General features: G+C 41.4%; 6 protein-coding genes across 7 annotated transcripts; 4 read left to right on the forward strand and 2 right to left on the reverse strand.

The window, feature by feature from the left end:
* The first annotated feature begins 355 nt into the window (after positions 1–355).
* LOC308105705 (uncharacterized protein) lies at positions 356–68,017 on the forward strand. The gene is made up of 54 exons (XM_080456623.1): positions 356–645; positions 36,304–36,540; positions 40,136–40,164; positions 40,331–40,363; positions 40,465–40,497; positions 40,769–40,822; positions 42,652–42,747; positions 43,316–43,390; positions 44,450–44,494; positions 44,602–44,655; positions 45,083–45,136; positions 45,744–45,797; positions 46,208–46,261; positions 46,417–46,470; positions 47,424–47,468; positions 47,999–48,052; positions 48,479–48,523; positions 48,858–48,911; positions 49,173–49,271; positions 49,493–49,537; positions 49,661–49,759; positions 50,091–50,144; positions 50,329–50,436; positions 50,947–51,000; positions 51,264–51,362; positions 51,456–51,509; positions 51,612–51,710; positions 51,804–51,857; positions 52,113–52,166; positions 52,259–52,312; positions 52,512–52,565; positions 52,727–52,771; positions 52,903–53,001; positions 54,663–54,770; positions 55,119–55,172; positions 56,181–56,234; positions 56,536–56,589; positions 56,720–56,773; positions 56,932–57,039; positions 57,282–57,335; positions 57,592–57,645; positions 58,372–58,533; positions 59,147–59,254; positions 60,598–60,705; positions 60,827–60,880; positions 60,991–61,098; positions 61,778–61,831; positions 61,962–62,069; positions 62,560–62,613; positions 63,745–63,852; positions 64,339–64,642; positions 65,774–65,955; positions 66,140–66,382; positions 66,760–68,017. Exons 1-54 carry the CDS (start codon positions 558–560, stop codon positions 66,904–66,906), a joined length of 4,509 nt encoding a protein of 1,502 aa, XP_080312749.1. The 5' UTR covers positions 356–557; the 3' UTR covers positions 66,907–68,017.
* An 878-nt stretch (positions 68,018–68,895) lies between these two features.
* On the reverse strand, positions 68,896–131,545 carry gulp1a (GULP PTB domain containing engulfment adaptor 1a). Of its 2 annotated transcripts, XM_080412576.1 has the most exons (12): positions 131,472–131,545; positions 119,936–120,017; positions 97,223–97,284; positions 89,103–89,174; positions 84,191–84,289; positions 83,601–83,738; positions 81,645–81,761; positions 81,166–81,252; positions 77,968–78,204; positions 76,802–76,946; positions 73,924–74,018; positions 68,896–70,550 (listed from the first exon to the last, which is right to left on the reverse strand). In XM_080412576.1, the coding sequence occupies exons 1-12, from the start codon at positions 131,520–131,522 to the stop codon at positions 70,479–70,481; spliced, it is 1,257 nt and encodes a 418-aa protein (XP_080268702.1). In that variant the 5' UTR covers positions 131,523–131,545; the 3' UTR covers positions 68,896–70,478. The 2 variants fall into 2 exon arrangements, with proteins under 2 accessions (XP_080268702.1, XP_080268701.1); XM_080412575.1 differs by lacking the exon at positions 77,968–78,204.
* An 87,417-nt stretch (positions 131,546–218,962) lies between these two features.
* Positions 218,963–222,457, reverse strand: LOC308106272 (F-box DNA helicase 1-like; the record flags this gene model as incomplete). The annotated part of the gene is made up of 1 exon (XM_080457324.1): positions 218,963–222,457. The coding sequence occupies one exon, from the start codon at positions 222,455–222,457 to the stop codon at positions 218,963–218,965; it is 3,495 nt and encodes a 1,164-aa protein (XP_080313450.1).
* A 1,218-nt stretch (positions 222,458–223,675) lies between these two features.
* LOC308106273 (ubiquitin carboxyl-terminal hydrolase MINDY-1-like) lies at positions 223,676–225,154 on the forward strand (the record flags this gene model as incomplete). Its single annotated transcript, XM_080457325.1, has 1 exon — positions 223,676–225,154. One exon carries the CDS (start codon positions 223,676–223,678, stop codon positions 225,152–225,154), a length of 1,479 nt encoding a protein of 492 aa, XP_080313451.1.
* Positions 225,155–226,295: 1,141 nt separating this feature from the next.
* Positions 226,296–227,345, forward strand: LOC308106187 (ubiquitin carboxyl-terminal hydrolase MINDY-1-like; the record flags this gene model as incomplete). Its single annotated transcript, XM_080457247.1, has 1 exon — positions 226,296–227,345. Exon 1 carries the CDS (start codon positions 226,299–226,301, stop codon positions 227,343–227,345), a length of 1,047 nt encoding a protein of 348 aa, XP_080313373.1. The 5' UTR covers positions 226,296–226,298.
* A 34,475-nt stretch (positions 227,346–261,820) lies between these two features.
* LOC308106274 (kelch domain-containing protein 3-like) lies at positions 261,821–262,984 on the forward strand (the record flags this gene model as incomplete). The annotated part of the gene is made up of 1 exon (XM_080457326.1): positions 261,821–262,984. One exon carries the CDS (start codon positions 261,821–261,823, stop codon positions 262,982–262,984), a length of 1,164 nt encoding a protein of 387 aa, XP_080313452.1.
* Positions 262,985–288,358: the final 25,374 nt, after the last annotated feature.

Raw genomic sequence — 288,358 nt, forward strand, 5'->3', positions numbered from 1 at the left:
AACCACACTTTTATGGTCTTGCTTAGCAACCACTTCTGAGGAACAGCAACAAAAAACTGAAGAGGAAAAAAAGCAGTGACAGTAGAAAACAGAAAAGTCCTTTCTTTGTTTCCTTATCAGGTGCATGTCATCCCACGTTCCGATTTAGATTTGAAGTAGTGTAGGTTCGGTTTCAGAGATAACCGGACAGGCGAAACGAATTGCTGGAAAGTATGAGAACTTGTGAACATGGGTGTAGTTCTCCCACAGCCACAAAGGCCTGTGAGGGGATGGTTATGGGAGAGGGCTGACAAAAGGGGGAGGAAGATTTGGCTCACCAGCATTCTTCTCATTTAAAGCTGTAACTACATGCTCCACACACACACACGCACACACACATACACAAAAGAAGGCACTCGCGCAGTCTGGGCTGGGTCTGGTTGCTTGCTTACAAGGAGAGGCACTCTTGGCTTCATGGTGGAACAGTGATAACCTGACCAAATTTTTTTTTTCTTCCTTTTTCATCCCTTTTTCCCCCCGCTTTGCACACGAGGAAGGCTCATGTCTTTCTTATAGACATGATGGGCTTTGTACATTTAAGGACTTTACTTTTGCTGCTGGTCTCTGTGGTTTTGATTGTAAAATGCCAAGACGCTGGGAACAGTGGTAAGTAAACTCGCCTGCTTGTTTTAACACCTAGTTGCCTGATAGGGACAAAAGGTTATAGGGTTGCTGACTACCTGTGAACATGAGCTTGTTGTACCTTTGTCTTCTGCTCTCTTGCTGCAGCAGTTTGGCATAACTGACAACATCCCCAATTGGCCAGATTATTTAAATCAATTAACTGGATTATCATTATTTTTGGCTTACTGCTCCTGTTTACCAATGGACACATGATTGTATTATTAACTAGATAACCAGGCATTGCTTATATTTCTCTCAAGCCTCATTCCTCCTCATTGGGGTTAGAAGTGGCAAAGGGAATTCTCCTTCTGTGCATGATAACTTGATTTCTTCTACTGTCTGTGTTTAGATGGATGATAACCTAATCACAGCATCGAAAATGTAGTGTCTCTCTCTCTCTCTCTCTCTCTCTCTCTGATATACTTTGTTTTGAGAGGAGCTCTGGACTAGAGCAAGTTATCTGCATTCGGCAAACAAGCCATGCTAGTCAGGGAAGCGGCAATGTGCACATCTGTCAGTGTTTTGCCAGTGATGTCACCCTCAGGCACTAAAAATTTGCAGCGGAGAGAGAGAGGCACCCCAGGAGCTTTTCTTTAAGCCCTCAACTCTCTGGCACATTGTAACGCTGGTTGAGTGTTGCCTACATCCCTCAACGTGTACATCTGCGCAAAGCATTTCGACACCAGAGCTCGCTCACGCGCCTTCGAGGGAACACGGCCTGCATGTTAATTCAGTGCAGATGTGAAGAGACATTGGCGGGCGGGGGACGGGAGGGGGGGTGTACTGAGTCACACAGACATATGGTGGTACATTACACTGTAGGTTGTTTGGTCGCCCAGAAGAGCTGGCAACGCCCAGGGATGGAGCACCTGAGCACCTTGTTTTAGTTGAGCTATGCCCCCCCCCCCCCACCCCCAACACACAAACTCACACACACACTTCCCGCTTTCAGTGTTTGATCCACTGTGATGTCACGGGATGATGTCATGGGCTCAGGGCTGGGAGGTTATGGGTAGTGGAACATTCATTTTGGGGGGGCCTCTATTTTTGGGCGGTGAAACCGCCCCTATAAGTGAGATTTGGAAAAATGTACATTTTCCTGCGCTGTGATCTGGGCCCAGGAAATTTGTACAATTATCCTGCGCTGTGATTGGCCAATCACAGTCTATTCAGGACTGTGATTGGCCAGTGTCACATGACACATGTGCATAGCCCTATATAAGTAACCATAACTTGAAAAAAAACAAAAATGTGTTTTTTTCAAGTTATGGTTTCGTCCATCATAAAGAGTGTTTCAATAAATGTATTTATCTTTTGTACATCATTGGTTGACTCCATTCAGTATTGTGATTAGCTAGCAAGACACCGCCCACTTCACACAGGGTGTGATTTTTTCTATTCTTTTTGAGTGCCAGTAGTGATGGCATAGTTTCTCTTTTTTGCCTGTTATTCCATCAGGATCAAATCAGTGTTGCTTTCATTTCATCACTGGTATAGGAATGTATAATGTATTTTTCCGGGTGGTGGGGGGATCATTTCAAGTTCACATGGATCTGAAATCGATTAGCCAGTGAATGTTGGCATCACAGAGAGCGCCACCTTGTGGTGAATGTTAGAATAGGCTCCAAACTTATTTTACACGAGGCGAGGAGGACCCTCAACAACGCCGTCAAAGAAGACGGCCTTGAAATTGTATTGCTTTGAGTATTTGGTTTTTATTATGACACTTGATAGAGCTTAACCTTGAGAGACATAATACTGTATACAGTTCTGTGGCTTTGTTGACTTAATGCTGTTATCAACCATTTAAGCCCTGTGTTATACCTATGACTGTGTCACATAATTGAGTTGTGAGCTTGTAGATCGATTTTGTTTTGCCTTTTTTTTTTTACAATTTCTGAAAACTCATACTTAACTTATCACATAATAATGAAATGGCCAAAATAGGAACGCCAGGTTTAATAAGTTGAAAGAGAAACCATTTAGTTAGTTTATTTTTCCAGGGTTAAAAACATTGTAGAGGCATTGCCATCATTCGTTCCTCCACCCTGTAACAGGAGAACTGGCTCCCTGTCCATATTTGTTCATGTGAAACAGAGCTCAGTCATCGTGCACTCTCATATCCGTGGTCACAGATATATTGCAGTATACAGACCTGTAAAACCGTGGAAAGTTGGTGGCTTTTGCTGTACACCAAAGGAATACACAATGTGCTTTTGTGTGTTTTGCTTGGTTATTACAGTTACATCTCTGTACCACACAGCAAGCTTACACAACACACCGCAATATGGACTCTTATATTTAACTTAGAAGTGCTTTCTGCTCACCAGTTATTTGATTTAACCACTTAACACCTACTTTATACTTCATCGGTGTCGTGTTGTGAAAATAGCCAGCCTGCAAGCTTACATGTCGACGCATTGAGATTTATTTTGTAATAGAAAACTAAATCAGAAATAGCAGCTAAAAATAGGCATGCCAGGTGGAAAGTTGTTAGAAATCACCACTTGTTCACCACTTGGAATGAGGTTTTATCGTCATAGAATAAATTAAGCCACACCCACAATTCAGAATCTCATTTTGCAAATCCAAACTTCTCAAACGTTTCCTGCAAAGCTTCAGAATAGTTGAAACTTAGACAAGCATAGCAGTATTGTACTATAAGCCCACGTCTACAATTACCAGTTTTCTGTATTTAATTGAGACTTTTATATGGAAAATTGTTACTTCAAATTGAGTGTGGTTGAATGTTGATGAAAGTGTGTAATTGCAAGCAGACACACTGTCTCCAGAAACTTGGAACATAACAGTAATATTTATCTGTTCTTAAGAAAACGGGGGGGAAAAAGACAGCAGAAAGTTGTGGCGAAGGGTCGTGAGGTTATTTTCCTTCTCTGAGGAACCAGGCTGTGGTTGATGGCTGGAAACATGTTCAGAGCTAAAGTTGAAGATCCCGGTGATTAATATGTTATAAGGTTCTGAGTAAATTTCCTATGCATGCACATGTGCTAGAGGGCTTATTCGCAGAAGGAGTTCAAGACAAGAAGGTAGAAGATCTTACTGGAGTTTAGTTTGCAACACCAAACGCCACTGCCAAACAGAATTGATTTTTCAGACGAGGGTACAGTAGAACCCCTGCTGGCCCAAAAACAATACAATTGCAGCAGAGGGAGGTGCAGTGTGTGCAAGTCAAGATATGGAGTAAGGCTCAGGTTTGTGAACATGAAGGGGAAAAAAACTGGCAGATGACCATCGACTCCAATAACAAAAAACAGCAGTCTTTGCCCAGTATTTAACCCTTGGGATATCAAACTGTATGTGTTTGAGTGTACAGTGCACGTGTAGACACGTGCGTGTGTCTTGGACAGCCCCACTCCCGTCCCACAGACTAACAACGCTGTAAAGCGTCTTCAAAGATGCCACTTAGCACAGTACATCAAAGAGCCCGAACACTCCAAATTTTGTTTAGGCTTTTTGCTTCTTCTTTTCAAATGAATGCCCTTACTTCAGTCACCTTTTCCTCCAGTGCCTGATTTGAAGACATTTATCATGGTCTGAGGTCAAGTCAACTCCAACATTTTCCCCAGCTCACAGCGGAACTTGTGACCAAGGAACAAATACTCGCCGCTACGAGTCAACAAACCTGTATGAGGTCACTCCTAACTCACAAATTAGTTCCAGTTGCCGCTGCCACATCACTGACATCGTAAGAAATGGGCTGTTTTCTACTAGAGCCGAAATGTCCAAACATGTGAATTCAACCAGGTCCGCAGACGGCCCCTGATTAGAAACACATGCTGCATTTTTTAGCTATGACTTGGTTACACACGCCTCTTCTGAAGTTCTGGCTCACCAGATTGTACAGTACATTGTATTGGGTTGCACCTTTGATGCGCTCCGGCCACGGGTGCTACAGAGTTAGTGGTCGTCTGGCCCGATAGCCCCCGTGGGCACTGAACCCAGCGTGACTCGATGGCACAGGCAGATGGAGCTGATAGGCTTTTAATGCGGCTCGCGCCTGCGAGGTCCACTCCATGGGAACCACTTATAAACCAAATTATTGCAGTCAGCAAATGGAGGCTTGGGGTGGGTGGGTGTGGGTGGGGGTGGTGGGGGATGACTTCCAGATGTTAAAATAGTTGCTTTGGCAGTATTTGGAGAATATTAAAACGAGGCTTGGACTCTGCAAGAGCTGGAAGGGGAGGAAGAAGTTAAATGGCTGATGTAAGGCATGGTGTGTCAGTGTCGCTTTGGGGCAAATCTGCACACAGAGAGTGACAGGATGTGCAGTTTACAGAATCTTGCCCTATACGTGGCTCGTGGGAATATCGTGTCTCCTGTGCACCCGCGGCACACGCCTCTGTAGTTTCGAGCTAAACCAACTATCTGTCTGGAATACCATGCAATTAAGGGCCCTCCTGACAGTTCTCCTGGTCCTTGAATGGCACTTCCTAACAAAGTTGCTCTGTCATCCACTCAACCTGTCTTGGATCACAGGACAAGGATGAAAAGCACATGTTTCAGTCCAAGATGCTGAACGCACAATAAGCCCAGGCAGTTTCCCAGATGAGAACGACCTAAGATTATGTTACGTTTAAGGATGCATCAAAAGTAGTACTGGGATAATGACAGGCTACAGTGTCAGAGAATCTCCTGAGTGTTCGGATATGACAATACATTTAAATTCAACGTCCACGGAAATATGTCCAGTAACTGTCTCTATTGGCTGGTCCATAAGATGGGCCAGAGTCTAATGATTAAAATCTTCTGAAGTCAATAAAAAAAAGTGATGTTGGTCCAAAGTTGCATTTTATCATTAAAACAATAGCAGTGGCTCCCATAAAGTAAATGAGACAATGATTATCATGGTGGTACATTAAGATGCTTTTAAGAGACCCTCACTGGTGCCTGCACTGTCAGTCTGCACAGCTTTGGGAGTGTTGACACAGCTGGTTGTGGTTATTCAGCAGATCTGGGTGAGGACTTTTGCCCTCTTGAGCTTATCCACTGTAGGCTGGCAGGCCTTAGTATAATGTTGCAGTCCCTCTCTGAGCGTGTTCTTCGTCTCTCCCCTGGAGACCGTTTCAAAGGCTGCAGTAGTAATTGCTTTAAATCCTCCGGTTTTGCAAGATGTTATGTCCAATTTGGGACGCTCACTCTCTCCGTGGAGAAGTGCTTTCGTCCAGGTAATGAGTCAGCGGTATCGGGCTCCAGGTTTTTCAAATAGGTCTTTGTTTCAAACATGAGCTCCATTTTAATATCAGTAAATTAAACCTACGAGGCTCCATGAAGTCATACTTAACATGGAGCAAAACGTGACAATAGTCTTGACAGTAGTTACACAGAGGCCCAACTTGTTTAAATGCCACAAAACGAGGCCTGTCAGCCATAATTGCAGCCTGTGGTCAAACCTAAATTCTAAGTTGTAGCTGGATTGTATATATAATAGCTGTCGAGTGTGAAACAAGTAGCACTACAAAAGGTTATGGTGGGTGACAAGGGGCAGCAACGTAGCCTCAGTCATGTTTCCATCCTTAACAAGTTGTTGGACAGCTGATTGACTTACAGTAATGGTAAAATACCTTGTAAGCGGCACGCCGAAATGCCTTAGGGTGGGTTAAGTCCAGGTGGTATCCTTCAAGCAGATGGCTTTATTGAAAAGATCCCTGCATTGTTTCACTCCACTGCTAGATAACTCATAATTGGAACATTTAATTTAACGCTCCGTCTTTATTTTATTATATCAGGCATACAGTAAAAGGAGTTTTTGAAGACATACTGTAGATGAAGCAAGGGATTTCTTGAATGATGTCCTACTACCATGCGTTGTTTGTGCATGACGCCTGTACTGACTTGGACCGCATGCCTCTGAATTCCTTGGACCAGTGCCAAGTGCTTGGATTCCTTCTCTTGGGTGTTTGATGGTTTTGTGTCGTTTGACTTGAACTCAGTGATAAATGCACAGAAAAAGAAATATTTTGTACAATGATGTACAACCAATCGCCATTCTCCAAGAAGTTCATGTTCTTGAAGAACAATTTTGGGTTCCCTCAAAGTGAGCTTCAACACATGCAGTGTTGGAGTCTTCACCGCGCAACACCGCCAGCTTTTAGCAGAGGGTATGGCGTCACGCTCGTTGAAATGTCTCCCACAATTAATCTCGCGCTGTGTGCAGAGCAGATACATTTCAGCCTAGGCACAGTCATATGTTGCTGAGTGCTTTGAAGCATTCAGCAAACCAAACGTGTTGAAAAGTATAGGACTGTGGCTCAGGCTTTGGCATGCTGCTCCGGTGTGACATGATCCGATTTGACTTTGTGTGGCTGAATAGAGGGACAGAAAATGTCAAATCTGCATTGAAATTTCAACTTTTTGTGTTCTGAGGAATGAAATTTGCGGAAATGAATGAGTGACAGTTTGTTTGATCAATGTAACATGTGAGAGAGGGCCACATGATGTGAGAGAAATTCAAATACAGATCAATATAAGCTTACAACACATCGGAATGTGACACATTGTGAGCTTGTAGATCTGCTATTTTCATAATTTTTTCACGACACAGTTGTGCGACGAAGTATAAAATAGTGCTTCAGTCGTTAATAGATACGCTGAAATATTTTGGATTAAAAAAATTATTTTTGATTAATCGAAACAGTAATCAATAAAATAATCGCCAAGGAAATAATCGATAGTTGCAGCACTTTGTTGTACATCAAATGACAAAAATAGCCAATCTACAAGCTCAGCTTGGGGATCGGCTATTTTCCCAGAATGTTCGCAAAAAGTTAATAAATGAACTTAAATGATTTCTGTCAAATGTTCGCCTATTATGGCATGCCCAGAATAGGGATGCTAGGGTTCATGTGGTTAATTGCTCATTCATGTTTTTGTGTGATTGACCATAACTATTATTTCCATGTCCGGTATGGAAATAAGTTCCGCAGCAGAGAGAGAGAAGGGCGCATTGATTCTTTGGACACAATACGACACTGTGCCCGTCTCCTACCACCGCGCACAACGTCCAGTCAACGTTCCCTAACAAACACGTCTCACAGTAAACCAGGCCAATGGGATGTGGAAATGTCTGCATGTTTTCAGTGAGTCATGACTACTGTCTGTCTGATGATTTCACCAAATGGGGAAATTGCTACAGGGTGTGCTGAGGGGAAAGGGGCACTGGTCAAATGAAATGAAATGGCATCATTAGCCATTAACCACTTAAACCCCACTGTAAATATTTCACTGACCAAAGTCTCCCAGTGGTGTACAAGACCCTCTCCTTGTTTCCCCTCTATACCAAATATCTTAACCGAAAATAGACAGTCTACAAGCTCAGAATAGGGACACTAGGTTTCAAGTAGTTAACTGCCACAAATAATTGCTTTTGTTGGACATCATAATAATGGATTTAAAGTTGGGTTCAGGCGGAATCGTCAAACAAAAGTATTCCTGAACCAAAGGCCCACACCCTGCCAGTGGTACTTTAATTGTGCTCATTGCTTTGCTAGTGCACATGAGATCGCTAGCAAAGAGCGTTAAGGACTCTGAAAGTGTTAATGAAATGTTTAAACTTTTGCAGGATAACACACCAAGATGTTGTCAAAGCTGTTCATGGTCTGCTTGCCCTTAACATTTTAAATACAACTTTGAATATAAACTCTTTGTTTTTCCTGCACATAATACATTGGGATTAAAGCAGAGCCATACGGATTTTGCTGAAGAAACAATAGTCTGCTGAATTACCTTCTAATTGCTGCAGTGGATACACAAACTGTTTACATTTTCTGCCTGGGCTTAACTTCATCAGCCATGCCAGCATCAAACCAACAAATGAGGCGCAGTTTATGGAGCTAGTTCAGGCCAGGCAACTCAAGGGATTGGGCTAACCGATCAGGTGACTAAGTCACATGCACTCTTCTCCTGGTCGGTGAGTTATAAGTAATGCTCTGCCTACCTGTTCAGTCTGGTTGCGCTCTTCTGCTGCTCTGACGTGCGACGCTGCTGCTGCTGCTCTGCTGCCGAGATCCTGCCGGATCTGCTGCCCTTGCTTGCTCCCTCTGCTGCTGCCCATGAAAGTCTCATATTGTTCCTTGGTTGATGGCTATTGGCGTGCTGCCATTGTCCATGCTGCGCTAATCATAGCTACTCAGCTGTGTGCTACTGGTTCTAAAACGTGGTATTACTTTCTTTACTTAAGTTAAAAATCGCTTGCTAAACGCTCAGCTCAAAAGCAGTAGCGTTCGTCATTGATCGATCTCAGTATGGTCAACTAGAAAGTGTAGAAATAGAGTAACGACACGCTTGATCCCGCCGCAAACGGGCTCCTGGGGTATAGTTCCAAACATTGGGACTGCCTGCCTCATTGAGATAGACGGAGCACTTCCGCATTCCATTCTTACAATGGGAGTCGACGCTAGTGTCAGAACTCTCTTTATGGCACTGGGGTAACGGTAGTTCACCAACAGTGTTGCTTAAGTTTCTGTTTCCTTATCGTAGCAACGATGGGCTTGGGGTTCTGTTATGGTCCCCAGTTTAGCGTGTATTTGTTCAAAGTAGTTCACTTTATCTCAAGATTGGGTTTCTAGACCTAGTTGCTTGCTTCTCTCTCAAAAGATGACATCACCGATCTATCGTTCACAGAGGAACGGATGCGCGCGATATGGCTGGTAAGTGCTACTGCCATGATAGATAGAGAGAGAGGGCATGGCGTCACTTTGTGAGTCGCTTTGCTTGTTCTGGCTCTAATGTTCAGATTAATATCTTTATGTAGGCTACTGGTTAAAACACGGATATGCTCAGTTGGCTGCATCTTGCTTAATTTATAGTTATTGTATTCATGGATAGTTCAGTGGCTTTAGACGGTACTCTTATTCTGAAGAGCTCGTCCACCGGATGTTGTTTGAGGCTTATAGTTGATGACCGAACACTTCTCTAACCATGCGAAGGAGAGAGGGGAAGCTAACTTGTGAGTAGTGTTCAAGAAGTAGTTGCACTGCAGTTTAAATGTTAATGCTGCTAGAATTCATTGAAATTAGTTATCTCTCGTGTAGCTGTTGGCATCTATTTGCAGAGTAGGAAACTCACTGTTCATGTTGATGCTAAAGTTGCAGCACTAAATTGCTGCCATCATCTCAATGTTCATGTTAGTGCTGAAGTTGCTGTACTAAATTGTACTAGATTGCTGCCATCAACACGATGGTCTCCATTATGCTAAAGCTCTCACTGCATGCTTCTACTGTTCAGATTATGCTAGTCGTTCTTCAACTGCTACTAACTGACTGCTGATCATGATTAGGCTAAAACTGCTGACATTGTTTCTGCAGTCAATGCATGCTACTCATACTAGTGCCATCATGATGATCATGCTAATTATATTGACTGCATTCCTAGGCTACTGCATTAATGCTACTCATTCTGCAATTGCTGGCAAAATGTCTGCTAATCATGATTATGCTAATGATATGGACTACATTGCTACCACTGCTATAATCGACTAATGCTGCTAGTACAAAAAAAAAAAAAATTGCTGCAAAAGTGCCGATCATGAACATGCTAAGTTACTACTAGTGCTATGGCCACTACCTCATTAATACTGCATTCATCTACCTCACATTTAGCAATTGAAAGCAATATCACGCAAAGTCATTTATCAGCATTTATTGATATTCTGCATTGTGCTTCTTTTTCCATGTCCGGCTTAATGCATGGTGATGGGATGCCTAATGCCGATGGGGATGAGTGCTGTTCACCTTGGATACTGGGGAAGTCAGGTTTGCAGGCCTCGTGTCTTCAACAGTGACAGTGTCAGTGTCAAATCATGTAGCAGTTCAATTGCTCTAATATGTGGTGGAGGTAAAGTAGGCAGTTTCATATTACGATGAAATAATCAAATGAACTTGCAGTGCAGATTAGACGTTATTGGTTGCATTTCTACCGTTGTTATGCTCTTGTATTGCTAAATTACACTTGTTAAGGATCAGGATGAGCTAAAGGGATTCTCATTTTGCTGCATACACTTGGATAAGAGATGGTAGAGACGTTGTAGCACAGGCTAACACAGTACGTTTGCTTCTTGTAGAAGCTTTAGATTGTCGTAGCACAGCATGTTTGCTTATGTGGAAGCTTTAGATTGTTGTAGCACAGGCTAGCTCAGCATGTTTGCTTCTATGTGGAAGATTAGATTGTCGTAGCACAGGCTAGCACAGCATGTTTTGCCTATGTGGAGGCGAATTGTTTAGCACAAGCTATCACAGCATGTGTTGCTTCCTATGTGGATAGCTCTGGATTGTTCGTAGCATAGGCTAGCACAGCATGTTTTGCTTCCCACGTGGGAGCTCGGATTGTTCGTAGCACAAGCTAATTCAGTTGTTTTGCTTCCTATGTGGAAGCTTGGATGGTCGGTAGCACAAGCTAAACACAGCATGTTTTACTTCCCATGCGTAAAGCTATCAAATGGATTGTAGCACAAGCTAACTCAGCATGGCTTGCTTATGGGGATAGCTCTGGATTGTGGTAGCACAAGCTATCATGGCATGCTTGCTTCCATGTGGAAGGTATATGGTACAGTATATAGAAAAGTTGGTTGCCAAGTGATGTTGTCATGTTATGAGCAACAAGCTTACAGAAGTAAAGTATTGCAACAGGATAGATGGTGGGGCTTTAGTAGAGTCAAGATATCAGTCATTTGTCAATGTTGGCTGGTGCGCACCAATCCGCGAAATATCTCGCAGGACGGTTAAAGAGGGACTCCGATCCTGGCTGCTCCTGTTATCAATAGTTACACTATGTTGATGGGCTCTTTGCTTTTCTCATGCTTATCAAAAGCTGGGTGACTGGAAGTCTTTGTCCCCGTTAAAAGGCGCTGCTTTATCCGCCAGATTGGGATGCTCACGGCATATTTGGCACCACATCACGGTGTGTTCATCACTGGTGACGAGTGTTGCAGCGCAACCAGCAGCTTGCGGTGTGCAACTGACTGTGTCAGGATTTGAGGCCACACTCGCGCAGTGGCGTGCAGCATGCGTCCCCACACATCCACAGTGAAGCACGCACTTTTCACTGTGGATGTGTGAGTGGCTTCAGGAAGTAAATTCCTGTCCCAGCGGTCTATAACGGCGTCATCTCGTCCAGGGTGGCTTACCATGGTAATTGCAAGAATAATTCTGCTTCTGGTTCTAGATTCCAGGTTGAACTACCTACGCTCTTGGCGGCTCTGTGAGCTCTCAAGGCAGCGTGAGAGAGCTGCTCGAGATGTGGGCTTCTCAGTGTTCTCAGCACTATGCTGCATCATCTACTGTGCGGGCCAGCACAAGGCTCTCAAGGTAGCGTTGAGAGAGCTGCTTGAGATGTGGGCTTCTCAATGTCTTCTCGGCACCTATGCTGCATCATCTACTGAGCTGCCTAGCCTCGCTGCTAAACTCTGCTAAATCAATTCTACCAACCCTCTGGCGTCTGGCTCTGTTGGGCCGATTCAGACTTGCAACAGATGGCATTTCGTGCTAAATCTATTAGGCTATGGATGGAGAGGGATATCGGCGTTAGTTAATATTATTCACATGTCTAATAATCTGCGTCAAGCTCTGCAAGCTATTATTTAAGCTTGTATACCATATTCTTTCTGCATCAACTGCTATGATGCTAATTGCTAACATGCTGCTACATGGCGCTTAACCCATTTAGACCAAGGCGATTTAAAAAATCGCCTTCTAAATCCTGACTAAGTTCTGGAACTTCAAATAGTTAATAAAAAATATATATATAAAATGCATGTTGCTATACGGTAAATGGCAACATGAACCCAAAATTGGTTAAATTGGTCATAAGATGGCCGGGCTAATCCAGAATTGCAATAACATTGTGTTTGTCTCTCCATCTGTAGGCCTAAACTTGAACTGGTTCACTGCAAAGCTGCGAGAGATCTGCTCAGCTGCGGGCTTTCTCCATCCTCCGTATTGGTGTAGCTACACCTGCAGCGCTGCTTGTCTTCTGCTTCTCTAAATCTATGGGGCGATGGTCCTCAGGAGCTTACGTAGATATTGGTTAATAAGGATGACATTCTGCAGGCAAAAAGCTCATGAGTATGAGTGCGCTCACTGTTCTATCGCTAATTCAATAAATGCTGCTTGAGCATTATTGACGCTTTAATTACAACTCGGGTGGATTGCTGGGGATTTAGTTTAGTGGTGATGTCATGGTGCTAAAAAATGTTGGTTTATTTATAGCGCTAAAAAAATGTTGGGCTTTCCTTGGTAGCGCTAAAAAATGTTGGGCTTTCTATGGCAGCGTTAAAAAATGTTGGGTTCTATGGCAGCGTTAAAAAATGTTGGGTTTCTATGGCAGCGTTAAAAAATGTTGGGTTTCTATGGCAGCGTTAAAAAAGATTTGGGTTTTCTATGGCAGCGTTAAAAAATGTTGGGTTTTCTATGGCAGCGTTAAAAAATGTTGGGTTTTCTACGGTAGCGCTAAAAAATGTTGGGTTTTCTATGACTATGCAGTCAGGCTAATCATATCAAGCTCAGTCTATTAGTAATTGCCGCTCAGGTATCGTTGGGTACTGATTCAGATGTTAAGTAAAGATAGCGCGTCTTTACACACATAGTCAGTACACTTTATTTATTATGGATGATAAACAATAGTTATCATTCATCATAGGATGACTCATTATATATATATGTGTATATATATAGCAGATTTCTTTGAAAAAGAAATAAATATAGAATGTCCTCTTCGAATCCGAGTTGGTGCGGCACAGCGTGGACGCCATATTAGGATACCGTCTAGGACTCCTGAATTCAGGGATCAGCGGGTACCTGGATTCATCAGGCTCGCTGAACACATGGGTGCATGCTGCATTTGTTTAGTTAAATTAAAAAAAAAAAATTTATGATGAGGAACTCAGTCATTATATCATGTTAAATTATGGAGCTCCACCATTCTCACAGATGGTTGGTCCGGCGTCAGGCCCTGTGCTCTCAAGCCGTTTTGGGGGTTCTTGCTGTTTTGGGGGTTTAATTCATTCCCTGTAAATGCTAATTGGCATGTAACATTCATTAAAATGTTATCCTTACAGGGAATGAATGGATTCAGAGGCCTGACGCCAAACTATGCTTCCTCTTGTTTCTATACCATGCTCAAGCTTGCTAAATATATATTGCTAATAAATATATATTCTAATCCAATCTAAGAGTTGTCTGACTGAAATGAGGCGCAGTTTATGGAGCTAGTTCAGGCCAGGCAACTCAAGGGATTGGGCTAACCGATCAGGTGACTAAGTCACATGCACTCTTCTCCTGGTCGGTGAGTTATAAGTAATGCTCTGCCTACCTGTTCAGTCTGGTTGCGCTCTTCTGCTGCTCTGACGTGCGACGCTGCTGCTGCTGCTCTGCTGCCGAGATCCTGCCGGATCTGCTGCCCTTGCTTGCTCCCTCTGCTGCTGCCCATGAAAGTCATCCCACCCGCCTCCCCGGCATCCACCTGTAGGCTCTGTTTCTAGATCCCCTTGGGGGTTTAATTCATTCCCTGTAAATGCTAATTGGCATGTAACATTCATTAAAATGTTATCCTTACAGGGAATGAATGGATTCAGAGGCCTGACGCCAAACTATGCTTCCTCTTGTTTCTATACCATGCTCAAGCTTGCTAAATATATATTGCTAATAAATATATATTCTAATCCAATCTAAGAGTTGTCTGACTGAACTAAACATCTAAGGCTAGCAAAAGCTTGAACTGGGTTGTGCAGAGGACCCCAGGTCTCATGTCTCTGTCCTGCATTTAAACTGGACTAAAGCAGACCTCTTAAGCGCTGCAGCCTGATTGTGTCTTAATCTCACATCCCCCTTTTTAGTTTTGAAGTAATCCACCGGTGTGGGCTGCCGGCAGGCTTCGGGGAAGAGGGTCAAAAAGCTAATAATAGGGTAGAATGATGAGAGAAATCTCATACATCCTTCCATTACATCTCATATTCCATTACATAGGGCATTAGTCTAGTCTAGTAATGACCAAGAGAACCAGAGATTTAGGAGTGGACTGGTGCGTGTGTGCGTGTGTGCGTGTGTGCGTGTGTGTGTGTGTGTGTGTGTGTGTGGCCCATATCTCTGTGTCATCAAGGGCCAGTGATTCTCTCTCCCTCTCTCTCCCCTCAGCCTCTACCCCCACCGTACATCCCAACAGACTGGTCTATCTCCCAACACAGGAAGTTCTGTCAAACTGGAATTTCCTCTGGAAAAGCATGTGTTTGGGCTTGGGGGTTGCGACTTTCTTTTAATGTCCAGGGTGATTATTGTGATTAGGTAAAAACCTCAAACAGACAGGGGAAGACGTTAAGGTTTGTCTCTCCTGTTTCTAAAAGGTGCGCTTGGCAGGGTGCACTGTGCAAACATCTCGGGGCAAGTTGAGCAGAAGTGGTGAAAACGTGCGAATGATTTGCAAACGGAGGTCTGCAGCCTTTTTGCCTCTTTGTTTAGCCGAAGATAATCTAGAGCACATCTAGTTTTGATAATGTGGTGTTATCTGTGCCTGCAGGCTTTCCTCATCACAAACATGCGGTCATGCTTCTGTGTTTACGGATATCAAAAAGACACCGCAAAATCCTGAGTGTTCATTTAACTCAGAGAGTACAACTGTGACCAAATGGAGCCGTAGGGACTACATTCTCAACAGGGTTTCAGGAACCCTCAGGGGTCCTTCAGGGGGTCCTCGGGTAAATGATTGACATGAACCAAATGGACATTCATGGGTCTGTAATTCAGAGTGTACAAAATGGTTTCCATTTCAATACTCTCAAAGTTTATATACAAGGCTGAGAATTTTACAGTGTATATTGGAGAAAACGTTTATCATATGGGGGCCTGTGGCCTAATACATATCTAACTGGGGGTCCTGAAATTAAATCTCATCAACATTATGTTGCAACATATGGGCTAATGTTCCATTAGCCACTAACTGAGCACTCTCTGAAAAGCCACCAAAGTTGTGCTGAAAGTGCTACCCCAGTGATGTCACTGAAGTCAAATCCAGGAATGTCTCTCTCCCTGAATGTTCACCTACCATATCATGACATGTCCAGAGTAAGGACGGTAGGGTTCGTGCAGTTGCGGACAAAGTTGAAAAGTGAAAGGTGCTCTGTCAAATTTCTAGACAGAACTGTAGACAAAAATACAATATTTGCCTTTGAAATGTAGTGGAGTGATAGCCTCGCGTGTCGATGCAATTTTGCAAAGGCAGATTCGTCTGGAACCAGGCTAGTGAAAGTAGGCTACCCAAAAATACAAATACTCAAGTAAAGTAGATACTCAAACAAATGTACTTAAGTACAGTACTCAAGTATATATTTGTTACTGTCCACCACTGCGTTCATGTGGTTACGTATGCAACCTCTACTTTCTGTATTTTAGCCGCTATCCTTGGTGGGGGGTGACATTTGTCCTTGTTTGTTGTGTATAAGGCAAAATAGTTATCTTGTCATTAAAAGATATGAATGAAGTTTATGTACTGACAGACACAGTTCATATGGGCATGACTGGTTGGTGCTCACCTGCTAAATGCACTATGGGAGTTGTAGGAACACACAGGAGGGCCGAAACACACAGAGAGGGGAATTTTCTCTGTCAATATGGATTATATCTAAGTTTATAAGCTTTGGCATCTGTTGCTCTTTTGAATTGGGACAACACAGGACATTGTGCGGTCTTATCATTAGTATAGTTTACATTGTAAAAACAGTTGAGTGCACTCTAAAAGCTCAAAACAAAGGGCCAACAGTTTTTAGTTTTTTTTTTGCAGTGGCTGAAGATGGCGAGCTAACATAGAACGAAACCACAGCACTCTTACTGAGAAGTTAGCAAATGCACGTTTATCACTAAAATGGTGTCAGTGTTTGCTTCGACTCAAGATTCTGTCCTTCGACAGGATTTTGTCTTTTGGAAGATGTTTTTTCCGGCTCCCACAGCTGTCTATGTCATGTCAAAAAACTATGCAATGATTGCTGATACAGTAGAAAGGCGGGCTTTCAGCAAACAAATCTGCCAAGAAATGTTCCTATTCTCTTGGCAGTGGAAGACTAATGCAAAAAGGCCATCCAGAGGGAAAATCATACTGTGAAAGGAAGTGCACCATAGTGTTTTAGTGCAGATTTGTACAGTTAAAACATGTGGAAGAGAATGTTAATTTCCTCTTCTCTGTGGTGGTTTTCTATCGAGAGAAAAACGTATTCAGAAGTTTGGTATAAAATGGCACAAGGCTCTCATTCCTCAGTCATCGGGTCACGTGTCTCTGAATGTGTGAGTGTGTGTGCACGCACACACACCACATGTGATTTGATATCTTAAATTTAATTAAAACTGCATTTGCTCAAAAAACAAGTGATTATGGCATTTATGCACTTCCCTCAGATAACTGTGCAACTCCAGTCTACGTTTGAGTTGTCTGTGGTACAGTATTTAGCTAAATATTCACCAAGCACTCAAGTAAAAAAAAAAGGGAAAAAATCCTATCTCTACGCTACACACACAATGGAAATAAGCTCTCAAGATTCATTGTGTTTTATCCTTTTCACACATACAAAATATGTTTAACCACAAGAACCCTATAGCCTCCCTAATGTGAGCATGTCATACTAAGTGAACATTTGATGAAAATAGGCAAACATTCGGCAAGAGTAGGAAAACATTCGGCAAGAATAGGCAAACATTCATCAAAAATAGGTAAAAAATCACACCCTGTGTGAAGTGGGCGGTGTCTTCCTAGCTAACCACAATACTGAATGGAGTCAACCAATGATGTACAAAAGATAAATACATTTATTGAAACACTCTTTATGATGGACAAAACCATAACTTGAAAAAAACAAATATTTGGTTTTTTTCAAGTTATGGTTGCTTATATAGGGCTATGCACATGTGTCATGTGACACTGGCCAATCACAGTCCTGAATAGACTGTGATTGGCCAATCACAGCGCAGGATAATTCTACTAATTTCCTGGGCCCAGATCACAGCGCAGGAGTTAGTACATTTTTCCAAATCTCACTTATAGGGGCGGTTTCACCGCCCAAAAATTGTAGATCTACAAGCTCGCAACGCGCTGTGAGCTTGTAGATGGGCTATTTCTGGTGAAAAGACGATTTGGTGTAGAGTGAAAAAAGGGAGGGGAACAAGTATAGACCCCTGGGGGACCCCGGTTAACAAAGTATAGGGTTTAAGTGGCTAAGTATGCATATTGTCAAATAAATATGTCACCACCACCCACTAATGTCCAAATACCTATGTCCAATGAAGCGTAGTGTGGAAAAGTCCATCACAGTAGTGTCCTTTTGACCCTATCAACTCACTCTCTCCTCTCTCACTGTCTCTGTGTCCGTCTCCAGCTTTGACAAAGATGTAGGGGAGCTGTAAACTTCAAGGGCTGCATTCAGCAAAGAGAAAGTGATAAATCCTGTCAGTTCCCTCAGGGGCCTAAAGGCTCAGGGTGATGTCACCGCGGGGAAGGGGCCCCACGGTCTGCTCTCTGTTCTCTGTACTCACATGTCAGGATTATGTCTCGTACACATGTCCATGCTTATATCCATTGTTGATAGTCTTCTCAATCAACAATGAATACTATTAATTCATACAGTATTCAATATGAATTATTAATTCATATTAATAATTATACTTGTCGATTGACTTTACTTTATTTGTTTATTTGGCCGGGACAGCGCATATTAATGATCAATACAAACATGATGTAATGCAAACACACCGGATTTAGCAAGGATGTTAATTTCAATCCGTAGTCCCCAAATTACTGTGAATATATTCATATAATTCACTGTACATATTCATTGACAGATTGTGCTAAGCTAAATTCAGTGCTTTATTTGTATTTGTATTCTTATTTATCTTGGTGACTGCAGTTGTGGCCATCACATCTGAATTTCCCTCTCAGGGTCAATAAAGCTTATCTTATCTTAGTTTAGTCACAGCATGTAGCATAGCAAAGGTACAGTAGTAACGCAGTTTTGCTGTTTCTAAGGAATGCTGAGTGTACTTAATACCAGGAGAGGATAATGGAATTATCACCATGTGCAGGATACAGTTTTATCCATGCATCCAAGTTAGTAAAGCTGAGAGAACTCCTGGACATGTACAGTAGATGATAGCTTGACCATCTGGGCTACAGTCCAAGCGTAATGATATATACAGTACGTTGCAGCAAAGTACCTGGGAAGAATAAAACACTTGGAGAATACATAATACTTCGGGGAGTAGCTGATGTATGGAGCTCATCTGGCAATAGGTCACAGTTTCCATTGCCTGAGATGGTTCTATGGCAGCAAAAACGTTGAATGAAGATTTTCCCCCCAACAAGATCCTGTTGCCGTCTTCCAAGCAACTCTGCTAAAATATTGCATTGGCCCTGTTTCTAATAGCCTATTTTTGGACAGTAAGACATTTTGTACTGTACAACTCCAGTATGCTAAATCCAGTCACATGACATGAATTGAACAGGGGAATCCCTCACTGTTCTGGCTATATGAGCAGCTCTGCGTGAGCTGAGATAGAACCACCACTCTCAGGTTCTTGTTTTTTCTTTTTTTATTCCAAGGACACTAATATTTGTTCACTCTCTTTGCCTTTGAACCTTTGCATACGTAATTAGTCGTTTCTAATGTTGACGATGCGAGAACATAAACATGTGGCAATCGTGAGTAATCTGTAACAACTTCAGCCCTAGGCGTACAGTGAATAGCCAATCTACAAAGTCACAATGCTGCACATTATGACAAGTTGTGAGTTTGTAGATTGGCTATTTTCACTATTTATGACTATTCTTGACAATCTTTGCCTATAATGACATACCCAAAATGGCGAGGCCAGGTTGAAAGTGTTTAGCTCCTAAATTGTAAAATGCTAAGTGAATGAGTGTGAATTGAAGGATGAATTATGTGAATTGTGGCTCCACAATCTGTGGTCCAGTGGAAGATGTAAATATTTATGGCACACATCTGTTGCTCTGCCTGAAGGGCAGGCAGCTCCGTTACATGATGCAATGCCTGAACAGCTGCATCGACTCTGTAAGCTTTTAGAATAATCACAACAAATAATAATCACAACAAAGAGAAGGAACGAGCGGGGGAGAAAGACAGAGATAAGAGTGAGAGAGACAATACATAGGAGAAGGTGAGGAGAGAGAGAGAAAGGTAAAAAAAACAGAGCAATGAATTTTAAACGTGAGACATATGAGACAAAAGTACAGAAGAGGAAAGGTGAGAGAGTTCGGGAGAGAGAGAACGTAGGGGGGGAGAGAGAGAGAATGAGAGAGTAAAAGAAGAATTTTGAGGGCAAAAAAGTCACAGTATATACAGTTTAGACTACAAGGAGAATGTGTGTGTGTGTGTGTGTGTGTGTGTGTGTGTGTGTGTGTGTGTGTGTGTGTGTGTGTGTGTGTGTGTGTGTGTGTGTGTGTGTGTGTGTGTGTGTGTGTGTGTGTGTGTGTGTGTGTGTGTGTGTGTGTGTGAGAGAGAGAGAGAGAGAGAGTTTGAGAAATAGAGGGCTATTTTCTTGAAAGATACATTGTTGTTTTATGGTTAAAAAAAGGTTTCCTAGTTAGGCTTACAGTTAGGAAAAGATTCAGGTTGGGTTTAGAATTAGGTATTTAGGGATTAGGTTTAGGGGTTAGGTTTAGAGTTATGCCTGATTTATGCTTAGTTCCACGCAGGTGTCACGCACCGAAAACAGCCCAGATCTACAAGCGTTGAGAGTTTGTAGATCTGCTATTTTAGTGGACATGAACAATGCCCGCGCTTGAGTGAACCCCCAGAGTGAGCCCCAGGATTTAGGGATAGTGTTAAAAATAGCGTATATATATTTTGATGACAATTATAAACTCCCAACTGTAGTAATACTAATGTGTGTGTGTGTGTGTGTGTGTGTGTGTGTGTGTGTGTGTGTGTGTGTGTGTGTGTGTGTGTGTGTGTGTGTGTGTGTGTGTGTGTGTGTGTGTGTGTGTGTGTATGCACTGCGCGAGTGCGTGCGTGTGTATGTGTACGTGCGAAAGACACAGAGATCCTTTGGTTCCTGTAGCAAGCAGGTCAAACGAAATGTGTTGGCAGTAAATCTCATTCGCCTGGAGGTGGGGGTGGGGTGCTCCTCTCAACTTAAATATAAAACGACTCATAAAAAAAAACTCAAACCCCCTACCCTCGGAAAGAACGATAATGATCCAACATGTGCGTTTCATCTCATGGCTTTTGTGAGTCAGCTCCATGACTGAATGCTCTCCAATGGAAATGGTCACTCGGTCTTCTTGAGAGGTGTGCCCCAGGTCATACAATTAAGTACTGTTACGATTCGGTAGTACTGTAACTGCAGAACTGTGCAACTTGTGCTATACTTTTGTAAAGTAGAACCCTAGTGTCCCTATTCTGTGGCAAACGTTTGTTGAAAATAGCCAAACTCAAGCTCACAACGCGTCGAAAGCAATAGTTGTGAGCTTGTAGATCGGCTATTTTTGACAAGGAAGGTGTTGAGGGAAAAAAGGAGCGAACCTAGTAGAGAGCGCTTGGGGAACCCTGGTCAAAAGTGTTAAAGTGGTTAAGTGTTGTGTTCTTTGGCCTTTGGGTGAGCCTCAAGTTGTAGTAGTTCAGAATGGCTGTGTTCCAAACACTTTGAATGAAGAGTTCTCATTAAGAAATCATTCTGACAAGCGATGGTCACTGAGGATAATCTGCAGAACCTTGTTGTTTGGTACAGACTACAAAGATATTGCGTCAAGAGAGACCAACAGGTGCTTATGATCAAGGCATAGCCTTGTCTAATAAGATAATAAGAAACAGATTCCTTTGATTGCTTTGATAATCTAAAACCTCATTTGAATGTTACAAACCATCTGGCTGCCATTTTAAGCTGATGTAGCTGGCAAGGCACGCAGTGCACTATGGGAATCCCTGGGCCACTCGAAAACACAGATTCTATGCACTCTAGTGTTTAAGAAATGTCTTTAAATGGCTGACGTTCTTGTATGAACACCGAGTAAACATGTTGTTCCTTTTGTTGAAAATGAACTGATGTCATCGAGCTACGCAGTGATGAAATATATAAATGTAAATTAGGTTTTTACAGTGAATCTTTCAGGGATAGCTCAGACAAAAAAACAACAACAGTGCAACCTTTATCTGGGATTGCGTTCCTCCGTTAAGAATATAATCAAAGATAGAGGAGAGAGAAAGAGACAAACAGACAGACAGGAATAGGAGGCAGAAAGGCAGGCCAACACATAGGCCTGCACTTTAAAAGGCAAGCAGATGTGTTCAGTGCTGCTGCGAGGTATACAGCCAACATGCCGGACAACACAGGCCTTGGATTCTTTCCTGCAGTTTGTCCCACTCTGTCTAACATCAAGCCTTAAGGTCCTTACACACCGGGGCGATTTTTTCGTGCGAATAATACGCTTTTTTTTAAAACCTTATAAAGTCAATGCAAGCGTACATGGCGCGAAAAAGCGGAAAAGCGAAGCGAAAAAGCGTCTTTTAATTATTCGGAACGAGTCCGAATTTTGCGTATATTCGCACATTCGCCGGTGTGTAAGGACCTTTAGTGTTCGACTTGAGAGTTTGACCATTTTGTGACCGACTTCATGGATGTGCTTTTCACCCATTTCCCTACCTTAAAATAACTTATTATTGGCTTTTGTGGCATACACACAGTATAACTGCTTATACTGCGGTTCTCGTTTTCTGGGGCACCGCAGACCCCTGGTACATTTTATATCCATGTTCATGTTCTGTAACAGAGTTGAAGGAAGTTGTCAACTCATCAGGTTGAATTATTATCTGCCAGAGCAGTTGTGCCGTCATCTGTCATGCCTGGCGGACATTAGACTTGTGTGTGCAAGACTGAGGGAGAGCTCACCCTGTGGTCCTTGCTTGCATGAATAACACGTTTCAGATGGATCAATTCATTATCAATTATGAGGGGCATGTAATAGTAATTCATAGATTCAACTGGAATGCATAATGAGCACCTGTTGCTCATAATGAATGCATAATGGGGGACGTTAACCAGCAATTTGGACGTGGATAGAATACGTCGCTTTGATATTGCACAGCGTCACAATTGGCCAAGGCCAAAAATGCTAAAACTGTGAAATTAAAGAACAAGTACGAACGCAATCATCTGAGCACCGTTTCAGTCTTGTTAGATCTGTCTTGCTCTGGGCTATAATGTTCTCTCTTGTCACAATGAAAGGCCGTAATCTGATTGTGTATGAATCATGGTGCATGGCAGGATGTTCAATTTCACTACCGTATTCACGACAAATGCACAGGGCTGAAACAATAGCTCTCGTTCTAGCGTGTGCACAGTGCAGTGGAAACAGCTTTCCTCTTTTCCCTGTGTGGAGACTCCAGCGTTTATTCTTTCACATCTGGCTATGTGCTTAGTTGATGTAAAACGCTGGGGCGCCATGACCCTTGTATATGTTAACGCTCAGCTCTGCCTAACTGGAATGTTTGACGTCAACCATTTTCCTTCCCTTCATGCGTTGATTTTACTTACAGATTTATATATGGAGCGGATGCTTATATGAACGCCAGTGAGAAATGGTGCATTAAATCAAAATCAATCAATGGTCAACATGGACATGCATGTTTGATTGTAAGATGTTTAATGTGATCATTGAGAAAAATCTACCATATCTATAGGGGATGAATATATTGTGTATTACGTATTATTAGGTATATTATGCTGGAAATTTGAAAAAACTAGTCATTGATTCATCCTCTGGATGTCTATGTGAGTAAAGACTGGATTATACAAGTTCACAGGGAGAAAATAGCCCTTTAAAACTGAATGATTTATGAGGGGGACCCTTTTGTTGCAGGGATACCTTGCACACGTTCACTTTGAGGTGACGGGGAGGGAGTGCATGCGAGTGCAAAGTGTGTCAACATGTTTTGCTTGGGTAGATCAGTGAGTTCTGGACCTAACCTGAGAGGATATGAATACCACATGTTTGATGTTCAGCCAGGACGCGCTGTGTTGCGATATGGTTGCAAATCAAACAGACGCACTCGAGAAAGCTGAATACCAATTTTTCACACTATGTCCTCTGTACCTGCAATTAGGTTTCACATAAAATGGAAATGTAAGCAATCAGATTTGTGGCAAATTCAATTATAACCGTTCACGCCTGCCACCTCAGTCACCGCACCGGTTGCTGTGCTTACACTGGATGACAAATTACATAATGTACGCCGGTGAAACAGTGATTTGTGGGTTCTCGCTCAATAGTAGTTATCTAGTGGTTCCCAAACAATGTGTCGAGGTACACTGGTGTGCTGTGAGACAGGTGTGCCTTGGGACTTTGTGACAGTATTATTGCATTATATGCAATTATATGAAACGTTAGGAATGTATTATTATTATACTGTATCAGCACTTTGTGAAAAATAAATGTTTAAGTGATAAGAGTGATAACATGTGTTACAGAGACTATGTTCATGCAACATATGAATATAGGTGTGCCTTGATATTTTGACTTGCCCTTATGGTGTGCTTTGCTTGGACTCAAAAAGGTTGAAAATCACTGGTCTGGTAACATAATGTATAGCTTTTTCTTCTTTGTACTGACCTGGAAAAGTGTTTCTACAGCATGCCATTTTGTGAGTTTCAAAGCTTTTTGCTTATAGTGAGATATTGCATCACATGCTCAGCTTGCCAACTTGAAAGTCACGTTACGTACCTTGCATTTCTGGGTATAAATAATAAACAAGTGTAAAACTACACCATTACGGCCACTTTCAGTTAAATGAAACTGATTATAGTCTTTGGAATGTAAAGTGTACCGCAGTGGGTTACGGATTAAGGATTTTAACATGAAGATGGATGATTCACTTTGATCTTGACCCCGCCTTCTCCCAGTGTTTAGAGTAAAGTGTGTTATGATAGCATGAAATGACATGTTATATAGCCAACGTGGCTGTCTTTTGTGGTCTGTAGGTTGTAATTTATTGAAAGTCGAAAAAACACAGCGAAGAAAAACAAAAACCATGGAGCTAGCCAGAGTGGTTGCAGAGTAACCTAGGTGTAACCATATGTGGTACCACATGTACCATACAGCATTGGTTCTCAACATGGGGTATGGGGACTCCCAGGGGTCCTTCTACGGGTTTCAGGGGGTCCCCAGCTAAATGATTGTTAGGATCCAAATGGAAAATTATGGATCTGTAACTCCAAGTGTTGAGATTTGTACACACAAAGAGTTAACTTAACACTGAGGATTTTACAGTGTAGATTGGTCCCAGAGATAACAATTGTTCAACATCAAACAACCTCAAATGAGATTAAACTATATATATATATATATATATATATATATATATATATATATATATATATATATATATATATATATATATATATATATATATTATTTTTTTTAAATCATTTTACCTTTATTTAACCAGTCATGGCAATATCTAAAGTTTTTCAGTAGATGGTACTTTTTTCTATATAGTGTTCCTCGTTGTCATCAAACTTTGATAGATGTTGTGAACTCTCAACTACAACACTGTTTCTCCAGTGAATCTTTAGCAAGCACATGGCATGCCCGAACAAGGAACAAATGGTTGCCCTCATGTCGAACCTTTGGATTCTGGTAGGTGCGGTGTCAGGGCCAGCAAAGTGAGAGCTTCAGAGTTTAGTTGTTGTATTGTTGTAGTTGGTGTTGTTGTTCTGCTTTGTAGACACATTGAGTTTTGTCACTGTAAAGTTCTGAATGATGGTGAAGTCTAACTGACAGTGTAAAAAGGGATTTTGCAGTGAATGATGATTATCTACAGCAGCCTCGTTACTGCAACGTTCCGTCGGCGCTTGTGGTCTGGAAATGTCTGATTACAGATCTATTCACTTCAGAAGCTCCCAGAATGCCTGTTTTGTCTTGTAGTCCGCAATGAGTCTATAATAGTGCTGGGAAGAACATTTTCCATTATCACATAATGACATGAAGGTTGTTTGATCAGTGCCGGGGTAAAGACCAAGAAACAAGTGGGATCTTTCACTTACTCATTATAGGCTAATCACAATCATTTAAGTCCTGTGTGTCAGTCAATTACGTCTACACAAACGACTTAAGCCTGTCTATTCTATGTTAATCCTGCCAATATTGCAAAACTCTCCTGAGTGTTAACTTAATCACTTAACCCTTTAAGACCTGGAACTGTGTAATTTTTAGATTTGAGCTAAAAAGCATAATTGTACACTTTGGCTATTCAAAAATAGCAGATATACAAGCTCATAGCGCGGCACCGAGTGCCGCGCTATGAACTTGTAGATCTGCTATTTTTGAAAAATCGTGAAAATGTGTGAAATATTTGAATATAAATATTTTTAAAGCGAACATTTTTAACTCTATTCTTTGCTTCTGGGGGTCCCTGGAACAAAATATTTTGATGGGGGTCCGCGGCCAAATACATATCATTTTGGGGGTCTTTGACATGAAAAAGATTGAGCACCACTGACATAGAAACATAGGTTTTTCAGAAAACTGTTGGAATTTAGGAGACATGTAGAATCAGCTTCAGGTCTCAATGGGTTAAGCCATATTTTATACTTTCAAAACTTTTCCCAAATAGCAGATCTACAAGTTCACATCGTACCGCGAGACACTGAGTTTGTGGATCTGCTATTTTTGCTATTGTGAAAACTTTAAGAGTTTTACAGAAATAATTAAATATTCTATTATAACCTACAGAGTATACATAAGACAATAGTCAAAATCCAGGCAACAGAAAGCTGTTTAAGTCAGGCAGCAGAAGAGAGAGAGACAGAGAGAAGATTAAGACAGAGAGGTTGGGGGAAAGGAGGGGGGGGGGGTGATGTGCAATTTTGGACAGCCGCAAGCCTCCCACGGGTGAACATGGGATAGGAACAGATCACGACTGTGGTCGTTTCTCTTCGAGGAAGCCCTCTCTCGTCTCGGTGGAGACGGACAGGGGGAGAAGCCTAGACATGTAGTCAGCAAGCTACTTATTCACTTCAACTTTTCCTGGCCCGAGCTTCCTACCGCTTCCCCCGGAGAGATGCATGGCTTTGTTTATGGAAGCCAAGGTGAGGTACGTGTTTGAACCAGAGTACCCCCCCCCCCCCCCCCCCGACACACACACACACACACACACACACACACACACACACACACACACACACACACACACACACACACACACACACACACACACACACACACACACACACACACACACACACACACACACACACACACACACACACACACACACACTGACAAAGCTGTTACAGATAATTCCCGACGCTTTCTCTATGAGGTCAGAATATTAAAGAGACAGGACTCGGTGAATCGTTTAGAGCAGTGGTTCTCAACGTGGGGTCCGGGAACTCCCAAGGGGTCCTTGAGGGAGTTCCAGCCAAGGGGTCCCCAGCTATATAATTGATAGGAACCGTATGGGTCTGCAACTCCAAGAGTGAACAAATAGACAATTTGGTTCCATTTATAATACTCTCAGAATTAAATAAACACTGAAGATTTTACAGCAAAAAAAATAAAATAACAATAAAAGTATCAAATAAGGGTTAGCGTTAGTAAATAGGGTTAGGGCCTAATGCATATCAAACTAGGGGTCCTTGACATTAAAAAAAAGGTTGAGAATCACTGGTTTTGAGTCCTTTTCCCCCCCAAGGGAGTCAAGTCTTTAGGTCAATCATTAAAACCAAAGCACACAGGATGACAGATAATCATAGGTTGTCGAGTCACCTTTGAAGTGCTATACTGTGCTGACAAGAAGGCCAATAAGGGGGTTTGTCGTTGTCCTTGTATTTGACCCCTTTGGAACGCTATGCGCACCGGACCGGGATGGCAAAAGGTCTCGACAGTTGTTTTGCGAGAGAACGGGGCCTTGTGAATTGCTTCATCAGTGAACCAATTACAGGTTGGGTCAGAGGTGAGCTGAAGATTTACGTCTGGCTGTGTCACCCTGGGGGATTTGAGAGAGAGAGCAGGAACGCACAGCTGCCTCAAAGCCACCCCGTCAGCAGCTGTAACTCATCTGCATCTCTGGGCTCAGAAACCCCAGCCTGTGTTCCTTGTGGGAATTAGCCATGTCAGTCGGGCCGGGGCAAGCTGGTCTCAGTGGAATGACGTGCTCCTCTAAGGACGAGGGATGGGAGGCGAAATGGATTCAGATGTGATATTATTTAATAAACAACGCATCCTGTGGGCACCGTGGGGGCTTTTCTGGGCATTTTGTAAACATTCTGATAAATGGTTTGTCTCTCAGTTTGGGTGGGAGGGGGCTGTGTGGCCACAGTTTTTTAGTTTAGTTTTTCTTTTAAGTTTTTTTTTTACTTTAGAAAATGGCAAGCTTTAGTTAAAATGACTCATTGTTTCCATAAGGTCATTTTCTAACCCCTCGACTTCTGGCTACAAACTGCTACTCCCCAAACACAGTATGTTATGAGTATTTCCATATAAGCCAGGGAAAATCCATAAACTATCCTCTTTTCTTTTCCTTTTTCTTTTCTGCGTCTGCCAGATCGAGATAATCCCATGCTAGGGGTTTTTCTTTTTTCCCCTACCCCCAGGTCTTTCCACACTGTTGCGTCTCAGATGTGTATGCGATGATTGCCGGAGGTGTTGCGGTTCGGTGTTATCTCGCGGGTGTCTGGCCGAGCGAGCGTGGCTGGGCTGAATGAGAACAGCAGGAGGAGAGAGAGTCTCCTCCGTTGAGTCATGTCGGGAGAGCACCAGACTACCCGTGTTTTAAAACCTGGGAGAGGAAACTGTCTGTCTGCCCCCGTTAGCTGACTAGTGGAAAATCCGGATCAGGGGCCGGCGCCCACAGAAAGGGGAGCATGCATGCCTTTTCGTCGGTGTCACGATTAAACGCACGTCTGCAGAAAAGCATGGAACCTTAGCCGAGAGGAGGGGAAAAAGTGAACGACGTGAACCCCCCCTCCCTACACACACACACACACACACACTCCTCCTGCCAGTGGTGGAAAAAGTACTAAAATGTGTTACTTAAGTAAAAGTATCAAGTAGAAATTCTCTGTTACAAGTAAAAGTCCAGAGAGTACTCATTATGCAAAAGTTTAAATGTATAGAAATATTTTGGAAATAGCAGATTTACAATACAAGCTCACAGTGTGTCACGATGTGACAAATTGTGAGCTTGTAGATCTGCTATTTTCAAATGGCCCAAATCTATATACTGTAGGGTTGTTTTGTAATAATAATCCAAATCCACAAAGTAACTAAAGTTTTCAAATAATAGTAGTGGAGTAAAAAGTACAATATTTGCCTCTGAGGTGTAGTGGAGTAGAAGTAAAAGCATAAACAATTGGAAATACTCCAGTAAAGTAAAAGCACCTCAAAATTTTACTTAAGTGAATGTACTTAGTTACTTTCCACCACTGCCTCCTGCACTGTCAAATCCGGAGTGTTAATTTAACTCTGAGAGTGTCCAAATGGAAACAAATTAACCCTTAAAAATGACCATTTGGACACCATTTGGTTCCTCCTCCTGCACTGTAAAATCCCGAGTGTTCATTGTCCATTTGGTTCTGTTTGGACACTCTCAGAGTTACACATCCATAAAAGGTCCATTTGGTTCTGTTTGTACCGAGTTAAATGAACACTGAGCATTTTACTGTGGGCTCACGATTTTGTGGTGGATTTTTTCTGTGGGTTTTCCTTCTTCTCGTAAAGGACTATTCTGCGAACCACACTTCTCTACCAGTAAATTTCAAACTCTGCCTAAATCACCCCCAACCCCAAAATTGTACACAAAAAAATAAAAAAAATAAGTGACTTTCCAGCTTTGTGGCTGACAGCTCAGCTTTAAACACTACCCGATGTGATGTTTTGTATTGTCAAATAGGAGTATACAGACAGAGTCAAACCTTGACATGCCTGGATGAAACTTTCCTTTGCATGTAATTACCCCCAAAATTCTGCAACAGAAACAACGAAAGAAACATGCTGACAGGAAGTCAAACCCGGCTATTATTCATTCAGCAGAAGTAGACTCACAGTGTATCTTTCTAAGACAGATGAGCTTATGTTTGCGAAGCCAGGATATTATGTGTTTGAACTTGGATCATTTCATCATCATTTCATCATTAAACAGCCTTCTCAGCAACAGGACATGTCACTGATCTGGGTCTTGTTTTCAGTTCTTATGAGGTTAATAGAGCACGAATGGGCAGCAAACCAGCTATATTGCTAGTGTCTACAGCCGTCACAATCCTAACATTTTACTTGACGATTAATTGTCATACAAATAATTGCATCAGACGATTTTTGGCATTGAACATTGGAACATATGACAAAAAAAGTACATTTCTGTTTGCCTTTCAGGTTTTGTAAACAACACGTTGCGTTGTGAGCTTGTACATCTGCCATTTCCGATATTTTGGGAAAAATATCTGAAAACGTACGAACATTTTTCGACATGGAAACGATTATGCAAAGTACTTGCGATTATCTCAAATAATTGCGCTTAGGAGATAATATAATGATTGGGACAGGCCTAATTGCTTTAGTGTTCTGCTGTACACAGTGGTGTAAAGTAACTAAAGGACATTTACTCAAGTACTGTACTTAAGTACAATTTTGAGGTATTTTTACTTTACTGGAGTAGGCCTAGTTCCAATTTTCTTTACTCCACTACATCTCAGAGGCAAATAGTATACTTTTACTAAAACTACAATTATTTAAAAACTTTAGTTACTAGTTACTTCGTAGATTTTGATTATTATCACAAACCATTTATTAACCACTTCAGCCCCATTTACATTTGAAAATAGCCGATCTACAAGCTCACAATGCGTCGCATGGCGACGCATTGTGAGCTTGTAGATCTGCTATTTTATACATTTGTGAAACGGGACATTCTGCATCATGAGTACAGTACTTTCTACTTTTGGTCCTTTAAGTACATTTTTATACCAATACTTCTGTACTTTCACTCAAGTAAATGTTTTATTCCGGACTTTTACCTGTAACAGAGTACTTCTACATTGCAGTATGATACTTTTAAGTAAAACAATTTAGTACTTTTTCCACCACTGCTAGGCCACAGCAAATACAGCTGCTTGGAAGAAATGTTGATGATTGTTATGGGACAGGCGGTTGTTCTGCCACTTCCTATGAGACACGGTGTCAGGTCAGTGACTCTGGACAGAAGGACTGGGTGTCCTGCCATGTGTGCACATGTTAGAGCGCTTGTGTCCATCTGTGCCGGAGTCTGTGTGTGCACATGTGGATTAGAAACAGAAACAGCGTGTTTTTATTTATAATGTGTTGCGTTTTGGGCGCTTTTGTAGCAGGAAACCTTTGAAAAAAAAAAATCTTTGTTTATGTGTTTGTGCATATGTGTGCGTGTGTGTGCGTGTGCGTGTGTGTGCGTGTGTGAATGCATGTTTATGTGCAATTTAGCCGTCACGTGGGTCAAATGGCAATTGCAAATCATTCTCAGCCTTTTTTATTAGCCTGCTCTCTTAGTAAACCTGGGAAACCAGATGGTGTTCCACATTGAAGCAAGAAAGTTCCAGAGTGTAAGGAAGTGCAGACAAATCGCGCAAAAGTTTCTTAATGTAATTTCCTGTGCTGGATACGTACTGACTCCGTCTTAATTGCTCAGATGAAGCAGTGAATATTTATTTGAATATACAATCTGACTACATTAGGTTAACTACATTTGAAAATAGACGATCTGCAAGCTCACAATGCGTCACACTTGTGACGCGTTGAGAGCTTGTAGATCTGCTATTTTTAGCTAAGAGATTTGGTGTAGAGGGAAAAAGTAAGGGTACCAAGTATAGACCCCTGGGGGACCTGAGTCAACTAAGTATATAGGGTTTTAGTGGTTAAGTAATGAAAGATCCGATTGGTTGCTTCCCATACGTGACTAGCTGCATCGGATTCCAAGCTTTTAGGTTCATTTAATAATCAGCTATATTTTAGAGGGTTGTTAAAGCTGCAAACCATAATATATGTCCTACCCGGGATTCGAACCTATCTCTCCCATGTGAGAGACCAAATTTCTACCACCCAGCTAAAAGGCAACACCCACTTGTCTAAGAGAGATATTGCACTTATGAGCTTGAGGCAGTACTACTTAGTTGTCAATGAGTAAGTGTTCTACCAGACACTATAGGGTCTATTTCTCAATGGAAGAGTAGTAGTAGGGAAACCGGACCAGCTCTAACCACTGCAGATGTACTTATATTAACATACTTTACCATACAGAATGATTAAAATAAAATCATTAAAATAAGTTCCGGATTGCAGCCTGTGATTTATGGCAGAATTCTCAAAAAGGGGTCTGGGGACCTTCAGGGGTCCACAGTAACATTTACTACGATAACATCAAAATCTGTTTAACCATTTAACCCTATTTTATACTTCTGATGTTAGAAAATAACAGATCTACAAGCTCTCTGCATTGCGAGCTTGTAAATCTGCTATTTTGTAAGAATCTTGAAAACGTTTAACACCACAAATCTTATGGGGGTCCATGACACAAAATATTTTCAGATGGGGGTCCACAGCTTAATACATGAGTCCTTGACATGAAAATGTTTGAGAACCACTGATTTATGGTATTCTGAACATCCTGCCTCTAGCTTGGTATGCAGCAGTAGTACACATGAGCTCTGGACTGATCCTGTTCCAGGTATGAGTCTTAAGTCAGTCTTATCTATTCCGGCTGGGTTTGCATAGTGAGAGAGAGAGAGAGAGAGGTTCTCTTATGCGCATAATCATTGAACATCTGATCCCCACCATTATTATTCCAGATGGTCTTGAGGGATATTGCTTGTACTGAATGAAGTCTTTGGTCATTAGCCAAGCGTCATTGATAGCAATCTTGAAGGGCAAACAGCTATTAACCCAAATAAATGGAAAGAGAAGAGAAGTAGTGGATACAATTTCCTACAGTATATCATTCATGGTGTACAACAGGATGATACAATGGAAGCCTGAACGTTCAGGAAATCACAGGAAAAGTCTGTCTGGTTGAGCGGTATGGACTCACTCAACCAATATGGTATTGCAATCTCATTCGACTAATGATCATAATTTATAGCACTCATTTGACTCGGGTCTGTTAAACAGATGGTCGTGCCGTGCTAGAGGGTCAATGCCACGCTTTTGATGTTCCCTCGTAACACAACTTTCATGTCGCATTGTGTGTGGTTGGTTTAGCTCCCCCCCCCCCCCCCCTGATTAAACAATCATTGGGGAAGTGATTCTCTTATTTTTTCCAGCCAGGCAGCGTTTTTTTCCAAAAAGCGGACGACAAAATATAATCCAGGATTTAAGTGGTTAAAAAGGAACGTAACCTCACTTATGTGCCAGGCTCATTAAACGCAAATATTCCTGTGTGTCATGCGTGGAGGCGGTCGGCATGCAAATCGAGGCTTTTAGCTGGAAGCATCAAGCATGTGGCCTTTGGCACCTTGCCGAGTGCAGCCTACCATGAGGTTTAACATAGACATCCTCCTATAGCCTACCACGTGGTTGGGATAATACTCTCCTGCCTTTGTCCTGACAGGCGCAGCTACTCTGAGGCAGTGTAAACACCTCTCTGACCCCCCCCCATCTCAGTAGCTGAGGTTGATCTGTCTCTGTACAACCCTCCTGTCTCCTCTCTAGTGGGCTCATCAACCTGGGATACCTGCGGTTTGAAGCTCAGGGGTGCCACCTACTGTTTATAAGAGGAACAGGTAAAAAGGTTCAGGGCCACCACCACAGATCTGACATATCTGGGCTCAGATTTCGGGGATCTCAAAGCTTGGGAAGTTTGGCTGTTAAATGCCATGAATAAAACAGCCAACCCCAGAACAGTGGCCAGGGGCATGGCGCTATTGTACATTCATGTCTTCTATTTCTATGAACACGATGTGGGTTTCTTTTAAAGTGGAAACACAAGTTCAGGCGTTGATGGATCCGGGCCATGTCTGCACATCCCCATTGCTCTTTTTGTCCAGAACGTGTTTCAGACATGTTTGTTGCAAATGCAGTTTTCTATAAGCTCTACTTCACAGTGCATTCCCTGCTGACCTATCTGCTCTTTTATTTTCAAGTTATTCATTTTGTTGATATTTTAAACCCCGGTTGTTAAACAAAATGAACCACGTTTCAAAGCGAACGCGAGTCAGGTATTTGAAACGCTGCCTTCGGAGGAAATTAGCTCATGTCTAACAGCGGGGGGACTTTACAACTACCAAGCGTCACCTTTTCCACAACCTTCACAGCCTGACACATCGTCTAAGAGCAGAATGGAAGCATATGTTTCACATTAAAGAATAAAATAAACAGCACTGTATACGTATCAGTTCAGCCACATGAACCCTAGCATCCCTATTTCGGGGCCAACATTTGGCAAAAATGTTCTAAAAAGCTCAACGCGTTGCACTGGGACGTGTTGTGAGCTTGTGGATCGGCTATTTTCGGCTAAGAGATTTGGGTGTAGAGGGGAAAAAAAGGTATAGACCCCTGGGGGACAACAGTCAACCAAGTATATAGGGTTTAAAAGGTTAAATAGAGAAATATCTGTTTGGTTGCTACAGTATATAGCCCCCTGGGAGACTCTGATCAATGAAATAATAGGGTTCATGTGGTTAAGATATTTGAGATACTTGACACTTGAGAAACTGTGCTGATGTTGCATTGCTGTGCTGGGTTTCATTCCGTGTACGGCATTACACTCCTTGCATATTTATCTGATACAGTATACGAAGGCTGTGTAAAAAAGAGAAGGGAGAAAAAAACACCCCAAAACATGAGTAATGAAGTAAAGTCTGCGATGCCATTTACAATTATTCACTTTTGGCATTGTTTTGGCTGTAATAAGCTTGTAATCTGGCAGCAGATTTTCTCCTCAAGGCAGCTGCTGTAAATGAAGAATGCATTCATTTACTTGCCTGGCTGAAGTGATTACCCAACAGGATGAGACCTTATTTTTTTGCCAAAGATCTTGCAACCTTACCTATTTGAAACAGCTTCTGATTAGGCCAGTATGGTGTGAAGTCGCCGATTCTCCCAGGGCTCCCTCGTAAAAGAGAACTTGATCTCAGTGGGATTTTCACCTGTGTAAATAAAGGTTAAATAAATAATTTGAAAATAATTCTGAAAATCAAAACAAACACATCGATTTGTTGGAAGAAAATAAACCAGAGGGGGGAACATTTTCTTAACTACTTAAGCCCAATATTATACGTCTTTGTACAACAAATAGCCGATCTACAAGCTCACGATACATCGCGACAGGTTGTGAGGTTGTAGCTCGGCTATTTTACACTATTTTTGAATTATAATTTGTATCTTGATTTTTTTTTACAAATTTGCCCAGGCTTAATGTGGTTAACATACATTTACATACATAAACATATCAAACGGTGTACACGTCCCAAAAGGAAGTGCATGTATTTAATTCAGTCTGACCAGAAGCAAGGATAAAACGTATCCCCACCGGTGATAAAATACGAATGACCATAAGGGGGGATATAAAAAGCATGGAGTCCCCCCACCCCCCAAGCGAATCCAACCCTGAGCAAACAGAAACAGACACAGTGTGTACAGTACCTAGCTCTCTTAACCTCCGCCTCTGGCTATGGCTGAGTGAGATAATGTTGGTTCAGAATTCACTGAGAGTCAGCAGCTATCTCATTACAGACAACTTGGCTTTGTTGGCAGCGTAACTTTTGTCCCGTCTTGCCTCCAACCTCATCAACTAGATCAAAATGAACTTCCCCAGCAGTGTGCTTTTCCAGCTGTGAAGTTGTCTTCACTTGCGCATGACAGACTTTTCTCCGCAGGGCATTTTTCTTACTGTAGGTGATTGTGATTGTGTGCGTGTGCGTGTGTGTGTGTGTGTGTGTGTGTGTGTGTGTGTGTGTGTGTGTGCGCATGTGTGTGTGTGTGTGTGCGTGTGTGTGTACAAAGTGGAATAAAACACAGTGTGTGGCAACGATAACCAAGGTTAGCCAAAGTGCACTGGTGACTTCAAGGATGCTAGCTCAATGCACTTAGCCACTTAAATCCTACATACTTAGTTGACCAGGGTCCCCCAGGGCTCTATACTTGGTCTGCTCCTTTTTTTTGCTCCGCACCAAAACTCACTGACGAAAATAGCAGATCATAACGGCAATTTTTCATAACATGTCACTTTATGAGCTTGTAGATCTTCTATTTTCACAAAATATTTGCCCCAGAATAGGGATGCTAGGGTTCATTTTGGAGGCAGCCACAGCTGAGTGGGTAGAGATGCTGATGGGGTTATCAGAAGGTCACCGGTTCACCTCCTGGCTCATGGTCTATGTGTCCCTGAGCAAGACACACAAGCTGAAATGTACTTTCCCTGGCGGGATTAACAAAGGTCTCCCTCCTTATGTGGTGGTTAACTACAAATTGTGGAAACGCTTAGAAAATAACAATATCTGCTGTGGTGACACTCTCAGTTGTGAGTTTGTCTGCCAATGTGAGACAGAATGTACGCTCACCAATCTCTTTGCAGTGGGAATAAAAGTGAAAAGAAACAAACGATTGTCTTTTGCTTCAAACTTGACCCTTTTACTTTATCATAATTTTCTCACCTGTGATGGCTACTCTGTGCGTTTGCAGGAGATGACTTGAGCTGTACGGCCGACGGCCAGACGTACACCAACAGGGACATCTGGAAGCCGGAGCCATGCCGGATCTGTGTGTGCGACAGTGGCCAGGTCCTCTGCGACGAAATCCAGTGCGATGAGCTCAGCAACTGTGAGAAGGTGGTCATCCCCGAGGGCGAGTGCTGTCCTGTCTGCCAGGTCGACACGTCCGGCGGCGGAGGAGGAGGAGGAGGAGGGGGGGAAAGACCTGGTGAGTGAACACAAAGTTTTTAGCAGTTCTACAGCTCCACTGTTGTCTGAACAGACCATGGTTCTCAAACAGTGTGCCAATAAGGTACACTAGTGCTCTGTTTCCCAAACAGTGGGTCGGAACCCATGTTTGGGTCACAGACCCATTTTGATGGGTCACACACACACACACACACACACACACACACACAGACACACAGAGCTCGGTTCCAATTGCTTTGGGCTGCACCTCATGTATCAATCCCTCAGTAATTCTGTGAGAACTGTTGCACTTTGCACATGGAAATATACAATAGCCTACATAATAGGCCTAATGTATTTCTATTACAAGGTATTACATTTAACACAGTGAGGTCAATGTTGTTTTCTGTGTTCTGCTACATACACGCTTTATCATTGCTTTTGTTAAGGGACTAGTAAGGTCTATGTTGCTGTTGGTCTCTTGAGCACTTTGGGTAAACTGCTGTTTTAAACATGCTTTATAAAGAAACATGACTTGACATTGAAAAAATTGCATAATAGCCTATACATACTGCATAGCATAAAACTAAATAAAGATCAGTGGTGTAAAGTAACTAAGTACATTTACTCAAGTGCTGTACTTAAGTACAATTTTTTGGTATTTTTCACTTTACTGGAGTATTTCCAATTTTCTGTAGGCCTACTTTTAATTCTACTCCGCAAATGTTATACTTTTACTCCACTATAATTATTTGAAAACTTTAGTTACTTTGTAGATTTTGATTATAATAACAAAACATACATTAACATACATCAGCCCTATATACATTTCGGCCATTTGAAAATAGTAGATCTACAAGCTCACAATGCATTGTGAGCTTGAGGATCTGCTATTTTCAAAAGATTTTTTATCCATTTTATCCATTTGAAAACTTGTGAAATGAGACATTCTGCATAATGAGTACTTTCTACTTGTGGTACAATTAAGTACATTTTTATACCAATACTTCGGTACTTTTACTCAAGTACATTTTGAATTCCGGAATTTGACTTGTAACAGAGTGTTTCTACATTGCAGTATTGATACTTTTACTTCAGTAAAACAATGTAGGCCTACTTTTCCATCATTGGTTAAAAAAATTAAAAATATAATACTGTCGAAACGCCATGGCAGTGCACAGGTTAATAGTCAATTAACTCAGCGTCAACATCAAACAACAGGGATTCTAAAAAATAGAACAATTAATACCTCGTTGGCCGCAGGCCGCTTGTAATGAAAAGACGGTTCTTGAGTTCTGTAAAGTCTTTAGCAAGTCGTCCGCTTTGACTTCAGACCAGAGTGTAGAAAAGAGAGTAAAGACACGCTTTGATCTCGCCGTAAAGCGGGCTCCTAAGATAGCTAGTTCCAAACATTGGAACTATGTCATTGAGATAGACAGAGCACTTCCGCATTCCATTCTTACAAGAGAGAGTCGACGCTAGTGTCAGAACTCTCCTTCAGACTAGCCTGAAACATGACTGTCATGCTCACGTTCATTGGTAAACAGTCCATCAATGAAACAGGTAGTTAGAGTAGCAGCAGAGGACTTCAGTTCCGCCCTTCATTTCTGTAGGCCTACCCTCTATGAGGTCTACACGTTAACCTTACATCAAATCATTTGTTGGTTTGTTTGTTGTTTGTTTGTTTATTTGTCTGTTTATATTTAGTATTTTTTTTATGCAACAGCACTTACACCTAGGTGTCTTTGGGCTTTTGTGACAATTATTATTGCAATGTATATACACACACTGTATATGTTTTTGTTTTTTTGTTTTAAATTATCTTTGAATTGACTATATTACTACAAATTCTATACCCTAGAAATATAGGCTATATTTTAAAGACTTTCAAACTGGCTTGGGGGTGTCACTCATTCTATGTAAGAATTTTAAAGGTGGTGTAAATGATTTTTATTTTGATTTCCTTCAATACTTTGTAAGTGTTGAATAGCTCTATATTCTGATAGTAGTCATTACGATTGTTTGTTAAGAAACAGGGTCTCCAATATCTCTCCAGCTAATACATAGAAAATTCCAATTCCATCCAATAAAGAGAGAGAACTCATACAGGATACAGGATAAACAAGATACATTGGAAGTGAAGAAACAAACAAAACAAAACAAAAATGACTCAAATGAGCAGACACATTTGGAACTGGAACACTTGAAAATTTAAGCTGATAAATGGGTTCCCTCTCCTGATTGGTTGAAATTGGCAAGTAACCCACCTGGAAAGACGGGAAGACCTCTGTTACTGAACAAACACTCCATGGCAATGATTAGTCAGAATATAACATTTTAACACTAAACCTTTTCTTTTACCAAAAAATATCACTTAAAGCAGCACCACTTTACGTTTTAGAAAATAGAGAAAATAGCAGATCTACACATGATCTATAGCCAATCTACAATGGCTTGTAGATCGGCTATTTTCAATATGAATATAGATGTGCCTTGAGATTTTGACTAGCACAAGTTTGAAAACCACGTGTATAGACTATGAGCCTCCACTGAATGATACACATGGAGTGACCAATCACTTCACCTGACCTGTTCAGCAGGTAGGGGACCCGAGGCAGACCCTGAGGCAGGGTCAGGTCCTTTACCTGCTGAACAGGTGCCCCGTCCCACCAGTAGGAGTCGCTAGTACATCTATAGTACCAGGATACAATCCCCTGCCAGCTTCCCACCCATGAACACTGCCAATTGTGTTTGGTGTAGTGCCCACCCAAGCCCAATTAAGGCACCACTGCCAGGAATCCGAACCCCGGCCTCTGCGTTGGTGGGAACCTGCAGTGTAGGCTGAGTTTTGGCAAAAAATCGTGCATGCCAGTGGAAAGATGAGGGTGATATGTTTTTATTTATCAGTGGAACAAGCTATCTGAAACATTCTGGTGCTGTCACAATGAGTTTTGGGAACACTGTTTTGGAAGGAAGGATAAGTTATAAAGAACTGATATCAAGAATGTTTGAAGATGAGCGAGAGCCTGGATGACACTCTGACAAGAAGTTTAACAAGCCTCTCTGCAGACCTCTCTGCATCATCGTCTGTCGAATATAATGAACAAAGTGTCAGCTAACAGCCCGACATCATACTGTAAGCTCATCGGGCTGATGCGTATCGACAGATCTGATGGTGAATAACCACTTGAACTAAATTGTCCCCATTCTGGGGCAAACATTTGTTGAAAATAATATCTACAAGCTCACAGGCTTGTGAGCTTGTAGATCGGCAATTTTTTGGCAAAGAGATTTGGTGCATAAAGAAATACTAGCATATAGAGCCCTGGGGAACCCCAGTCAAACAAGAATATAGGGTTTAAGTGGTTAATGGTAAGTGTCAGTGACATTTGTGGGATATGAAGTTGCAACTTGGTGTTTGCTCTCACATAATAATAATAACACAAATGAGTCTGTGCTTTCACTGTTTGATCCAGGTTCCCAGACCTTGTCAATAACATGCAATGCTTGGAATCTTGCGGACTGAATACTCAAGACACGGACATTATAGTCAAATACTAGGTATTATGCTTGATGTGTAGTGCATAATCAATGCATGAGCTAATATGAATATTCATGTGCTTTCCTCACTGCAGATGGTGGTGGTGGCGGCAGAGTCTACAGGGTAAGCTTATTGTGAAATTGACTGTCAGAACTGCATCATTGGTTCACTATTGCCATCGCTATGACATGTGGTGTGAAACGTCTTGAAAACTCATCGGCAACAAAATGATATATCATAATAATAACTGTCATTTCATTGCTATCATAACATCTCATTGTTTCTTTAGGGTATGAAAGGCGAGCCTGGAGATGTGCCAATTGTAAGTGAATGCTATGAATAAACTCAAATAAAAAGTCAATATAAAGACAAAATCAGAGGATTACGTCAAAATCTTTATCTAACAGCGTTATGTTTTGACAGGTGACCGGGATTAGGGGCCGTCCCGGAGCTATGGTGAGCCTTTTTTCTTTTTTCTTTGTGTGTAGCTGTCCCTAAATACAATTCACTGAAGATGGAACATCCAACTACATGAGTTGACACTAGATGGCATAAGAGCACACTTTCCTACTTTACCTAACTTCACCTAAAAAGGACTCTCGGGTGGTTGAAATGTCCACTGAGAATCCAGCAGCATGTAATGCCATTTTTGAATGCTGCTCCAATGGCATGGGTATGCCTGTGTTAGTGAATGTTTTAATTGGTACTGTTCCTCTCTTTATCAAAGGGTCCCCCCGGGCAATCAGGATCAAGAGGAGATCGTGGACAAAAAGGAAGGCCTGTATGTCACATTCACAAGTCTTTTCTTTTATTGATCTTATAAAGTGAACCTCCTTGAAGGCCTTGAACAGTGAAATAGAACTAGACGAGGCATGAGAATGCGGTACATTTACATTGGCACGCTGACAGCATAAAAAAACAAGCTCTGGATTCAGATCATAATAACTCTGTCATTACGGCGCTGACTGAACATAACCCTTGACTATTTATTGTTGATCCTTGTCAGAAATGCCAAGGATTAATGCCCTACTGCATTATTATTTTTTTGTTTGGGATTTTTTTCTTTTTCTTTTTTAATGATCTGTTGATTCGGAGAGGGGGCACTGGCACACACCATGCTGACATGCAACTTACATTATGGCTTATGGGCTTTCAGTACTGCCTAGCAACAACACAGGGTGATCATTAAGAACTTTATATTTTATAATGTATTTCTACACTAAAGCCTTAGTTATACTTACATGCGAAGAGGCGACCCGCACTAAAAATAGCTAAAACAGTACAAGCTCACAACGTGTCGCAACGTGACACATGTCGAGCTTGTAGATCTGCTATTTTTGGTCGGACAAACATGACGCCCTGGTGGAGAGGTTTGTGAGGTGGTTTGACACTATGGTGAACCACCTCTGGCTCAACACAGGCAAGGCCAGAGTTGGTGGTGGACTACCAAAATAAAGAAAAGGATTCCCCTGGGTCCCAGCACCATCCATAGGGAGCATGTAGAGATCATGGACACCTACAAGTACCTACTGTAGGCGTTCAACTGAACAAGCAACTGAACTGGACTGACAATGCTGACGCCCTCTACAGTAAGGGTAGAGCAAGCTGTTCTTAATGAGGAAGCTCAGGTCCTTCTATGTGTGCAACAGGATGCTGCAGATGTTCTACCAGTCTGTAGTAGCCAGTGGCCTCTTCTTTGCAGTTGCATGCTGGGGGGTTACAGCAACATTGGGGACTCTTAACAGACTGAACTGGTGGTGAAGGAGGCTGGCTCTGTTGTCGGTGCTAAACTGGACGGTGTGAAGGAGGTGGCGGAAGTGAGAACAAGGGATAAGCTGGAGGGTTTCCTGGCAAACCCTTACCACCCAGATTTATCCTCCCCAAACAGTGCAACAAAAGACTCAGTCAGTCCTTTGTGCCGGTAGCCCTGAGGCTTTCAGTGCTCTTTTTTGCCTAGCGAGCTGCCTTTTTTGCCTATCTGTCCTGTATGTCCTTTTACGCTCACTGCTGTAACTGCGATTAACGACTGAATTGCCCCACAGGATAAGTAAAGGTCTATCTAATGATGGGGAAGCAGCATAATGCACAATTACTTTGTTAGATGCTGATAAATATTAGCTATTATGAGTTATTTAGCTTTATGAATGCTGATTTCATGGGAAAGAGATAAATACAGGAACAAAATGAATTATTTAACAAGCTGAGATACACCGCGCCAAGCATACAAAAAAACAAACCATGAATTGATAAATGAATGTGCTGCCCACAGGATACGTTGGGAGTGTTAATGCAAATGGTACCAGCATTTTGAGGAAGGGAACATTTTCTATCTAGATTTATTAGCACGCCAGTTCAGCTGTGCTCTGCCCCATACACCCCATACACATTTCACAAAACTCGCAATTAAATTCATAAACAAAACAAAATGAAAGCTCCAGTATTTATTTAATCATGTACAAGACGGACACATTCTCGGACTCTGCCAAAACAAAGCACTTGGGGAATTAACTGTGTCAAGTTTGAAAAAAGATCGTAGGGATTGACAAGGTGTGTGCTTGTTTTTGATGCATACAGGGATTGACAAGGTGTGTGCTTGTTTCTGATGCGTAGGGATTGCGAGGATCTGCAGGTTACGATGGAGAGCCCGGTGTTCCAGGTCAGCCCGGAGAGTCTGGACCTCCAGGACATCCAACACACGGTCCAGGAGTGAGTTTACATTACAATACACCTAATGCACCCATGGAGTGAGTTTACATGACGTCGTACCCAATGTAAACAGCAGGAGTCTGAATTGTAGTGTGTCCACTATCCAGTGCATTCCACATCCACAATGAGTTTACATTACATTTCACAGTACTCAATACAATACACGTAGAATTGATTACAATGTACAGTACTATGGAAGAAGTTTACATTACATTGCACTGAGCTGGGCTGAAGCTGTTATCCTGAGCAACGTAAAGAAAGGCCTAAAGTAAGCTTCAGGTCCTAGCACACAAGCATTACACACTACCAAGACTAAGAATGTGTATCATTTATATACACGTTGCTGTCGGGCAGAAACTCTGTATTTCAACTTTGAGTTTTTCCTGTATATTAATGCGCTACTTCATCTACAGTGTCCCACAACATCTACAAGCTCACAATGTGTCGCAAGCTTGTAGATCTGCAATTATTTCTATATTGCAAACGCTTTGAATATATGAAAATATTGAAAATATTGATTATAAATAATCACAGTAATAAGGAATAATAAATCACATTCTGTTTTCAGGGTCTGGGAGCCGCTATGGCAGGCGGGTTTGATGGGAAGCATGCAGGACAGACAGCTATGATTCCTGGAACAAGGGTAAGTTTTAAACTGGCGGTTGTTTGTCACGCTGCACGAGAGAATAACTCTTTATATAAAGCTATGGACCCTGAACACAAGAAAAGAAAAATCAGCTACACTTGAACAGGAATGTAAAGTATTTCAAACAGAAGCACTTCATCCACCATAGTCTTCATCGGGGTCTATCTTTACAACCACCCCTCGGCCATGGTTCCACAACCACATCTACACACACATGATGACCGAATGGCACAACGGATACTGTACCAAACAACACCACCAATCACAATAAACATGCAAACCATTCTCCAACTCGCACAATAAACACAAAACCAAAACAATGTGTGTTGGCGCGTGCCCAGAGGCATGCTGGGAAATTCTGCACGTAAAAAAAAAAGAATTAAGCCACAATACATACGTGTTAACTTATGTCCGTTGTCTCCCTCTCCCGACAGAGAGAGGTAATTACAACATTGAAATAAAAACTCACCCCAGTCACTCACTGACTGTGTGCACATGGCTGAAAGGCAATTCATCATTTGAATAATAAGGACTTGTCAGCTATTAAAACTACAATCCATAACAATTGCAACTATATCAGAACTACATTACAGTCATGAGGATGAATCTTGTGCCATCTATGCCCATGTGTTTCAAATAACGTTATTGCCATTGTCAACCACTAGGTGTCTTCCTACCCGACACCGGGGCCAAAATGTATCAATGGATGAGTAGGGAGACCATAATGTTTTTAATTAACATATGCTACCATGCAGATTAGTTGAAATAATGTTTTATTCGTTAAAATAAGCTGCATCATGTATTAAAGCTAAGAGCTTTAATACATTTTATTAAAGCTATAGCTTTAATAAAATATATTTTTACTGTGCTTTGATATAAACCCTAGTTTTGGCGCCACATACACAGTACGCTATGATTGGGGAAATACAGGCAAGCACTGAACAGTGCTTTTTTTACATCCTTACAAAGTGCATCTGATAGATACAACATTGATTTACACCTGGCTTAGAAAGTGTATTCATCATCATGCTAAAATCATGCTCTTATGTTCTTTAGGGTGAGTCCGGAACGCGAGGACCTCCCGGACCAAATGGCACACCTGTAAGTTTATCATTATCTTTCTGGAAAAACCTACGCTGATTACAAATCACCGATAAGATCAGACACTAAGGATTGCTACAGAACATTCTTATTTTTACTCTTGTCAGGGTCATGCCGGACCACAAGGACCTCATGGAGATGTTGGTGATCCAGGACACATGGTATGAACATTGCTGTGCAATGTGCATGTTTTTTCTATAAATCCCAACCTTTTATTCTATTCATTCATGCCAATCTGCTTATAAACTTGGTGTGATTGCCATGTGCTGGCTCAATTAGTGAGTATCACCTGTAAACCTATAACATAACTGCATTGTTTAGTTTTCCCTGTGCACATTCAGTAAGACATTAACATCCTACTTTTGAGTACATTGGCAGTCTTCATAGAACGTGCTGTAGGCCAAATATCCATCCTTAAAAAGATAATGCTTCTGCATTTGCAGACACACAATGCTAATTAAACGTTGAGTTATTCAGTGGTTTCTTTGCTCGTCATTTTGATGTATTTGGTTTCTTTTCCGACGATTTTGCCTTTGTGTGTTAGTCATTGTGCAAATAAATTAACAACAACCTAACCGTGTGTTGTAGGGTCACAATGGCCAGAGGGGCCCTGAAGGCCCACCGGGGAAACCAGGCGAAGACGTGAGTTAGTTCTGCTCTGCTGTTATGTGATCAATATCTGTGACTATACATAATCTACACAGAAACTTTACATACCAAACTGCACACAAACCAGTTAAGAACGGGGATGTTCAGACGGAAATGTGTTCCTACCACATCTGCTTTTGTCGTTCAGGTCAAAGGTCAAATCAGCATTTGCTCAAATATTCACTCACATTTTAAGCCTTTAGTCAACGATTAAAGCCAGAACAATAGTATGAAGTCAAACGTTATCGCCAATGTACATTTTGAACAGTTCAGCATAGATTTATGGACATTAATGTAATCATTTAATTAATGATAAAGCTATTTGGAGGCAGCGTACGTCTTGTGTCTAGCATTTATTTTGTTCACTGCAGTGCATGTCAACACTTAAGGACACTGTGTATCTTTAGAAGGTTTCAAAAATATGAAGTGCTGCCAGGGCAAGAGGACAGCGTGATGTGTGAAGAAACAAGAAGCCAAATAAAATGGGCGATTTGGCAGCGTACACAAAAAACACATTTAAAATTTCTACCGGAACCTTGCTGTCAGAGAACAGTTTGTGATGTTTTTGTATGTCTTGTCTGTATGTCTTGTCTTCATACAGGGAGAAGCAGGCACAGGAGGAAATTCTGGGGAGATGGGTCACCCTGGCTCAGCAGTAAGGAAATCTATGCCTCAGTTGAATCATACATGTACAACCACCAAAATATTGCTAATTAAGACAGAAATATGGAATACAGTGTGCATCTTATATGCTCTCCTAACACACGTGTTGTGTGCAGCAATTTTGCTTCAATGCATACAGTATACGGTAATTAACCATTTAAACCCTTTTTACTTCCGTTTACCCATGAGTCCACCAGGGATCTATACTAGGCCCTCTCCTTTTTTCCCTCTACACAGAATCTCTTTGCGGAAATTGACGATCTACAAGCTCACAATGCGTTGTGCTGCGACGCATTGTGAGCTATTAGATCCCCTTTTTTCCGCAGAATGTTTGCCCCTCAAAATAGGGACGCTATCTATGGTTCAAGTGGGTTAACTAATCTTCTATGACGCATGTTTCAGGGAGTTAGAGGATTTCCAGGGACACCCGGACCTCCAGGATTGAAAGGTCATAGAGTGAGTATAAAGTATTACCAGACTAAATATTTATTCTAGATTAACTTTTGCTTTCTTGCGCTTATTGAAACAGACGAGGGGGAAAAAACCTCTTATGGTGTACAGTTTCAGAACCTCAAATAAATTCCAGATGGAATGGGCTTTCTGATTTTCAGGGTCATACCGGTGGTGGTGGACAAAAAGGAGAAACGGGAACACTTGGATCAAAGGTAAGTAGGAATCACAAACGTGCAGTGGTGTAAAGTAACTAAGTACATTTACTCAAGTACTGCACTTGAGTACAATTGAGGTATTTTTGGGCGGTGAAACCGCCCCTATAAGTGAGATTTGGAGAAATGTACATTTTCCTGCGCTGTGATCTGGGCCCAGGAAATGTGTACAATTATCCTGCGCTGTGATTGGCCAATCACAGTCTATTCAGGACTGTGATTGGCCAGTGTCACATGACACATGTGCATAGCCCTATATAAGCAACCATAACTTGAAAAAAACCAAACTTTGGTTTTTTTCAAGTTATGGTTTCGTCCATCATAAAGAGTGTTTCAATAAATGTATTTATCTTTTGTACATGATTGGTTGACTCCATTCAGTATTGTGATTAGCTAGCAAGACACCGCCCACTTCACACAGGGTGTGATTTTTTTACTTTACTGGAGTGTTTCCAATTTCCAGTACTTTTACTTCTACTCCACTACATCTCAGAGACAAATATTGTACTTTTACTCCACTACAATTATTTGAAAACTTTAGTTACTAGTTACTTTGTAGATTTTTATTATTATTACAAAACATGCATTAACCACTTCAACCCTATATACTTTTTGGCCTTTTGAAAATAGCCGATCTACAAGCTCGCAATGCGTTGTGAGCTTGTAGATCTACTACTGTGGAACGGAACATTTTGCATAATGAGTACTTAATACTTTTGATACTTTAAGTACATTTTGATACCAATACTTTTACTAGTACATTTTTTATTCTGGACTTTTACTTGTAACTGAGTATTTCTACATTGTAGCATTGATACTTTTACTTGTGAAAATGTGAATACTTTTTCCACGACTGATCCTCACTTGGCTCACTGCCTTACAATCACATTATGCAGTGTCATTATCGTGGTATATTTGCTGTATTTATAAATGTGGTTTATGTGATTTTATAGGGTGCCAATGGCCCCACTGGTCCAATGGGAGGAAATGGCCCCATGGTGAGTCTTTTTAACCAATTAAGGCTACTTTCGTAACCCCAGTATCCTGATGATATTTTATACTTCATCGCATGACGGTGACGCATGGCAAAAATAGCCAATCTACAAGCTCACAGAGCGTCGTAATGCGTCGTTAGCTTGTATATTGACTATTTCTGCCTTTAAATTAATACATTTGGTGGTTAAGCCACTAACCTGCACCACTCATGCTCTTTATCATGAAATAAAGGAAGCTGCATGCTGTAATAAATCGTCACTATGCACAGCATGTATGTATTGATTATGTCCATTGACACATGCTTTTTCTGAATCTGAAATTGGCAGTGTTATATGTTGTATTGTGCTGCACTTAAATGCTGACGAATACTGTAAGAGATTTGATTTATGTATACGTCTCTGTGAGCTTGCAGATTGACTAATTTCGGTGTGCAACACCAGTGTGAAACTAAGTATGAATCAGGTGTAAACATAATACTGTATTTACTGCTTGATTTCAGTAAAGGTAATTCTGACTTTTGGGATCATTCTAGGGTCCTCTTGGGATGCCAGGAGAGAGGGGTCGCTCTGGACCTGGCGGTAATGCTGTAAGGATCAAAGCCCTACTGTTTTTTTATGATACTTGATACAACCGTGATGACCTTGAAGAGCCATATGATTACTTGATATGACACTGACATGAACATGTTGAGTTTCACTGCAAAATGAGACAAATGTCCATCATTAGTTCTGCACATACCCATTCCGATGTAAATGTAAGAAATGTAATTTAGGAAAATAACCTTTAATAGGTTTTAATCCTTTTGCCTAAACATCTGGAGCATTAATGTGACTTGTATTGTATTTGTATTTATACTTACTACAAATGTATTTTTTAAATTTTTTAAATGCCATTTTGGAATATAACCTTTCATTCTGTGATAATATTGAGGTCTTTGGTGTGATTGTACATATTAAAGTGAAAACAGCCTTACATGATCAGACAGTCAGAGTGAACTGGTTTTGTCTTTTAGGGTATGCGTGGCCCACCTGGCAACATTGGCAAATCAGGTCCAATGGTAAGTGTTCATTCAAGTGATGCATGCCAATCCTTTATGTGCATGTCTTATTTGTCACCAGACGGTAATGACAACAATCAATACTATAATCAATCAATAATACTACAATCAATACTCTATAAGCCATGCTAACCACTTCAGCCCTATAAACTTCATCATACGACAAATAAACTATATTTGATTTTTTTTTGTTTCATCATTCCACCTATGCCTAAATTGGGATGCCGGGTTGAAAATAGTTAACTGTATCTCATAATTAACAGGATGTCCCACATGTGCTCAATCATCATTCATCAGATTATGCAATCTTAACGTTGTTTCTGTGATCTGACAGGGTCCCTTGGGTATCAATGGACCACCTGGCTATCCAGGAACACCAGGAATGAAGGCAAGTGCATGACTTATTTCTATCGACCTATCTATCTATTGACCTACTGTATCTATCCATCTTTCTGATCTGATATAGAAATTACCCAGTGACCGCTTTTCTGCACTAATGTCACCAGGTCATATTCCTGTACAATGGTGGTTGATCTAGCTCCGTTACATTGTTACACCCAGAAAACTGTGGATGCACTTTAGACATGCTTCAAACAGGAAAGCCTTTGTTTATGACGAGGTGTGACGATGGCTTTTTTGTCTCCCACAGGGACAAGCAGGCTCCACAGGAGTCCGTGGTCCTGAAGGCCAACAGGGACAGAGAGGAGAGACGGGTCACCTGGGAAGACCTGGATCAATTGGCATCCGAGTTAGTTTCTTACTTTATCTATGCTTACACACCTCAGATATACTACATAAAGACTCACTCAGTAGTAACACCAGCTTTGCTGGTTTAATCATAATACTGTGTAGACTTTTGCTTTCAGTTGTCAAACGTTAGCGCTAACATTGCCTAAATGTTGAATGGCTGGCTCATCATCACCATACTCAGGTTTTGTGGATCTAACTAGAAATGTGTTCCGTTCAAAGGGACCCGGGGGAACAGATGGCGGACCGGGTTCAAAAGGCCCAGTGGTATGTTAAAAATCACTCCCTGTCCATGATATACCCATCATAAATGATGTGTGCTCACACAGAGCCACAATATAATATGGCTGCAGATGTGTTTTTTTTTAAGGTTACGGTTCTCCTTTGCAGGGCAATGTGGGCCCAGGAGGACCAGGAGGCCATCTTGGACCATCGGGCCCTCCAGGCCCCCAGGGCAGCACTGGTGTGCCTGGTATTAAAGGACAACTTGTAAGTTCGCTCCTACTGATATTCTCTCTCTCTCACCACCCTCACACTAAAAGTAGTGTCTATCCACATAGAATATACATGCAAATATTCATTTATCGTACTTATAACAAACAAAACAGATCAGGCCATGTGCCCGTTTACAGGATAACTCCAAAAATGTATACATTAGTCTCATACGTGTCACCAGGAAGGACTCAAAGTAAATACCATTTGTTGATGAAGTCACAATATGTGTTGTTTACATATAATGGGTCGAGTGAAGTGGATTGAAGTGCAGCATTACATAGCTGTTGTTTATCAGGGCTGATGCTCCGTCATGTTTGTGTTCTAGGGAGATGGCGGCGTAGCAGGATTCAAAGGAGAAGCCGGACCCAAAGGAGAAATTGTAAGTTACAATGATTATAATATACAATCAAAATGCAGTGTTTTACATGTGGCATTTTAATGTGTGAGTGTTAATGAACGAAACAAGCCCTCTTTTTTTTACACAAACATGTTCTTTGGAGAGCAACGATTAGAAGAAGACACTAATTGCTTTCTGTCTGTCACATCGTGTCTCTGTGTCATAGGGTGGCCCGGGCTCCCAGGGAGTGATCGGACCTCAAGGAGAGGAGGGGAAGCGGGGACAGAGGGGAGACTCCGGCTCTATCGGACCCGGTGGTCCCGTTGGCGAGAGGGTGAGTCAGCGTTCTGCCTCAAAGTGCAATATCCATCAGTCTCACAGGACCGGGTCATTTTCATTATGACCTCAATTTAGAAAATTAATCATTTTTTTTGGAAAAGATCGCGAACACAATAAATCACTTTCAGCTAATTCCTCATTATAGTATGGGAAATTGGATACATGCCCATTTATGCAGAAAATATATGGTTGGTTATATATGATTTATGGAAGGTGGCAAAGTGGTTTTACTTGTTCTGTTTAGTGGTGTTGTTTCGGCCAACAAAATATGAGAACATACTGTATTCAATCATATCAACTTTCCCGTAGCAATTAAGATGCCATCAAACTTTCTTTTGTACAACCCGCTGTTTAACGTCTTATGCCCTATACGTTGTTGTATGACAATAGCAAAAATAGCCGATCTACAAGCTTGAAGATCTGCTATTTTTGCTCTTCAGGTTTTTAAGCTTTTGTACGAATCTGATGGTATGGAAATGTTACTGATGAGTTTCTTTTTTTTCAGGGAACCCCTGGTAACCGAGGATTCCCTGGAGCTGATGGACTGCCAGGACCTAAGGTACAGTGTAGCTGTAGCCTGTTGTTTGACTGACTGATATACTGATTTTATTCAAGAAAGAATCATAATGATAATGATAACATCGTGGGACCAGATTCTAGAAATGATAATACAAGATTGGAACGAGATAGCATCCAAGGACGAGCAGCTGTTGGCAGAAAGACATATTTGTGCACTCTGTTGTTTTGCCACAACATGTTTCATTTGGCGATGAGATGCATAGTATCGTAATCCTCTAAATCTGTATCATTTGATCTCTGAAGGGTGCTCAAGGAGATCGTGGAACCTCTGGACCAGGTGGGCCAAAGGGTTCTGGAGGTGATCCTGGACGCACTGGGGAACCTGGACTTCCAGGTGCAAGGGTACGATTTGCTTCCCAAGGTCCCCTATGCAATAATAACCTTTTTCACTTAATTGCCTGGTATTCATTCATACATTTTTTCTCTTCTCTAAAGGGTCTGACTGGTACCCCCGGAGTCGTAGGGGCAGAGGGCAAGCCAGGACCATTGGTATGTCCTATTCCTTAATCACAAACTACACATTGGCAATGAATAACTTTGCTGATAGTTGCTCCATGATCATAATGTGAGCGTGGTTGGTTTCTTGTCTAGGGGGGTCCTGGTGAAGACGGCCGTCCAGGTCCCACTGGTTCCCAAGGAAACAGGGGTCCTGCAGGAACTATGGGACTTCCAGGCCCGAAAGGCTTTAACGTAAGGACTTGCACAATTTAACATTGATAATGATAGCCCAATCTATACTATACTGTATGTCTAATTGAAAAACGTCTGTTTTAATTCCATAAGGGTGACCCAGGAAAGACAGGAGAAGTGGGATCAGCAGGAGTGTCAGGTCAAAGAGTGAGTATTTTTGTTCATCCAAAACTTAATTGTGTGGTACCTTTATTAAATAGTTCAAATACCACACTGTGCATCTTTCCATAATCAAAAAACATCCTTCTGATGTGAAGGAATAGACCATACCGACACAGCGGCATATTGTTCTTCATTCATACTCGCCCCACCCATGTATGAAGTAAGAGCAAAATGGCTGCCCTGTGAATATAGTCAATATAGTTACAGTACTGTATGGTTGACTATGTTTCCTGTTTGTAGGGCCCGCCTGGGAAAGATGGAGAAGTTGGCCCCGCCGGCCCTCCTGGACCAGCTGTAAGTCTCTGTTTTTTTGTATTAAAATAAATTAATTCCATTAGGCATTCCCACAGACATCAGTAATGATACTTAAATGTCTCGGTTTCAAGGGCGTTGCAGGAGAAAGAGGAGAACAAGGCCCACCGGGCGTCAATGGATTCCAGGTGGGTTATTTTGACTCTTGGATTGATGGGAAATGCAGGCAAGACAAAAATAAATATATATATAATTTAAAAAAAGCATATCAAGGCGTGGATAGCTACAAAATTTTTACAGGGAAGCGGGGGATAATTAGACCATTTTGTCTGTCTTACATAGTAAGTGCTCAGATGTTGGTGTCTGACTGTGTTTTTGTGTTGTTAGGGTTTGCCTGGCAACCAAGGGCCGCCTGGAGAGTCAGGAAAACCAGGTGATCTGGTGAGTGCGATTAAAAAAACTACACAGTTTTATAAGCACATATGTAATATGTATTACTGTACGTATGGGTACATACACATAAGGACAGATATAATCACAATTACACATTGCTAGCAACTGTCTATGAGGAAATAATGTGCCGTTGTCTGCTTCGTGTATAGGGTATTCCTGGAGAAGGCGGTGCTGTGGGTCAGATTGGACCAAGGGTATGTAAACTAAAATGCATGAAGCCTGAAGATAAAATGGCATGCACGCTTCATCATGGCTGAATCAGTTGAAATTGAAACTCACCGAAAGAATGTGACACTAAATGAATACTGGATTGGTTCACCCACAGGGAGAGCGCGGCATTCCCGGAGAGAGAGGAGAACTTGGTTCAACTGGTCTGCCAGGAGCCAAGGGAATCCCCGGTGCACCGGGTCCAGACGGGCCAAAGGTACGTCATTATGCCCAAGATCGTTTTTTTGTGAAAAGTGAATAACCCAGCAATCCTAAAGGATAACCACGTACACATAGTTAGTTTCACAGGATAACGCTCGGGTTACATTTGCATTGTTCATTGGAATACATTCCTATGTGTGTTTGAAAATTAGACAATGGATGTGTAATCATATCTTTGTATAAACCTTCAATAAAGACAAAGTATATAAAAAAAGAAAATTATACAAAGGAGCCGTTTTCAGTAAAACTGTGAGAGAGAGAGAGAGAGAGAGAGAGAGAGAGAGAGAGAGAGAGAGAGAGAGAGAGAGAGAGAGAGAGAGAGAGAGAGAGAGAGAGAGAGAGAGAGAGAGAGAGAGAGAGAGAGAGAGAGAGAGAGAGAGTCTGAGAGCCATGATGACTGATAGTGGCATCTGCAACTGAATTACTCTCATTACTTGTCATAATCTCCATGACCCCACCAACAACTCAGGACATCAATGTGAGCATGAAATAGATTGCTATTCGTTGCTGTCGGTAGAAACCCTGCATGTCCATAATGGTTTTAAATTCAATTTTAAAAACATTTTAAAATAGTGAAAATAGCAGATCTACAAGTTGGTGACGCGTTATGAACTTGTAGATCGGCTATTTTCATTCCTTTTGCGTGACACCATTGTACGATGAAGTAGGGCATTAATCTGCGAAAAAACAAACAAACATAAAAAGTTGAAATATGGAGATAAGAGGTTTCTGCCCAACGGCGACGTATTGGAAAACAGCATCCAAAGGGTAATTACAATCTTCTCTCCACCTAGGCCACAATATTGATAATCCTTGTGGGGTGAGCCAGGGTCCATTGAGGACGTGTGTGTGGATGTGTGGGTGTGGGTGTGTGTGTTCCTTGTGATTGGGAATGCATAAAATAGGGTTTTATTTTGTCTCTGGTGAGATTCAATAAAGTCTGCAACACTGGTATATGTATCAGCGCCACTTGTTTATTGCTTTTTGTTAAAGCAATAAACAAGTGGAGCTGAGAAATATACCAGTGTTGCAGACTTTATTGTTTTTCTGCTGAATCGCTGGATCTCCTCTGTCTGGTGAGATTCAAACCAGCAATCTTCTGCACAGTAACAGGTGGACTAACCCCTAGACTACTGAGCTATTAGCGGGCTAACCCAGAATAATTCTAGGTCCCCGAGGGAATAAAGTATTGTTACTGGAAAATCTTTTATCCTGTTAAATGTTGATACGTTTATTTCAGACTCAGAGCTTGTCATTGGCGTGGTGCATGGCTATTATATTTTTCTGAAGTTGTAGCTAACACACACAGAACACAGGTGAACAAGCGCACCATACTGTATACTGTATATACTATATTTCAAAGTGCAATGTCAGAGTAAATGGCATGGACCCTAGTCAACAAATCACAGGGTAAATGGTCATGTAAATAGAGTGTAAAGAAAAAGAAAACAATTAAGTATACCTATGTGAACAGGTAACCAACATACATTCTACATTCACCACTGTCTACCAAACTAGTTCAGCCAGACTAGTTTAGCCCCTCTGAGACGTGTAACTACGTAAAAGCAGCTAGCAAGCCCTAGCTATATGAAGAACCCTTACTCACTAATTCAATTAGTCAAATAACTGTATAGAATTGCTTGTTTGTCTCCATAGGGTAGCCCTGGTCCAACTGGCGCACTCGGTGACCTGGGACCTCCAGGTCTTCAGGGAATGCCAGGAGAGAGGGGCATCTCTGGCACACCTGGGCCAAAAGGGGACAGAGTAAGTAACGCCGCACACTTCATCATATTTCTGTTATTTCGTATAATGGTGTCTTTACTCAAGTAGCTCAAGAAACAAATCGTGTGCAGATAGTTCTATGCCAACATGACTCGGCTTCACAATGTAGGCTACTTATTTCGCCTTTGAACAAGCTTTTTTCCCCCCTCAACTGCCTTTGTGTCGTTCAACACTGTGAAACTGACATTGGCAAATGAGCCCCGACATTTTTCAGAGTGTGTTCCAACTCGTATGTTGGACTTACTGTACCAGAAACACGTTCTGCTTCAATGTCTGGAGAGATGTGCATCACAATGTAATGTTCTAATGTCTGTTTTTCTGTCTTGGTAGGGGGCGCTTGGTGATAAAGGCTCAGAGGGTACAGCTGGAAATGACGGTTCAAGGGTAAGCATAGCTATTGTCATGTAGCGTCAACACATTTGAATCATTTCGATTTGATTGATTGAATACCTTATTAACAGTTTGTAAACAGTGCATTTTAGATTTTAACCACTTTTTATTGTATACTTTGTCTATTCAAAGGTAGCAGATCTACAAGCTCATAGCGCGGCACCGAGTGCCGCGCTATGAGCTTGTAGATCTACTATTTTTGGGCGGTGAAACCGCCCCTATAAGTGAGGTTTGGAAATTTGTACAATTATCCTGCGCTGTGATTGGCCAATCACAATCTATTCAGGACTGTGATTGGCCAGTGTCACATGACACATGTGCATAGCCCTATATAAGAAACCATAACTTTAAAAAAAACCAAAAATTGTTTTTTTTAAAGTTATGGTTTCGTCCATCATAAAGAGTGTTTCAATAAATGTATTTATCTTTTGTACATGATTGGTTGACTCCATTCAGTATTGTGATTAGCTAGCAAGACACCGCCCACTTCACACAGGGTGTGATTTTTTTCTAATCATGAACATTTGTGCACATCTTTGAAAATATACATTTTTAAGTAAACATTTGTAACTCAAATCTTTGCTTCTGGGGGTCCCTGGAACTAAATATTTTGAGATGGGGGTCCGCAGGCCAAATACATATCACTTTGGGGGCCCTTGACATGAAGAAGTTTGAGAACCACTGATATTATAGCAACATAAATGTTCCAGAAAACTGTTAGGATTTGGAAGACATTTGTAGAATCGGCCTCAGATCTTAATGGGTTAAAAGGATAACGCGCTTGTTTCCATTGTGGTCCTGTCATATGTCATAACTATTGGGAAAAAACGTACTTAACTATACTGTTTTAATGGATGTGTTATCCAGTGGAGAGGTGCCTTAAAACTCGTCACAGCATGCCCACTATGCCTTGCTACTGTACATGTTCTACATCCAGTGGACTGGACACACAAGTGTCATGGTAACATGGGTATCCCTAACAAGGTTCTTTTCACATCACAGGGTGGTCCGGGTCCCGTTGGCCCGGTTGGATCTGCAGGGCCGAGTGGTGAAAAGGTAATGCTCTATTTTTCTGGTAATAGCGTTTATGACAGGAGTTGGTTTAGAAACAGGTTTCAAGCATTGTTGTTAAAGTACAGCTAAAGTAAAACCAGAGTGTTTGGCAGTTATTTGTTGGGACTAGTTCACTTCACATGGGACTGTATCCCACAGCTTCAAATTGCAACTGGCAGTACGTTGAGGCCAATTCTTGTATTTGTTTTAGCAGTACATACAAAGATGATTCATGAGCAAGCACAATGCCTACGCAGTATGAAAGACAATGTGATTATTATTCAAAATTGTGATCTCTTCACAGGGAGAACCTGGACCCAAAGGACCACATGGTCCTCCAGGATCCAGAGGAACGACTGTAAGTAGTCCATAATGGAAAAAAGTTTAGTCAGTGTCTTTAACTGTAGCATTAAAACCTTCATACGAGACACGCTTTTTCGTTTTTTTGCTTTCACTTTATGCCTCACACAGTACTCTTTTTTTTTTAGGGATCTCGTGGTGACCCTGGTCCCATCGGTGCTGTTGGATTTGCTGGACCACCTGTAAGTAATTGCTGATTATTTTTGTAAAACATTAACCGATATCAATTAATGAAATTGTTGCAGAGAGAGAGAGCGCGTTTGCAAGTCGCAAGATGATGATTATAGTGATAGCATGTCATTGAGAGAGCTACCATTCTAAATCTACATAACCTTTTCAGGGCCCTGATGGTCAACCTGGAGTCAAAGGAGAGCCTGGAGAGCCAGGTCAGAAGGGAGACGCTGGGTCTCCAGGACCTCAGGGATTGGCTGGTGCCCACGGACCTCCCGTGAGTTGGAGACATACTGTGCACTAACAGTACAGTAGGCTACATGGGACAAGTCCTGGAATACGTAGATTACAAGCAAAAGTAACTGTGAATATGCATTTTATGGTAACATGCTAGGGAAGGAAAGGAAATAAGGCATTGGCCTTATTTCATCATCTGTCTATTTGGCCCTAATACAATACGAATGTTACCTGCATATGTGCTACTGATGGCCTCTTTCTAATAAGGTATTGCTGTTCTAGGGGCCAACTGGTGTTGCTGGATTGAAAGGGGGAAGAGGAACGCAAGGTGCTCCGGTAAGACATTTTCCCTCCTTTTCACCCTGAATCATCATTGACCCTCTCAATTTCTTTTTTTTTGTGTAACAAACAATTGTTACCAAATGGCTCAACCTAACTATCATTGTCTTTGTCTTCGTGGCCAGCAGTCATTCCGTATGAGTTTGACGTTGTCAAATATGGACATATTTTTCTAGAATGAAAGCAGTATATAAGCAATAAGCACTGTAGAATCCTAACCTTGGTGTCTTTGGTGTCATTCTCCTGTTCCTAGGGTCCTACTGGTTTCCCTGGCTCAGCAGGAAGGGTTGGCCCGCCAGGCTCAACTGTAAGTACTGTCTCGCGAAAAAAATACGACTTTTCAGGGTGATATGACTCATTTTCCTTATGACCAATGGGCTTTAAGTGCGTAGACTACAGAGAGACACAGATGTTCACTCTCAAATCTCAACGCTATATGATTTAATTAATCAACTTAAAAAGGCCCAGCTGCAATATGGCCATTTGGCTGTCCTTAATTGACATTAAAAAGCTACTATACTGTAGTTTCACTTACATTTCAGGGTGATATGAGATCATACGACTCATTTTCCTTATGACCAATGGGCTTTAAATGCGTAGACTCTACGCCGTAGAGAGACACAGATGTTCACTCTCAAATCTCAACGCTAAATTATTTAATTAATCAACTTAACCCATTAATACCTGGAACGCATCTGTGTCACTTTAGATTTCTTTGGCTATTCAAAAATAGCAGATATACAAGCTCATAGCGCGGCACCGAGTGCCGCGCTACGAGCTTGTAGATCTGCTATTTTTGAAAAATCGTGAAAATATTTTTTTTACATTTTTTGTCCGAAAAACTGTTAGGATTTAGAAAATGTTTAGAAGCGGCCTCAGGTCTTAATGGGTTAAAAGGCCCAGCTGCAATATGGCAATTTTGCTGTCCTTAATTGACATTAAAAAGCTATACTGTACTATACCGTAGGTTCACCTATACTGCTGCATATAAACTCTCTTGGCCTAAAAACAACAACAACCGTTCCTTGCACAGGGTCCCGTCGGACAGCCTGGAGCTCTGGGTCCCCCTGGGAAAGAAGGGCCCGTTGGCCTCCGCGGAGACCACGGATCCAATGGAAGAATCGGAGAGAGAGGCCCCGCAGGACCAGTAGGAAATCCAGGTGACAAAGGAGACTCTGGAGAAGACGGCCCTACGGTAAAAAAAAAACATTCTCACCGTCCATTGCAACTCATGTTAGGAGTATAGGATTGCCAGGCCTGCCGGCGTTTGATTCAAACAGTCCAGAATGTGTGGTTGTGATGGGAAGTGTTTGGTCATCAGTGGTGGAAGAAGTACTCAAATGTTTTACTTAAGTAAAAGTATCAATACTGCAATGTAGGGCAGAAGTGGTCAATGTAGTAAAAGTGCAATATTTAGATCCGAGATGTAGTGGAGTAGAAGTAAAAATATTGGAAATTGTAAACTCTCAAGTAAAGTACAAATACCTCAAAATTGTACAGTTCAAGTACAGTACTTGAGTAAATGTACTTAGTTACTTTCCACCACTGTTGGTCATGGTATCATAAAGTGAAGGGCAAATGGCATATAATATAAGGCATTTTCAACCTCTATAACCAAATAGACCAAGGCTCATTTTGAATTGGATTGTACAGCTCTGATTGCGTTGGTCTTGGGTGAAAATAGTAGATCTACTGACAAGCTCACACGTTGTGAGCTTGTAAATCAACTATTTCCGCCTAATGTTCTCCCCATGAATAGTGTTTAAGGGGTTAATGGTCTTTTTTTGGTATCTGTTTTTCCCCGCCAGGGACCTGACGGTCCTCCAGGTCCAGCCGGAACTACAGGACAGAGGGGCATTGTGGGTCTTCCTGGTGGAAGAGGCGAGCGAGGGATGCCAGGCCTGCCTGGCCCAGCGGTATGTCTTGTATTGTCTTCAGTGAGCTACAGCAGCGGTGGGAAACTTTGATGATGGAGAGGGCCACTATATTTTCCACACAATAGCCAACAATAGCCGATCTACAAGCTGAAAACGCGTCGCAGTAGAGGTTGTAGATCTGCTATTTTTGCTATTTTTGAATTGGAATCAAGATTTTTTGGGGGTATTTTTGATTCGGAACCCTGAAAAGTATTATTATTATTTTTTTCAAATGCATTTATAGTTATACCCATGTTAACTTTATGAACTCAAAAAACAAATAAATTGGACATAAAAAAGACAATAGAATTTGAATACTAGTCATTAAAGGTAGGGTAAGTGATTTGCGTTGGTTAAAATAATTGTTAAATAGCTCTATATTCTGATAGTACTCATTGCTATAGAGTGTTTGTTCAGTATTAGGAGTCTCCTTGTCTCTCCACCTCTTTATTAAACAGAAAATGCATTTTCGTTTCAGTTTCAGTTTCATTTCCAATTTTATCCAACCAGGACAGAGAACTCAATCAGGATACAGATTAAACAAGTGAAATTGGAAGTGATGACACTAAGAAATGAGCAGGCAAAATTGGAACTGGAACACTATACAAATTAAGCTTAAAAATGGGTACTTTCTCCTGATTGGCTGAGATTTTGACACCTACCGAAAAATGTATTTTCTGTTTATTAAAGAGCTGGAGAGACAGGGAGACATCTGTTACTGAAAAAACACTCTATAGCAATGATTACTATCAGAATATAGCATTTTAACCTTTTAACAAAATACTTTTTGTTTTAACCAAAAAATATCACTTACCCTACCTTTAAGCTACTAATATAGACTGAAGTAATTAAAGTGGGTCATGGTTTGCATGTTTGGAATTGTAACAGCTGAAATCAATAATGTATCAGTAATCCGATATTAACCTGCGGGCCGCATTAAGTGAAGGTGGGGGCCACATGTGGCCCCCGTGCCGCCAGTTGCCCATGTATGAGCTACACTACGGTATTCTATTGGATGTTATTTTATTTCTTCATCGCAAGCTGGCCATTTTTATTGTGAAGCACGAACCATGTCAGCCCGAGTTCTTACTGTGGCTCGGGCTGCTTTGTAGACAATGTGTGTAGCAATTGGCAAAACAGCAACGAAGAAACGACAACTTTCGTTTATTTGGTTTGGCTGATTTTGTAGTTGCAGTCAACGCAGTCTGACTGAACAGATTGGAAAAATGTGTGTGGATAATTGCGATGAGTCTTTTGACAGGTAGGGGAATGGGATTTGGATTACATATTACAACACAGTCGCAGTGCTCCATTGTGAGATATATCTGCATCTTGTTTTTCAGGGAGCACCAGGAAAGCAGGGAACCGCGGGACCATCTGGAGAGAAAGGCCCCTCTGGCCCACTCGGCGTGGCTGGCGCCAACGGACCTCGTGGAGATCCTGGCCCCGATGTATGTTTTTCCTGACATTTTCTTTCAGTGATTTCTGTGGTTTCAGTTGTTTTTTGGTTATTTAGTCTATTGAGAAATCTCCCATGTCTGCGTTGCAAATCACTGTTTTGCTTTTGTTCAGGGGCCTGCTGGTTCTGACGGCCCCCCAGGAAAGGACGGCCTTATGGGACAGAGGGTAAGGGACGCCATATGTGATGCAGCACAGTTAAATTTGGTTTGACTCATGTATTGTATTGTGGTGCACATTGCCTATTGTAACGCTCGTGTGGTTTCCCGCTCCCCCAGGGAGATCGTGGAGACTCGGGTCCAGAGGGTATGACCGGTCTCTCGGGACTTCCCGGTTCTCCAGGACCCGTCGGTGCTCAAGGCGGTGCGGGAAGGAGAGGAGACGCTGTAGGTTGGAATTATTTACGCCCGATTTATCCTTGGTTGCGCATCGTGTTATGCAGCCAACTGAGCCATGTATAAATCAGGACATGGCCATCTATCACTTTTTTTTTCACATCACCACAATCACATGGATACGTTAAACAGTGGTGGAAAAAGTACTAAAATGTTGTACTTAAGTAAAAGTATCAATACTGCAATGTAGAAATACTCTGTTACAAGTAAAAGTCCGGAATTACAAATTTACTTGAGTAAAAGTACAAAAGTATTGGCATCAAAATGTACTTAAAGTAACAAAAGTAAAAATACTCATTATGCAGAATGTCCCGTTACAGAAGGTATCATGTATATAATCTTTTGAAAATAGATGCGATGCGTTGTGAGCTTGTAGAATAGCCAAAGTTTAAGTAGGGCTGAAGTAGTTAATGTATTGTTCTGTAATAATAATTCAAATCTACAAAGTAACTAGTAACTAAAGTTTTCAAATAATTGTAGTGGAGTAAAAGTACAATATTTGCCTCTGAGATTTAGTGGAGTGGAAGTAAGAGTTGGAAATACTCCAGTAAAGTAAAAATAACTCAAAATTGTACTTAAGTACAGTGCTTGAGTAAATGTACTTAGTTACTTTCCACCGCTGCGGATACGTTAAACTTCCTGACATCTCATGATATATCCATCCATACAGGGCTCAAGAGGACCAAACGGACCACCGGGCTCAGCCGGAAAGAGAGGATTCTTGGTGAGTCGCTAGTACCACAACGTGAAGTATTCCTTCACAGAAGCACAGCCAGCCACACAATGAACACTTCTCCCTCATCATGACGTTTATGTGTGAAGTGTTGTGCACTTGTGTCTTTTTAAAAACCAAGGGACCACAAGGACCAAGAGGAGATAAAGGTGACCTGGGAGACCATGGAGAGAGAGGTCAGAAGGGCCACCGTGGCTTCACTGGGCTGCAGGGTCTTCCCGGACCCCCTGTAAGTGAAACAAGAAACCATCTAACACCATCTAACCTAACATGACACCACCTACTGTAACACCTATCACCACCAAAGCCCATTTAACAGCATCTTACAAACACCACCTAACACCATCAGACACCATCTGACACATCTAAGACCATCTAACACCATTTAACAGCATCTACATACAGTAGAATGCTTAAAGGGTAATCCATTTGCCTCGTGAGGTAAAAAGCATCATTTTCAGGAGTTACGGGGTTCAAAATGGAACCATACAGAATGATCTATATTTAATACAGATGGATGTTTTGATTAAAAATGTAGTTTTGAAGCTCGTAAGTGTAGAGAGACCTATAAAGACATTAAGCTAGTAAGAATGTATAGAGCTAATGAGTTTGTAAACGATATTCAAAGGTGCTTTAGGTGTTTAGGAGGATACAAGTCTGAAGCTCAACATACAATAGATGTCCAATTCTATTCAAATAAGATCTTATCTCACCTTTAGGGCACAGCAGGTGAGCAAGGAACATCAGGTATCATTGGACCAAGTGGCCAAAGGGTAAGTACAAATATTCACATTAACAATGTCATTTTGTTTGAAATAACAAACCACCAAATGCCTTGAATGACCAATAGAGAGGAAGTATTCAGTAAAGCGGTGTAATAATATCCTTTATCCTGAAACCATTTTGCCAGTAAGTAAGTAAGTAAGTAAGTAGTCTTGGGAACCCGAGCCATGAGGGTGAGGCAGCTAGATATACAGTACAAGTACATCCCCAGCCTGGACATGATGCTAGTATGTCACTGTGTCACAGGGGCTTACCTCCAATCCAACCGCTGATGCTGAGTGCCAAGCAGTGAGGCACTGGGCTCCAATTATATATAGTCTTTGGTATGACTCGGCCGGGGATTGAACCCTGACCTCACAATCCGAGGGAGGACACTCTAGGCCACTGATCTGGTATTTTGCCAGTGTATCGTGATTTAATTCATCTGATGAATAATACGTAATTACAAACTTGTTGAGTTGATCTAATTTGGCATTAGGGATAGGACAATATGAAAAACACATGTCACAATTATTGTGCCAAAATAATTGCGATTAACGATATTAATGTAAATATGCTTAAAATGCCACTTTTCTTACACCAAGAGATTTAGTGTAGAGTGCAAAGAGTGTACCAAGTACACTCTTTACAGGTCCGTTGTACTAAGTAAAGAGGATTTGAGTGATACTGGACATGCAAATTGTTCCTAGTGTATGACGGAGGACAAGTTCATCATAAATTTAAATCTGCGCTCGGGTGGCGCAGTGGTAAACCAGCTGCCCACCACCGCGGAGGTTGTGGGTTTGAATCCACCGTGGTGCAGCATCCGGCTTTGTTTGACCCGTGTTCGGGGGAAGGGAAAGCTGGTCAGGGAGGGTGATATCACTGCATGTAATCGTACGGGCTGGGGCGGCACCTGGCAGTAGAGAGACACAAATGTGTGTGGGGAGGAATCAATTGGCATAACGACTAAATTGGGGAGAAAAGGTTTAAAACTCTGCAATACAATTATCGTGAGCGTTCTTTTTTTATCACGATAAACGGTACTAACGATTATCATCCCATCCCTATTTGGGATATTTCACTTAAGATTGACTTGAGTCAAAAAGGGCTAACCCGGGTTTTGCTCTGATGTTGCATAGGGACCCCCGGGGCCGATTGGACCTCCAGGAAAGGAAGGCTATTTGGGATCGCCAGGACCTATGGGACCGCCTGGTACACGCGGACTCAGTGGAGACATCGGACCAGAGGTACTGAACCATCAAAACGAGGAGAGGAAACAGCACTGTCATCAGGAAAAATAAATCACAATCCAATAGAGCTGAGGCAAACAAAAAGTGCCACAAAGTGCAAGAACAAAGATGTTTCAGTTGATACCGTCATTATTTTGTTCCCGGAGGTAATGAATGTCCTGTGATCAGCAGTAGCAATTTTTGTGCACTTAGACATTATATTGGATTGCAACTGCCATTGGGTTTGTACAAATAACAGAAATACAGACTGCTAAGCGTGTGAGATTTACTGTGGTTGGAAAAATATATGTGTGTCTGTGAATTGTTCTGCCATATTTACTGTGAGGAGGACAGGATATCTACTGCCATACATTAACACATTCTTAAAGAAAAAAAGCCTAACCTTGCCATTTAAAAGATAGATGTCCTTGTTTAAACGACACAACAGAAGAGGTTGAATCACTGTGGCAACATAACAAACTACTTTCCTACTCGTTCACAAAGGGCCCACCAGGAGAGCCCGGCCCCATAGGTCCTCCCGGATCTCCAGGACCCCCCACAGCTGCGATGGACGACTTATTCGGCGGTATGCACGATTACGACTCGGGCCCTCCGCCTCCCGAATTCAACGAGGACGAGGCTCTTCCCAACAACAACAACTCGACCACTCCGCTGGACCCCGGCGTCCAGGCCACCCTGAAGGCCCTCAGCAGTCAGATTGAGAGCATGAAGAGCCCGGACGGCAGCAGGAAACACCCTGCCAGGACCTGCGAGGACCTGAAGCAGTGCTACCCCGGCAAGAAGAGCGGTGAGTTGCGATCGCCTCGGAGAGAAAAAGTGGGAAAGCAGTGATTTTCAATCTTTATCATTTCAAGGACCGCCAGTTTGATATGCGTAAGGTCACGGACCCTCATTTGATAGCAATTAATTTTTTAACTCTGGGACTCCGATCTAAACTGCAAAATAATTTAACTCTAACAGGTCCATTTGGTTCCATTTGTACGCTGTCAGAGTTACAGACCTGCAAGGGTCCATATGGACCCCTGGTGTTCCCCAGACCTGATATTGAGAAACAGTGGCCTAAAGTTCGATCTCCCGATGGGAAACATCTTTGCGAGGAAGCGAATTAGCAACACTCACCCGTCTTAACCTCTTAAGCCCCATATACTTTGTTATACGATGAATAGCAAAAATAGCAGATGTACAAGCTCACAACGCAGCGCAATGCAACGCTTGTTGATCAGCTATTTTCCATATTTAAAAAAAATGTTCACCTATGTTCACCCCCTGCTGCTCCGATGGAGCTGTTCAGAGGCCAACAGCATGGTTCTGTGGTTGTACTGGGCATAAACTGCACTTTTATCAGCACTTCTAAAGTATGCTGATATTGAGAGTGTAGAAACAGCTTTCTCTGACTTTAGGCCAAAACATAGTGAACATTACGACTTCCATTTTAAGAACTATTGGTTTCTAGAGCAAAAAAAAAAGTGATGTTTGCCAATGAATTTATGGTTGCAGACAATACGACATGTCTAGAAGAGTGTATAACCATCATATTTTCATTTTCCTGAGGCTACACTAGATGCAGTACATTACACGTGGAATGTGCATAACCAGCACTGAACAACAGGCTACCGCAGAATATACTCTTGTGACTGACTGACAGTCAAACATGCACAAGACATGGCTACACGCACGCATACAGTACATGCGCGCGCATATATGCACGTACACACACTAAGCCTTAAAAAAAACTAAACTAAACTAAGCTAGTAAGCTAGCAAACCTGCTTTAAAAACAAATTCAAACTAAACTGAACTTGAAAACAAAAACTCAACTAAAAACTTTTGAAAAATTATAACAACCGTGATCCATAGTACTAGTCTCTACTAGAATGTGCTGCCTCAACGCTGACATTCCCCTATTGTGGCTCTTCCAGGTGAATTCTGGGTGGATCCCAATCAAGGCAGCGCAGAGGATGCCATCATGGTGCACTGCAACATGGACACCGGAGAGACCTGCATTAACGCCAACCCGGCCAGCATACCTCGTAAAGTGTGGTGGACGTCGTCCAGGAACAAACCCGTGTGGTTCGGAGCCGACATCAACAGCGGAACACATGTGAGAACCTGGGAGATTATGTTCTGTGTGTGTGTGTGTGTGTGTGTGTGTGTGTGACATCAAATGATTGAATATGTACTTATCATACATTCTGTCCTCGCCGTTTCTCAAGAAAATTAGATATAAATGATCTACAGTACGGGAACATCAGAAATGAATACATTTTCTTTTTTTGTGGTTCTAGTTCACATACGGCAACAAAGATCAGCCAGCAAACTCGGTCGCCGTCCAGATGACATTCATCCGACTGCTGTCCAAAGAGGCGTCCCAGACCCTCACCTACCACTGCAAGAACTCAGTGGGCTACAAGGACGAGAGGACCGGCAACCTTAAGAAGGCCGTCATCCTCAAGGGTTCCAACGACCTGGACCTCAAAGCAGAGGGCAACAACCGCTTCAGATATACGGTGGTGCAGGACAGTTGCACGGTGAGTTGAGACATTTCGCCACTTTGCTCGAATCTTCCATTTTTACACACATTCGTTTTACCCCTAAATATATCAAAACGCTGCTAAAGAGGCCCACTTCTCATTGGCCCAAGCTGCTGTGGATCACACTCTAGCACACTATCAACCAAAGGTTCTATTACAATAGTTGATGCCGTCTTTGAGCGAGGCAAATCGATAGCTTCTCCAACCCATCTTTTTCTTTGTGCGACTTCTGTGTATGTCTTAAGGCATACATCATTTAGTATATCAATATCATAATTCTATTGTTGGTTGTACAGTAATTAATTACTGGATTCTGCATAACAATCATGCAATAACTTTTACATTTCGTTCTTTTTTTTTCTCTTCTTAATTAGCAACCGAACGGCAACTGGGGCAAGACAGTGTTTGAGTACAGGACACAGAAAACTGCAAGACTTCCCATTGTGGATATTGCCCCTGTGGACATTGGTGGCCCAGATCAAGAGTTTGGTGTCGATATTGGGCCCGTGTGCTTCTTGTAAATCCAACAGCAGGGATGAGTCGAAGAGAATCCTGAGACTATTGAACTGACAGCTGACACGATCAGCCACTTTGTACATACAAGTACTGAGGACTATTGTGGCCCTGTGGCGAGATATTTATTGTGCCTTTCAAACAAAGTTGAAGACATCCAAGATTTGTTTGTAAGTCAGATGAATGTTTGGGAGAAATTTACATAAAAGAATTGGTAAAAATTCAGAATCATTCCTTGTCTCTTTTGTTTCCCGCGAGTTGAAGCTAAATATGCCACACTTTGGTCCAAAGACCTGATCCACTGATGCAAGCTTTCATTTTGCAAAACAGGTAAAAAAGACTTTAGATTTATGAATATGAATGCTTTACATTTTTAATTATAACTGCTGTTTGTAGGCTAAGAGCAATTCCACAGAATGTTAGTCAAATTATTTTATTCCATCAGTATGATCTCCTAACCTTTTTTTTTCATAGATTTGTTTATTTTGTTTTTATACCAAGTGTTTGAATATAAACTGAAAATTGTGGTGCTATTGAATACAGCCGATGATGCCTTCATTGGCACTGGTGTTTTCTCTTTTTCTAAAGACAGCTTTGATAAAGACTCATTCCTGTATCCAGTTCTTTCCACTCTGTACCGACCACATGGAACATTAAAGAAACATTGAGACTGTCGTTTCCTCAGTGTTAGCTACCTCGTCTCCAAAAACTGGGATGCGATGCGATTACATGTCGATCTTTTTCACAGGTGCTGTTTCTTTATAAAGCCGTGTGATCCTCACTTCTCCCAGCTTTTGGTACAGGGCAGGGTTTGGGAATGCCAAATAAAGATCTTTCTGTCATTGATGGAGAGGAGAAATCAGTGTCGTGTGATCGGTGTGTGGTGTTTTGTATCATTTCTCTTTTGTTTTCTTCGATTCACAAAAGTAAGCTTAGCACAGAATGTTATATTCTTATGCATGTCATGTCAGTCCCCCCCCCCTTTTCAGTATCCTGGACTTATAATCTCCTGAGATTTCTTTATAACAGCTTTTGAAAATAAGGTGGCTTTGAGTGGCTGTTCGCTTCATGTATTTCTTGCTATGCAACAAATTAAACAAAATGCTTGGTTATCCCCAACACTCTCGTCAAATTAATTCAGGTTTAGTTATAAGTCTTTGCCTGCTTTTTTAGCTCACCAGATGTTCTTATTTTTCTGCTCAATGACTATTATATTGCCTAAGGCATACTATATGGATGTGTGTACGTGCAGTAGTTTGCCAATTGTGTTACTTCATGTGGGCTGTCTGTATTAGTTCAAAATTGTCCTGAATGTGCTTTTCTCAAATAGTTACATTGTTACAGTTTGGGCTTTTTGTTTTGTTTTGTTTAGATAAAAATGACTTTATTGAATGCTTATATTTATTATAGATCTTAAACATGTAAATATTCTCTCTACTAGGCTTAAACTGCCTGCTAGCAAGCCCAGAGGCAGAGAGGAGCGGCACATTCCATACTGGAAGCGAATGAATTTCATCCTTTGAAATAAATATTGAAAATACTTCTCTCTGCCTGTTCTTATTTAGTCATGTGTTTCTCAGAGTTCAGTTAACCCTGAGGATTTCACTGTGGAGATGATGGGGCTCACACCGGTAGCGCATCGTGATGAGGCTACACGTGATGGGGGAAGCGGTACTATATGAGTATTTGATCTGATCAAAGGTGTTGTTAGAATGTATAAATAATGTTCTATTACCGGTTATCATTATGACCAACGCTGAAACCTGTGCGACTACCAGAAGTACAGCTGCCGGCTTGGACTCAAGCCTAGCCACCTCTACTGCCAACGATCTGATCTGAAGAGCTTTCACATGAAACTATGCATAACATGTGGGAACGATTAATTAGGCCTATTTTAATGTCATGTGAATTTTACACAGGCCATGTGTGTCAGGGCATGTCCATTTCGAGAGGCCAATCAATTTTATAAGGTTAAGTACAGTAGAATGGGCGACTCATTTATGCAGTAACATTTTCTTTAATAACTGTAACAGCAAAGTCATATTGCATATAAAGTAAAATACCAAGAATAGTACTGTATATGGACAGACATTTTCAAAAAAGTGCTTTGTGGTGCAAGAAAAGATAATGCTAACACAAGAAGTAATTATAATGACGATACAAGTAAAATACTGAAATGGCAATTCAACCTGCTAAAACATACAGCAAGACAAATGATAAATTGATAGATGTGTCAATAAGTCAAAATCAATCAGCATGGGTTAATTACAATCAACTACATAGTGTATAAAAATAACATTAAGTAAAAGAAAGTTATGCAAAATCATGAACAAGCACAAAGTTTGGCATTACAAGTTAATAGGACAGATTCCATTCACTTTTTGACAGGTTGTGTCTGGCGTACAAACAGGAATGTTTTACCAATGTGGAACTAAAACGGTAGCCTGGTAAACCCCTCCCTCCGGAAAACTCATTTCCATTTGTTTTCAGAAGTGAGTCTGGCCTACAGGCCTGTCTGGGCGTTTCTCCACAGTTCATAACATGAACTGTCCTATCAGCGTCCTCGCTCAATGTTCTGTGATTGACAGCGAAGGTTGGCCAATCAGGTGGCGAGTTCGAGAGAAATCGAATGGAACCTACTGCAGCCGACAAAAAAGGAACGGGCTGCCATCTTGTCTCTCCGCAATTTTTGGTTTCGGTTTTAAAACCTTAAAACGCTCTCAAACTTTGAGGCACGGAATTTACTTTTAAGATATCGTTTGGATAGAATTTAGTTGTTTAACTTCATATATGTGGTCAATTAATCATAAAAATTAAAATTCAGAGAACCGGCAAGGGCGGGCAGTGACACGTATGTATCCGAATAAAGCAACCTATTTTCGGCATAGCCCCTTCAAAAGTCCCCTTGCGTCATACTTGGCTGGGGATGGGGAAAATGAGCTGCTGAGTGGCTGAAGGGGAACGAACTGCTGATTGGCTGAAGGGGTTGTCAGTCAACTGTACTAATCCAGCCCAGCTCCCAAATTGCCCATACAGGCCTGTAGACCAGACTCCTTCCTGAAATCAAATGCAAATGAGATTTCTGGAGGGAGGGGGGTTTACCAGGCTACTAAAACGGTGCATATCACACAGAAGTTGTACCAAATTAAAATTCTCCCACAGAGTGTACCATTGGACATATTGTACTATATACATCCTTCATTGCCTGTGCAAGCAAAGGGTCTCAAAACTACTCCTTCCATGTATTTCTTTTTTTCCTTTACAAAAATAGTTTCTTTCTATATCAGATCTGAATTTACCTTGGATTATCGAAAAAAACAAATCTAAACAAATACATATAAACCCCAAGATGAGAATCGCACAAGTAAAATCCTTGATGTTATTTTGACTATTCCGTTCACTCTTCGGTGTTCCATTTGTGCACTCTTCAGAGTTAAATTAACTTTAAGGATTTTATTGTGCGACATCTTGACTCGACTGTGGACCGGATTTTGGCACTTTTTTTTTTTCTCTTTTTCATTTTCTTCAAATACAAATGAGTTAAAAGTTACGTCACAGAACAAAGATGGTCCTCTTGGCATCAGCAGCGGCTGTCTAGGGGGTCAAGAGAAAAGACAGTGCCCTCTAAGGTTAGTCCCATTTTGAACCCCTCCTGAAAGGCAAGGAGAACAGCTCCGAGTTAATTAGTGACCCCACAGACCAACCTGCTCTCAGTGGTGGAAGAAGTACTCACATTTGTTACTTAGGTAAAAGTATCAATACCACAACAATGTAGAAATACTCTGTTACAAGTAAAAGTTCGGTATGAGTAAAAGTACAAAAGCATTGGCATCAAAATATACTTAAAGTACCAAAAGTAAAAGTTCTCATTGTGCAGAATGTCTCAAAATGTATAAACAATCTTTTGAAAAAAGCCAATCTACACAATGCGTCGCGATGCGACGCATTGTGAGCTTGTAGATCTGCTACTTTCAAATGGCCAAAATATATATGGCTGAAGTGGTTAGTGTGTTTTGTAATAATAATCAAAATCTACAAAGTAACTAGTATAATTGTAGTTGAATAAAAGTGCAATATTTTCCTCTGAGATGTAGTGGGGTAGAAGAAAAGTACTCAAGTAAGTAACTTACTGAAGAAAGTAAAACATTGTACTTAAGTACAGTACTTGAGTACATGTACTTAGTTTTATAACTAGTCATGTCATGTCATGGGAGATGCTAAAACGGAACAGATAAAAAGAATACTGGTTCTCTCCCATGCTGTGCAATGCGCTAAAGCTGTATTCCATCACTTTTATGTCCTACCCAGTATTCATACCCGGGTCTCCTACGTGAGAGGCTAGCTATTGCGCTTATGAGCTTCAGGTAGTACTATGTCAACCAGTAGGCGTCCTATCTGACACCAGGGTTGCACATCTCAATGGAATAGTAGGGACACCACCACCAACCACTGCAGATGTGCTTGTTGGCCTATTATCGTTGTAATAACACACTAGGTAGATTGTGGGGAATGGCTGATTTATATGATTAGCAGTCTAAGAGAAGTGTGCTCCATCTCAAAACCTTTGTCAGCGTCTGTTGCTACATCTAGAAGTGACCCCTATTTGTAGACAATCAACCAATGTGTGCAAATTAAATAAATAAATACAAAATCACAAATAAGAGAAAATGACATGTCACGACAGAGGCTCCGTCTCTCTCAATGTGTGGGGGTGGCTGGTTTATCCTGTGTGTGTGTCGATGCGCAACAGGTGCAGTCAAACTCAGCTCAGAGTCCAATTAATTTGACTCAGGCCAGGTGTGACGGCTGAAATCAGCCATCCCCCCCATCCCAAACTGTACCATACCGATTGGTTAAAACAATGTTTTAGTCATTAAGATAAATTCCAGATGGCAGATTTAACTATAATGTTCACATCAACATAAACCACAAGGCATGTATTATAACATACTCTACCGTACAGATAGGTTAAAATAACGTTTTTAACCATGACATACACTTCGACACAACCCACAAGTCTATGTGTATTAATGGAGATACTGATATAGATTCATACTCTCAGTAGCTCTCATAACTCTTTTATAGAAATACAGTGGTATAAGGAAAAACTACATGCAGAAGCAAAATGCACTGAAAATAATGTGAAAGGGAAATGGGTGCCTATTTCTATGTATGATATTTTTTTTCTCATCACTCTCCCAATTAGCTCCTGATGCCCAATAACCCATTCAGACCGGGAACGCATTTTTAGATTTATTTGGGCTATTCAAAAATAGCAGATCTACAAGCTCATAGCGCGGCACCGAGTGCCGCGCTATGAGCTTGTAGATCTGCATTATTTTTTTGTATCGTGAAAATTTGTGTAAATCTTTGAATATATATTCTTTCTAAAGCGAACATTTTTAACTCAAATTTTTGCTTCTGGGGATTCTACGAATGTCTTCTAAATCCTAACAGTTTTTTTGAAAAAAACTTTTGTTGCTATAATCAGTGGTTCTTTTTTCATGTCAAGGACCCCCAAAATGATATGTATTTGGCCGCGGACCCCCATCTCAAAATATGTTGTTCCAGGGACCCCCAGAAGCAAAGATTTGAGTTAAAAATGTTTGCTTTAAAACAATATATATTGAAAGATTTGCACACATTTTCACGATTTTTCTAAAAAAGCTTGTGAGCTTGTATATCTGCTATTTTTGAATAGCTCAAAGTGAAAAATAATGCTTTTTAGGTCAAATCTAAAAATGACACAGATGCGTTCCAAGTCTAATGGGTTAAACACCAAATATTAATAATGAGAACTTATACTGCTGAGCAAGGGAGAAAAGCAATTTAGAGAGAAAAGCAATTTGGAGAGGTATGAAGTGCCGTCTTTAGTTGGCGCTGGTGACCAAACACCAGAGTCTGGTCTTTGTCCAAAACAACAGCATGCAGCAGCGTAAAAAAATACACAAGACCAAAGACACCACTATCACAGCAAAAACAGAGAGAGAGAGGGGGTGGTTTTGGGTCAAATGAAAGGCAGAGTAAAGGTACAAACCATCTCTGACGCTGCAGGGGAAAGGCAGGAAAAGAGAAGGACAGGGAATGTTAAAACAACAGAGACGGATGAAGGACTGGAAGTTTGTATATTGGTGCAATATTGCCTCCTGTTGGCAGCAACTTGCTATACAACTCCAAAATGATTTAGAAAAAAAAAGAGCCAGGCAATTATACAGACGTTAGAAGTTAGCTGTCACTTGAAAATGTCAGTTGGATGTTTAGTTCCCAAAGATTTCATAATTGCACACGTCTGTTTGACCACCATTTTAAGATAAATAAGTGATAAAGTGACATCTGGGGGGGAAGAATAAGAAGAAACAACATATTCAAATCAAAGTACGACATCTAGTGCATTACACTGAAATCACCTTAGGACAGAACATCGAAATCTAATTGGCAGGCACTGACAAACGTACCCAGACAGAGCCCTTCACTCTGCAACACCTGGGTGCTTTCATTTCCCAATTAAATCCTAAATAATGACTATAATTATAATCTTTTCAGTGTGGTATTTTAAAATAGTCCAAAGATGGTCACAAAAAAAGGCTACTTTTAATTGTGCCTCCCTTTGACACACCACACAATGCTGTATTACCATAACATGGACAGTAGCCATCTAGGAACATTAGTATTGTAATGGGTGCATTTCATTTCTCAGACAACCCATGGATTTCAGTGTTTACTCATTCGGCAGAGGTGGCCCTACTCTGTTAAATATGGTCCCCAACCGAGAGGAGTTCACAAACGCATGCAGATTCATCGTTTACCCCCCAGCTCATCACTGGGTCTAATAAATAAAATACACATTTGGAAGGGTAATTGCAGTTCCTTGATCCTTTTTTAAACCTCAAAGGCCGGGAATTCTACTGGGAAGACTTTGGTCCAAATCCAACTGCCCAGCACTGCTACAAACAAACAAACAAACAAACAAACAAACAAATGAAAACCTTGTAGAAGAAACACTGATTTCACAGACATGCGGTCACCTGCATCTCATCCAGCTTTGACTGAATATCTGGAGGAAAGTCTGCCGCCCCACAGGTGAATGGATCAAACGGCTCAGCACCAAACAGGTCTTTCCCTATGAAGTGGAATACAAAATAATGTCCTTTATCGTGCTTTTGAGTCCATGATCGTACAATTTACAGATGCAGTCCAAGGGAATGCACGCATGCCCTCAATATTACAGGTGCAGTTCAGGATAAGAAATACATAGCAAATGAGACGAGATAGCATATCTGCACAGCGTTTTCTTTTGCTCCCAAGGTGAATTTATTCATACAATTTCACCATGGGAGCAAAAAAAACAACAGTGCATGTACATAGAATTTAGACACTATAACTGTATTAGGCATTTGTAAGTTGCTCTGATATAGAGAGACATAATGCACGCACGTAAAACGAAAGCATATGCACACAAAATATGAAAACATTATGCATGTGCAATAGGAAAACATTGTGATAGCACACCTTGACAAATATGAAAACAATGCATTACGTTATTATGAATAGCATTAAAATGGGAATTACATCAATAAATATGACGGTATAATTTGTGACTAAGCACAGATGTGTTTTGTTTTCTGTAGCCTACGTTTGATGTGAAACTAGAACCAATTAGAACAACTGCTTCTCATTTATTCGGGATACTTATTTAGGTATTCATTGATTAGACTGTTATTCTTTAGACTGCTCACAAGCTCGTCTTTCAGTCCATTCATCAATCGACTATTGAAATACAGATGTTTACATTTATTTAAACACGAGCGCATGTGCCCGCTCGTTAGTTTTGCGTTCCCCCTCCACTACACCCCTGCGTTTCGAGTGTTGGCTCACTGAAAGAAAACTACAATGGCTGCCAAGAGGAGTCAATAATGTGCAGCGCTTCTGTCCCATTGGTTGGCGCGCGGGGGTCATGGTTCATCAATGTTGATCCCAGTGCTTCATAAGCGTTGGACACGCTCCATCAACGTGCCGCAACGGGACGCTCCACCCCGTTTTTCCCATATAATGGAACAACAAGTGAATGGGGAAGCTTTCTGATGCAGTTTGTCTGACTGGGGCTTTACAAATTGCAAGGTCAGATTAAAGGTAGGGTAAATGATATTTTTGGGTTAAAACAAAAAGTATTTAGTTAAAAGGTTAAAGCACAATATTCTGATAGTAATCATTGCTATAGAGTGTTTGTTCAGTAACAGGAGTCTTCATGTCTCTCCAGCTCCTTAATAAACAGAAAGAACATTTTCCGGTAGGTGTCAAAATCTCAGCCAATCAGGAGAAAGTACCCATTTTTAAGCTTCATTTTTATAGTGTTCCAGTTCCAATTTTGTCTGCTCATTTCTTAGTGTCATCACTTCCAATTTCACTTGTTTAATCTATATCCTGATTGAGTTCTCTATCCTGATTGGATAAAATTGGAAATGAAACTGAAACTGAAACGAAAATGCATTTTCTGTTTTATAAAGAGCTGGAGAGACAAGGAGACTCCTTTTACTGAACAAACACTCAATAGCAATGAGTACTATCAGAATATAGAGCTATTTAAAACTTATTTTAACTTAAAAAAATCACTTACCGTACCTTTAAGTGCCATGAACATGTTCAGCCACAATTGATGGGGTTAGTGGTCAAGGAATTAGTGTCTTATTTTTTCTGTTTTATCTGTACTTCTTTTCATTTACATTTTTATTGTATTCAAAAGTCCTTTTATAATGTGCTTATTTGGCACTCTCTTAATACTCTAAATGCTTAATATCTTATGTGAAGCACTTCGAATTGCCTTGTTGTTGAAATGTGCTGTACAAATCAACCTAACTTGCCTTGCCTATAGAGTCCTAAGAAAATAAGGATGTATAGTAAAAAAAAAAACCTATCTTATGGAAAACAAATATCATGCTGAAAGGTAATGCGGAATAAAGCTAAAGTGTTTCTTATTTCCTTTGCACTACATCCAGTCCTGATTGTGAGGAAATGCTTTCATTTTTATTGTCGCTTGCTAGAATCAATCCAGAGCCTCTGTCGTTCTAAAGTACTATGAAACACTTCTTAATCCCAGTATGTTACCCAGAATAGGCAACTGTTGTGGGTAACATAACTGCTCAATATTTCAAATTAGGAAATGTAGTGAGCGAGAGGGAAAAATAATAGAAATCAATTCTATCCTAACTGTGCTCGAGTGCAAGAGAGACTATACTACTCCTCTTGCTATGTTTGCAGGGCATGAATACTGTAACTTTCTGAAACAAGATTAAATATTTAACATACAGTACGTACATACTGTACAAAAGTGCAATACCACTTCCCCTTGAGCTTTTCATGTACTGTTATGATCTGGGACCAAATCCAATCAATAATTTGAGAGCAAAGCTCTCCAACCACACAGTAAAATCCTCAATGGTAAAGGGAAACTTAGTCGGTTTTCAACCTAAATCCTAGTTGTGAGGAGATCAATAATATAGTGTGGCAAAAAAATACCATATGTATCAATGTATTTTTCTGCGAAATGTTGACGTTGCGAAATGACGTTGAAAGCATTGATTCATGATGGTGTAGACATAGGGTAGATCTAGACATAGCAAGGGTATTTTTGCCACACTATATTAGTGATCTCTGCACATCAGAACTAAGGGATTTAAGGTTGAACATCTGTGAAGTTTTCCATGAATTTTACTCAGAGAGCGTACAACGCAAACTCAGCGTTATGGATAAATTAACACTTCGATTTAAGTGCGTAAGACATGCCTAGTTACATTTCTCGGTTGTAAAATCTGGTTCACAAAATTGATCAGGCTGACCTAAACCAATCATTCAAGCTACTGTATATTATCTCATCAACGCATGAGAATAAAAGGTGACCGTACTTACTTTCATCAGGTGGCAATGATTTCGGTGGCGGTGGGGGGCAACCGTTGCTGGCCGGTACGGGCACCAGGGGTGGTGTCCCGGGGGAGAACGGAACCATGTCAAACACATCTGTGCTGGACTGGGGTCTCACGGAGAGGCTACCTCCCTGGATGAACCCAAGGAAAACAGTTGTTTGTTTTTTTTGTCAGAAGAGGCGACCGGGTCTGGGTCAGTACCCCAGAGGGCCCGAGATGAGCTTTCATTTTAATCTGCCGGCTTTCATTCAATCAACCAGCTATCCCTTATCAAGTCACTTAGAAGTGGGGCACACAGGCTGAATCCAATCTACTCAGGAGATGAGAAAAGTATCAGCAATCCAGATCTCCGCCTCCACAGAGTGTAAACCACAGTTCTAAGCATTTTCATGCAGTAATTACAGACGTACAGTAATTCGAGCACACATATCACAGCAGGACACAGCCAAATGAGAGCAAGAGGAACCAACAGATCATTGATTTTCAAAGCGGGGCCCCGGGGGGGGGGCCACCAGGGGGGGGCCAATTGGAAAGGAGATGAACATTAACCCATTAAGACCTGGAACGCATCTTTGTCACTTTAGATTTCTTTGGCTATTCAAAAATAGCAGATCTACAAGCTCGTAGCGCGGCACCGAGTGCCGCGCTACGAGCTTGTAGATCTGCTATTTTTGAAAAATCGTGAACATTTTTTTTGTTAGGATTTAGAAAATGTTTAGAAGCGGACTCAGGTCTTAATGGGTTAAGGGGGGAATATATATATCTATAGCGCTCATACTACAGCATAATTCAATTCATAAGATAATTGTGCCAGTATAACCACTTTAAACCTGGCGTCGATATTTTAGGCTTGTGATTAGTCAAGAACTTTCAAACTTTTTTCCAAAAATAAATTTAAATCGCGAAAATAGCAGATCTTCAAGCTCACAACACATCGCGGTGTGACGCTTTGCGAGCCTGTACGGTAGATCGTCTATTGTCTTTCATTCGTTCTTTCTTTGGCTACTTTGGCGGTCCTTGGCGCGGAAACGTTTGGAAATATCCTGCAATAGAGATATCAGGCAGAAAGCGATAAAGACAAAGGACGTGAAACAAAGACCTCCGGAGGAGGGAAATTAAAGGTTGTGCAAGAGAAGCATAGAGGTGTTTTACACGAGGCCGTGGGATGCTGCATCCCTCGGTGGATATAGCAGGAAGAAGAGCAGGTTTGGCGGGCAGAGGGGGTGGGGTTAGTAGCCCGGCGGAGAAGTTGGACTCCGGCGAGCTCATAGGGGTGAGCGTGACGGAGGAGATCTCCAGACAGGAGAAGGAATGGAGGCTGTGACACCAGAAGAGAGAGGAGGGCCTCTGCAGCATGTACGCCTCGTTAGTAGAGTTTAAGTGCAGAAGCTGTGAGGACAGATCACAGACAGGAGGGTGTGAGCTGGGTGATAAGTGGTGGAAAAAGTACTCACATTTTGTACTTAAGTAAAAGTATCAATACTGCAATGTAGAAGTAGGCTACTCCACTACAAGTAAAAGTTTGGAATTCAAAATTTACTTGAGTAAAAGTACAAAAGTATTGGTATCAAAATGTACTTAAAGTACCAAAAGTAGAAAGTACTCATTATGCAGGATGTCCCATTTCACAAGTTTTCAAATATATACAATGTCTAAAAATCTTTTGAAAATAGCAGATCTACAAGCTCACAATGCGTCGCATCGCGACGCATTGTGAGCTTGTATTTCGGCTATTTTCAAATGGCCGATATGTATATAGGGCTGAAGTGGTTAATGTATGTTTTGTAATGATAATCAAAATCTACAAAGTATCTAGTAACTAAAGTTTTCTAATAATTGTAGTGGAGTAAAATACAATATTTGCCTCTGAGATGTAGTGGAGTAGAAGTAAAAGTATGGAAAATTGGAAATACTTAAGTAAAGTGCAAATACCTCAAAATTGTACTTAAGTACAGTACTTGAGTAAATGTACTTAGTTACTTTACACCATTGAACATGATACACAATGTGATGACACAATACCTTTACGTGAAAAGATGCACAATATTGAAGTTGTTCAAGCAACAAAGTGTTAAAGCTGCAATCCATAACTTTTCTGTGTGAATAAAACCATATCTTTTCAAATCTGTATGGTAGAGTACAGCATACACCTGTATGTACTACATAAAGTTAATACAACAAAACTAACTGCAGTGGTTGTAGTTGGTCTACCTGCTCCGCTATTGTGAAATTTATAGTAGGACCACTACTGGTTGACAAGTCGTATTGCATGAAGCTCCAAATGCAATATATCGTCCGCCAAAATAGGCTTTATCTATTAGCACAACAGTAGAAATTGTGACACTTGCGTGATGTCCCGGGTACAAATCCCAGTAAGGAAGTTATGGACTGCAGCTTTAAATCTAGACATTTTCAGTTCATTTGAGGTCGGTTCAATTATGCCTGGTTTCTTCTCTGACAAGAGCAGATCTTCAAGCTAAAAACATGTCACATGGCGGCAAACGATGCCATCATATATGCGGTGGAGTCAACATTTTTAGTTTTACCAACAAACAAAAACAAATCCGGCCCAGACGTTTGGCGTAACCGTCTGGGCACCTAGGCTAGTAATCTGCCGCGTGTCATGGGTTTGACTCCCGATCCCGACGACCCTTGCTGCGTGTCACCTCCCATCTCTCTCCCCATTTCCTGTCAGGCTACTGTCTTGTCAAATAAAGGCATAAAAGCCCCCCCAAAAAAAGAAAAAAAATCTATTTTGACACCAGGGCCGAGGTTGTTGAGACGCTAACCAAACGTCAAAACCTTTGAAGGGCAGATAGTATTATTATTCAGTCTTATATGCTTGGAGAGACGGGTGTGTAAATTGCATTCACAGGGGCAGGGGCCGCTGCTGTGGGTGCCGGCATTTGCTCCAATTATACAGTAACCTAATCTCGCCTTTCTCATCAAACCAATCAGGTGTGTAATTGCTCGCCTTCAGACATTAGCCTGGACTCACACCAACCCCCCCAACAGATAAGACCGGCCAAAACATGTGCCAAGAAAGCCTTGCATTTTAAACAGCCCACCAGGATATCAGGAAACCCAGCAGTCCAGAGCCTTATCAAAGCATGAAAAGTCTATTACAAGTTTTCCGTTGAGCAATGTTTTCCTTAAATATCATCGAAAGACTGTAGTTCGAGGTGACAGGAACATTAAGCGTTGAATTATTTAGGCACTGTATCAGTCGCTTCTCAAACTGTATAAAAAATGGACACATGGTACATTTCGTCGCTGTCGGGCAGAATCATAATCTCCATATTTCGTCTTTTTATGTTTTTTTCATAAATTAATGCCCTATCTTACACTTCCCCATATGACAGCGTCGAAAGGAAAAGCAGCAGAAATAGCCTATAACTACAAGCTCTATAAATGTGTAGATCAGCCATTTTTTTGCTGGTTTTGAAAATGACCAAAACAGGGACACGAGGTTGAACGTGTTTAACCCATTCAATCCGGGGACGCATCTGTGTCATTTTAGACTCCTTTGGGCTATTCAAAAATAGCAGATCTACAAGCTTGTAGATCTGCTATATTTGAAAAATCACGAAAATGTGTGCAAATATTAGATTCTTTTCTTTTTTAAGCGGACATTTTGTAACTCAAATCTTTCCTTCTGGAGGTCCCTGGAACTAAATGTTTTACAAATGTTCGCTTTGAAAAATATATATTCAAAGATTTTCAAGATTTTTCAAAAATAGCAGATCTACAAGCTCGTAGTGCCGCGCTATGAGCTTGTAGATCTGCTATTTTTGAATAGCCAAAGAAATCTTAAAATGACACAGATGCGTTCCCGGTCTGAAAGTGTTTAAGACTGTCTGTGGGTTATATAAATACCTATCTACTAATTAACGAAAGCTGTATCTGTGTAACTTTCCCGTTGGACACCATCAAACCGATCAACTACAAACTTGCCGATGTCTGTCTGTCTGTCTGTCTGTCTGTACGCCCGTGGGTCTGTGGAGGATGCACTGAATCTCTGTGTGTGTGAGGTGTAGGCATCAGCTTCCCTGATTGGCCGAACCCAACCCATCGGCTTCACGGATTGGCCAAGCTTTTCGTCCGCTGGACCAAAATAAGTGGTACAACAGAACAATGCACAAAATGTCTGTATCAGGGATCCCTGTATCTCCATATTTAGACTTACTGTAGTCTTAACAAGCGCCTGTGATTAAATAATAACCACATTGGATCCATTGGAATACAGGTTCCTTTTTCCATTTCCTGAAAAAGTAACTGTTTTGGAACATACAGCAACGATTTGCAAACGTGGCTACGTTATGCAGCATTTCCATGCAAGTTGGTCCTTACTCCTGGTACTGGAGATATCATCAGCTGTTCTTCCAGATCCTGAAGCTGTTGCTTTAGTTCCGAGTTCTCCGTTTCCAGTTCTTGAATCTGCAAAAGCAGGCAAACAACGGAATACCATTTCATAACCAGAATGCAAATCGTTATTGGAATCCGGAATGTATTTGGCCATCTAAACTGACATATAATAATCCATTTGATTGATGAAAAATGAGCTCAATAGTATTTTCTGAAACCATTATAAATCAAAGTACTGATAGATGTAACTGTAAATTAACACCATATCTCAAAATGCACATCAACCTTTACTCCATTAGAGACATGAGTATTTCAACAAGGCTGAGCCATGCTGCAGTTTTGGATTGACTCTTTAATAGACAATCATAATCCTTTTCTTTCTTTACAAGCAAACAAGACTGAATGATTTACAGTGATTACAAACTGACTTATCATTTAAAATCAGCATGACGTCACAGACGTACTCTTTTCTGCAGGGTTCCTATCTGTTTCCGTGTCTCTACGTCTTTGCCACCAGACTCCAGGAACTTCTTGTATGCCAGGTCGAACGCCTGGCCGATAGTTAGGGTTATCTCCTCTGCCTGGAAAACAGGGTTATGCATGAAACATGCAATTTTAATTGAGTAATACAATAAAGGTATTGGCATCAAAATATATAGTACTAACACAACCAAACATAAACGTACTCGTTATGCAGAATGGTCCATTTCACAATCGTAGTATTGGATTGTAATTAATAATGCATTAATTTGTTAATTATTTAATGTTGCAGCTGGTAAAGGATATTACTGTATGTGCTGCTGGGTAGCTTAACATGTACTAATACATCATCATTTATCTGTTAATGTATGTTTTCTGTTAATAATCTACATCTGCAAATTAACTAAAACTCAGAAAATTCAATAGTAATGTATAATATTTGCCTCTGGGCTATAGTGGAATTAAAAGTATAAAGTATTAAAAAAAGATATGGAAATATTCAAGCAAAAGTACCTAACAATTGTACTTCTCTCAATACAACCCTGAGAACTGGTCAATTTAACTCTAGTTAACATGTCTGTACATCTCTATGCAAATCTCTCTGTGAAAAACCTTGCTTGGTTAAAGTGCTTCATAAATATATTTGATTTGACACGTTAACAATGCCAATGCATCAGTGTCAAGACGTAATTAAACGTTTCATTAGCTCTGCTGAGTGCAATCAAAGCTTTCATAAAGGCTCTACGTATTTATTAATAATGCAATTCTGAACCACAGAGTGTGTCTAATTTGATATTGAACTGCAACATTTGCAAAGGAGAGAGAAAGAGAGAGAGCGAGAGAGAGAGACAGAGAGAGACAGAGAGAGACATAGAGAGACAGAGAGAGACAGAGAGAGAGAGAGAGAGAGAGAGAGAGAGAGACTAGTTAATTATGTGGATCTAGAAACGGTGTGGATCTCAGACTTCATGTGACCAGGCTCAGTGGTGGAAAGCAACTAAGTACATTTACTCAAGTACTGTACTTAAGTATAATTTTGAGGTACTTTTACTTTACTGGAATATTTCCAATTGTCTATACTTTTACTACTACTCCACTACATCTCAGAGGCAAATATTGTACTTTTACTCCACTACAATTATTTGAAAACTTTAGTTACTAGTTACTTTGTAGATATACATTATTACTTAAAAATTATATTATTATAAAACATACATTAACCACTTTAGCCATATTTTATATCTTGGCTATTTGAAAATAGCAGATCTACAAGCTCACAACGCGTCGCGATGCGACTTTTACTTGTAACGGAGTACTTCTGCATTGCAGTATTGATACTTTTAGTTAAGTAAAACATTTGAGTACTTTTTCCACCACTGACCAGGCTGCGTGTGTGAGATCTACTGTATGACATCAGTGGTCTTGACATATCTATAATGTATGGCTCCAAATTTGGGCAAGGTTTCAGTGTGATCACAGCCCCATTGACAACCATTATATCTCTGCTGTCGGGCAGAGACCAGTAAATGTAAAATTTTCAGGAAGTGAAAAGACTAAATATGGATTTATCAGGAAATGAAAAAATAAAAACTTAAAGTTTTAAAACAAAGCTGCCTCATTTAAGTTGATATTGTGACTGTATATATTGTCAGATACTTGCATGTGTCATTATATTATCACCGCTTTACCCAAATCCAGCTCAAGTTAGGAGGTTTTGTACATCATTGATAAGAACAGCTGACAATGGATCTCCAAGCTCACAATGCATCACAACGTGTGAATTAATGGAAGATTAGCTCCGGACAGTCTCACACACACACACACACACCCACACACACACACACCGTGTCATAGCCTCTTGCAGAGCCACGCTGTAAAAACCTGTATGCAGGCAGGTAGAACCTAAAGAAGGGAAAGCTGGAGGCTGAGCGCATACGTACACATTTCTCACTGTCAAACACGTAGCACAGGTGTTTGTTGGACTCGGAGTCTTTGCAGATGAACGTGAATATCCTTTTGTCGGTTTTGTCGTCCGCACAGAAGGATATCCTATGTAACTGACAGTTATACTGCACATCCTGGAAAAACAGACAAGACATACATGTCAATGTATTCATATTTGTAGTAAATCCATATTTTTAAATCAATATTAGTAAAGGCCTACACCTTTTTAATTTCAATGACCCCCAGTTTGATTTGTATTAGGCCTTGGACCCCCATTTGATATATACACTGAAATCATCAGTGTTAATTTAACTCACACTCTTGGAGATACAGACCCGTAAGGGTCCATTTGGTTCATAAGTATCAATCATTTAGCCGGGGACCCCCTGAAACCCTGGGCCTAAAGGACCCCTGGGGGTCCCCCGACACCACGTTGAGAACCAGAGGCCTACATGTGCATACGCAGTCAAATCCTCAGTGTTAATTTAACCCTGAGGATTTTACTGTGTAGACATTACTTACTTATAAAGTATGCTACACTCCGAAAATCCAGAGTGCTAAATGGTGCAAAAAGGGGTCAACTCACTTTCGTCTTGGGATCGAGTATCTTCACTCCATAAATGGAGATCTGCAATTCCACCTTAGGGAGCTTCTGGCCCTCTGACTTCTTGATGTGCCTCTGAAACTGCAACAAGGAGAAATGGTCAATTTGGACACATTCAAACCGGGAACGCATCTGTGTGACCACTTTATCCATATTTTTTGGCTATTCAAAAATAGCAGATATACAAGCTCATAGGGCGGCACTCTGTGCCGCGCTATGAGCTTGTAGATCTGCTATTTTTGAAAAATCTTGAACATGTTGTGCAAATATTTGAATATATATATATTTTTATAGGGATTATTTTTTACTCAAATCTTTGCTTCTGGGGGTCCTTATTCCAAAATATTTTGAGATGGGGGTCAGCGGCCAAATACATATAGGCCTAATTTTGGGGATCCTTGCATGAAAAAGTTTGAGCACCACTGATATATAAGCAACAATAGTTGTTCAGAAAACTGTTAGGATTTAGCAGACATTCGTAGAATCGGTCTCAGGTCTTTAATGGGTTAAGGCGGTGGAAACATTCACTCCTCCAGAATGAGTGTCGGTACAGGTGAAAAACACAAAGACGCAGAGTTCTGTACACTCAATGCTCCTGCAAAGTATCATATACATATATTTTTTTATATCATATTAAATGTATCATATTGGATACAGTTGCTGTATAGCCAAGCAGCCACTCAATATGTGCATTCGTTTAAGGCGATGGATACATTCGGGCTTCCAGAATATGTGTCAGTACAGGTGAAAAAGACAAAGCAGCAGAATCCTGTACATTGCTTCTGCAAAGTAATATTTATTTCAGCACGCTTAAAGGTAGGGTAAGTGATTTTCTTTGGTTAAAATAAGTGTTAAATAGCTCTATATTCTGATAGTACTCATTGCTATAGAGTGTTTGTTCAGTAAAAGGAGTCTCCTTGTCTCTCCAGCTCTTTATAAAACAGAAAATGCATTTTCGTTTCAGTCTCAGTTTCATTATCAATTTTATCCAATCAGGATAGAGAACTCAATCAGGATATAGATTAAACAAGTGAAATTGGAAGTGATGACACTAAGAAATGAGCAGGCAAAATTGGAACTGGAACACTATAAAAATGAAGCTTAAAAATGGGTACTTTCTCCTGATTGGCTGAGATTTTGACACCTACCGGAAAATGTATTTTCTGTTTATTAAAGAGCTGGAGAGACATGGAGACTCCTGTTACTGAACAAACACTCTATAGCAATGATTACTATCAGAATATAGTGCTTTAACCTTTTAACAAAATACTTTTTGTTTTAACCAAAAAATATCACTTACCCTACCTTTAACTTACACTCCATCATACGACAGTGTCGTGTGCAAAGATTGTCCACATACAAGCTCACAATGTGTCATATCAGCTTGTATACATATTTTTGGCATGAAGTACAGAATGAATCAGGCATAATGTTTCGAAACCTGCTCGATCTTCGTCAAAATGTTATTCATTCATTCAAACAAATGAAAAACGTTATTAACGCAGTGCAATTACAGCCTGCCTATTTAGCACAACAGGAGGATATGGTCCACAAAATAAGAGTGCAGAACAGAAATCAATGCATGACTCTTATTACTGCTGTGCAATTTGAGGAAGTGTTGTGTTTTCAATCAACACTTAGGCCTTAAAACACAGAAAAAGAGAACATGAAAAGCTAAATCTCTATCCTAGTTATTATATATTGGCCGCTTTCAATTGGCTCACAATTTGGCCTCACATGAAGAAAAAAAAATACATCTAAATTGGCTTCTTAACCCATTAAGACCGGGAAATAAACTGTCTTTTTTTAGATTTCTTTGGCTATTCAAATTGTTTTGAAAAATTTTGAAAATTTGTGCAAATCTTTTAATATACTTTTTTAAAGCGAACATTTGTAACTCAAAATCTTTGTTTCTGGGGATTCTATAAAATGTCTTCTAAATCCTAACAGTTTTCTGAAAAACGTATGTTGCCATTATATCAGCGGTTCTCAAACTTTTTCATGTCAAGGACCCCCAAAATGATATGTATTTGGCCGCGGACGCCCATCTCAAAATATGTTGTTCCAGGGACCCCCATGAAGCAAATATTTGAGTTAAAAATGTTCGCTTTAAAATATATATATATATTTCAGCCCATGGACAATGTATAACTAAGACTTACTAAAGAAATGACTGTAACAATTGAAGAATGCAGCCTTTTTCGTTTCTTTCTTGTATTTGTACTGTCCCGTTTTTTGTAGTTTTTTCTCCCCCCCCCCCACCTTTATGTTCTGTCTTGTATTCTTGTATGTGTATCTGTCTTTTGAAAATCCTTTGTTCCAATACAAATAAATAATATATATATATATATTCAAAGATTTTCATAAATGTTCCTTTGTTCCAATAAAAATAAAGAATATATATATATATTCAAAGATTTTCATAAATGTTCATGATTTTTCCAAAATAGCAGATCTACAAGCTCCTAGGAGCTTGTAGATCTGCTATTTTTGAATAGCCCAAAGAAATCTTAAAATGACACAGAGATGCGTTCCCGGTCTTAAAGGGTTAATAGCAATGTTGCCAAATGCCAACTCGCATGGGATTTATTTTGCATCACTTGGCTGTGAATTTGGGTCGACAACAACCAATGAAAACGTCTGTTCCAATAACCGCGTGGAGTCCATAGGCACACTGTACACTGTGGAGATGTTATATCATCAGACGTGACAAGCCAATAAGGAAATGGCCTTGGAGGAAGTTGACTCATGCCCTATAAGATTGATTTTACTTTCCAAGCCAAAACAAGCATTTATCAAGTGCAGAGAGTCCACCTTATCTCAGAAGAAGGTGGACCACCTGCTTGCACACCACCAGGGGCTGAGAAATCACAGACATCAAAGGGGGAAGGGAGTATTTTTCTGGTTCCCTGGGGAGGGGAAATTGCTTTTTTACAGCTATACACCCAGCTGATGGCTGTTCAGATGGCTTTGATGAGTGCACAGTGATGAGCTCACATCAAAGATTTACAATGAGATGATGGCTTGCTTCAGACAATGTAGCAGCATAGGCAATAATATCAATAATGGACAGATAAAAACTAGAAAAAGTGCTCCTCGGAGCACTGCCAGACCCCTAGTGGTTGAAATCTGAAGATCAGAGCACTACGTCACGCGAAGCTTGGCCAATCAAGGGGACAGGTAGGAAAAGAGGGACAGACCGACCGACAGACCGACAAAGCCTCTGGGGTCTGGCAACAATAAGAGAAACAAGACCAGGAGACCTGGTTCTGCCAGACCCAGACTTCACATGACGTGTCAGCCTGTGTCTATGCCCATGTATGGACGAAAGGGGGACAGACTTTTATGGCTGGGGCCTAAGGACAAAGTGACCAAAACCTGTTTTTTGCCCATGTATGGGGAAAAGAGGTACAAAACATGCCCGTGTATGGACGAAAGGGGGACAGACTTTTATGGCTGGGGCCTAAGGACAAAGTGACCATGCCCATGTATGGAGAAAACGGGTACAAAGCCTCATGTAAGGCAGACCCCTTGGGTCTGGCAAAAAAGTAATAATATTATAAAATAGATCAGTGTATGTACAATGTATATGCGCGCCATATTATTATACAATACACCATCAGCAGGATGGAGAGCTGATCAAGGCAGGGAGTATGCGTTGAGAGAGGGTGTTGTGCTGTGCACGGGGAACATGATCTAGTTGAAATAAGTGATTCTCTCAGGTACTACTGATCAATATTCAGTGACCTCCCATGATATAAGCGATTAGTCCCGGAACACAGTTTAATGCTTTGCCATGGGTACCATCGCTCACTTCTCATCCATATTTATTCTCCACGGTTCTTCTCTGCATTACTATCAAGATAATTAGGTCCGTTCCTATACGCAAGCGGATCCCGGAGACTTATGAAACGACCCTCGCTCTTGCCAATGGCCTTAGAAAGATCAAATGCAGTGCAACAAGAGAAGAGCTATGACTTGGTGAAAACAAGCTTCCCCCCCTTCGAATGGCCTCACAAATTCAAATGCTGGCAGGGGGAGATGGCGAGGAAGCCAGCAGAGTTATACAGGCTGCTCAGGGATAGCAAAAGTTGTCTTCAGCTCCGGTCGTTAAAGTAAAATGAAATATTTCCCTGGAGAGCGAGAATGATTTGTTGACTTAAATATTATTTTTACTTTGTCACACAACAGCTTCAGAGAGAATTAGTTTACTTAAATTCTGTACACTTTATTACTACTTGGTACTTGTAGTATAGCTGTTATTGCCTTATTTTGGATTATATGTTGGTGGTCACTGTTAGCACAGGAGAGAGACAGACAGACAGACAGACAGACAGACAGACAGACAGAACACTAGCCTTAAGGGTATTCTGTCGTGTAAAGTGAAATGAGATTGGAACACTAAAACAGTGAGTTGCACATTAACTTAAAGTTTAAGCAAAATTACTGTCCTTCGAAAATTTGAAATGCTGCAAATATTACTTCCATCAACCACTATATGCCCAATGATTAGGAATAGACACCATAGAATGTCTTTTGGTGTGGTCCACCTTGAAAAAGACGTCATATAATATGTCTTTATAAGGTCAAGGTTTGGGGAAGGACCCTCTTAAATCATGTCATTGAAGCGGCTAAGAGTTGTGGGAGAAAGAGGCAAGAGTGGCTGAAAGCCAAAACTATTCCCCTAAAATGACCCATATTGGGCTGTAATACTTTTTTAGCGATTTCTTATCATTTTATTAGCCCAGACATTGATTACAGTAACTACAGTAGTTAAGATCACTCAACAGTATACACAGACTGTCAATGTATCCATTTTTAACTCAGAGAGTGTACAAATGGAACCAAATGGACCCATAAAGGGTCAATTTGGTCATTGTAGAAGTGAACCTACCTTGAGCTTTCTCACTGCATCCTTTACAATGTCTGTGCCTTTCGGAGCCTCCACTTCTGTGTTTCCAAGGAACTGAAATGTAAATCATAAATAGGTTAAAAATAAAAGGATATCAATGACCCCCCCCAACCCTTGTGGGCCACTTGCATTTTAACGATAATCGATAAATAATTTCAGTCAGTCAGTCAATCAATCAAAGATTGACTGAAGAAATGTGACCACGGATAAACATAGTTCACAGTACTGTTTATGTGTCTCTCTGTTGGAGATCACTGAGATCAAAATAAATATGCACAGTAGCAGGATTTCATGCCATGTACGCAAACTTCACAGCAATGTGAAATGCATATTTCATAACCAAAGCTGATTCTGCCATCAAAAACTGTGGTCTTGTTAGGAAAGCTCAGTTTAATAGTAACTAATAAGGTTACATCTGTAGGTGTCAGTTCCCAGATGGGTAATTCCATCTCCATTGTTTAAATCAGATAATTGACTTTGGTAAACCCAGTGTGTGCCTCTTTAATGTTTCAAAAGCAAGAAAAAAAGTAAGAATTAATGTCACAATTAATCTGAAAACACAGCGCATAAACATCCAGTACCTTGGAATTAGCATAACAAATGCAGGTGATATTTTATGCACGCTTTGCCTTGTACTGGTTGCTGTATTCTAATTAGCAGCTGAAATGAATGAAGTTTGCATTTGTATCAGGGCATTTACGTGCACGTCACCGAAACAATAGAGCCTCGACAGTGGCATGTCATCATATGCTGACATACTGTACCACAGCGTATGGGGAGATATGCACGCACACACGCACACACACACCACACGCACATGCGCACACACACGCACACCAGTGGTGTAAAGTAACTTAAGTACATTTACTCAAGTACTGTACTTAACTGCAATTTTTTTGGTACTTTTACGGAGTATTTCCAATTGTCTATGCTTTTACTTCTACTCCACTACATCTCAGAGGCAAATATTGTACTTTTACTCCATTGCAATTATTTGAAAACTTTAGTTACTAGTTACTTTGCAGATGTAAATATATTACATTATAAAACATACATTAACCACTTTAGCCCTATTTTATACATAGGCTATAGCCGATCTACAAGCTCACATGCGACGCGTTGTGAGCTTGTAGTTCTGCTATTTTCAAACATTTTAGTACTTATACTTTTGGTACTTTAAGTACATTTTGATACCAACACTTTTGTACTTTTACTCAAGTACATTTTGAATTCCGGACTTTTACTTGTAACAGAGTACTTCTACATTGCAGTATTGCTACTTTTACTTAAGTAAAACATTTGAGTACTTTTTCCACCACTGATGCACGCACGCACGCACGCACACACACACACACACACACACACACACACACACACACACACACACACACACACCACGCAGACACACACACAGGCGCTCTTGCGTGCATAGACACAGTACAGTTGATGTAGCATTTCTACTCCTCTCCAACAGATGGAGCCATTAACCTTTGTGCCTGCACAGGGCTTTTTCCATCTGTCAGGAACCCCAGTAATTGTTCCAGTCACACAGCAGAGCCTTCAGTAGAGCCAGAAGTCTGTAACACTCCAACTTATTGGCTCTTTTAATGCCTCCAGAGCTTCACTCCTTCACTTTTCCCCCAGCTATCACCCCCCACCCACCCCACACCAATAGCAGACCTCATAAACATTGGGGTCAGCCGCCCCTCAAGGGCTACAGAAAACAAGACAACCATTTACCCCACTGGACCTAAACAAACAGTTCTGCCAACCGACCCATGGGGGAAAAAAATAATCAGTATTCTGTTGCACATTATAGCCCCGGCCATGAGCAGTAAAACTGGCTTTGTTCATTTTATTTTGAAAGCCAGTCTACAGAATGCCATAAGCGTACTGTATAAGCTAACTGTCCATATAGCAACGTCTTGCAATGTCCCTCATGCACTGCACTGTACCGACAAAAAAAAAAGAGAAGATTTGCTGCTCCATTCACTTCTTGTTTAACTTATTACTGAAAAAGGCTGTATCTCGGCTCCTGAGCACTTTTTTTTTACTATGTATTTTTGGCCCAGACATGTTATTTTCAAAGGCAGACAATTAATGTCAACAAGGTCGCGATGACCTCGTTGACATGTTTGAAACCACACAGTGCAACCCTCTGTGATTAGCAACCATCAGGGGATCGATTATACTGGAGATAAATATTCTAGGACTACTTGAGAAAGGTAAGAAAATTGAAAAATTGCTGGCAGAGTATGCACATATTTCTTTAGTTCATTGGCACTGAATGAGTTAAGTCAGACAGACAGACAGACAGACAGACAGACAGACAGTCTATTTATTTATTGGCTATTGCCAATATGTCATTGCATCACAATCGCCTACATCAGAACTCCAGTTTCAGTGCATTTGGTTATTGGAGCGATTGTCATTGTGCAGAGGTGACTGTCACATCAGATGTGACCAGATGTGACCGATCACTGAGCCCGGGGAGAGGATGCTTTACTGCAGCAAAAGAGCCGTAACCACTTACAACCTGGCGCCAGGTTATTAGAGGTGAAGATTACATAGACTATTATTGAATCCTTTGATACACACACACAGTGAACTGTCATTTGCATCGTCATATGAAGCACATTTTAGAGCTGGCAAACAACATAAACAAAGGTTTAACTTAAGCCTAAACCTAAAGGTTTGGGTTTATGCCGTTCATTTCCTATCAACTGAACGGGGACATAGATGGAGGCGAGATGCATAAGTGTCAGCATATTTGTGCCGTTGTGACAAATGAACTCCATAGACATTTAAGCCTTTCAATCCGGGAACGCATCTGTGTCACTTTAGATTTCTTTGGCTATTAAAAAATAGCAGATCTACAAGCTCATAGCGCGGCACAGAGTGCCCCGCTATGAGCTTGTAGATCTGCTATTATCGTTTTTGAATCGTGAACATTTTTGCAAATCTTTGAATATATATACATGTCCGCGGACAAATACATACAATTTTGGGGGTCCTTGACATGAAAAAAGTTTGAGAACCACTGATATAGCAACATAAGTTGTTTTAAAAACACTTGTAGAATCCCCAGAAGCAAAGATTTGAGTTAAAACATCTTGTTTAAAAAAATATATATATTCAAAGATTTGCAACAATTTTCAAAAAATATTTAGATCTACAAGCTTGTAGATCTGCTATTTTTGAATAGCCAAAGACATCTAAAATGACACAGATGCGTTCAATCACCGGATCGAATGGGTTAAGGACATGACTGTAATTCCAGTGGGACAGTGCAGACAGGTGCCCGGCACAAAATGGAGTGGCTCTCGTTCCTGACCAGTGCATGGTGTACTCTGATTGGGGTGGTTTTGGCCAAGCGAGCCAAGCCCGGGGGCTCATCCATCACTTGCCGCATGCACTCCAACGAGCCACGACCCCTCCCTGCCCCGCGCTGTCCCCATGGTGAGCTATTAGAGGCGTCACTACACTGTACATGTCATTGTCTACTCCCAGCTCTGGCCACATATCTTATGGAGCCTGACCCATATTGGTTTTGGCCCGACATATCTGCCATTATGCAACTTTTTGTGCTGACATTGGGATCGTCAGTTATGCAGCCGATGTGTCCCGAATTTTAGATAAGTATAATAAACAAAACAGAACAAAACAAAACATCAAATATTTATCCTGTACTGTGTTGTTTGCTTGTTCATTCTCTAATTAAAGTTTGTTCTTTTCATATAGTGAAGTTTAATATTTAATTTAATATATTTTAAAAGTTCTGTATTTTTATTTGCTTATAAGTTAAATGTTCTCAAATAAAAAAAACGTAAATAAGATTTTTCTTTTTTTTCCAAATTGATTTGAAATTGTTACACTTTTTTGACAAAATGTCAATCAAAACATTAGTAATCAGTCGACTACGACTCTGCAAAATCGGAAGTACTACCAAGTGAACAAACCGGATTTTAACTTGGTTGGCCTTAGGCTTTCAGAAAGCTGCTTGACACACTATGCTGCAAGAAGAGGCTGACCAGCTCACTGGTCTTCTCCCTTTTCAGTACCCTGACCTATGAGGTCTTCTGCCTGCCTCTTCTCGCTGTGAGTTATTGGTTCCCACAGGAGAACTTGATGGGCCCTGAGATCCAGGTGGCTCTGGCAATGACCAGCCAGCTCCCTTGGGAGTTCACCATAAAGGACATTGTTGTTCACATGTTCTTGCCAGGAGATGCCAAAAGTGTCACCCGCTACATGCAGGTGTAGCCGTTATTGAGGGACTTTCCAAGGGTGTGTATTTTAAAATGCCTGGGGGAAATGGCTCCTTACAAGTGCTGCATCTTAAGTATTTTTCTGTCTGGAAGAACGGACTTAACAGCGCTGTATCGTTTAGCTGACAACACTGACTCAGTTATACATGACATCAGTAACTATGACTATGGAGAAAATGTAATCATACGCAAAATGGTATACAGTATGTTAATGCACGATATGTGGCTGACAGTGAATAGATCCTGGAATGGTCCTTTAAAAGGCTAGTTCACAACAAAGCAATTTTTTTGTTTAGGCCCCATTCACACTGACAAAATAACGTCTGTGTCTGCGTTGTTGTGGTTCTGTTCAGCTGTTGTTCGACCTGTTGCTGATTCTAATACAAATTCGATTGGTTATCCCAATTGATCGGTTATCACAAATGTTGAACTAGTCTCACCTCATTTACAGCACTGCGTTCGTTGGTATGAAAACTTTTCCACATAGCCTACTGCAGCATATCTCAGTGTGAACAGGTCCTTTAATGATGATTGAATTACATACAATAACAATATTACTACTATACTAAGGTTAAGGATAAGATATACTTTATATACCCTTGTGGACATTTCTCCTCTGCATTTGACTCATCCTATCTACCTAGGAGCAGTGAGCAGCCTCAGTGCAGCGCCCAGGGACCATCTCCACTTGTAAATGACAGCACCTTGGTCAAGGGCAATAGCAGGAGTGTGTACCGTACATAACATGCACGTCTGATGTCTCTGGGTGTGGGAGGAAACAGGAGTACCCTGAGGAAAGCCACAGAAAAAGTGGGAGAAAATGCAAACTCGAAACAGAAAGTTTCCTGGATTAGAACCCATGGAAGGGGAATACCGGGGTTCAAATCCAGGACCTTCTTGTTGTGAGGCAACAGCTAACCACAGTGCCACCGTGCTGCCAAAGAAAAATCTATATACCATACAATTGAGTGAATGTACTTCAGCAAAACAAAGCACTTTAAACGAGATGGACAAACAGAGCACACTCTCAGCCCCTAGCCTCTCTCACGTCTCTCTCATTTCAGCGATCAGCCCTGAGTTCAGTAAGTTCAGGAAGACACCAACTCATCATATCAGCAAGAGTTCTGGAATTGACAACACACTTTGATTTCAGAGAAGTAGGCCTATCTCCCAAGCAATCTGTCTGTGATGTGGTAGTTTCGACTTTAGTACTTCAGTTTAATAATCACTCAGCAATCTCTGAGGTGCTTTCATGCATGCTGACATGTCCTGAAGCTCGACTTTGGTGAAACAGAGCAGAAAAGGGAACTGCTTCCTTCCTGTCTTATTTTGAGATCTTGTTTGTGGAGGATCTAAGGGAGACTAAACAATGATGCTGTGGTTTTGGATCCGGCCATGTTTCTCGTCCTGGTCAAAAGTGACTAAGCATTTTCTCATGTTCTCCTCCTGTTCCAAATCATGTTGAGCTGGGGTGAATGAGCCATTTAATTGTTTCAACAGCCTACCCCCCATGAAAACAAGACACAGACACTGATAACAGCCTCCAATTGAAAAGGCTTTCAGACAGTTACGGTAGCTAAATCAATTATCTAACCATCTTGAATCCCCTATAATAGCCTACATCTTGAAAGGTCAATTGAAAACATTTCTTCAGTCTTACTGTGGTGGGAGAATTGCTATCTATCGTCCTTTTACAGTACATTAGCAAACAAATTACCAATGTGCTAACGTGCTAACAACGCAAGCACTGTGTGCTAACGATAACTTTGCCTACGGGGCTTATGGCCTTGTGGTTCCGTGATTGGCGTAGATGTGTAAGCTGAGCTGTGGTTGGTCTACTTTTGTGGAGACAACGATTCAGAGGAGACAGACATAGATCAGACAAACCTTATTCTAGACAGCTTGGCCCCTTCGGCGCAATGCCGTAAAAAGCAAGAAGAAGTACTTTGTAATTCAACATTGGGAGCACTTTTCCCAGAACAGAATAACAACACACACAACATCTGTTGTGAAATACTGTATAAATAGAAGAATACCGTTCCTTTTGTCAACAATGGTACAAATCTTACAGCAAAACCTGAGGCTTTCATGCCCACACACTACGTTGCTCTACCTCAACTAAAAATGATTTCCATCATGTTTGCAACAAGAGAAACCCAAATGCTCAGGGAGAATGTTAGTGGCTCAAGAGTCTGTGCTGTGAGGTGGAAACCGGGAAAACTGCGGTCAACTCCAACCTGAGGTCACTCACACCTGGAGCTCATTAATTAAGCTCGTTAACAAGACCAACAGGTGCTACCCTCTGACTGTGTCAATTCCAAGTTACATAGACCATAACGACTAGTGGCCAAAGCCCATAACTCCAGTGGGGCCCATAATAACACTTGTTGAAACGTAGTGTCCGTAGTAGGTTCCATTTCAGTGCTAACCTGTTTCTCATTAAAAAAAGACTGCCTTAATTGCTTCACAAAACATAATATTTTCCTACATACTGTACATACATACACACACATGTCAAACAAATTCTCTTTAACACCACGACCAGCCGCTAAGTTCAGTTTTTTGTTATTTACGGGTCTATGTGCACCAGTTTGTGCAGCTAGTTACTGTATGGGCTAGCTCTGGTCCATAGACTTTTCGGGCATTGCCCGCACGCCCCCCGTAGCGCAGCCTCTCGACTGTAGTAAAAATTAAATTTCGCTACTCACCAAAACAACAAAGACAGACATGTTGAAAGCCTACTTTCCTTAGTGGGAACTATAAACTTGTCAATAGACAAATTCCATTGACCAGATCTGTAAGGGGCGCAGTGGAGTAACGAAAACATTTTTCCATCCGGTGGAATATTTTCTTTTCTGGCCAAAATGTGTATATTAGACGGGAGGTGGGGGGCTCAGAGTGTTCCCACTAAGGAAAGTAGGCTTTCAACATATTAAAACCATCTTTGTTTTGGTGAGTAGTAAGTGTATTTTTAATTTGTTCTACAGTCGGGAGGCTGCGCTACCGGGAGTATGCGGGCAATGCCCGAAAAGTCACATAGCGTTAAGGAGAACTCCTTCTAATGCTATGGACCAGAGCTATGTATGGGCTGGGTGTAGTCCGTATGTGCAATAACAAAGGATTACTCCCAGTGACCCCGTTTTAATGCTTTTTAAGCTTATGATTCATAGTATATTTTTAAGCCCAAGTTTTATCCTGTGCCCCTTTATGCATTTTTTTTTACTTAACTAACCTTACATAATTAACCTGAATTTCGCTTTGGGGATTAATAAAGTATCTACTGTATCTATCCATCTATCCATTTATCTATCTAAATATGCTCAATAAATACTAAAGAATGAAATGGACGGACAGTGATTACCTTTCAATGTAACGCCAAACCACAACTTGCTATAGACAGTTCTACATTAAGGCAATACAATCTATGTAAAAACAGTGAATAGAAAAACTGCTTATAAAAGGTACTGTAGAAATAGTAGAAACAAACCAGCTTTTGATGTGTATTTGGCTGGCTGTAACCCCCTATAAATACATTTGTTTAGTTTTGTTTCATTTGAGCAGTATGCTGGGGAGCATTCTGACCAAGAGATGAACCTAACAAGATGAAAAAGAGGAGAAAAAACAAACTCCAAAGGAGAGAGATCACTTTTTTCTTTCTTTCATTGTTGTTGTATTTCTATGCCCTTTCTACGCTGTTGTTGTTTCCTTAAAAGCCCCAGGCCTATTGTTCGACAGATAGCCGCTCTGCTCTCTTTGACAATTGCAAAACCACACTGCTCTTGCCAAATCAATCCACATTCTAATTTGAAACAGGGAAAGGAGATGAGCCATACATACCTTGACATTGTAGGCTATGTAATGCTTGGCCAGTGCCTCTGGTGTGTGCATCCATGATTTATCTGAAACGATACAGAAGCAACAGTATCAGAGTCTGTAAAACTAGCACCTGTGGACTTCATGTTCACTCAAATCTCAGACCAACAGCAATGTAATATTAATTTGATCTGTTCCTACTGTCAAAACATACAAAATGATTGTAGCACCCCAACGGTCTAAGTGAGTTCGAATAATCTATAGAATACCTTAATGTTTTAAATAATTGACCCAGACAACGTTTCTTAAATTTCAGGGAATCCACTTTACTGAAAGTTTATGTTTTTTGTCTTTTTAGTTTTTATACAGAAGAAATCCCTTTTTAACTTGCAATTAAATAATAAACAATAAATGAAATAAACAAATGAATAAATGACACACTAACAAATATTGGACCTACTAAAAAATAACCACAAGGCTTAAAAACCCTGTTTAAGAATAAATGAATTAGCTATGAGCACAATACTCAAAATTGACAACAAAACAATTGTCTTTTACCCAAAATAAAAACACTGGAGCAAATCAATGAATTATACCTGTTGAAAAAGTATTACATTGAAATTGAAACAAAGATAAATTCCCTCAGTAGTTTTCGAAAAACCCTGGTTATCTTCCTAGTTATTAATTCAACCCTTATTTAAATATAGCTTCAAACTTAAACCATGACCTTAATTAACCATGAAACTTGACAATAACGTCAACCATAAACACTGTGGGCCCACACACGCACGCACACGCACACACATACACACACACTACGTTGCAGGCCTGTGCGTTGCTCCCGCGATGCGGTGATTCCGGTCCTCAGTGACTCCAAACAGATACAGTTCAACTCACAGTTCTTTGTAGACTCTGTAGAAACAGTTCGTGGATACAGTACTTGGAATGAAGGCGTTTCAGACGGCAACAGAGCTGGACTCCCGGTCCGGAACAGTCCCAGTCGACGTCTCGACCATCACGGTGCTTTCCAGCCGGTTGACCAAGCGCTCTGCTCGCAAACACTGACACACTCGTACCCAGTGTTTACGCACGTCACCGTCACGTCTTTCTAACCAACACTTGCGTGTCCAAAGTAAGTTTAAACTGTTGTTTTTAACTTCAGCAACAACTGTACTAAAACGTCTTCACATTTCAGTCTTTATGTTTCTTCTTTTTCTTTCTTCTCTCTCCAAAATCTCTCCTCGTTCTCTCTTCCTCTTCCTCTCTTCCTCCTCTCCCTTTCCTCTCGCTCCCCTCCTCTTCCTCTCCCCCACGGCCAATAACCGCAGGTGATACTACCTGGAACCCCTCACATCCAATCCACAGCACCCACTCATACCCACATTCACACAACATAAAACCACACTCGGTAGTCTTTTATCAGTTAAAGGTATTTGGTTTTTCATATTGAATGTAAAACATGAACTAAGTATTATCTTCTCATATTTAAAGCTTGATAGGAGTCAAACAGGTTAACCACTTATTTGTTGGAACTAAATTACTTTCAGTTTCCTAGACTAATTTATTTTAACCCTTAAAGAAAGTAGTGACTTATCACCTGGGCTACACTCTCCCCCTTCTAAAGGATTTGATGTCCTCATCAAATTAAAGGTGTTTAACCCCTAAGTTTTCACCCAGGCTACATGATGCAAAGACAATCTGATGATCACAGAAAAAAAAACATATTCTGAACAATTTTTACTCATACTGTAGTGTGAACCAGATGGGGTCAGATGGTTTTGTTGACAGGTAACACTTTTCACATACTCAAAAGGAAAACCTTGAATGCAGCAACACTGCTCTACAATCTTGAAGAGGCAGAATGTAGGGCCTACTCTGTGTGGAGTTTGTTTGCATGTTCTCCCCGTGTCTCCTAGGGTAGTTAATACCATCACAAAAACATGTAGTAATCCTGGTCACTATACTGCCTCCCCCTGGTCAGCCGGGGCGCCTGATGGAGGGGAAGGGAACTGGTTGGAATAACATGTTCCTTCCACGCGCTACTGTACGTTCAACCAGGGAAACTCTCCCCTGTCAGGTGACAAGAAGGTCAGTTGGCTCTCATGCATTGAAGGAGGCATGAGCTCGGCCGTGGCCTCCCTAGGGTGGTGGGGGGAGTGTAGTGCCCAGGATCACTTAGAAAATTGGCACCGGGTGAAAAAAGGGTTACAAAAATAGAGGGATAAAAATTGGTTAGAAGAGGCAGAATATCACAATATCAAGATGAGCTTATAGGGCAACTGGTTTACAGTCAGATCGGAGCTCATAAAGGCTAAGACCCAAACAGTGACAAGTGCACGCCCCTTATGCAGTTTCAGCGTTCCTTGTTCTTCCATCAGCTGCTTATTAAAAAATATGTATATATTAAATTCTCAGCTTCACAAACGAGTTAGAGCTGTGTTAATGAACCCCTCGACAAGAGATGCATGACAGTGACCTTGAGGCCCTCAAGTTCTGTATGATGACTGTGATTATCATCACCACGCCCTCTTCATAGGTGCACTAATGGTTTTGTTTACGTTAATGGTGTCGACTAAGTGGTTTGATAAATTCAAAGTCGCTTCTAATTACAGATGATGCGGCACCCTGCGTTTCCGTAATTGTCTGCCGGTGATTTGTTTCGATAATGGGAAATAAAAGAGGGAGGGGGTGGGGTGGGGGGGGGGGGGGTTGACGGAGTAATCCTGTTATGGAATAAATATGCACACACACAAACAGTCACACAAAATCTATCCGCTTTTCTCCAGTTATTTTTGACTCACTTTTTTTCCTCTTCAGATGCACAGTACATTCCTCTACACCTGACAGTATAGGAATGGACCCAAACGGATATACTGTGTATCGTGTGTGTGTGTGTGTGTGTGTGTGTGTGTGTGTGTGTGTGTGTGAGAGAGGGGGGTAATTCCTTCAATCTGAATTGCATCCTAAAGTGCCGTCAATACCAAGCACTAAAGCTAAAAATAATAATAACTATTTTTAAATCATAGTTATACAGTGCTTGGTGTGGCCTCCTTAACTCTATAAACGCCATTGACTCGAAAACGCGTCAATAACTACTTAATCCACCCACGCCATTGACGCGTTTGACGCGTTGGATTTGCGTTCATTGTTTAATCTCTGATCGTGCTATGCTGCTTAAAATTCAATGTTATTCTCGAGTTCCACTTACTTCACCCATATCTGCATCCGGTTTCATGTCCTGGGTTCCGTTTCCGGTTTTTGATTATTTTCCCCCGGTCATTTCGTCCAAAATAGGTAAACAAACGGTTTTTCACACGGTATGACGGACAAACGGACAGTTTCTCTTCTATAATCTATGGTCTGGGTGACGATCAGTCATCGCCGTCGTGTATCACAACGTAATTCTGACGATCAAAACAATGTGGGAGGACGTCACATCCGTTTTCATGGTTTTCCCTGTCTAATAGCTCAAGAAGGTAAACAGTGACACCAGGAGCTGATCAAGCTATCATGTGCTGCTCTCTGGTGGCGGATTTGTGCGGCGTCTTTAAAAAACAGTCTGTTCAATTATTTTCATGAAATTTTTCAAAATATAAAAATAAAAAAAACACGAAAATTGCTGGCAATGGGGGAGTACTTTATGAAAATACTCTGGCAGTCAAAGAGTTAAGAGTTTCTCTGTTTTGGTTTGAACATCAGCACTGCAATGGCATCCGCCTCCATCCCACACACACACACACACACACAACGGTCTCATCTAAGGAATGAATGACTACAATCAATTTCCCGTGGGGGAGGTGGTGATGGGGGCGGGGGGTTTCTCGGGGGCCAAGGTTGATGGCGGGATGATGCATCTCCTCCGTCCACTCCACGACAACGCTAAGCAACTGTAAATCCGAACTATTGAGTAATGACAGATGGAGACGGAGGAGAGAGGAGGGGAGGGGAGGGGAGGGGAGGGGAGGGTGTGGCAACACAGCTAAAACGTAAGACTCGGAGGTCTTTTCCGGACGTCCGCACAGGGTTCTGATTTATAAGGGAGGAGCCCGTTGCTCTCTAGCCCATTAAGGCCTGATGTTCAGATTCTACAAAATGTCTTCTAAATCCTAACAGTTTAAAAAAAAAAAAACGTATGTTTCTATGTCAGTGGTTTTCAAACTTTTTAATGTCAAGGACCCCAAAATGTATTTGGGTATATACAAAATGTATTTGGCCGTGGACCCCCACCTCAAAATATTTTGTTCCAGGGACCCCCAGAAGCAAAGATTTGAGTTACAAATGTTCGTTTTAAAAATATATATTATATTCAAAGATTTGCACACATTTTCTAAATTTTTAAAAAAATTGCAGATCTACAAGCTCATAGCGCGGCACTCGGTGCCGCGCTATGAGCTTGTATATCTGCTATTTTTGAATAGCCAAAGTGTAAAATTATGCTTTTTAGCAAAAAATCTAAAAAGTGACACAGATGCGTTCCAGGTCTTGATGGGCTAGTTACCCACCTCAATGAAGTGCAAAAAGAGTGGAGTGTGACACAAGGGGGTGTGCGGGGGTCACCACGAGGAGGATAAAACTGTCTGTGCGTGAGGACGAGGCCAGAGAGCGGTGGTGCAGCGACGGCTGCTGAGGAGGTTTGCATGCCGCCGTGTTGAGAACGAAGGCAGATGTAGAATAACCGAGATGACAGCCGGAAAGACTCACTGCTTCCCCCCCTGTCACACTACAGTATACAGTGTATGGGGGGGGGGCGGGGGGGGGAATAATATAGTGCCTGCATCTATAGAAGTGTGAGCCTATACAGTATAGAGAGCTCTATGATGTAGGTGCACAGGTCATGCCTTCATTGTGGCTTTACTCGTGACAGGCCATTAGCTGACGTTTGCCATTTTCTTATCCTATTTTATTCATTGATTTGCTTTGCCAGTGCAAACTCAGGGGGTGGGTCTTGGTACAGTACTGTCTGTTTTTTGTTTTTTTTTACATGTACTGTACATGCAAATTAAAGGACCATAACGGTCTGGCATGTGTAGCCCATAGACATTACCACCCACTGGAATAACTCCCAAGCCCCCTACAGTGTGTCCTCCATCCCTATCATAAAGGTCCTACATGGCCCCTTCCCTTCATTCTGCATTAGTCTATCAACCCAAGTAGGCTATACGAATTTGGAAAGTCAAACTTCTTCTTGTCTCTGGGAGCTTAACCCATTAAGACCGCAGTACAAGCTTGTAGATCTGCAATTATTTTTAAATCTTGAAAATGTGTATATATTCTACAAATATCTTCTAAATGTTGCTAAATCAGTGGTTCCCAAACCTTTTCATGTCAAGGACCCCCAAAATGATATGTATTTCGCCACGGACCCCCATCTCAAAATATTTTGTTCCAGGACCCGCCAGAAGCAAAGATTTGAGTTAAAAATTTTCGCTTTAAAGAAATATGTATTCAAAGATTTGCACACATTTCCCCCCCCAAAATTTTTTTTTTGCAGATCCACAAGTTCATATACCGAGTGCTGCGCTATGAACTCGTATATATACACTTGTATATCTGCTATTCTTGAATAGCCAAAGTATAAAATATGGATAAAGTGGGTACACAGATGCGTTCCCGGTTTGAATGGGTTAATAGGGCTTGGAGGTCGACACCGTCCCTCTCCCAGGCAGGTCCTGGAAGCCTCTCACTTTCTCCTGCTGGTTCTTTTCAGTCGCCCGTCGACGAGGACTTTCTTTAGCACATTAAGGTCTAACCTTTCGCATAATCTCCATAACACAAAGACCAACATATTCAGCACTGTGTTTCACTAACATTTATTTATTTTATTTTTAACACTATGCAATGGTGCATCTGCCATTGTGTAGAACCGTGGTCGGCAACCTGGGCATATTTTCCAAGCACATTCCTTATTGCTCGTTTTCTTTTCTTTAGTTAAACTGCTACGATAGCTTACATACCAGGAGGTAGTAAAGCTATGTCATTGTTTCTGCAGGTATGCTAGAAAACACTAGGCCAATTCTATGCAGTAAATGTAATATGATGAATTGAATACATAGAGGACCACAATGGACTTTTTGTCATCCTTTTAGCGTTAATGTCTTACTGTACCTTGTGCCGTTTACATTTTCCAGTTTAACGTGGCAGCTAAACAAGCTAAAGTTGATTTATTCACCGACAGGGTTGAGCTAATGTGCTTTTTTTTCTGCGAGAGTGCTATTTGTTGCACATCAAGTGTGCATTGACATTTAGACCAAGCATCAGAGTCCATTCAAGGATGATGCTGATAATGCCTAAGTAACCAAATGAGTGATCTCAAGATATGAGAAAACAGACAAACAGAAATTTAAGCTCTGGTAAAAGTTAGGTTACGCTTTCAAGTTAAAAAAGGTACAGTAGCTCAGTGTACAGCTAAACACGGAAAGCCTTCATTAAATAATTCATTAAAGAAGCATTTTGTGCAGCAGAGGATACTGTATTTTTGAAGGTTTATCGAACAAGGTCACAATCATGGCGAGGGTCAAAGACACAGCCATCTCTGCGGGAGCTGTTAAACGCCCTATCACTGAAATGGCAGATAGGGAGCCAAAAGCAGTGCTTCTCACTGAGTGCTTGAGAGCTTTGTGAACTGCACTGATGCAATCAAAACCTTTCTTGTTGAGAGGGACCAGCGCTACCCAGAGCTGGAGGATATCAGGTAAACTGATGTTTTAACAGATATCACGGCACATCTGAAAGAGCTCAGTCTTCACATGCAGGGAGCTGGACAAAATGTGTAAATTCTTTTTTTATATCCTGTGCGTAAAAAATGCCTTCGTGAAAAATGCCTTCCATGTCTCATACAGGCCCTGACCATTAAATGGTCAGGGCCTGTATGAGACATGGAAGGCATTTTTTACGTCCAAACTTTGAATTCATGCACAGGATGAAAAAGATATTATAAAAAAAGACATTCTACTACATTAAATACTTGAGAGAGTTGTCAACTCGTCACTCAAGCAGCACGGTTAACATTGCCATCGACATGAGAGGGCTGGAGTCCGAATTTTCCGGGAGATTCCTGGATTTCCAACCACATGGGCCAATGTTTTCTTTTCTCATATCCCTGGACAGGTTTGCAGTGAAAGACATGGATGGAAAGTTTTGCGAGCTGCTCACATCGGGGTTTTTTTTTTCTTCCTCACAATGGCAAAAGAAAAATGCTGACTCGCTTTTCACATGTTGGATTTCACTCTCAGAGAACTTTTACTGCCTGAAGGAAATTGCATTGGCAATGCTATCATCAGCCTTTGGATCTACAGTACATACAGTACTGTACGTATCTATGCGAGCGGATCTTTTCTCACACTGAGGCTTACTACAGACCACTCAGAGGCATGTGTTTAGCTCACCACACGTGAGCCACAGATAGATCAGCTCAGCAAAGGAATGCTGGGGCAGGGATCACACGAACATAATTACTTTAATTACACATATGCAGCCTACTGTTTAAAGGTTTCATGTTATTTTGGCATATTTATTTGGAAATATTACATGGCACGCAGATCCGATGGTGTTTGGAAATGTATTTTAAATAGTCACACTATGCCGACAACTGGTGTAGGGGGGAAAAAGACAAAAAAAAAGCAACTAAAAACAAACAGCCATCTTTATTTGCCCTGATGTTGCTTTTAGGGAAAATATGGTCACGTGTCACTGAACAGAATTATGAATTTGATTACGATCCGGACCGGATGTGTAGTCAATCTGACTTATAGTTGAACACTCTTGTTAGTTATTTGCAGGGGATTTCAAAAATCCAGGACCAGTTTTAGAAATACTGTCCAAAGAGGTAATGTTTTTCTGTCTGTCTGTCAGTTAGCAGACTACTGAAGCTTCTGTTTTAACCAGCTTTTTTTGTTTGTTTGATTATAGATAGACATATAAGTGATGGCCCAGGTGAGACCCAGCGGCAAAGTGAACCTGAGATGAGGTGTAGAGAGATCTCCGGTGCTAGCGAGATGGACCGACAGGGCCAATAGCAGGACAATATGGAGAGAGCTGCCAACGGCAGCAGTGAGGCAGACAGGACTGTATCGAGACCTAACTAACTAAGTAGGCTTGGGAATCAACGGTTCCTGAGCCATGTGGCCTATAGTTCAGGAGTCTTATCTCCTGTTTCCGTGTTGTGAGGCAGCTTGATGTACACGTTAAGTACAGCCCCTGGACATGACGCTAGTATAATGTCACAGGGACTTACTTCCAATCCAGCCCCTTGATGCTGGCAGATCTACAACCAAACACATGCTTTGTGCTTTTGGGCGCCGATGGCCTTGTGGTTAATACCACGTATAGATGCAGCCTGACAGCGAGTCGTGGGTTCGATTCCTGAGCCTATGAAGGCCTTTGCTGCGTGTCACTCCCTGTCTCTCTTTCCCTGTTTCCTGCCAGTCTTTACTGTACTATCCAAATATAGGCAGAAAAGCCAAAACAATATATATTAAAAAAAAGCTTTTCAAAAAAGTCAAACATTATAATGTTCAACAAGCTCACAAGGCGTTGCATTGTTTCGCTATTCATCATGTGAAGAATTATACAGTGGTTAAGTGGTTAATTAAGTTTGGGAACATTTTAATGACAATGGTGAAAATGTAGGCATACGTGAAATCTAAAAATGAATCCTTAAACGGTCTTTTTATGTACGACATAATTCTGACAGCTGTGAGTGGACAATGACCTGTATTGATGCCAGCATGGTCCTTAAATCACATTATGCCAGGGGAACAGTGGCCAGTCTGACCACAGAACACGAAACATTTTGCAGTACACGGAAACATTGGCCACTTCATCTCAGCTTCGCCTCATTTTAAATCCTCCCCCATCGATTGGCTAGTGTGGGTAATGGAGTCTAAAATATCGCTACCCGTATATCCATTCCTAATTAAACAGAGTAGACGCATATGAATGGCTAATCATTTGGTAAAAGAAAACAATGGATTGCCCTTAACTCACAACGCAGAAACATCTCCTGGGAAGTGCAAATGAATACGAGTGGAAGAGTAATGCTTAATTTAACTTAAAGCTCGCTGTGAGCTTGCAGATCTGCTATTTTCGGGACGCAACACCTCTGTACAAAGATGTAGCTACAAACCGGGCTTAATGACGCACTTAATCTTACGCAGCTGCAGATTACAAGGTCTCATACGCGGTCATGTTATGTAGTGAAAAGACAAACAAACCCATATACGTAAGAGGTGTTAACAGACATAACAATGTCTGGTACAGGAGCATTGGAGAGCAAGGAATCATGACATTACATAAGACTCTATGGCCCTGTGAAGGTTGAGATTTTCATCCCTTTATACTGTATTCGTTTCATTCATACGGTTACATTTATATGAACAAACAGCTGCATGTTAACTTTCTGCCATCCATCTTCTAACTTTGTACCAGGCTCAGGGAAAAGTAACATCAGGGGGCCACTTAATAATCACTGTTCTAGTGACTACACATTGATCTCGGTGAGAGGAGCATCCAATTAAATTCCCATGGACCTATTCCAGTAACCTTAATGTACTGTATCTTAACTCTAACAAGCCACATTAATCAGGCGAGCCTCTGCACATCCCACTTGGGACGTGCACAAGGTTGAAAGAGAGTTGTACTACTTGACAACAGTGAAAGAAAAACGCAACAATGTACAGGTATTTCCGCTGCACATTGTGGCAGTAGCAACTAGACAATAATAGACATTGTATAGACTTAAGTGCATTCATCTGAGTTCTCATATTATGGGAATATTATGGGGTAGCAGTAGCACACAGCTACTGTGTGATACCATCATACAATGATGTATAAAATAGGGCTTTAGTGGTTAACATGCAAGTGTAAAAAGGCCACTTGCCGGTAAATTTTTATCATCTCAGAGTTAAATTGACATTGGGGATATGTTCTGACTCCGTAGTCAGTTCTGTTTTCTTGACTCCTGCAGGATTATAGACCAAGCCTTTTAGACCGGCGCCAGTGTTGTTGTGTCGTGTGCCATGCTATGTGCAGAGATGTCAGCATGCACAATATTTCTATAGGGCCCCATGACGCAGGCGGGCAATAGACCTAATCCACTGCAGTATTCAATCAATGGCTGACAATGAATTTGCTGCCTGGGCACAAGTTTTCCATCATGCAGGCCTTGCATCATGCATCTTGCTGCTGTACAGACCCAGACAGTTCTAATGGACCCCAGGCAGGAATTGTCCTTGCCACAGTCGGGCGCATTGAAACCTGTGTGTCGACGGCATTCAGAGCAGACCCACACAGGAAGTTTTACCCCATTTCTAAAAGTCAAAGAAATTGGTGTAAAAGTCAATGAAGCCCATGTCTATAATGCATTAAAACGTACTTAGAATGCACTATCATCGTTTAATACTGTTTAATTATAATCATAAAGCACTCATAATGATTTATAACAACAACAATAATAATAATACATTACAAAGCATTTTATAATGGCTTATACAGTCAAGTATCATAATGCTTCATAATTGCTGGTCATTCACAGACCTTTTTTATGGCAATTAAATAATTCTCATATTTGTAATAATTATAAAAATGTTATAATGCATTATAGTATGATTATAAGTCACTACAAATGGTCAATGGGTGCTTAGTAATGACATTTCTGGAGGAGTAGACAGAAACGTTTTGTGTTGTTTTTGCATAGATGCTATTTTCTTCACTTTCTTCACCCACACCATAATGACTTACTGTACAATCACACTATAATGTATTATAGCAGTGATTATAATGCATTATAAAACCAATTATGTTTATTATAATGCATTATAGGCTTCATAGAGAGTCTTACCAGAATAGCGTTTGATACGTGAGGCCAGAGTACAATACATAAAGGCTATACACATTCATGAATGTTGTGGTGGCATTAAGGCGGGTTGCCCTCTGAAGACATTCTAACTGAAGCGTAGCTCATAAATCACTGCCTGTCAGGGACAGTCCTCGCTACTGCAAAACAGTGCAGTGTTGACAGTGGTGGACAGTAACGTACATTTACTCAAGTACTGTACTTAAGTATATTCTTTTGAGTATCTGTACTCTACTTGAGTTTTTGTATTTTCTTTATGACTTTCACTCTCATTTTAAAGATAAATAATGGATCTTTGACTACTACATTTCTAGGAAGGGGAAAAAGTACATTATGAATTACTTAAACTTAAACCCTATTTCATATAGTGAAAATAGCAGATCTACAAGCTCACAACGAGTCACATTCTTATTACCTATATCTGAATTCAGTCTCATCCATACAGCCTTACAACCTCGCCCCCTGTGTCCTTGCAGTATGAGGCATGCAACTTTACAATAACAATAACTTTTAGATGATCGCCCCATTGCTCTGAGCTCAAACCATGTCGCAAACATATTTACAGCTCCAATAATTATTAAAGGGCACATTTCTGAATCGTGTTTCATGACACTAGTATTTATGATGTCTAGAGATGGTCAGTGAACATGGCTCTGATGAGATTAAAAAGCAGACATAAACTACTGCACATAATATTTTCCGTCTGAGCGGCTTTAGTTGATTATTTTGGGCCCAGTGATAGGTAGGTCAATCAATGATATGATAAACATCCTGTTTGGGGTTCATATCATAATTGGACAATTTATTTAGTTTATTAATTTCCAGCAACTTCAGAATCAGAATCAGAATCAGTTTTATTGTCACATCACAGGTTTACAAGGTAAAAAAGTGGGTGAAATTCTTTTTTGTACATCGTTCCCATCGCAACGTTAGTTTCCATAGAAAGAAGAGGGGGGGGGGGAGAAGAAGAGGGTGGGGGGCAGGTGGGAAGGAGATCAAAAACAAGAGAGCAACAGAAGGCCAGACAAGTTATCTACATATTTACAAATTACCTGAGATAATAAAAAAAACTAAAGAACTAAACTAAGGTGCCTGAGCATAGCAGCAATGTATTGTATACTGTGCATGTTATACTTATACTGTGCATGATAGACAAAGGACGTTAAGGTGCTTAGAGGAAAAGGAGCACAATAAAAAGACCCAAAAAAAGTCAGTGCGTTATACAAGGGATTAAGGTGCAAAAGGTCAGTGCGTGTCCACCTAGAGTGGACTGACCCTAGTATAATCCGCATGTAGCTCCATGAGGGAGTGCAACAAAAAGTCATTTGTACCTGGTGTAGTCCACAGGTGTGTCCGAGGGGGGGCTAAAGTCCAAGTCATTGTCCCTGGTATAATCCACAGGTGTGTTCAGGAAGAGCCAGAAAAGTCTGCGCCGCCTGTTGTCAGGCTGCTGAACTCATCCAGGCTTATGCCCCATTCAGCATTCTGACAGCAGCTGGGTTGAAACTACACCAAAATCTGGTGGTGGAACTCTTGATACTGCGGTAGAGCCCCTTGCCCGGTCGCGGTCGTTGTAGGGGGTTGAACAGTCTGTGACTTGGGTGGTGCTTGTCCTTGATGATGCGCTTGGCTTTGACCACGCACCGCTTTTTGTACAGTTCCTGGAGCGCTGGGAGCTCGATTCCCATTATCCGCTCTGCCGATCGCACTACTCGTTGTAGGCTGACCTTTTCTCGGGCAGTGCAGTTCCCGTACCAGGCCGTGACACAGCCTGTTAGGATGCCTTCAACAGAACTGTTGTAGTACAGCCTGAGGATGCGACGTCCTACTCCGAGCTTCTTCAGGCGGCGGAGCCAGTACAGTCGCTGCTGAGCCTTTTTCCTCACGTGTGTGGAGTGCGTCTCCCATTTGAGGTCCTCCTCGATGTGTACTCCGAGGAACTTGAACTCGCTGACCCTTTCCACTGCAGCACCGTCGATGAGGATGGGCGCATGGTCTCTCCGCGGCCTCCTGAAGTCCACGATCAGTTCTTTGGTCTTGTCGACGTTAAGAGAGAGGTTGTTCTCACGGCACCAGTGTGCCAGTGATTTGATCTCCTCTCTGTAGTCAGACTCGTCGTTGTTGACGATTCGGCCTATCACTGTCGTGTCGTCCGCGTACTTTATGATGGTGTTGGAGACATGTGTGGCTATGCAGTCATACGTGTACAGGGAGTAGAGGAGAGGGCTCAGCACGCATCCCTGGGGTGCTCCGGTGTTGAGGGTCAGGGGGTCGGATGTGATGCTGCCCATTCTCACCACCTGATGTCGGTTGGACAAGAAGTCCTGTATCCAGTCGCACATGCTTGGGTGTAGCCCTAGGTGTCTGAGCTTTTTGTCAAGTATTGCTGGGACACTGGTGTTGAATGCTGAGCTGTAGTCCACGAACAGCATACGTACATATTTGTCCTTCAGCAGCTTGTTGTCCATGTGCGAGAGGACGGTGTGGAGAGCCATGGCAATAGCGTCGTCGGTGGATCTGTTTTTGCGGTATGCATACTGCCACGGATCCAGCGAGGCAGGTAGCGTGGAGCTGATGTATTCCCTCACCAGTTTCTCGAAACACTTGCTGACGATCGGGGTGAGAGCAACAGGTCTCCAGTCGTTCAGGCATGTCACTTTGGCCTTTTTGGGAATGGGCACAATGGTTGACATTTTGAACCCTGCAGGGACCACAGCCAGGGAGAGGGAGAGGTTAAAGATGTCAGCGAAGACACCCGCCAGCTGGTCTGCACATGTCTTAAGGACCCGGCCTGGAATCCCATCAGGTCCGGCTGCCTTGTGGATGTTGACCCGTGTGAAGGCTGTACGCACTTCTCTCTCCGAGATGGTTAGAGGAGGGTTCTCCTCTGCTGGTGCTGCTGATGGCCCCGCTTGGCTGCCGCGGTTGGAGCTGATCTCAAACCGGCCGTAGAAAGTGTTCAGTTCGTTGGGGAGGGAGGCAGGCGGGTTCACCTCGCTTCTGGTTCTTGTTTTGCAGTCTGTCAAGGTGTGTACTGCCTGCCATGTGCTCCTGATGTCGCCACTGCTGAGTTTGTCTTGCATCTTTTTTGTGTAGGCCTTTTTTGCCTTCCTGATGGCGCTGTTTAGGGCCGCGCGCGTCGTGTTGCGCGTTTCCACGTCGCCAGATTTGAAACCAGCGTCCCGTTCATGCAGATGTGCACGTACTCCGCTGTCCATCCATGGTTTCTGATTGGGATAGATCCGAACTGTCTTTTTTGGGACTATGTCATCTATGCACTTGCTGATAAAGCCAGTGACTGAGTCTGAGAGTTCGTTGATGTTATTCCCAGCGGCGTTCTTAAACATCCCCCAGTCAGTCTGGTAGAAGCAGGATTGTAGCATAGCGTCTGTGTCCTCAGACCAGATTCGGATTTCCTTCTCAACGACCGGCTCCCTTTTTAGCCTCTGTTTGTAGGCAGGTAGCAGCTGGATGGCGTCGTGGTCAGAGCTTCCTAGCGGTGGGCGGCGGAGAGCTTTGTATCCATCCTTGAAGGGCGTGTAGCAGTGGTCAAGAATATTGTCACCACGGGTACTGCAGGCGACATGCTGGTGGAATTTGGGAAAGACCTTTTTTAAGTCTGTCCGGTTGAAGTCGCCTAGGCAGATGACTGCGCAGTCCGGGTGGCGATTTTCTTGTGCACTGATCGCCTGGTGTAATTCCCTCATAGCTGTGTCCTTATTAGCTCCAGGATGAATGTAAACAACGGCTACAATCACGATGCTGAAGTCGCGTGGTAGGTAGAAAGGACGGCAGGCTATGATTAAAAGTTCAAGGTCTGGTGAGCAGTGACTGTCTAGGATTTTAACATCTTTGCACCAGTTGTTGTTGATCAAGGCACAAACTCCCCCCCCACGTTGCTTACCGCTCAGTACAGGATCTCTGTCCTTCCTATACGCGGTGAAGCCAGGAGGAGTGATAGAAGAATCAGATGCTAACTCCGTTAGCCACGTCTCTGTTAGCACAACAACACAAGTCCTCCTCGTCTCTGCGTTGTATTTAACGCGCGCCAGTAAGTCGTCCATAGTGGTCACTGTTCTTGATTCACACAGAGATCTAACGTTCGCTAGCAGGATTGAAGGCAGTGCAGGTTTATATCCACGTTTTGTTGTTCTTACGAGAAGACCCGCTCTCGTGCCTCTTCGCCACGGTCTTTTTCGTCGGGGGTTTGTTGATCCAGCCGGAACAAAGGGGACCCCACCCCCCACCCAGCCGAGTGGAAGGTTTTCAGCAAAAAAGTCCGGAATTCTGTGTGTAATCGCTGTGCTAATGTCCATAAGTGCTTGTCTGTCATAACTCCTTAGACACGCGACGGTGTAGGGAAAAAAGAGAAGGCTAAAAAATACTAAAAAGATGGAAAAACGTTGCGATGTCGCGGAGCGTGTACGAATGCGGCCGTCCTTCATGGCGCTTCCGGGCTTTTTCAACTTTATTAGCATATTAAAATTGTAATGGCTGACACTCCAAGCATCACTAATGGAGAGGTCCCAGTTGCTCTGCTCGCCACATGAACTTGTGTGGCCCTGAACGAATGAGGAATATATGCTCTTGGTCCTTCATCCGGTTTAACACAGTACAGTTATTCTTCATCAAACAGAGATAATGACCTTGGCTGTGACATCATGACCTGTATGGCAAAAATGCTTCCTCAGAAGAGTTCCTTCAAAGAATCCAAAGTACTGCAAGTCAGTGGTTCTCCATTTTTTTCATGTGAAGAACCCCCAAATTACCATACAAGTTTTGTATGTAAGATGTGTTGAAAATAGCAGATATACAAGCTCACAATGCGTCACATCGCGACACTTTGTGAGCTTGTAGATCGACTCTTTATCAAATGGCCAAAAAGGCAATTTTGATGCAATTAACACATTTTTCTGGGGACGCTCTGGAGCCTGGAACCCCCTCAAGGACCCCCGGTGGACCGACTTTGAGAACCACTGATGTAAGTAAGTAAGTAGCCTTAGGAACCAATGGTGTGCAAGTACACCCCCTGAACATGACAATAAGCATGTCACAGGGACTATACCCCCGTGATGCTGAGTGACAAGCAGCGAGCCATTGTGTGCCATTTGTATAGTCTTTGATACGTCTCAAGGCAGACACTGTACTGTAACCACAAGGCCACTGAGCTGGCAAAAACAATGCATGGCTCTTCTCTACCTGCAGTGAGACAGGCGACTCAAGCGTTACTTATACTTAGTTGCGTGCCGGTGTTTCGTGCCGAAAATAGACGATCTACAAGCTCACTATGCACCGTGTGTGCAGCTTTGCTGTTAACGATTACTCAAATCCAGTGTGATTTTTGAATTCATAAATGACTACGGTCATGTCATGAAGGTTCAGCAAGCAAATCAATGCAGTGTGGTTTGTTTGGCATAAGCTAACAGTCGCTGTTAGCAGTGGCGACATCAAACAGTGGAAAAAATACACCTTTTTGTTGGAATGAACCATTTCTAAAATACTGTGCTGGGATTGATACCGTCTGAGACACCGCCGCGCCCCCAAAACTGCCATAAAGACCCATATAAACCTATAATTTCACCCAAGCTACAATCATGACAGCATGACAACTAAGACAAGGTCATAGTTTTAATGGTGTTTTCCCCAGAACTGGTCATTATTCAAGTACTAAGCTCTTACTGTGACATTATCGGATTCAATCTGTTGTCAGAGATGTAAACATTATACAGTGGACTAGCACTCAAACTACTCCCATTTCCAGTGACCAGATATCACTCAAGTCGCAGGGCCATAAAAAGCTACGCTTGTTTTTTTTTATCCTCCCCTTGTTAGCTGCTAGTAAACTGTGTTTATGACGCGATGTGTATCAGTGAAACGAGCTCCATGCCACGGCTCCGCTACTCCACCAAGACAAATCGTTGCTGTCGTGCAGAAACCTCTTATCTCCATATTTTAACCTTTTTGTGTTTTTTTGTAAATTAATTTGCCCTACTTGATCATACTACCGCGTCACACAAAAGTAGCAAAAGTAGCAGATCTGCAAGCTCGAAACGCGGCGCGAAGCGACGCGTTTTCATTCATGAATGAGTGAATGAATAAATAAACAAACAAACACACAAACACACATCTATCCTGTGGGACCTCTGGCTTCTTTGGGTTTCAAGTCACGCTCCACAGGCAGTAAACGTAGGTGATAAAAATGATCAAGCTTCTTCTCGCCGTGGAGTACCTGGTAGGTGATCAAGTCCACACAACATGGCGAGACACCCAGATAAAAGGGACGCTAAATCACCGGGCCGCGTGCATATTGTCAACGGCAGGCTTCTTCTTGGCCAACGGCATCGGAAGGGGAAGGGCAATGTCAGCGTCAACAGGGGCCCTGCTTCTGTATGCAGCCACATTTGTATTCAAACATTTGCATAAAAAGATTAGACCACTGGTGTCCCTATTTTTGGCATATCATCAGTGGTACATTTACTCTGTACTGTACTGTACTCAAGTATTTTTTACTTTACTTGAGTATGTCCAATTTTCAGTACTTTCACTTCTACTCCACTACATTTCAGAGGCAAATTTTATACTTTTACTCCACTACAATTATTTGACAACTTTAGTTACTAGTTACTTTGTATTTGATTTTTGATATTTTGACTATTATTACAAAACATGCATTAACCACTTCAGCCTTACAGTATATACTGTACATTTAGGTCATTTGAAAATTGCAGATCTACAAGCTCACAATGCGTCGAGAACTTTCTATTTTTGGTACTTAAAGTACATTTTGATACCAATACTTTGGTACTTTTACTCAAGTAGATTTTGAATCCCGGACTTTTACTTGTAACAAGAGTATTTCTACATTGCAGTATTGATACTTTTGCTTAGTAAGCGAATACTTTTTCCACCACTGCATGTCACTATAGACGAAGATTTGAAATAACAAACAAACAAACATTCAAATATTTTTTTGAATTTCAAAATGTTACAAACATTTCCGAAAACATCAAAGCATTTCAGATCTACAAGGTCAATACGTGTTGTGAGCTTGCGGATTGGCCGTTTTTGCTGTTTGCCATACGACGAAAAAGCTATATAAGGCTTAAGTGCTTAAACATTTAATTGAGGCTTAGTTCGATAATGCCGTGAGCTGATGAAGAACGGACGCTGCATTTTTCCACATGCTCGCTTATGAATCTCAACCCTGGCATATAAATTATTTCCCTGCCAGAACGGATTTGTATTATTTATTTTTTTGTTTAACCACTTGAACCCCAGCGTCCACATTCTGTGGGGGGAACATTAGCCACAAATAGCCAATCTAACATGTTCACAACGTGACGCATTGTGAGTTTATAGATTGGCTATCTTTGCCGAATAGTTTTGGTGTAGATGGAAAAAGTGGCTAAATTACAGTTGTGACTCAGGTCCAGTTCTCTAAGACTACAGGGGATTAAGTGTTTAAGCTTTTAGTTAGATAGGAGAGTGCAGAGGGACAGGATACCTAGTGCAGAGAGAGGAGAGAACATGCAAGAGCTGACAGGGGGACGGGGGGGGGGGGGGGGATTAGAAATCGTCGCCGTCGGGCAGAAACCTCTTATCTCCATATTTTAACTTCTTGTGTTTTTTTTGTAAATTAACGCCTTACTTGATCATACTACAGCGTAGGGCATTCACCGAATAGTCGAATATTCAAATATTCGAATATCAAACCGACTATTCGACTATCAAACCACTATTCGATTATTCTAAAAAAATAATAGTGGCTTTTCTACAGCAGACACGCAGCTGTGAGCTCTGGTGTGACGTCAACTCGCATTCCTTGAGTCGAGTCATCAATGCCATAAAAAAAATTAATCAAATCGATTAATCGAATATTCGAATACTTATAGGTCGAATAATTCGAAAGCTAAAAATCACTATTCGTGAATGCCCTACAGCGTCACACAAAAGCATCAAAAGCAGCAGATCTGCAAGCTCGAAACGCGGCGCGATCTGCTTGTCGATTTGCTACTTTTGCTACTTTTGAAGTAACAGTTTGACATATGAGGTTTCCACCCGAGAGAGACGATAATGGTCAGTGGTGAAAATGTACTCAAGTACTGTGCAATTTTGTGGTACTTTTACTTTACTTGAGTACTTCCATTTTTTGATACTGTACAGTTATACTTCTACTCCACTAGAACTCAGAGTAAAATATTGTACTTTCTTTTTACTCCACTACAGTTATTTGACAGCTTTAGTTGCATGGTTACTTTGCAGATTCATATTGTTAATACAAAACTTTAACCAATCTAACCACTTGGTCAGTGCAATTGCTGGCAAGCGCTTCCAGGCGCCCCCGAGAATGTCTTGCTTTGACACAAACGCAGTCGCTCACAGCTGGGAGCTGCCACAATCAGCCTGTATCCGTCAGTCCGCTGAGAATCCCTACATCCTCTGGCTTCATTTGATAAATCAGAGGCAGTGTTTTGCTGCTCAGCAGAGACTAATTGACTGCGAAAACGAAGGCAGGGTAGCTGTCGTGTGTGACTGTGTGCGTGAGAGGGTGTGTGTGTGTGTGTGTGAGTGTGAGTGTGAGTGTGAGTGTGTGTGTGTGTATGTGTGTGTGTGGTGTGTGTGTGTGTATTTGTGTGCGTTTGAGTGAGAGACAGAAACAGAAAATAAATGAGAAAAACGATAGGCAGAGAAAGCAGAACAAAAGTGGGGAGAAAGACAGAGATGAGCCCAATTTTTTTTTTTCGGTCATCATCTGCTAAAGTGCCTACGCAACAGGCCCAGCAGGCTGATTAAAGGCTATGCGTTTACACTTGCGAGGGGATTCAGAACTATTGTAATGTATCCAAAACGGCAGCTTCACATTATAATTACCACAGGGTGAGAGCGGGGGGGTAGGACCTCGTCTTTTGAGATCTGTCAGATACTGTGACAGTCTTTCATGTACAATACCACTGTGGGCAAATGAGCAAGAAAAGCGATGAAAAGAAATGTTGTAGCATGCCGGTGCATCGTGCACCTCCCTCATTTGTTCCCACCACTGTGAACATAATGCAAGTGCATCGTAAACAGATCTGACAATGCCAGGTGATACCGAACATGCAGCGTTGGCTACAAATTACCACCTTGCTTCTTAGAAAACATCTACGGTGGACGGCAATGTTTTATCCGCGGCTGCAGTCAAACGACGGTGTGAAACTGGAAAAAGCCATGGTTATAAGGGAATTTATTCATGGTACAATAAGGAAGAAGTGTTTTAATTCTACTAATTCGCTCAACAGAGAATTAAATTGTGTTTTCGTCTGTACATCCATTCATTCCAGAAGATCAGTGGCAGCATCATGGCTCTCTAACGGTATACCATGTTATATGTGAAGTATAAAACCTAATTATCATACACAAGATAATTAAGCTTATGCATAAAACAATGCAATCCTCTTGTGTAGGCCCTTTAGCTCATGTTAAAATAAAGCAGATAAGATGAAAGTAAGTTCAAGAGGTATGAGGGGAAAATAAAAGATGTTATGATTAATTCAACGTGACACAGAAACGGAAAAATCCACACACCAAATAACTCCTATTAAAATCATTTTTAATTTGCAAAAGTGGTAAAGTTTCCAGAGACAGAGGCGCTTTTTCAGACTACTAATCATTAATTCAAACCCCTTATTCTAGATCTAAAAATATGAACAGCATGTGCTGATACATCAGTAATGAAATCATGGATTAATGAAAAGCTACGGAGCTGGAAGAGGACAATCGAGATAAGGCGTGAGGTGAACCTCAATCTATGCCCAACCGGAAGCTTTTACCAACTACTGAAGTCCATATAGGCACGCATGCAGCGAACAATGGGAATCTCAAAATATGTGGGAGAGGCTGCAGATTTATTTACGTTTATGCTCACAAATTTTGTACAAAAAAGAAGGGAAAAAAATTAAGAAGACCCGATTTGTACACGCCTGGAGTTAAATGAACAATTTAAAAGGCTTAAATGAAACCTAGCTAGCATGCGGCTATGTAACATGGGTGGGAAACTTCCAGCACACCGGTTTCAACCTGTTTGCACCATGTGAAGGTCTGTCTGGAGCAAGTGGAGCAGAAATGGGTCCTACTGTACTAAGCTGGACGCCTATGGCAGTGGCTGTCAAGACCCCAAATACTGTATCTCCCCGGAACCCAAACCCCAAAATTATGAATTCACCACTTAAGCCCTATTAATTTTTTTTTGAAAATGGCCGTAGATTGGCGATTTTCACTATTTGTTACATTTTATTCTGAAATTATTTTGAATATTGTTTGACTTTTGTTCTAGAAAGTCTTATTTAAAAAAGAAAAAACTCACAACGCAACCCATCAAAACGGGTCTGTGACCCAAAAATGGTTCCCGACCCAGTGTTTGGGAACCACTGGCCTATGGAGCCTGATGCTGAATGTCTGCACTGTTTGGTGTACACTTTGGAGAGAGGCTGCTCCTGCCCCTCGGTGAAAGAGCTTTAATGCCCTTTTGTGCCAGATGGCTGGACGAGTAGATGGGACTTTTTGTAGTTTCCCAGAAATACTAACAGAAACGGACAGTTTGTACCTAGCCATTCTGGGGGCGTTCGCTAGGGGGAAAAACTGTGCAAAGCAGCAAATGGTAAATAGCCGACTGTCAGTCGGTTCGTCTGTCTGTCTGTGTCCTTTCTGCCGAGGGGCTCCTTAGCGACTGATTTATCTGTCCGCTGGCAAGCACACTTGTGTGTTGTGCCTCGCTCCTTCTATGAATTCCTCCTACCGGCGCGCCCTCACAGTCTAGGCAGGATCTATGGCTTTAAGTATCAGCTTAAATTCACACGGAAAAGGAAAGCCTGGTGCAAAACGATGGCTGGGGAGAACCATCAGGCAGGGGCTGCGTTGCAGTATCAAAAGATGAAAGGGAAATGTATAATCCGAGTCAGGGGAGGAGAAGATTTCTGCCTTATTTGATTGCGGTCTTCAGAGTCTAACATAGTCAGGCTGATGGGGGTGGAATGAGTTATGAGTTGTGACACCTAAATGTCATTAAAGTGCAGTGAAACCACCTGGGTCCACACGCTCTCCAAAACATCATCCACATATTCCCTAGGTCTGAGGATCCAAGGAGGAGGGGAGCGGGACAGATGGTGGTGAACACACGTCAAGCTATAGAGCCAACTGACACATACACACACACACACACCCCCACACACACTCGGAAGGGTCACCTCAAGAACCATGCTGCACTGAGACAAGCAGAGGTGCACTTGCTGTGCTGTACTCACCCATCACTGGTGTTTCACACGCACGCACGCACACGCACACGCACACGCACACGCGCGTGGCCATGCGCACACACTCACTCACACAAAACACACTGTCTGTGCTGTACTTGTTCTCAGAATGGTTTACTTTCAAGGACGCCCATAACTCTGAAATGGAACCAAATGGACCCTTCCAATCCATTTCGTTCCATTTGTACATTCAAAAGTTACAGACATGTAAAGTTTCTCACTTTGAGAACCACTGCATTAGGGTTTCACTGGGGTTTTGTTTAGTCCCGACGTGTTGCTCTCTGTGTTGTTCTCAGAATTAGCTGAAGGTTTTGCATGCTCACGTCCATGTACACATGCAGACTTCAGGTATTGGAATCCACTGAGAATGAGATCAACCCGCCGTCTTTCTACCATTCATCGATTTGTTTGTGGCAGCCCAGCCTCAGCAATACCAGGGTGGCCCGATCACAAACGCATTCCACATGCTGATGCACAAACACTCTATCAGTGTGCGGTTGCACATACCGTAGATCTAATTATTTCATAGCTGCCGGGTGTCTCAGCCAAAACCACCACAAAATACAAGTACAAAGTAATGTTATTTTTTGTGCTAACCTTTTTTCCTGTTGAAAGCCCGGTTCATAGTGGAAAATGCGTCGTCTGTGCGATCCCTCCGGTGTATATGCCAATATTCCACCTGGAACAAAGATAGAGAGAGACAAGGGGTGGTAGAGATTAATAATCAGTTTCATCCTGCGGTCCCTATTTTTGGCAGGTCATAATAGGCGAACATTAAAAAAGTTATAAAACGTTCTCACTATTTTCGCACCTTTCACTAGTTAACCCCTTAAGACCTGAGGCGATTCTTAAAAATGTTTTCTAAATCCTAACAGTTTTAGTTTTTTTCCGAAAAAACAAGTTTTTCAAGATTTTTCAAAAATAGCAGATCTACAAGCTCATAGCGCGGCACTCGGTGCCGCACTATGAGCTTGTAGATCTGCTATTTTTGAATAGCCAAAGAAATCTAAAATGACACAGATGCATTCCAGGTCTTAATGGGTTTAGTGCAACACCATCGAACAAGTATATGAAATAGGGTTTATTGGTTCAAAATGACTTAAATCCTACAGATATACATGGATATACTACATCAGTGGTTCTCAAACTTCTTCATGTCAAGGACCCCCAACTTGACACTTAATAGCCCGCGGACCCCCATTTGAAAAGATATGCCAGGCAGGGACCCCCATAAGAGAAGATTTTTACACCTCTAGCAGTGATTCTCAACCATTTTAATTTCAAGGACCCCCAGTTTGACATGCATTAGACTACGGACCCCCATTTAATGGCATTTCTATCTCTGGGACCACAATTTATATTGTAAAATCAATGTTAATTTAACTCTGAGAGTGCACAAATGGAACCAAATGGACCCGTTAGGGTCCATTTTGTACACTCTCAGAGTTACCGACCCATAAGGGTCCATTTGGTTCCTAACTATCCATCATTTAGCTGGGGACCCCCTGGAACTCCCTCAAGGACCCCTGGGGGCCCCGGACCCCACTTTGAGAACCAATGTACTACATGCATACAATCAAACAGCATGAAGTCCCCCCCCCCCTCTTTTCCCAAAGTGAGCTAATGTTTACGACTCGTCTGGCTGTCCAACTCCGTGCCAGTAACAACCTGGGTTCATCTGTACTACACTTTGTTTACCTCTGGGCCACAAGCCCATTCACCATCTGTGGAGTCTGGTACATTTGATGCCTTGAAATTCTGCAGAATTGCGTGCTTACTAAGTAAATATTACTCTAAGTGCTTGTTTATTTTTTGGGGAAGTGGAGCATATCAAAGAGTTGAGCTGAAAGGTAAGCTCCCCGGGCGATTGCATATCAAAGGCAAGTTGTGGTTTCAAAGGCTTCGAAATCCCCCGTTATCCTCTGGTACGACTTGGTGGCGGTGCATTTCTAATCTTCCCTCACATAACTAGGCCAAACGGTTGTGTCCGATTCGACCACCTCCACACAACTCGTAGGCAAACCAAACAGCTTGCAGTCCAACACAAGACACACGCTGCCACACAGCAACAAGCAGGTTGGCAACGAAATTCCTTTGGAACCAGGACAGCAATATTATTCAAAGTACAAAGCGTATTAACCCATTCAATCCGGAAACGCATCTGTGTCATTTTAGATTTGAGCTATCAAAAATACAGTAGCAGATATACAAGCTCATAGAGTGTCGCGCTATCAGCTTGTAGATGTGCTGTTTTTGAAAGATCTTGAACATTTGTGCAAATCTTTGAATATATATATTGTTTTAAGCGAAGATTTCTGGAGGTCCCTGGAACAAAATATTTGACAAATTTGTGCTTTAAAAAAATATATACTGCTCAAAGAAATGTAGGGAACACTTTGATTTGACCCTTAATTATTTTTAGTTTTCATGAACTGTGTACATACTGCAAAAAAAACTGCTCAAAAGAATTAAGGGATCAAAGTGTTCCCTTAATTATTTTGAGCAGTGTAGTATATTCAAAGATTTGCACACATTTTTTGCAGATCTACAAGCTCATAGTGCGGCACTCGGTGCCACGCTATGAGCTTCTATATCTGCTATTTTTTGAATAGCCAAGGAAATCTAAAATGATAGAGATGCGTTCCCGGACTGAATGGGTTAAAATGAGCTGGCCTCACAGAAGACAGTCAGACAGTGAAATCCCTGACAACTTAAGTGAAAGAAAGCTGGGTAATATGCCAGATATTACCCAGCTCTAACCACATGAACCCTTGCATCCCTATTCTGGTCCAAATTGGGTGAACATTCAGCGAACATAGCAGATCTACAAGCTCACAACGCATGCTTGCGATGCGTTGTGAGCTAACACATTTTGTCTGCTATTTTTCTGAAGAATATCACTCACTCATACAGGTACAAGCAGCGAATAGATTTGGTGTAGACATAAAAAAGGACAGGGCCAAGTACAGACCCCTTGCGGACCCTGTCAACAAAGTTAAGGTTAACATTTCCTGGCTGTATGATGAGTCGGTGATTAATGTGAAGTTGTGGTCAAAAGTTAGTTTTTACCAGCTTGCAAGCTGGTCTAAGAAGAGACTGACCTACTAGTCAGCCATGTGTTCAACATATTCGCGACATGTTTTCAATCATTGGCTGTCCTTTAAGCCAATGGGGATGCTTTCCCATACTCTGAACGGGCGGTCTCGTCCTCCCAAGCTATGGTACTAGACACGCCTCTCGCCTCTATACGCGCCTCTATACACGCCTGCCGTCGGTTCAAATCACCGTGACACAGAGTAATATATAGGACAAAATTCAAGTAATGTACTTGAGTAAATGTACTTAGTTACTTTACACCTCTGCATACAAGCTGCGTAGCGTCCTTTCTGGCCTAGCAGTGTTGCCAGATTCTGCAAGAGAAATAAGCAACCGGTCTAAGCCAATGGGGAGCCACTAGCAGTGTTGCCAGATTCTGCGAGACAAATCAGGAACCATACACGGCGCACAGAGAGAGAGAGAGAGAGAGAGAGAGAGAGAGAGAGAGAGCGAGAGCGAGAGCGAGAGAGGAAAGCAAGCTGGTATACATGACTGAGTCATGTCTTGTTTAAGAAGCATATAGGAGAGATCCAGTTGTCTGTAAAAAATCACATTATGGCACAGGTAAGACAGACAGCATGTTTCATGGCTGGATGCAGTGGGAGATGAATGTGAGTTTTTGGTCAAACGTTACAGTAGTTGTTTAAGTCATTTTAGATTTTAGCAATAGCCATTATTTTATACTTTGGCTATTCAAAAATAGCAGGTATACAAGCTCATAGCGTGGCACCGAGTGCCACGCTATGAGCTTGTATATCTGCTATTTTTGAAAAATCATGAACATTTTTGAAAATCTTTGAATATATATTATTTAAAGCGAACATTTGCAACTAAAATATTTGCTTCTGGGGGGTCCCCTGGAACAAAATATTTTGAGATGGGGGTCCGCGACCAAACATATAATTTTGGGGGTCCTTGACATGAAAAAGTTTGAGAACCACTGATATTATAGCAACATACGGTTTTCAGAAAGCTGTTAGGATTTAGAAGACATTTGTAGATGCGTTCTCGGATTGAATGAGTAAAGAAAAGTTTAGAAGAGTTCCAGCTGTCCGTTCAACATCTCATTAGGACATGCACCGGTAAGATGGACAACACAGGGTATAGTTGCTGTGTTAGCAGTGCCACGCGGAAATGTTTGGCTGGCACTGTGCTAATACTAATGGTATGCACTTATTCCCTTTTTGATGGAAAAAAAACTAAAGCTGAAATAGCCCAGGAATGTGGCAGCTTTGCATGAAGTGGATTTAAACGGACTAACATTCCACTGTTCTACTCGCAAGCTCGCCATCGTAGTGAAATGCCAGGACAATTAAAGTAATGAAGATCAAGTGTAGGCGGTTGCAATACTCACATACCAAACCTGCTCTTGCTTTTTTTTTCCTGATGCTAAATATGCAGGGCTTCCCTCACAGACAAGGACAGCCATCAACTACTTTCCAGTCAAGTTTGCTTCGGCAGAGGCAAATTGAATGCAATTTCACCATCTCTGACATGTCCTATCAAGGGGCCGAAATAGGCCTGCATTTTAGACATTCATGGAAATAAAATAGAAATATTTTTCAATGTGCAGAGTGCAGACAAGCTGTCCTGAATACTGTACATACCCCCCCTCTCCCCCCCCCAAATCTGTAGATACAAATTCATAGCTGGGGGGCAGAACGCAGCACTCTTTACAGCAAGTGGTTCTCAAGGTGGGGTCCAGGGGTCCCCAAGGGATTCCAGGGTGTCCCCAGCTAAACTAGCTAATATAGCATCAAAATCTGTTTAACCACCCTATTAGGGGTGTGCCGATATATCGTCCCGCGATATATCGCGATACTTTTTTTGTGACGATATGTATCGTTTTGGCGTTTTTGGACGAAAAAAAAACCTAATAATAATTTTAAAAGAAATTGTATATATTATATATATTTTCATAATAAAAAAGTGCGATATATCGTATCGTATCGATATCGTGAGCCCAATATCGTGTATCGTATCGTATCGTGAAATTAGTGGGGCACACCCCTACACCCTATATATACATTGCCTATTTGGAAATAGCAGATCTACAAGCTTTAAAGCTTTAAAACATTTTGACAACACAAATCTTGTATGGGGGTCTTCGGCACAAAATGGGTGTCCGCAGCCAAATGCATATTCATTTGGGGGTCATTGACATGAAACGGTTTGAGAACCGCTGCTTTACAGCTATCTGTAATACATGTCTCTAGTTTGAGATAGACTTGTACTTGAGGTCACGAGATCCCGCACAGAAGCTTGTTTCTTATAGCTGTCTCTAATCACGCACAGCTGATTAGAGTGCGTGTTCCAGTCAAAGAGCTTTGCCCCCTTAAAGTGCACATACTCTGTAATGTATGTTAACAAGAAAACGTCTATGGTTCTGGCCTCAGGGGGCCATATTTAAAATAATATAATATAATAATTAATAAAATATTAATTCATGGATGTTTGAGTTTTTCTGGTGAGACACCCAATGAAGTACTTCATTACTCTACGTTTTTATTTGTTTTCATTTCCTCAAGGTAAGAACAAGTGCAATTTCAGACAATCCACTATGTTTGTTTTCAATACAGTACAATTTGGAAGTTTTGGGGCTTGAAATGTATTACACAATGATTCATTTGGCAATGCTAATTCCAGAAAACATCCTGTGAGTCCATACTGTAGAAAATGGATTTGTGCTACGGTCAACAACACTTTGCATTGTCTTCCTAAGATGATGGAGGCATCTATTGACAGAGTTGTTAATAATAATTGTTTCCAGTTCGATCCCGGGCTCCCCCAGAAGAGTTAGTGTCAAAGTGTCCTTGAGCAAGATGCTGAACCCCTAATTGCTACCGATGAACAGGTTGGTGCCTTGCATGGTTTCCTCCGCCATCGGTGTATGAATGTGTGTATGAATGTGTGTGTGTATGAATGTAATGCACAATCTATGTAAAGCGCTTTGGATAAAAGTGCTATATAAATGCACCATTACCATTTACCATTTATTAATGTGTTAATATGTTATGCACTGTTGATGAATTGAATACATAGGACCACAATGGAAACAAGTCCCCAGGACTTTTTGTGTGTTATCCTTTTAGCCTGATTTGTTCTACTGTACCTCCGTGGCCGTGCTAGCTGTTTACATTTCTTGACTAATAAAGTATTCAATCAATCAATCAACCAATCAATCTGCTCATTGCAGATAGCCAGGTCAGCAGATTTCGGGTCAAGCCATTTTAAATGCCTGTGGCTTCATTGGAGATGCCTTTTGAACACTCACACAATGCAAAACGTGAGAGACGTGGTGAGTGTTCACAGACAGGAGGATAAATCACACGTCTGGCATGGTGAAAAGGCCTATGATTTCACGACTGTGTCTGAAGGAAGGGTGCGGTGCCAAGGACCTGGTGAAACACTACATACAGTAGGTTTTGAGAAAAGGGAGTCAGCGTGCTGTTTGACAGCTATGGCGTGGAAGTGCTGTACCTTTGTGTGGCGTCTGGTTAAAAACACAAACACCAATTAAGAACCCCCAGGTAAATGACCTCATACACAAAACACACTTCCACACAGCAAGGACTGCAACACATGGTAAATGGACTGCATTTAGCCTTTATCCAAAGCGATTTACAATGTGCGGTGCAACAGTGGTTCTCAACCTTTTCTGAGCTCTCTGGACCACTAGCATATTTTAAATACTCCTCAAGGACCACCCCACCTCCCCCACAACTATATATACACACTGGTGATTGATACCTGATGGACCTGATGGTTAAGACTCAAATTTATCCCCCAAGCAAGCAGGCCGGCTCTATTAGCTCAATGGTAAAAATGTCAGCACTTGCGCAGGAGAAACCGGGTTCAAATCCGGGGTAGAAGAGGAAAGTTACACAGTGCTGCTTTAATGGTTCATTTATTATTAATTCATTTGAACGGTTTTATACTTGCATGCCGCAGCTGTGCACTGAAAATAGCAGATCTACAGCCTCACAACGTGTTGCAGTGTGACACACTGTGAGGTTGTAGATCTGGTATTTTCGTTTCATTTCAGAACAAAATATATCAAGCCCTTAACACATTGAGTGCCAGAGGTTTTTTAAAACAGGGTACAGCCAGTGCCAGCGTTTTTTTTTACCGTTGCAGAAGCCACAACGAGGACCCTGATGTAAATAAACGGTGTCTGGGCGATGGCCAAGGGTCCCGTCTAACAACTGGAACAATAGCATTTCTACCGTGCCCTCTTGTGGAAAAGACCACCTGTAATTATGCCATGGACCACTAGGGGTCCGTGGACCACTGGTTGAGAAACGCTGGTTGGGTGCGTTAATTCACAAACCGACCGACGGAGGCAACCATGCAAGGCACAGATCTTCGTCGGGAGCAGTTAGGGGTTCAGTGTCTTGCTCAAGGACACTTCGACGCGCGGCCAAGGAGGAACCTGGGACCTTTCCGCTCCCATGATGGCCGCGCCGCTTCCCGAGGCAGCGTCGCCCCGGAAACATTGGGAGAGGAAGTGGATTTGAGTAGGGATGAGTGAAGAATAACCCTGAGGCATTCTCTGGGGCCTGATAATAAAAGGTAGATAATGAAGCGTGCATTGAGAGAAAATCACTCTAAATGTTTTCCTATTGAAGGTTCATGAGCCCCCTGGCTGTTCTCAACCAAAAAAGCAGTGAGGTGCCATCCGGCAAAAAAATATTGAGTTATGCTGATGAATCAGTCACCCATCACCAGGGCCTAATTAATGAAGTAATTAATTCAACAGACCCAAGATTAGAATCCAGTTTTGTACAGACTATAAGGACATTTACTCAAGTAATGTATTTAAGTTCAATTTTGAGGTACTTTTACTTTACTAGAGTATTTCTATTTCTACATCTCAGAGACGTTATACTTTTTACTCCACTACAATTATTTGAAAACGTAGTTACTAGTTACTTTGTAGATTTGAATTATTATTACAAAACATACATAAACCACTTCAGCCCTATTTAAACTTTGGCTATTTGAAAATAGCCAATCTAGAAGCTCACAACACGTCACATCATGACGTGTTGTGAGCTTGTAGATCTGCTATTTTCAAAATCATTTTATACGTACGATACATATGAAATGGGACATTCTGCATAATGAGTACTTTTACTTTTGGTACTTTAAGTATATGTTGATGCCAATACTTTTGTACTTTTACTTAAGTAAATTTATATTACCAGACTTTTACTCGTAACAGAGTGTTTCTACATTGCAGCATTGATACTTTTACTTAAGTAAAGAAATGTAGTACTTTTTCCCACCACTGCTCTGCATTGATATGTGATTTTCTAGCCCCTTGTCAGAGTGTGCTGTCTAGTTGTCTAGTCTGCTGTCTAGCATGTCTGGGTTGCCCTCAGGCCACGCAGAAGGATTTGAATTTGCTGGTATTGACGTTTCCAATCGAGAAAGGTACTGGGTGCCCGTGACCCATGCGAGAGGAAGGGCACATCACAACATAACAGAGCTGAAAAGATGTCTGCGCTATCCCAGGGGTGGGCAACCCTTTCGGGTACATGCTGATCACCTAGCTGTTTTCCAAGGCAGTGAAAACCGACACTGCTTTTATGTCTTATTATAGGCTGCTAAATAGAATAGTACAAGCGCAGAATAAGTCACTAATTTAATACTAAAACCCAACAAATAATGTGTAAATAATTTAATATAAATAATTAAAGGGTCACTTCACCCAAAAAAAACTTTGTTTCAATGGATGTCACCCCATGGAGGTCTCCATGGGGTGACTAATCCATTGAAAGAAAGTTTTTTTTGGGTGAAGTGTCCCTTTAAGGTCCAAATATTCAGGTAAATCCTGAATATCTGTGGAGAAAAGTTGTACATCAAACAATAATGGTTAATAATGGTTGCTTTTGATCAATTGATCACCTCAATAGCCGAACATCATCGCCTGTTAGATCAAAAACATGTGGTTTCCCAACCCTGGTCTAATACTGCCTCAGTGTTTTTCTTTTAAGAGCGCACAAATGAAAGCAAATGGATGCATAAGGGTCCATTTGGTTCCACTTGTACACTCTCTGAGTGACAAATGGATAAGTTAACTATGTGTACTTTACTTGCCTCATTTATTTGAGGGGTGTTTCTTTGATTTGACAGCTGCCAACAAGCCACAGCATTAACATTATGGGGATTTCCATACAATACAGTGGAGCAGTGGTTGGTTCTCAAACATTTCAGACCGCGACCCCCGAAAATAATCATATCCGAACTGGGGACCCCCAAACCTGACAAGCGCTTGTAATTGTAGAAGTTGAGGCATTACATTTTAGTTTGACTCAGTTCCACAGATACATATTGCGAAAATAGCCGATCTACTGTACAAGCTCACAACGCCTTGAGCATGTAGATCGGCTATTTTTGCCACTTTCTTAGGTAATATTTGAAAATTTGGCCAATGTTTGTCAATTTAGTATAGTTTGTTGATTACTTTTGACGCAGTAATGGTCTTAATTTTTTTTTTTCATTTTAGAGGTATTAAATTGTCACTTTAGAAATGTGCAGATACCCCACTTATACTGTATGTTGCCCATTAAGCAAATTATCTGGGGACCCCCCCAAAATCATTTGGGGACCCCCCTGGGGGTCCTGAAGACCCACCGTTTGAGAACCACTGCAGTAGAGTACAATACAGAAGTCTATGGTTCACTACTGTACTGTATATCATGCCTCTTGATGTAATTAGATGTTTTCTTGCAGCAGAGGCCTCTGAAAGGGCTGGAGGAAACTTAAAGGGTGGAGACTGGGACATTCCGAGGTCTACCAAAACAAAATAGTTGTGCCGCTGCTAAAGACGAGCTTGTGTTCCTTGTTTACGCCGTCACCCGGAGCGAAGCTGAGGCAAATGAACAGCGACACTGGTGTGCAGACAGACAATTTAGCACAGACAGGGAGTCCTTTTTTTTGTGCGTGTGCAGATCTCAAAACCAAGCCGTTTCAATTCTGGCTTACAGTTTAACCAAATTGAACCTGGCATCCCTATCTTGGGCATGTCATTGTAGGCTACGTATCCCCCCCCTCCCCCACACACACACACCAAAATTTAAAAACTTTCCAAAATGTGAACTTTTTTAAGCACTTTGTTTTTACTTTGGAAAAATGCTCAAATAATTTGTTAAAAAAAACATCTACAAGCTCACAACGCAGCATGATGCGACGTGTTGTGTGACCTCGTCGATCGACTATTTTCACGTGACGTCGTTGTATGGCACGGTTAAGTATAAAACAGGGCTTATGTGGTTAAGACTGAAGTGTAATATAACAATTAGTTGCACGGCTGCCTTCCCATTGAACCCACTTGCCTTTACTCTGCTTGACTCTGAGATTATCTCTAAGCCTCCTTATGTGACTACCACGGGAAGCAGAGTACAATGATCTAACTAATGAGGCTGATCTCCAACAGTAATGAATGAACCATCGGCAGTGAATGAATGAAACCCTTAATAGCTGCTCTGCACTTCAACATCTAGGTTCTCCAGTTAGGTTTTCGGAGTCCAGATGTATTTAGAGTTCAGCATTGCAATTATATAGGCATCGATTTTTATATTCATACAGTCCATGGGTAAATTAAATCCTATCTCTAAAGGGTCTCTGCTTCCACTCGGCTCATTAGGCCGAAGGCAACTGCTGAACCGGCAAGCTTGTGAAGTAGGCTAACACCAATGACAAATTAAATGACAAAATCATACATATTTCAATGTTGTACTTAGCCGTGTTCCTTCCTGGGAGCTAAACAATGAGAACTTAACGGAAGATGAAAGCAACACAACCAAAGGCTACTCTCTCAAATTCACATTGTCGCTGTCGGGCAGAACCCTTGCATCTCCATATTTCATCTTTTATTATTTATTATTTTCATGAATTAATGCGCTTCGTCATATGACAGAGTCATGCAAAAGTAGTGAAAATAGACAAACTAAAAGCCCACAACATGTCTCAGCGTGACGCATTGCGAGTTTGTAGATTGGCCATTACAGTAGGTTCTCTTTTCCCCCCAATATATCTATACACAGTATATTCACCTATGACAAAATTGGGATGCCGGGTTGAAAGTGGTCTGTCTGAGGGTATAATAACTATTTAATAATAACTATTTAACCGATGAAAAGTATTAAGACCTTGTGACTAAATAATAACTACATATAGGATCCATTGGAAAACAAGTTCTTTTTTTCCCTATATCATCAAAAGTAACAGTTTTGGACATACAAGTTTTCCGCCCGACAGCAACGACATGCTATAATTAAGTCATCCACATGGGAATATGCTGACAGGAGACAATAGCTGGTTAATGCGTTATGTGTTTCACAGAGGTATCTTGGGGCAACACAGCGCTATCACCTGTCATCTCACAGTGATGTCAGTCCTTTTTGATTGGCACCTTAAATGTTTGCCCTTTCTTAGAGTTTAATAGCTTTTCTGACAGGTGAATCATCCCCCTGTTTTGTGAGACAACTGTCCCCAAAACATCCACCCACTCTAGGGCTAGGCGATATGACGATTTTCAACTGCTATTTTTGTGCGCCACCATTGTACAACTAAGTGTAATACAGGGTGAAGTGGTTCAAACAGTCTAATTTATTTAGTCAATTGTAAAACATCTATTACATTTTTTGTGCTGATTCGTTGATATAAGAAATAATTTATTTAAAAAAACTTGCTTCTTGAATATTTTGTTATAAGTCGTTATTGGTTCTAAATATCGGTTTCAATTATATTTTCGGTTAATTGACCAGCCCAAACACACACGTTTGTATAAGTTTGAATAGGCCGTGTTACTGCCATGGTTACGGCAACTACACTGCCCGTGAACAGAAAAATCTACAGCGGGTGGTGCGTTCGGGCCGAGCGCATAATGGGAGGTGATCTTCCCTCCCTCCAGGAACTGTACAAGAAGAAGAGGTGTGTAGTCAAAGCTCAGCACATCAAGGACAGGCACCACCCCAGCCACAAACTGTTCATGCCCCTACAGCGACCACAGCCAGGCAAGGAGGCCTACCTTAGTATTATAGACCACCGGTTTTATGAACAGCTTCCAACCAGGTACCATTAGACTGCTGCCATGGACTTTACTCTTCCTTGCCGATCTACCATGTGGATTGTACCTGTGAGAGTTACCGCCCTATGTGAACTATTTGGTTGAACCTGTTACTCGCTTTGCATCTTAATCTCAAGTACAATGCGCTGATGCTCTTTTTGCACTTTGATGTCTAATATCATGTACTTACCTGCTGCTATGTTCATGCACCTTATGTTTAACCTCATGTACATTCTGTACAAGCTGGATATGCTATGTGTAATATATGTATATATTGTGTTATGACACAATCTTTGCTCTGTGTGACAATAAAGCTGATTCTGTGAGGACATCAGCATTTAAGTACGGTAATTTTTATTAATGCCATTTTAATTCAATACATTATTTTAGCAGTTTTTAACATATATACATGTTCACAACATGTTGCGCTGCGACGCGTTGTGAACTTATCTGCAATTTGTTTTGTTCCTGACACCGGTACGCAGCTACTGTAAGAATAATCAGGCATAACTCCAACGCCTAAACCTAACCTTTAAATGTCTAATCATAACCTCAACCTGAATCTAATTGTAATACTCTCTCTCTGTAATACTTTCAAATTATACTATAGTTGTGGAGACAGTTGAGACACTCACAAGTAGGCCTATAGTCACCCCCACACCCCCACACACACACACACACACACACAGCCTTCGCACCAAGCTGTAAACTTCCACAGTCTCCCACTGATGTTTACCAGGTGCAGTGCACCGGGTCAGGTATGCTCAATTCTACACAGGAAGGTTGTGTATTTGTGTGTGCGCATGTGTGTGTGTCAAAGTGTGTTCTGGTAGTTAACAGTGTGCTTGAATTGTTCCCCGGACATAACATTGTGCTTCATAGTGTACTCATTTACTCAGAGAGCATCAGAGGACACATTAATGCATTTTCAGGAAGCCTAGAAGAGACAAACGCTCTCAGGTGTAATAATCATAATCAGCAGGAACACAGGTAATTTAACTTAACAGCTCAAATGATGATTGCTTTCGGTAGATTAGCGAGGGGTGCAGTCAGCGCACTCAGATGATGGCGGTTCCATCGCTTTAATAGCACACACCGTAACCACTTAAACCCTATATACAGTACTTAGTTGACCGGGATACCCCAGAGCTCTATACTTGGTCCCCTCTTGTGTCCCCCCTACACCAAACCTCGTCACCGAAAATAGCTGATCTACAAGCTCAGCTTGGAGCTTGTAAATGTCCGCCTGTTATGACATGGCCAGAATAGAAATGTTAGGTTTTTTTGTGGTTAAATAAGTACCTACTGGGCACCTTATGGTCACCTGCAGTCCCTATACAGCAGAGCATTTAGCAAGATATGAACATCGTTACCACATAATGTTTCATAATTACTTCTGGTGCATTGGACCCTAGCTCTTGGATACTCTCTCTTAACAACCACTTAAACCCTATATATACTTAGTTGACCGGGGCGGCCTATACTTGGCACCCTTCTTTTTCCCAATACACCAAATCTCGTCGCCGAATATAACCGATCTACAAGCTCACAGTGAGATTGAAGATATGCTATTTTTGGGTTAATGTCACCTATAGCTCAAATAATAAGCTAAAAGTCTTGCTGTCTGCTTTACTGTCTGAATAGAATACTGCACAAATGTGTCCTGTATCACCATTCACTGCATTAAATGCAAATAGTTTTACGTTGGGCTGTCATTGCATTATATACCAAAGCGAATTCCTTGTAAATTCCTTTTACACCATATTAAAAAGGGCTCTGTGGTGGAGAAGTATTGCCACTCAACACCTCACAAGTTCACCCCAGTTTCAAAAGGCATTAAACAGGTGTTCAAAACACATCAGCACTGCAGTTAGTATAGGCTGAAACCAACATCAACAAAGACACAAACAAAGTCACCAAACATTCATGGCTCAAACTTCTCAAGCTCCAACAATAAGTCTCATCCTTGAGTTAAGCGTAATGTTCAGGCAAAAAGTAAAGATTGCTTAACAGGGAACACGTTTAACCCTTAAGGAAACACTTTGACATTTTACACTGGAAAACATGCCCCAAGTTTTGCAACTCATCTTCAGTGACTCAAACATTTGGAATTCAAGCAGGGAAGCCAACTTTCTGGAAACGGAAGATGACCTACTTTGACCCTCTGAAGACGACGCTCAAGCCAAAAGATCAGTCCACAAACAAAAAGGGATCCAAACACGCAATTGTGGCATGAGATGAAAATATGTTAAAAATAAAAACTTTTTCTTTCCCTTTTTTCAGATCCAAAGTTAATGTCCCATATTTACAAGCCTCTCAGGCAGTTGTTAATCTGACCCATATGTGCTAAAAAGCCAGCCAGCTTTCTACGTGGGATTGAAACACGCGCGGCAGTCCCAACATAATGCAGAAAAGAAAAGCAACAAAGATCCTTTGTTTTCTACCCTTTGCTTTCACCATGGCTCTGGAATCTTGCTTGCTAAGCACAGCACGTTAGACATCGCAACGACACAAAAAAACCCCAAACAAAACAATCTGTTTATGAATTTAGAGGCAGCATTCCTCAGTTGAATCAGCCGCGGTGCCCAAACTAAAACTCAGCATTGCTCTCCCAAAGCCCGGCACCCTCCTAATCAAACGCCCACATAAGAAACGCAAGCAGCCTTACCAGCCGGAGAAAGACGTTCAAAACACAAAACAAACAAACAAACAAAATCAACAGCGCTGCCCTTTTGATCGGAGAAGCCAAACTTGAAAGAGCAGAGATGAAGGAAACAATGAACCAAAGGAGCTGAGATAAAAAGCTGCTTACTTGCCTTAAAACAGGGGTGGAATAGTGGAGAGGAAGTTCCAGCAGAGCCTAATAGTTTTCAGCTGTGGGCCAGATGGTGATACATTCAGGACTGCGGTAAGCAGAGATGATGGGGTTTGCAAGCTAAACAAGAAGCTTTTGCTCAGACACACGATACCTGGCATTCAAAGTCAACTTCCTCCACCCCCTGTTCATCCAAAAAGGTTGTTATATTCCCCCCCACACACGTCTCTTGTATGTGTTTTGCAGAGATACAAATGTGGCATGTCTGAGATGGTGAACTATAAAATCCATCGCACCAGAGGTTGAATTCTGACACCTCTATTATGACGTTATATAGCCTACTGTATACTATCCATCTATATTATCTATCAGTGTGTGTGTGTGTGTGTGTGTGTGTGTGTGTGTGTGTGTGTGTGTGTGTGTGTGTGTGTGTGTGTAGCCACTTTACCCTGTCAATGCAAAGCCCTGGAAGTGCCCTCGTGAAACAGTTTGACACTTAATAATCCCTTGTCAAAAAAAAGAAAAAAGCGTTTCCACTGCAGCTGCAGAAATATGTGTGGTTTGAAAAACAGAGAATCCTGGCAGCTCGAGCTGTTATACCTCACTGAAATCCGACACTTGCTTGTCTTATTCAGCACATGGGAATGAATAACCCTGGACAGCTTTACAGGCGAGGAGCACAGGGCAGGGAGGAATATAAGCAACGCATACTGTACGAACTCACCAACACGTACTGTACAGGGCCGGGGGAAAGTCAAGGATACATTTGTTCAATGGTGGATGTGCAAAGAAATGTTACAGCTATACTAAGTAGTGGAAGAAGTACTTTTACTTAAGTAAGTTACAAGTAAGATTCCTTTGTTCAACTGTTTACATGAGTAAAAGTGCAAAAGTATATATCAATATATGTACCAAAGTAAAAGTACTCCTTTTGCAGAATGGCCCATTTCATAATCATGTTATTATTATCATATTAATAATGCATTGTTGTGTTCATCACTTTAAAGTTGCAGCTGGTTAAGGTGGGGCTGATTTTAATTACTGTATGTGCTGCTGGGTAGCTTAAAGGGATACTTCACTTTCGGGCCGGGGAAACATTTAAAAAATATATTAAAAATAAATGAAAAAAGTTATGGAAAATTCATGGCCCCCTCACGCATTAGAGTGTCCTACTAATGCGTGAGGGGGCCATGAATTTTCCATAACTTTTTTCATTTATTTTTAATATATTTTTTAAATGTCTCCCCGGCCCTAAAGTGAAGTATCCCTTTAACCTATAATAATACATCATCATATATCATTTAATGTATGTTTTGCATTAATAATCAAAATCTGTAAAGTATCCAGTAACTAAAGCTGTGTAGTGGAGTAAATAGTTCATCGTTTGCCTAGTAAAGTAAAGTACTGTAAAAAAAAAAAAAAAAAAGTACTTTGACGTTGTACTTGAGCACAGTGCTTGATTGAATGTACTTAGTTACTTTCCATCGCTGCTACTACAGTAGCTTTGTACACTCTCAAAAAGTTTGTACACTCTCAAAAGTTACAAATGGATAAATAAAACACTGCAGATTCTACTGTGTAACCCAGCACACACACCCCCACCTCTTTAGCAAGAACCTCATGCAACCTCTGCTGGTCGGGTGAACTAATCCCCCCAAAAAACCCTCTCTCCTCCTCATCTCTTCCTCCGTAACCTTATCAGCCTGTCCTCTACTATACTCAATAAAGACAATTACTTGGGGGAGCGAATTGGCCTCTTCTGACAGTTCAATACAATGTTTGGGAGTTTGAAAGGAAGACGGTTCGAGACCTTCGAGAGAAAGGAGCGGCATTCGTGACAAAGTTATAATTCAAAAGGAGGAAAAGAGGGTTGAAAAGATGGGAGATGGGAAAGCATGCAGTTTTACAAAGAAGGTCTGAGAAGACCAAACAAAGGAGGAACATGACCTTGAATAACAGCGGCAAGCCACCAGTTTCTGTGGCAACGTTGACGATCTTAACGCTGTCGCGGTCGAGAGCTGGATAGGAATGTTTGAACTGTCCATCAGAATAGTTACAGTATGGACTACTGTACTGTATTGTATGTACTTCCTTACTTATATAAGAATCACTGTGAACGTCTAAACACACCCTGCTTTTGACGGATTCACAGCGTGGAACCCTAGCGTGGGGTGAACATTGTGGCAGAAATGGCAGATCAACAAGCTGATCTACTGCACAAGCTCACAATGCAACGCGGAAAAAAGGTGCAAACCTATTATAGAGCCGTGGGAGACGTAAACGGGGATTAAGTGGTTAAATATGTCATTAATTGTTCAAATGTTCTTCATGGTCTTTAAAAAAAATGTATGCCTGTTATTGGCAGATTCTTTTTGTGTGTTTTTCCATGTGTTCTATGTGCATCATCCTACAGAACATTTAGAAAAAAATGTTTGGGGGTGAAATGCTTTCAACAAGGAGGAATACGAATAAGGATTAAACAGACAGTAAACAAAGAGGTTCTGGGAACACAAACAAGCACATTTGCATGCTAATTCAGAAAGGTTCTTCGTTCGTAGTGGAAACCATGGCCTTGTTCTTCTCACGGTTTCCGGTTGAAGGCTTAACTTGAACAGGGCCCTGGGTGGCAGTGTGTTTTTGCTGGCCAGCAGACCTGCAGTCTCTGCCTCTGGGAGCATTTAAAACAGGGAGGGGACCGGCTCTCAGGATTCTGGGGTTTCTCTTCACACTTTATTTTTCTAGGGTTTTTCTCTGTATCATTTCATGTTTGCGTCTTGTATGGACAGCTGTGGTGAGGTAAAACGAGTGGCCGGCCGGCTCAAGCATTTTCCAGCTCTGGAGGTGGGGGCCCTTCACAGCCCTAAACTATGTAAAAAAAAAAAAAAACATGCATCAGAACATGCCTAGGAAAGAATGTTGAGCTATTTCACCACACCCATCTACACCCTATTAACACCAGCCAAAAGTTGAGCTGAAATAATGCATGTGACTCTGCTCTTGAATCCAACTAATTCTGTATGCCGTAGATCACGGTTTCCCAAACAGTGGTTTGGGATCCATGTTTGGGTCGTGAACACATTTTTATGGGTCCGGGAGTAATTCTTTTTTACTCCCGGACCTTTTTTTCCCCCCGACATTTAAAAAAATGTTTAAACAAATAAATCACAACTTTTCATCAAAAGTAGTTCATAAATGAAAAAAAAAAATCTAATCATTTCCATAAATAAATTGAGAACAAAAAAAAGTTTAAAAAGTAGAGAAATAGAAGATCTAGAAGTCTCTTTTGGGTCTTGAGTTAAAAAGTTTTTGAACTACTGCCGTAGATGGAACTGCCGTAGTACTGTATGTACATGTCTGTGTGTCTGCTTTGCTTGCCTAGTGAAACGAGTTGTCAGGCTTAAAGACTAAATGCAGTGGTGAGCCATCAAGTTTTAAGCAATCTGGGAACCCAGATCCAACTGAAAATGAAAAACAGCGACCTCTGCTGTTTGTTTTATGTCTGTTGGCTCTGGGCGGAAGAAAACGTAACACCAGTGCGCAAGGAAACCGGTGTTTGTGTATGCCTTCAGCGCATCACTTCCGGTTGGTGCGACTATGTTTTCATTCCCACTAACAATATTTCTACACGGAACACTAACACCACTTCTCCCAGAGAACATGGATCGTTTTGGTTATAAGCCCACTTGTTTCTATGATGAAAGAGTAAGTTAAAATGTGAATATCTTTCCGTGGTTTTGTCTACTCCGCGGACGCTATTGTTAAATTAGTTTCGGTTTGTTTCGAGGGGGGAAGGATCGACGGACACGTGAATCCCGCCCACTACATTCGATTGGGTAAAGCGCGGCCTGCTTCCTGATCTGAAGGCACGCCCACTTGTAGCCAATGCGCACACGTTATGACGAACCTCCCCGAGAGATTCCAACGCAGTGCAGAATCTGTTCTTGAGAGATTAAGTTTTAAGTGGCTTATACTGTAGCTGTTATTCTCAACCTTTTTAATGTCAAGGACCCCCAGTTTTAGGCCAAGGACCCCCATTTGATATGGTCCGGGAACCCCACGCTGACAGCTCATTGCAAGAGGGCTCTCTAACCTTTTGTACCGTTTCACTCCATGACACAAAAGAGACGTTTAGCTGCATTTAAGAATCCAGCCTAATTAAAAGACTGGCAGTCTCATCACGTGAGGACCAGGCCAGGATTAGTTCAATGACCCATTTTGTTTCCCACCAAATATTTGGTGAAACCAAGAGTTAAATGTACAAGGAGAGAAAAACTAAAAACAACTTCATAGATATTTTTTAAAAAAAATCTCTTTTCTTGGTGTGAACAATGCTCAACCCCATGAAAGTCCACCTGAAGAAGCTATCATGCGATCAGCTGCTGGTACTGTAGGCTATGAACAGTCCCCTGGGTAAATTAACATTCACTTCACAAATTGACACCTCATAAGAAATCAATCTGCCACGAAGCTGTACTAAAAGACGGCTCAATAGGTCGTGTGCTGGCCTTTCCTGATAATCCCAAACTCTAGCGAGCTAATTAAAAAGGACCAGCCTGCAATATTACCAGGTATAAAGTGCAAACCTAAGGGTAGGTACATACTGGGTGTGTTCGCCAAGTAATTAGAGAGATCCACTCCTGCTCAGGAGAGCTCCAAATGTCAGACGGTGTCTACAGTGATATATTATTATATGTATATGTTATATTCTTTATTATTATTTATTCTTTATTTGGATGACAAAGTGATCGCTAGTCTTCCTGGGCATACAGCTATACATCCAAATGAATAAGTCTAATGCTGTGTCCAAAATCACTCAATGCTCACTATTGTCCACCTGATAGTGAATACGCCATTGGACTCCATTGGATTGCCAGTGGACTCATCGTACACACAATGCATCGTGAATAGTCGTGAACCTATACTATATACCATCATGCATTGCGCTGAAAGAAATTGTGGTTGATTTTGAGTCAATCATATTCTTCTAATTATGTCATAGACCATAGACTATCTCAAAAAGTCACACACCCTTTCCCTATGGTACTAGTTTCCTTGAAAGATTGCAGGATGAACTCAGTTCACAACAGCAGGTTCCAGATGTATCATACTTGCATAAAATATATTCTGAGCAAAAATATACACTAAGATCGGGATGTATATGAAAAGAACTTGACACTTGCACACCTCTCCGCATTGTTATTATTATCATGTTCCAGTGGAACGTGGAAGATTAAGTTACTCGACCTTTCCACTCACGGTCACTTATATTTTCAAAATATTCAGAGAACACCAAGTTAACTAACGTTAGATAGCTGATGGTGAGCTAAAAATGTCAACCATCATCCATAGGTGCCAACATTAACTTTCACATTACTAAGTGACTGACCTCTCCGTGTGCTTTCTAAGGTGACGGATGAAATGAGCTGTAGTCCATCCAGCATCTTTTATTTGTACACTCCACTCGTTGCCTTTGGCGATACGGCGATTTGGGCTTTGTTGAGTGAAGCTATTATAGCTAAGTGTTATTATAATGAATGGCACAGCAGCTGTAGGTGCACTCTACTGTTGTGACTGCTGCAGCTTTTACAGTCATCTGTGGCTGGTTGATACGTAACATTATGCATAATGAGAGAGGGACATCGTGAGCCATTTCCTTAATGTTAATGCGACAACTAAAAGTCTTCGTGAGGACAAGTCTGAAGTCGCTGTGTGTGCGACTGAAGTGTCTCAAACTTCCCCATCCCTGTACTCAAGTCAGGAGGCTGATAATGCAAGGGGTTGGTTAGTTATCTTACATAAGATTTATAGTGATTCCAGAAAGGCTGAGCCTTTTGTGAAATAGTTTTACTATTGCTCAGTATGTGAGCCTTTATTGGCAATGGCGCAGACACCACTATGTCAGCACTGTCATCAGTACTCATGCGGCTTCTTGTGCACGAGTAGCTATTAACGTTGCAGGTTCCTTTCATCTGTGGTTTTATGGTCTCTAGAGTAATTTGTGGACATAGTCTTTTTATGTGAATTTCCAAAAATCCTCCATTTACTATACAACCAACACTGCACCAAAGAAAATACCCAATAATCTCCTGACTACACAGTGCATCATTTCACATTCAAACGAACTAGGCCAAAAAGCCACTAAACTAGTCCACTAAACAAGAAAGACAAGCCCCAATTTTGTCGGAGACCACACAAGAAATAATGGATGATAGTAGAACACATTTATTCAACTAATAATGTAATATACACAGATTTGCTGCAGGATATGTAAATGAGCAGTATATCAGCGGTGTAATGAATGCATGGATGTGGGGAAGTGTCATGTATGGGGATGAGGAATAAGGTGAAAAGCAAACCTAACTGAACCCAGAACACACAGAGAGAGAGAGAGAGAGAGAATTTAACTCTGAGAGTGTACAAATGTAACCAAATGGACCCGTAAGGTTCCCGTTTCTACACTCTCAGAGTTAAATGAACACAAGCAAGAATAGGTGGTGCCCTGACAACACTCAAGTTTGACACATTTACACACCCTCCTTAAAACTATATATTATTAATGTTATCACAAAGTAACACATTCCTCCTCGTCTAGAAAACTCTCTAAAATGGTGTCATTTCATATCATGGCAATAATGTTTGTTTGCCATCTTGACACCGTGGCTTCTCGTTCGTAAATTTCAAACCAATTCTTCGCTCTGCCGCGCTTTGATGGGAGAGCTCTGAATCCACACTGCAGAGCGCTAGAGTGGATTTATGAATGCACTGCATGATTACGTGATAAACGTCACTTCTGTGAACTGTTGGCAAACTTGCCATGATTTGGACAAACTTTTAAATCTTTCATTTTCCAATAAGTTAGTAACATGCCGTATGCTTGAATTTATGGTTAAGATGGCCTACTAAAGCATTATTTTACTCTGTTGCATTTTGGGGATCTCAACGTACTGTTCTGCGGTTTGAGCACTGAAGCGATGCTTTGTAGAAATCCCATTCTTTCTGCTGCCTGGCAACAGCACTAATTGGCCACCTTTATTTATTGTCAATCATGGTAAAGGAAAAGACTGGGTTCAAATTCCATTCCTTAATGAGAGAACAAATTCACCTTGAATTTCCACTGAAATGTAGTTTATTCACAGATATACTGAGAAGAAAAAATAATTTGAGCGATTCTCAGTAAATAGGTAGGAATTGATTGGAAATGTTCAGGTAAGTTTTCTGGTAAATTTCCAAATTAAATATTTTCATTTATATTGTCATAGTGATCTTAACTCATTGAGTGTCATTCACGTGTTTCACGGGTTTTACCGCTATGGTGCAACGTGCCAATCACGTCTTTCACATGTTTTTGAAAAGAATAGTAAAAAAAAATATATATTTATATATAATTCTGAACCCAAGATATCATTATCTGAAGATTTGCAGCTCCATCCACTCCTTGTTTAACTTATAACTGAAAAAGGCTGTATCTCGCTTCCTAAGCACTTTTTTTTTACTTTGAAAAAAAGAATAATAATAATCGTACTGGCCAGAAATAGCCAGAAATAATTCAGGCACTCAATGAGTTAATTTGGGGTAAAATACACATGCATAAAGCAATATCAAAGTATACTTGTTGGCATCCTACAAGTATGCTCTGGGGTGGGGAGGATGAACCCTATATGATTTTGATCACCTCATGGTCATCGCCACACTCAGGCCAAAGTTTCCACTTGCACATTATATCTCAAAATCTAAATGGCAGTTTGCCATGCCGTTTGCTTTGCACATTCATGCTCCCCAGAGGAAGAACTATTTTGACAACCCCATTACCTGTTCTCTAGCACCACCCTCAGGTCAAAAACGTTCTTTTAGCCACCCTTGTGACAATGCTCTATGGATGACAATATCAATTGTCCAGTTGGGTGGTTCTTTGGTCTGAGTGGTGTGCTTACTGTATATATATGCATGTCGAATGATTCCTTGGGGTCCCAGTTTCTGATAACGCCTATATTTCCACCTTTGAATCCTATATTACAATTGGCCTACGGGAGGGCCGGCCGGCGGACGGACCTCTGACGTCACGCTCATGTCACCACGACTCAGCCATAACCATATAAGGAGTTACCCATGCAGCTAGGCCCAAATATGGAGTGTGTTGTCTAACACATTATTGTTATGGCTGAGTCATGGTGGCATGACTCCCTTAAGCCAATTTTAATATAGGCTGTCCACTGTTTTATTGGTCAGATTGTACTACAATGTTTGAAATAGAATATATATATATATAATATATCTAGTTTCAAATGCACTAAATGCATTTGAAATTAAATAAATGTCTTACAAGGAATAATATCTGTTTATTATTGTCTCCGCCAGAGGTGGAGAGTATGTTTTCGTTCTTGTCCTTCCGTGTGTGTCCCCGTCTCAGCCAAGCTAACATTGGTCAAGCTTCACGTGACAATATTGTTGTCACCAATGCTCTGATTGGCTAGCGAGACGCATGATGACATAGAAACCTATAAATAGGTGTGTCACTTCAAAAAATCATTTATATTTTTTGAAAAAAAAAACATTTATATTTTTTGAAGTGAGCTTCCATCAGCCAAGCTAACATTGGTCAAGTGACACATGACAATATGTAATATAAATAGGTAAGACAGGATTAATCAGGAACAGTACTGGCGGAGACCTGTGCTCCGAGGAGCACATTTTCTAGTTACATTTGTGACTGTTGAGGGCTATTTGAGTGATGGGGTTTACACTATACTACTGGTGAGAAAGCACATACACGATGTGGCCCCCTGGAGTAAGTGTGGAAGCCTTCTCCATCATCAAAGACCACCCCTGCTCTATGAAATGAAACTGAAGCTAATTTATCTCAAATAAAGCATTAGGTGTTTGTGTTTCTTTTTTCGTAATTTATATATTCAACCTTTCCTTTTCACTTTGATGTAGACCTCTGCATAGATCTCATACATAAAAGCCCCTTTTCCGCAAAATACATAATGCAAGTCTTAAGGTGGCAAACGCTATTTTGGATGACTCTGTACAGTTTAGTTTGACATGCGTGAGCGTCATCTTTTTCTTAACATGTCGTGTAACTGCCAACATTCTCTTTGTAAAGAATGAGTCGTGAGGCAGATGATCCATCTAAATTCAGCCTTGACAGGCAATCACAACACCTGGCAACTCACAAACATCTTTTTTTTCTGGAGGATGATCAAAAGACTGTGTCAATGCTATGCAGCCTGCCACACGTGGATGGATATAATGTGATACTCATACAAGGTATTATAGTCTACACCACCCACAGCTTTGGGGATCTCAAAAGCTTCATATAAAAATAATGTGTGCTCTTAAAGTCACTGGTAAATAAATACATTTCGACCATTAATGCCGTTAGATTGGATCATGTCATGTTGACCAACAACACACTCACATAAAGACATACTGTGATCCTTTGTTACACCACTGGCTTTTAGGGCATTAACGAATAGTGATTTATGGTATTCGAATTATTCGACCCAAAAGTATTCGAATATTCGATTATTCGATTTGATTATAAAAAATTAAAAAAATTTAAAAAAGTTTTTTTTTTTTTTTTTTTTTTTCAATTGCATTGATGACTCGACTCAAGGAATGCGAGTTGACGTCACACCAGAGCTCACAGCTGCATGTCTGCTCTAGAAAAGCCACTAAAAAAAAAAAATCTTAAAAAATAAATAAAAAAAAATGCTTTTTTTTTTCTTTTTTTTTTTTTTTCCGAATAGTCGAATAGTGGTTTGATAGTCGAATAGTCGGTTTGATATTCGAATATTCGAATATTCGACTATTCTGTGAATGCCCTACTGGCTTTTCAGCTTTTACACAAGACAAATTCTCAGTGGTAATTTATCAGATGAACTCACTTGGCATGTGGAGGAAAATCTATTCAATTCATAGAGTTCCTCCAATATGTTCAGTTAAATTGTATCCCTAGAAAAGGAGCAGAAACAAAACAGACAGAAGATGTATACAAATAAAAAAGAAAAGCAAATAAACTTCAATGCTGGACTGAAACAGCGTTGAAGGAATCCATTTTGGAAGGGGGATAATAGCTGCTGCTTGCAGAAGGCAATGTAATGAGCTGGGAGGACTTGGAGAGCAGTAAACATGATGTGGTGGAAACCTAATTGCCAATTAACTGCACTTTAGCAAGGAAGTCCAGATTGAAGCTGCACCATGCCATTAGAACACATTTGATATGCCCCATGGCCACTTTATCACTCTCACACAAATCAGTCTGAAGTTAAAACCAAGTCACTTTGAAAGTGTCAATGTGGCGAGGAAAGATATTCTGACGTGCGTGGAAGCCACTGATATGTAGCTGGCGCTTAGAGACAACTCAATGCGGATATACTGTGGGTAGGTGACAATGTCATATTTCTGCCCAGAGGAGTTTGACTCAGGTGCCACAATGTTTTGGGAAAGGATAGATGTCTACGTATTGCACACCCTCTCATCCAAGCCTCTGATCTTTCTATTTTCAGCAATCTGTTACCTGCCACATTGTTCAACCATATCAAAAGTGCTCTGGTTCTTTAGATAGTAGAGCTTAAGAATGGTTCAAAATAGACCTTTCTCTGCGTGGCAATTTATGCTAGCTAGACTCTATCATGACACCTATCAAATGCCTCTGATTTTGTACTGCAAGCAGAACGGGTTCATATTTTCCTTTCCCTCATCACTTCAGAACCCTTATTCTTGGCCAAAAAAACTGATTATGACTCAAGAACAGTACAATAATGAGACCAAAATATAAATTTTGCACAAAAACAATCTCATAATCTAACTAGAAAAAGTGCTCCTCGGAGCACAGGTCTCCGCCAGGTCAGGTACGTTATTGTGCCTCCAGGTGGCGCTATAATAGGCCAATGTGAAAAGGGTGGCATTTCTTCTTAGGCCTTTCACGGCAATCGAACACTGAATTCATGATTTGATGCATTTTGTTCCAAAAATTTGTTTTGCTAAATTAGACCTGCTGGTGGCGCTATAACAGGCCAATGTGAAAAGGGTGGCATTTCTTCCTCGGCATAGTGGGAATGTGCGTGTGAAATTTCACGGAAATCGCAAGCTGCGTGCATAGTTTGAGGCATTTTGTTCAAAACGGACCAATCCTGCAAACTTTGGAAGCCAACCTTAGCCAATCAGGATGGAATATGAGAAATCTGACAGATCCGTGTTGATCACATGACTATAGAGATACTGTGTACCGATTTGCATGACGTTTGGATAAAATCTGTAGGAGTAATATAAAAATATTGGTTTTGCACAAATTGGCCTCCTGGTGGCGCTATAACAGGCCCATGTAAAACATTTGGGGCAGAGGTTCTGAATTGGCATCCAGGGAGTGTGTGTGCACAGTTTCGCAGCGACCGGGCCGACGGTGCCCGAGATTAGCTGGTCGCACACGGACAGGACACACGGACGGACGGACGGACGGACAGGGGGTAAAACATACTCTCTCGCCATGCCTTTCGGCCTGGCGGAGACAATTAATAAAACAGTTTTGTTTCGTTTTTTAGCAACCCAGCCTAGTCAGATCCTAATATCACCTTAGTCCATCCTTTGAAATGTACATAGTTGCATTGCTTTTGGTACAAGGTTAGTATGTTTGTAAATGCACACAGCATATATTGTAATATACTAGGTGGTTGAGCCTCACAGGCACCCGTAGCAGACTTACATTTGACGGCAGTGTCGTGAATCTCACTGTGTACTATGGCTATGCATGCATGTTTGTTGTTATGTAAGCATGCATGTTTGTTCTATATGGAGCTGCTGATATAAAGAAAATAAGGTAAAGTACTACTGCATCTTTAGTTTTATTCATGTGAAGCACTGCATTTGTGTGTGAGACAGATACATATTGCTAGTGAGTTTCTTATTTGTTTCTTTTCTTGCAGCTTTCTGGTACATACACCTGCAAGCAAAAGACCGCTATAGGCCTGTGGTGGTGTGATCCCCCAGGCGCTCCCCCAACCTCTTCTTCGCCTCTCTCCAGCCTTTCCCCTAGCTCAGCGGTTGACAAAGTGGGGTCCGGTTCCAGGGGGTCCCCAGCAAAATTAATTGCTATAGATAGCGTCAAAATCAGTTTAACACTATAGGCCTATACATTATAGGCTATAAAAAAATATATAGTTTTGAAACATTTTAACAACACAAATCTTTAATGGGGGTCCCTTGCACAAAATGTTTTCATATTACATGCTGTATAACCCACAAATATTAATTTGTGTGTTCTTGACATGAGAAAGTTTGAAAACCACTGCTCTGGCTTCTCAAGCCTCTCCTCCAGCTAATCACCCCCCCCCACACACACACACACACACCCCCACACCCACAGGTCGAGGACAGAAAAGGAAGAGGTGCAAGCTCTCAACTCAATAAAACAAGCCATAGACTACATGGCAGCAATTTGGTGATGATTTATGTGTTTTTGTGTTATATCACGTCTCATACATTGAATGCAGCTCAAAGAGCTGTACAACAGAACAAAAAAGAAGGAAAAAGGAACATTGCTGTACAATACAGTGCAAAAGAGTGAAAAAGTAATGGCACATTAAATACTAAAACAACAATTTTCAATACAATCAGCAGACAAAGCAGCATAGATAAAAGGCTAATTAAAGGCCATTAATTGGTCTGATATGCTAATGAAAAGCTATTCATCTGCGCTAATTGAAAGGAAAAAAATATGGCTTTTCAACTGGCACCGTTTACTGAGCTTGCTTCCCTGATTTCTTGGGGTAACACATTCCACACAGTTTAGGGGCACAATCAGTGGTGGACAAAATACTAAACCTCAGTACCTGAGTCAAAGTATAGATACTCCTGGTCAAATATTAGTCAACTATACGTAAATGTTGCTCTGTCAGTTGTGCTTGAGTACCAAAGAGTAAGAGTACTAGCTTTAACTACTTAGGTATTCAAAATGACAAAAGACAAAGTACATTTTCTTTTTAATGTCAATGCATTGATTTATATAAATGTATTACATTTTCCAAAATATTTTCCCCCAAAAATTCAAATTTGTTCCTGAAATGTTCAAAAAGTATGAAGTGTTCAAACTCACAATATAACGTGTTGTGTGCTTGTAGATCTGCTATTGTCACTAGATTTGAAGGCCCAAGTGGTTAATTCATACTGTACTTTTTAACTTCCTAGAATTGGAGTCAAAAGTGCAATATTTGTCTTTGAAATGCAGTGGAGTGAAAGTCATAGTATCCTAAAATACAAATACTCAAGTAAAGTACAGATACTCAAAAAAATAAGTACAGTACTCAAGTAAATGTACTGTACCTCGTTACTGTCCACCACTGGGCATAATTAATGCTGCAACTCCAAATTTCTTTTGGGTTTTGATTGTAAATCTCCAATAATCCAGCAGCAGAGGACCTACAGTGTAAGTGCTCGTGAGGGCATGCGGGTCGTGAGTCAGTAAACTGGTCTGGTCACAGCCCATATAGTCTTTTAGAAGTCCATTTTAAAAAAGGAGCCAGTGCAGAGCAGTGTTTTGTCAGTAGCATAGCAGCAGAAAATTAGTTGGAGCCTTTCTACAGGCTTCTGGGGAGGTCAGTAAATAGTGCACTGCAGAAGTCAAGTCTACTTCAAATAAAAGCATGAATCAGTTTTTCAGCATCTTGCAGACTCAGTAAAAAATAATCTGCACCTTAGCAATAATAGATGAAAGAAGGCTGTCTTGTTCAGTTCACATTGCTAATGTGGTGCTTAAAACTCAGATCAGAGTCTAAGGTAACACCAAGATTTGTAACATCGACTCAAGGAACATATATTCCCCCAAGGCTGTTTAGAAGCATGTCGCTTTTATTTTTGGGCCAAGAAAGAGGATTTCTGTTTTCCATTTAGCTTGAAAAAGCTGTAATGTATACTGGAGAAAGGATCGTACTTTTCCCACTTTTTTATTTGATTTCAAAGAATGTTTTGAATTTAAACTCTGAATAGAATAACAGTTTCAGACCATATACTGTGTTTGTGTGTGTACACACACGTTATTACATTTTATTTTTTATAATAATTATTAATGAATCGTTCCTAAAAAATAAGTGGCACCAGTGGTACAACATCACCAATCTGAGCAGTGAGCAGGACTTCTAAGCTCTAGACTTTACAGAGGTTGAGTTACAATCAATCTGGGAGGTTTTTCCATCCTGTCAAATGTTTTACTCTTCCTCAACCAATTAAGGTTATTTTCTCTAGTGGTCATCTGAGCTTTTGATGACATTCAGAGACATGCTTTGAGGATCTTTGCTCAATTTCAATGTCATCACTCAAGACGAGAGCACACTCTCTGTTATCCCAAGCATGTCTATCTCACATTTTTAATTTGGAGGCTACAGAGGTCAAATCGTCAGAATAGTTTCTAAACTTGGCACTCTGAATGCTAATGCTGGAAAAAGAGTTCGTCAGACGGCACTTTTGGCAAAAGAACAGAAGTGACCAGACATGGGACAATGGGACAACGTCAACGTGAGGACAATCTCAAAAGTGTAGAGAAGTCCTTTGCAACCAGCGCTGAGGTCTGAAAGAGCAGTAAGCAGCTGTGCAGTGTACTTTTTCCCATATTGACATAAGACATAACGCATTACTATGATTGCCTAACCTGTCAAACGTAATTCATGGATTTAAACGTCCCAATATGTTAACAGTGCAGAACATTTATTAATTTACTAGTGGATAACCAACTGTATATTTTTTATTTTGCATTATTAATATCGTGGCTTAATACTTAAGGCACTTAAAGACTGGACTGATTATTCTTGTATTCTTGCATTTATTGTTAGGAAGTTAGCAACAACTGCTCTATTTTTGTGTTACCGTAATCATATGGCCAACTGCTTTGGCTATCAAAGCTGCATTAACATTGCGATGCATTGCAAGCAACCCATTACGACACATTGTGAGCTTGAAGATATTTTTTCACTATTTTTAAAAATTTCTGTACATTTCTGAAATGTCTTTTAGATTTAAAACGTAAAGTAAAGTAAAGTATATATGTTTTTGAATTGATATTTTGTAGGAACGGTTTAAAAAGAGATATTTACTCGTCGTGACCCATAAAAAAAAGGAGCCGTGACCCTATGTTTGGTAAACTGACTCCATTCATCCAGTAAATAGAAAATCTGTATGTCAGATACAATCTGTGGGTGTAATAAACACACAAAGGTTCAGAGAATCTGTTTACAGATTCATCAGCTGCATGTTGGGTTGTGTGGTCCTCTGATGTCTACCTTTGACACAGAGTTATTCATCTCAACAGACGTTGAGTGAACTGTCTAAGGTTGCAGGAACAACATCTGTTTTAGGACGGTCTTTCACAGCGAAAAAATAATGCAGACACAGAGAGAGTGCGGTTCTCTCGACTGGGGTCGTTCTGAACTCCTGGGGAGAGGAACCAGCTGACCAAGCAGAAGGGCATGACAGCTTCCACCCAACGTCTGGATGAAGATTACACACATCTGTCCAGGGTCGTCATCTGGGAGCCATGATAAATTGATACTAGCAGTGGTGGACAGTAACAAAGTAATTTTTTTGAGTGTCTGTACTTTACTTATGTTTTTTTTTTTTGGGGGGGGGGGCTTATGCCATTCGCTCCACTACATTTCAAAGACAAATGTTAGACTTTTGACTCCACTACATTCCTAGGACGGGACCCCCGCGACCCAACCTTACAGAAATACATTATGAATTAACCACTTAGTTCAAATATAGCTATACAGCTTCTTTTATTGGAAATCTTTGAATATTTCTACACAGCAATGCATTGATATTACAAAGAAAATGCACTTTCAAAATACATTTTATTTTCATAAGCATGTGTTTGGAATACTTAATATTTTTAAAAGCAAATATTCCGACTTTAACTCAAGTTGAAATTTGAAGGAGCAACTTTCATTGCTAGTCGAGTAATATTGGACCAGGAGTATCTATACTTTGACACAAGTACTGGGGTTGAGTACATTGTCCAACTCTGCATGGTCTGGGTGAAGATTACCTATACAGATCTGTCCAGAGCTGTCATCTGTGAGCCATGATGAATGGATACTAGGATGAGATGACAAAACAGTACTCCCTGGAGACACTTCTAGTGAGAAAGGACAGAGTGCCTGAGCCCCATTGTTGTGGATTTATTAATTTTAATAATTTATGAAGGAGAGGGTAAAAAATGGCAGATGAAAGTCTGATTTATTTAAGAGCCCACAGGGCTTCAGGATCAGTGTTCCCTAATGAAATAAAAAATGTACAACATTCTCCAGAATAACTCACCCTTGGTAGAGATGAAGAACAACAAGCAAGAAAACATCAAAACCAAAATTTTATAAAAAAGAAAGCCAGCATATTTTATTCAAACGGAAGCCTTCAGAATAAAAATATCTTTGGCCCATCAACTTGAATGCACCACGAGACTTTCTCGTTAATTGATCAAACATGTACACTTTTTCGTTGAAGATATCCTTATGTCCTATTCCAATATTACCAAACGCAAGAGACAAATCAATTAGTACTGGAGACGAGGCTGCTATTGAAAGCGAGGCATTAATGTAATATTCAAATGCATATTGATTCTGTAACCCTGAGGCTCAAAAGTCTGTGATTACTTAACTTCACTGTACTGTGCACTTACAATGTGGTTATGTGAGCCTGCATTGTTCTGTGATTATTTAATAGCATTTCACTGCAACAACGAAAGACCATTCTGTGTTGTAACCAGTCTTTACAAACTTTATAAGCTATAGATGTAAATGCCAGTGTATGCTTTTACACATCACAGCCTATACAGTATGCCATTCATATTGAAAAGCTGTGAAAAAAGGAAAACAACAACTACTGTATTAGTCTTCTGAAGACATTGAATTCACGCTTTGATGTCAGTGTCACACAGAAATTGAGAAAATACTAGCCAATCTACAAGTTCACAACGTGTGGCATCACGATGGGAAAATGTCACCTATGATGACACGACTAAAATAGGGATGCAGGTTTAAAGTGGTTCAGTCTGTCTGTGGGTTTTTATAAATATTTAACCAATGAAAAGTATTGACAAGAGCTTGTGATTAAATTATAACTGGATCCATTGCAACACAGGTTCTATTTGGCATTTCCTGAAAAGTAATGGTTTTGGACACGACAAGGTTTCCACCCAACAGCGACCAATGACAGATTCGTTCACGGGCAAAATGGGCACAATCACGCCATGGGGCCCTGGAGCCAATGGGGGGCGCTGGGGCTGTCCCAGACCCCCATATCCATTTCATCTACTTCTAAGTTAATCCATCTACATCCAACTTCCAGTAGGTATATTTCAAAAATAAAAGCTGTGTTGACTAATCACCTACACAGGTTTCAAATTATGTAAATAAAAGTATCTCTTATGGTAAAATCCGCTCAGTTTATGGAGGAAATAATTTATAATAAAATTAAATTAAAATACATTTCTATTGAAGCCACCATGACACTTTACAAATCTAAACAAAACAATGGATATGGGTTAAAGGCAAGAATTTGACAATGAAAACCATGCGCTTGTGACACAATGTACGCACTTTGTGTCTCCGTAACAGCAGGCGAGTCGTTAATTATCTCATGCTGGCTGCAGTAGCTTTGCGCTCAGAACTGTACTCAATCTGCAAGCAGTCTGTTGCATTGTCAATTAAAATATGTAGTTGTCTTAACTGATGATGTTGATTTTAAATGCTCAAAAATATTCATATGGCTCGGTTGCACTTGACAATGCAACGACGCAACGTGGTCTAAATCAGAACCGAAATGCTTGCAAATGTAGGCTATATATAAGAGTCAAGACGAGACATCAAAATCCCAAATCTGATTCGACCTATTAAAATCAGATTCGGGCAGTACTAACTTTGAAGGAGAATATAACTCAGGTCCAGGTCCAGAAATTAATTCTGTCTGGACCCGAGTTATATTCTCCTTCAAAGTGAGTTGGCACTACAATACTGTGCTGTAGGCATGAAAAGAACGAAGCAGATCTAAAATAGCAGTAATTTAACATGTCAAGATAATATTGAATATCATTTCAAAGTAATACCGATTGTGGGCTGCCCTGTGTGGTTGTGCAACCGCAATGTTGTGGTCGTGTGCTTGTTCTGTGTGTGTCTGGCTGGTGGCATGAGCCATGGGGGACCCATGGCAAGTTTGCGTCCAAAGCCAGTGGCCATAATCCATCCATGGCAGTGACTAAAGCTTATGCTAGAAGCAGTTTTGGGTCCAATTGTTTTTACAACAAAAAGCTACTAAAGCGAGCACTGTATGGACAATCTGGCACAAACAACTTTATGTAGCCAATTGCCTTTTTGATCTCTGTTTCAACACCGGAAGTCTCACTGTGATTTCTTATACTGTTGTTCCAGGCTCGTGTTCATGGCAATGATGAATTAAACAAACCCAGTTATTTTCGTCATAAACAAACACACAAACTGTGCTCAGTAGAGTGCAGAACTCAAGCAAGGAGGCAGATTGTCCATTAAAGCGTTGCACACACTACCTTTGCACTACCTATCTTTTAACTCGCAAAGGTTTATCAAGTACAAGAGGTTCTGAGGTTGGGCTTAAGTTCACCCTCTGTTTCTAGTTTCCATCTCATTGGCCAAAATGTGTCAGACTGGCTCTGATTGAATGCTCTATGCTGGAGGTTCACACAAGTTCACACAAGTTCACACAAGTTCGCATAAGTTATGAGGTGTAGCCTAACTTTCAACCAATCATTGACCTCCGCTAGACTTTAGTCATGCACTACAGTAACTAAAAACTGTCCAAACTATCAATCACTGTTGTTCACAACAAAGCCAAAGGGAGACATTGAGCTGCAGAATGATAATAAGCCTGGAGAATTGGTCCTTTAAAGTGTTGCATTTCAGATGAACATTTTATCCATCTATACATTTCAGGAATCTCAGCATGTCTGTCCTTCGCATATGTTACCACTACATTAAGCAGTTAGTTACTATATTTCTCCAACTGATGATTAACATTACTGTTGCTGCCTACAGTACAGTAGCAATGGAGAAAACATGATCTCCACGGAGATAATCTGCATGGTTCCTGCAACCAGTATTACAAAGACATTGGAAGAAGGGACGATGCTTGCAGTAAATTGTGAAGTCCCGGGATATGGAAATCATTCTTGCCTGTAGCATAATAGATGCAAAATAGCCGTGTGTGTGTGTGTGTGTGTGTGTGTGTGTGTGTGTGTGTGTGTGTGTGTGTGTGTGTGTGTGTGCTTCCCTGCCAGTTATTCAGTCAGCCACTTTGCAGCTCTGTTTGTTTTTACTCATCTTGACATCCAAGTTGACCTTGCAAACAGCAGTAATGTGCACACTTGCCTATAAGCCTTTCAAACATTTGTCAGTTAAATGCTTAGGATATATTTTAAGAGTTTTTGTTTCAAGATTTAAGTTGACCGGGGTCCCCCAGGGCTCTATACTTGGTCCGCTCCTTTTTGCCCTCCATGCCAAATGTCTTTGCTGAAAATAGTTACAACGGCTGATATTTTCACATGCTTGACAAAGCCACCAAACCACTGTTGCTTTTTAACACTTGGCTAGATTAAGTATTCCAGAGATAGACCAGTACTAATCTGGAACAACGTACATACCAGTTTGAGATGCAAGTCACACAGTGGAATGTGTTGAAATGCAATGCACCCCACGTTAGGGCTGGGCAATAACCAAAATATTATTATTTGAAATAATCGTGATATCGCCCAGACCTATCTATCCCATCTGATCAAACTTGCTATGCCTCATGTAAAACAGGCTGTGTATTTTACTATGTGTTGTTTCACACACGGAAATACAAACACGTTGACATGATGGTTTATGTCCTGTATATTGCTTTTCATAAATGAAATGTAATTTCTGTGCTAGAGTGTAATCAACTGTCCAATCACAGCCTGGGGGCGGGGAAAGAAACAAACCAACTTGATTACTTTCTAGCTGTATTGTGATTCGTGAAGCACACTGTTACCCCACCCACAGGCTGTGATTGGACTGTTGATGACATTTGACTATGGCCGGGTTCTGCATAGTGCTTTGTGAAAAGAAAAGCGCATTGAGGAATACATCGCATTTCGTTGTGTTACCATTACTCCCCCGGGGAAGTGATGCAAATGCAATAACCAAGGCTTTTCCTTTGGGAGATTCAGATTGGATTTCAATGTGACTGCGACACACTGCATTCCATTTACAAAAAAGCAATATAGCCTACAGGACATGAAAAACAATGTCACCACATTTGTATATCTATGTGTAACACCAAGTAAAACAACACAGTATGTTGGCTTTTATGTGTGGCATAATGAATATGTGAAACATACACATTGCATTTCCCACTGTGTATTGCATTTCAAAACAGGCATGCATGCTATTTATTTACCCAGCAATATTTTGCGACGGACAGAATAAATGCATTGCAATGAAATGGCAACTATAAATATTAAATGTTTGGAATAGGTACAGTGAGATCAAAATGATAAATTGCACTCGAGGACAATGAGAAAACGGTAATAGTATTGCTGACAGTGTGGTATTTGTCAAGGAAGCTTTTAGGCATATTAAGAATGACATACGATTGTTACCGTCTGAGCCTTTTATCTCCAACATTTCCCCAATGAAAACCAAAAACAATATACTATTCTGAAGTTCCCAGACAATGGGACTTGACAACAGTCCCTTAACGCAGGATCAGCCTAACCAATCACATCATTGTTGCCATGACTCCTGAGCTCAAGCTGACCTTACATGCCGTGTCTCTGAACAAAAAGCCTTTGTGTCATCAGAGGCATTTTATTAAATGAAAATGTTGTAATTATTTTTTACATTAGTGGAGGTGCTTCGGCACTGCAGAGATGCTTCTCGAAAAACACCAGCTGTGAGAAACAGTTTGCAGGGCTTGCATCACATTTTTACACAAACAGGTTCTCTGGCTGAACAAACCAACGCATCCTCACACCTGTTGCATCAAATGGGTGTCAAGTTGAGGCAGGAACTGACCAGTGTTGATTTCCTCGACTAAAACTATGACGAAAAATGTTCGTCGTCTACCTTTTTTCACTGAGGAAAACTAAATATAAACTAGACGCACAGGTCTCCGCCAGGTCAGGTACGTTATTCTGGCCTCCTGGTGGCGCTATAATAGGCCAATGTGAAAAGGGTGCCAACCGTGCCATTTATTCTTGCATTGACACTGCATTCATGATTTGAGGCATTTTGTTCCAAAAATGTGTTTTGCTAAATTAGACCTGCTGGTGGCGCTATAACAGGCCAATGTGAGAAGGGTGGCATTTCTTCCTCGGCCTAGTGGGAATGTGCGTGTGAAATTTCACGGAAATCCCAAGCTGTGTGTATACTTTGAGGCTTTTTGTTCAAAACGGACCAATCCTGCAAACTTTGGAAGCCAACCTTAGGCAATGAGGATGGAATATGGGAAATCGGACAGATCCGTGTTGATCACATGACTATAGTGATACTGTGTACCGATTTGCATGACGTTTGGATAAAATAAAATGTAGGAGTAATATAAAAAAATTGGTTTTGCACAAATCGGCCTCCTGGTGGCGCTATAACAGGCCCATGTGAAAGATTTGGGGCAGAGGTTCTGAATTGGCATCCAGGGAGTGTGTGTGCACAGTTTCGGAGCGACCGGGCCAACGGTGCCGGAGATTAGCTGGTGACAGACGGACACACACACGGACACACGGACGGACGGACAAGGGGTAAAACATACTCTCTCGCCATGCCTTCGGCCTGGCGGAGACAATAAACTAAATCAAAACTGAGCTATGATGACAAAACTGAGACTAAATATATTGACAATTTTGTCAACAAATAAAAACTAGACTAAAATGTTAGGGAGGGACTAGTGGAGAAGAGAACCAGTAGAACTAACGCGACGCGCTGTGACGTGCTGTGTCGCGCTGTGAGCTTGTAGATCGGCTATTTTCAGCATGCAACCAAGTGTAACATGAGCCATTACGACGCCATCGAGGCCCGCTATTCGCTCACGTTGAACCCCGCCCCACCCCCCCCCCCCCCAGCTCCGATCCCCCCCCGCTCCGTCGCTCACCTTGATTTTGATGGCACGTCCGTCTTGTTTTAAACGTTTTAGTGGGCATGTCAACCTATTACAAGTTTGGAGTAAGAACGACGGCGACAAGGGAGTACGTGCCATCTCGTCAAAAATGTGACACGAGGGATTTTGCCCCAACTCGTCACTATAGAACGACCTGAGAGTGAGAATAATGTTGAGCAAACAGAAGTTCATCCTAAGTACACAGTTTGACCCATCTTGCAACACTCGATGACCCCTCACACACTGAGATGGTAGGAAAGAAAAGCTCAACACGTGACACTACCTCCATTTGTGCACTAAAGTTCCCTTTTTATTTTAACCCCTACAACCAAATAGAAAAGTCATGACTCTAATGACTTCTCCTTTGGGACACAGATGGATGCAGCAATTATGAAATGCTTTCCTCTCTGGCCTGCAGTGCATTATGTGGATGTCTGCTTCATGCGAGACGAGTGAACCAGTTCCATTAAAAAAATTCAACATACTGTATCTAATTTGCAAGTCTTTTGAGGACACATCAGAACAGCAAGCGTTTCAGACCAGTAGACCATGTATACACACACACACACACACACAATTCATTCAAAACAAGATTACTGTGCCAGTTTATGTCATTATTGTCAAATTGATTCCAACATTTTCAGAAATTTTCAAAACAATAGCTTGTAAATCAGCTTTTCCCCCCATTTTTAAATAGGGGGCCGCAGCCAGAGGCTATGGCTATTCAAGGGTCCTTGGCATGGAACATTCTGGGAACCAATGGTTCAGGTAAGTCTTTTCAAATCTGTTCTCCCATCGCTGGTGCACACACAACCCTAATGGCCTGCAGTACATGCTCTGCCTGCGACATGCTCCACCAGGCATCCTACAACCCTGTGAGACCCCCAGGATTGTGGAGCGTTTGTCTGAATAAATTGGAGTGGCTGGCTCGTGTCATTACCATACGTCAGCGATGGGGGTCAGGACCACGACACTGTGGCCGAGGAGGGCGTTGCAGCTTTTTGAGCTGGACACAAACACCGGGGGTGAATATCTTCACATTTTTCCATTCCATTTTTCCTGCGTATCTTAGCGGCATGGCCGTAGCTGAGTGGGTACAGCTAAGTACGGGTTCAACCGAACCATTGTGGGTCCATTTGGTTCCATTTGTACACTGAGTTAAATTAAGAGTGAGTATTTTAGTGTACACTGTCAAATTGCAATAGGTTTTGAGATGTAAACAAACTACTCTGCTCCAAGACCTGCTGTCACTAACTAATGTCAGTGACTGAGAAACTCTTTGCTGGGGGTAAAGTGTACTTGTGATGATGCATGATACTGTAGCAGGTGCGCATTACACTTGCAGCTGCCTCGGGTTTGCAGACACATTTCCCTGGGAGTAAAACGGCCACTCTAGCTGCCACGACACACTCATAAATCTCAAAGACGGATTTCAATGGCTCGTTTATGGCCCAAATCTACCGCAATAATTTACCTCTAATCTGCACCACTGTTTCTGCATGATAAGACATTCCCCGGCTTAGACATAAACGCTGTCCAAAGTCATTTATACCAAGCCATATTTTACAGTCACCAGCTGTTTAAAATGTATTGAGTACCAGGAAGGGATTCCACTTTTGTCACTGAAACACTTGTATGTATGAGAAACAAACAAAAGGATTTGAGTGCAGTAGCCTACGGTGTACTCCATAATTCCCACATTGGCGATATGGGACTCCAATATGTAGGTCAAAAGAGTGGACAGATAGGACCCAACTGCCCAGGCATTTCAAACCGTCGTCGTGGTTATGTCAGGCATGCCGACCTAGTGTGTGAAGTTCGGTCCAAAAAACTCTGATCATAGTTTATACATTCCCTTTCTCAATGCAGAAAAACATCAAAGGTCTGATGCTACAGCATGAAAGTCTGCTTCACTGTGCCTCTGCTACCACTTTGTTGTGTGTGCACGCACGCACACATACGCGCGCGCGCACGCATGCACGACACATGTCTCTCAACATCTAAACCTGGAGGAAAAACCTATCATCAAGGTCATGTAGGTACTTTACATTTGCTCTGTAAACGGAACGAAAAAAGTTGAAAATTGGACATTTTGTGAGACGTTTTCTGGTGTTTGCATTTAGGTATTGCTCAAAGCTGTTTAACTAGAGATAGCCTAGAGAAACTTATTTTTTAAAAGAGATTAAAATGTCCTTACATTTAAAAGAATGTTTCATACAAGCTTTGGTTAACAAATCACTCCTGGACTTGGCCTTGATTTTACCTCTGCCTCCCCGACTGCTCAATGCTTTCCAATCTGCTAGATTTGCAGAAACTGAACTGACAGACCCTCAAGGTCCACATCCACCCAGGAGGTTTTCATCATAAGATGTAGGAACAATTTTCCAACAGGGCTAATAACAGCATGGGTTCCCTGTGCAAATGAAAAGGCTTTCAGACAGATTAATTATCCGTTATCTGACTAACTGGCTTGAATCCCTCTGCATAATAGCCTACATCTTAAATGTAAATTGAAAACATTTTCTTCAGTGTTAATGTAGAGGGAGAATCACTTTTCTTCCTTCTTTTACATTGGACTTCAGTGGTATGCAATGCATAATGAACAATGCCTATACACCACCAATGATGTGCATGCGCTAACATGCTCATGTGAGCCCTGTGAGCGCTCTGTGATTGGCATAGTAGCATCAGCTGAGATGTGGGGCTCACTGTATGCACGTGGCAACATGAGCTGAGCTGCGATTGGTCTTCTTTTGTGGGGCAAGAGATTCAGACAAACCCTGTTCTAGACTGCTGGCCCCATAGACCATAAAAAAGAGGGGGAAAATACCGTACTGTATATTGGCTGGACCCTAAATTAATAAAACAAAACATTACTTTGAGCCAGTGTCCTGTTTTGTAAAATTGCAAAGCTGCAATGCCTACATGTCAGGATGACAAAGAGCACAATATGAAAGCCTGCTTAAATGTGTTAGCCAGCATGTATGTACTGAATGGGAATGTATCACAGGGCAAAGTGAATGAATACACTCTGTAAGAGGACAAAGAGGAGGGCCTCAGTCATATCAACAGTGCAGAGAGCCAAAAGGCCCCCCCAACAGAGCGCCTCCAGGGAAGTCCGGTGCATTATCTACACTGTTTTGTTTCAAAAATCTGACTAGCCCACACTGAAATAAGCAGGGACAGATTGCCTCAGGACTGCAGGAGATGAGGCCTGCAGGAGATGAGGCGTGTTTGAGATGGGCAGACAAATCAATAGTTTCAGGGGCGGCTGTGGAGAGTGTAAGATAGCAGATAAGTGGCCTTACTGAGACTCTGGATCGTTGATGACCAGGTTTCGTTGTCTGGGCTCAGTCATCTAATGGCTGATGGATTCTCATGAGTACTGTGTCCACTGTGGTTAAGAGAAAAAAAGCGAAAGGGAGAGAAAAACCAGTTAGTATCAAGATTTCAGAAAGTGGCCACACCATTTGCACAAAACATGCCTGATTGGAGATACAACAGCCCTGCTTGAAGAAGACTGTAATGATTTATGTGATGATCAATAACGTAATTTAATAAAGCTTGACTGATTAAAGATAAAAAATACAACTTTTAACTTCAATGAAACTATACCAGCTACTGTGCTTTTGGTTAGAAAAACTCAACAAATATAAAACTAATGCCCAAAGTAGAAAGTTCATTCTATGAGCTAAGAGTTTGAGTTCATTATAATGCTTACCCCTGCAACTTTTAGCACCAAAGTCATACACCTCAGCAAAAAAAACAACAATCACATTGGCACCCAGATAAACACAGGCAGCCCAAAGACTTCAAAGTCTGGCAGAAAGCCTTTATAGATATGAATAAAAAGTATACAATAAACAAGAGAGGATTTTGTTTTTTTTACTGTTTTAAGCCCACACTTTTACATCACAGTGACCAGATTAGAAAAACATTATTTCAAAAATGGTTCTTGTGAACTGCAAAGCCTCCTCACAAACTGTCATTTCCACCTAGGCAAAGACAAAGCCGACGGGATAAATCCTTCCATCGTTCTCCAGCTGAAGAGTAACAACGTTTATTTTTCCATGGTGGTTTCCCTCATTGTCGGATGCATTCAAGTGAAAGACATACAGTATTGGCATCCCATGGAGTATGTGACTTTATGAATAATGGATCGGAAGAGGCAGCTGGGCCACTATCATGCCATTCTCCTCCCCAAGGCTGCATTTTCATAATGTATGGTTAACTCATCCCAACCAAATGCCGGAATATTTTGAGGTGTGTCACATAGACTACACCTCTAGAAATGTACATTCTCACTTCCGAGTATGGGGCCAGTGTGTTCTATACATGGCCTGCACAGTACAATCTTCGGTGTTCATTTATTGTAACTCAGAGAGCATACAAATGCAGCCGAATGGACCCATAACACTGAGGATTTTACTGTGTGGTGCGAATGTAATCAATAAAAGCAGCAGGGTGGACATAAAGTACAGTATAGTACAGTATACAGGTGCACTCACAGATAAGTTGCTCCCTTGATCTCTGCATTTCACTCTGCTCCTGTTCCCGTGCCTTTGCTAGCAATATACAGTACACATTCTTCCTGTACAGTGTGACACTGCTTAAAATGGCAGCAAAATGCCTAAAATGTTAATGTAATGTACACACAAAATATGATAATCAAGTCCAGCGGTGCTGAAATAGACCTTTTTGCGGCAGCCATATTGTCATGAGTTAGCCTTTACTTTCACAGGTGTTACCAATCAGAATAATTAAGTGTAGCAGAGCCTTTCAGGTGAGCCAACTTGCACAATAGCAGCACTCTTTTTGACAGGAATGGAACAGTTGGTAACACATGTGAAGGAAGTAAAATTACACCTGATTAAAAGAGTACCCCTTATAGACCCTTATACAGGGACATTTCCCCCCCACTTTTTTAGGCATTATGGAAAATGTTTCATGTTTTAACTTCTAAAGCCATCTATATTACGGTAATCAAGTCAAGAACTTATCAGGAATGTATACAGTATAGGCTACTATACATTTTATTTGCATTTCATACTTTGTCAGGCATATAAAGGTTTCAGGCTGCAGTGTCCCAAGCATCCACCAGCCTTTCAGCATGCTGTGCATTTTTTTTGATGATCAAGTGTCTGCATGCTGCTGTATAATCAGAAGACTGGTGGTCTACAAACATACTGAATTATTTAAAAAAAAATGTTCATTTGAGGTACTCTATGTACCGCTATTGATTTTCACAAGGAATAAGGCAATTCTAAGTAGACGTCACATCAGCTTCAGAGCACCTGCTGCTCTGCTTGATTTTATGCCGTATCCAACCCACAATTTATTAAGTAGCCGTGTTATAAGCGGCATAATTGACGGCGCGACCGGCGCGCCATCAATTAACCCTTGCTTAATAACTTCCCAAGTTTCCAATCCAGACACAAGTACATTTTAATCATACAAAAAACTAATTCAGATTATAAAATAAATGATAATGTATGTTCATGGAAACCCAATTGTGACTTCCCAACAGGCGCACAATCACCAGTAAGTGGCGGCGCGTAAATATAAATCTAACGGTATTGTTTGCACCTAACCTGATCCACCTTGTAATCCAGTCATTAAACTCCTTTCCCTGCACAGCCACAAACAGTTACAGTTGACTGATTAGTTGGATCTGAATGAGGTGTTGAAGAGCTTTTGCTTTGGGAGTGACAGGCAAACCCAGTGCTGTGGGAAATAAGGGAATAATAACTAATAAGGCGGCAGTGACTCGGTAGGTTGAGCAGCCATCCGGGAATCAGAAGGTCCCGATTCAATCTTTGGCTCATCCTGTGTTCGTGCCAAAGTGTGCCCTGAGCAAGACACTCAGCCCCTTGAATGCTTCCCCGTGCGCTCACCTGGGCAACAACACTGCTGGGTCAAAGGCAGAGAAATGATTTGCCCTCCATGGTGCTGCCTGAGTGATGGCTGTTGTTTATTGCGTGTTGTTATTGCCTTGGATTTGCTATCAATAGATGAGACACCACGGTTGTTCTTACAATCCAGGCTGTAGCCTATTTAAATGCGTTCATTCATTCAGTAGTTTATTTTATGTGATGTATGCTAAAGCAGGCAGCACTTACGGCTAGAGGAGAGCTTCAAGGTCACTACATTTCAGTTAAAATGTAAAGAATATTGTAGGCACTGGCACACAATCTCAAAATACACTGTGAATAACGTGCTGCCCCCCCCCCCACTATCTGGTACAATCCGCCGCTGCCAATCAAGTCTCCTATCCTATTAACCCATTAAAGCCTGAGTCTGATTCTACAACATTTTTGTTTTTTGAAAAAACCTATGCTGCTACATCAGTGGTTCTCAAACTCAAGTACCGCCAAAATGATATGTATTTGGCCACGGACCCCCATCTCAATATTTTGTTCCAGGGACCCCCCAGGAGCAAAGATTTGAGTTACAAAAGTTCGCTTTAAAAATATGTATATTCAAAGATTTGCACACATTTTCACGATTTTTCAAAAACAGCAGATCTACAAGCTCGTGTATATCTGCTATTTTTGAATAGCCAAAGAAATCTTAAAATAACACAGACGCGTTCCCGGTCTTAATGGGTTATGGGACATTCAAAAGGCTTTTTCAAATAAAACTCTACAGTCATTGTGTCTGAAGAACTGCCAGCCACCTCGAATAGGATGAATCAGGAAGGAAACCATTACTGCCATACGGCTATACTCTTTTTATTTATTGCAATGATGGATTATGCGTCTGATGAAAGAACAGTGTCATGTTCTTTTTGATGTCATTAGGAACACATTGACAGAGTCTGGAGCGGCAGACAGTTTTCTTGCTGAAAAAAACGATTAGAGCCATTTCTATGAAACCAATGCTGGCCATAATTCAAAGCGGTTTTCAAACAAATTGTGCCCAAGGTATACCAATGGGCAAGTCAAAATCTCAAGGCACACCTGAAATCACTGCGAAAATAGCAGAAATTTGTGGGGAAAATATTTGAGTTTAATTTAAAGTTTTCACATGCACAACTTTTTGGCAATAATAATGTGTGGCAGTGATGGAAAGTAACTAAGTACATGTACTTAAGTGCTGTTTTGAGTTACTTTTTACTTTACTAGAGTATTTGCAATACTTTTACTTCTACTCCACTACATCTCAGAGGCAAATATTGTACTTTTACTCAACTATACTTTATTTGTTTATTTAGACAGGACAGAGCATATTAATGAACGTCACATGAACGTAAATACACCGGATTTAGCAAAGATGCTAATTTTCATCCGCAGTCCTCACACAAAACATAAAACAGAAAAACAATAACATCAGAAAACAGACAAACGGTGAAATACAATTACATTACATAGCCTAAAAAAACCTAAAATATGATCACAGATGGTTGCAGCTTTGGTTTTCAAGCAACCATCTTTTCACATTGAATTTAAAAGATGGAAATGTAGCACAATCCCTTATATGTAGAGGAAGGCCATTCCATGCTACACAACCCTGTACTGAGAGGACATTTTGACCGAAGGTTGTTTGCCGGTGCGGCACTTCACAATCTCCTCGAGTGGTTGCTCTGGTAATCATTTGAAAACTTTAGTTACTAGTTACTTTTCAGATATAAATTACTATATTTCATTTAGACACTTCAGCTCAGAAATAACCAGAGAGTTTGAACGTAAGCCTTAAAGGAGTACAACTGTTATAAGCTTGTTAGCGAATGGGGGGGGTCCGGGGAGTGTGCATGAAGTATATAAACATCTGCCTTCCGTGTCTACATGAACTAACGTTACACTGAATTAACCACTTTAGCTCTATTTTATACATAGGCTATTTGAAAATAGCCGATCTACAAGCTCACAACGTGTCGCATCGTGACGCGTTGTGAGCTTGTAGATCTAATATTTTCAAACATTAGTACTTTTACTTTTGGTACTTTAAGTATATTTTGATGCCAATACTGTTAATCAATTAACATTTTGAACACAGGCCTTATATTTGTAACGGAGTATTTTTATATTGTGGTATTACTACTTTTACTTAAGTAAAATATCTGAGTACTTCTTCCACCACTGATGTGTGGTTGTTCCAAAATCCCAAGGTACACCTGGTCTTGTCTCACGGCCCACCAGTGTGCAGTGTTGCCAGATGTACGATAACTATCGTATTTGTACTATAATTTTACCCTCTGTACGATCAATAATTAAAAAAATGCCCAAATGTATGATAATTTCACCATATTCAGAAAAGTGTGTGAATTTACTAAATTCCTTGGCTGCTGATTTGGGATCCGGTTTGGCTTTTCAAAATAAGTCAGTAAATCTGACCCTAGATCTGTACTTGGTGGCATTAAAAACACCGGTCGCGTCTTTTTAGTCCAGTTTCAGGCTTTTATTTGTGTAAGGTCCAGGAATTGCCTGCTTCCACGCAGCATATGTGATGCGTTTTTATCTCGTAGGAGTCTCAAACAAGGTGGTTTCTTGAATAAATACGCAATTGTTTTGTGAAATTACATATTTACACCTGTGATTTATCTTTTTTTTGGCTGTGTACGATAGGTTTCTTTCAAATACGATAATTTCAAGCCTCCGGTACGATGATTGTAAATTTCCCATCTGGCAACACTGCCAGTGTGCCTCAGTGCACCGTTTGGGAACCACTGATGTGATGTGTATTATAGGAACAAAGGAGGGAACGGTCGGTGATCAATCAGAGGATTGCCACACAAATCCTTCATGTTTTCTAACAGCTGCGAGAAGAAGACCCTCAGGTGGTTTCCATTTCAGCAGTGGTGGAAGAAGTATTAAGATATAATACTTGCTACTGAAGTAACAATATCACAATGTAGAGTATTGGCATCAAAATACACTTAAAGTACCAAAAGTAAAAGTACTAAAATGTTTGAAAATAGCAGATCTACAAGCTCACAACGCGTCGCGATGCGACGCGTTGTGAGCTTGTAGATCGGCTATTTTCAAATAGCCTAGGTATAAAAGACGAGACGGTGTGCTCAGAAGAATGCTCCATTACGCATCCGGCCCGTCTGGTTGAATGGGCTGGAATGAAACCACAAGCAGAAAATCCCCCGCCCACAGAGATTAGTGAGATGCATTTTGTTGGAATGGATCTGTTTGGATCAGCACCTATAAAGAACTAGTCCACCCCTGCTTTCACAAATATAGTATGAGGTAGGTACTAAACTACACATGAGTCCACACACAATATGAGGTATCAGCCTGGGCTGATACAATATGAAGTACTAACATACACTGAGAGTACATGAAGTACTACTACTAACCTACACTACGATTACATAAATTATGAGAGAGAGCGAGATAGATAGATAGATAGATAGATAGATAGATAGATAGATAGATAGATAGATAGATAGATAGATAGATAGATAGATAGATAGATAGATAGATAGATAGATAGATAGATAGATAGATTTTTATTATAGTGTCCTGCACCACAAGATGCCCAGCCCGCACTGGAAAAAAAAAGACACTCACAGAATTTACATACACCAAGATATAGCACAAACAGAATACATAAACATATTGATTGTCCAGGCTGTGAGTTACGGATACATTGTCCTCCAACGCAACTGCCTTGCCTTCTCTATGAATTTTCCTAAAACAAAAACCTTTCATTTCATTTTATTTATTTCATTATGGTTTACATGATCACATTAATTAGCTTTTCTTTCTTTTTTTTACGTTTTACATAAATAAATGAAAAGGAGCAATAAGAAGATACATCTTATTTATACCTGCCCTATCTACCATTAAAATCAAAAATCAAATAATAGATGCTCTGTCCAATGGCTACCAACCAGTACATCACCATGATTCATCAGAAAATAAAAAGGAGAAAACTAAACAGAAACAAAGAAATGAGAGAACAAAGAACAATAGTGCAAGGAAATATAACACTTCCTTATTGAACAGCCAACTTAACATTCAGACATCCAAAACAAATCTGTATTCTTATCCTGCATTTTTTCAAATAAAGACTTTCTTACATCACTGTACAGTGGGCAGTGAAAAACTAAATGAAACTCATCCTTCAGAACTCCCAGGTCACAAAGAACACACAATCGCTGCTCCTCAGGAATGCCAGTATATCTACATGAATTATGAGGTACTAACCTACACTGCGAGTACATAAAGTATGAGGTGCTAAGCTGCACTGAAATGACATACAATATGAGTCACTACCCTACACTGATGGGAGGTCTACACTATGAGGTACTAACTTGGACTGACAGTACATACAAGTTAAGTAGTAGGCTATGGGGTACTAATCTACACAAGACAGAACATACAGTTAGCATCAATACAGTAGTCCTCTGTCTTAAAATGTTAAAACATGTAGCTTAATACCTGGCAAATGAGAGTGATGCTTGCCAAAAAGAAATGATCTACAAGCTAATTAATGCAGTATATATTAGGATTTAAATTGCACCTGCAGTACAAGTGATGTACTGTTAACAACATGACTTTGCTATCTAACTAATTCAGATCACATTCCACCCCAAAAGGCATACTAGATTTCGCATGTTACACTTAACAGTGCACAGTATGTTAATCTCTTGTAGAATGTGAACGTCTGTGAAGCTTATAGATAGTTCTGGACTCTCACAAGTGCAGCAAATGCTTGTGCTATAGTCATCAAATATGATAACCAATGAGTTAGCTGGCTATCATGACCTAAATGTGGGTTTGGCAGACCCCAAAGACATTTCTGACAACCTTTGCTGTTGGCGTGCATTAATAAAGACCTAATCTTGAAAGCGCCCAAAAATCTAAAGACCTAAAAGTAGTAGTAGCCCAAAAGTGCCTGCCAGAGATTTCTTTCGCCCCTCAATTCCATTACCAGCTCAAGCCAAAATGAGGAAGAGGGTCAATTAATTTCCGTCGCCCCCCATACATTTTGACAGGAATCCTATCTCAAGTTAATTCAGTTAAAAAGAAAACTACACTATTTGAATTAATAGCCTATACACCGAAACAAAATAAGACACAAATGCAAGATGAGTAGACGTATCTGAACCTAATATATTATGATGACACTTCAATAATTGTAGAGCCTGCATATATATACAGCCCCTGGGTCAGTTCTAATAAACAGGAGAGACGGTATCAACTGGAAGCACTCGATAGCCAAGCCGATGAAAAGGTTTCTGTGGCTTTGCTTCTCCGATGCACCGATGGCATTCTCGAGATATCCTCGACTTAACCCATTCAATCCGGGAACACATCGGTGTCATCTTAGATTTGAGCTATAACCATAATGTTATACTTTGGCTATTCAAAAATAGCAGATACACGAGCTCATAGCGCGGCACCATCTTTGAATACATATATTTTGAAAGCGAACATTTGTAACTCAGATCTTTGCTTCTGGGGGGTCCCTGGAACAAAATATTTTACAAATGATCGCTTTAAAAAATAAATATTCAAACATTTTGCACAAATGTTCACGATTTTTACAAAAAATAGCAGATCTACAAGCTCATAGCACGGCACCGAGTGCCGCGCTATGAGCTCGTATATCTGCTATTTTTTGAAAAGCCAAAGAAATCTAAAAATGACAGAGATGCGTTCCCGGACTGAATGGGTTAAAAGTATTCTTTCCCCCTGTAGGATCAAAATTTAAAGCTCGCTGATAACATGGCCCAATCATAATGGCTAATGCCCTAGTAGCTCCCAGTGCTTTGTGTGCTGGCAAAAGCAGATAAGAGGCAGGGAACATGCAGACGAAAGGCATCGGGATAGGGGGCTGGCCCGTATCCAGCTCAACCTCCCGAGGGGGGCAGCACTCCGCCTGCTCTGGGCAGATGTCAGGCTCCTGGCCGTGGAAAGGCAGGTGCGAGCGTGGCCAAATCCGCCGCCGCACCTGCAGTGTCCTGGCCCTACAGACGGAAGTTACAGTAACTGGTGCCAGACACAGCAGGGGGGAAAAAAAAGAAAAAAAAGAATGACCATACTGTACAGTTGCCGTCGGGGCAGAAACCTTGTATATCCATAGTTCATCTTTTTATGTTTTGTTTTTTCATGAATGAATGCCCTATTTTATACTTCATTGTATGACCGTGTTGGCGCAAAAGTAGTAGACGATCTGAGAGTACCTTCTCTATTTTTGAAAGGTTTTGCCTATAATAACCAGTGGTGGAAAAAGTACTCAAATGTTTTACTTTAAGTAAAAGGATCAATACTGCAATGTAGAAGTACTAGCTGTTACAAGTAAAAGTCTGGAATTCAAAATTTACTTGAGTAAAAGTACAAAAGTATTGGTATCAAAATGTACTTAAAGTAGGCTACCAAAAGTAAAAGTACTAAAGTAGCAGATCTACAAGCTCACAACGCGTCGCGATGCGACGCGTTGTGAGCTTGTAGATCTGCTATTTTCAAATAACCTACGTATAAATTAAGGCTAAAGTGGTTAATGTATGTTTTATAATGTAATCATTTATACCTGCAAAGTAACTAGTAACTAGAATGTTCAAATAATTGTAGTGGAGTAAAAGTTTAACGTAATTACACGTAACACCAATGAGAAGTATTAACAAGAGCCTGTGACTAAACTATAACTACATTGACATATAAAAAATATAAAAAATACGGTGAAGCAGCATTCTGCTTTTACGGACCGACAGTGTGGAATAAACTCCCATTACACTTAAGACAGGCAGCCTCTGTCGATAGCTTTAAAGCACAGCTCAAGACCTATTACTTCACTCTTGCTTTTAGCTGATTCTTTGGTTGATTTTTAATTCCTCACTGTATTGCCTATTTTAATGTTGTTTTATGCCTTTGCTTTTATTTTATTTTATTTTATTTTTGTTTGCTTTATTGTTAAATTGGTTCTAACTGTAATTGTATTCTTGCTCTGTAAAGCACTTTGAGCTGCATTTCATGTCATGAAATACAAATAAAGTTTATTATTATTATTATTACATTGGATCCATTGGAACACAGCTTTTCCACGCGACAGCGACAATATAGCATCTCCCCCCAAAACAGTTTACTTTTCAAATGAGCAGAAGCCGAGGTTGTCGCTCATTGCTGCAGGGCTTTCTAAAACTACTCATCATTCACGGTAAATAAGAGCCTTTATAGCATTACGGGACCATGAGAGTAGTAGACTCTGTGTGCCTTGAATAATTGTGTGTTATAACATCACCTGGGACAATGTCATACTTCCACTGCAGTTGTAGACTAGAGAGAGATTTTAACCCAGTGGCAGCTGTTTAATTAAGAAGTGCCTATATCATCAATATTTCTGCCAAGGCACACATTGTGAAATATGCAGATGTGCATCAGTGTCCAAGGTGTGAAGTGATCTGTCATCTCACAGGGGGTGAAATGTGATTTTGAATACCTAACGAAACAGAATAATGGATAGAGAGAAATCAACTACTAAGAAAACAAACGGAATGCGCGAACACTCGTTCTGCTCTGCACGTTGTCGTGCACAACATTCAAGAGCGCTCCTCTGGACACTCGCTGCGTCCCTCCTACGGGCGGAGAGGGGACCGATGGCAGCTTGGGGTCTACAACCTGACCCAGTTTAAACGATAATGGATTTTCCGTGTCAACTTCAGTCAAGCTAGGTTGAACTGTAATTCCACACGAGCAAAGTAGAATTAATCAGTCTATTCCCCAAACGTGCACACAGCAGGCCCAAGGGCTGACGAGCACATGAAACAGCAGGCAAATTTGTATTATTGATTAAACAGCCACCTCCTCCGAGCCAAGCTAACTAGTATAATATTTCCCCCCCCCCCTACCCTCGGAGCTCATCAGTGGGCCGTGTTTGGTTTGTTCATGCAGATTTGAGGGCTTTGAAACGGGCAACAGATGCCCCCAGCTATGTGCTACGTGGCTGCAGTAATCTTCGTCAATTGCTGTTTTACGCCATACCGATTTGAACTAGAACTTCTTCATATAGGTTGCTTATAAATAATGTAGGTGACCTACAAGGCTAGGTCTTGCAGGTCACCTACATTATACTTACAGGCTTCCTCTATAGTTTTCTTTGTAGGACGCTCTTGTCAGATAATACCTGAAAACTGGCGAATACTCGAATAGTATCGAATAATAAATCCTCATGTACCAAAGAAGAGAATGAGAGAGGAGAAGAAACGAAATGCAAGCAAATGCACATTGCATGCATTTAAATATACACTTCAGGTCTAACCACTTAGTCAAACGATGAATATTGGAAATAGCCTGTATCTACAAGCATACAACATGTCGAAATGTGCAAATTTCAGCTACTAGACCATACCAAGCCCCCAGAACCCAGTGGTTGCATTGAAGCGCATTGGACATGCTGGCCATTCATAGGTACTGCAGGTGGGGCCACTGTACATGAACGAGCGAAAACGGTTTCGACCAATGGGCTCGACTCACGAGCTTGCGCACGAGCTTGCGCACGGGGCTGCGCACCTCTGTGACGTAAAACGCGTCACAGAAGTGACGCGCATAAGCCCCAATAGGCCTCGCCCATCACATTTCCAACCCGGAAGAAGGGGTGAATTCGTTTCATGCGCTGGGTGAGCAATTCAATGCAAGTGGATGGGAGGGGATATCCGGCGCCCTCTCTATTATTTTTAACTATATGGACCATACCCGTCGGGGGATATGAGTATGTGCAGTGTGGGTTATGCGCTGTGCACAGACAGTATATCAGGGATGGAAAGGGTACCTTGTACCTGCAACAGTTTCAACACACACGCACGTGTCATGTCCGCTTGTTTCACGAATGTGGCAACACCGGCGCTTGTTTCACGCACATGATTTGGCAACCCAGGAGCCAGCGACTGAACGACCAGAAATCCCCCTCCCCCCCACACACACACACACACACACACACCCAACCGGAGCCACGGACGGCGGACCCCCAAGGGGGTCCCTAGACCCGGAGTCGCGGACCACTTGGGGGTTCGCGGAGCCGCCGCGCATGCTACGTTGCCGCGCATGCTACGTTGCCGCGCATACACGTATCAGACAGTGAGTAAACAACAGGCTAACGCTTAGCACCAACAGCTAACAACATACTGTGGGGACTCCGTGGCCTCCTGATCCCATAGGCTGGGGGGCTGTAGCCACGACGACAGTCCCATCGGCCGAGCTCATAATGTCCGTTGTTTACAGCAAAATGCAAATAAACATGTTAAATTGTAGCGAAGAGAAAAAGGGGCCTCCTCACGGTGTGCATATGCTAATGATCAATGGCCATGTGCAAGTACAGAGCAATTGCTTAAGCCACTGAGGAGAACCAAGCAAGATTGACAGACTGACTGACAGACATCCCTAGAATTTTTATGTAGGATAATGACACGTCCACGGTATACCAGGTTGAAAGTCGATAATTTTGGTGGTTAATGCGTGTGTAAGCCACTGCTATTCTGAGTGACAAGCTTTGTGCAAGGATTAATGCAAATGTCAGTGAGAGCAATTTAAAGTTGTGAGGGTCTAATGAAGTTTATCAAGAAAGACCAAAGAGTTTCTGATTGATGCTAAATAAAATACTGTGTCTATGGGGGTTGGGGCTTAAATTTGCAAAAAGTTGAAACTTGTTGGTTTATCCCTCAAGTCTTAAAGTAAATCCTATACTCTAATTAACTTAGTGCCAATGAGTCAGACTTCAGACAGATATTGTGCGTTTTCATTGTTGCCCTGATGAGGAAGTCACATTTACTCATACAGTAGTTTGCTGAATCTATTTTAGGACCGCTGACCTTTTCAAACTGTTGATCTTTTGGAAGTTAACAACAGCAGAGATATGTTGACACTCAAAGGAATACTCGAACCTTAGTCTATCTCAGCTATGACCTTGTATTTGTTGGCACGACTGAATATCCTAATGATTAATACATGGCCTGTCAACCTGGTCCGTATCACAGAGGCACCGAATCTAATGCGCCAAAGCAATTCTCCCCTCTGCCACCAGGAGCAGACCTCGACAGGGAGACACTCCATGGACACACGTGATGAAGGTAGCTGAGTATTCACGAAGGCTGTTTCTCAACAAGTACACAAACAGATTTTGTTTTCTCCTACTTTTATTAACCGTGGGGAGGTTCACTGAGTGTGAATGCTCTCTTTTCGGTTCTCACTCGCACAGTTACACACATTCACACATGGGAGCTGCTCAGTACAACCACCAGCCAGTCTTATAAAGTACGGTACTGTTGACCATTGGAGCAATTGGATGTTACAGTACGTGCCTTGCTCAAGGACACTTCAACGGTGGGTTTTGAGAGGGGTTAGAGTTGCTCATCAACTTCCCCACTTCTTCTCTGTCGGTCTGGGAATTGACCTTATGGTGAAAAGCACACTCCATTAGCCTTTAGCCACCAAGTGCACATTATTGGAAACTTCCAACGTATTGCAGTGAAAACCTGTTATTATCACATATGTCAGTGGAAAAATGGTTCATTATTATAAGTGTAATGATTATTATAACAGATACATTTCTAATGCAGTTTACCATGTAACCAAAATGCACAAAATACATTACAGCTTTTTCAAACACTTTTCAAATGACTGTACAAATTAAATTACTGTACTATTTCCAGTTTAAGTAGACTACACAAGGTAGCCTGAGGAGCAGGTTTCACCGCTGCATCTCATTGGCTCGTTTTTGGCAGTTTGTCATAAGCTTCGAGGAGACCATGTTTCTCATTGAGAGAAAATGACCTCGTTTTTCATGTCATGATTTCAATGTGCATTCTATTCAGCACCAGCCTCAGGTAGCACGCCCAGAAGCAGATGGGTTTCCAAAGGCAAAGTATCATGGGAGAAGGCTAAAGTATTAAAAAAAACATAAAACATGACTGTGGTTTACAAAGGAAAAATCTATTTGTTGTCATGTATGAAAAAGGCAGAAAAATAACACTGGACAGTGGACTACCTGATTTGTAGAGGAATGATTCTGTCCCAAGCTTTTTATTGATCCATATAAGCGGTTGATCACTGTAACCGTGATCACTAGGAGTTTCCACTGTATGATAAAAGACTGGCCGAATGTTTTAAACGACATTCATAGCCTATAAATTAATATATTCCCAGCAACAAATTAAATTAAAACCTTCCCACCTCAACGTAATCCAACAGGATGTTTTGGGGGTTTCTCATCACAGACTGTGTTATGGATGAAATATTACACATCGTCTTTCTTTATGGAGATCAATGTGACGTGGTATCAGGCCAGATGTCATGTCATGTATACACATATTTGTCTCCGCCAGGCCGAAAGGCATGGCGAGAGAGTATATTTTGCCCCCTGTCCGTCCGTCCGTGTGTCCGTCCGTCCGTCCGTGTGTCCGTGTGTCCGTCATTTTGTGTACAGCTAATCTCTGGCACCGTTGGCTTGATCGCAGTGAAACTGTGCACGCACACTCCCTGGATGCCAGAGCAGAACCTCTGCCCCAAATTTTTCAAATTAGCCTTTTATAGCGCCACCAGGAGGCCGCTTTTTGCAAAACACATTTCTTGACAGTACTCCTACATATTTTATCCAAACATCACGCAAATCAGTACACAGTACTTCTATAGTCATGTGATAAACACGGATCTGTCCAATTTTCCATATTTCATCCTGATTGGCTAAGGTTGTCTTCCAAAGTTTGCGGGATTGCTCCGTTTTCAACAAAATGCCTCAAATCATGAACGCAGCTTGCGATTTCCGTGAGATTTCACACGCACATTCCCACTAGGCCGAGGATGAAATGCCACTTGAAAATGTTCAAATCAGCCTCATGGTGGCGCTATAAATGGACAATTTGTGTTTTTAACTATAACTGCACCGATCTGCATGAAACTTTGCACGCACACTCCCTAGAGGTCAAGGAAAAACAACTGCCCTGCATTTTTCACATTTGCCTTTCATAGCGCCACCAGGAGGCCGACTTATGTAAAACACATTTTTTGATATTAAGCGTTCAGAATTTATCCAAATTTCACGCACATTGGTACACATGATCTCTATAGTCATGTGATCATGATGCATCTTTTAAAATTGTCATATTCCATCCTGATTGGCTAACATTGACATCTAAAGTTTGCAGGAGTGACCCGTTTTGAACAAAATGCCACAAATCATGAATGCAGCGTCCGATTGCGGTGACACTTTGCACGCAGATTCGCACTATATTGAAGAGCAAATGCCACCCTTTTAACATTGCCCTATTATAGCGCCACCAGGAGGCCAATTTTGCAACACTTTTCTCTTTTATATTACTCCTACAAATTCAAACATCATGCAAATCGGTACACATATAGTCAAGTGATCAAGATAGTTCCGTCCGATTTTTCATATTCCATCCTGATTGGCTAATTCCGAACATTGCTGCCCCACAATAACCTACCTGACCTGGCGGAGACCTGTGCTCCGAGGAGCACTTTTTCTAGTTTATGCTATCATTTGCTGCTCTGATGGGTTGCTTATTTGCATTGCCAATCTGTCCAGAACAGCCATGTATTTCTGTACTACTGTTGTTGTTTATACAGTACCTAATGTATTACTGCAACTTATGGCAGTGTTACTACAGTGCATGCAATCTGTCTTGTGCATTTTCATAGTGACTTGCCTTGCCTTGTTTTGTATTTATTTATGTATTTGTATGTGAATCAGGTGACATTGATTCACATTTCAATGATAAAAAGTGTGTTGGATCAATGAGGAAGTATCAATGATAGTTGGCACCTCCTAAAAGTTTAGTTTACATTTATATGTGACCACACAAAGTTATGGCTGGTAAAAAATTACATTGAATCTATACTGGTTTATACTGTAGTTGACTAGGTTAAAATGCACCTTTGCAGGCAGAGCATTTGAATTTTCATGTGATGTCACTTCACTTGATGACCTCGCTCTAAAAGGCACTGCGCCACTCTTGACAAGTGTATGGCTTCACCCCAGCCTATTCAGAATCAGAAAGTAACTATCTATGGCAATCCTCTTTTCAAATGTTTTGGTGGCTTAAGTTATACGTTTTGCGTATGTTTAACCCATTAAGACCGGGAACGCATTTTCAGATTTATTTGGCTATTCAAAAATAGCAGATATACAATACATACAGATGTAGATCTGCTATTTTTGAAAAATCGTGAAAATTCGTGGCAAAATCTTGGATTATATATTTTTTAAGTATTTAGTTCCAGGAACCCCCAGAAACAAAGATTTGAGTTACAAATGTCCGCCAAAAAATAAGAAAACAAATCAAATATTTGCACAACTTTTCATGATTTTTCAAAAATAGCAGATCTACAAGCTCATAGCGCGGCACTCGGTGCCGCGCTATGAGCTTGTAGATCTGCTATTTTTGAATAGCCCAACGAAATCTAAAAATGACACACAGATCCGCCCGGTCTTAAAGAGTTAAAGAAGATTGAGGCATGCTATAAGTAACTAGACCTGATTCCAGATAGCACACTTCATGTCTGAATTGTTCTATATAGAAACTGTCCCTGAGCCTGTTTGATGGGGAAGGGGAACCGATGTAGCATTTTGCCAGACGGTAGCAGAATGAACAGTCCATTACCGAGGAGACTGGGATCCTTCATGATCCTCTGGGCTTTCAACCTACTCCTCTGTGGGTGTATATGGCTGGCAGCTCAGTCCTGGGGGCTGTGCTGCACTGTTTTAATCACCCTCTGTGGGGCCTTAAGGTGGAGCTTAAGTGGAGCTTCTTCTGTACCCAACCCAACCCCCTCCCGTGCGTGTGCCACGGTGGCCACGCCGACCGCCTCAAAGCAAAACACTCACATCCCCTTTTCATTTTATTGTAGCCTAGTCAAGTCTCCACCTGAGTCTAAACATATAGCCTCCATACTGCACTTTCGCTCGTTGTCACATCGTTGCTCAATCAATGACTGTGATGATCAATCATGTGCCATACTGTCTTTTTTATTTATTTATTATACATAACTGTATAACATAAGATAGCACGCATTTCTCACCTTCTTTTCCTCTAAACTGCAGCACTGATGGTGGTTTATTTGGTAGCATTTCGTAGTGGGGGAGACCGACTGGTTTTTACTAATGTGGGAGAGAAGAGGTGCGCTGCGAAGTCGTTAGTCTAACAGCCGCCCCTCCGCAGATCCCAGTTCCAGGCAGCAGACAGACAGGCAGTAGTAATATCACAAGGTTAATTCACCCATGCATGCACACAGCGATGTGACTTGCAAACGAGTGATAGAATATCGATCGCGCAAGTGCCATCATTCAGAATACTACACAAAAAAAAAACGTTTATTTATTATTTATTTAATTTTTTTCTCCTCCCATTTCGGCGCCCCCCTCTAGATGGCGCCCTAGGCGGCCACCTATAGGTCGCCTATAGGGTGCGCTGGCCCTGCTGAAGTCCATGCAGAACCTCTTCAGTGTGTGGACAAAGGATAGCCACTGTATTGCCTTGGCAATGGTGCCCAATTGTGATGGTGCCTCATTCATGTGAACCCAGAGGAACTGCTTAATCTCTCCACTGCAGTACCATTGATGTGAAGGGGGTGCGTGTGTGCTCTGCTCTCAGCAGCCTCCTTCATGATGATCATCTGCTTTGTTTTGCGGACATTGAGATGGATTGAGATGACTGACATCAAATCAAGTTTGGAGTCATCAGCTAACCTTATGATGTGGGGGCGAAGGGGCCATGCTATGAGTCAGTGTGGAATTGGTGCTGGCGGGGTCAGTCCCTACACTGGATACAGCTGCACAGCACAGGACTTGAAGTACAGTAGGTCCCTTAGAACAATGGTGTGAAATGCCGAATCAATGAACAGCAGTGTGTTAATCCTCAGCTGCAGTGGGGAGAGGGCATTGTGTACAATGTGGGATATGCCATGACATCGTCTGCTGACCTGTTTTGTCAATATAGGCAAACTGTGATGGAATCTAAAGTGTTGGGTGAGGAGAGGATATGCTTTTTGACTGTGTGATTTCAAGTGTGTGTGCGTGTGTGTGTGTGTGTGTGTGTGTGTGTGTGTCCTGGTCCCAGGGATGTGGCATTGGGGAGGCAGGGGGCGGTAGAGAACGGTTATAAACATTGGTAAAGACATCAGCTAGCTGATGTGCACATGCTATGAGGACTAGCTAGGGGATACTGGCTGGGCCGGGTACCTACTGTACCTTGTGATCATTAATCCTTTTGAAGGTTTTTACCCACATCTGCAGCACTAGATAGTTCCAGTGGGAAGGGGTCCTGGGCTATAAGCACATCTATGGCTGAGGTCTGATAGTGTGCTCTGCATAGAAGCGTGTTCACTTCATCTTGCGGGAGATTGCAGACACTACATGGTTGGAAACTCTTTTGTAATCTGTGAAAGTTTTCAGCCCACAGTGTTGTGTGTGTGTGTGTGTAATGGTGACCCAACTCTCTCCCTAATTTGCATCTTTACTGTTTTCATTACTTCACATAGCTCATATCTGAACTTATTTCTATTTGCAAGCAAGTCACAGTTGTTTAGAATTGGGTTTGATGAAAATGGAGAATGGCAATTGGCACTGGGTGAAAAAATGGGTTGCAAAATCGTGGGATAACAATGTTGATGAAAAAAGAATAAAGAGAGAGGCATTAAAGCAGTAGGTCTAAAACTTTATGTGAAGGACCCCCGAATTAATATGTATTTGGCCGCGGACCCCCATCTGAAAATATTTTGTGCCAGGGACCCCCATACAAGATTCTTTGTTATTATTATGTTCTGATCTACAAGATCTTAAGATCTACACAGATCGTGAGCTTGTAGACCGGCTATAAGTGGTTAAACTGATTGTGATGCTATATGAACTTATTTTGCTGGGGACCCCCTGGAACCCCCCCCAAGGACCCCTGGGGGTCCTCGGATCCCCACTTTTTGAGAACCAGTGCCTTAAAGTATGTTTTTGCCCAAAGCTGCTTGTTGCCCTGGATGGCTTGCAAGGCACTCTCAGTGGTCTGGTCACCAGGGACTTCACGTGGACCCCAGGTCATTTGTTGCCCCCGATTTCATGGCTTCTTTAACCCTTTCAAACCGGGAACGCATCTGTGTAACCACTTTATCCATATTTTATCATTTGTCTATTCAAGAATAATTTGTGCAAATCTTTGAATATATATATATTTTCAAGTGAACATTTTAACTCAAATATTTGCTTCTGGGGGTCCCTGGAACAAAATATTTTTAGATGGGGTTCGGCCGCCAAATACATTTGACATACGTTTCTTTGGGTGGTCCGACCTTGACATGAAAAAGTTTGAGAACCACTGATATTAAAGCAACATACGTTTTTCAGAAAACTGTTACAATGTTTGCTTTAAAAAATATATATATATATTTTCAAAAATAGCAGATCTACAAGTTTGTATAATAATGAGCTTGTACTGTATATCTGCTAATTTTGAATAGCCAAATAAATCTAAAAACTACACAGATTCTTTCCCGGTCTAAATGGGTTTATATTGAAGTTAAAGCCGCAGTCCATAACTTTCATGTCCTACCCAGCAATCACACCCAGGTCTCCTGCATGAGAGACCACACTCTTCTAGCCTGGTAAACCCTCCCTCCGGAAATCTAATTTCTATTCGATTCCAGGAGTGAGTCTGGCCTGATAGCCCATTGTGGGGGTTTCTAGTGGAATTACCAGCTAACCGAGCCTATCAGCGTCGTCGCACATCGTTCTGTGATTGACAGCGACAGTTGGCCAATCAGGTGGCGAGTTCGAGTGAGCCCAAAACACGAACGGCAGCCATCTTTTTCTGTCCGCTATAATCTCCGCGATTTTTTTACTTCAAAAAGCTCTCTAACTTCTATTTTGAGGCACGGAATTTACTTATAAGATATCGTTTGGATAGAATTTAGTTGTTTAACTTCATATATGTGGTCAATTAATCATGACAAAGCCTATTTAAAAAAAAAAATTTAGAGAACCGGTAGGGGTGGGCAGTGACACCCATGTACCCGAATAAGGCAACCCATTTTGGGCTTGGCTGTCTCAAAAGTCCCGTTGACGTCACATTAGACTGGTGAACTGCTGATTGGCTGAAGGGGAAAAAATATCATTGGCTGAAGGGGTTGTCAGTCAACGGTATTACTTCCGCCCAACTCAGCCTGCAGCCAATATTGCAGAATGGGCGATAAGGCCAGACTCACTCCTGGAATCAAATAGAAATTAGATTTCCGGAGGGAGGGTTTACCAGGCTAACACTCTTCTACCGCTCTGCCAATAAGGCATCCCCGCTCGGCAGTGGTGGACTGTAACAAAGTACATCTACTTGAGTACAGTACTATTTCAAATATAGTGAAAATAGCTGATCTACAAGCTCGCAACGCATCGTGACAGGTTGTGAGCTTGCAGATCGGCTATTTTCACTGATTGATATTTTTTTTTAACTTTCTGGAAAATCTCTCTTTTAATGTACAATTTTCAATACAGCAATACATTGATATACAACTGGTATTATTGTCATATTAACTGCTTCTTTTTATTTTTTTTAGCACTTGAATTTTATTTCCATTTTTATACATTCTGTAATCACTTTTTCAACTGCTTCTTTTTAACTAGTTTAACTTTCAACATTGTTTCAATATTAATCCAGGGTGCCAAAGAAGTGTTGAATCAACATCAGATTGGAACCTTGATCCCACAATGTTTATATTGACGCTTTAACATTGATCAGACACAGTGGTAGAAGGTAACCAAGTACATTTATTCAAGTACTGTAATTGAGTTCAGTTTTGAGCTACTTTTACACTACTTGAGTATTTCAAAATGTTTTCCATAGTTCATACTTCTACTCTATTACATCTCAGTGGCAAATATTGTACTTTTTACTCCACTACAATCATTTAAAAACTGTAGTTGCTATTTACTCAAGATTATTATTATGTAATTAAATTTTTCAAATGTCAAAACAATAAATTTAAAAAATTGTGAAATGGGACATTCTGCTAAATGAGTACTGTAAGTATATTTGTACGCCAGTTCACTCAAGTAAAATTTTGAATACATGAGTTTTACTTGTAATAGAGTTTTTTATGTAAAACATCCAAGTACTTCTTCCACCACTTTGCTGTCAGATCCATTAGATCAGACTGCAAAGAGTCATGTTCAAAAGTGGATTGGAAAGTAATTTTTTTCTCAGCAGGGATTACGTGTAATTAATGCAATTAATGACACAACACTGACTAACACCCACAAATGTGACAGCAGAGTATTCCTTTAAATGAGGCTTTGATTTAAAGTGCGACAGGAACCAGTTTGATGCCAGTTTGATGTTTTATAGATTCCTAGGTTTTTGTTAGCTCTAATGTCTAGACGGTATAATGGTGCAGGCTTGACAAGTGCATCGCTCTAAAGATAGATGCCAATGAAAAAATCAATACAGTCTGCAACATTCATTAAACATTGTGAGGAACAGGGACAACTCGGTACAACATTTCTCTGGATGTTAGAGAAGACAGGTTCGTTTTTGAGAAAATATCAAGAGAGAAAAAGACTAGGATACATTTCATAAGCTATTTGTAAAAAAAAGAAAGAAAAAAAGAAGAAAAGAGGGCCAAAAAATGCCATTTGTAGTAGTTACAGAGGAGGTGACAAGACTCACTTCATCGTTTGTAATAATAATAAAAATGTATAAAAAGACTTCATACATGAATGGATCCTGCCTTCCACTCACACATGGAGAGGCAGACCCCCTGCCAACTCTGAAGTTCAATGCAAGCATGGGCCAGTGGCCAAAACAGTCTGCTATGAGGTCATCCTTCTCCGTCGGTGAGCACAGTCAGTGGCTGTGACAGGTAATAGCCTTAAGGGTAAGTGGGCAGGGGAAACGTATCTTCAGACCTCTTTCAGCACCTCTTGATTTAGTAGTTCATCTCAGGGGTCAAGAACCCACAGAGTTCTTACACAAAGCTCAGAACGCCCCATGGAACGGAGAGAGCAAAGTGGTAAATCATTTTACCATTGGTCACACATTTATTGAACTCCCATGTGGTTTCGAATTGTTATCTGAGTTCAAATTCATTTTTTTTTTTTACTCCCAAGCACTGAACCCACCGTACGAAGGTCAAAGCAAAGCGTCTTAAAACCAACAAATAGCTTTTCTTTCCAAGTTATGCCTCTCACTTCAATGTTATGACTACAGTGCATTCATCATGCTCCAGATAACCTTGACAAAGTCTCTACCGCACGATGATGGGACTCCCCTTTGAGTGGGAGGCAGAAAATGGAAACAATTAAGAAAAAAACATATTTTACACCCTTGTCAGTCTCAAGAAGGTCATACGCTAAAGATCTATTTCTCGCCCTTAGGCCTTTCAAAGTGAGCCGCTATTTAAATGTGCTAATCAATCACTGTCATCTGCACGCCCGGCTCCACAGCAGAACTGTACGTCTGTATTTAGACTGCAATTCATGGTGTAATGAACCAGCTGATGGAAAAATAGTCAGATAATATATCTTTGCTTTTAACTTGTCATGGAGGTAGGGCTGCATTTCATTAGGACCCAAGTGATTGAGTCCAATATTCTTTATGGATTGCATACAGTATGTGGCAATTGACCCATTTACTGTATGCCTAAGGATGGGAATCAAGAACCAGAACTCAGTCAGAATTGTTTGCCTCTGTAACCGGTGAATGAAAGGACCGACCCGGAATGTCTTTGGAGTTGATCTCCATTTAATTATGCCTCTCTCTTCGTCATAAACAAAATAAATGCAAAGTTGTCATGCAGGTTAATACCTCTGGTGCTTCAACTCCTGTCTCCATAGAGGAAGCACTCAGAAAATGGCAGAGGTAAACTACATAGACTGTATAAATGACTGCTACAGCTCTGGGCTTATAATTTTTTTAATAACTTCCGAGCATTTTTTTCTGACAGTTTCTCATGGCAAAACAATTACCTAATGTTGCATCAGTAATCAATAAGGAAATCCAGAAAGAATTGGACAGATAAGCAGACTCGCTAATGGCATTGCATTGGTATCAATATAATCTTATCAATTCCCATCTCTGTGTACACCTGTCTTCTTAAATGACACAAGCTGAAACAGAAATGTATCAGAATTTGTAGAATTATTTTGTTTTCAGGGTTTGACTGTATTTGGGAAACACAATGCCCTTTATAAAAGTGAATACTGTATTGAGCCTTTTAGAGTTTGGCTGTCTGACAGCTGTTAACAAGAGAGAATGAGCAGCAATTGCACCCATTTAAAGGATGCCCTCATTAACTTGAAATGCTATGCTACCTAGATACAGCTTGCAAATTAACAACTTCATTAACGTATAATTGACTCACAAAGTCCTGTAGGCAACGGCAATTAATTATATGACCAATGGCAATGACACTTCCTCCAATGCTGAGGCTGCACTACCTTCTAGTGGTAATAAAACATTTAAGAGTTTTACTCGACAATGTACTGTTACACTCGGCATGTATTGTTTAGTGTTATTAAGTATCAAAACAAAGAAAAAATCCCCCCCCCCCTAACCCTCTGGCATCTGGTATTTAGTTTTAAAATACAAAAGGACTATGCTTTTTGGTCATGGGTGGTATGGCCGACTTTTAATTAAACATACCCATCGGAAAAACTAACTTCTTTGAATACAAATATTACTTTGCTGAAATGAAAATTGTGCATGCCCGTGTGTGTGTACAGTATACAGTGTATATTTAACTGAAACTCTAATATTTGTTACATCCTTATTGAAGACATGCCTACTGTAGTGGTTCTCAAAGTGGGGTCCGGGGACCCCCCGGGGTCCTTGAGTCACCAGCTAAATGATTGATATTTAGGAAACAAATGGACCCTTACAGGTACATACAGTAAGTCTGAGAATTGTACAATGTAGATTTGGATCCCAGACAAAAGCTTATCAAATGGATCAAAGAATTTGAGCATCAGATAAAACCCGAGGCAGGTCACCTGTCATTAGACAGAGCTGCACAATTAAGCAACGTTACAGGCAATGGTGTTCTTCACCACCATTATTGCCACAGAGTTGAGGATGTGTTTCATGTGTTTACACCTGTATGAAGATACTATTCGACGCTTTGAGAAATAAACAGTGCTAGGCTATCTTTTGTTGTGACAGTCAGGCTGGAATCCATATCAATCAGAGGTGTTTTTGGAGGCCAACATAAATCAGCCAGGAAAGAAACAAGCTGAGGACAAATAACTGTTACTTTTCCACAGAGGTGACAGCCACCAAATCAGGGCTGACTCGGCTCCACTGTGGGAACTAATGGTCCCTAGTTACAGGTCACTGCACTTCACTGACAGACAATCTGAGGTCTAGACTTTGTCTCACCTCAGTTATCTTGAACACAGACTAATTTCAACACTTGCCGGCACTTTCAGGCTCCTCTAAATGATGGAATTTGACTCACTTTCAACAAAGGAGAATAGTTCATTGTTTCACAACCAATCGCCTCCTCATTTGGAAGCCCGACACTTCAATACATTTGATTGTTCGAAACCACTGTAGGCAGAGGGTTGCAGAAAAGCATTGATCTGACATCATTGATTTCAGAGTGTGCGTACACTATGTGAAACAAACTTGCTTTATATTCATGACTATGTCAAATTGCATTAGCTGCAAGCAAGCTGCGAACTAAGGTGAAAGATAATATTCTGTCACTGAATGAACTGAAAGTTTCATTTAAGATTATAGCAAGAAATATGGTCTACCATAATTATATTGGTCACATCATATTTGCACACTTTGGTCAGTCTATAACCACTTAATGCCTTTTTTTATACATCGGCTATTTGACAATAGCCGATCTACAAGCTCAACGTGCCACATGCCACGTTGTGAGCTTGTAGACTTCCCATTTTTGAGAAATGTAGAAAAAAATCACACCCAGTGTGAAGTGGGCGGTGTGGTCATCACAGTGATGGAAGCTCACTTTAAAAAATAATTAAAAAATAATAGTTATTTTTTTTAAGTGCGTGGTGCTATTTATAGGTTATGAATGTCGTCATGCATCTCCCTAGCCAATCACAGTGCTGAATAGAGTCAGCCAATAGAGTCAGTCAATCACAGTACAGCTAGGGTTGTACTAATGCTAGGGGTGTACTAATATGGGCCAATCACAGTGCAGCAAAAATATGTACTAATGAGGTGTCCAAACCCCACTTATAGGGGCGGCTACACTGCGCAAAAATTGGGAAATACTGGAAAAATATTAAACATCTTATGACGCCAGAGCAAAAGTGGTTAATTGGAGAAAACAATAGGCTACAGTCAATTGCATGAAAGACTGGGCAACAACACATTGGGTTTGTGAAGTGGGAACACAAGCCTATTCTGAGAGCTTCTGGGCCATGCATTTTAATTAGCAGAGCAGAATCTTTTCGAGCCATTATCATAGTCAACAAACCGCAGGAGAGCAAACAACCCTAACATCTTCATATACAGTGTATGCTACATGGACCAGTTGCGACGAAACCAATAACTAAACCATCTGCGCAACCGAAACACCAGCCAAACACCAACAGCTTGTCTGAGGTATAGCCTCGTCAGAGACCAAAAACCACAGTCTCAGCTCACTGAATGGAAATGCCTCTATTGCACACAATAGATCAATACAGCCTTGTCACAGTCTTTGACAGTGCAAAACATGGGTTAATGTCCTTCACTTGATGAACGTTTGTTTTTGAATTCACTCGAGCAGAAAGGGGCAAAAGCTGGAAGACAATTTGATCGTATTTCACCATCAGAGAATAACTACAAAGAAAGGAGTTTTATTATGCTCCGTCACGTCACGGTCCACAGTTGGACACAATTACATCCCTTTGTGCAGTATTTTTTATATTTTACATCATAGGGACGACTGTTTGACTCCAGCTGCAATGGGTTACACTGCCAGGGTTGCCAGATCTGCTCATTATAATTTCCCTGCAATACTTTATTTGAAAATAGCCGATCTACAAGCTCACAACGCGTCGCGATGCGACGCGTTGTGAGCTTGTAGATCTGCTATTTTCAAATAGCTGATGGATTGTTAAAGTGCTCATGTGGCCCACAGTCGCTTCTTTTGGGCTGGTTTTCCTAGACCTGTTTGCTTGTTTCTCTCACAGAATCTGGCAACACTGTACACTGCTGACCCAGTGGCCATGATAGCACGCAGTACACTTTGGAGTGTAATCTTTATACTCTTACAGTGTAAAAATGGACCCTTATGGATGCATTTTTACTCTCACAGTTAAACGAAAACTCCAGTTTGCGGCATAGGAGCACATTTATTCATATAGGATAGAATGGGAGCTCCTACACCGGGCTCCCTGCCTTATCTGGGTGGTGGGGGTGGTGGTGGGTGGGGTGCAGTGTGCAGTCACAGTGATTAGCATCCATCACCGTCTGTTCCTGTCGGACGGTGGGGGGTAGGGGGGGGGGGGATGTCTGTCTGTGTGACAGATGAACGCGGGTGCGGTCCATGGGCTTAAACAGAGCAAAGAACGACAGAGAAGTTTAGACGGCAGTTTGGAAAGGTCAGTCTCAGACGAGATCCTGGAAATGACTGCAGGCATCTGGATTACATGTGTGTGCGTGTGTTTGTGGTTGCACGTGTGGAAATGTGTGGTGCAATACTTTGATGCCGGTAGAATTTCTGATAGAGGTCTGATCAAGAGGCTTTGGAACACGTGTCGCCTAATTGACAGATCTGCAACTCAGCAACTTTTTTAATTTGATGAATTCATTTTTGTTGGGGTGTGTGTAGTGGAGTCGTTAAAAATGGGCCAATGGTTATGTAGGCACTTAAAAGCATAGAGCAATAGATTATAGCCCAATCCTTCTTGTCCAACATAAATTGACTGCTTTAATACGAAGGAAGGACAGAATTTAGAGGTAAAGCTAAACATTTACATTAGATTAAAATAGCAGTTGGCCTAATCATGTATATGTGAGAATAATCTGGTTTATCACATTAGCTTGGAATTATATGGTGGTTGTTGTTTTTTACTTTGATACTTTTTGGGGCGATATAAAACCTCATAGTGTACAACCATTGTGCAAGTTTTGAGAAATTAGTCTTACTTTAAAGTATAGAAAAATGCTTCCAAGATTCAGGCGATTTATTTATTTACTTATAGTCTCAATTATTGTGCAATGTATTTCCATGTTTGCCAAATCAACAGCTATTGCATTTTAACCTGTGCTTATAACATGGTTATATTCTATTCTAACAATATAGAGTTGCCACAGTGCTATACAATATATTCCTCCTGGTAGAGAGTAGAGACTATACCTAGAAAGAGTCAGGTGGCAAGACATAAGAGGGTACAGTCCTGTATAAAACTACTTGCTTCCTGACTCTTTGTTCTCGGTGTTATATTGTACACTGGCCTCAAGAGAGCACCTGAGAAGAACAGTGTGTGTCGATTTATTTTATTTTATATTTATTTTAACATGTTCCCTGACCCAGACCTTCATGCTATACCAAATGATGAAGGGTGTTTATATTATGCTATGTGACTCCAAACCAAGCCAACTAAATTAAACACCACGGTTCATCAGCTTGGCCTCCTACACAGCCGTCTTTATTTTATTTGCTTATTTAGCAGGGACATATGGTCAGTTAAATAAGTATTCCACAATTAGCTACAAAGCTAATTTTAATCTGTAGTCCCTAGACAGGAGATAGGTAGGCTACACTGTACTGTTCTCAAAACGCTACAGCACCTAAATAGTTTTATGAAACAGCAGTCGGTTAGATTTGTTTGTTTGTTTTGGTGCCTTAGCTTAGTGAACCGTAATTACAGTAGTTAAGATACAGAATGAGATGAAAGGTATAGCCCAAAGGTAAAGAGAGAGAGGGAGAGAGAATGCAACAAGAGAGAAGCTGAGAAGCTGTTACTGTACAACCCCCGTCTGCAGAAAAGAGGGCGTAACAATTTGATTTTATAACTACTCCCTAGGGAATTATCTCAGCTGGCACGGCCCAGAGTGAGTGCACCCAGCCAAGCTTCCGCTGACAGCTTCTGAGGAGGCAACCCCCGTGTCTGTATCTCAGCCCCTGCACAAAGATCTAAGCCCTGGAGGGCTGTTATTGCTGAGATTACACACTAGCTTTTCCACATGGGCCATACAGCCAGACAAGACACACAGACTGGCGTGCTGTCCACAAAAAAAAAGATAAGAAAAGGAAAATGTATGGACTGTGGAGGCTGGAGATTCAGTCACGGCGAGATGAAGAGAAACCTTGGTTTTAAAACGCATCTATCAAGGCAAACTATTTTGCATTCAAATGCAACAAAGTGGCCCACTTTGGAGGTATGGTCTAATTTGGAGAAATTGTATTTCGAAAAACAACAGGGAATCCATTTTCATTTAGGGATGTAGCGTGAAGAAACTCCCAAGGGTCTATCACAGATCCACTTAGACCAGCATGTAATATAAGTGTTATATCCACAGAAGAGACTGAGAAACATATGATACCATTAAGTTCACGTGTGCCAATTAAGTAACGAATAACAGCTACTGTGACGGTTCCCAAAGCTGAGTCTGGGGACTACAGGGGGTCCATAAAGAGGATTACATTTTTTTTTTAAACGAACAGCTTAATTTCACTCAGTGTCCATTAATTAAATAACAAAACATTTAAGAATGAATGACTGATTCCGATTAGAGTTCTGAATGCCCTCTTCCAAATTACAGTAAAGGCAATTATGTAGTTCTATCCTTAATCATGTCTAATGATGTCTGTGGGGGGGGGGTTTGTGGCCTAATGTTGGTGAATCTGGGGTCCTTGGTGATCAAATGTTTGAGAGACCATAGTGGGCACATGCATATCGGTTACCAATTGAGCTCAAAACAGCCGGGTGCTGCCTACACATGAAGAAATCCAGCAAAGCATAGGCACAACATTCACTCCATTCATCAAGACGGGTTCAGTTTTCAGCTTCACCCAGCTAATGGCTGCTCAGATGGTTACGATGAGCGCTCGGGGGGAATAGTTAGGGGTCACGTGTCTTGCTTAGGGACACTTCGACACACAGACTGTGGCCAGGTCAGGAGGTGAACTCGTGCTGCTCTGATTACCAGAGAGCCTCTCTAACCACTAAGCTACGGCCACCCTCCCAAATGCATGCAGTGGGCCTGGATTATCAACTACAATACAACTTTGACAAGTTGTAATTTCAGCCGGGGACCCAGCGTACTGCATGCCTGTGACTGACTTGTACTGGAACATCCAATGAGCTGGACAGTAGTGTTTTATGGCTAGAAGTGCAGATCCCATATGCCAGATGGACAGCTTGTGTGTGATTGGCTAGTTCCGCTCCATAGCCTCGCAGACCTGTATCCCACAGGCTGGAGAGACGGTGGAACTGAAATTATGTATTCACAAAAATAACGTAGGCTACAGCAGTTGTCATTGAACATTCAGTAATTGAGTTCCTTGGCAGGCTGGCAACATGCACAAGAAATGCAATTACAAGATTAGCTGCGGACTGACAGACTCACAGGGCTAATGCAATATCTCCTGGCAGAGATAATTATAGGAGCAGGAGAGTAATAGAAATGCAGGAAAGGAATAACAGACAGTTGAGATTCTAGGGGGGGGGGGCTACTAACAGTACTAGAGAGATTATAATGTCATCTGAATAAAAACATTATAAATAAATAGTATAAAAAATAATGCCATAATAGATCACTCCAATGAAATTTAAACAAACATGTAATTCATGATAGGCTGTGACCAGATCTCAGTTTGCGCTGGAGGACTTTGGGCAGATAGACCAACAAGTAGACTTGTTGAAAAAAATAATGACAGCACATTCCCCGAAGGTACCACAATTCTGAAGGCTGCTATATTAACACCAACACACTGTGAAACTACTTTTGAGACAAACTTTACTGTCTCAATTAGTACCGTTACGTTACCAGTATACCAATAATGCACCTGAGGAGCAACCACAGTACAAAAATGTGAAATTGTCATTCAGCAGCAATTCAACAACGAGGCACAATAAAAAAAGAATGCCACAGCAGAGACTGTAATGAAAATGAGCTTTTGATTTGTAATTTTGTAAGGAAACAGAGAGAAGCTTTCTGACTGTCACAGCTTGGAGTTTGAGACTTTCATAATCAACAGGACAACAATTTCTCCTTCAGCAGAACTAGGAATCTGACCGGCTTCAGAAGCTAGCGAGCAAATAGTTTCCATCATTTTCTTAACCACTTATGTCCTATGTTGTACAACAGTTTATACAAATTTGCCCAAAATAGGGACCTCAGGGTTAATGTGATTAACGTATTTTTATTCATTTAAATAAAATAAAAATACAAATTGAGCCCTGCCTTCCATGGCCGGCTCCAGCTCGCTGACACCAGAAAGGGGCTCCAGCTGACCGGTGAAGATATTGGTTTTCCACACGGTATGCCAATTTTGGTATGTCCAACTCATTCAATGTGCTCTTCTAAATTTTTGAAAGTAATTAGTCTCAGTCTCCATGAAGACTTTGGAGCATGGCATTGAAATGATACTAGACAGACAACTCATTTGTGTGGATGATTCTGCCCTGAGAGAAGGGTTTAGCAACAGAATGACAGCCGTCTATTTATCAATGCAAACCCTTTTCTTCCGTGAGCCAGTTGAATTTCTTCTCATGTGTGCCATTCTGTGGAAAACAGCCTGGCGTTCCTCCAAACGAAATGTCAGGAAGGGCCTTAGAGTTTGCTTATCTATTAGGAAAGTGTCACTCATATTTGCACACAGACTTTTTCCCTAATGATTCGCCTCTTTTGTGCTTCAGATTCCACATTAAAGAACTGAGCAGGGGCGGATTCAAATTTGCTGTCTCCTTATCCCCGTGGAAAGCTGCGAGCCGTTTTTCCAGAAGAACTCAGTGCATCTGTCTGAATAAAGACCCCAAATGCATTTCTCGTAATTCCTTCATTAATCACAAAGCGACATTGGCGCGGTTGCTCCCATTTCTGTGGGCTGAAGGTACTGAAGAAGGCTGCATTCTCAATACTGCCATCTTCTTTCAGTTTGGAGTTCCCTGTTGATTGATTGATTGATTGATTGAAGTGGCATGCACCACAGATATCCCGCTGTCATGGACTTACAAGGCACTAGGCACACACCTGCATCATAGCATCTGGTAAAAAATATATACAAATTGCAGAAGCCAGTTCAACAAAAAACATGGCATACTTAATTTGATACGATTGTCTCTTCATTTAATGAATAGAATTGTGCTATGTAGAATCCAACTGTTCCAGAACGCATCTTAATCATGTAATCAACACCAAAAGAGGAAAGCAAAGAGCAAAAAGCACCTCAATTTGTACAGGTAGGTAGGTAAAGAGAAGTCCTGTGCGCTTCAGCCAGCAGAAGGAAGAAGAGCTCGTCGGTGCTCAACAGGGACAACTTGCATCAGAGAAAATAATAAAACCTGGGCACTTCAGGAGAGACTACCCAAATAAAATATACTGGAGCACTCGACTGGTCTGAACCTCAGTTTATACATGTCTGTGCTTTTAAATCATTCAATCCGGGAACGCATACTGTGTCATTTTAGATTTTTTTGTTTGTTGCTATAACCATTATTTTATATTTAAAAATAACAGATATATAAGCTCGCTACGAGCTTGTAGATCTGCTATTTACTTATTAGTTTAGCAAATCTTTTAATATATGTGTTTTTTAAAGCGAACATTTTTAACTCAAATCTTTGCTTCCGGGGATTCTACAAATGTGTTTTTTTTTGGGGGGGGAACTTATGTTGCTGTAATATCAGTGGTTCTCAAACTTTTTTTCATGTCAAGGACCACCCAAAATTATATGCATTTGTCCACGGACCCCCCCCCCCCCCCCCCATCTAAAAATATTTTGTCCAGGGACCCGGCCAGAAGCAAAGATTTTAGTTAAAAATGTATATATATATATATAATATATATATAATAAATATATATAATCAGATTTGCTAAATCATTGCAGATCTACGAGCTTGTATACATCTGCTATTTTTGAATAGCCAAATAAATCTTAAAATGACACAGATGCATTCCCGGGTTGAATGGGTTAATGAGTAAATACAGACTTTCTGTGATCTCAGAAAGTTCAGTCAGGGTCATTGTGCTGTGATCAAGACTAGCCTAAAGCTAACAAGGACACAGTGTCACACTGGAGATGCAAGACACTACTCACAAAGCACCCCTGGTGCTTAGACAGGATTATGTCCAAGAACCAGGGCTTTTGGGTTGAATATTTATGTTTTTAAGCCTGTCCTTGTAACGTACAGCTGTTTGTCTAATGTGAGAAAGTGTAAAACTTCCCATGCAATATTCATTCTAATAAAAAGGGGGGGGGGACAGAGGCTCAGCAAGGCAGTCATCAGGAAAAAAGGTTTGTAGTTTGATCCCGTCTCTACCTGGCATCGCATGATCTAAGTGTTCTTTAGCAAGACATTGAACAACTAACTTCTCCCAATGAGCCATTGCGTTTGGGGCCCAGAGACGTTTGGGGCCCACCAGTGTTGTCTGTGAAATAAGATAAAAAAATATATATACTGTATACAGAGATGCAATGGCAGTTGACAGAATTTTGGCGGAGCCCGGTGGCTGCTGCTATAGACGAATCCACAGACGCGCTGCCTGTAGGCAGCCATAGCTGCCGTGTCAACGCTCCGCACCGCGACACCGCAGCAATGGCCGCCTACAGGCAGCGCGTCTGTGGATTCGTCTATAGGACCAGCGGGCCCTGCAGAGGGTAATAACGTGGAGGAAGTCAGAAGAGGCGAGGACATGCCACGGGCCGACTTCGCTACGGGCATGGCTGGCTCAGGCGTCGGTGTCTGAATATGGGTGTGAATTGGAGAAGAATATTACATTTTGTTATGTTTTAATCAGGTAAAAGTTTTACCTGATGAAAGTCTGAGGACCGAAACACTTCTTTAAACACTCTCTGATGAATGCTTTAAGTGCAAGTATCGACAGTGTGTGGGAGTGTCTTTTTTTATTCTGTATGCCTTTAGGCCCTCTCCTCCTCCGCACATTTATCTTTATTTTGGTGTGCAAAGAACACAACTTTCCTCAAGTCTATTTATTTGTTATCGCGAGTGTCTGCTCGTTCCAAAAAGGATGCAGGCACAGTAAAACAGTTTAACTGAATTCTATGAAGTCAACGGAGCTACCGGAGAGACAGAGAGACAAAAAGATTACTAAAATGTATGTTCCACAATATGACTTTAAAGTCAGTTCAAATAAAAATTACTATTACTGCCAGAATCGATGAGAGTTGAGGGTTTATATTGTATATTTATCGAAGGATTAACAAACAGCAAACGCTTTAACGTAACTAAAATTTGATTACCAAGTTTCAGGGCAATCCTCCAATTAGATTTTGAAATAGGATGTGTGCAAGTGGAAAGTTTGGTCTATGGGTCACCAAAACACGGGTCATCGTCCATCAAACACAAAGGTGCACAGATTCCTTGGTAAGCCAGTAGTTTTCAATAAATGGTTTAACTACTATTCGTCAAATAGCAAAAATAGGCAGATCTACAAGCTTGTAGATCTTTAGTCATTAGATCATTAGTATTTCTTTAACAATTTATTTTACAAATTAAAACATCACAATCCTTAGTGCCCCAATGCTAGCTTTGCCGAAAAAACAAGAGAAGCAATATCTCTCATCCTAATTGCTCTCCGCTCATAATGAAAATGAGACCGACTTTGAATGGACACTGTGAAAATGTCCAGGATGATTCCCTGGGGACACATTCTGGTTTCAGAAAAGTATTACAGTAAGACCTACAATGAAATGAAACCCATTTTGGAATTAAAGCTTAAGTGAACGAGAATGTAGGTCAAGGATAAATGTTGGTTCTTTGGACTGGAGCCATGAGTAACTGTTGTATTATGCTATATCTCATCTATATATGTTATCTCATATATTTCTATGTAGTTTGTGTCCTTTATTTTGTCACCTGTGGTATCTTATATAAATAATTGGGTTGGTAATGGTAGCTGTGATAAAAGGAGGTGAGGAATATCTTATATTCAAGGTGGATTTTATGCCTGAGGTACTTGACTTTTTGCCGCCACTTACAGTAAGCACTGAACCACTCAGTAAATGACAAGTCATTGGCCTTAGAGGATAAAGTTATAAAGCCATCATAACACCAATCAAATACTGACTGACGATGTGTGAAAGAGACATTTACATGTTATAATTCCAAAACAATTCTTCAATAATACTGCCAACCGAGAGTAAAATTCAGTGAACTTTACAAAATAGTTACAGGCCATGAGGAAGAGTAATTTCACGCTAAATGTCTGGGTCTTTTGAGATTTATATGCCAACACAAAAGTGCACGTATATACGGTATGTATACGAATATTCACAACAGTCACAATCCACACATATCTTTCATCATAATACAGTTGAACAGAAGTAATAATAGTACTACTACTACTACTAATAAGCTACATTCAATTTATAAAGCGCTTTTCTAGATACTCAAAGTATGGAGCTTGTTTACCAATAGTAAATATTATTGATAGATTTAATAACTGGAAAGTCATGTTTTTTGATTTACCAAGTGAGGAATTAGTATTATTTATTTATTTTATATTTTTGTTTTATTTTTTTATTTAAAAAAATTGGCCCACCGTGTCCCCCCAATTGACAATTTACAATGTCTCATTTTGCATTAACTCACATTCAAATGATAACATAAATGACTCATTTTTATGCAGTAATTTTTTATTTGTTTGGTGGAAGGCCAAGAAAGTTTGTGATTTGTTGTGACAAGGTTTTATAGTCAGTATTAATGAAGTCAACGATGCAAAACGTACCCTTATTCTAGTTCATTACTGCTTGTTTGTTTTCACTTTCTTTTATTTTGCAGCATGTTTCAACTTGTATGACAGCAACAATGTCGGCAATCAAATTAGGAGGAATACGATTTTTTGATATTCAGTTCAGTAAGTCTATAACCTTTATACCTGTATACAGCAGAGCAGACCAGATTCCAGATAAGATTCCAATCATCCAAACTGATCAAAGATAATAGTGAGTGAAAAGTAAAATAAATAAATAATAATAATAATAATAATAATAATAATAATAATAAGGGTAATAATAATAATAATAATAATAATAATAATAATAATAATAAAGAATCATGTGGCTCTTGAGAGCCATTCGGGAACGACATGACTCCAATATTGATCTTGGACTTCATGTGGCCATCTGTCATCTATGACGTCAGTCATCTGACTAAAGGCCTGCAGACAGGGTGCGATTTTTCGCACGGAAAAAACGGACAATATCATTTTTGGGCGGTGTAGCCGCCCCTATAAGTGGGGTTGGGACATCTCATTAGTATTAGTTTCCTGCACTGTGATTGGCCCAGCTGGCCCAGTTAGCTGTACTGTGATTGGCTGACTCTATTGGCTGACTCTATTCAGCACTGTGATTGGCTAGCGAGACACATGATGACATTAATAACCTATAAATAAGATTATGGACTACCAAAAATCCATTTTTTTTTGGAAGTGAGCTTCACTATGATGACCAATAAAGATTATTTTCAATAAATGTATTTCTTTTTTGAAGTGAGCTTCCATCACTATGATGACCACTGTGATGACCACACCGCCCACTTCACACTGGGTGTGATTTTTTAAATGAACACATGGTTCTCAATGACCTCATGCACACCGGCTCCGAATTTACCGTGCGGCGATGCGATGCGTTTTTTTCCCAATCGAACCCAGTTCGATTTGTGCGTCTTTTCGCATGCGGTAAAAACGTATTGACTAATCGCACCCTGTCTGCAAAGGCCTTTACAGTATGACTGCAAATTTGGGCAAGGTATCAACACAAACAGAGCCCCATTGAGTTCCATGTGAAATTAAAGATATATTTTAAGTTTAAGTTTAATGCGGAAAAAACAATTGTGCACAAGAACTTTGCTGCTGATCGTTCAAGCGGTTTGCAAGATTAGCCAGACAGACAGACAGCCCAGACCCCCTCTTCTAGACGGCTAGACTCTTGCAGTATTTTGCTAGTTTGCAGTATTAGGTTAGCATTGTCGGATAAGGGCATAGCAGTGGCAGCCATTTTGCGGTGCCACAAATCGAAAGCCCATTCATTTCCCCCCATTCGGAAATCTCTATGGGGAAAATGAATGGGCTTTCGATCTGTGGCGACACAAAATGGACCGCCACTGCTATGCCCTACTCGGTAATGTCTAAGCGCTGGCCTTCATGTGTAATATACTGTTACAAATTACAATAGACATAACATCAATAAAAGATTAACATAATTATTAGAGTCCACTAAAACAAAATAAACTTTCTGAGCAAATATCAATATTAGGTGCAGAAAGAGGCTGATAAATTGGGCACTAATGTGGATGTCAAAGATATGGAAGCTGGATTATATTGGAGTCATCTTAGAGCACTAATAACAAGCAAAGATACAACATGAAACTCTGACCATCTTGGCACCAGGAGGCGTCACTGTAATGGGCCTGAATAAATCTAATTAGTTTTAATGTGAATGACCTTTATGGAGGAAGCTTCCAAGCTGATAGTGTAGGAGAGAGAATGAATAATGATACTGAGTGTGTACTGTGGACTGCAACCTTGGCAAAAACAAAAAAATGCACAAAACATAAATAGACAATTGGGGTCTGGTATGATGAGATATTGTCGCTGTTGAGCAGAAACCTTGTATGCCCATATTTAATCTTTTTATAAGGATAAATAGGTACTCTCTCCTGATTGGCTGAAATTGGCAACCCACCGGAAAGAAGTGTATTTTCTGTTCATTAAAGAGCTGGAGAGACGAGGAGACCACTGTTATTGAACAAACACTATATAGTAATGATTATTTTCAAAATATAGAGTTTTAACATTTCAACAAAAAACTTTGTTTAAACATCACTTGAACTACCTTTAAACAATGAAAAGTAATAACAAGAGAGCTTGCGACTAAATAACTATAGTTGATCGATTGGAACACAGGTTCTTTTGTCCTTTTCCTGAAAAGTTAGTTTTGGACATGGTTTCCACCCGACAGTGACGATATGCAGTATGACCACAAACACACACACACACGCACGCACGCACACACACAGAGGATGAACCAAAGAGTCTGCCTTCCACTAAACAATGCCAATAACTAAACAATGCCAATAAAATACATATTGCTTAAATTCATTAAAAGGAAGGAGAGTAATAGCTGCAAAGCACTAGCTGTGGCCTGCCCCTTGAAATGATTTTTGATTGATTTTTGAGCCATAAAAAGTGATCCGTTTTTATTCACAGGATGACTGCTTGAATTAATTGAGGAAGTCTGGGAGAGAGGCGTATGCCAGCCATTTCTTTGGAGGTGTTGGATCATAAAGTCATGCCTTATCGTGCCTCAGACAAATCGGAATGCCAATGCAGGCAGGCCGTGACAGTCTGCTGTGCCCCACCCACATCACTGTCTGTCTACTGAAGCGGGTTCAGAGTCGTCAGACAGTACTCGCATTATTTTTTTTTCTTCTTCTTTTCTTCCCCAGCCATTAAGCCATTTTAACTTCTTTCCAAAATTGATTTTTAATTACAGATCTTCAGAGCACTGTAAGCTTGTAGATCTGCTATTTTTGTTATTTTCGTTGCTTTCTTTTTTGTCATTTTGCAATACGGCGGCTGCAGTCAGAGAGGCTATATCTATCCTTGGCATGGAAAAGGCTGGGAACCCCTGTGTCACAGTCATATGATGAAATGCGTGATCTCCAAACAACTCATTCACACTCATGAGTGGCTTAGTAATTGTCTGTAAAACAAGAGATCCGAGGTTTAAAGGGGTATTTCACTTTAAAACACTTCTGGAGTTGTTTTAACGTTTACTCTGGTTTTCGTGTGCACCCCCGACAGTGTTTAAGTTGCTTGATTCAATATTTAGATATTTCATATTAATTCTATCAGACAACCCCACCCTCTTTATAAACCCATTGTAACTTCGAACTCCATTTTAGAATCAATGAAAAGTAAACACACACACGTCATTGGTTCTGATGACTAAATAAAATAAAATACAATTTAAAAGTTTGAAGCACAATATCAGTCACCATGAACCAAGGACCACTGTTTTCAGTGAATCTAACATGGTTAAAATTGAGTTTGAAGTTACAATGGGTTACTATGTAGGAGGGCAGCGTGCCTTAACAAATAGACATCAAATATCTAAATATTGAATCAAGCAACTAAAAAAACGTCTGGGGTGCACACAAAAGCCAGAATAGATGTTAAAATTACCCCAGAAGTGTTTGAAAAAAAAAAAAAAGAAATCCCCCAAAATACATGACTTTGAACTTTTAGCCGCTTCCCGTTTCCTGCTGCTCAGCGCTCGGCGGGGAGCCCTGAGGTCGACTGTCCTTTAGAAACCCTTGCGAACTCCCTCGTTTTGTTTGCTCGTTGCAGCAGCAGCGGACCTGTTTGCTGCTTTCCTTTACTTTGAGTGACAGGTGTTTTGGTTTGGCATTTGTGTAGAGTTAACACGGTTGAAGTGAACGTTTGATGACTGAACAGATGGCCGTATTGTGCAATCCAGATCCAGAGTGGTGTAAGCTGAGCACTTGATCAAACACAGTTGTATGAATACTGAGTGGACTTTGTTGGGGATTTAGCCAAAAACCAAACAATTTGCACCGCCATGCAGAAGTAATGCTTTCTGAAAATGGCAGCTTGATCGATTTCCGCGGGAAATGAAAGATAATCTTTCATATACCACATGTCTGGGAGCAAGCCGTCATCATAAGTAGCCCACTTCCATGAAAGCCTGAGTCTGGTAAAGGAACTTTCGGACTGAATAATTGGTTTAGCATTTAGGCCAAGTATCCGCAGAGCCTATATATAGTAACCATCACTGTCAAACTCTGATAGCCAAGAGAGCTAATTGTGAGACGTCATGTTTCTTCTCCCATTAGCCCATAGCTTAGGAAAGCAGATTCATATTCATCAGGGAATAACATCGGAGAGACAATTTAATAAATCAATATGATGTAAGCATATCTGTATACTTACTGCCTGGCCTGAGACAAGTACAATTAATTTACATTCAACAGAAGGTCACCCTTCTGTCACATAAAACCGTCCAAAAATCACATTGTCAGGTCAAGTAATTTAGTGAGTGAGTGAAAAAAAACGAAACAATGAGTACATTTAACTATACAGTATGACACTTAATAGAAGAGACAAGTTACATGCTACATTTATCAAGATGATTCGTCTTCATATTTCTGTCCTGTTCCATGGTAGACTGAGAGAGAGAGAGGATGTGCAGTAAGGGGGAGGTGGAGGGGGGCCAGTGAACATGCTGACCTTTGTAGACAGACATGCAATAAAAAGGTCAGGATTCAGATCTGAAACCATGAACACAATACCCTACAGACGTTGCATTGTGAGCTACCACTATGGTAGATAATACGGTAATTGGCCGCCAGGGGGGAAAAGAAAGGAACATGGTATAGGTCATGTCAATATTTTTCAAAAATGTTTTCTATAACAGCGAAAATAGCAGATTCATTGCACATTAGCTATTTCTTTTAAGCAATTTTGTTATAGGGGAAGGGGTTACAGGTATTTTGGGGTCCTTAATTGGCATGGATGTGTGGAAGTTTAAAGCCCAGTTCCTTCTGGCCTACTGCATTCATAGCTCTTGTCATTGGTCCATTCAAATGTCCCATTGCTCATGCAATTTTGGTAATTTCACAAAAAAAATCATATTCAGTAACCTTGTACAACCTCCTACGTGACAAAAACGCATCACATATGCTGCGTGGAAGCAGGGAACTTCCTTGACCTGCACAAATAAAATAAAACCTGCACAAGACGCGACAGGTGTTTTTAATGCCTCCTAGTACAGATCTAGGGTCAGATTTACTGATTTCCTGACTTATTTTGAAAAGCCAAATCGGATCGCGAATCAACAGCCAGGGAATTTAGTAAATTCACACACTTTTTTTGTGATATGGCAAAATTATCGTACATTTGGAATTATTGATCGTACATCATACGGAGGGTAAAATAATCGTACAAATACGATAATTATCGTACATCTGGCAACACTGGTGCTGTGACGTCACGTTAACCCATGAAGCAACATGGTGACATAGAGGTTCATAGTGAATGGTCTGAACAAGAGACCACAACATATTTTATGCTTTTAAGCAGACCCTTGAGTTTCTGTTTTGCACTAAGTAAAGCAGGATAATATTAAGTCAATGTTGTGAAAGCAGCCAAACAAACTTTCTATCTGTGTCCATTTTGTTTCGACGTTAGCCATTTCAAAGCTGTGTGAGGTGGTGGGAAGTAAGCAATTCCAAATGAGAAACGGAATGTTTATTTTTTCTAACATGACAAGAACGCACCATTTGTCACCCCTCAAAGCGCAAAGGGGCATTCCCATCCTGCTGATGGAAGCTATGGGGCACACAGACACACACAGCATACTCTGCTCACCGACCCAACAGGTCCCTGGCCATCTGTGATATAGGCAATGGTGGTGGACAGTGAAGTACATTACATTTACTTCCACATGACATAAGTAAATTATTTTTTTAGCTGCACCTACAGCTAAAAAAGGCAAGCCGATTTTTGTTGGAGTATCTGTACTTTACTATTAATAGACGTATGTCTATTTTGTAAATTGTACTTTTGAATACTTAAGTATTTTCAAAATCATGTACTTTTGAATACTATATTTTTTAAGCAAGTACTCCAACTCAAAAAATTTGACTGCGCAACTTTCACTTTTCGTTGAGTAATATTTGACCAGGAGTATCTATCTACAGAAGGGGTCTTCAACCTTTTCAGGCCAGGGACCCCCAAACTGATGGGGTGATGGAGCAGGGACCCCCTACCTCGTAGGGTAGGGGGTAGGCCACCACATATATCGTATATTTATGTATAAAATGGTGTTTTATATGTATAAACATGAACAAATGGTTGCCTGGAGCCTGCTCCTACCCACAGGTTGTCCCAGTAGGTGTGCAAAAGAACTTTTCTTTCTCTACACAATATGTATAAACATACCATGTTATTGTGCATTCAATACTAAGCTATTCAAATATGTCATGTTACGTTTAAAGACATATTGACATTTTTGGAGAAAAAAAAATTACAACGTTTTTTTTTTTTTAATCAAACAATTTCGCGGACCCCCTGCAGTACCTCCGCGGACCCCCTAGGGGTCGCGGACCCCCTGTTGAAGACCTCTGATCTACAGTATAGTTTGACTCAAGTACTGGGGTAGAGCTTTGTCCATGTGTGTAATGTATTAAGCTTTTCAAATAACGCCAGTCACCATTTTAGTATTCTACTTTGGGCATCAACTTGGTGGTTTAGAATTGCCTTAACATCTTAACACAAGGCTAATGAAGGCAGTGTGCAGGTAGAATGGTAAGATTTTGCCAGATTTTGTGAGAGAAACAAGCAGACAGGTCTACGAAAAAACAAGCCCAAGAGAAGCGACAAGGCAGACACACACAGGAGGTCCTCAGCCAAATTAAGTTAATATGGCATCAAAATCAGTTGAACCATTTTAACCCTATCCAGTACATCAGCTATTTGAAAATAGCATCTACAAGCTCACAACGATGTGCGTTGTGAGCTTGTAGTTCTACTATTTTCAAAAGAAATCTTGAAAAGAATGTGAAAAATGTTTTTAAAACATCTTAACAACACAAATATGTATGGGGGTCCCTGACACAAAATATTTTCAGATGGGTGTCCGCAGACAAATACATATCAGAGCCAGATAGGTGGCTTGTGTAAACAAACCGGTGTGATTCCAAATGCCAAAACATAAAGTTAACTGAGGAAAACAGAAAATGTAATAGTTTGTGGACAGAGTTGTTTGCTTTCACAGCCAATGCTGCTGGATTACCTGTAGTGTATGTTTGATCTGCTGTGAGAAGTTATTATGTAATGAATGCTTGTTTACATGTATTTGTGTTTAGTCATTTTGATCGGCTAATATATAATTAATAGCCAGTGTTGACTTCATTATAAGGTTTAAATATATTTGCGGTATCAGTAGAATAATGGGCAAGAAGATGACCAATAGTTGCAGCCTTAGACAAAAGTCAATAGAAGTGCTTTCTCATTTCAAGTTTTATTTACAATTACTTTCAAGCCTAGCCTATCATGTAATTTATAAGGTAAGTGAAATGGCAATGAAAGTTACAGACGACTCAGTAGTTCCTATCAAAGGCAGAAAATAGCACTCATGGTCCATTAAAACAGCATTAGCAGCATGACCAGCAGCCAACACCAGTGTTGCACAGTGGACTAAAACGTTGTACATATCCACTGCAACTTGAGGCCACCAGCATTAATTACATGTGCAGTGCACTAATGGGGAATATCTTATGTTCTTCAACAACAGTCGACATGGGAGATCAACAAGACAAATGCCAAGATTACAAGGCTCCAAAGATTTCCTGTGTGGTTACAGAGTTTTTACACACACACACACACACACACACACACACACACACACACACACACACACACACACACACACACACACACACACACACACACACACACACACACACACACACACACACACACACACACACACACACACACACACACACACACACACACACACACACACAGATCTTCTGTGTTGTGGACCGTGGCTCCTGAGAGGTCACCACATCCTTTGAAAACGAAATGCCAAGGAGATGGCACACCGCCCACCCATTCCAAATGGGGAACGTATCCAAAATATCTTACAAATGTCAAATGTCAAACAATTACCGGCCTAGCTATTATTGAAAGGTCTGGAACCCTCAGGTTCTTTTTTCTTTTTTTAAGATGATCATTAGTAGACTATTTGTGAGCGCCTGAACACAGCATCATCATATGAAGAACCGAATAGAACTTTTCAAGAAACATGGGGTGCACTTGATTTATAGCACCTTTGAGAATGTAATGGGGACGAGGGAGTAAGTCCCAAATGTCCAAACTCTCCCACAGCAACAGGCATACTAAATCATGCGTAGCTAAAGGTACAAGTGAGGGGAAGCATTTAACAGAAAAGCCATTTCCAATCTGGTCTGTAATGTGGCATCTGAGAAAGCAGGCCAATAAGACGGACCATTTATCATAATGAAAGTTTTCATTAGGATCTAACGCCTCGTTTTGTTCCCACTCAGCTGGCAGATTTATTTACCCTTGACTCCTTTGGCATTTTAAGGGAGCAAGTCCAACATCTGTAGGCACCCAGGACCAGCAGAACACCAGAGGACCCTGGTAGTGCTGTCTTTGGTTTTATGAGGAGGACGTTATTCAAGCACTGTATCGCTCTTGATAATGGATACAGCAGCACTGTGATGGTTCAGACCAGTCATTCTCAACTTTTCTTGAGCTCTGGACCACTAACAATCCTCACACACACACACACACACACACACACACACACACACACACACACACACACACACACACACACACACACACACACACACACACACACACACACACACACACACACACACACACACACACACACACACACACACACAGTTGGAGGTTCGTTTTGATTCATTACTAAATAACCTTTTAAAGGGATTCTAGGCAACATTAAGCCTACATTTAGAAAATATTTATATATATTTAGCATTTTTTCCCCTCTATCAGCCAATAATGATGCTGGGGTGTTTTCCTGCATTGAAACACAGTCCTCTTTCTGAAATCCGTATTTTCCCTACAGTTTATGTTTGTACGGGACGTAAATGCAATGACGCGCATGTGCACGTCCGTGCGCGTCCGTGTCCGTGTGAACTGTTCGAGTGAAACCGAATGGAACCGAGTGCAGCCGACAAAAATGGAACGAGCCGCCATTGTTTTCTGCTGCGCTGTTTTTACTTTTTACTTTCGGTTTTAAAACACTCAAACTTCTTTTTTAAGGCACGGAATTTACTTTTAAGATATCGTTTGGATAGAATTTAGTTGTTTAACTTCATATAAGTGGTCAATTTATCATGACAGAGCCTATTTATAAAAAGAATCAGAGAACCGGCAGGGGCGGGCAGTGACACGCATTGTATCCGAATAAAGCAAGCTATTTTCGGCATGGCCCGTTTAGAAGTCCCCCCTGCGTCACCCCCTGGTGGTCGGGGAAACAAACTGCTGATGAGGAGGGGGGGGGGGGGGGGGGGGGGAGTGGAGGGGCGGTGTTTGACAACAGTTTTTTTTTTTTTTTTGTAATCTCTGAACTTGCCTACAATCCCTTTAAAGTTCAAAAATCACCTTTCTTTCTTTATTACAATTGCTAGTATTGTTTTACTGGGAGGCTGCAGGCCCTCAACATCAAACTTGCCTTTGTATTCGTCTCCATAAGCATAATGTTGTATAATTTATCGAAACAGACCTGGAGGAAATGACGCGGTATTGATTTTGTGCTGTATCATCTCTCTGTTGGCCTAGCAACACGGCATATTAAAATAATCTATGCAGGAGGAGTGTGGCACAAGTGGCATTTTCGATTGGGACATCAAAGCATCAAATTCAAATATAGCTTTTAAAGCGACACTTGAGTAGTTGTACCCCTCCCACACCCTCTCTCCCATATCACCATTAATATGCATCCACAATGACACTTTGTACTGTAACAACAAAGAAGCTCCATCAGCATTGGAGAGGAACGTTTATTTGCCAAAGACTACCCATCTTCACCAGAAGACAAAGAGCAGAGGCAAAGGATGAAGACGCATAGTCAGAGTACAGGCAGGAATGCGATGATGACAGAAACGGCCTACAGCCGTCTCATTTGAGGGAGCCTATGATTAATTTAGACAGTTAATAAGTGCTGAGAGGATTCGTTCATTCACACTAGAGCTTTGACATTTTGTGAGAGTCAAAGCCCCAGCCAAGCAAGACAAAAAACATCAATTACCTCCACTTTGGCAGCATCATCGATATGTGTCATTAGCATTTGAGTTTGGCATGGGACATGATGACATGAGTAATTAACTCATCTTAAAGGTGGCATAAGTGATCTCTTTTTATATAGGCTATATAAAAAATGGATATTTTTGAAAATGTATGCCCAAAATCGGGACTCCAGGGTTAAAGAGGTTAAATGTGAGGCCATTGGTTACGTCCTGATGAACGCCTGTTGGAAAATACAATTAAGTATAATATCCTGGGAGCTTCCTTTACAGTGTGCGCTGGAACGGATATACTGTATGCATGGGCTACGGCACCCAGCTAAAAGGGCCTCGGCTTCTTCTTTAATAATAATACATACGATTTATATAGCACTTTTCTAGGTACTCAAAGTTGCTTTACTAGTTAACACATTCACTGCCATTGACGTAAATCTACGTCATTTAAAATCCAACCGTTGACTACCATTGACCTAGATCTACGTCAATTAATTATTATTTTTTTCAGAAATTACGCTAGAGTGCGCTCTTCCGGCAACCTATGAATGATCCCTTGACTGCGAGAGAAGTAATGGACGGATGTGATCCCAAAAAGATTCCCTTCCGTCCACTCCTATGTTATAAGAGGTAGAAAAACACATCTAGCTCGGATTTCTTCTTTTTTTTGTGTGAAAACGAGCCATATTCAACTGCCGATTACAACAGAATGGACGATCGCGGTGAAAATGTTTTTGTTCCAGTGGATAGACGAGAGAGACCCCCCCCCCCTCCCCCAGACAGCTTTTGTTTACATCCGCGTCCACAACGTGGCTTCCGTGGCTCTCCGTGGATCGTCAAAATAAGGTAAAACACGCTGGCGGATGAATTGATTAATAAATAAATGGCAGTGATTGGGTTAACCCTTTAAAGGTCACCCCAAGAAAAAAGCATTGGAAAAATTATTTCTTTGCATTTTTTATTTATTTGGGGCAATAGTAACAACTATCAATTATAATTTCTTTAACAGACCCAACAGTTTTCCAAATATAGGCCTCTACCAAACGGTTGAGATGTCACTTTATGGTAATGGTAAAAGTTTCATGCATATACATTGATTTATATGCATTCACTGAGAAATATGTCTCCCATTATGTTCCCAGTCTCTTCTGCTTGTGAGAGTTGATCAGCATCATCTGTTTGGTCATCTTCTTCATCACACAGATCATCAAAATAGTCCATTTTTTATTTCAGCACCACTAACCTTTACCATTAAATGACAATTCAACCATTTGGTTGAGCATGTTTTTTTAGGGATTTTTTAGGAATAAAATCATACTAATACATAAATATAATGAAATAACATTATATGTATTATATTAACAACACTGAATTAGCAAAAGCCCTATTTATCCATAGCAAATAGTACATTTTATTTACTTTAGTTTAGCTTCACTACTTACCATAAAGTGACAAACAACCCGTTTGGTAGAGCATGTTTTCAGAAAATTATTAGACCATTATTAGATTTTTTTTTATTGTATCAAGCTACATAATCAGGTTCAGTAACACCTCTGAGATGATAATATGACAAAAAAAAATCTTACCTCTGAAATTTCAACCAAAAAAATCCCACCTTTCAGGAGTGGATTAATTGATTTTCACTTCCTAAAAAGTGGCTACCTGAGAATCCATGTGACTGGGAAACAGTGACATCTGGTGGACCTTTTTTTGCCATAACATACCTCAACCAAATGGTAGAAAGGGCTCAATCAGGTTGATTGACAACATTGCTGAACTTAGTTCAGCAATGTTGTCAATGAGAAATAGTGACTTAAAATGTGCTCTACCAATTGGTTGAGCAGACTGTTAAAGGGTTAAAAAGGTAAAAAAAACAACTATAAAGTTAAACAAAAGGGGGGGGATTGAGATTTTATTTAGGGAATGCGAGTCTGAAAAGGGGGTTTTAAGTGTGGTTTTAAAACGTGGTGAGGGTGGGGGCAGCTCTGACGTGAGCTGGGAGTGAGTTCCACAGTGAGGGGGCGGCCACGAGAAGGCCCCGTCACCCCAGGTTAGCTTATTTGTCCTGAGGGTGTCCAGGAGGTTGGCATCACCCGACCTGAGGGAGCGTGGCGTGGTGTTGGATGAGTTCAGAGAGGTAGCGGGGGCCTGGTTGTTGAGGGCTTTGTAGGTAGTGATTCCTATCCAGTCCTTCAATCCAGTCCATAACGATGGTGGCAGTTGAAGCTGAAATGCCCACCCCTACCCCAGCCTGACATCAAAGTGCTCTAGGTGGTACAGATAAACAGAACTTGATGGAGTTTTCGATGGCAGTGAGATATAGGCTACATGGGCCCATAGTGATGATCTTATCATCAGTCACCGTATGATGATCCCGACGCACAGACAGATGACAAATCACCTGAGGCGTCTGAGACCAATCAGTATGTGAACCCATCAATTTATCTATAATCATTTTATTATCATTATCTCCGCTGATAGGCCGGGAGGTGGAGATTATGTTTTCACTGCTATCGTTCCTTCCGTCCACTAGAGTCATGTGATCAACATACTTTGAGTCCGATTTTTCATATTTCATTCAATTCATCCATTGGCATCCAAAGTTTGCAGGACGGCCCTGTTTTTTAAACAAAAAGGCAAAAATCATGAACGCAGCGTCCGATCTGCTCCAATTTTGAACCACACATTGAGGGGCCTCTATAAGCAGAGCCAAAGGCAATTTACTTCCACCCAAAGGGGGTGCCGCAAATGCTACAAATGCCACTGTTTGTTGCAGGAACTTTTCCCCCTGCCACCAAATTAGGACAATGACCGTCAAATTTTGGTACTCCCTACGTTGCCTGTAATCGCCTTCAAGGGGCATCTAAAATGCATCTAGCGCTATGGGAGCACAAACGCTCATCTCCAAAAGCACCACCCATAGGGGGTGGGACAAACAAACTACTCCCCCCCTCAGCTTCCTTGTGTCCTGACAGCTGCACCCCACAACTGACACAGCCCTGGGTAGACAACCCAGCCTGGTTGATATCTGCACTCCGATGAGCGCACTTTTCTAGTTTTAAAATACATTTAATTGAACGGCATCAACACTGACAGAATCCTGAGGGAAAACAGTAAACAGACTGATGTGGTTGCCCTTTTAACAAGAAAACCCAGTCTGACTGAAAATCAGAACACCTTATTAAGGATGATTTATACTATAACAGCTGATCTACAAGCTCACAACATGTCGCATCGTTGAGTTGTCAGCTTGTAGAGCGTCACCGTAGTACGATGGAGCATAACTTAGGCATTAACCTCAATGTCAAACAGATCTTTAACGTTAATAACATCACAACTGGCTGCCCTGTACACAGGATATCCTGGTCCATGTATTGCACAGCTAATTCACTAGTGATGTTATCATTGTATTTAGCTGTTAGAAGTATAACAAAGTAATTAATCAATAATAGGAGTGAAAAGATTCATTGATCAAGAGAAGACTAAGCAAATCAAATGTTTGCAAGCAAATAACTAGTTTAATAATGTGTCATAAAAATGTCTAATATGTGATACAACTTTTTTTTTTTTGACTGCTGGTTCATTTCAACATCTGTTTGTGATGTACCACCATTGAATTGCTGTGAGTGAAATGTTCATCCAACTGTGGCCACAGAAAGGCACAGTGCATCACATCAGTGTTGTTATGGCGTGACACCTACCTAGGGGCCGAGCCGACTAGAAGAGTTTGTAGAACACGTTTGTCTACGTCTGTCTGTCCGTGGCTAATCTTGCAAACCGATCAGTGCCAAATTGATTGTGCCCACTAGTAGTAGTACCCCAAGGAACAAAATCCTTGAATATTTCACCATGTTTTATACTTTTTGCAAGTATTTTTACTCGAAGTCAATAGAAAGGCAAATATATCAACATGATGTCTGAGTCCACATAAAAGCCATGCTGTTATTAGACCCCGTCTTGTTTTTCTGTGCAGTCTAACTTTCTCAAAATCTTCTGCGAACACCTCTGCTGCATTCTTCTTCATTTAATCTCACAAACAGGCAAATTGCTGGGAAATCGAAGTGCTGCAGATTCATGCAGAAACCTCAAGGCTAACTAGCACTGATTTGCAAAAAAAAGGGAAAAAAGTGTTCCATCCACCCTGAGCCTGTAGGCAGCAAGCACCACTATAGCTCAGCCTCTTGGAGAAGCTATTCAATTACTATGGCCAAGTGGCTGAAAATCTAGGCTAATGGTGGTCGGTGCTTTTGCATAATGCAGAATGAGTGATGTTCATCAAACTATGAAGACGCATCATGGTTTTGCATAATAGCTTGTGTTAGATGAATATAGAATAAACTGCTGATCTCAATGATTCTCGAGACCCGTTTCACAATCCCGGTTAAATGGTGACTTATCCCAAAAAAACAAGAAGAAAAAAGGTAAGAAGAGGGAAGTCCTAAGACAGAAACGAGAAGTAGCCTTCTAGTCCAAAATGCTGACAGGAGTATTCCTAACTCAAGAAATGGAAACAGTTTGTCACTGAATGTAAAGCCATTGTGCAATTTCAAAGTAATTGGGCCACATACTAGCCTTGGTGTAAAGAAAGAGATAGTAGCCTAGCCTGTGTGGCAGAATATCTGACAAGAGACAAATGCGAGGTGAGAGTGTCTCCTTTGGCCCCAGCATGTCCTTAGCCTATATAGGCATTAGGCACACAGTAAAATGTGTGCATCATGCACCCTTATCAGGTCCATTTGGTTCCATTAACCTTCAGTATCAGAGTTAAATGAACACTGAGGATTTTACAGCGGAGACCTCTCTTCATTTTGACAGCCAAGCCATAATCTGTTGGCATCACTCCGTTCATGTTGTCCCCATGGCTGGGTGTCACTCACTGAAATTCTCCTCTCTTGCTTGTGCAGCGATCAAAAGCGACACCGCAGCCCCGTCCCCATGGTCTTATTACACGCACATGCACGCACGCACACACACGCACGCAGCATGCACGCACACACACACACACACACACACAAGCATGAGGCTGCAGCGCAGATTCAAAGGGTCCACAAATTGCCTTAAAAGAAAATAGTATTGCACGCAAGACGCAAGTGAAGAGTGCCATTGCTTAAAAATAACCATAAAGCGCACTGCAAGAATAATTAGCCTATATGTATTGGATGTGGGAGGCACTATGGTATTATAGGATTTTTATGTTTTAGCCTAATTGTAGCCAGTTTTAGGCAACCCTAACTGAAGAAAATAGAAGGGAAACGCATTCATCCTATATGAGAAAGTACAAGTGGACCAAACTGGAATAGCCTATCCTGAAGGTAACAGGAAGTCTCGCCCCAAAACACGCTCGCCCCCATTTCTTTTCGCGTCTCGTGTATTTGTCTTACTGAGGATAAGAGGAATAGAAATAAGTTTAGGTAAGCGTAACTTAAGCATAGTTTTACTGAGGTTAAGTTTAGGAATAAGGTTAGGTTTTGGCACCGTTTTACTGAGGTTAAGTTTAGGAATAAGGATGGGACCGGGTTTAGGCATAGTTTACTGAGGTTACGTTTAGGAATACCTGGTGGCGACCGTTCCGAAGTCGCCGGATTTGACCCGGGGCGACTGTGTTTTGGGGCGAGCGTTCTCGTATTCACTGGAATAGCCTATTCTGAACAACAGTTCCAGCTTCACTTCACATTCCACCTTGCACGGCTGGAAACAATTGCGCAACAAAAGTTTCCTGCAAACTGAATAATAGCCTAATGTAAAAGCATAATGAAGAACTCAAAGAGGAAATAGCCAATGCTAAAAGCACACCAGTACAGTAAAACCGCTATAATGTTATAACTGCGACTTTGTCGCCGCCGGGACAACATAGTGACGAGGCGAAAGTATGCAAGCGGAGCAATAAAACAAAAGAATGTCCCCCAACAAAAGAGAGGCTCAACAGTCAGCCTTGCAGTTGCAACTCCAAAAAAAACATTTGGAAGAGAACGCCTAAAAGGCACCCCTAAAAACACACAGAAAAGAGAGCACTTTTACTCACCGTGAAGCCGAAATAAAAGCCCAAAGTGTCCCGTTAAGAAAGAACGAAACGCTCCTATAATAAGCAGCGCTCTCCACCATCAGCCTCTCTGTGCTCTCATCTCGCTACAGCGGCTGCATGCGTTTGGTGACGTCAACGTGGTGGCTTCATTATTAGGCTATATACCCCCCTGTTTCCCAAACATTGGGTTGGGACCCATTTGTTGGTCGCGGACCAATTTTTTTTGGGTCACAATTGAAGATACCTTTTTTTCTTTTTCGTTTACTACCCAAATAAAATACTAAAAATATGTAAAAATAAATAAATAATAAAGGAAAAATAAAAATCTATGTCAAATATTTTTCAAGAGAAAAGTAAAACAAATCTGTGCTCCATACCAACATGGAGTTATTTTATAACAATAAAAAATATGAGAAATACTGAATAAAACAACTTTTAAGAAGTAGTGAAAATCGCCTGAGCTTGTAGATCTGCTTTTTTCACTACTTTGGGTCTCGAGCAAAAACGTTTGGGAACCACTATACCATGTCGTGCGACGGTGGCGCTTGCCAACAAGAGAAGATCTTAGCTTATTATGAAAAAAAATCGACACCACTGACCAGAATCTTAATTGTGCAGTTCTGTGCCACACTGAGGGGAAAGCAGGTGTTTTTTTCTTGTTGTAAATCGTGGTAGAAAATGGGCTAATGCAGTTCCATTTATCATATCCACTTGACTTGCATGCTTTGAATACAAAAGTGTCTGTATTTTCTTACCTTTGCTTTGGGGAAACATTTTTCAATTCTTCAATGGAAAGTCCTTGAGCGTGTTCCAGGGCCGGGGGTCCCCAGCAAAATGAGGAACGTTTTAATTTCACTATTTCACTGGCTAGAAGTTAGCCCAATGAGAGAATGTATAACAATGGCTGTTCAGATCAGAATCATAAGTTGCACTCTCCACTCTTATTTACCTACAGTTGCTCGATAGACTTCTGACACAACATCTATTCAAATGGGGGATTGTGGCCAAATACTGTATAAGATCAAGAGGGAAAAATAAACTCGCCACCAAGTTCCCTGTGTACTGTAGCTTCCCAACAATATGATATGAGTCACGAAGAGTTAAGCAAATAAGATTCTGCACCCATAGTGCTCCTTGAGGGGCTGTCAAACACAAGTGTATATACTTCCTCTTTCAAAGGTGTGGAAAATAATGAATTCTACTCACCAAAAGCTTGTTTAAAGTTTGAAAATGTGTGCAAAATTCATGATCAGATGTCAGCTAAAGATAGAAATATCAAGATATGAACAAGCTGGGTTGACTTTGTACAGCAGCAGGTGGCAAGCATAAATCATGAATGTGAGAATAAAACTGAGATGCCTATCCACATAAAAGATCAATATTTTTATGTCTAGAGACTAAATCCACCCTAAAAGATGAAATTTCCATGATTTGGCTGGGCATTGCGAACGCTGCAATAGTGTCATAAAAAAGTACAGGAGCTGGCTTAGAGGGAAATGGCTCTGTGGACTCTGATAATTTTGTTTCAGTTATTATAACATAATAAGATTTATTTCATGGCAGTGTGAGTCTGACTCAAATGATTTTTCACAGAGGATTATTGGCTATAGCTCCAACAGAGCTGGTGGACAGTCAGTCCTGGTTGGATTTCCCCAGCAGTTCACCACACAGTGTCCACATCACAGACAAATCACAGTGGCGGGACATGTCGCAATATATATTTCAAATTTCACATTACAAATGCTTTTTGTTCCCTTGACAGTGGACCAGCTCCAGAGATAATCTGTCAACAACATAACTTTACGTGTTTTTGTTGTATTCCATTATAATGGCCTTTGGAAGATTAGGGAGGCTCCGTTATATGGCAGCTGAAAAGACAAATAATCATGTTGTGCAAATGAAATCATATGGAGATATTTGGTAGATTCATGAATAAAATATGCATAGTATTCAGAAAATGTAGACACTGACCACTCCCAGAAGATATCTTGATTCACTGTTTTGACTTTCACAGAGTAAAAAGCTCTGCTATCGATTTGCAGAGCAAAGCCACTAATAGACGACCTCATCCACTTTCTCCCTCACTGTCATTATCCATACCTGACTTTTGTCTGGCACTGTACTTTACATGCAAGCAGAAATTACGTTTTGGTTCAATGGGGCACCGGAGTACCTCCAGCACATACTGCCCAAGTCCTTTAAATCTCATTGAAAGCTAACCATTCAGTTCCACAACACAACACAACACAACACAACACAATGGGCGGCCATAGCTGAATGGGTAGAGAGGCCACCTGGGAAACATAAGGTCCCTGGTTTGCAACCAGGCCACAGTCTATGTGTCAAAATGTTCCTGAGCAAGACACTTAATACCTAACTGCTCCATAGTGCCCACAGCTCCTAAGACTTACTGTAGGAAGGCAGAGAACACATTTTACTTTATATAAAAAATATACAGTGACAAATATATCACAAAGACCAATTGTATTATGATTAATTACAACAACAGAACACAGAGGACACGCCATCACGAAACCAACATAAAAACATGACAGACTGTGTACAAAATGCACTCATATACTGTATCATTATACAGAGTACACAATATACAGTAGTACAGGATAACATTAAATAGTATACAATAACAATTTGGAAAGAAACTGTTACTGAGACAGGTGGTGAGTGATATGATCCTCTGGTAGTGTTTTGGTATTTGATGATACCAGTAGTTTTGCGTATTCCTTCTCTGCATTCAATGGTGATGCTATTTCCTTTGGACAAATATCAGAAATGTACATACATATGGTGTAAAACACAACGCGTTATTATGCAAACAAACAACAGACTCTGCCTTGCGGTTTCACTGAATATTACGGACCTCTTTCCATAATGGGTAGCAGGTCTGCCCTGCTGCAGCTTGTTAGAGCTACAGTACCTCTATGCTTCATACTGTTATCAACAGTTACATTCTCTCTGCAGAAGGGGCAACTCCATAGATAGCCCTTTCATCAAATCGTTGCTGTCGGGCAGAAACCTTGTATCTCCACAAATCCTACTTTGTCGTAATAAGAGTGACGTACAAAAGTAGCAAAAAATAAGCCGATCTACAAGCTAAGAACGTGGCACATCGTGATGCGTTGTGAACTTGTAGATCTGCCATTTTAGAATGAGTAAAAATGAAAGTGGTCAGCAAAGTCTGTTTGTGGGTTTGTATAAATATTTAACCAATGAAAGGTATTAACCATTGGAACACAGGATTTTTTTCCCCATTTCCTTACAAGTTGGCGCTTTTGGACATACAAGATTTCCGCCCGACAGCGACGAAATATTCCTTGCTGGCTCCCTGAACCTATCCATTTCCATCTGGTGAAATGAGGCCCCACATTAAGAGCACGGCTAAAGGACAGATCTGCATATCCATCATCGTTGCACCTCATCAGCACAGCGGTCGGAAGACATTCCCAGTGAAATGACTAATGCATGGAGGTGCATCAGCAGAGAATTGCCACCGTATGCTTTGCTCTCCGTGTTATGGATAATGCCGACCGAGGTGGGTGGGGGGATGGGGTCACTTTGGCAAGAAAAACAGCACTGCAATCTAGTCCGTTTTTTGGGAATTACACCAGGGTGCATAAATGTATAGTGCAATAAAGTTAGCTAATGCAAAAAAATCAAAGAAATCAATATTCAACAGTCCTGTGGGGTGGTGTTGTCTCTGAGATACCAGTTCCATCTGATGCTTTGTTTAAGGGCTGTAACAATTGATTATTCTATTGATGAATATTTTATTAATCAAATAAAAATAAAAATAATAACGTTTTTATTATTATATATATTTTTTAGGGATATTTCAACAAAATCAACTAAATCGATTAGTCTGATTGAGCACTTTAAGACCTATTTTATACTTTACCATACAAAGGTGTTGCACAAAAATATCTAAAATAGCCTATCTGGTTATGAGCTTGTACGTAGATGTGCTATTTTCAATATGTTTGTGAATTGAAATCCATGATTTGTATAATGGATTAAATCGATACGTTCGCTTAACTGTTGCACCGCCAACTTTTAGTTGACTCAGAAATAACAACCTTGTGAGTGAGGACTGTGGAGTTAAAGTTGTAACCCATAGCTTGTAGGCTTTTTACAGGGAACTTCAAAGCACATTGCAGCAGAAGTCAGACATTAGGGAAGAACAACTGTACAGAGAAATTCTTTGCCCACTTTGTGTGAGCCGATTAGTTTAACATTTCAATGCTCATGCATGCATAAACAGGTCGGACTCACGTCACTGACGTCAGTGACCTATTTTTATTGCTCCTGGCCCGAGAGAGGATTTAGATGGATGGACAACTCTATGTTCCCCGCAAAACATAGTATTTCCATGTTCTCAATAGAGGATAAGTGGTCAAAAGTAGCCATGAACATCATAGTGTAAATACAAGTTTAAATGTCACCAGGAAATGTATAGTTTGTCCCTACAGAGTGAAAATGCCATTGCACTCCAAAACCCCAGTAGGCCTATATGAATGCAATTTACATAATGCTGCCAACAAAAGATTTCTTTGTTGGTCAAAGGCTGTGAGACCTCTGTAGGTGGTATGTTGGAACATGCAGATAGGGACCGCTAACGTAGCTTAACATCTTCATAGAGGTGGCATGCCAAGTGCAGTGTTGCATGCTAATTCTGGTAGCAAGAACATCATTGTTTTCCTATGTAAGAAAGTGGCTTCTCACTCAGCCTGAATCATAAAGAAAATAGTGTCGCTAACAGAAGGTGAGCCTGTTTAGGGGACAGAAATGACAAGGACCCAAAGAAGGTCACCATTAGAAACTGTGCTTCATAACACATGCCACTGCAGTACAGTACATCACTTAAATCACTTGCAAAGCTTTAGTCACTCTTAATTGGCTTGACAGTGTTTCTCATTTAGGCATGCTGCGAGACAAGATGCCCACTAATTGGGTTATCAACATCATGGTCAATATAATCATCAATGCCATCATTATTATCATCATCATCACCACTCTTTTCTCAGAGATTCCGGCTATTAATTAACTTGAGTTCAATCAGAATTTGAATCTCCCTGGTATAGCCGATCAAAAAGCACTGGTTCTCAACATGATGTCTGGGGACCACCAGGGGTCCAAATGGATCCTTACGGGTCTCATTTGTCTACACTCTCTGAGTTAACACAGACCCGGGGGCTGCATTAACTCAGAGAGTGTACAAATGAAACCAAATGGAACTGGGTGCATTTGGTTCCCTTTGTACACTCTCAGAGTTAAGTGATCACAGAGGATTTTACAGTGTAGATTTGGGTCCCAGACATAAAAATGGTATCAAAGGTGATCCGTGACCTCATGCATAACTGGGGGTCCTTGGAAGGGTTGAGAGTCACTGTCAGAGTAATGGATGTCAGGAGCTCAATAAATGGTGAAGGATTTCTACCAGGTTGACTCTTGGTGAGTATGTGTCACTTTACTTTCACAACTGTGAAAGAGCCACAGTTGTAGTAGCAAGTACTATTACCGAGCACAAAGCCTTCAGACGGCTTGGAAATGTAAAGCTTATTTCTGAAGGCACGTACTTTAAAGCACAGGAATTATCTCCCTCTTTATGGTTCTTCTCATTGTAGACGACCCGCTGTGTCTTGTAAGCTGTATTGTTCAATAAAAGGTGACAGTCAAAGACGATGCAGTTGAAGTACTGGACCCGTCCCAACGGAGGAAGAATATACTTGTTGTTATTGAGGCCAGATTGTTCTGCCCCTGAGCCAGTCAGGGGTAAGTGACCCTGTTGATAACTGGGGGGGGGGGGGGGTTCTTGTTCCTGTAACGTTTCAATTTAACCCTAGGTTGGAAGCCTGGATTTGAAGGCCGGACTCCTGTCAGAGAACTGTCTGTACTGAAGTGAGCTGAATTTAATCTCATTTTGATCTAGAAGAGTTCTCACGCTTGTGCTTTGATCTCTTATGTCAGTTGTTATCTCTGCTAGGCCTCAAGGCCTGCAGGCGGAGATTATGCCTGTGTCTGTCTGTCTGTCTGTCTGTCTGTCTGTCTGTCTGTCTGTCGGCAGCTAATCACACAAACGGGCGGACCAATTTACGTTTTAGCCTAACTCAATCAACAATCAAAATGTACTGCCATTTTGCAATTTGTTCTAAACAATATCCAAAACTCACACAAATCACTACACATGACATGATCTCTGAGTTATGTGATACACATGCACTGTATCATACCAATGTGTCATATCACATTCCAATTGGTTATAATTACCTTCCAAAATTGTGGGAGGGGCATATTAGTTTTATTTATCCAAAATCATGCACTTATCTTCCGATTGACCCCAGATTTGAATAAGATATTGAGGGCCTCTAAACAATGCAGAGCCCAAAGCAATTTCACTTACACCCATAGGGGGGTGCCACAAATGCTAATGTCACTGTTTGCAGAAACATGATTTTATTTTTATTTCACCAACTTAGGTACAGTAATGTGACAATGAGCGTCAAACCAGTTTTTGATATCCCATATAGTTAGCCTGTAATTGGCTTCCAAATTCAGTGGGAGGGGCATATTTCTTACAAAACACACTATACATCATGAACCATCCAATCAACCCCAAATTGGAATCACATGTTGAGTTACCTCTATAGACCACACCTCCAAAAGCACTTTACGTCTGCCCATAGGGGGCTCCACAAATGCAAAAAGTTGAACCATGTCGTACAAACACTATATTCCCCTGCAGCTTCCACTATTTCCGCCAGCCTGGCTGAGCACCCCTTTTTGAGCGGTGCAACCGCTCCTATAAGAGGGTTTAGGACCCATCCGTGGTGAAAGTTTTTCTTTCCGTCGTGAAAATTTGTCTTTCGCTGTGACGCCATGCTGTGGAAAACACGCCCATAGGCTAAGCTTTGCAGGACGTGCTGTGATTGGCTAGCGAGACACATGATGAAATTAACTTCAAACTTCGCAGACGCGCTGTGATTGGCTAGCGAGACGCATGATGAAATTAATAATAATGTAAAAAATGTAAGCACGTCACTTCGCAGGACGTGCTGTGATTGGCTACCGAGATGCATCATGAAATTAATAACTCATAAATAGCACCGCTCACTTCACACTGGGTGTGATTTTTTAGTTTGATATACATACCGACCGACAGACAAGTCAGTAATCTGGCTGACAGGCTGGCTTTTGTCTCTTGTTTGCACCAACAGCTATTGATCAATTTCAGAGATAAATGTATACCTTTAATCTCATGTCCCAGATTTTAGTGGCAGGGAAGCCCTTCATTACCTTTAGTGTACACATTAGGTCTTTCAAAGGAATGGTAATCATTACAGATTCAGTAAAAGCCATCAATCAAAGTCCCAGCCATCTGTCCCGGGGACTATCTTAAAACATCCATGCCTGTAAATTTAATTAACTCCTTTTAACCAAGCCAATTTACCCCCCTGTTATCAGAGGTCTGCAGGTCTTCCTCCTACTTGCTATAGCCACTCACTTATTGTGTTATTTCAAGGAAAGAAGGAATAGAGGCTTGCATATTAGGGACAAATCTGAGATGGTCACAGACATGTAATACATTTAGAACAGAGATTACCAAGATGCATGCAAAACAGATTCGAGCCCCTGCATATGTCATATGTTATACAGGTGATAGTGAAGGACGTCGGAGTAAAGAATCTGCAAATGGCTGTAAACAATGTTAGCCTATTCTCTGTCATACGTCTAAGCTAACAGTTTCAAAGCTACGTTATTTATGTAAAATGTATGTTAATAAGATTAAAAAAACGTGGAAATATCTGCAGGAAATGCCAACAGTCAATTTGAAATAACTTCCTTAACTTAAATGTAACATAAAAAATATATGATTATCATTCTGCGACTGTGCTTGTATGCAACCTAAAGTCATGCTAGCTATGCTATGCGATGCAAGAGTGCAGACTAGCCAACACCAACTTGGGACTCCTGAATCGCTGCACTCCAACCCTCCTGTCTAGCACTAGGGTCTTGAGCTCTGAAGTGTTGTAAGCTTCACTGTCACGTGGCAGAGTGTCTACGTAGGTAGTGCGCCTCTTTCCCCACCTAGCTGTGCCCTGTGTTGGCTCCCACAGTGTCAGTTTGCTTGCCATCAGTTCCGGGTGCCTGCGCAGTGCCCAGCCAGCCGTAGAGGTCCAATTTCTTGTAATGGTCCTCCTATGCGACACCAAATGCCATTCGTAGCATTCTTGTGTAGAGGCCATCCAGGGCCTTTTCCTGCTGTACTGTGAGCGTCCATCTCTCGGCCCGTGCATCTATACTGACTCCATTGTAGCCATGAATAGCCACCTCTTCTGTTCAGTGGAAGCAGTCCATGCACCAAGATATTTGTTGGTCCTTGACCACCTCAAGCACCATCCCGTTGGCAGTGGCAATGGTTTTGTCCTCTGTGTTAAATGCCATGCCATTACGGAAGAAAAAGAGGAAATCATGCTAGAGACACTCACAAGGTTGGAATCGGTTATGAATCTGTTCATTCAGATGTTGACCAACTTGTCAACATTTTACCAGTGGAGAAATCTACAGTTGCTCTTGTGTTTCAGGCTGGTTGAATATCTTGTCTGTCTGCAGGAATGCGGTTGGGCCAATGCGCTGCCACACACACCTCTCACACAGTGGGCCTCCATGGTCCACACTGTCCATATATCTCATTGGCCGTTTGCACATGGCAAACGCTGAATCGGTCATGATAAAGTTTCCACATTCTCGGACGGAGCATTGTGGAGGCTGGCCCTCTTCCGTCACGGAGCTGATCATTTCTGGCTTCAGGAAGTACTCCCCAGCCTGAGTGAGAATGTTGCAGACTGTCTTGTTGAGAATCAGGGAGGTCTTGGCCCGGGTCACTGCCACATACAGCAAGTTCCACTCATCCTCTGGAATCCTATTCCATGAGAAGTCGTTCATTCGCCTAAGGTTGTGTCTGGCACAGGGGACCGTGTCAAAGTCATCTGTGATGATCACAGTATCAAACTCCAGACCTTTGGCCTTGTGGACTGTTCCCAGTATGAAGTCTGCATTACGTATGTCACTCTCAAAACATCTGTGGAGGCGTTCTACCAGTTCGGGGATGCGGGTGGGGTACTTTTGCACTAAGGCCAATTTGGCCTCTAGCTCATGGTCCTCAGTCTCTGAGGCATACATCTTCAGGCCAAAAAAACCCTTGGCCTGAAGACATATGCTACGGATGAAGCTGTCTTTAATGGCTATGGGTTTTGTGTTGGTGCCGCCTGACATCATCAGGTGCCATATATCCAGAATTTGCCTCAGTGTAAATTCAATTCCTCCAACAAAGTGAATCCTGCAGCACGGGTTAGCATCTGTGAGCCGCACAGCTTCGCTGAACACACCGACATTACTGCGAGCCAAAATGGCCGTCTTTCCCCGCACAGACATGACAAATGGGTCCGTGCTCTCGTCACAAAAGCGACCCGGCTGGTTTCCTCCCACTAGAATCTCCTTGACATTCTTGCACACTTGAAGAATGGTGGCGCCTATGTAGGCAATCTCAGCACCAAACCTAAAGCTCTGTGTCAGGTAGTATAGGTGCGTGTGCTGCACAATGTGCAGTGCGTTGACTGCCCCCCGGAAGGAGTAGATCTGCTGGTGGGGATCTCCAACCAGTATCTTCCCACAGCGCTGAGACAGCAGGATGTCCATGATGACTGGAGTGCAGTCCTGTGCCTCATCTAAGAAAATGACATCAAAGTCCTCAGACAGACATGGTTTCTCGAGTTGCCACAACTTCAGGTAACCGTCATGAGTCATGAAGCACCTCCTTTCGTTGGGATCTTTCATTTTGTTCCAGATATTCTGCGCATCCATCACATATTCCCTCTTTTTCTCTTGGTCTAGGTTTACTATGACTCCCTTGTTGTTTTTGTAGGTTTCGGGGACATGGCTGGTGGTGATGCATTGGTCCGCTGAGGCCATGTAGGCATTGAGAGTCAAAGTCACAACCTTGGCGTGGGAAAAGCCACTGCGGCCTTTGGGCAGGACCTGGGTGATATGCAATGCCTTCAGGTTGGAGCTCAGTTTCTTTTTGTACTTTCTGCCAACATCAAGTGCATGGAATGCCATGGAGTGGATAGTCCTGCAGACAACATGGTTGGGGAAACACACTGCAGTGGCCACTGACCTGTTGAAGGCCACGTAGAGGAAGCGGCGGTCTCGCCATTTTTGGGCGTACCTCACCAGGGTGGAGGTCTTTCCCGTACCTGCAAAGGCAATGATCTTGACCACGTGGTTGTTGCTGATGTCATGACTCAGGATCTTATGTTGCTCATCGGTCATGTGAATCTGTGGCCCGCTGTGATTGGCGTGAATTTGAGTGGGCGAATTCCTTATCAGGTGAAGCACATGATAAATATTGTAGTGCAACCTGTTACTGATCCAGATACCGTTTCTATCCATGGCAAGCAGGAATGTGGCCATCTCATACAGGAACTCTGCTATGGCCCTGTGAGTCATGGTGCCCTGGAGATGAGACACCAGTGCCTGCACGTCCTTAACCGTTTCACTCAGCAGCAAAATCAAAGCCATTGCTGCATAGGCATTATGAGCACTGTCTTGGATTTTTTCAAATCTGACCATGAGGCAGGCCTCGGCCTGGGGAAATAGACTATGTTTCCTAACACACTGTAGAACATCTTCAGGCCTCACCTTCTCACCAGGCTCATGTTGAGCCATCAAAATGACAAGTTGACACACACTCTGTTGTGTGTCATTCGATTCTAGAAGTATGCCACTTTCTTCAAAGACAGTCCTGACAGCGTCAATTGTATCTTTGTCTCCCATCAGATACCGGTCATACCGCTTCTTCCGGGGAACAAATGTGGGGTCTTCCTGGATTATGTCATGGGCGGTGTGGTGGTACAGGTCCCTGGCAGGGACCTCCACTGGCAGATCCTTTGCACAGTCCTGGGGCTCTTCCATCTGCTGCACCTCGTATTGTTCCAATTCTTCTCTTTCTATTTGGCTGGCGTTTTCTGGGCTCAAAGTCAAGACACCATCGCCATGGCCATCGTAACATCGCTCAAACTCGTCATCATCCCCAAACATTTCCGTTGTCATCCCTTCTAAATAGTCAATTTCCTCCTCATCCTTCAATGGTGTGGTTGGAAGATTATTGCAGTGCTCAAACTCGTCATCATCCCCAAACATTTCCACTGTCATCCCTTCTAAATAGTCAATTTCCTTGTCGTCCTTTTGTGGTGTGGCTAACAGATTGACATAATCATCATCATCTTTATCCTTGCCCACCTTGTATTGTTCAAGTTCTTCTCTATTTACCCGGTTGGTGTTTTCTTGGCTCAAAGTCAGGACACCATCGCCATTGCCATTGCACCATCGATCAAACTCGTCATCGTCCTGAAACATTTCGACTGTCATCCCTTCTAAATAGTCAATTTCCTCCTCGTCCTTTAATGGTGTACCTAAAATATTGACATCATCATTGTTTTTATCCATGCCCACCTTGTATTGTTCCACTTCTCTTTCTACCTGGTTGGCGTTTTCGTGGCTCAAAGTCAACACACCATTGTCATCGTCCCATCGCTCAAACTCGTCATCGTCCCAGAACATTTCCGCTGTCATCCCTTCTAAATAGTCAATTTCCTTCTCGTCCTTTAGTGGTGTGGCTAGCAGTCTGACACCATCACCAACATCCTCATCGTCCTCCACCTTTAGCTCTTTTTTAGGAGTGACCTCTCTTCCAAGTCCTTGTGATTGTGAAGTGGTGCACTGCTGGAGAGATTTCCATGGGCTGGAACTGATTACATTTGTCACAGAAAAGAAGTCGATGATACCTCTTTGCTGTTCATCAGGACCCTCAAGTTTCAGCTTCTTTGAGTGTGTCCTGGAATAGTGTCCTCTCTCGGGATCATAATTGCGGTTCCTGTGGGAAAGATTATTGGTCTGGATGAGGGCATCGGTGCCTTCTGGACTACTCCCCAAACTGCCACAATCCTCTGCATTGAGGCGTCTTTTCTTGGCATTTTGTTTAATGGCACTTTCCATCCTTACTTCCCCACTCTCTCAATACCATCAAAGCAGATGTCCAAATATTTACAATTATAAAGGAAACCTGAATGATAGGTGACTGACGTCATAGACTGGCCACTTGAAGTTTGAGATCCACATTGGAGCCATGCCGTTATTAGTTATTAGACCCCATCTTGTTTTAATTAGTAAATTGTTATTTAAGTAAAAAAGTACAGGTGAATTTACGTATATAGCGCCTTTATCCAAAGCGCTTAATATGTGCATTACATTCACATGTAGTTGTTACTTGAGATATGTTATAGCTTTATTTGTGTTCTCAACAGCCAAAAAATCTTAAGTCCAAGGTTGTGTCTTAATTCAGTCACTCATTCACTACTCCCTCACTACTCCCTAAATAGGGAGTCAGTTGTAGAGGACTATTGAACTCATCGACAAAATAAAAAAACAATTTGAGAGTTCGGACACTTCGGTCGCCGTCAATTACTTCATCACTGTCGCACAATTAGTATTAATATAAAGGGAGTAGGGAATAGATGTCGAGTAACAAGAAAAATTGCATTTGCTTTTGGCTTTTTCTTTTAGGCAGAAGAGGTAAAGGGTCAAGTGAGACCATCCGCTCGGACGTGCATCTCTGCATTTTTCTACGGTCGTAATTTGTCATAAGAAGATAAACAATTCTTAACTTTTGAAAGTGCCCTGCTCGTCCAACAAACTTAAAACAAACTTAAAACAAAAACCCGGATTGACCAGCACCTTCTAAAAGTCTGCACTGACCTTTTGGTTTTCAGTTTTAAGAGGCAAGAGGCTAGCCGTCTATGACAGGGTCAGTGTGTGTGTCTGTCTGTCCAGAAGTAATCTCATAAACCACTTGACCAATCAGTGCCAAGTTTGTATGCATTCTGCCAGTAGGCCACAGAATGCTTTCACGTTATGTTTTATAGTTTTTGTAATATCTTTGAAAAATGTTATAATGGAAGTCAAAGGGGTTGTGATCATGCTGGAACCTTGCCCAAATTTGGAGTCATACGCCATAGATACGTCATAGACGACTGAAGTCATAGGCTGGTCACATGAAATCTGACATCCACACTGGAGCCACATCATTGGCAGTTTTCTATTTGTATCCAGATAATTGTCCTGCTCTTGTCTCAGGTGTGAAGACACCTGAGACAAGCGTTGTCTTTGTCAGACAACGCTTCAAAAGGCCTTGAACCACTGTCTCTTTCCATAGCAATGGAGGGGCAGAGCCACAACTTAGGAGTTGGAGACTCCGATATCAACAATCCTCTGCCTACCAAAGCTGCCACAATACAGGAAGTAACACAACCCATGCCAGAAGCAATGCCTTTGTTGAAGAATGGAACGGTGCCTGTCGCCACCACCGAAGAGAGTTTGTCCATCCTGCTGAGCCAGATGAAGATTGACACAGACACAGAAACAGATGTCGACCAGGACATGGAGGTGGACCAGGGACACTCCACAGAGTCTGCCTCCCTCTCTAGCCCAAGCCTGGAGCTGTCGGATGGGAACATAGCCACAGGAAACTCCCAGGTTGTGGATGAAGCCCAATCAACATCTTGCCCTACAGTGGGGGCAGAGGGAAGATCTCCCAGTCTGAGAGCGGAGGAGGAGGTTATGGGTGCTACTGCTGCTGATGGGGGCGCTGCTGCTGCTGGTGCTGCTTTGGAGATGGAGCCGTGCATGCCGGCCTATTACATGGTGAAGTGGATCACATGGAAAGAGAAAAAAACTCCCATCATCACCCAGAGTCAGAATGGACCCTGTCCTCTACTGGCTATAATGAACACCCTGTTCCTACGATGGAAGGCCGTACTCCCACCTCAGACTGAAGTCGTCACCACTGAAGACCTGATGGAGCAACTGGTAGCATGTGTGTTGTCTGTCACACCCAGAGAGAACGCAGAAGGAATGGAGCTCAACTTCCAGCAGAACATGAGTGATGCGATGGCCGTCCTTCCTAAACTCTCTACAGGTCTGGATGTAAACATGAGTTTCTCAGGGGTGTCAGACTTTGAATACACTCCAGAGCTCATCGTGTTTGACCTGCTGGTCATCGCATTGTACCACGGCTGGCTGCTCGACCCACAGAGCCCAGAGATGGTTTCAGCAGTAGGGAAGTTGAGTTACAACCAACTGGTGGAGAAAATCATTGACTGCAAGCATTCAACAGACAGTAATAGAGTTAGAGAAGGCCTGATAGCAGAGAAGTTTCTGGAGACCACAGCCACTCAGTTGTCGTACTACGGTCTACGTGAGCTGAACTCCTCAGCCAGAGAGGGAGAGATCTGTGTGTTTTTCAGAAACAACCATGTCAGTACCATGATCAAACATCAGGGACATTTGTACCTGTTGGTAACGGACCAGGGCTTCCTGCATGAGGAGCAATTGGTTTGGGAGTCTCTCCACAATGTGGAAGGTGATGGGAACTTCTGTGACTCAGAGTTCAGACTGTGTAGTCCTCCTGAGAGAGAGTCTGACACGCACACCAAAGACACCCTGCAGCAACAACAGAGACAGATAGATCAGGACTACCTGGTAGCCATGTCCCTTCAGCAGACACAGGAAGTGACCTCTGATCCATTGAGCGACCTGGAGCTAGCAAGACAGCTACAGGAGGAAGAATATCGTCAACAAAAACAACAACAACAACAACAACAGGAACCACAATCACAGGGACCACAATCACAGTAGACCACAGAAGTACCTCCACTCATATTTTTTCACGTTTTACACTTTTTGAAATATTTGATATTAATTTTATAATGTTAAAGTCAAAGGGGCTGTGATCGCGGTGAAACCTTGCCCAAATTTGGTGTCATACGTCATAGACACATCATAGAAGACTGATGCCATGATGATTGATGTCACTGGCTGATCACATGAAGTCAGAGATCCACACTGGAGCTACATCATCGACAGTCTTCTATTTGTAGCCAGATAATCATCCTGCTCTGTGTGAAGACATTGTTTATTACATATTGTTTATTTTTTGTATACTTGTACAGTATCAGAGATAGACTCTAGTATAGTGTTCATAGGCAACTAAGGCCTTACTTCAGTTGTCAATATTTATCCAAGAACTAAGGTGGAGGCTAATACCTTTTCAGCTATGACTGATTCCAGTACGGAGCCCCAAGGAGTGGCTCTGCTGATCTCAGACAAACAGGAAGACTCTTCACCGGCAGAGAATGCTTCAGAAGACCTTGACCCACCCTCTGTTGCCATCGCAATGGAGGGGCCGAGCCACAAGGCAGGCGAACTGTCAGGTGTAGGAGTTGAATACTCTGACTCCGACAATCCTCTGCCTGCCAACGCTGCCACAACACAGGAAGCAACACAACCCATGCCAGAAGCAATGCGGTTGTCGGAGAATGGAACAATTCCAGTCACCACCACAGAAGACAGTTTGTCTGTTCTGCCGAGCCGGATGAAAACTGACACAGACGCAGAGACAGGTGTGGACCATGAGATGGAGAACCCCTCTGTGGACCAGGGTCACTCCATAGACTCTGCCTCCCTCTCTATCGCCAGCCGGGAGCTGTCGGATTTGAACTCAGCCACAGGAAACTCCCTGGTTGTGGATGAGGCTTTGTCAACATCTTGCGCTGCTGTGGGGGCAGAGGGAAGGTCTCCCAGTATGAGAGCGGAGGAAGAGGTGACGGGAGCTACTCCTGCTGCTGATGGGGGCGCTGCTACCACTGTGACTGTGGGGGCAGAGGGAAGGTCTCCCAGTATGAGAGCGGAGGAAGAGGTGACGGGAGCTACTCCTGCTGCTGATGGGGGCGCTGCTACCACTGTGACTGCTGCTGGTGCTACTTTGGAGATGGAGCCGTGCATGCCGGCCTATTACATGGTGAAGTGGATCACATGGAAAGAGAAAAGAACTCCCATCATCACCCAGAGTCAGAATGGACCCTGTCCTCTACTGGCTATAATGAACACCCTGTTCCTACGATGGAAGGCAGTACTCCCACCTCAGACTGAAGTCGTCACCACTGAAGACCTGATGGCTCACCTGGGAGAGAGTGTGTTGTCTGTCACACCCAGAGAGAACGCAAAAGGAATGGAGCTTAACTTCCAGCAGAACATGAGTGATGCGATGGCCGTCCTTCCAAAACTCTCTACAGGTCTGGATGTAAACATCGGTTTCTCAGGGGTGTCAGACTTTGAATACACTTCAGAGCTCATCGTGTTTGACCTGCTGGACATTGCATTGTACCACGGCTGGCTGCTCGACCCACAGAGCCCGGAGATGGTTTCAGCAGTAGGGAAGTTGAGTTACAACCAACTGGTGGAGAAAATCATTGACTACAAACAATCAACTGACAGTAACAGAGTTAGAGAAGGCCTAATAGCAGAACAGTTTCTGGAGTCGACAGCCACTCAGCTGTCGTACCACGGTCTATGGGAGCTGAACACCTCAGCCAGAGAGGGAGAGATATGTGTGTTCTTCAGAAACAACCACTTCAGTACCATGATCAAACATCAAGGACATTTGTATCAGTTGGTAACGGACCAGGGCTTCCTGAATGAGGAGCAATTGGTTTGGGAGTCTCTCCACAATGTGGAGGGTGATGGGAACTTCTGTGACTCCGAGTTCAGACTATGTAATCCTCCTCAGATCGCACCTGACACACATATCAAACACACACCGCATCAACAACAGACACAGATGGATCAGGACTATGCGGTAGCCCTGTCACTTCAGGAGACTCAGGAAGTGACCTCTGTTCCATTGAGCGACCTGGCGTTAGCAAGACAGCTACAGCAACAACAACAGGGACCACAGTCACACACACAACAGGTTAGAGGTCAGGTGTCAGGCCAGCGGGAGGGAACCGGAAGACGACGAAAGAAAGACTCTGACTGTGTGTTGTTATAACCTGTTACAGTATAACCTCTCTACCTCCTGCCCGCAACGCATGAGCACGCGCACACACACAGAAAGACAGACAGACAGACAGACAGACAGACAGACAGAGCGTGTTCCAGCCAAGCCACTCAATGCCAAACTAACCTAGAGAGACACTACTGCCAAAGTACTTCCTGTAAACAACAAAGAGACAGAAAGACATAAGACGGAATAAGTCAACCAACACAGGCAGGTCTCGACCAAGCACAGCAGGGAATGGTAGATTATCCATACAAACATTTAGGGGATAGGTCTTCCCTTGTACCTTGATGTACATATGTGCTGTTGGATATGGCTTTTCATCTCCATGCACACAGCAAACAGGGGTAGTCACTCTCTGTAGTGTTGATAATGTTTAGCTGTACAAAATGTCTGTACTAAGGTCTGGTCACAGCTTGAATCAATGAGTGCCTTTAGGTGCAGGCCTCTGGTGGGATTTGATTTGATTACAATGTATCCTAATAGGTATTAATGGTTGAAATTGTAATCATGTGATTTGCATAATAAATGATGCCTGTAAACACTATGTATAGGTCACTTCCGCCTAGGCGGTTTATACAGTGACGAAGGCCTATATAATACGGGTCATAACACATTTGTTTGTGTCCTGTGAGTGCTGCTGCAGCAAATTAAAAACATAAAAAATGTGAAGTGACGTTCAACTTGTGAGTGCTGTTCTTTTGAAGTTCACCTTTAGGCTTTTACCATTAAAGGTAGAATAAGCGATATTATTTGGTTACGATAAGTGTTAAATAAATAAATATATATAGCCTATTGTCATAGTCTCTCCAGCTCTTTAGTAAACTGAAAATGCATTTTCCAATACCAATTTTATCCAATCAGGAGAGAGAACTCACACAGGATACAGATTAAAGTGAAATTGGAAGTGATGACACAAAGAAATGAGGAGACAAAATTGGAAATGGAACAGTGTAAAATTGATGATAAATGGGTACCCTCTCCTGATTGACTGGAATTTGGCAACCCACCTGAACATGTATTTTCTGTTTATTAAAACAGCTGAAGAGACAGGGAGACCCCTATTACTGAACATACACGCTATAGCAATGATAACTATCACAGTATAGAGCTTTAACCTTTTAAGCAAAGCATATCACCCAACCTTTAATATCAATGGAAGTAATTTTTGCACATAGGTCAACTCTAACTTCAGTTTCCACATTCCATGGCACAAAACATATTTGAGAACACTTGAATGAGTTTTGGCGGCACATTGGTTTTGTATGACCTTCCATTCCACATAGATAGGAGGCTTTGAGGGAATATTCGTTGGCTGGCTCTCCCACACGGTAGTCTTACCCACTTGTGTTTGGCCTTTGGTGGTACTGAGGGGCTGGCTTACAGTTATCCTTCCCTTCCCATGTGGTCTAGCTCCATGGCTGCCCCTTTCTCCGTGCACCCACAAACATGTCAGGTAGATTAGTGGCCTCAGCAGCGGAACCTGGATTGTGCTCTTTTATGCATACCTATAACTCAGGAGAAAGCATTCTCCAGGATTTCCTGGACGGTTTTACCTTATTGGGAAAAGTTATAGGGCCCTTAAAAGAGGTCAACAAAACACAAAGTTACTGAAAATATCACAAAACAAGATGTGAACGCAACTAACAGACCTATCAGAATGAGACATGAGGGAGACTTATATAAAACCAATAAATACTAGGCATTAACCACACAAACCCCGATCCTCACTTTATCAGAGTTCTTGGTATGGTTTTTAGATTAGTCTCTGCATAAAAGCTGGCTACACCCTCAGCCCCATCTTCTTCCAGGAAGAAGCAGCCAGGTAACTCAAAACAAAGATAAATGAATTAACATAATTTAAACCAATAACTTAAACAATAATTACAAAATGTAAACAAAATGTTAATGTTGTCTTAATAAACATTTCTAAAACAAAACAAGCTGGTTGTGTTTTATGTATTTTACGTCAATGAAAAAGTGGTAGTGGCATTGGTGAGTGTGTGCTTAAACGCGTGGCCGTGGGCAGGGCTATCACACCAGCAGTAGCAAACTCTCTGAATAGGTTGTCATTTGATGCTGCTCTATGTGTGCTGCGCACCATATAGAGCGCCTTTATCCAGCTGTGACTGTGACCTTTCCAAATAATATTTGGAGAAGCCTTTTAGCATAATCTGCCATCTCTGCACTGAAGCACCGAGGCAATGTTCCTGGATATAATTACTGGAATCTATATAGACAAAATGTCAGCTGTCCTCAGATGGAAGCTAGACAATCGCTTGACATGCTGCCTCTTTTATACGCCTCCTTATAAGTCTCTTTGTGCTCTGTGCCTATGTCTCCAGGTGGGTCCTCGCTCAGTATGGCTTTTCATCTCTTCAGTGAATGACATCTGCTCTTTTAACTTGAGCGTGATTTGTACTTGTCCCGCACTGAAAATAAATGATAAGATCACAATGCGTGCTTTAGATCAGCTATTTATGGCACGGGGAACATACGATTGAGTACAATAGAGTATGTATTATAGGCATTATGTTTAGCGAACACAATGCTTAATTTTCTACACTAGTTCTTAACCTTCTTGTATTAGTTTAATTGCGATTTCTCTTTGGTTACATTATGATTACGTAAGATGCTGCAAAGTTTGTATGGATTTTGTACAGCAATTAGAAGAGCCCTTGAAAGTCCAAATCAATATAAAATATGGTAGACCCACAGTCCTAAAATAAAGAAAAAGGAATGAAGAAGAAGCAACATACCACAATTAGCCATTGAAAATATATCCTTGCTTTGGACAAAACTAATGCAGATAGCCCATGAAAATTATATGATCTCTCAATGCAATTAAGAGCATAAGATGAGAGGGCATGAGAAAATAATAAAGTCAAATAAAATTGAGCCCATTCATCATTTGGTCCACATAGGCCACGCAAACTAACAACTGCTTTGTTCATTTCTGTCATTACTGCACCATAGTGTTTTGTTTCACTACTGAAGAATTAATAAAACTAATTCATGACTGTTGGGTGATAACTGCTAGGAAAACCAGCAGTGTTGTTACGACAGCCAACCTCATAACTTCCCATTAAAATCAAATTTAGCTTATGGCCCCCAAAAGTACTGTGTTGACCGCGATCGCGACAAAGTCCACAATCTATGACTATAGCTACAAATACATAATGACTTCAGGACATTGTGTAACACTTTCCAGTGCTCTCAAACCTAGCATCTACCTTCCCTCTCTCATTAGCATGGTTTAAGTTCCATTAAAAAAAATGGCTTTAAGGGGTCATTTGATTTTCAGATTCCTGTGCTTCTGACTCGGGAGTTGAAAACAGGTGTTTTAGAACAACCTCTTATTGTCCCCCATCATCTCCCTGTGTAAATACAACATTTGCAATAATGTTCATACTGTAATATACTTTGCTTGTGCTGTGCGTTACTGTTGCAAGGGGATTGAAGCAATTGGAACTCTCCCAAAGGGCAGAATGGCTGGCAGAGAGTGTTTCAGTGTCTATCTAATATAGACTATCACATTAAACTGTAATGTACACAGAGCTATTTTAACAAGCGCAGTGACCATGGACATCTCTGCGAGCTGAAATATCTGAACCGCTGTGTATAAAATGAGATTCCGCATGACTGGACTCCGCCATCAAAGTCAGCCCCGAGTGACTCCGAGGTCCATCTACACACAAATGGCCACAAATCCGCTTATCAAACGGCAAGTCTGGCTTTTTTTCTGGTCCTCGGGTTGCCATTGCTCTGTGCCACTGTGACACCTCTCGCATCTAAGGCCCGTCCTGTAAAACGAATGAAACAATATTTTATTTTAATCAATTTTATTTACTTAATTACTACCTCAGAAGTGAAACGAACACACTATGGGGCATGTAATGACAGAAACTATATAACTATAACTAAATAAATATGCAAGAGACATCAACCTTTGACTTGCTATTCTATATCGGTCTTTGCAATAGTATTCAGTATTCCCTGTATTAATGCATATAGTTATTTATCTTTCAAGATCAAGAGAGCATGAATAAATAGATGACTGTACAGTACATCCTTGTAATGGAAGGTGCAGATGCGAGTGGCATTAATATCCATCACTGTGTGTGTACCACATAATGCATGTTAAGTACATACAATATCAAAGTGCTGTATGTTGTCAATGGATGCAGACAAATGATTTAAGACAAAGCATTCTTAACTGTATTGTATGTAGTCCAGGATATCATTGCAGCATAGATCTCAGAAATCAAATACATTGCATGTGTGTGTGTGGGTATGTCCTTCTATGCCCATGAATCTGCTTCTACAGTATGTTCTGTATGTGTTTGTGTTCCAAATATAACAGTCCATAGGCACTGTCCATTATTTCAATGTACATGGCCGACTGAAGCAGCGAATGGCATCACACAGTTTACATCTAACAGTAAAACTGCAAATTGGTCAATAAGTACAATCCAAACAGTGACCCAAATAGTCACCTTGCTAAACTAATGGCCTAAGTAATTTTTTGAGGAAAATGATATTTTTGCCTAAGTCAGCTCTTCATGACACTGGCCACCTCTGGTAAAATTGCCTATCTCTTAATTGAAAAGGATCGTGCTGTTCCCTCTCCTTTTAGTATAATGGCTTAACTCCCTAGTGTGACAAAAGAATGCCATGATAATTGCCTAATTATTTGTCCTAAGTCAGATTTAATCCTATTTAAACCTATTTAAATCTCTTATGTTACATAACTGACAGACAGTGTTATTTTCATTTTAATAGACATAATTTGTTATAAACGTTTTGGGTGAAATTATTAAGAAATATCTTACAGTTTTTTATTTATATTTATTTTCCTGAAAAACGTAAAAAAAAATACTTGGGCCATTAGTTTAGCAAGGTGATGAAATATTAGCCCAAACTCTTCTTCAAAAATGTTCAACATTTGCTCACACATTGAGCTTGTAGATCTAGCCTGTAGAATATCTTCGCCTGTAATGACATGACTAATATATACTGTAAGGTAGTCGGGGTTAAAGTAGTTCATAATTGCTTTTAAAGTCCATAATAAAAACAATCAATCAACACTTCATATAGCTATGGAAGGGAAAGGGCTTTTAAGTGTAACTGCACACTATTGTTTAGTTATTGATCAATCAGGCTGTCAGTTGGTTGTAATTACAGAGCCTGAGCCTTACAATATGGTAACCATGGTAACATGGTAACCTGTGATCGAGGTCAGATCTGCATGGAAATATTATGAGTGTGCGCGTGTATGCATGCACACGTATTGTATGTGTACTTGTAGCCTATTACAATATTTGTGAGGGTCAAATGTTGGAGTTGGACGTTTATAGGTTAGGTTTAGGGTTGGAGTTACGTCTGATTTATTCTTAGTTAGAAAATAGTCAATCTAGGGTTATGATAAGTAATGGTTAAAAATGGCATTGCATTAACACATTGAATGCCAAAAACGGTCCGGACCGTTTTTGAGGATCCAAACGAGAAGTGCCGAAAACGGTCCGGACCGTTTTTGACCCAATTCTATTTTTATACATGTGGGCCACGTGGGGCGCTAAAACGAAACTTTGACATCACCCAAAGAGTTTCTGAGAAGAAGAAGAGGCTGGATCTGGCTCCATGTCAAAAATCCTTCCGGTCGGCGTTTTCAATGTTATCTCCTTGACTAAAAGCTTAATATCTCCATTTCTTTTTAATGTGGTGAAAACGAGCCGTTTCCGATCGGCGATCACGCTGCAATGGAGGATCGCGTTAGAAATATTATTGTTCCAGGCGTTAGTCGGGACCCTCCGCCGTCTCGCACGCACGCTTTGTTTACATGCACTTCCGCGTCTGGGCTTCTCACAGCACGAAACGTATAACGCAAGTGGATGGAAGAAATGCAGGCACTCAACGTATAATATTTTAATAAACCTCTGGCACCCAATGTGTTAAATGCATTAATAAAATCCCCTTCCTTAAAGGTTGATGTCCTCACAAGTATAGAGTATACAAACGTGTGTGTGTGTGTGTGTGTGTGTGTGTGTGTGTGTGTGTGTGTGTGTGTGTGTGTGTGTGTGTGTGTGTGTGTGTATGCGTGAGTGTGCAGATTTGTCTACGCTGCATGGGTACTTTGTTTGCATGCAATCGTGTGTTTCGGTGCCTGACTCATTCATGTCCACATATCACGTGCATCTGCTAAATTAATTCTGTACACTTTAATGTATGTATGAATCTCTGCGGCCATACAGTACACACACACACACACACACACACACACACACACACACACACACACACACACACACACACACACACACACACACACACACACACACACACACACACACACACACACACACACACACACACACACACACACACACACACACAAAATGTAAACACATGGAGTGTGTGTTTGTGGGTTGTTTGCGTCTGTGCACGCATGTGTGCCAAAACAAATAAGCATATATTAGCATTATGTGTATGTACTGTATGTGTGTACAGGCGAATCCCACCCATGGCTGCTCACTGCTCCTAGTTGTTATAGGATGGGTAAATGCAGAGGACGAATTTCATGTATGTGCATATATACATACAGTATATACATATACAGTGACATAAAACACACAGGAGTGGGGACTATTCTATCTATCTTTCTACTGTCGGAACACCTCCGTAGGGTGCGAATAGCAAATTGTTGCTGTCGAGCAGAAACCTCATATCTCCATATTTCAATCTTTTATGTTTTGTTGTAAATGCCATATACTTCATCACAAAAGTAGTGAAAATAGCAGATCCTTGAGCTTGTAAATCGTCTATTTTCACTATTATAAAATGTTGTCGTGTATCATCTTCAAATGTCCAACTCAGAGTCGTGTAGAAACGCCATCGTCTCCCTGTCCCACCTGGACCAAATCAAACAACAAATTCTCACCAACATCCTCAAGAGAACATATACACAGTAAAATCCTCGGTGTTAATTTATCCATTTGCAATCTCTCAAGACAGATTTTCTGATGAGTGACCCCATGACACTTTCTCGGGCCAATGCCGGAATGCCATGAATTAACACTCTCATACGATACTCTCATAAAATATCCTGTAATCTAGTACCTGGGGTGGCCATTACTGTATGGGCCGCTTGCGGGACTTTTAAGGTGGCTCTCCACCATACAGACTACTTCAGACTACTACAGACTGGCAGTCGGGTCCGACGTCGAATGATGTTGGATTTTCAGGCGTCCAAAAGTTCTGGTCGCAACACCGCACAAACTATTGCAAACGGTTGGCCGATGGCACCTAGTTGTGCGCATGTGTTTTTGCGCAAAAACACATAGCATTTTTTTCGCCAGGCTAGTCGTAATACTGCTTCGCTTTGGAGTTGATCGGTATAGGAATTGAGAGTTGAGAATATGATATCTAGTTCAAATGCGCAACGGGCAATGTCTCTTGCTTATCTAGGCTTGCTCCTGCACCAGAAGCAGACTTGATGTCTACTTCTCTACGGAGCCTTTACCACCCCTTTCCACCACCCCGCTGCACCGACGGGCAGTACTGTAGCTGTAGGTAGCCGACCGAGCATGTTTGGTCGGCTTTCGACGCTTCCCTACGACCAGACACGACATCGTGCACACTGCCCATTCGACAACAGATTTTCGGCCACAGTCGCTTTCCAACACTTACCGACGACGACGACGGTGCGGTGGAGAGCTACCTTGGACTCGGTCTTGTTTCAGACTTGGAGCTAAACTGTACCAATTAGTGGCCTATCACAAATTCTGCACGAGGAACACACCTTGCAGCTAAATACTGTTAGCCTGACACTCAGCCTGAATTTTCATTTCGTTTCACTCCATTATTCAGTCTGAAAGCCCTCTCAATAGACCATATTCACACGGCGGCCATATTGGAATTTAACATTGAAAGTGCCGCCACCCGGGGTGGCTACTTTCATTGACTTCATAGAAACATGGCCGCCGTGTGAATATGGTCTATGCAGCCGATTTCTGAGATGGGGGCGTGGCCAAAGTGGGACTCCACTATGAACCAACGCGATTGGTTCATACTGGATTATCCCGATCCCGATTCGTCGTACAGATTTTCAACCGAGAAACACCCGCCTTCGACAGCGTCACCAGACCTGAATGCGAGGCAAACGATTCAGGGGGTGGAGCCAGGCTAAAATACTGTAGGAATCAGGTCTGATTGCCATTGAAAGCCTAAAGATGCAATTAAGACTCATGGGATAATGGGAAGCTGAATGACGAACCATTACATTGGCTTAATTCAGCTTGCTTAAAGGATCCTGTTCTCTTCATGATGGTTGTGTGCCCCCAGTGTCCCCCAGACCACAGTGTCCAAACACACATGCTTTGGTTGGGGCGTTTCCATCATTTCACAGCTATGCACAGGGAACTGCTCATGAAACTCGAAACAGCCTGCCGCAGTAACCAACGCCCGAGGATCCGTGATAAAAAAAAGGGAACGTTCCTTTACTTGGCTTGCGAAAGCTTCCGTTCCCTAACTGCCGAGGATATGATGCATGGCATGGCGTAACGAAAATGAATTCGTCCAAGAGTCAAATCAGGAAATAGTATCCAGAGGTGATAATATTGTATTGATAAGGATGTCATGGTGAGAGCGGTCCTTAACTGGTGAATTATGGCTCATCTGCAAGGAAAGAAAGTGTTTTGCAGCGCTTTATAGGAGACCCTCGCCACCACAGCTGGTAGTGCCAGCCAATACAGTAGAGGCCGCAGGTCAATGGGATTTCATTATTTAGCTCAGCCATTGAAGGTGGTTAACTCAGTTATCCATCTCAATAACTATAATATGTTTTTGTGATTTCTGTCGGCTTTGAGAACACCAAAACTAGTATACCAGTCGCAGAACCAACAAGAGCCACCTCCACAAGTGCACAGTAAAAAACAAGACATGACACGTCATGTACTGTATACCAGCTAGCTGCACGCTTTGTTATGCCCCGATCCAATCCTTTTTCTCTATGCGACCGTGTGTGTGTGTGTGTGTGTGTGTGTGTGTGTGTGTGTGTGTGTGTGTGTGTGTGTGTGTGTGTGTGTGAGCGTGTATGCGCAGCTTGTTTTCATAGACCTGGTTGCTTATTTCTCTCGCAGAATCTGGCAATACTGTTATGATACCATAGCATGGGAGGACGAGGACGTTCAGAGTATGGGATGTCTCCCCATTGGCTTAAAGGACAGCCAATGATCGAAAACATGAATCGAGAATATGTTGATTGGTGCTCTGTCTCTTCAGAGACCAGCCGCTCTTCGAGGTAAAAACTAATTCTTAAAAATTGTAAGGTCCACTCAGAGTTGAATTAACACTCTGTGGAATTTGCTGTGTGTGTGGATCCCACCTAATGAAAATCCCTTTTGGAACTCTTAAATGTTTTTGGTGTGGTGTTCAGCCTTCATTAGGTGAAAGCCAATGTGGGCCACATTAGTAAGCAGTATATCCATTGTGTGCTAGTTCCTCCTGGAGGGTGGCAACAGATTGCCTCATTAAAGCAGTAATCATCACACCACACACGGCTTCATCACAAAGAGACTGGCGTTCACACAACTGACATTCACCCAGGAGGAACTTTGGGCGAGGATGATTTCAAACAACCAAGCATGTCTGACATTTGCTTAGTTTCTGTCATGACTGTCGCAATAGCTTGTAGATCGCTTATATTCAGTGGACAACGCTGTACGACAAACTATGAATCAGGCTATTGCCAAACATGGGCTGCAGCAGATGTTGGATAATGAAATAAGCAACAATAAATACAATTATATTTCCTCTATACACACATTCACTGCGTGTATGTGTAACAAGTGAGTTACTGCAGTACTATAGCAGCTCCCTTCAGAAAATAGCTGAACAAATGTCATTGTGGAGAAGATTATGTAAAATAAGGAACAAACCCTTGCCAAACATTGTTATAATAAAAAATACACTTTGAGTGAAGAGAAATTACAATGCAATGGGCATGACACATGCAGAAATAGATCTCAGCACATTTCACTGTTGACAGGCTCTCCCTCTGAGCTCTGACGGCTAATCTCATCTCATTCTGAACACAAAACAGGACAGGCAGAAAAACAAAAAATAAATAAATACAAAGATCTGGGAGTCAACAATTACAACTGTCACTCATGCCACAGGTGGATGCAACTGTGGCATGTCGCCTCCCTCGATGTGGGCCCTTAGTCCCAATTTATTTTGGTTGTGTTATAGCGAGGCGAGGGCCGAGGTCTGGCCCTGTGGGGAATGGCCGATACCTGCCCAGCCTTAGTGAGCTGCTATGGGGAGGCCCCTCCGACAGCTGTGGAGGTATGTCGCCAGTCGGCAGGGCCAATCTCATTTCCTTGCCTCACTTAAGGGACTAACGGGACAATTTTTCAGCTTTTTTCCTTGCATTCTACCCCTTCTGTTCTTCAGAGGACGCTGGGTTCCCCTCACCTGGGTTTAACAGGGCATGTTACCAGCAGATGGAGAGGAGGAGAGTGAGAGCGATGGATGGAGACAGAGAGGTAATGAGAGAGCCAAACCAGCAGAGAGAGAGAGAGAGAAATAAAAAAGCTTGACAGAGCTTTAGAGAGAATGCCAACGTGAGAGAGCCTGTGAGACAATGATGGAGCAGGTGCAAAGAAAAACAGTAGACTGCAAATCAAAATCAAAGTCGGCCGTAGCATATCAGGGAAGATGTGCAGGAATGCGAAGCGGGGCTTTAATGAATCTTGCCCATCCACCAATCAAGTGTGTCCCTAGCGTAACAGCCCACCAGCAGCATAACAAACCTGCTCTCCTGAGGCGGACACGCCAAGCCAAAGCAACGCGTTGCGGGGGAGGCCAACAAGGTCCTGCTGTTGAATGGGGCTTTAAAGGCTTTCAGTGCCGGCCAGCCATGGGGCCCCTCTCTCCACGCCTCAAGTGAAGATCTGCTCTTTGTTATCAGCGTGCACTGCTGGAAATGACACACCGAGCAGCCAGTTTATGCAGGCAAGCAACGCATTAGGTTTTGCATTTAAAAAGGTTCAGGTTTTTTACAGTAGCCAATTATTTTTGGCCCTTTGTCTCCCCAATTTAATCGTTATGCCAATTAATTCCTCCCCACACACATTTCTGTGTGTTGTCACTGCTGTTGTATACCCCTACTGGCTCACCAGCCAGGCAGTGAGGAACCCCCACAGGAAGGATGCAGTGCCTCCGACCCACTCCTGCCGCCCAACGCTGCCTGCAGACAGGTGCCGCCCCAGCCTGGATTGGCCAGCCAGGTGGATTTGAAGCCTGCAGTGATGTGGCGGTAGGCCTACTTTACCACTGCGCTAACCAAGCGCCATGGTTCATCTACAACACTCAGGGCCCTATTTTGCGCGTCTTAAATACCAGGTCTTACGACTTAACTTAAGACCTGGAGGCGTGGCCAATGCTATTTAGCTATTTTGAATGGCCAAACAGCATTGGCCACGCCTCCGGGTCTTAAGTTAAGTCATAAGACCTGGTATTTAAGACGCGCAAAATAGGGCCCTGAGTCTCACTTGTCAAAGTACAGTAGCAATGGTTGGCAAATGTTCTGCATGTTTATGTGCGTGTGTGTGTGTGTGTGTGTGTGTGTGTGTCTGTGTGTCTGTGTGTCTGTGTGTGTGCGTGTGTGCGCGCACGTGTGTGTGGGAGGCAAATTTTGTCCTGTTATGATCATTTGCTAAATGATATCCTACCTCTCATTATTCAACATATTGTAAAAATGTTCTCATTACATAAAATGTGCAACAATATGCTGATTTTTTTTATATCTGTAGTTTTACATAGTTTGACATATGATAATTTCCTTTTAGCAAAGACATTTCTAAACCAGTGAGAATCAATGTCAACTAGAATCTCATTATACTGCATCTGTTTTGATGATGTGTTTGTATCTTCCCCCTCACAAAAATAAACCAAAATGCAATACAATACATAGCCACGCAGACTGGCAAAGCATCTGGGGGATTTCAATGCCAATCCTCCTCTGGCTCTCTATCATGACTTCATCAGCACGTGCGTTGGTCTTCCGTGCAATGCAGCAGCAGAAACAATGGGCTTTGTCCAACCGCCTCCATTGTTCATGTCTACTGCATTCACAATGCGGAGTTACAGGCATAGACATACAGACACTGCATTGGCCACTGGATTGTATGTCAACATAGCCACGATATTGGCAGGGACATCTTAAAGGAGAATTTCGCCCCAGGCTTTTTCTTATCTTTATTTGAGGTTATTAACTCCCCATTACAGTGGTCCAGGAGCCCAAATTCATAATGAGCGATGTTGTCCATTTTGGCGGACCCCCACCGCAGTTCCGAAACGGGTGTAATCCGCTTATTTATATCGCTCGAAAATACGTTTTTCTAGTATATATGCGTCGTGTCGGACCTCAGGGAAGTCACTGTAGTATTATTGTCACACGAGAGCCACTGTAGTGTTGTCAAAGTAGCTTTAGCTGAAATCACGTTTGAAATATTGTCTCGCGAGACTTCCGGGTGCTATTGGGGTAGACGGTCTTCTAGTAAAAGTTGTACTGTAGCCTATATAAGGTTTCATAACTTACTACGTAAGATAAGGTGTTGTATGAAAACTGTTGTATGTTAACTACACGTCTGATATTTGTAGCAAACCAAACAGCTTGAAAACGTGTTGAGACTCAGTGAGTTGTGATGATTTTTATTGTGACCTGCTTCAATAAGCATGCATGGGGTATACATAGGGCATACATATTTAGGAGGCACAGCTTGCCCCTGCCAATATGTCAGCCACTTTGACACTGTGAAGAACAACGAACCATCTTAGCCTCTTCACAGGAGTAAGCTTTATTTTGCTGTAGCTGTATGAACAATTGTTTTAATACTTGCATTTTGAAAAATGAGATAAGTGATAAGTGTGATGTACGAGCAATTAAATGTGCAGCTTAGCCTCATACATTGTTTTCCCTACAATTAGCAAGCACTGCAACAAGCTACAGCTGTGCACAGGGAACAAAGGTTTTAATGAGGGTCTTGACTTTTCTTTGTGAAGCATGTTTGTGAACTGAGCAGTCACAGGGTAGGTTAATTGTCAATACTGGTTATCACTTCCCCTGCTGAGCTGGGAGAAGCCCACAACTGCTCGACCTCTTGTAATTTAAAAACCTGTAATAGACCTGTCAAAGAATGTGGTTGAGTTGTTGCCAAGAGTTTTCTTTTGATAGAACTTGTGTGCAATTGGAAAGCTTGCCCTAAGGGTGGCGCAAGAGGAAAGGGGAAAATCAGTAGGGCCATCATCTAGGTAGCATGAAGGTGCACTCTAAATTTAATGGCAATCCAGCCATTAGTTTAAGAGATGTGAAATATTTGTCCTAATGGTGGCACTAGAGGAAAGTTCATGGGGTCACCTAAATAATAATGGAAAGATGGACAGACCAACCGATATAGTAACAATCCTCGTGGAGAACACTCCCCCATCCAGATCAGTGGAAGTTTTTTTTTTTTTAATACGCTTAACTATTGTAAGGTACTGTGGTGGTGTTTATATAAGGTCTACTGGCAGCTACTAATAAATGCTGATGGTGTATATAATATGCTAAGTTTATTGTACATGCTGCTCCATTTTTATAATCCCATTAATATAAATAGTTTCTCTATTTTTCTCTTTCTTTTTCTTTTTTTCCTTTACTATTATTATTATCTGCTAAATTGTCTGAAGGAAACCACACAAAAATACGTTTTACTCTTATGTACCTGTGCACAAGATATAACAAAGTAAGACCTTGAACTCTTCCTTGATCCTTAGAGCCCCGTTGCTAGTAATTGTTGTTGTTATATTGACATATTTTTCAGCAACTATTTGGAACAGCAGACATGTCTGCATGGGAAGTCATTCACTAAAGGTGTGTGTGGTGGCAACATTTGACCTTTTGCACGTGTACTGTAATTGTGCAAATAGACGTTTCATGTCCTTTACCCTGACCTTAATCAACAATTGCTTTCCTTGTTTTTGAAGGTCAGATTCTGAGAGCAAGTGCAATCAAGTGAGGAAAAGCAGAGAAAGCGAGCGAGTGAGAGAGAGAAGGAGATGGATATTTTTACCCATTGAGCATCCAAACGTCAAACCTCACAAATTAGAGAGGAGAGGGCTCACCAAGGGGCTGAACTGCCTTAGGTTAGAGATCAGACAAGAACACTGCACATTCTAAAGAATTGTCCACATTGTCCATTCCGCTATGCTTACTTGAGCATTGCGTCCACAGTACGTGTCAATGGTTATAGAATGAGTCTAAGTGAAAAGAGATCTGTGCGATCCTAACCTGAGGTGACAAGTTCCATGTATCCTGTAGGAGTGCTTATCCATTTTACTTCACTCAGTCTTATTCAGCCATATTAGATGATTGTGTCTGCTTGTGTTTGTCTTTGTCAGATTCAATTTTTCTCTTCTATTTTGGCTGCAGCATTTTCACTCTGGGTTTGTTTGTACAGTACAGCCTACATAGTTCATCTTCATTTTTACATTTTCTTTATATTTGCTCATAACTTTAAACTAAAAACAGGTTTTGACCAAGAGAAGTTTCCTTTGGGAAGTCTACTCTACAGGTACAATACCTGCTACATTATTTCAAAGCTACTCCCGAAATAATAAATGTATGCATCCTATGCAATATCTATCCATTATCAGTTTTATTTCAGGCCGCAGCAGAAAACTGTGCTGCACTCATGTATCATGTGTGGACGCTACCATACTTATCAAAGAGCTTCTCTACTAAAAAGCAGTTTTATTCATAAAACAAGTGACACTGCCAGCACACTACTGAGGAATGTACTACAAGTATCACTACTGCCCAATGCTGGTATTTACTGTCTGCCTTACACTCTCTCTAATACACATAAATTGCCAACCACTCTCCATCGTTCTCTCTGACAGCTCGGAGTTGGTGAATGTGTGTGGAGTCTGTGGACATTAACTCTCGTAATTTGGGGATTTGGGGGTTTGTGTTGTCACATTTATAAATTATATGTGGGTGTTAATCAAGCGGCGCCGTGCACCAGCGAACCTGCAATTGGCTGGAGGGACAGAAATGTTGTAATTAGCTAGTTGTGGACGCCTAATCCATTGCCTGGAGGGATGATTGTCCTGGGATTATTAAAGCTACAATCCATAAGTGTTATGTCCTTCCGGGATTCAAACCCGGATCTTCCGCATGGGAAACCAAACATCTACCACTCTACCAAGAGGCGATGCCTGCTTGAAGAGATATTGCGCTTGTGAGCTTCAGGCGGTACTTCTCAACCAGTAGGTGTAGGTTACATTTCTCAATGGATGGGTAGGGACACCTCCAACCACTCCAGATGTATTAGTTATCGTACAGTAGTAGTGTATAGTTGTACGATAGTTATATTGTATTAACGTACAGTACATACCATACAGATTGGTTGACATTGAATTTTTATAATTTAATTAAGTTCCAGAGTGCTGCTTTAATACAATAAACAAGACTGACATGAAATGTCATTTACAGCTTGGCTACCATAAAGAAAAAAAACAAGTGCGTCTGTGTCCTTTTTGTGTGTCTGTCTGTCTGTATTCGTGTGTGTGTGAGAGAGAGAGAGAGAGAGAGAGAGAGAGAGAGAGAGAGAGAGAGAGAGAGAGAGAGAGAGAGAGAGAGAGAGAGAGAGAGAGCAGGTGACGAAAGTGACGACCAGTTGCAGCGTCTGTTTATTGACAGCTTTGCCAAGCTGTAAGAAGCTGTAAAAAAAAAAAGGCATTAGACGTTATTTGAGAATTGAGGTCCTTAGCATGCACAAGAAATATGACACTGATGGGTCTAGTAGTTTGAAAGATTAGCTGCAGACAGGGGTGAAAACATGGAGATTAACTACTGGCTGGATTGCCATGGAATTAAATGTGCACCTTCATGCGCCCCAGATGACGGCCCCAGGCCCCTACTGATTTTGATGACGCAATGGCCTTTCCACTAGTGCGTCCTTTTGCCCAATTTCTTTTTGCATACAAGATATCTCAAAATCTAAAGGCCATGCCATGACATTTGCTTAGCCCTTTATGCTCCTTGGAGGATGGACCCTACCGATTTAAGTGTAGGACTCTAAGGATGCCAATATAATGGCAAAAACGTTAGATGACGTGATACATTAGTTTGTATCAGATCAGATTTATATAGTGCTTTTCTAAGTACCCAAAATCGCTTTACATAAAAGAAAAGGAACCAACTTTATTAAGAAATAACAAACAAAAAAATACCTTAGACTATACACTGTGGAAATAAATGTCTATCTTGGACCCGAGACTGAACTGGCTTTGTATAATGCCCAAACACGATGGATTAGTATTACTGGAGGAGGTCTGGTATTAAAAATTTAACAACAACAACAACAAAAAACACCTCTGGGTCCATTTTATACTCTCACACAGGTTTCTGTGCACAGACAATCTTTTCTCCACCTTACCCTGTGTGAACATCATTGCACTGCTGAGAAGAGAAGAGGATCAACTTTGCGTAGCCTATTTCGTGTGACAATATTAGATTCAGTCGAGTGTTAAAAAGCTATAACAAAAAAAGAACTGTATGAATATCAGAGTACGGTTGTTCATCTTTCAGTTTGCATATTTCCAGAGATCGATGTATGTCATGAGTTTAACCACTCAGCCCGTCCTATTTCAGAAATAGCTAAAATAGCCATCTACAAGCTACTGTATATAAGCTGGGGGGTGCATACAACAACTCGACTTGGTCCTGAGGGAGTTCACTGGGATGTCCTCTGGAAGCATTGACTACCACCTGAGATCGCTGAGGCACAGTGCTAAACCCCGATTTTATGTTTAGCCGTACATACCGTGCTGAAAATAGCCGATCGAAAAGCTCACAGCGCGTCGCATATAGCGCTTGTCGATCGGCATTTTCAGCGCGTGCCACGGCACACAAACCAAGCTTATCAGGCATAACGTGTCTGAGCTACAGAGCACCGTGTGTCGGCAGGGTGCCAGTATACTGTAGTATAAGGTCTGGAGCCAGAGAGTGCAGTCGCTATAAGTGATGGGGCCATGGGGACCTGGGCTGCTGCAATCACACCCACAGGTGACCGTGGAATTCCTTCAACCAAGCAGGTGCAGCGATAAGGTTTCAGGCGATTGTAGTGAATGAGCTTAGTTTTAAATCTAGGGTCCCGTTGGTAGTTCATAGTCTGCACCGATGTCACATGGGCCTGAGTTTATACCTGTAACTACCACTCTGAAAGGGCCAGTCCACTTTGGTCACAGTTTGTGTCTAACGAGGCCCTGCAGCTCAACCCACACTAAATCACCTGGCTCAGGCTGTGTGTTTAACCACTTCCATCCTCACGTCCTTATTTTGGGCATGTCATTTTATAGGTGACAGCCCATGTGTGACTCACACAGATCACTTAACCCAACCTGCTCAGGGCTCTTCTTGTTCGCAACTCAATTAAACGTCTCTGTGCGGTGGTGGAATAGTTAGAGTGATGAACGAAGGAAACAAAATTACTCCTTTTGCCCTGCTTCTGGTTCATCCATTTCCATCACTATCTGATGATGGGGCCAGACTGGCAAGTCTTGCAGCACAATTGCACCTCCTGCTGCTGGCAATTAAATGCCCTTACTGGTGGTCTGGCATGTTGAGACCATTGACTGCCTGCCGACCATTCTCTTAAGTATACCGTACCTTTGGATTTTCAAGAGTTCATGCATTTCAAAGCGCAGATTAATTTGAAAAAACTGGATGGATTATGGATAGCAATATTTTTTTGGGGTGAAGTGGCCCTTTAAATTCTAAGGGAACATAGACTTGTTTTTGCCCAAGAGCACCCACAGAGGTTATTGATGTAGTTATTGTTGACATAATGAGATGCTAGATGAGTTTAGATGTTTTCATGGATCAATGCAGACTTGCGTTTTATTTCCATGTATTAATTTTCTTTTTCACATTATGGGGTCCATGTTAAAATGTTACAATTAATGAGGCAAGTCTACATAATGAGGCAAAGTTTACTTTGGTACTTTGGTTTGTAGCTCGAAATACATTTTAATGATTCCGTCTTTGGTGTTAATGATGTTGATGTTGTCGGTCAGTGTGTGATGGTTATAGAGCTCTGTGTGTGTGTGTGTGTGTGTGTGTGTGTGTGTGTGTGTGTGTGTGTGTGTGCGCGCCTGTGCGTGCACGTGTTACTATACTTGTGAGAGCCAAATGTCCCTACAAGTATAGTAGAATTTGAGAAATAGACATCGTGAAGAATGATGAGGAATATATATAGGACTGGCTGATCAGAGCATTGCACCCATGTGGTATATGCACATAAGGACATATATATTAAGAGGTTAGGTTTAAGGGTTAGGCTTGCACACTGAAAATAGTAGATCTACAAGCTCACAACATAAGCCAATAGATCGGTGGTGCTTGTGTTTGTGTGTGTGTGTCTAAAGTAGTTGTGTTATGTGAGCACTTAGACAAGTGATAAGATTTCATGCTCAACCAATGAGATCTTTAAACACTTTAAACAAGATCACTGGAGTGGGAAAGTAACTACAATTGTAATTTGGTGTCTTTTGTCTTGAAATTGCTCCTAGATACTCATGTACAGTAAACTAGTTGAATGGAAAACAGTTAACAAGTCCCCCTCTCTTCCTTGAGTTCATTATTAATGTTTGCCTAAAGCACAGTTCTAATTTCTACATTTGCACTGACAACTGAATTTGATATTGCAATTGGATGCAAGAGTAGCCCACAGGATAATAAATAGTAGTGGACTTCTGAATCTGAAATGATTTGTTGTTCTATGCTGTAATTTATGAGAATAAACACGGAGTGAAGGGCAATTCATCAGATACACAGAAATACAATTCACTGAGCTAGCAAAGCAACAATGTTTACAAATGTGAGAAGGAACAATTTCAGTGTGGCTAATCCACTTTATATCTGTCCGATCAAACTGTATTTTGCTCCGTGAAATGAATTATAGACATTGAATTAATTCTTCGCCTGGTTTATTTCTGAGAAGCATTTTTGATTAACATTGTCTTAACACATACTTCATTCAAAGTGCCAAATCCTGCAGTACAAATCACTCACTGTACATTAAGCCTTCCTTCTTCACCTGCACTTGAACTACTGATTGTAGCTTTACATGAATCCCAAATCTATACAACTTTTGACATGCACGTCCAGTGTATCCCTAGCATTTTTTGCCCTGCTAGCTGTGGTGCTCTGAGGGTGGCAATCTAGTCTATCCATCTGCATCCGTCCATCCAAAACCTTAGTCCCAAACAAGGTACTGCCTCTGTCGAGCAGAAACCTTTTATCAAATGTTTTTATGTTTTTTATTTTTTATATATATATATATATAAATGCAATGCCCTACGCAATGCGTAGTAAGCTTGTATTTTCCCTATTTTTGAAGAATGTGTAAAGCAATTTCATGATCTCTGGAGGGTGAACTACAATTTCTAATGGGCGGATTGCCATGAACCTTGCCTTGGAACATGAATCCTAAACATTTGACTGATCCCATTACCTTTCCTCTATCACCACCCTCAGCCCCAAAAGTAAACTTTTCACACAAGATAACTCATATACCTAATAAGCCGATTGCAGAACCCTAGTGATTTTCTTGATCACTAGGGCAAGCTAAGAGCACCCTTAAGGGTTGTATTATTTAATTTTGCTGTTGTTTGCCATATGTATTAACCATTCAGTGAAAATACAACATATACCACCCCCATGGACTTTTATACTCAAAGATTATTCAAAGATTATTTCTGGTAAAAAAAAATGGAAAGCACAGCTATGAGAAACAGAGGGAAAATAGGGCAGAGTGAGGGAATGATTTGCTGCACAGTTCCTTGTTGAAATGTAGGATGCTACAACTATATATTGCACACGTGGTGGACCCATCAAAAGACTCCAGTAACAATACATTTAATAGGATGCAATAGTTAGACAAATAGTTGTTCCATATTTCTCTCCATGTTTGACATGTTTCACGGATATATTTTATTGATTCTTCCTTGTCGGATGAGCCCATCTACAATTCATCTTGAGCACAACACGGATCGCGAAGCACATTTTGATCTCCATTCCAAACATTCAGACGCCACGTTGTTTCCGAACACTTCCCTCCACAGTGCAAACTATTAGTGTGGCAGCTAGTAGACACGCAACTGACGTTAAGGGAGTCTAGTTCAGTGTCTCAAGGAAAGTGTGCTATTTCAAATATTAAATCACCTAACATCTCTTGAGGTGCACTGGGAGTGGGTTGAGACTGGGAGAATGACAGGCTTTTGAGGTTGTTGACGGCAGTGTTTCTGCGAGTGTTGGAGGAGGGAGCCTGGAGAGATCAGCATCTCAGCAGGCAATGTACGACACAGAGAGGAGCTGGAGAAATGAGGAAATCTGTTTATCTGGAGTGATTCACTTTTGGCAGCGCCCTCAAAGCTTCATACCTCAAAATGGAATTTGGGTCACATGTACCAGGACTAGGATTTACTTATAGGAGCAGTTTGATAAAGTGAAATGAGAAGTGCTGTTATTTTATACAGAGTGAATCACGGATGCATTTTTATTTTGCTGATAACCTTTTATGTGTTTTTCTCCATATTCCCCTCTGGAGCATGGCTAGTAGTTTATTTACACTTTTTATGGTTGCTGTAATTTTGCTGACTACTTCTCTCATAATATACTCACGTGTGCCAAAAACAGCAGATCTACAAGATGGTGTACGACGAAGAATAGATCAGGCTTAAGAAAGCTGATTACATGGCAATCTAATGGTATCAGTTGCGGCGTCACAAAAGTGTTGGCTGCTCATTCCCCTCACTGGCTTCATGCATATGGAATAAAATCTTTGTGCTTAGCGATTGTGTTAATCCCAGCCCCAACACACACACACACACACACACACACACACACACACACGGGAGTGCAGTACATATAGGAAATCAATACAAGTCAGATGCCACCTAATACTGTTGCATTTTAACAGTCCCCATTTACATAGCAAACTGTAGAGTCTTCCCTCTGCACCTATGGCGGCTAGAACAAAAACAGCCATTCCAATGCATGCATGTTCCAAAATATACTTATAATATATAGCTACTATGTCACTATCCACATTTCTTTTTAAAAACATATTAGGGGGCCGGTAAACAATATTTCACAAAGGTGAACACACAGGCCCGCTCATTGGAATGCAGTGGGTACTGCAATCCTAGCTCATATAAGATCAATAGCCACTAATGAAAGTCTAAGAGCCAGTTTGAGAGTGAGTCATAATATAAATGTAATTAAATGTCTAGTAAAAGAAATGCATTGCACAAATAGTATTGATTTTAATGTTTTTGTTGTTTGTTGTCGTTTTGTATACACTAGAGATGATCCATTAGAACATTGCTTTCTTTGCGTGTGGTTTGTAAAAACCACATGTCAGTCAGTTGCATTATGCATCACCTAATAGGTGCCTTAACTGTCACAATGTTGTGAAGCATAACTGTCTCGCACAGAGAGCTGAGATGACCTCTGATATATCTTGGCCCCTACTTGAAAGGCTATAGCTAGCGTAAATGTGTCATGAGGGAGTTGTTTTATACTTAACCCATTTAGACCCGAGGCCGATTCTAAAAACGCCTTCTAAATCCTTTCTGAAAAACTTCAAATATTTATTCAAAAATGACAAACAATGTATGTTGCTATATACTGTACATAGCAACAGGAACCCCAAAAGGGGTTCCCGCCCTGAAAGGTATAGTTACAAAAAGGAGTTCCTGCCCCAAAATGGGTTAATGTAGTGTATATTTCGTCGTACGACAACGTTGTGCGGTAAAATACAATTTAAACTCACAAGGGCACATTGTGAGCTTGTAGATCAGCTATTTTTGGCGTGCGGCTCTGTCGTACGGTACGATCAAAGTATATGTCAGGCCGGCAGCCGCCATCAACGATCGCGAGCGTGGCACAAGGCAACAGCACGTTTTGTTTTTTCAAAGCAACAGACAGGTGTGGAATAGTAAGGGATCTAACTTCTCCTTTTAGAGTGGAATGTCTGCTCTCCTGTTGTATATTGAGACCGATTTGCAGGAAAGCTGAGAGAAATAAAGTACAGTATAGAGCAGGAACGGGACAAAAGGTTGCAGTGGGACTCCATGAAGGCCAAGAACATGTGGCTTTGGAGGCGGGGGTCCCGCTCCGGCCCCAACCACTACAATGTCTGTTTGCCAAGGACAAACTACATCAAAAAACGAACAAAGAGCTCCTTTTTCCTTTGTGTGTTGTCTGGTGTGCCCCAGAGTGTGGTGTCGCAACACTGGAATCGTAAACAAAAAAACATGTGCGCAGAGATTGACTAAGTCGCCCATTCAAACGAAATCTTTCAAAAAGGTCAAACAAGGCTTAGCTGGGAAACATGTTTTGGCTGAAGAGCAGCCAAGATTTACCAAGCAAAACAGACATCATGGAATATTCGATAATAATAGCAACAAACAGAGTAAGAAAACAAATGTATGATACACTGTTTGATTTCTGCATGCAATGAGCACCAAGATCATAAATATTTTATATTGCCATCGTATGCATTTCCTGGCGTTGACAAAATCTGAGTTCAGCAGTAAGACACTGCCTTTTGTTTTAACTTTGAGAGATGTTTTGGGGGATTTCAAAACAAAATGTTTACACTATTTGCTTTGATAGGCAGAGGATGACAATTGAATTAAATGATTAATCTGATGGATGACCAACATTCGTTTGTAGGGTTTAATTGTACATGTTTGTGTACGTAACTCAATCTAAGTACATAAAGCAATTTATAGGAAGCATTATGATAACGTAATATTTTACTTGGACTGAAAAGTATTATGTATTAAATAAAAAAGGGTTTCCAAGGAGATTTGATTTAGTCGTAGGGTAATTCGTTTATTAATTTACGCTTCTTGTAATTTAAGTTACAAGAAGCAAGCAGCAGATTACAATTCACATTCACTCCAGCAGTTCAGTTGGGAATTGGATGTTAAGAGTCATGAATCTCAGGCCAAATCATTTATCAGAACATGAGATAGTACAGTGATTTAAATTTTTTATACGTTTCACTTTCCCTTTCAACCTGGCGTCCCTATTTTAGGCATTTCATTTTAGGTGAAGTAAAAAAGAAAATCACACACAGTGTGAAGTAAGCTGTGCCTTTGATGAGGTTATTTCATTGAGCTATATATGAAATAGAGGAACAATGTTAATTCCCTGTTCATTCATTTCAAAGGATGCTCAACAGCGCCACTTGATGCAAATCACAACCAACTAAAGTGTTGTAAATACTGCTGGTTAAAGATCTAAATGGCAGGCTGCTGCAGTGCTGTAGCGTGCATCGTGGGTGCGATGTGTCTCTCTGTGTGCGTGCGCACGCATTAGCGTGCGTCATGCGTGCGTTTGCGCTTCACCTTCCCATGTTTTTAAGTGCTGTGTGTGTGTGTGTGTGTGTGTGTGTGTGTGTGTGTGTGTGTGTGTGTGTGTGTGTGTGTGTGCGTGTGTGTGTGTGTGTGTGTGTGAGTGCGTGTGTGTGTGTGCTGGCCAGTGTGTGTGTGTCAAAAAAACATAGAATAGAATTTGCCATTTTCACTTAATAGTAATAGCTTACGTGACAATACGCTGAAGTATAGGGCTTAAGTGTTTAATACTACTCACCTGGCTGCGATTTGCCTTATTTTCTGATTTGCACTTTATGAGGTGTTACAATTATAATCTGTCACTGAAAGGTTTTCCAGACAGATTCTGACACCTCCATTGCCACTAATGCTATAATAAACAGTAAGAGAGAGAGAGGGCCCCCCCACTCTCTCTCTCACTGTGTTTATTATAGCATTGAAATTACTTTGATCACCGTGGCTGCTGTAAAGTGCTTTTATTCATAGGACAATTATACAGTACATAATAAGCTATGCAGGGTACTGGCTGTTTTAACAAGCAGAGATTAAACTTTGCCACTTGCTTGTGCTGTGTGTGTACGATGGGTTTCAAATATAGCAGCTTTTTGAAGTACACTTTTTAAGACGTGTTTGAAGACTTCAAAATGTTACTAATCCATTTAGAAAAATATAATAAAAGCCTAATTAAATTGTATAATGTAATGTAGAAAAGTCTGACTCTTTTTTCAACACCGACTTAGAGCATTAGATCTATGCTTTAAAAAGTACAACAACAAAAAAATAGCCAACCATAAAAAGCTCTGTAAATATAATGCGGCCAAATATTGGAAGAGTAGGCTATGTGTGATGTTTTTCAAATGGTGGAAGTCCTCGTCTAATGAAACTGAGGGGTAGACATGGTCACTAAAATAAACCCTTTTTACAACTGTCAACACTCAAGAATCTGCAGCCCATTTACTTAGGCATGCGCCATCCCAAGGGGAACACTGGTTTACAAATCCAAGGTAATAAAGAGGTCAAGACTAGTCTCTCGCTGTTGACTCACACAATTTTCTACTTCTTCAGTCTGTTCATCGAAAGAGCTCACCTTTGCAGTCACATGAATAAGTCCTACTGTAAATCTGATTAATGGAAGACTTCTAGCTTGCTGCTTGGCAAAAATGGAAATTGTAAATATATATTTTAAAACTATTTCAAATATATTTTTCATGACTGTTAGACTCTCTAACAGGAGAGACGAGGTCATGAAAAACCCCAAAAGTGACTGAAAACAGTTATTTCCACCTAATTTCTTATCTGCTGTCCTATAATTATGTCTTGTTATGTCAAATACTTGAGGACCTAATATTGTCTAGTACTTGTACTATTCTTGAACTATTATTGCTTTCTTTTGTTTGTGATCTAGAAATTGAAGCTTACTAGGCCGATATCTGTTGGGAACGATGCCCGTTGGGAAGGCATGCCCCTCTGGTTAAGCAATACCAGTTGTACCCATTCAATGTCAGAGAACTTAGTGCAATGCCCATTATTGTAGTACTACTTGGAGGTCAGTGATATCAGTGTTAAGACGTCATATTGATGGCATCACAGCCCTCCATATACAGTATGGGGTTTTGCAGATTTAGAGATATTCTTGGAGAAGCACTGATCCCACAAACTTCACACCGGGCACTGCCTCGTGTGGTACACATGCCAAGTCTGAGGTCGATTGGTCGGACAGTTCTCGAGATGCGCGGACAGATACACACATTCAAGCACTGATAGATAGACGCCACGACTAAGGAGAGATTGCAATCAGTAGAGTGCATACCTCTAGTAATGCTATGCATCATTTTTGTCTCGGACATTTCACCATTTCTGGCGACAGGCACAGTGGACAGACAATGTGTGTGCTATCTCTATTAATGAACGGCCTTGTTGTGTTTGTAGTCCTTCAGGGAGGGATTATAACTGGTCTCCTAACCACCTCAAACAACATTTCTTCAAAACTGTCCAAGGTACGTTTTGGCAAATTGCAGAAACTAAGCAAACTAAATCATGAGTGCATGGCACACAATTTTCACATTGGCGTCTCCGGCAGGCTAGTTAGAAAATCTTGGAGGTGCAAGAACAGCCAAAACAAACTTCCGACATGGCACTGTGTTTGTTTGCTCATTTAGTTTTTTTATTGATGTGTCGAAGCGGGAAAACGTTTGACTTCATTTGGATGCTGCAGGCTTTAATCGTCTCTTTGGTGCATCCCGCTGATCATTTCACACCAAGTTTCATGATAATACAGCCGTCCTTTATCAAGGTATTTTGATAAGAGACAGACGGATGTCCCACGGTGCAGGAGGCAATTACACACTTACTGTAAGCCGCTCTGAATAAGAGCTCACCTAAATGCCTTAACCACTTTTTCCCTATTTTATACTTCTTTGTACGATGGTGGTGTTGCGTAGTGAAAATAGCCGATATACAGGCTCACAACTTGTTGCATCGCAACACGTTTTTGAGCTTGTAGATCAGCTATTTTCGAGTGAGATGTTTGCGTGCTTGTGTGCATATGTGTGTGCGGCCATGTGTGTGTTTGTGTCTGTCTCTCTGTTTGTACAGAGCTAATCTCACCAACCACTGGACCAATCAACATCAAAATGTGTATGCACACTGCCAACAGCCACAAAAGTTATTTTCACATGGTATGTATCATACTTTTTGAAATATTTGTGTTTTATAATGGAAGTCACTTCCCAAACTCCCAAAGTCAAAGAGTCACACGCTGTCACATGAAGTCCAAGATCCACATTGGAGCCACGCCGTTTGAAGACCCTGTTGAAGACCCAAGTGTCGAAACGCGTCGGTCAGCTGTTGCCTTGCTCATCTGTTAAATAAATTATAATTTTTTTCACCTGAAAACGGAGTGCCTCAGTATTTTTGCCAGACCCAGGGGGTCAGGCCTACATGTGGCTTTGTCGGTCCCCTTTTGCTATCGTTTTCGTCCATATATGGACGAAAACGTTTTCTTACATGTCCCTCTTTTTGATTGGCCAAGCTTAGCGTGACGTAGTTTAGAAACCATTCAGACTTCCGGCCATTCAGATTTCAACCACTAGGGGTCTGGCAGTACCAGTTCCCCTGGTTCCCTTGTTTTCCCTATAGTCTGCCTCACCAAAAGCAGAACTTTGGGTTCCTTTGCTTCCACGCCGTTTCAATTTGAATCCCATCCCGACTCCGAGATGTCGTTTTCAAACATTTTAAAAAATTGCCGATCTACAAGCTCACATTGCAACACGTTGTGAGCTTGTAGATCCGCTATTTGTTGCTGGACAGAGTATACAGAGCTTAAAGAGGTTAAGTGCTCTAGATATAATACAGTATGTCAAATGTGTATAATTATTACACACTACAGAAAATGGTCTGGCATCTACGTAGCTGCTAATGTCAGGCTGTGTGTGTGTGTGTGTGTGTGTGTGTGTGTGTGTGTGTGTGTGTGTGTGTGTGTGTGTGTGTGTGTGTGTGTGTGCGCATGCGCGTGCGAGCAGCTGCTGGGAAAAGCTTGTGACTGGCGTGTTAAGCTAACAGGAAAAGTCCTGGTCCTGCATGAATCATTCAAAGGTCATTGGGAGAATGGAAAGGTCACACATAAAACAAATGAGTCATGGGTAGACTTTGTGGTTACTTGTAATCACCTTGAACTGCAAGGTCTGCAGCAAAGCACAGTCTCTGTTAAACTATAACAAAAGGGCTTCCCAAACCTTTTCAGCTCGAGACCCAAAAGAGAAATTGCATGTCTCCCCGAGACCCAAACGTACAAAAACACCATTTCAAAACGCGCGCGCGCATGCTTTGTGAGATTGTTTTCGGTATTCTTTGGGGGACAATATTAGATCATTATTCTACAAACAAAAACATTTGTGGGAAAGGTTAAAGGACCACTCCACCCATTTTCTTCACCGCTATGTTTATATAATTGGTCCGCACCAATGCTCATTTTAAGATATAATGAAATCATCGGAGGCAGGTTTGGTCATCTGAAACAATGACATCTATTTTCAGCATGCTAACTTTCCAGGAAGAGAAAGGCTGTTGTGTCTTTTAGGTTGGAATTCCCATCGGTGATGTCATTGGTAGGCAGGTTTATGAACTGTCAGTGCAAGGCAGGAGGTCCAAACGCAGGACAACAGGCAGAGGCAGGACAGGTCAAATGAAGGGGGTTTCATTGCAAAAATCACTCCCAAAAAACTAGGAGCCAAAATGAGTCAACACGACTAAAGGACATGTTACAAGGAGTGAGTGTGTGTGTGTGTGTGTGTGTGTGTGTGTGTGTGTGTGTGTGTGTGTGTGTGTGTGTGTGTGTGTGTGTGTGTGTGTGTGTGTGTGTGTGTGTGTGTGCGCGCACACACATGTGAATATGAATTTCTCTCCCAGTGAAAGTGTAAAGTGGAAAACTCATACTTCTTGGCACGTTCTTTTGTTACTACAACTGTGATACAATACGGTTGGAAGGGGAATTGTGGCATTTTGAGCCCAATTTGTGGCACTATGACGTAACTCACATTTGAATACACCGTGTTTTGTTTGGGAGTAGGTCTATATATAGTTACTCATGGAGAGCTCATATAAGCATAAGCTTATCTAAAGTCTTTTTTTAAAACACAGTTTGAGGCTAGAATGCAAATGAGACTGCACTGGTGAAGAAAATAAGCCCTTTTTTTGCTGCAGCTCTTTTCAAGTGTCAAAAATGTGACCGAAAAACATGACAAATAAAATGAAGAGATGGCCAGGAAGTGACTGAATGAGCTCATCCCTTGCCCATGTACAGTACATATCAATATGAAGAGAGGATTGCCATTTGGAAGGGCGAGGTTCTTATCTTTATCTTACCATTTTGGGTCACGGACCGGTTTTTATTTGTCGCAAGTAAATATCCCGTTTTTTGCCAGTTTTTTTTTACCTTTCTTATATTTTCTACCTTCTAAACTTATTTTTTCCCAAGACAAATTTAAACGATTTTCCGTGATTGTCCAAAAACGTTCTCAAAACGTTTTCAGTAAATGTTCATTAACTAGAGGTTTGGGCTGCTATGACCGATATATCTGAGTCATAATGTTGGGGGCTTTGTCAGAGGACCCATTGTAACCATCTGTCTGTGTCCATTGTATGCCCATAGAGGTCTCTGCATCTGTCTGTCTACTTGTGTCCCTTTTATGCCCACATATGGAGATCTCTGTATCTGTCAGTCCTTGTCCCTTTTATGCCCATATATGGAAATCCCTGATGTCATTAGTATATGCCCATATATTGGCATGCCCATATATGGGCATATCAGTTGGATCGGCGGTTCTGGACAACTGTATATCCATATATGTATATATATGGACATATCGGTCAGATCGGCGGTTCTGGACACCCGCATATCGACTCGACGGCACTCCCTCAAGTGAAGTCGGTCGCTCCCATTGTATGCACATGACCATATATGGGCATAGCGGTCAAATCTGTGGCCCTGGACAACCGGGTCTCCACATATGCCTATATATGGACATATCGGGTTTGTTCATGGTTATTTCTGAGTCATAGTGACATGCCTATAGGCCTACTGTATATAAGCGTATCAGGTTTGTTTATGGTTATGTCTGAGTCAGAGGAACGTGGCTGTGGTCCTGCCTATATATATAGGCGTAATGGGTTTGTTTATGGTTATGTCTGAGTCAGAGTGATGTCAGAGGTCCACCCGCCCACCGTCCCTCCCATTAGCCAATTTAAATATATAAATATATGAAAGTAGCTGATTGTGAAAATAGCAGATCCACAAGCTCGCAATGCGTTGTGTTGTGAGCTTGTGGATCTGCTATTTTCACTCTTTTTCAAATAGGGTATTCACCCGTTTCCTAGGCTGTGTGTTTTCCACTTCCTGTCGATTTCATTGGATATCATTGGTCATCTGACCAGTTTCATTGGATTTCATTGGATCAAATCGACAGGAAGTGGAAAACACACAGCCTAGAACAGGTGAATAAGGGATTAATTCATAATTTACTTTTGTACGTTTGGATCCCGGGGAGACACAATTTTGGGTCTCAAGCTGAAAAAGTTTGGAAACAACTGATTGAAATATGAAGAGAAATATGTATGAAGAGAAGAAGCAACACCCTGTTCGTCAGTTGGTCTGTCTAACAGAATCAGGCTAATATTTAGATAAAAAATGTCCTTCTCTTTTTTTTTTTTTATCATTTTCTCTCTATGTTGCTTTTAAGTAAATAAATAAATAAATAAGAGGTTGTCCTCTAAGAAATTTGGGCTGTTGAAATAATCAGTTTAAGTGCTGCACCTGTGCTTTGCTGTCTATATACGTGTGTGTGTGTGTGTGTGTGTGTGTGTGTGTGTGTGTGTGTGTGTGTGTGTGTGTGTGTGTGTGTGGGGGGGTGTGTGTGTGCGTGTGTAGTTGTATTACTGAACCTAAGAGGGTCTATGTCCCCAAAAGTGTACTGTAGTAGAATTTGAAAAGTAGACATTGTGAGGCCAATTTTTCAGGCGTGTGTGTGTCTGTGTGTGTGTGTGTGTGTGTGTGTGTGTGTGTGTGTGTGTGTGTGTGTGCCTGTGCGTGTGCAGTAAGTGCATGTGCGCAACATACACACAAACATTGATGAAGACATTAGGCGGTGGGTCGAGGATGGGACATCTCATTGAAGGAGATAAATGGATCCCCATCAACTTTTTATGCATTCACGTCTCTCATCTGCTCAAGGGCAAGCCTGAGAGGGAACAACGCTGCGTGCCAAACCGCCTCGGGGAGAACGCTGCTGTCTTTTCACAATGAGGTGATTGCGCGTGTCCTCGGGCTGATTGCACTTGAAGTGCATTTGCTGGAGTGGGTGCGATGACTGTCGCCCTGAATTCTTTGCTGAGCTTCAATGTACCACTTTTGGATAATGGAGGGCCAACCCCGTAAGTGTTCATTTAACTCTGACAGTGTACAAATGGACCCATAAGGGTCTTTCAATATTTTACTGTTACATCTTATACACAAGTAGTAAAGTACATATTAGTAGAGTGCTCAATATCGTTGCAGCGATAATGAAGATTAACAAATGAATAATAAACAATAACAAAACTAGAAAAAGTGCTCCTCGGAGCACAGGTCTCCGCCAGGTCAGGTGTAGGGCAGAAATGTTCGGAATTTGCCAATGAAGATGGAATATGAAAAGTAGGACGGATCCGTCTCGATCACTTGACTATGGAGATAATGTGTACTGATTTGCGTGATGTTTGATTTTTTGTGTGCAAAAATCGGCCTCCTGGTGGCGCTATGATAGGGCAATGTTAAAAGGGTGTTCCTCAACGTAGGGCGAATGTACCTGCAAAATTTCACCGCAATCGGAGGCTGCGTTCATGATTTGCCGCATTTTGTTCGAAACGGGCCACTCCTGCAACTTTAGATGTCAATCTTAGCCAATCAGGATGGAATATGAAAAATCAAACAGATCCGTCTCGGTCACATGACTATAGAGATCATGTGTACCCATTTGTGTGAAATTTGGATAAAATCTGAAGGAGTAATATACACAAATGTGTTTTACATAAGTCGGCCTCTTGGTGGCGGTATAAAAGACAGATGTGAAAAATGCAGGGCAAATGTTATTCCTTGGCCTCTAGGGAGTGCACATACAAAGTTTTACACAGATCGGTGCAGTCATAGATATAAAAAAAAAACGAATTGGCCTCCATGAGGCTGATTTGAAAAAAATATCAAGTGGCATTTCTTCTTAGGCCTAGTGAGAATGTGCGTGCAAAAATTCAAAGAAATCGCACGCTGTCTTCATGATTTGAGGCATTTGGTTCAAAACGGAGCAGTCCTGCAAACTTTGGAAGCCATTCTTAACCAATCAGGATGAAATATGAGAAATCTGAAAGACCGGTTTTGTGAGATACTGTGTACCGATTTGCATGATGTTTGGACAAAATCTATAGGAGTACTGTCAAAAAAATTGTTTTGCAAAAAGCAGCCTTCTGGTAGCGCTATAACAGGCCCATGTGAAAAATGCAGGACAGAGGTTCTGCTCAGGCATTCAGGGAGTGTGTGTGCACAGTTTCACTGCGATCATGCCAAGGTGCCGGAGATTAGCTGTTCCCAGACGGACACACACACGGACACGGACGGACGGACAGGGTGCAAAACATACTCTCTTGCCATGCCTTTCGGCCTGGCGGAGACAAAAATAACAAAGAATAGAAGCAATACTAAGAAAGAGAAGTATGTACATTTTAAATATTGGCTTGCAAGCCTGTACATACAATTTAGCCAGAAGTCTAGCCGGAAGTCCCTGGAGAAAAGGTTGATATACTAACAACATTTTTATCTTTCATCTTTTATCTTTAAAAGACCATTATTCTTCATATGTTACATCCAGTGTTATCACTATTATCTTATTGTATTGTTGTTGCTAGCACATTGTTGCTGAACATGCCACACCAACATTTCACTGCTTGTACCTGTATGAGTGAGTGACAAATAAACTGTCTTGAATATTTTTTTCTGTTTATTGTCCCTAATAATAATAATAATATTGACCTAGTTACTCCTGCAGGGGAAATTCGTTTCAGCTCAACCCAGCTGATCGCTGCCCACAGAGGGGCATGAAGCAGTTAGGGGTTAAGTGTCTTGCTCAAGTCACATTGTTGGCACATTGCGGCCAGGCCTGGAATCGAACCTGGGACAACTGCATGGGACTCCTGCTTCCTAGGAGGGCTCTCAAACCATTCAGCTATGCCGCCCCTACTGTCACTGCTAACCCTTACTCGTTGTTCTGCGGAGGGTGCAGAAAAACGAATCTCATTCGATACACAGTTGCCAGCCATTTCTTTTCACCAGACAGTGAGGAGTTTCACCGGTAGGACATATACGCATGCTGAGGAACACGCGATCCCTCCCAGTTCCGCTCCCTGCTGAATAGTACACACTGTAGGCATCAATCACTAGTTGAACGACCGAGAACGCTGTCCCTTGCCAGCTTCCCACCTGCAAACACGCCCTATTGTGTGAGTTGGAGTGCTCGGATTCAAACCCAAGTCTCACCGTTCTTGGGCAGGAGCTTTACCCCTGCGCCCGCCCGCCCGCCCTACAACCCTCCCTGCGCCCGCCCGCCCGCCCGCCCGCCCGCCCACAACCACACACACACACACACACACCTCATTCTCATCCTCACTCCATGTTATTTAATGTAGTTGGTGTGTATGAGTAACAGAATGCTGAGAATCTCATTACCGCCCCTGACACTTCCCTCCGTTTTTTTGAGTAACGAGTCGCGACCCCCCCCCCCCCCCCCACACACACACAGGTACACACACACAGCACTGCCACTGGTGCCGATTAAAGAGGGAGCGAATCTGAAAATGATCCCTCAGCTGAAGTTCACTGTCAGACCTCTCTTAATTGAGTCACTGCACTACGCATCACTCCAGTGCCTGGCTGATACATGACTGCCTCCGCAGCTCCACTCCTGGAGGTTTCACAAACCCTCACATGAGCGTTAATGGCAGGGAGTGGAGCAGGTTTGGCCTGCTAAGGTATGGAGATTGCAAAGGTACGATTGTCATGATGTGCTGCCTGCCAAAATGCTCTAGACATGCAAGGCCCTACCATACCATAGATTGAAATATTTCCCTCGAGGTGTTGCATTCCCTTCACTTCACCCCCGAAGTGGAAAACACAACATACATCCTGAAAACTTTTAATGAGCAGAAGTGAGTGAGTGAGTGAGTGAGTGCTAGTTTGTTTGCATTTCTGATTATTTCTGTGGGAGGGCTTTTTTTTAGGCAATAAATATGCTTTGTAAAATTAATTGCCTTGGCAGCTTTTCCATTTTCAAAGTGGTATTTCTGTCATGAACATAAATATCTGATACAATTTGCATGCAGCTACAGTATTAATACCGATCCTGCTGGCTGGTTGGCCATTACCTGTGACTTTAAAATTTGTCTTTTCTTTTTTCAGTATCCTTTTTTTATCTCTGCCATGAGATTGTGTGTGTGTGTGTGTGTGTGTGTGTGTGTGTGTGTGTGTGTGTGTGTGTGTGTGTGAGAGAGTGCGCGGGCATGCGTTTGTGTTTCTCTGCAGCTAATTTCACAAACTACTAAGCTGACTAGTGTCATATTTCTTGTGCATGCTGCCAGCAGGTGAAGGACTTGTATTCCCTTGTATTCACTTGTATTCTTTTCTTTTAATCAAACAACAACTATTTTTGTGATTTAGTAATTGCAGAGCAATCGTCCCTCCAGGCTATGGGATATGCGTTCCACAAGGCTATGGGCCGGAACTAGCTGATCTGGCTCCGTTCTCATTTTCAGCCCTATCAGACAAACTCACAAGACTCACTGATCCATTTGTAGACGGTGTGTCTCCCAGAGCCACACCATAATAAAGTGCTACCGTGCTTGACCATGCAAGTCAGTAAAGTTGTCCTCAATGGTAAATGGTATGGACCCGCCAGGGTATAATAAAACCTACAATGAAATACCTTCCCCTAATATAAAGGATCCTGCATGAGGCATATACAGCCAGACTATCTGAGCAGACAGCGGGAATGCCAGAGCCTGCTTGGGCTGGGGTTGCTCTAATGTTCAATTTGCCATAGCCTGGTTCCCAGCCTTTTCTCATCTGAGGCGAAAAGCCTGGTAACGACCTAATGCAGAGCGTGTCTATAGGACACTGTTATGCCCTTCCCATTCACAATGCGGATTTAAAAGCTCTGTAAAGCATTAACACAACTTCCTTGGGTGGTCCTTCGGTAGGCTACTTCTGGTTAGACAGTTATCCTCGCCCAGCGTGAATTTTCCATATCAGGCAGATCAACAAGCATCGGCTTGTCTGATTGGCCAACCCAACCCATCGGCTCCGTGGATTGGCCAAGCTCCGGTGATACGTGTGAGCTGCTGCATCGTAGCGTCAATATAACTGGTAGTGCACAATAGTATGTCATTCATTTACAAAGCACGTACGTATAGGTGAGTCCAGATTGATTGAAGAGTCTGAAATGTTGCGCTGGACAGTGCATCTGAAAGGACAAAGGAGAGCTTATCATGCTGCTGTGGCAGTGGGGCATAAGGTGTACTCATTTGGAGGGTACTGTTACGAGAAGAGCTATAAGTACATGGATCAGATTGACGTGCATGTCTTCAACACTGTGTCTTTGAGCTGGACAACATTGCCCCCAGTGACAAATGCAATAGGAGAACCTCCCCTTGAGGTTGCCTCCACGCGCATGTGCCACACAGCCGTGCTGATTGAAGATATCGTCTACGTCTGGGGGGGAATAGTGGATTTTAAGATAGAGGAGGATGCCAATTGGGTTACCATCTCGGGTAACAACTGCAATGTGCTTTATGAATTTGATGTTGCCACCCACAGATGGTTCAAGCCGAAGATTTCTGGGACCGTTCCAGGGGGGCGGGCCGGCCACTCAGCCTGTGTCTTGGGGGATGTCATGTATATCTTTGGAGGATACAGCATGAAGACCGGATACACTAATGACATCTACAAGCTGAAAACAATGGCCTGGTCTTTAATTAACACCAGAGGCACTCCGACGCACCTTTCAGCGTGTCACTCTGCAACCATCATAGGGACAAAAATGTTTGTCTTTGGGGGCAGAGGGAACCAGGATGAGATCAACTACAACAGCATTAGAGTTTTTGACACGGAAACCGACTGCTGGCTGAGCACGCCTTCTACAAAACTTCTTCCAGAAAGACGCAGGGGTCATTCAGCCTTTGCCTACAATGGAGAGCTGTACATATTTGGTGGTGCCAACTTTCCTAAACGCCTCTCCTTCAATGACCTGTGGAAATTCAATCCAGAGACCTTCTCCTGGAAAGAGCTCGAGCCCAAGGGAAAAGGCCCGTGTTTGATAGCAAGGATGTGCTGTTGGATGTGCATGGTAGGAGACCGTATCATCCTCTTTGGAGGATACAGATACACACCCGATGAACTGTACATCTTAGACTTAAGTCCTAATCTTAGGACGTTATGCAAGCTAGCGGTTATTCGCCACAGTTTGAAGCAGTCGGGACTCCCGCATGACATCAGGTGGGAACTGGCAGCCATGACTACCAGAAGCAAGAGGAAAAAAAGAAAAAGAGATGACAACAGCGGCGAACAAGGTGCAGGCAAACGGAACAGAAGAAACGGAAAGACCTGACAAAGGCTCCCTTCAGATGGTAAAGAAAGCAAAGGAATGTGCTAAGTGATACCTACCAGGAAGCAGCATCATACAGGAAACTGAACTCCACCCAGGCAGGCCCAGACTGGCCATAAGGAGAATCGGGGTTTGTTTTGTTTTAGACATGCTATGACTGCAGGCCACATCAGTAAACATGACAGGCCATGAAAGAGTTATATATCTTTATATTTATTTATCATTATTATTATTATTATTTTAAGTTGCATTGAGCGGTGGCCGAGTAGAGGTGAGAACTACCCCCCCTCCTGTCAGAAAATAGACACTTGTCACAAATAGCACTTGGTCAAAACATCAGTAATCAACGTTCTTTTTTTAAGAGGAAGGTGTATGCCATCCATCAGAGCATCAATTCAATTTTGCCAAGTAGTAACGTTTATTATCAATGGGCTTGAAGAGGAAGGAGGTGAAATGTTTTAAATTGACTGATATATTCAGAGCCCCAGCACGGTTAAACGTCAGTCACCAATGGTGAGCTTTGGTGATTACTCAGCCCATGTGTGATGCAATAATGCTGTGACTACTGGATTCATATGGAGTGCTCCTGAGACATATACTGTACTGACTATCAGGCCTATATACTGTAGGTTTTAATGTTTTTGTTTTACAGGGATTTAAGCCCCTCAACCAACATTGACTATGGTTATCGTTTGAAACACTGCCCATGACTAAGGCTGTCTCACACACACAATGGCAAGTTTAAGCTCACTTTTTTTTTCTTTTTGTTTTTGAAGACATGCTAACATTTGAGTCTGTTGTGCGAACTACTACTCTTCATCATAGTGATAACTACAATAATAGATGGAATTCGAGAGTTGTCTATTTTCACACTGTGCCACAGCAACTCTAAAATAATGTATGTTAGTTTGCATACACAATAGTTGAAGATGTGTGTGGTCTAATCAAGAAAGGAGAGAACACCACCAACTATTAACAACTCCTCTCGAAGTGTTCATTTAGCACATTAGTGCAGTGTAACTTTGTTCCACAGAATGGTGATCTAACCACAAGCTATAGACTGGCAATGGCTTCCCTGATTGGCTCCAAGAATTGGAATTGAATTGGCCAATTTATCTACTCCGGGCCTAGTTTGTGATATGCTGTGGAGCAAAGATTACCCATCATGCTGCTGTGGCAGTGGGGACATGCTATATTGATGTGCGCCTCTTCAAAACAGTCTTTGCACTGGATGAAGTTGCCCATAGTGGCAACTGGAAGAAGAGAAGACCCTTGAGGGGCCATCCTTCTGGCAGTGTTCCAGAGCCAAGGTGTGGCCACTATGCCTCCGTCTCTGGGAAGGCCATGTATTATCTTTGGAAGCTTCAACAGGCTGACGGGATGACACTAATGACATCTACAAATTGGACACCACCACAATGGTCTTTCTTTGATTAATGCCAGAGGCACCTGCTTCATTAGTATATCACTGACACAGATGCTTGTATTTGGTAGCCTACAGGATGAAGATGAGGACAATGACAACTTGACAGAGACCATTCGACCTTTGCCTACAATGGAGAGCTGTACATATTTGCGGTTCCCAACCTTTACTGGATCAGGGCACACTTGAAAGTGTTTGCGGCCCACAGATCTGACGGGTGGGTCATATCGATTGTGTTCTGGCTTGGATCAGTGGAACTAACATAGTATACTTTCAGTTCCTATTTATCAGTATCACAATGAAAACAAATTTACAAGGTTTTAAAAACAAAATACCATGACTTTTTTATTGCTATTTTTTATAATGATCATATTATCATTTTTTAGATTAATGTTATGTTATCAATGAAGTCTAGTGTTTTGCCAGTTATTTGGGGGCCCACTTGCAATATCATCATGGACCACCAGTGGGCCCCAGATTTGGAATTGCTGCTGTATACTTCACTTGATCTCCAAGAATGAATGTAGAAACAAAGATGTCCTTCGGAAAAAGTAATGGACATGGTTATAGAGGGGGACTTCAGGAAACAGATGTTTGTAAAGGATAAGAACTGGGAGTGGGAGAAAATGCCTGCAAATATGGAGACCTTTATTTTCTACCTTTTTTAGACCTTTATTGTTATTATCGTTTTATTATTTGCTGCTGTCATGTTTGAGGTCCATTTAGTTCCTACCTGGGCCGGGGGGGGGCAATAGTAGAACTTGATAAATGAACCTTGTCCATTTTCCTGGACCACAAAAGAGAAATGTCGTCTTCATGGTTAACAAAGATTTTCAGAGCTTCAGCTTAGATTACAAAAGATTCAGGTTGGGGTCAGGGCTAGGATTAGGGGTGCGTGTGTGTGTGTGTGTGTGTGTGTGTGTGTGTGTGTGTGTGTGTGTGTGTGTGTGTGTGTGTGTGTGTGTGTGTGTGTGTGTGTGTGTGTGTGTGTGTGTGTGTGCGCGCGTTAGTGCGTGTGTGTGATCAACAAAGTGGAATATATAGCCTGTGTGCATGTCTGTGTGTCAATGATGAATTCCTGCACACGGGCAGTTAGCCTACAAATCTGTTTGCGCAAGCTGCTTATGACATGATGAGGAATTTACAATGGCACATTCATTGCATCATATTCTCCAGTCCACATCCTCAAGAAACGTGTATAAATGAGATATGAGGAGAACTGTGAGCTTTTAATTAACAGGAGCAAAAAAGCCTTGGCAAAAACAAAAATTCAATCAAGTCCACATTTTCAGCAGCTCTTTGAAGTTTATCCCCGGCTGGCTCCATTTGCCTATGACAATGTGCTTTTAGAATTTGCCATTCCGTCCACGAGAGACCCAGACGTCGGCATGCATGTGGAAAAGTTCTTTACATAGTAGTAATTAAGTAATACTAGTCCATGCCCGGTGATGTGCGCAGTCGTATTTGCAGACTTGGGGTTATACACAGTAGCCTATATGCGTAGTTAAACTTTGGGAGACCAAGTTTGAACACCTAAAATATTTTATCTATTTTAGAAACTTTTACTCAAGGGGTAAGTAAAAGTATCAATACTGTAATGTAGAAGTACTCTGTTAAAAGTAGTCCGCAATTCAAAATTTTACTTGAGTAAAAGTACAAAAGTATTGGTATCAAAATGTACTTAAAGTACCAAAAGTAGAAAGTACTCCTTATGCAGAATGTTTAAAATGTATGAAAATCTTTTGAAAATGGACAATCTACAAGCTCAAAATGCGTCTCATCGCGACGCATTGTGAGCTTGTAGATCGGCTATTTTCAAATGGCCAAAATGTACAGTATAGGGCTGAAGTGGTTAATGTATATTTTGTAATAATAATCAAAATCTACAAGTAACAAGTAAGTCAAGTTTTCAAAAAATTGTAGTGCAGTAAAAGTACAATATTTGCCTCTGAGATGTAAATTTCATAAATGAATGCCCTACTTCGTTGTACAAGGGTGTTGCTTGTACACAACACGTCACGATGCATTGTGAGCTTGTAGATCTGCCATTTTCGCAATATTTAAAGGATTTTGAAAGTACAAGTGAAAGTGGTTAAGTGTATCTCTGTGTTTTATAAATATTGAACCATTGAAAAGTTTGAACAAGAGCTTGTGACTAAATAATAACAGTGGATCCAGTGGAACACAGGTTCTTTTTTCCATTTCCTGAAAGATATATATATTTTTTGGACATACAAGGTTTCGGCCCGACAGCGATGATATACTGCATGCCTTCTTTTCATCAACGACATAAATACATTCATTTTGATTTCCAATCATCTCTCGACAGCCATCCTCGGCGAGTCACTGTTTATTTCCGGTGGCATTTCTCTTTGTGGTATTTTATCAAACACGATCATTCATTTTAACCAGGCCTGCCCATGCATGAATGACAGATATACTGTATACTGTACCATGCAATGTTGGAATAATCTTATACAGTCAGCGGCGTAACGGAGGGGTAGCAAGTGATGCGGTGCGGGGGGGCCACCAGCAGGGGGGGCCCCGCCTGCGCTGATACAAATATTTTTACAGCAAAAAAAAAGAAAAAAGTTGATTTATATTGGTCAAATAGAACCGAATTAGACCCGAATTAGACCCAACATTCGCGAAGGTTGTGCACGCGTGTGAAACTCCCGCGGGGAGGCCCCGCGATTCTGCGTTACGCCACTGTATACAGTAAATAGTAAATATAACACCAAAATGGAGGTATCAGTATTTTATATTTGAAGTTAAAATATCCGACATGCTCACATTGTTACTGTTACTATATTATATTATTTAGGCACAATATTATTAGGCACAGTTATTTTGGTTGAGGTTAGGCAGGGTTCTATTTGTTACAAGTTATTTTGGTTGAGGTTAGGTAAGGTTCTTTTGGTTAAAGTTATGCATGGTTATTTTGGTTAAGGATAGGCACAGTTCTTTTGGTTAGGGTTAGGCACGGTTCTTTTGGTGAAGGTTTGGACAGTTATTGTGGTTGAGGTTAGGTATGATTCTTTTGTTTAAGGTAGAGCGTTCATCAAATATTGATGTATTGATCAATGCAGAATTCTGATTAGTTTCCCTGAGATACAGTATCACCTGCAGACGTCAAAATTACACTTTGACATTAAACATTTGTACACTCTTCTGAGGTAAGATTTTGCTGTGTAGGCAAAATAAACAAATGGCCCCATGACCTCTGAGGGCTGTGGCGGAACTCCTCAGCTACTTGACAGTGGAGGACTGCAGTTCTACCGAGTAGCTCCCAGGCGTGAATGAAAACACATGAAGCATGAAGCCACTGATAAAGTGCTATGTGTACTCAGCAAAACCATCCACCGGAAAAAAAGATGAAACGAAGAGGCAGGCGAGAACACAGTAAAAAGTAAAGTCTTCATTTAACTCTGAGAGGACTTCATGAACCCTCACGGGTCGCATTTGGTTCCATTTGTACCCTCTCGGAATTACAAGTGGATAATGCAACACTGAGGATTGTGCTGTGAAGGACTGGAAGTGCTCAGCTTGGAAGCTGTTGCTCTGCCTCTGGTTCCTCAGGATCGGAGTTTTAATTAGTGTAGGAGGCAACTGCATGGAGACGATACGAAGTACCTTAAAGGCTGCATGTCAATTATCAAAGACTCTTCCCCCAAAGGGCCAGTTCGGTTTGAGGTAATTAGCGCAGGCTTATTCAGACTCCAGCCACATTTAACTTAAAAGGAGTGGCGTCCATCTCTCAAGGGCTCGCTTGGCCAGGCCGATGATCCTCCATCTATGCAGTGATTATGAGAGAATTGAGATATTTTTGTCCGTCTGGCACTGGGTGAATGCATCGATGTGAACCTCTAAGGCTCGCATTGTGTCGTCCAGTCAAAAGACTGGACGACACAATGGGGATTGTGTGGGGATTGTGTGGGGATTGTGTGTGTGTGGATTGTGTGTGTGTGTGTGTGTGTGTGTGTGTGACTGTGTGTGTGCGTGTGTGTGTGTGTGAGCGAGAGAGAGGGGGGATGGTTGGGGGCACAGGGCGAGAGCGTCATTTATTGACTTCATTAGTCATGTTGCTGGAGCCTAGCTGTGACAGGTGGATGATGGGAGAGTCCCTCTGGGCTCTTCTCTCCTTTTCAACCCAAAAGGCGGAAAATAGAATCAGAGAGACTTTATCATTTAGAGTTACGGATTGTTGGATGTACTGTACATGTTGATAAGAATAACACGTTGAGAATTGTTTTGACAAACTGCTTCCTTAATGACACCTTTGTGCATCTAACTCTGTCTCTTAAGCAGAGCGACACTTGAGGATGACAAACAATTATTTTTCAGTTCTGACAAGGGTTGCCAACTGTCCCTTGAAATACATAATTGTCCCGTATTTGGAAACTAAAAGATGTGTCCATATATTGCAGTGGTTCTCAAACTGTTCAGGCCACGCCCCCCAAAATAATCCCATTTTTCATGCTCCAGTTTTTTTTATTACTTTTGACGCAGTAATGGTCTTATTTAAATTTAAATTTTAGAGGTATCAAAAAGGTCTTACTAGTCCTTAACTTGTCATTTTAGAGATGTGCAGATACCCACACTTATACTGTGTTTTGGTTTGTTTACTGTTGAGTGACAAAACAATTAATGTTACACATTCAGCAAATCAACTGGGGACCCACCCAAAATCATTTGGAGACCCCCTTCGGGGTTCCGCAGACCCACAGTTTGAGAACCACTGCATTATTGAACTGATAAGGAACATTTATTTTTTGTGAATCAATCACACATCTTACAAGATCAAACAGCTCATATACATATGCTTAGAATATACAAAAACTGTACATACAGTACGTACAGTGAGATTTTATAATTTTCCGGGCGTCCCTTATTGTTCTTGGAAATAAGGGATGCCGGGCCGGGTGTCCCTTATTTGAATTTCAGGTTGTTGGCAACCCTAGTTCTGGCAGGCATTGGTTTTTAAATTTTGCCAGTCCCCAAATATCATTGAAACTTAAAACATGGACTAAAGCAATGCAGGGTCATAGAACTGTCTCAGCCCTCATCCTCTCACCCTCATATGTGTGTTTATTTGTTCTCTGTCCGTCTCCCACTGGATTGAAATGCTCGCTGCTTTTGGCAGCAGAGACGAGCAGTTATTATTTCCAGCTTACCAAGAGATTACTCTGTGTCGCCGAACCGGATCCTGCTATTGGATATGTTGTTTGAAGTAATAAAAGAAAGCCCTGTACACACGCCTGAACTTGGTGATGCAACTCGCTCACCCCCAGAACCTCTCTGGGGTGCGGACATTCAACCGTCCTCTATATATGAATGCTCACCATGCGAGAGAGAGAGAGAGAGAGAGAGAGAGAGAGCAAATGTGTCTCCTGTAATGCTTGAGCAGATCATTTTGCATCTAATTTTCTTTTGTTGTACTAACTACTATATTATTTTTTACAGACATTGCCTTTATATCAGTCTATGAATATGTGGTATACTTCGGCTGGTGGTATTCAGTCTTTTATTAACCTTGTTGGACAAACAGAATGCAAATGTTTGTGGCAGGACTCGAGTGTAGGGGAATTTCTTCTAATGAATGAACTGCCTCAGATATGTCTTGTTGCTGTATACTTTATTTAGGGCTTCTATTGCTGACCACTTCAGGAGAACTCGTGCAAATAAATCCCTTCACAGCCTGCATTAAGGATGTATGAATGTAGCCTACCAAAGCAGCCAAACTATTTTTGAGTTGTGTTCTAATATGCTGTATACCACAGCCAGTGACCTTGCATAATGATTGGCTGAGAGTGCCAATATCTCCCATTATAGCACCCTGAGAACAGCTACCTTATTTGCCTCACCTGTGACTTAGCTACACCCACCACCTGCTGTTAGAAACTAAGTAGTTGTCGTCTTCTTCTCTTTCTAATCATAATGAAACTGTGCTATTATCTTGTCTTGCTATACAATGTCAACAATGTTGCTCATCGTTCTGTCTGCCTTTGCTTTCTTCGGGTATGTGTCGGCTACTTTAATACGTTGTTCTGAGACTCTCTCTAGCCATAGAATGTCTAATATTCCATACATTCTATACACAGCTATAGAACACCCAATGCCATTTTGAGGAGGGATTAATTAATGATGAATTTGTATTATTCATTCATTCACATTGTAATAATAAAAAAATACAAACATATTTTCAATCAAATATGGATAATAAAATATGATGTGTTATGGATGTCTTTCCAGGTAGAAGACTGCCACCGCCAGTAGTTTATAAATGTAGAGGTTATGGAAATTCATAATGTATTTTTGTGAGTTTGAGTCCCAGGGGGACACCACATTTCTCGTTTGGGGTCTTGAGCTGAAAAAGTTTGGGAACCCTGCTCTAAACCATCATTACAGTCCACAGCAGCATGGATACAGTAAGTGTGCCTATATGCTTGAGCCCAGCTTTCTGCAATGCACAGCCACTAAGTCTCGACAACTTGACTTGGGGTTTATTCCAAAGTGGTGAGGTTATGGGGTTCTCTAGAGTCTACGGCGTTGCTTACAGCGCTATCCCCTGGCGGTGCTGCTGCAATCCCCCCTCAGGTGTTTCAATAGGCAGCTCTGCTTACTCGGCAGTCAAGCCCATTCTTGTTACAGACCTATCTGTACGTGCCTGATCCCCATGAAAATGAAATTGGCATGTGGAAATACTGCCTGCATTGTGCATTGAGTGCCTCGATCTTCAATATAGCATGTCTTTCTGGACCACATAACAACAGTGCAGCCACAGTTGGTGTGAACGCAAACAAAAAAGTCAAGGATGGGTTGCACCAAGGATTAAGTTTTAACCTGATTTAACCTGGGTTAAATCAAGGTTAATCTACAGTAATAATCCAGTTGCACAATAATCAGGTTTACATTTAAATTATATGGTGTTAGTTTTCACAGTAAACCTGAATCGATTTGAATCATGTTGCTCCACTACTTTAAACTCAGATTAAAATGTTAGTTAGGGGTTCATTTTAAACTGGCAGCTGAGGTGGTTTAAATTTAGATGGACTGAAGAAAACCAAAGAGTCCTCAATGGAAAATAAGGAACCGTCTTTCTTAACCCTGTTGAGTTTCATGATGAAAGATTTTCAAGGCGGCACCGATTCAATAAAGACTTGGTCATGAGATTAAAAAATGAAATAATAAAAATAAGGCCTGCAAACCAGACTCAAGGTTACTTACATTTCCAAGTAACATCCATTACACTGATTGCCATATAGCTGTGTACACAGAACATAGACAGCCACTTGGAAATAATATGTTAGACAAAAGATAATATTAAAAACTGCCATGACAGAGGCTCTCTCTCTGTTGAGTGTGTGTTGATGACTGATTAGTTTGACTCAGTCCAGATGTGACTGCTTAAATCAGCTATCACCCACCCACCCTACACTGTCTAAATCATCTCTTCTTTGGCTGCAAGAGCTACTTTGAACATAACAGTAGGTGTATGCCAGTTTTCTTTCAAAAGGAAAATAAATAAATAATAAGGAATGGGATTAGGCTCAAGAGCGTAATATTGTTGCTGTAAGTGATATGTTTTGTAAAAAAAAAAGGGATCTCCCCATCTCCATAGTAAAAAAGAAAAAACAACGTCAGGTTGAGAACATATCTACCGTAATCAAAAGAGAGAACCCATACAGGATACAGGTTAAACAAGTGAAATTTGATGTGATGGAAAAAAGAAAAGAAAACACATTTAGTTTGAACAAAAAACAAATCCACTTACAGCACCGTTAATAGAAAGTCAAGGTTTGAATCACAGGCTAATTTTTTAATTGCTGATGTGTTAAGCAATGCTTAAAATTAAGTGGTGCAACACAACTCAAATTAACAAACAAAAAAACTACAGTATAACAACAAATCCTTAATTAGCCCTGAACGATATGCTTAATTTAATTCATGTTGGTACAACCCAGCGAGTCTAAAATCCCAACTAGCAGCCCTATTCTTTCATAACCAACACTAATCCCAACGCCTAACCCTAAACTGAGGGAAAATAGGCATGACTCCTAGCAGCCTGACACAACGGGACGTTTTGGCGGAAGGGTGGTACTAGAGCAGTGATTCTCAACCTTTTTCATTTCAAGGGCCCCCAATCTGATGCATTAGGCCATGGACCCCCATTTGATAAAAATGTTTACATCTGAGTGTACAAATGGAACCAATGGACCTGTATCAGAGTTACAGATCATAAGGGTCCATTTGGTCCCCATCTATCAATCATTTAGCTGGGGACCCCTTTCAAGGACCTCTGGATGGCACCGGACCCCACATTGAGCACAAGTGTGCTAGAGGAAAAGTCATGGTGTCACTAAATTGAGTAAATTCTGTATAGGGGTCATCATGAATACTCTTGCGGGGAGATGACAGGATGAACCCTACTGATTGTGGTCACCCCCATAGCCTTTTCACCAGCACCTCCTTCAGTGCATATTAATCAGTAAACAGAACGGGGTCTTTTTCTTTCCGTGTTTTTCTTTCTGCAATTGCATGATTCGATTTGCAGCGAGGCACTGTGTTGTAGGCAAAATGACAGTAAGTCCAAATAAAAAAAGAAATTAACCACAAATCGAGTTATAACACAATGTGTTATTTTTGCCTCATGGAAATGTCCCCACTTAAAGCCCTATTTTGTTAGGGGTCAGACGGGTGGACCCGAGTGCAGGACCCCGGAATGATGCAGGCGGGGAACAGGCTGGCAGACAGGCAAGGCACGCTGACAGACAGGCAATTAGGTGGGCAGACAGGCACGCTGACAGAAAGGCTGATAGCCTATAGCCTCATCATCACAGACATAATTGGAGTGGACAGAAAGTTGGCTTCTTAACCTTGCCAGCAATGTTGATTTCCTGAAAAAGATAGTCTAGCTAAGACCATAATAATATAACGTGATATATAATATAATATAATATTGTGGTGGATATACACACACACACACACAGGACAATTATTAAGACAGTTATAATTCACAATGTTTACAATAGTTTGTTACCACTTACCAGAGGCAGTATTTCCTTTAATGCGTAGATGCTGTTAAGAGTTAACACACACCTCCGTGGTGCTGACGTAATTACCTGTGCAACAGGTCTGTTATTACTGTTTTTCTACTTGGTGCTACTTGGCTCTTCAAAGAGGAATAAATCTCTGTCGTTTCATAGAATATAATAATATAAAACAATATAGAATAATATAATATAGTGTGATATAAAGAATAATGCTATAGAGTTATGTCATGCATTAGCTTTCAAAACTTCATGGACATAATGTCCACCGTTTTTGGGGTCCCCAAAAACCTAGGGCAGACCCTACAACTACATTGTTTGTGGTGCAACCTGCTTTCATCCAGCAATGTGTGAATCTCACTAGTTCTATAAACTAGTGAGACTAGTGAACAACCAACCCCCGTTTATGAATTGTCCAAACATGTGTCACCGTTGAGGCTTCAGAGAGAGAGAAAGGTTTGACTGAGTTGCTTTTGACTGAATTATTATCACTGCATCATTAAAGGTATGGTAAGTGATATTTTTTGGTTAAAACAAAAAGTATTTTGTTAAAAGGTTAAAATACTAGTATATTCTGATAGTAATCATTGCTATATAGTGTTTTTTCAGTAACAGATGTCTCCCTGTCTCTCCAGCTCTTTAATAAACAGAAAATAAATTTTTCGGTAGGTGTCAAAATCTCAGCCAATCAGGAGAAAGTACCCATTTTTATGCTTAATTTGTATAGTGTTCCAGTTCCAATTTTGTCTGCTCATTTCTTGGTGTCATCACTTCCAATTTCACTTGTTTAATCTATATCCTGATTGAGTTCTCTGTCCTGGTTGGATAAAATTGGAAATGAAACTGAAACTGAAACGAAAATGCATTTTCTGTTTATTAAAGAGCTGGAGAGACAAGGAGACTCATACTGAACAAACACTCTATAGCAATGAGTACTATCAGAATATAGAGCTATTTAACACTTATTTTAACCAAAGCAAATCACTTACCATACCTTTAAGTCAGAGAGAGAGAGAGAGAGAGCTATTGATCGAAACAGGGTGAGTGCATCAGTGTTGATTTCGTCGACTAAAGCTATGACGAAAAATGTTCGTCGACTACCTTTTTTCACTGACGAAAACTAAATAAAAACTAAATAAAAACCAAGCTATGATGACTAAAACTGAGATGAAAAATATAATTTTGTCAACAAATAAAAGTAGACTAAAATGTTAGGGAGGGACTAGTGGAGAAGAGACCCAGTAGAACTAAAAGACAAGTCATTTTATGCTCGTTTGTGCTCGGGTGTTGCACTCTGAAAATAGCAGATCTACAAGCTCGACACGTTGTGAGCTTGTAGATCGGCTATTTTCAGCATGCAACCAAGTGTAAAATCTGCCATTATGACGGCATCAAGGCCTGCCCAAAATACATAGTCGACTAAATCAACTGTAGATTTAGTTGACTAAAATCTTATGATATTTGCCAACTAAAACTAGACTAACAGTAAAACATTTCAGATGACTAAAATATGACTGAAACTAAATTTAATTTGTTACACAATTTGTATCACATTTGCTGTCAAAATCAACACTAGAGTGCATGCCTCATACACAGTGAAACAACACAGTGATACACAAAGAGTTAATTGAAAGTGAAGGGGATGCAAATGTAATTAAAGACACACAAGTATTACCAGAAGTTCATAATGTCTCGATATACTGTAGAACAATGGTTCTCAGGGGCCTTCAGGGTTCCTTGAGGAACTTCCAAATGGACCCTTACAGGTCTGTAACTGTGAGAGTTATGGGGGTCCTTGAAATGTAAAAGTTTGAGAACCACTGCTGTAGAGGATCCAGTAGTATTATTAGGGGGGCCATGATGGAGGCTATAATAAAAAAGAACAACGGGAGAGATTCTCCTGTATGTAGTCTGTTATCCTGTGCTGGCACTCACCAGTACACAGCTCATCAAACATGTCTCCCTCCCACAGTGAGAGGTACTATATCACACACACATGTTATGCTTTCACTGTATGCTCTGTCTAGAATACAGTCAATAACTATAGGCTACCTCTGGGACCTCTGTCCCATTTCTCTTCCCAGACAGACTTCCGTCTCTGTCGGGAGAAACCTTGTATCTCCATATTTTATGTTTTATTTTTTCATAAATTAATGCCCTAATTTATACTTCATCGCAATAGTAGCGAATATAGCCAATCTACAAGCTGCGTTTGTAGATCAAAAACGTATAATAATTGGGGAAAGAAGTGGCTAAAGTGGTTAAATCTGTCTGTGGGTTTAATACATATTGGACCAATGCAAAGCATTAACTAGAGCTTGTGGCTAAATAATAACTACATTGGATCCATTAGAACACAGATTATTTTTCCCATTTCCTGAAGAGTAGCGGTTGCTGTAACCACTCTCTGTTGTTCTTAGGCCAGCCTCCACCCACAACCTGGTTGGACTACACTTCCACTGCATCACGGTCAAAGATGTTTTCACAATCATTCTCCCTCAACTCTGCACCCTTTATATCAATCAATCAATCTTTGTTGTCATATCACCACACAGTCACAAAGTGTGGGTGAAATTATTATTTATGTCAGATCTCAACATTGGAAGAAGGAAAGGGGAAGAGAGAATGGACTGGAGAGGAAGGAGCACATAAAATGCATAAAAAAATAGCAGCTGCCAGCTGGTATATAAAATCCCAGTCAAAGAGTGTCATGTGCATGCACATGACACTCTTTGACCATGATTCACATTAAACACTTAAGCCCCAATTCAAAAATAGCAAGTGGTTGTGGTTGACTAAATATGAAGAGTCTGGAAATAGTGAATCATTTCATACACTAAACCGTGTGCCATGGTCTGATTGAATTTGAGGGGGAAAAAAGCGAGAGAGTAGGCGTCAATTTATGCAAAAGGGAGATGAAGAGCGATTGCTGGTTTGAAAGTAGGGTGCCACACTGCAGTGTGTTCATACTATGGCAGACAAGGGAAAAGCCTTTTTACGCTGTCACATGACGACGAGCTGCAGATGCACAAGGACAAAGACCCAGTTATGATACGAACAATAGCCCTGTTGTAGGCCGGATGACACTGTACACTACAGTGCATCTATCAGCCTCATATACGCGGTTGATAGTCTGCACATATTCATCCATTCATAGGTGATAGATGTGTGTTCATAGCTAGTGATAGATTGTACATTATACAGTACTTATTTATTTTTATTGGTAGAACCTACATTATGTTAACTCAGTCAGGTCGAGTGCAGATGTGCAGAATAAATGAGCAGACAAAATTGGAACTGGAACACTTTTTTTTAAGCTGATAAATTGGTACTCTCTCCTGATTGGCTGCAATTTTGTCACCCACCTGAAAATGTATTTTCTGTTTATTAAAGAGCTGGAGAGACAGGGAGACCACTATTACTGAACAATTTAAATACTATAACAGTAGCACCTCCCCCTCCTGTTCAACATTCCCCGCTGAAAGGTGCCACCTCAGCCCGTAGGAGTATCTATCTATCTATCTATCTATCTATCTATGGCTGGCACCATACCAATTGCATTAAGCCAGAGTAAATTATATAGCAGCATCCTTTTTCAGTGAATCATTACTCAACTGGAAGACATGATAATCTTCATGTCTAATTTCTGTGTGGGATTGCATTCTTTTTATATTTATCATCTTCACTCAGATGGCTTTCTATAAATCACGTTTTGTTTTAGCTTAGCTGAGGTATCAGTGTGATTAACGTAGCCAGGCTTGGCTGAAGTTGGCTCACATCTAAACCTCACATCTTAAATGAAAGTGAAAATAAATAAACAAATGAAAATCGAATATGAGAAAGAAGAATATCCCAAACCCATGGACATTCATAATCACGGAGGCACTACAGCTACAGCTCAGATGACTTTTTGGAACCATGCAGTATAAGAATATTGTAATGGCCGGAGGTTTGCTTATTCAAAGAAGCAGCCATAACAAAGGCATTTAATAATAATAATGAATAGTCACACTGCTTTGAGGTATTTTTTGTCAGTGAAAATGTGTCCTCTACATTTTGGCTACCCATCCTAACTATTAGGAGGAGTGGATGCTATTAATACAGTACCCAGGGAGCAGTTAAGCCTGATTTAGTTGGGCACCGGTGCACCGAAAATCTACAAGCTCAAAGTGCGCTGCATAATGACGCATTGTGATCGTGTAGATTGGCTATTTTCGGTGCGAAACACAGCACAACTAGAAAAAGTGCTCCTCGGAGCACAGGTCTCCGCCAGGTCAGGTAGGTTATTGTGGCCACCTGGTGGCGCTATAACAGGCCCATGTGAAAGATTTGGGGCAGAAAGATGAATTGGCATCCAGGGAGTGTGCGTGTGCAGTTTCGCAGCGACCGGGCCAACGGTGCCAGAGATTAGCTGGTAACACACGGACAGGACAGGACACACGGACGGACGGACACACGGACGGACGGACGGACGGACGGACGGACAGGGGGTAAGACATACTCTCTCGCCATGCCTTTCGGCCTGGCGGAGACAACAACAAAGTATAAATCAGTGTCTTGTTCAGGAACACTTCGACACAGACTGGGCAGACCGGGGACCTTCTGATTCCCTAATGGCCTCTATTCCCCTTCCCTAGGGATACTTCTAACACAAACAACTCAAATCTAAGGGAAAATGGGAGAGGGAGTGCCTATAGAAATTATTCTTGTCATATACTGTATGGTGTAACTGCAAAAGCACACATACAACATACATAGATGAATAAATCAATGCCATAAAACCACAAACCACATAAATCCACATAACACATTCCCAATACAAATAATAACTATAAAAGAACAATAACCGAACTTAACGCACCCCAGTGCATGCTGGTAAATGTCTAAAAAGGGACAATGATGGAAATAAGCTCTCAATCCTTTTCTGTTGACTGTTGTATCCTTTTGACAAATAAATGTTAATGTATTTTGATTATAAAAACTTAAATCAATCAAACCTGTAACTGCTCCCGAATGGTATTCTTCTGGTAGAGAATGGACAACGCTCCAACTGCTGTTTAACCAGTTTTTTTTTTGTATTTCATCCCAGCAAACACTGTGACAAACTGTAAATGAAATGAAATAATAGTGTGTCCATGAATTGTCCATATTAATGAAATGTCCATATTCAGATTGCATAAACGCACACATAACACGAACTACAATGACAATTTTGTACACAGAAAGCTAAATGATACCATGTGCGCCTACTGCACAAAATATTCAGGAGTCGTTATGTTTGTAATATTTTCAGAGACTCTTCACTGAAACTCAGTTGTTCTGATTACATGCACCTTAGCTCAAACAGGTGAACTCAATGTTCCTGTGATTAGTGTCATGTGATATCTGCCCATACAACAGGCCACAATAAAATGAACTGAACAACAGTATATGTCACTATATTATAGAAACAATAAAAATATGTCACCCAAAAACAAAAATAAAACAAAATAAAATACAATCCATTTTCTGTGACAGCTACAAAACCTATAAAGATACTACATGGAATGCTTTTTGATTCTTGATAAGAAAGTTCAACCAAAGTTTATTAAATTATTCCTAAATGATTCCTTGTGGTGGGGCTCGGGTGGCGCAGTGGTTAAGTACCTGCCCACCACCGCAGAGTCTAGGAGTTTGAATCCACCGCGGTGGATCTACAAGCTCACATTGTGTTGCGATGCGACGCATTGTGAGCTTTGAGCTTGTAGAGCTATTTTCAAAAGAGTTTTATGCATTTTATACATTTGAAAACTTTGTGAAATGGGACATTCATAATGAGTACTTAATACTTTTGGTGCAGATTGTGCAGGTGTAGATTTTGATACCAATACTTTTATACTTTTACTCAAGTACATTTTGAATTCCGGACTTTTACTTGTAACAGTATTTCTACATTGCAGCATTGATACTTTTACTTAAGTAACGAAATGTGTACTTTTTTCCACCACTGATGGCAGGTGAGCCAGTAAGGTTCAAGAGCAGTGACCACACTCACAGAAATATGCGTGGGGAGTAATAACGACAAAAAAACAATTGGCTACAGTAGGCCTACATTTTTTTGCAATTCCTTGTAACTTACAGTGGCGATACAATGAAATATGCCGGTGAATGCTCCCAGCTTCCACTTGGGTCACCACTGCTGAAAATGTACGTGCTCAAGGTGCCTTGATCCTTGACTTCAATTTGGACCATAATTATTTCAGCACAGACTTTAATGTCATGCATGTCAACCCTGCCTGAAGAGGCAGATGGAACGATGTTCCATCCCACTTAAACCCTCCCATGGGAATAGGCCACAGACATCACTCTTGTCATTTAGTCATCTGAATTCATGATTTATTTGGGACATCACACCCACCAGCATGTTCTTTTCCACTTAAGACAGAAAGCACGAAGGAGGCAGCAGGACGGTAAACTCGGAAAATTGGATTTGCAGTGATCCCAGGCCAGTACACAGTCAAATCCTCAGTGTTAACCACATGAACCCTAGCTACCCTATTCTGGGCATGTCATATTAGCCAACAACAAATTAGCCAATCTACAAGCTCACAATGACGCTTGGTGAGCTTGTACATTGCTTGTATATTATAATTTAACTCTGAGAGTTTACCAATGTAACCAAATGGATACATTATTTTACTACAGTGTATAGGGACATTCAGACAGTGGCTCCAGACCAGACCACAATGCCACCCTTATGTACATTCTATTCTGTTCTAATCAACCAGTTGATCTCAGGTATCTATTCTTCCCATCATGGCACTGCTCTGCAAGTCTGAACACCAACGCACGCAGCAAGAACATGCACGCTTTCTTTTGTTTAGGAAGGAAGCAATCTGCTGCCGTTTGGCAGATCTTTCTTTATTGAGGCAGACCCTTTGGAAAGCACAACAGGATGGGATTTGATCCTAGAATAGGAGAGGCACGTGTGCTTCCTTAGACGAGCATCTCATAAGGTCACATTGTGGTACTGACCTCCTCCTGAACATTATGGTGGTTGATGGGCGCCTACTGTAGCACTCAGCAAGCCGGGAACTTGTAATTATTCAGTGTTGGAAGAAGTTTTATTTAATTTAATTAGATGTAGCCATACCAGAGTGTAGGAAGACTCTGTTACATGTAAACGTCCTGCGTTCTAAATTACTCTTGAGTAAAATTATAAAAGTACTGATCAAAATATACTTACAAGTACTAAACATAAAAGTACTAATTATTATGCAAAATGGCCCATTTCACAATCATATTGGCTTGTAATTAGTAATACATTCATGTGTTCATCACTTTAATGTTGCAGCTGGTGAGGGTGATTGAATCACTTAATATGTGCTGCTGGGTAGCTTAACTTATGAGAATACATCATTTAGCATCATTTAACAGTTAATGTATGTTTTCTGACAACAATCTAAATATGCAAAGTAAGTAAAGCTGTCAAATAATTGTGGAGTAGAAAGTGCAATTTGGCATATATTTACCAGTATATAAAGTATGAAAAATGTTAAATACTCAAGTAAATAAAGAGTACCCCCATTGTACTTAAATTCAGTACAGTAAATGTATTTACTTTTCACCACAAGAAATTGAAACTTTCTTCGTTTAGTATTCAGTTTGAATTTTTAATTGGCGTCAAATCACAGTCTTGTTTTCTTTTCTTTCTTTCTTCTTTAATAATGCTGCTCAACCGTGAAAAAGTTCAGTTGCTCCCTACATGGAAACAGATGTTCTTGGTATCACTGTGTATTGTGATCATGAGTCAGCTATGAGTAATCCTTCTGTACTGTACATGCCGCAGGAAAGGCAAAACTGCATCTTGAACAAGTTTGTTAAACCCGGTGTGGTGATGTCAAATAATCACCCTGCATGCAATGCACAATTAGATCTCGTGTTGACATGTCCATCTACCTTCTACCTTCTACCATCTATCTATTTTTTTTCTTTTTTTTCTGCTTTTTACCTGTGCAGCACTTTGGTCAACTAACGTTGTGTAAAATGTGCTATATAAATAAAGTTTGATTGATTGATTGATTGATTGATCTACCAGCGTGCACAATTTGTGTGTGTGTGGGTTTGTTTTAAAAATCAAATGCGATGCATTGCGATGCCCGTATCATCTAATTTCACATTATTTGAAATAGGGCTCAAGTCATTAATTCATAATGTATTTTTGTACATTTGGGTTCTGGGGAGACACCAAACCTTTTTCAGTGAAAAAGTTTGAGAACCCCTGTTCCCTATGTGCTAGAATTGGAACTTAGAACAAGCAGACAACGTGCTGGCTGGAAACGAAAGAATGGGCGCCTTTCTCAAATCTCAGTTTTCTTTGTCCTACTTTTACTTTCACCCTGCAAACATGATCAGATATTCATAACTTGGAAGGGAATTAAGGAACTTAATTGTGGCACAAAGCCTTTGTACTTCCATCTCTGCTGGTTGAATAATTGTATGAGCCGGAATCCCCTTCAGCGTCTTTGTTCGACATTAGATTATTACCTAATTCCATATTAATCAGGTTTCATTTCACTTCAATGTACAGTATGTATGCAATACAACCGGCCCAGAAAGATTCTATTTGAGGAGAAATGAAAGGTAAGGCCAGAAGCAATAACAGTTTTGTACAAATAAAACTAAATTGCCTTAGTTATTAGGACAATGTTGTTTGGATAAATGAGTTAATTCACAGGTTCTCAACGTGGGGTCCTTGAGGGGGTTCCAACCAAGTGGACCCCTACAGGGGCGTAATTCTAAGATAAAACGAGTCTGTTTGGTTGGGTCCGTTAGTGTTTTGTCTCCTGATAAATTGTACTAGGTGAAATGATTTAGCCTCTAGTGTGCACTTCCTCTGGTCAAGGATAGATTGTGTTTCTTGAATAAGGTGCCTGCCAGTCAGATTGCCTGATCCTTTTACAAGACAATTTGTCATGACCTCTTTTTGACAGAGACGCTCTTTTAGAAGATGAAGCAAGACGGTGATGATGATTATTATAATAATGATGATGATGATACTTCAAGGTGATGTAAGAACAGCAAATGGTGCAGTACTGATTTGGGTACTGAGGTCTTTACGGCCTAGCTCCTCAGAGCTGTTCCCAGAGGGTCTCTGTGCGTGTGTGTGTGCGTGTGTGTATGTGCGTGTGTGTGTGTGTGCGTGTGTGTCCGAAGCTAATCTCAAACCACTGGACCGATCAATGCCAAATTTATTGCGCACGCTGCCAGTAGGCCACATAAGTACCTCCGCTAACACTAATGTTATTATTATTATAATAAAATAAAATAAATCAGTTTTATACTTATAATTTAGTCTTGCATAGCCAGAAGATCAGATAATTACGCTTATCTCTGCCTACCAATGATCTGGATAAATTAAATTCACTGTATGGGCTTGGATGGCCAGCAAAGGCAACCGGTGATAAAGCTACACCCACAGTTCAAGATCTTTATTGGAGCAACGCAGTTACTATGTAGACTCCAAGATCATGATTTTGATCATATTCTATTCTCTTGTTTTTCAGTAGTTTTTTCACTGTGCTTCCCTGAAGAAACGATCGCGACCTTTATACGCCTTTGAAAATAGCATGTCTCAGCCAAAAATACAAAGTAAAAAGAAAAGTACACAGGAGCTGAGATGCAGGATTTTTAAGGATCATCCGTTCCATGGTTATGGAAGTGCTTTACAAAACATTAATTATTGAGACCTTAAAGGGATACTTCACTTTCGGGCCGGGGACACATTTAAAAAAAATATTAAAAATAAATGAAAAAAGTTATGGAAAATTCATGGCCCCCTCACACATTAGTAGGACACTGCGTGTCGTGAGGGGGCCATGAATTTTCCATAACTTTTTTTCATTTATTTTTAATATTTTTTTTAAATGTGTCCCCGGCCCGAAAGTGAAGTATCCCTTTAAGACATGGAGCATTACAAAACGATGTACAAAAAAGAATTTCACCCACTTTTTTACCTTGTAAACCTGTGATGTGACAATAAAACTGATTCTGATTCTGATTAAAGGACCCCTTCACCCATTTTCGACCTTATCTTCACATAATTGGTCTTCACTAATGCTGATTATAAGATGATACAATTTCCGCCTACTCACACTGCGTCTCATTGGTGGGATATGGACAGTTCAGAAACCTGCCTAACAATGACATCATCATGGGCATTCCAAGCTAATAGAAACTACAGCCTTTCTCTTCCTGGAAAGTAAATGGAAGCCATTGTCCTTGCATTAATAAAAAAGAACAGTTTGAAATCTTGTTTGAAATCACCAAATCTGCCGTCCCTTATGTTTGGGCATACATAGGCGAAAACGATTTCAAAGTATTGAAAATAGCAGATCTACAAGCTCACAGCGTCACACATGATGAGCTTGTATTGTAGAGATGCTATTTTTGCAGTTTTTTAAATAGGGTTTAACCACATGAACCCTAGCATCCCTATACTCTGAGGCACAAATGTGAGGTGAGCTTGCAGATTGGCACAAAGATGTTTGGCATAGTATAGAGCCCTGGGGGACCCCGGTTAATTCAAGGGCTTAAGTGTTTTTTATGTACTGTAGTTAAGTATAAGCAACCACAGCTTGGATTTTGGCTGAGGTGAGACTCTTCTCGTATGTTCTGTTTCTTTGTGTGTCCGTGCGTGCACGTGTTTGTGCGTGTTTGTGTGTGTGTGTGTGTGTGTGCGCGCAAGCATGCGTGTCTCTACAATACATGCATGAGTGTGTGGGCAGCAATTGAAAAATAAATGTATATCGGCACAGTCAGCCAGCACTGGTGGTGCAAATGGAACACTTTGAGCCATAATCACTGCACTGTTTTAGGTCAGAGCGCACTGCGTATTCAACATAGCCCCAAGCACTCAGCCACAATAACAGAGATTACATTGACACAGACGATGAAGCACGCCAGGTGTTTGCAATCCAGTAATGGTGTGTGCGTGCGTGTGCGTGTGTGTCACGTGTGTGTGCCTGGCGCTACGTGTGTGTGTGTGTGTGTGGGGGGGGGGGGGTTCCATACCACGGCCAGCAGGTGTTGCAGTAGTGATTCAAGAGCGACGTGCTGCGTCATCACCATCTTGCCTGCCTTTCATGCTTGCATATGGCCCACACACAACTAGCATCCCCTGTTGAATGTCAAATTTCCATAAAAAAAAATCAGACACGCCACACTCCTCAGTGTTCATTTAACCCTGAGAGTATACAAATGTTACATTTGTATACTTAAAAAAATCAGACACGCCACACTCCTCAGTGTTCATTTAACCCTGAGAGTATACAAATGTTACATTTGTATACTCTCAGTTACAAATGGATAAAATATCACTGAGGATTTTACCGTGGACAGTATAGTCTACTATGAGAAACTTAAACTCAGCATTTTCAGGGAAGCCGATGGCTAAAATCGGTTCAGGAGGGCTCCCCAACCCAATTTTATTTTGGGTCTAGTAAGGGTACCCGCTGTACCCCCGGTTGAGAACCACTTGACTAAAAATGAATGATTCAAGTTCACCATTCATCTCATAAACTAAGGCAATTTTGTTTCAGTCCAAGGCAAGGTAAGGGCTAATTGGCCCATTTATTGGCACCGAATAGGTGTCATCATTAGTAGGTGACATGGTTGTGGGGCTCTTATTCCAACACAAAGGCACAGAATGGTGGCTTTAAAAAAGTAAACTGGTTCCTATAGTAGAAATACAGCTCATCATAACTCAACTCTGGTGCTCATAGCGAGAGAGAGACAGGGAGAGAGATAAATGTATACTTTTGGAGACCCGTTTAAGCACTGGACTTATATATAGATGTTTTAGAATCATTTAAAGCGAGGATATAAATGGTAGTAAGAATTCGAGCTAGGCTTGGGGACAGAATGCAGGATACTTTCTCTTGGTGTGGAGAGAGAGAGCGAAAGCGAGAGTTTCAGTGCAGATTAGCCCTTCACACAGCTCACAAAAAGTCTCATGAATATGATCTAACTCGATTTCATCATTTCACCCACTACCTTCCACAGTTGTTGGCGATCCTCGCCTTAGAGGGGCTGCATTGCAATATCAGTCTTTTAACAGGGGAATATCGGGGTCACGACATCATGGGGAAATTAGGACACAGGAAATTCCATCTGTGCTTTGAAGCAGATTGTGTCCGTGTGGCTTTCTCTTTCACTGCAGAGGTTTCTGGCCAAAGTGTGAGAAGCTCCAGACACTTGAGTTCACCCGTGCAGGCAAAGTGAGTAATAGTACTGCATGATTAGTCTCACAGAAACTCAGGAACATTCTTGTCCACTGATTCTTGAATATAATTTAGTACTGTACACAGTAGACTCAATGGTATTTTAACTTTGGTGAAAGCTTGAATTTATAAAAATCAAACTCCTAAGAGGAACCAAATGTACAGTACCTGTTGAGGGTAATCTCAACAGTACACTATTCTGAGTTACAAATTCCTAAATAGACACTGAGGATTTTACTGTACACACACACACATACACACACACACACACACACACACACACACACACACACACACACACACACACACAATACGTACTTATGCACAGTTATTTTGGGGAGGGACAGGATAGCACTGCAATTAAATAAAGTATTATGCCCTATTTTGAGACAAATGACAAACATGAACTCAAAACATGTTACAGCACATTGTGAACACATAAAAATGATTCTATAAACTACATATGAAGAAAACTAAAATCTTAGGACACAGTCACAAAACGAGTGTGTGTGTGTGTGTGTGTGTGTGTGTGTGTGTGTGTGTGTGTGTGTGTGTGTGTGTGTGTGTGTGTGTGTGTGTGTGTGTGTGCATGCATGCGTGCGTGTGACTGTGCATATCCATCTGTATACTCATTGTTGATAGAGTGTACATGAACATACATTTGTATATAATGATACTGTAAGTAATTATGTTCTGCTGCTGTTATGCTGCGGTAACTGGCTGTAATTAGGCTTTGAAACTAAAATTAAAGAAGAGAGAGAAGGGGTGGGGGGGACCTCTTTAATATTATTATTATTATTATTATTTAATATTACAATTATTTATTTTTCAACATTTAAGCAATTGTGTTTTATATTATTCACTTATTTATTTATGTTTTGCTTTGTCTGCTTGGACATTAACCAGTAATGGGGAGGGGGGATGTGGGGGGGGGGAACCCAAAACTGATGAAATGATGTTTTCCTCTGTCTACTATGCTGAAAAATGCTAAATAAACATAAGGTAAACATGTTTTCAAGTCATTATGTTCTCTCATTCATTCATTCGTTCATTCATTCAAAGATCCAAGATCCAGTGCAGACATCTAGGGCCATCACCATCAGTATTTTATTTATTGTGTTTGGTTCTTGATTCTTATTTCTTACTCTAACCTGCACGTCTCCTGTGTTTCATTCTCACTGCTGCTGCTTCCTGGGTTTCCCTCTGGGAGTCAATAAAGGTTTATCTTACCATATGTTATCTTACAAAATGCATAACCACCAACGCCTGTGAGGAACAGATGTCCAGATGCTGTTGTTTCTCTACTGATTTGCTGCTTTACTGAAGGCCAAATACATAATGGCCCCCCTGGAGGAAGTCCACCCACCCCCCAAACATGTCATAGACTCTTAAATATTAGATGTCATATGAACCATGAACATCAATGCCCTCAGTGTCAATATTCAGTATTTCAGTGAATGTTTGATGTTCTTTAAACACTCTAGACTTTGTTGAACAACGGATAGAAATAGCCGCTCTACAAGGTCACAAAGGTTTCACAATGACACAATTCTTTGAAAATCTTTAAACTTTTGAAGAGATTTTGCCTATAATAGGGACGGACGGATGCCAGGTTGAAAGTGATTCAATTTGTCTCAAATCTCAAGCAATGCAACTAGCAGCTAAACTTTATCTGCTTTAGCCGAGTCTATAACATTCTTTAGCTGGTAAAGAATGTTAGAAGTCATGGCTGACGTAGTGCTGATGTAACCGACTGACTCATCTATTTGACCAACCGTATGTACAATATGCGTATCAGAACTAATTACTTTTATGATGTTTTGCAAGACGTTCTACGTAAACCACTCCTTATTTGCCAAAGGAAGATTGACTGTTCCAACACTGTGCACGCTTGCCCTTTCTGTGCACCACCCTGCTTCATGCTCAAACACTTCTACATATTGAATAGCCCATAGCTGTGACCAGAGGTGGAAAGTAACTAAGTACTGTACTTAAGTACAATTTTGAGGTATTTTTACTTTAATGGAGCATTTCCAATTTTCAATACTTTTACTTCTACCTCTACTACATATATTTGAAAACTTTAGTTACTAGTTACTTTGTAGATTTTGATTGTCATTACAAAACATACATCGACCACTATACTGTACTTCGGCTATTTGAAAACGTTGTGAGCTTTAGATCGGCTATTTTCAAAAGATTTTTACACGTCTATTTCTTAAAGGTATTTATAGGTGATTAACTAAGTGATTAAAACCAGGAAAGGACAACAATTATATCACAATATTACAATATCCCAGACGATATCTAGTCTCATATTGCCCAGCCATTTGCCAATTTATATTTTGTCTCACGGCGCAGTTATGCACCCGGAAATAGCCAATCTACAAGCTCACAATGCTTCGCAGATGCCATTGTGAGCTTGTACAGTAGATCGGCTATTTTTGGCCCACGATACCATCACACGACAAAGTATAAATCAGGAGTTAGTCATCTACTGTTGGCATCAGTGCCTTTAATAAAGTAGCTCTGCTCAGAGGCACGTTGATCGATTTTCCCAGCTGTTTCAGGGATTTACTCCAGTGACCCTCCATTTACAGTCTCTCTTAAGGATGCTTTGTCTCAGGGTCGCGCCGGTGACTCG

This window comes from Gymnoscopelus braueri (genome assembly GCF_963280865.1).
Source record: "Gymnoscopelus braueri genome assembly, chromosome: 18".
NCBI classification, from domain to species: Eukaryota; Metazoa; Chordata; class Actinopteri; order Myctophiformes; family Myctophidae; genus Gymnoscopelus; species Gymnoscopelus braueri.

Excerpts from the sequence above, each read along its gene's own strand:
- LOC308105705 (XM_080456623.1), top strand. The coding sequence starts at position 558 with ATGATGGGCTTTGTACATTTAAGGACTTTACTTTTGCTGCTGGTCTCT. Across the intron at positions 44,656-45,082 it reads TTGGTGATCCAGGACACATG|GGTCACAATGGCCAGAGGGG; the intron begins GTATGAACATTG and ends CGTGTGTTGTAG. Across the intron at positions 57,646-58,371 it reads TTGGCCCGCCAGGCTCAACT|GGTCCCGTCGGACAGCCTGG; the intron begins GTAAGTACTGTC and ends TTCCTTGCACAG.
- gulp1a (XM_080412576.1), bottom strand. The coding sequence starts at position 131,522 with ATGGTACCTGGTTGGAAGCTGTTCATAAAACCGGTGGTCTATAATACT. Across the intron at positions 78,205-81,165 it reads TGATATCTCCAGTACCAGGA|CTTCTGCACTTAAACTCTAC; the intron begins GTAAGGACCAAC and ends CTGTCCTCACAG. Across the intron at positions 76,947-77,967 it reads GCAGCATCCCACGGCCTCGT|GGAGGTAGCCTCTCCGTGAG; the intron begins GTAAAACACCTC and ends GGGTTCATCCAG.